General features: G+C 40.4%; 4 protein-coding genes and 2 pseudogenes across 4 annotated transcripts in view; 2 read left to right on the forward strand and 4 right to left on the reverse strand.

Annotated features, from left to right (window-relative positions):
- Positions 1-6827, reverse strand: part of FGF16 (fibroblast growth factor 16) — a 20150-nt gene extending 13323 nt beyond the window's left edge. The window contains exons 1-2 of the mRNA XM_007534351.2: positions 6452-6827; positions 103-206 (exon numbers count right to left, since the gene is read on the reverse strand). Of these exons, the coding sequence (XP_007534413.2) occupies positions 103-206; positions 6452-6725 (378 nt within the window). The 5' untranslated portion in view covers positions 6726-6827. The remainder of the gene's footprint in view (positions 1-102; positions 207-6451) is intronic.
- A 28733-nt stretch (positions 6828-35560) lies between these two features.
- LOC132535849 (zinc finger protein 277-like) lies at positions 35561-212593 on the reverse strand. Its single transcript, XM_060183276.1, has 3 exons — positions 212473-212593; positions 196466-196599; positions 35561-36002 (listed from the first exon to the last, which is right to left on the reverse strand). Exons 1-3 carry the CDS (start codon positions 212490-212492, stop codon positions 35929-35931), a joined length of 228 nt encoding a protein of 75 aa, XP_060039259.1. The 5' UTR covers positions 212493-212593; the 3' UTR covers positions 35561-35928.
- Positions 212594-216369: 3776 nt separating this feature from the next.
- LOC103116223 (trafficking protein particle complex subunit 13-like) lies at positions 216370-217234 on the reverse strand. Its single transcript, XM_007526082.2, has one exon. It carries the CDS (start codon positions 217154-217156, stop codon positions 216392-216394), a length of 765 nt encoding a protein of 254 aa, XP_007526144.2. The 5' UTR covers positions 217157-217234; the 3' UTR covers positions 216370-216391.
- A 10000-nt stretch (positions 217235-227234) lies between these two features.
- On the forward strand, positions 227235-228161 carry LOC103116222 (large ribosomal subunit protein uL23-like; annotated as a pseudogene).
- A 1804-nt stretch (positions 228162-229965) lies between these two features.
- On the reverse strand, positions 229966-242642 carry PBDC1 (polysaccharide biosynthesis domain containing 1). The gene is made up of 6 exons (XM_007526081.3): positions 242506-242642; positions 242351-242416; positions 240638-240697; positions 232917-233057; positions 230822-230933; positions 229966-230290 (listed from the first exon to the last, which is right to left on the reverse strand). The coding sequence occupies exons 1-6, from the start codon at positions 242533-242535 to the stop codon at positions 230118-230120; spliced, it is 582 nt and encodes a 193-aa protein (XP_007526143.2). The 5' UTR covers positions 242536-242642; the 3' UTR covers positions 229966-230117.
- Positions 242643-260586: 17944 nt separating this feature from the next.
- LOC132536041 (small nucleolar RNA SNORD116) lies at positions 260587-260675 on the forward strand (annotated as a pseudogene).
- The last annotated feature ends 27683 nt before the right edge of the window (positions 260676-288358 follow it).

Below are 288358 nucleotides of genomic sequence, written 5' to 3' on the forward strand. Positions count from 1 at the left end.
GATCTTGTAAGCTATCATCAAATCACTAATAAAAATAAATTTACAAAAAAGAAAAAAGAAGGAAAGAAAGATAGCTAGATAGAAACAAAACTTTAAACTTACCGATCCATATAGTTCTCCTCGCTCATTCATTCCTAAGTACAGGCCAGAATCCACTCCCTGGATGCTGATCAGCCCCACAGCAAGACTGATAAACTCCAGAATCCCTGAAGCAAAAGTGTGAAAGTCATGTCCATTTTTGACTTCAAACTAAGAGGAAGCTGTTTAGGTTTAAACTGAAATTTAACTGTTTCAGAAAATCCAGCTCCTGGTGTTAGCTTTTGAGCCATATAGCATGCATTCTGGATGTTCGCACCCCATGAAATCAAGTTAACAGTCACTTATCCCCAACTAATGGCCAGATCTGTTTGATTTTGGTTAATTACCTGAAGAAGCCAACTTTCTCAGTAAGAATGGGACCTCAGGGAAGGCACAAAAACTCTCTGGGCCTTAGTTTTTCTGTGGGTAAAAATGGGGGGGGGTCAGATGGTGGTTCACTTGGTTGCACTCACATGTTACAGTCTGCAAGGATCCAGGTTCAAGTCCCTGACCCTCACCTGCAGGGGGAAAGCTTCAAGAGTGGTGAAGCAGGGCTGCAGGTGTCTCTCTGTCTTTCTCCCTATCTCCCCTACCCTCTTGACTTCTGGCTGTCTCTATCCAATAAATAAATAAATATAATAAAAAATTTAAATGGGGGAGGCAAACCCATCTTGATTAAATACTGTTAGGTATATAATGAGGAAGAAACTCTGAGATGGCTTTGGCTACAAAAGTTCCATAACTACTATTTCTGTTAAATCCCACATTTAGTAAAAGGCATAAGATTTATACAATCTGAAAAGAAGCCAAAGTATCAATCCCACATGTAGATCTAATGAAAACAATGTTTATATTGTCCCAAAGCCACTTCTTCCTCCATAGGCACACAGCATTACTTTGCTGTTCTCTGGGTTGAACTTGTTTTACACCCTCTCAGTTTCCATAGTCCTAAGCCACATAATATTGTCAACTCTCTGAAGTTGACTTTAACAAAGGATACACAGGCCACTCACTAAGCAACTCCTGCTCTGTCAGGAGGCAAAACTTGGTTTGGTATGAGTTTTCTTCTAAAATGTAGCCTCAGTCATTGTAAACCTAGGGTGAGAAGCCTGTAATTCTCCCCTTGTCTCTTGATAATTTTATGTATGGCAAAAGGTTGAGAGATAGTACTGGACTTGATGCTGATTTGAGATGTTGCAACTTTAAGGGGAAAGGGAAGACATTCTGAAAATGTCCCTCTGGCTGGCAGAATTAGAGGTGAGGATTTGGAAATATTTTCAGTTACCCAGCAGCAGTGGGAAGGTAGAAGAAATCAACTATTAAGTGGAAAAAAGGGCCCAAATCTGAAATCCAGTTGATAACAAAAACATCACAATTTTGTCCTAGAATATCATATCTATTACAGACACAGACATAATAGTAAAATTCATTCCTCCTTAGTATTCCACACACCCCAAACTTCACACAATTGACTTATTGGTATGAAATGAATTCAGCTATAGGTGCCCTTTTTGGGACCAGGAGAGAGCTCACTCAATAGAGTGCACACTTTGCTATGCTTGAGGACTCAGGTTCAAGCTGCTTGCCACTACATGGGAGCACCATGCAAAGGGGAAGCTTCACTAGTGGTGTTGTATTTCTTTTCCTCTGTGTCTTTCTTTCTGTCTTTTACTCACTATCTAAAAATAAGAATCCACCAAGAGTAGTGGAATCATGTAGGTATAAAGTCACTGTGGCATTAAGAAAAAAAATGCAAGTCTTAAGACTAAAAATGCTTTATGTGCCCTATATAGGGAGTATAAATAATTTTTTAAAGCCCAATTAAAAATAGTTAAGTAGCTAGTTTTGAAATAAGATGCAAAACTCCAGTGGGAAATTGCTTGAAGATCCCTGTGATTCAGGTTGGTGGGTCTTCAGGTGCAACAGCTTTCAGGCACATCTGGCACATTTGTCCATGCTCTACTCAGATTTACTGAAAGAATGTAAGGGGCAAGAAAGATAATTTACCTGGATTGATGCCTGCTCCGCTCTGCAGTGGATCCAGGTTGGAACCTCCCCCCCACCCCCACACACACCATACTGGGGGAAATTTTAGTGTTATGGCGTCTTTCCTCTCTTCTTCTCCTCCTCCTTCTTTCTCTCTCTCTCTCTCTCTTCTCTCTCTCCCTCTCTCCATCCTGGAAAAGTACGGTTCTATGGCTGTCATCATATAAAACACTCATGACGATGATGTATGACGTTTGGTCTCTGGCATTGTAATGCTCCAAATTTTCTTCACAGTCCAGTTGTTACCAAGTCTTATAGGAAAAGGAAGGAGTTTCAAGGGATGATATTGATAAAAGACAGAAGGAAGGGTAAGATACCTAGTGCCAAATACGGGATTGAGCAGATACAACAAACAAACAAACAAAACCCCCAAAGTCACTCTCTCTCTCTCTCCCCCTCTCCCCCAAACTTTTACTTGCACAACACAAACTCTGATTTCAGTTTTGCCCTCTTTTAACATTTTAATAAAGGACTTGTGAGAGGACATAAGGGGATCACTTGCCCTAGTTTCAGAAGATATAGCTCGGAGGGTGACACAACTCAAATCCAAAGAGATTTCAAGAGAATGGAAAAATAGGCTAACTCCAATAAAATAACCTTTAATAAGAATAAATGTAAAGTCCTGCACTTTGATCTCCAAACCAATTACTCAATATGTTATGTGTTCAGGGCTTTGTTGGGGGAGAGTGAGTCTCAAGGCAGACAGCTGCATTAATCACTTTGCTTAGTTCATGACCTATTGTCACAGTATTTCTGTACAAGGGCTATTTATTTACCTATTTAGCACCATATTCTGCTCCCATCCACATTTACACTTTAGAAAAACATGTATACTTTCCTTAAAATACACATTGTTATTTTGTTACTGTATATTGCTATTAAATGTATTTCTGTCCATCTTTGGTATGGGGAGATGAAGTTTAACAAAGGATAAAATAGTAGTGGTTTGGGGCCAGGTGGACGTGCTCCCAATCGGACTGCTCAGTAACAGGGGTCTCCAACGGCTGAATTACCCCTGTCCAGTTATCTTTGGGCATTGCCAACTTTCCTATTAGTTGGAGTAATGCAAGTCCTGCGCTCTATCAACTGTGCTATTTCCTTGGCCAATTAACTGGATTCAAACTGTGAGCCCGCTGGCACATGTTGATAGTACAGATATTCCTAAATATACTAAATCTCAGGATTCATGAAGGGAGAGAGAGAGAGACAGAGAGAGAGACAGGGAAAGTGTCTCTCTTATATTTCCCCAGCTACAGCTGGAGAGATGTTAATAACTAAGTGTTGAGGGAAAAATTTTAAGTAGACAAAGTAGATCTTTACTACTCTCAACCCCTTCTAGGTCTATGACATCCTTCTATTCTGCTTCATCTTAACCTGTTACCTTGGGCTGTGGCCTTTGTTGGACAACTTCCAGATTCTTCTCAGAATTTTTCCCTGGTGTCCTTAGTCAAAATTGATGTCTTGAGCCCCACTACTATAGAATATAGTCACATACCTGACCACTAAATCATTAAATCTGTTATCATTAAATCTGTTCTATAATTTGCCTGAGATCCCTCAACTATCCTCTCAAACCTTCAGGGCTATGATAGTGCTGTTTTGGCGTTTTGGCAAATTAAGAATCAGCTTGGTTAAACATCAAAGGAGAAGTATGAGTCTATTCTTGGAGAGAGGTCTCTCCTCCAGTCTGGCTCTAAAGTTGTGTCCTGCCAGGCCACAGGTACTTACTTCCCTGTGCTTAGAGGGCTAAATAAAAAACAGGATTGTTATTCGAACACATCCAGAAAATGACAAATCAGGCAATGACTCAGTTCTGGGTGCTAAACTTTGGGAAATACCAACCTGCCGGAGTGTTGTGTTTTTCTTAGGAAGGAATGTCAGTATCCCTGTACGTTTCATGTAAATGTCATCAGTCAGGCAAATACTGAAATTCTCCCAGCTACTGATTGCAGAATGGTGGGGGAGGGGAGAACATGCTGTGCCAACAGGTTATTATTTGGAGTCAGGGTTGCTTTGGGCTCAGCGTAACTTGTTCTGAACACATGAATTCCAGGGTAATCCTTGGGGGCCTGCTCTCCAATTACAACAAATAGCTATTTACTTTACATGGCCTTTGGAGACTACCTCCTCCCTCCAAGCAGAAATCTATAATATTTTATATCTTAAGTCTGGCCTATTTTATCCTGCTGGAATGTAGACTGCTAAAGCACTTATGGAATGTTAAAGTTTCAATTTATGGAATACTCTGGCTGATTAACTTAAATGTGGAGGGAGGAGAGAGCAAACTCAAATGCTGCCTCTCTGTCAAAAGCTAAACTGAGAAAAAGTGTTCTTGAAATTTGGCAGGGGAGTTTACAAAGAGAAAGCGTTGACTAGTTATCATTTCCTTTGTGGGAAATACTTGGAAAAGGCAGGAAGTCAGGAAAGGGAAAAGATAAAGCAGTGGTGGTCTCAGGCAGTGTTTCCTTTTTTTTCCAGTGACAAAGCCAAAATTAAAGCACCAAGTTAAGGCACAGTGAAAACATTGCTTCCTTTTGCTAGTTTTATTTCCTCTGACTTTTTCTTAAACTTAGCACCTTGCGTTTAAGGAGACGAGAGGTAAAGGGAAATTGAGATATGCTCTTAGGGAAGTAATTAAAGATTATTTATCCCAAGAGCCTATGACTGATTTATATTGACCTTATAGGATTTGGGGCTCAGTTTAGTTACAGAGAAACACTTGCAGTTGCTGAAAATCAAGCTTATGGGTTCTACACGCTGCCACTCATTATTTCATGGCTTTCTTTTATTATATCAGCATGAGTTACCCCAATATATTTAGGCTATTTCTGGGATCCTTAAGTTAGGGTAAAGTTGCCTTATTTCTGAAGAACAAAAAGAGACTACAAAATCACAGTGATGGAAAGGAAAGGAGTTTAGTTAATATTCTCTCCCCTTATCCCACCCCTTTAAGCACCTGCAAATTCATTCCATTACCACTAGCTCACACACAACCTACGGTACTCCAGCTCTGTAAGTGCATTTTGGTTTGAGATGACAGAAACTACATTAGAGTTCCTGGACGTTCCCAACAAGGAAGACCAGCCCTGGTTCTACATTGTTTACTAGGCTTGGCCTTGCCTAGCCGCTGTCATGTGTGCCTCCTGTTTTCCACTCTGCAATGCAAATACAACTCTAGCAAGGTATAGGGAGTACAAGGGAGAAGAGATTTAGGAGGAGAGGGAAAAATGAATGAAATCATGCCTGACTGTAGGTAAAACCTCTTACTGCCTTACAGAAAAAAGTTGTCCTTGTCGGTGACTAGAAGGAAGTAGAAAGCAGCATTTTGTGGTTGGGGTGGGGAGGGAGGCAAGTAAGGGTAAGTATTAGAACATCAGAATAATAACTTACTAGAAAGAGAAAAAAACTTAAAATAAAAATGGCTAACTGACTGAGGAGTGAATGCATTTGCTTAGGGATCTAATGTTCTCTGTTCCAGACCAAAGTTTATATTAATTGTGTCCTCCAAATGAGACAGTGCTTTTGAATAATCCACAGAGTGGTGGGCAGAATAAGTCTTCTGGTAGAGTTCAGAAGTTTCGTGTCCTGAGCCCAGGAAACACTTGTTTCTGGGGCTGGGAGTGGGCCCAGAGTTAGTTCCTCACTGAGGCAAGGAGTCCTAAGGCAGCTCCTTGGCAAAGACTACTCCAGAAATTGTGCCCCTTAGGCTGTGAACAACAAAACAAGAGGCCACCCTAACTTCTCTTATACCCTGTTTATGCCGTGCTTCCTGGGTTCCCTCCTACCCCTCTTTTTTGAATAACCAAGAGGCAGGCAGGTTTCAGAGCTGCCTGTTTTGGATTTTGGGCACAGGTTGTCTGCCCACCATGCCCCTTGCCCATGATGGCTCTTGTTCCAGGCATTTGGCTGTGATAACCTTGCAGCTGTCCAGCTCAGCTCAGTGCGCAGTCTCTGTTCCTGGCTCCCTCTGAGGCTCTACCCTTCTCCTAACTCCACCTGCTTTCATCCAAGGGTCACAAAACAAGTTTGTCTCTAGTAGAGGAAGGAGGGTGGAGTGAGAAAAGAAGAGGCCACAGCACGAGGCGCCCCAGCTCCTCTCGCGAAAGCTTCTGATAGTGCTGGTGGCTTATGTATCCAGCCCCCCCACACACACCTCCCTCTTGCTCTCCCTTGACCCCCTCTCCCCCCCACCCCGCGGGCCTCTGGCCTTGACGCCTGGAAGGCATCTAGTCAGTGGCTGTCTGAAGGCTCCAAGTTGGAGCCCCGAGCCAGTGGCTCCCCAGCGCGCAGTCCACTGGCCTCTAGTCCCTCCCTGCCGCATCCTCACCGAAGCGGCTGTGGTCGTGACGAGTGCCCTGCACGGTGCCATTGGGGAAGATCTCCAGGTGGAAGCCGGTGCGACAGTAGAGCTGACGCCGCCGGAGGATCCCCTTCAGGTGGGCGAAGTCTGTGGGCGAGCCGCGCTGCAGCTTGCCCTCGATCTGACCGAGGCGCTCATTCAGGAAACCCGGGGAGTCGGCTAAGGGCACGGTCCCCACGGACGAGGAGAAACCCTGCAAATCCCAGTCGAAGGAGGCGAACGCCGCCCCCACCTCCGCCATGGCGGGGCTCTCGCCCGGTCGGGTCTAGGAAATGGGGCGCCAATTGCTTCTCCCCTTGGCCCTCGCCGAGCTCTGCCTGGTCTCTGTCCCCGTCTCTTCTGGTCCCAGGAACTTTTCAGCGGCCCGGAGCTTGCAGTGCAGCGCTCCTGACCTCGCTCTCGCTTTCGGCTCAATTGCGGCTTCCTCTAGGCATCCATCTCCCCAGACCTCTCATTGCCTTCTCAGTCGAGCAATCTGGCGCAAAAGGCACTTTATATACATACCCTCTCCTCTTTCATTGACATATTGGATATTTAAATGCAAGCCACACCTCACCAGCATCCCCCTGGAGATTGGTGAGTATGTTTTCTCCCCCCCCCCACCCCTTCTAGGATCCTTTGGCTGCTTTTGGGAAGGGTGGGGGAGGAAAGGAGAAAGAGCAAACTGCACTCCCTCTTTCACTATGAAAAAAAAAAAAAAGCAGGAAAAAGCTACACATTGCACTGAAGCATAACTGCTTTTGGCAGGTTTTTCTGAAACTGCTGATGAAATCATGGAGCCCAGTGCGTGGAAGCTGTTGGCTAGCACGGTCACTCAGGCCTACTGCATGGACATCTGTCTGCTGCACAGGGTTTATTCTCATCTCCTGCAAGTCATATGGATACTTCCAGTGCTGCAGAAGAGGTGGTTGGCCTGGGGCAGGGAGGACCGGGGAAACTTCAGGGAAGAAATATTGTTTTAAAGGAACATTATAGAATAAGGAAGGAGAAGAAATAAAAAGATTTTATCTATTGATTTTATCATTCTAATTGGGGGGATTAATTGTTTACAGTATAATGACACATGGGTACAATTTCTGATCTCCTTAGAAAGTTCTAGCCCCAAACCTAGGTGCTTTTACATCATCATGCACCAGAACCTCAAGATTTTCTTCAGCCCCTCCCTTCCCAACCTCCCCCACAGTACTTTCCTTTGATGTAATACACCATGTCCAGTCCAAGTTTCCCTCCCTGTTCCTATTTATTAAATTCTACTTATAAGTGAGATCATTTGCTGTTTGTCCTTCTCTTTATGGCTTGTCTCACTTAACTTGATGTCTTCAAGGTCCATCCAAGATGACACAAATGAGATGACTTCATAATTTAAAATATTTATTTATTTGATAAGACAGAAATTGAGACGAGAAGGGGAAATAGAGAGGGAAAGAGAGACACCTGTAGCACTGCTTCACTGTGAAGGTTTCCCCCTGAAGGTGGACCATGGACTTGAACCAGGATCCTTGTTCATTGTAGTACGTGCACTCAATCAGGTGTATCACTGTCGGGCCAAGACTTCATCATTTTTAATAGCTGAGTAGTATTCCATCACATATAAACACATATATCGATTACATTTTTTTTTTTAGGCATTCATCTGTCCTTGGACATTTGGGGTTTTTCCAGGCTATTACCAATTGTGCTGCTATGAACATATGTGTAAATAGAACTATTGGGATAGGTGTTTTTGTTTCTTTTGGGTAAGTCCTTAAGAGAGAAATTACTAGGTTATAGAGTAGGTCTATTTCTAGTGTTCTAAGAAATCTCCAGACTGTTTCCTACAAGAGTTGGACCAATTTACACTACACCAGCAGTATAGAAGTGCCCACCATCCTCTCTGACCCTTGTTTCTGTCCTTTCTTTTTAAAAAATTTTTATATTTATTTTCCCTTTCACTGCCCTTGTTGTTTTATTGTTGTAGTTATTGTTGTTATTGATATCATTGTTGTTGGATAGGACAGAGAGAAATGAATAGAGGAGGGGAAGACAGAAGGGGAGAGAAAAATAGACATGCAGGTGGGGAGCCTGCATGGGCTCAAACCTGGGTCCTTATGTCGGTCCTTGAACTTTGCGCCATCTGCGCTTAACCCACTGCTCTACCGCCAGACCCCCGTTTCTGTCCTTTCTAATGTATGTCATTCTCACAGGCGTAAAGTGGTATCTCAGTGTTGTTTTTATTTGCATTTTTGTGATAATCAGTGACTTTGAGCACTTTCTCATGTGTCTGTTGGGCCTCATAACCTCTTCCTCAGTGAAGTTTCTCTCCACATTATCTTCCCTTATCATTATTTTTTAAATGAGTTTGCTTTATTTTTTTGGATGTTAATTTTACTGAGCTCTCTATCTGTTTTGGTTATTAGTCCTTTATCTGAAGTATGTTGTCTAAATATATTCCCCCACACTTTAGGGTGTCTTTCTGGTTGGGCAATGGTATCGTGTGCTGTGCAGAAGCTTTTCACTTTGATGTAATCTCACTGATTTATTTTTGGTTTTGTTTTCTTTGCTGTTAGATTTGAATCTTTGAAGCTTTTTTGAAGCATAGATTGTGAAGTTTTCTGCCTATATTTTCTTCAGTGTGTTTGATAGTTTATAGTCTAAAGCCCATGTCTTTTAACCACTTAGAGTTAACTTTTGTGCACAGTGATACGTGATGGTCCAATTTCATTCATTTGCTCAATTCATTTATTTATTTGTTGTCTCCACTGATTTTCTTGGCATGCTTTTAATAAAGCTCTAGAGCGGGAATTTGATTAGAGGTCTTTGGAAAGCTGATGGGAGCTTCCTTTTACCTCCTTTTTTAATCACTCATTTCTCCTCTCTATCCAGTGCTCTCCTTGGAGATATTCAATCTGGAAGAGTGTCAGTTGTACCTGGCACCAGAAACACTCTGGGCAGCCAGCAGTTTTGAGAAAACTTGGGGAGCAAGTGGAAGACCTGCCCTAATCCTAGACACCCTGCTGGGTACCTAACTTTGAGTTTCTTCTCAAGCCTTGGTGCTTGGTATCTTGCAAGCCTGCTGAACTGCTCTGTTGATTACAGTTTATACCCATATCAGGCTTTAACCACCTTCGCAGCCAGGTTTCATTAGGAGGGCAGGAGAAGCCACAGAGCACCAGCAGAGACATTTGTAGCATCCCATTGAAGAAGCGACTCATGTGGAGTTCTAAATAAAATTTCCATGAGAGGAGAACACTGATTCAAGGCCAGGTAGTTTGTACAATTTGAGAACTTGCTTGTGGATTCTCGTTTTTTTTTTTTTTTTTTCCCTCTTCATCTGTCTCTCCCTCTCTCTTGCACTCTGTCTAAGGATAGAGAATGAAAGTATTGGGCTAAAGTGGTTTTCTGTATCTACCTTACTTGTGTAAGACAGTTGTCATGCTCAACTTAAAAAAATAAAATGGAATATAACTGACATAATGCAAAGAAGTAATGTCCTCATTACCCCTTCAGAACAATTTGTGGATTTATTGAAAAAGAAGGGGATTGACAATGATCCAGGGATTTAAGGTTTGGTTCTAGATCAAGGTGGCTTTTGTAAGGAGTTGACCTTGAAAAGAAGATGAGGACATTGCTAACTCACATGGGTCACTTAGGGGAAAGGAAAAATAGAAACAAATCACGCAGAAAAATAGGTTTGTTGTTGTTGTTCTTGCTATTACTGAGGCTTCACCACTCCAGACTAAGAGAGAGAGAGAGAGAGAGGAGACTACAACATTGAAGCTTCCTCTAATACAGTGAAGGCCAGACTTGACTTGAACCTGGATCACATGCATGGCAAAAGAACCATAGTATCTGAGTGGAATGGTTTTAAATGGTAAAGACCAATTTTCAGGGATTTTTAATTCATATGAATGTTAAATGAAATAGTGTAGATGAAACTGCTTCAAATGCTATATGATGTAAAGGATATAGATGTCCCTATGATGATATAAATTATACATTGATAAGGGTAAACGGTTAAGAGAATTTCTGCACTCTTTGTCCACCTGTATTTCTTTCTTTTTTTTTTTTATTTAAGAAAGGATTAATTAACAAAACCATAGGGTAGGAGGGGTACAACTCCACACAATTCCCACCGCCCAATCTCCATATCCCACCCCCTCCCCCGATAGCTTTCCCATTCTCTATCCCTCTGGGAGCATGGACCCAGGGTCATTGAGGGTTGCAGAAGGTAGAAGGTCTGGCTTCTGTAATTGCTTCCTCGCTGAACATGGGCGTTGACTGGTCGGTCCATACTCCCAGTCTGCCTCTCTCTTTCCCTAGTAGGATGGGTCTCTGGGGAAGCTGAGCTCCAGGACACATTGGTGGTGTCTTCAATCCAGGGAAGTCTGGCCGGCATCCTGATGACACCTGGAACCTGGTGACTGAAAAGAGAGTTAACATACAAAGCCAAACAAATTGTTGAGCAATCATGGACCCAAAGCTTGGAAATCCACCTGTATTTCTAAAGTTATAAACAGCCTTTTCAGACCTGGAGTCCTAACTGCCTGATGGTCAAATATTCAAATAGCTCATTGCATTTCTAGGGCTCTTCTGAGCTTAAGATGACTGATGACTTAATTTTAAGTAATGTTTTCATTAAATAACCTAAGTGTCTGTCAAATGATGAATGACTAAAAAGGCATACATATATATACATGAAACACTGAAATTTGTACATGGATGGACCAAAAAACTATTATACAGGTGGGGGTAGATAGCATAGTAGTTATGCAAAGAAATTCTCATGCCTGAGGCTCCAAAGTCCCAGATTTAATCCCCCGCACCACCATATGCCAGAGCTGAGCAGTACTCTAGTAAAAGAAACAAAACAAACAAAAAAATGTATGCTTAGGGGGGTCCGGCGGTGGTGCAGTGGGTTAAGCGCAAGTGGCGCAAAGCGCGGGGACTGGCATGAGGATCCCGATTCGAGCCCCTGGGTCCCCACCTGCAGGGGAGTCGCTTCACCAGCGGTGAAGCAGGTCTGCAGGTGTCCTTCTCTCCCCCTCTCTGTCTTCCCCTCCTCTCTCCATTTCTCTCTGTCCTATCCAACAACGAACAACATTAACAATGGCAGTAATAGTGACCACAGCGAGGCTACAACAACAAGGGCAACAAAAAGGGGAGAAAATGGCCTCCAAGAGCGGTGGATTCATGGTGCAGGCACCGAGCCCAGCAATAACCCTGGAGGGAAAAAAGAAATGTATGCTTAGTGAAGATAGTCTTAGAAAAGAAAATAGCATATATTTTCACTCATATATGGTTCATAGAAAAGACAAAACCAGATGAAGTAGGGAATCGGGCTCTAGCGTAGCAGGCTAGGCACAGGTGGCGCAAAGCGCAAGGACTGGCGAAAGGATACCGGTTCAAGCCCTAGCTCCCCACCTGCAGGGGAGTTGCTTCACAGGCCGTGAAGCAGGTCTGCAGGTGTCTATCTTTCTTTCCCCCTCTCTGTCGTCCTCCTCCTCACTCCATTTCTCTTTGTCCTATCCAACAACGATGACAGCAATAATAACTACAACAACAAGGGCAACAAAAGGGAATAAATAAACAAAATACATATTTAAAAAAACAGATGAAGTAAATCAAGCACACACAAAAAACTTTTAAAACTATATGGTCAGTTAATGGTTATCAGAAGGGAAAGGACTGGATAAATCAGGACAAAGGGGATGAATATATCATGGAAGATAGAATTGGATTTTTAGTGGTGAATTTAATGTGGTATATATATCCAGTTTCAGTGATACACACATGACATTTACATAATGTTATAATGCCTTGCTGGTTCAATGAAAGGTCTCATAACTAAAAATGAAAATAAAAATGTTTGAAATATGCAGGCATACAATGAATGAACAATACTTCTATGAAGTGTCCTACTAGGCAAAGTGTTTTCATGAAATTTATTTATTTAAAAGTTTACTGAATTAATATTCGTATAGGAGTATAGTTTCACATCTAGTATGTCTGTGTGTGTGTGTGTGTGTGTGTGTGTGTGTGTAGAAGTCTCACCACACTCACCACCAATGTTCCAGTGTCATTACACCGAAAAGACTTCTATCCCTTTCCTTCAGACTTTCCAATCTCATTCCCTCCGATAACCACCATAGTTTTCACAGCGCAAGAATTGGTTTGGCTATTGGCATTTTTGCAAGTTTTCTCACTTTAATTATTTACATTCCACAAATGACTGAAACCACATGGCAATTGTCTTTCACCTCTTTACTTATTTCACTTAGCATAATCACCTCAAGTTCCATACATTTTGTCCTAGAAGATATATCCCATAGCTTCTTTATTCAGACAGCTGTCAGTGGGCATTTAAGTGGATTCATATTTTTACTATTGTAAATAATGCTGCTACAAACATAGCTGTGCACAACTCCTTTCAAATTAGTGTTTCTTGTCCTCCATATACATGCTTCTGAGTGCAAATGCAAGATCATAAGATATTTCTATGTATGTATTTAAGTGAATCTCCATACTGTTTTATGAAAGTTCTTTTATCTTCACAAATTCATGGAGTAGTCGGTATCACCTCTCCTATTTTGGAGGTGAACATAGCTGATCACTACAGAATCATTCAGCTAGTAAGGAGCAGACCCATAATTTGACATGGGTTGCTTTGAGGGCAAATTAAACTCACTTTATGGACTTTGGTATTATACAAAGATAAATGTATTGAGGACAGTGATGTTTCATGATATTTTGGTTTATAGGCAATCCTCAGAAAAACATAACTTTAGACCACTGTTGTGATGATTTATTGGTTGAGAGGAAAATGTACATAAAAATGGAAAACAACCCTCAACTATCAGGATATAACTTGTAAAGTGATAACGACCCTACCATAGTGGTATTGTGAGGATGAAGTGAAATCATTGATGGAAAGTGCCCAATGTTTCATCCAGTACACAAAATAGATTCAACTCATCCAAAATTCCTTTCTCCTTTCCTAATAACACACAAGGCCAATGTGAAAGGATGTGGAAAAGAAAACTTCTTAAGAAAAGGAAGGCCCTCTGAAATATAACTAAAATATGCCTATTAGCTATTTACAAAATGGAGGACCCCCCAACTCACTCCTGTTATTATTTCCTTAGCTAATGTTTGGATGTTGAACTCGTTTTGTGCTTCACCCTCTGGAGGACTTTTAGCTGGACTCTTGTCTTGGTTCGAGTCTCCAATATTTTTTCTTGTTGTTTTAACCATTTTATATATTATGTTATGAGTTCCCTTTATCAGTACTTTTCAAATTATTGATTACTATTGCCTGGATTGACTTGTGTCTAAGTAATTTAATTAAAGGGTTTACCGTGGTGGAAGTTAACAGTTTTTTCAATCCCTGAGTTGGAGCTCAGTGGTGTAAAAGCCTCTTTTTTTTTCTTCCCTGTAGGCTATGGGAGCCTGAGGGCTTTTAAACTATCAATAGACTTCTTAGCTTAATCACTGACTCCTGACCAAGAGATAAAGCAGGGTGTGGCAGAGATAATCCAGTGGTTATGCAAAGAGACTTTCACAGCCCCTCAGCTATGCCACAGCGGTATAGGTCTTCTCCTGAGTTTCCCGGTTAGATCTCTGTCCCCTGCTGTCCCTCCCTGTTGCTGCTCCAGATTCTGAGGGTAGTAGCAATGGAGACTCAGAGTTGCACTTGGTGAGTCTCTGGGGAGTCCTTTCCTCCCTTCAGCTGTCCCCTTGTTGTGGAGCAGACTGGAGGTGGTGTCTCCACTGATAAACTGTTGAACTGTTAGCAGTCACTTAATCTCTCCTTAGGCACCTCTCTCCTCTCTGTCACCAGCCACGCGTGTTTGTACTCACAGGTGATTTACTGGGTTCCTGTGGTCATTCTAGTCCTGTCTTGTTTCGGTCCGGGTGGTCTCCTTTGGTATTCCTAGTTGATTCGGGAGAGGAGAGGAGAGGAGAGGAGAGGAGAGGAGAGGAGAGGAGAGGAGAGGAGAGGAGAGGAGAGGAGAGAAAGCGATCTGCTGCTCGTAGCTCCGCCTCCGGAAGTCGAATCCGGCAATTCTTTATTAAGGTAGAAATGTCAGACTCTCATCAGATTTCTTAGTACAAAACTTAATAGGGCAGGAAAAATGGAAACACTATTTCAGTATGCTGGGAGGGTGAGGGAGATAGCATAATTGTTATGCAAACAGACTCTCATGCATGAGGCTTCCAGTTCCCAGGTTCAATACCCCCAGACCACCACAAACCAGAGCTGAGCAGTGCTCTGTTAAAAGAGAGAGAGAAACAGAGACAGAGAGAAATAAATGTGCTGAAAGATAAGAAATGCCAATAGCAAATTTAAAAAAATAATCTATTTTTTATTTTTATTGCCACTGGGGCTAGGTACTAGCACTACAAACCCACTGGTCCAAGCAGGCATTTCTTTTCCTTTCTATTTTTGTTATATATGACAGAAATTGAGAAGAGAGGGGGAGACAAAGAGGAAAATAAATAGACACACATCTGCGCACCTACTTCAACTCTTGTGAAGCATTCCCCATGCATGTTGGCAGTGGATTTAAACCTGGGTCCTTGTGCTTGGTAATGTGTGCATTCTATTTGATGTGCAGCCTCCATAACAACTTTCAACCTATGGTCAATAACAGATGAGTGGCTAAGAAAGTTGTGGTTTATATACACAATGGAATACTATTCAGCTATTAAGAATAATGAATTCACCTTCTTCACCTCATCTTAGATGGGGCTTCATAAGCCAGAGAGAGAAGGATAAATATGGGATGATCTCACTCATAGACATAAATTAAGAAATAAGAACTGAAAGGGGAAAGACAAAGTAGAACTGGGACTGGCCTTGGCGTGTTGCACCAAAGTAAAGGATTTGGGGTGGGGGTCTTTCAGGTCCTAGTGCATGATGGTGGAAGAGGACCTAGGCTGAATGTGAGAGTGTTTTGCAGAAAACTGAGAAAATATGCACAAGGACCTGGGTTCAGACCCTCACTCCCCACCTGCAGGAGTGGGTTCAGGCCCTCACTCCCCACAAGCAGTAAAGGAGGTCTACAGCTGTCTATCTTTTATTTTATTTTTAAAATTTTCTTTATTGGAGAATTAATGGTTTGCAGTTGACTGTAAAATACAATAGTTTGTACATGCATAACTTTTCCTAGTTTTCCACGTAACAATTCAGTTAACACAAAACCAAACAAATTGTTGACCAATCATGAACCTAAAGTCTGGAATAGTGCAGATGAAGAGTTGGGGGGGTCCTCCATTTTGTAGATTGGCATAGTTTAATGATATTCCAAAGGGCCTATTGTTGTATGCTTTACATTGGGTTCTAGTTCTCCCCCACCGAGAGAATTAGATCAGTCCAGTTAATTTCCCGGCCCGCTTGGCCCCGCCCCTAGGGACCCCGCCAGAGTTCCAGAGAGACAGAGTTACAGAGTTTGAGAGTAAAAGAGGGTTCCTGAGTTCCAGAGTAAGAGAGAGTGCTTGCGCCGCTGCAAAGAGACAGCAGAGTTCTGTTTGGTGATTAGTTTGTCTTAGTTTATGAATCGTTGTTCCTGAATAAAGAGATACAGCTTCCCTGCCCAGCCGTTGTCTCCATGTCTCTGTTACCCACTCGTGAACCTAGCCCGCCCGCCCTGCAAGAGCCTATGAATTTTAACAACAGCCTATGGCTATACTAGTGTTTTTTTTTTTTTTTTTTTTGCCTGAGTCTGAAATCTGATATGCAGCTGGATCTTAATTAATATCTGGGGAGGTGATGTCATGCCTGGCAGAAGGACCAGAAAGCTGGATCTGGTAAGACAGTAGTTACTTAATATGGGAAAAGGGTATAAATATTGTTGACTGTAAACCTCATCGATTTGATGTGATCTGGGGCCCATATTCATCTTAGGAGCCTATGTGACCGCTGCATCCCTGTAGATCTGAGCTCATATTCTGTGGTCATGAGTAGGAAAATTCCAAGCTGCCCCAATTTCAGGACTCATCATCCTCAAGGGTAGCATTTAGTATGTTGTCCAGTGTCGTCAAAGTCCGGGGCGCCAGTATGCCAGGCTAGCTTCGTGTGGGGGAGACAGAGACCAGGGACACAAGGCTGAGTGGAGAAGCTGTATTTTTTTATTCACGACCAAACGGTTCAAAAACTAATCTAATCTAATCACCACACAAATCTGTCTTGCATCTTTCTCCTCAGGAACCCAGGTAGTACCTAGGGTTGGGGGCGGGGAGAAGGAAGAAGCGGGAAACTAGCAAGGGCTAAACCAAATCTCCCGGAGGCGGGGGGAGTGAGACCAAACCAATGTAACAGAAAAGACCTTGTAAATAGACCACAATGTCAAGCAATGTAACAGAAGCAGAACTAGATCCCAGAAGCAGAACTAGAAGCATACCAACAGTCCAGCCTCCCTTTGGAGGATGGAACACTCTCTACCATTGTTGCTCCAAGTTGAGGGCAAGGTCCTATGGGGGCCCACAAAGGGGTCTATTGTGTTGTTCCTGATAGAGATGACCAGTAACAATGGAGAGAGGGATTTATTCGAGGTCTAGGCCCATCATGTCTGTTTGGGAATCTCAGGAATCCCTGATTAGGGCCCCAGCTGATGTGGTGGCCTGATAGTGACTAGAGAGTCATCATTAAAGCATGCCAGTCGTTTGCCTTTATTCAGCTTTTGCAGTCCTTGCTTTGCTAAGGTTAGCTTTGGAGTGAGTGAGAGAACTATATTAGGAAGTAGGTGAGGAGGGTATCTAAGTCTAATTAGATACTATTTCATTATGAACTTTATACTGGCTCACTGCAGACTATTATGTATTTTTGCTTCCAGGTATATATTTTGCCCTAATTTATGGATACATGTGGACATATAAGCTATCTTACAGGACCTGGTCTATATATTTGTTTTGGGACTTTGTTAGGAAGTGAACCTCCGGGAATGGAATTAGAGAATACTATGAAAGGAAAGGTCTCACTCAAGTAATGAGGGTAAAGGGTTTGATGCCTGACGTCTCTGGACACAGTCTGAAGTGAAGCATGCTGAGGTGGTACTCCTTGTGTTGACTAGTTGGGATCGATGGATGGAATATCATTTGGTATGAATTGAGAGAAGCATGCAGGAAAGTGCACCCCACCCTAAGGTTCCAGGACTGGGGCAAATACAGTCCCTATAGAGGAAGCAGGAGCTTTCTGCTGTCTTAAGGTTTAAGAAGACAATAGATAGTCATCGCTATAATCACATTATTTGGCAATTGGGTTAACAAATATCCCTTTGTTAGGATATTTGCTGTATCATACACAACATCACCATAATTTATGTCCTTTGACATTGTTTGTATATAGCTGTACCACTGGTTGCTTCTGTTCTACCTGGTCTAAGCTTTTAAGAGAGTCAACATATCAAAGACTCAGCCTATGTATTAATAAAACTCAGTCTGTGTTTTAAAAAGTTTGAGACATTCAATCAATTTTTCCCCTCTCATATTCATTACATAGTCATTTATATGACTATAAACTGATAGAAGTGTACATAAACACCATTCCCACCACGAAAAGACTGTGTCCCATCTCCCTCCCCACCCTCCCCACCCTGTGATATTGAACATCCACCCTCAACCCAGGGATTTTACTTTGGTGCCCTACTCCAAGCTTGTGGGTTTTTAATCCCCCCCAATACCACCATAAGCTAGAGCTAGGCAATACTCTGGTTTCTCTCTTTTTAAAAAAAAATTTAAAAATTATTTCTTTCTTTATTATTATTATTATTTTACCAGAGCACTGCTCAGTTCTGGCTTATGGTGGTTGGCAAATTGGACCTGGGGTTTTGGAGCCTCAGGCATGAAAGTATCTTTGCATAACCACCATGCTATTATTATTTTTATTTTACCAGAGCTTTGTTCAACTCTGGCTTGTGGTGGTGCTGGGGATTGAACCTGGGACTTTGGAGCCTCAGGCAGGTTTTTAATTTTTTTTAGCTTAATTATTCTCTTCAAACCAAAAGGTAAAACAGGGTGTGAGAGAGATAGTGCAGTGGTTATGCAAAGAAACTCTCACACCCCAAGGGTCCAAAGCCCCAGGCCCAATTCGGCCACTCTGAAAACAGCGAGAACCAAGCCGAGCAGTACTTCTTGGGCCTGTAAGTTACTAAAAAAAATCCTGTTTGTACTCTGTGGGTTTTAAGGCAATTATTCAATGTGTCTCTGAATTCATTGGGAGAACAGTGTGGAAAGGCTCCCACTATAAAGCCCCGCTTCCAGAACACTCGGAGTATGTGTCTTCTGAGTTACCCTTTCAGTTCTCTGCCCTCTGATGTCAGCACAGGGCCTCCCCATTGCTGCTCCAGCCTCCAAGGGACAGTATCAGTGGAGACTCACAGTTGCATTTGGTGAGACTTAGGGGATCTTCTCCTCCCATCAGCAGTCTTTTTTGTTGGTAAAACAGACTGGATGTGTCACCTTAATTGGCAAACTGCCATACAGTTACCAGTGGCTCCTGAGTGGATACCAGCTTTTAGTCTCAGGAATCTCTCCTTAGGCTCCTCTCTGTTCTTGAGCCACACGTTTGCACTCATCCATGACTTGGCGGTTGTCTTGTTGCTTTCTCAGGTGATGTTTGCTATTCCTAGTTGACTGGGAAGAGGAGCTACAAGTGTCTATCATTCTCTCTCCCTCTCTATCTCCCCACCTCTCTCAATTTCTCTCTGTCCTGTTAAGTAGAAAATGGGAAAAAAATTACAAAAATAGTCACTGGGAGCAGTGGATTCATCATGCAAGCACTGAGCCTCAGTAACAACCCTGGTTACACAAAAAAGTAATAATAATAAAAGAAAGAAAAGAAATGCTCCACTTTACTGTGAGATGCAATCTCACACTGGTGGGGATGGCTAACAAAGGAGGAAATGACAGGTGTTGGTGAGGTTGTGGAATAAAAGGGACTCTGCTACACTGTTAGGGGTAACGCAAACTAGAGCAGCCTTTGTGAAAGACTCTATGGAAACTCCTTAAATAAAAATGGAGTTATGGGAGTCGGGCGGTAGTGCAGCGGGTTAAGTGCACATGGTGCAGAACGCAAGGACCTGCGTAAGGATCGTGGTTCGAGCCGCTGGCTTCCCACCTGCAGGAGAGTCCCTTCACAGGCAGTGAAGCAGGTCTGCAGGTGTCTGTCTTTCTCTCCCCTCTCTGTCTTCCCCTTTTCTCTCCATTTCTCTCTGTCCTACTGAACGACATCATTAATAACTACAACAATAAAAAAAATCAAGGGGAACAAAAGGGAATAAATAAATAAATAAACATTATATATATATATATAAAATTTTAAAAAATGGAGTTACTTATAATCTAGCAACACATCTTTTAGGAATTTGTCCAAAGAACATGCAAACACTAATTCAAAGGGACATATGCATCTTTATGTTCTTAGCTGCACTATTCATAATAGCCAAAGACTGGAATAATCCTAAATGCCTATTGACATATAACTGGATAAAGAAGTTATGAAATGTATGTCCTTTGGGACAATATGGATGGAACTGGTAGTAATTATGCTTAGCAAAACAAGAGATGAAAGAGATTTATATGTGGAATCTAGAGAACTGATATACATGTTTTTTGAAAGAATAAACAGCAGGGGGCCAGATAGTCATGCACTTGGTTAAGTGCTCATGTTACAATGCACAAGGAGCCAGGTTCAAGCCCCTGGTCCTCACCTGCAAAGGCAATACTTCAAAATCAGTGAAGCAGTGTTGTAGGCAGTTCACTCACTCTCTCTTTCTCTCTCTCTTCTCAAATTCTCTCTGCCTCTATCCAATAAATAATAAATAAAATTATTTAAAAAGAATAAAAAAACCCAAACAAATTGTTTGAAAGACTTTGTGAGAACTATGGTGTTTATCTTTAGAAGATGCTATGGTAAGGACACAGAACTTTGGTATTGGGTGTGGCGTGGAACTATACTCTTAAATCATACAATATTGTAACCTAGTATTAATAAAAAAATAATAAGTGGATATTGATTATGTTTATTGAAGTAAATAAGGAGTTGAAAGACAACTATTAGATGATTTTTCTTTAAAGTGGAATATAGATCACTGAAACTCATTAATTTGGGTGAAGAAGTAGCCAAATTGTCTCTAAGGCTTCTTAAGATCTAAAGTGGTTATGGAATACTGCTTACAACTTTGGTGGTGAGCACATTCTGTAACTTTACCTCTGAAATTTTATAAACATGTAAACCACTGGTAAGTCACTAAGAAAGAAATTTAAGCAAAACAATGACAATGAAATGATATTAATAGAACTTTCAAAAGAATGAATCATTGGTTTTGTTTGGAAGCCAGTTCATGGGAGTGAGTGACAGAGCAAGGAGGAAAAAGTATAGTGTTAGTTTCTGGATTATGAAATAACCTAAGGAATAGATATTACACACTTCATAGAAATATGGAGTTTCTAGCATAATGGTGTAATCATACCAAACAAAAATGAATCTTGATTTATATTTAAGAGTATAAGATTAAAAGATAGTTTTATACTCCTTCTAGAACATTTTCAAAAATCAATGAATTGCTTTCATAAGAATGTAGGGAAGAAAAAATCATGTATGTAACATTCCATCTAAATATTATTTCCAAGGACAACTCCCAGGTATCTACACTGGCTCAAAGTATTTGGTGCTAACTTATGAGACCAGGCCAATAATGATGAGGGTAATCATGTCTAGATTAATATCACAGGATAAATGGTCTGCTTGAAATATTGCAATCCTATGCCAGTAGTTGACTAACTTTACAATCCAGATTTATGAGAGATTTTTAAACCTATTTTTTACTATATTCCCTTCCAATACAGAACAGCATTTATGGCATTTTTTTTCTACTTAGTGACAAACTTTTACTCCATTTAGTCTTTCCTAAAACCTTACTACTTTCACTTCTGCAGGATTGCTGAAGTCCTGATTTATTTTACTGACATTTTCTTCTATATAGTTAATAGGTTCAGGTCTAATATCCAAGCTTTTAATCTATTTTGAGTTAATTTGAGAGTATGGTGTTAAGTGATGGGCTAGTTTCATTTTTCTACGTGTGGTTGTCCAGTTTCCCTTAACCATTTGTTGGAGAAACTGTCTTTTCCCCATTCTGTGGTTTTGGCTCCTTTTTCATATATTAGATGACCGTATAAGTGTGAGTTTATTTCTGGGATCCTACTATATTCCATTTGACTGAGGGCCTTTAAAAAACATATTCCCATTTTTATTGATTTAACATTGAGTTATAAAATTACAAAATTTCAAGGTATAGCTTCATAACTAGGCATGCATGTAAAAATCACAAAAAATTCCTGATTTTGAATTTGGAATGGAGTTGCTGTATTGCATTAAAGTAAAATACTCTGGGGTGGGTGGGGGAAGAGCGTTTAGGTACTAGAATATGATGGCAGAGGACCTAGGGTTATATTGTTATGTGGAAAACTGGGAAATGTTATGCATTTACCAACTATTGTGTTTATTGTCAATTATAAAAATTAATCCCCAATTAAAAAAGGAAAAATCCTGATTTTTCCCTGATGTATTGCTATCATTACTATTGCTTTATAGTGTAGTTTGAAGACAGTGAGTATGAAACCTCCACTTTTTCCAGTTTGTTCTAATTTGCTTTGATTGATCATGGACTTCTGTGACTGTACACAAATTGTAATATTGTTTGATTTTCTTGAAGAATATGATAGAGATTGCATTAAATCTATAAAGTGCTTTAGATAAGATGGTCATGTCCATAATATTTAATTTTTGTTTAGATTTTTTTTTACCAGAGAACTGCTCAGCTTTGGTTTATGATGGTGTGGGGGATTGAACCTGGGCCTTTGGAGCCTCAGGCATGAGAGTCTCTTTGCATAACCATTATGATATCTACCTCCACCATTCCCAATAATTATTTTTATGATCTATGAACAAAATATATCCTTCCAGTTATTTATTTCTTACTTTATTTTTTGGGCCATGCTCTAAAGTTATCATTACACAGGTCTTCTCATCTTTTGCTAGATTTACTTGAGGCATTTTATCTTTTGGTGCAATTGTAAAATGGATTGCTTCCTTCAATTACCTGTACTTAATTTCTCATAGTATTTGTATAGGAATGACAAAGGTTTATGTATATTTATTTTGCATCTTGACACTTTTAAAAAATATTTTCATTCATTATATTATTGGATAGAGGCAGAGAGAAATTGAGAGGGGAGGAGTGAGATAGAAAAGGGAAGAGACAGAAAGACACCTGCAGCCCTGTTTCACCACTTGTGAAGCTTTCACCCTGCAGGTAGGGACCAGGGGCTTGAATCTGGGACCTTGTGCACTGCCAATGTGTGCACTTAACCAGGTGCGCCACCACCTGGCCCCTTGCATCCTGAAACTTTTTACGTAATTAACTCATTGTTTCTAGTAGTTTTTTGGTGAAGTCTTTAGGGTGGTTTACTATTAATATCACCATGTCATATTCTAATAGTGATATCTTAATTTCTTCTCTTATTATTTTTCTTCCTTTATTATCCTTTTTTTTTTTGTCTGAAAACTCTGACAAGGACTACCATGATTATGTTGAACTTTGCTGGTGAGGCTGGCCATTCTGTAAGTCCCAGATATTAAGATAAAAGTCTCCAATATTTCACTGTTAACTATGAGGTTAGCCATGGGTTTGTCACATATTTCCTGTATTATGTTGAGAAACGTTCTTTCTTTTCCCAGCTTATTTAGGATTTAATCACAAATCGGTCTTGAATAATGTCAAATACTTTCTCAGCCTCTGTTGCTATAACTGTGATTTTTATCATTCTTTTTTATTAATTCTTTTTTTTCATTTTATTTTGAGGTTGATAGTTTACAGCACAATTGTCTACACATAGGCTCCATTTTCCAACTCCACATCATCAGTGTTTGCAAAACACTCATTCCCAACCTAGGACTCCAACCCCCCCTCCCTTTCCACAGTTCTTTGCTTTGGTGCAGTTTCCCATCCCCAGTCTAAGTTTCACCCTGTGTTCTCCTTTTCTGATTCTGTCTCCTAAGTTTTACCTCTCTTCCTGACTCATCCCACCTAAAACTTTTCCCTCAGATTCCTACCAAGGTGAGGTGAAGACTGGGATTTTAGAGTTTCTGGTTTAGTATTTGGCGTTTTGATTTTTGGCCTTAGTTCATCTACATTATTCATATTGCTTTGTCCATTTTGTCCTCATTTTTCTGATGTCTTTGCTTCTTTAGTTGCTGTTTGTGTTTCCAATTCATTTCATTTCATTTTTTTTTTTTAGTTTTTATTTATAAAATGGAAACACTGACAAGACCATAGGATAACAGGGGTACAACTCTACACAATTCCCACCACTGGAACTCCATATCCCATTCCCTCCCCTGATAGTGCCTATTTAAAAAAAAAATTATTTATAGAAAGGAAACACTGACAAAAACCATAGGATAAGAGGGGTACAACTCCACACAATTCCCACCACCAGAACTCCGTATCCTATCCCTTCCCCTGATAGCTTTCCTATTCTTTATCCCTCTGGGAGTACCGACCCAGGGTCATTAAGGGGTCTATTGTGTTGTCCCTGATAGCGATGACCAGTAACAACGGAGAGAGGGATTTATTAGAGATCTAGGCCCATCATGTCTGTTTGGGAACCTCAGGACTCCTCGACTAGAGCCCCCAGCTGATGGGGTGGCCTGATAGTGACTAAAGAGTCATCGTTAAAGTTGCACTAGCTTTTCTTTGTCTTTGTTTTTGAATAGTTTTACTATGAGGTGTCATCGTCTGGGCTGCTTTGAGTTATAAGCCCTGGGTATTCATTTGGCTTCTTCTGTTTATATTATCAGAATTTCCCAGCTATGGAAAAATTTCCTCTCTGACTTCTTTGAATATAATCTCTGCTCCTCTCCTCTTCATCTTCAGGTATTCTAATTTTTTAATTATTATTACTAGGGCACTGCTCAGCTCTGGTTTATGGTGGTGTGGGGGATTGAATTTGGGACTTTGGAGCCTCAGGCATGAGAGAATCTTTGCATAACCACTATGTTATCTACCCTCTGCCCTATTCTAATAATTCTTATGTTATTATTTTTTTCTGATGGAGTCTGCTATTTAACCCAGAATTGCTTCACTTTTCATGAGCCTTTCCTCTCCAACAGTCTTGCACACAGAGGATGTGGTGGTTTTATCTTCTAGCCCTGCCATTCTGTCTTCTAAGTGAATCATTCTATTTGCAAGTCATCTAATATAAGCCCTAACTCCCTCAAGAATCTCCTTGATTTTGTGGATTTTCATTTAAAGTTTTCTTTGTGTATTCTGTAGATCTCTGGTGAAATTGTTTTTAAGATTGTGAACATGTGTTTGTATGTTATGGTTAGAGTCTTGAATTTCCTTCATAATAAGTTTTTCTGAACTCTACTCTGACAATGTTCAAATCCTTTTGTGCTTTATCATAATCTGCTTAAATATAGTGTCGCTGTAAAGCCAGTAGGTGGCGCTGTGTATGTCCTCCTGGGGCGGGGTGAAGAAGGGAATCATCTTTTGTTTTTACTTGTGTGGGTTTAGACAGTGAGTTTTTACTGCCTTGTTTCAGACTTTATTCTGGTCTCTGGTAGCTCACTTACACCATTTGAATGGCATACACATCTTTTTATTCAGACCTGCTCTTCTCCGCCTTTTCAGGTTGAGCCTGTGAGCTGTGACTGAAAATGGCGCCAGTTGCCTGGTGTCAGCTCTCGAATCAAACTGTCTTTGTAGAGTTTGCCCACTCTCCACCTCCATGTGGCATCTATCTGTAGCTCCGTAATTTTCTTAAAACCTTGAGGTTGCAATGTTGCAACATTCCAGTTTATTTTTCATTGCTTTATCTAACTGTTCCTGAGCGTGAGTTTTCAACTATTACTCCATGGCCACGCCCCCAGAAGTCACTCTACCTTGTAAAAAAATTTATTTATTTATCTATTTTCCCCTTTTGTTGCCCTTGTTGTCTTTATTGTTGTAGTAGTTATTATTATTGTTGTTATTGACGTCGTAATTGCTGGATAGGACAGACAGAAATGGAGAGACGAGGGGAAGACAGAGAGGGAGAGAAAGGCAGATCTGCAGACCTGCTTCACCTGTGAAGTCACTCCCCTGCACTTACCTTTCTTTTTGTTGATGTGGTGTGGTATACATAACTCGCGTGTGTTGAACTGTTCCTGCATCCTTGAGATAATTCTTAGTTTATCATGACGAATTATTCTCTTGATATGCTGCTGTGTTCTATTAGCTTAGATTTTGCTGAGGATTGTTGTGCATTGTTAATCAGGGAACAATTAATTTTTTTGTAATGTTTTTTTCCTGCTTTGGGCTGGCTTACAGTGACATTTGCCTTACATAATGTGTTTAGAAGTGCAGCCTCCTTTTTTTTTTTTTTTTTTTGAAGAGTTTGAGTAGGATGAATGCTAGTTCTTCTACAAAAGTCTGTTCGAAATGATTGATAAAGCCCTCTAGACCTGAAATATTCTTGGGGAGGCTTTTCATTTCATTTCAGCTTTGATTTCTGTACGAGTGATTTATCTATTAACATTATCTACTTACTCCTGGGTTAATTTTGCGCTGTGTTGATTCTGTGGATGTATTCATTTCACTTAAGTTGTTGAATTTAGTCACATAGAGAAACTCATAATTGTAGCCAAGGGGTGGTGCACCTGCTTAAGCACACACATTATAGTGCGCAAGGAAGCAAGTTCAAGCCCCTGGTCCCCACCTGCAAGGGAAAAGCTTCACAACTGGTGAAGAAGGGCTGCAGGTGTCTCTGTCTCTCTCCCTCTAGATCTCAGCTCCCTTCTCAATTTCTTGCTGTCTCTATCCAATAGACAATAGAAACATAAAAATTAAAAAAGAGAAACATAATCTTTTATAAATCTTTGCATTTCTGCATCATTAGATATAATGTTGTTTCTCTCATTTCTGATTCTTTTTTTTTTCCATTTCTGATTCTTTAACATAGTTCTTTTTCTAGTTGAACCCACTTAGTGGTTTATTGCTTATTCTTTCTTTCTTTCTTTTCCTTTTTTTAAATTTATTTATTTATTTAAAGAAGGAGACATTAGCAAAACCATAGGAAAGGAGGGGTATAACTCCACACAATTCCCACCACCAGATCTCTATATCCCATCCCCTCCCCTGATAGCCCTCCCATTCTCTATCCCTCTGGGAGTATGGACCCAACATCATTGTGGGTTGCAGAAGGTGGAAGGTCTGGCTTCTGTAATTGCTTCCTCGCTGAACATGGGCATTGACTGGTTGATCCATACTCCCAGTCTGCCTCTCTCTTTCCCTAGTAGGGTAGGGCTCTGGGGAGGCAGAGCTCCAGGACACATTGGTGGGGTCATCTGTCCAGGGAAGTCTGGAACCTGGTGGCTGAAAAGAGAGTTAACATACAAAGCCAAACAAATTGTTGAACCATTTTGGACCTAAAGGCTGGAATAGTGCACATGAAGTGTTAGGGGGTACTCACTGCAGACTATTGTGTACTTCTGCTTTCAGGTATATATTTTCCCTAGTTTATGGATATGTGTGAACATATGCTCTATCTCAGGGGACCTGGTCTATATCTAGGTTTTGGGACTTTGTTAGGAGGTGAACCACCTGGAATGGAATTGGAGAATACTATGAAAGGAAAGGTCTAACCCGAGTAATGAAGTTGAAGGGTTGTCGTTCCACACCTGAAATCTCTGGACACAGTCTGAGCTGAAGCATGCTGAGGTGGTACTCATTGCATTGATTAGGTTGTGATCGGCGGATGCAATATTATTTGATATGTATTGAGAGAAGCATGCAGGAAAGTGCGCCCCATCCTAAGGTTCCAGGACTGGAGGAATTATAGGCTCTATAGTGGAGATGTGAGGTTCCTGCTGTCTTAGGGTTCAAGAAGACAATGGATAGTTATTGTTATCATCACATTATTTGGTAATTGGGTTAACTTTGAAAAGTCCTTTTATTAGGGTTTCCTGTATAATACCCAGCATCTTGTATATAGCTGTGCCACCGGTTCCTTCTGTTCTACCTGGTCTAGGCTTTTGAGAGAGTCAACATATCAAAGACTCAGCCTATGTATTAAAAAGACTCAGTCTGTGCTTTAAAAAGTTTGAGACATACAATCAATTTTTCCCCTCTCATATTAATTAAATAGTGATTTATATGACTACACTTTACTAGGAGTGTACATAAACACCATTCCCACCACCAAAAGACTGTGTCCCATCCCACCCATCCTTCCCCGCCCTCCCTGCTGCCCCGGGAAGCCGAATGTCCACCCTCCCCCTCACCACAGGGTTTTTACTTTGGTGCCCCACTCTCAATTTAGTCAGATCCTACTTTTAGTTTCCCTTGCTGTTCTTCTTTCTCAACTTCTGTTGATGAGTCGGATCATCCCATACTCATCTTTATTTTTCTGACTTAGTTCACTTAACATAATTCCTTCTAGCTCCATCCAAGATGGGCCAGAGAAGGTGGGTTCACTGTTTTTAATAGTTGTATAGTATTCCATTGTGTATATATACACCACAGCTTTCTCAGCCACTCATATGTTGTTGGGCACCAGGGTTGCTTCCAGGTTTTAGCTACTACGAATTGTGCTGCTATGAACATAGGTGTACACATATCTTTTTGATTGGGCATTATGGAATCCTTGAGGTATATCTCCAGAAGAAGAATTACTGGGTCATATGGAAGGTCCATGTCTAGCCTTGTGAGAGTTCTTCAGACTGCTCTCCAGAGAGGCTGGACCAATTTACATTCCCACCAGCAGCGCAGAAGGGTTCCTCTGTCCCCACATCCTCTCCAGCATTTGTTGCTGCTGTCCTTTTTGATGTATGCCATTCTCACAAGAGTGAGGTGGTATCTCAATGTTGTCTTTCTTTGCATTTCTCTGACAAACAGTGACTTGGAGCAGTTTTTCATATGTTTGTTAGCCTTTTGGATCTCCTCTGAAGTGAATGTTTTGTTCATATCCTGTGCCCATTTTTGGATGGGGTCATTTGCTTTTTTGGTGCTAACTTTGCTGAGCTCTTTGTATATTTTGGTGATTAATCTCTTGTCTGATGTACGTCATGTGAAAATCTTCTCCCATACTGTGTGGGGTCTCTTTGTTTGTGTGATAGTTTCTTTGGCTGTACAGAAGCTTTTCAATTTGATGTAGTCCCATTGGTCTGTTTCTGCTTTAGTCTTCCTTGCAATTGGGTTTGTTTCATCAAAGATGTCCTTGAGGTTTAGGTGGGAAAGTGTTCCACCAATGTTTTCCTCTAAGTACTTAATAGTTTCCCTTTCTTTCTTTCCTTCTTTCTTTCTTTCTTTCTTTCTTTCTTTCTTCCTTCCTTCCTTCCTTCCTTCCTTCCTTCCTTCCTTCCTTCCTTCCTTCCTTCCTCCCTTCTTTCCTTTCTTCCTTCCTTTCAAGTACTGCTCATCTCTGGCTTAAGGTGATGCCAGGTATTGAACTTGGGACCTTGGAGCCTCACATTTGAGAGTCTTTTGCGTAACCATTATGCTACATCACAATAATTTCTTTTTATTATTTCATAACCAGTTCTTGGTTTTATTGATCTTTCTGTTGTGTTGTCTTTTTGGTTTCAGTTTCATTAGTTTCTGCTCTGATTTTTGTTGCATTTGGTAGGACAGAGAGAAATGGAGAAAGGAGGAGAAGATGGGGGGGAGAGAAATAGAGACAGCTGCAGACCTGCTTCACTGCCTGTGAAGTGACTCCCCCTGCCAGTGGGGAGCCAGGGCTCAAACCAGGATCCTTATTCTGGTCCTTGCACTTCCCTCTGCTCTGATTTTTATGATTTCACTCTGTCTGCTGCCTTTGGGATGTCTTTTTTTGTTGTTCTTTTTCTAGTTTCGTCAGTTATAATGTTTGTTTATCTAAGGTCTTCTTGTTAATGTGGACTTTTATTACTATGAACTTCCCTCCTTATACTGTTTTACTGTATCCCAGAAAAAGTTCACCTAGTGTTCTTACTTTGCCATGGATCCTTTGCCAAGTCCATGACTGGCTCCCCCCCCCCCCCCCAACCCCACTGCACTGAAGGAGGTTTAGATGCTGTAGTGGTTTGTTCTCTATGTACCCCCCACCCTCCATCTGAAACAGTCAGCTAGGAGCAGTAATGTCTCAATGACAACAATAACAAAACATAGGATTTTGTATTTCACCTCTTTCATTATTTTACAGGTTTTCTTTTCTTTTTTCTTTTTTTTTTCTTTTTTTTACTTTTTCTTTCTTTCTTTTTAATAAGTTTATGGGTTTCAGTTCTTTATATTGCACATACACACAAATCCATCCAGTATGAATTGAGAGAGGCATGCAGGAAAGTGAGCCCCACCCTAGAGGTTCCAGGACTGGGGGAAATATAGGCTCTATAGAGGAAGTGGGAGGTTCCTGCTGTCTTAGGGTTTAAGAACGCAATATTTGGCAATTGGATTATCTTTGAAAATTCCATTGTTGGGATTTGCTGTATCATACACATCACCATAATTTATGTCCTTTGACATTATTTGTATATAGCTGTGTCTTATAGAGTAACACTACCGGTTGCTCCTGTTCTCCCTGTTCTAAGCTTTTAGAAGATTCAGCATTTCAAAGACTCAGCCTATGGTTTGTGCATTAAAAAGTTTTTTCCAATAAAGGGTAAAAAATGTTTGATACATGTAATCAATTTTCCTCATCTCATACTAATTAATTAAATAGTAATTTATATGACTGCAAGTTAATATGAGTGTACATAAACACCATTCCCATCACCAAAAGACTGTTCCATTCCATCCCATCCTCCCCCTACCCGCAGTGATGCTGAGTATCCACCCTCACCCTCCACCAACAGATTTTTACTTTGGTGCCCTGCTCCAAACTCAGTCAAATTCTGCTTTGAGTTTCCCTTTCTGTTCTTCTTTCTCAACTTCTGTTGATGAGTCAGATCATCCCATACTCATCTTCGTCTTTCTGACTTAGTTCACTTGACATACTTCCTTCTAGCTCCATCCGTGATGGGTCAGAGAAGGTGGGTTCATTGTTCTTAATAGCGTGTAGTATTCCATTGTGTGTGTGTGTGTGTGTATATATATATATATATATATACCATCACTTTCTCAGCCAATCATCTGTTGTTGGGCACCTGGTTTGCTTCCAAGTTTCAGCTATTACGAACTGTGCTGCTATGAACATAGTTGTACACTTATCTTTTGGGTTGGGTGTTACAGAGCCCTTTGGGGATATCCTTAGGAGAGGAATTACTGGGTCATATGGAAGGTCCATGTCCAGCCTTGTGAGAGTTCTCCAGACTGCTCTCCACAGAGGTTGGACCAATTTACATTCCTACCAGCAATGCAGAAGGGTTCCTCTGTCCCCACAGCCTCTTCAGCATTTGTTGTTGCTGTCCTTTTTTAAAATATGTTTTTTATTGTTTTTTTTTTAATTAAACATGATTCCCACCACTAAAAGACTGTGTCCCATCCTCCCATCCCCCTTTAAGCTGAACATCCACCCTCAACCTCAACCCAGGGTTTTTACTTTGGTGCCCTACTCCAGCTGCTGTACTTTTTGATGTATGCCATTCTCACAGGGGTGAGGTGGTATCTCAATGTTGTCTTTATTTACATTTCTCTGACAATCAGTTCTGGAGCAATTTTTCATGTGCTTGTTAGCCTTTTGGATCTCTTCTGTAGTGAATATTCTGTTGATCTCCTCTCCCTATTTTTGGATGCTGTCATTTGCTTTTTTGTTGCTAAGTTTGGTGAGCTCTTTGTATATTTTGGTTATTTGTCTCTTGTCTGATGTATAGCCTTTTGGATCTCTTCTGTAGTGAATGTTATGTTCATATCCTCTGCCCATTTTTGGATGAGGTCATTTGCTTTTTTGGTGCTAACTTTGCTGAGCTCTTTGTATATTTTGGTTATTAGTCTCTTGTCTGATGTATGGCATGTGAAGATCTTCTCCCATTCTGTGAGGGGTCTCTTTGTTTGAGTGATGGTTTCTTTAGCTGTGCAGAAGCTTTTCAATTTGATGTAGTCCCACTGATTTGTTTTTGTTTTAGTCTTCCTTGCAATTGGGTTTGTTTCATCAAAGATGTCCTTGAGGTTTAGGTGGGAAAATGTTCCACCAATGTTTTCCTCTAAGTATTTGATAGTTTCTGGTCTAACATCCAGGTCCAAGATCCATTTGGAGTTGAATTCTGTTTCTGGTGAGATTAAGTAGTTCAGTTTCATTCTTCTGTACACTTCAACCCAGTTTTCCCAGCACCATTTTTTAAAGAGTGCCTCCTTCCTGCATTTAAAACTTTGGGCTCCCAAATCAAAGATTAGATGTCCATTGGTGAGGGGAGGTTAGTTCTGGGCTTTCAATTCTGTTCCACTGGTCTGTGTACATATTTTTATTCCAGTATCAGGCTGTTTTGATGATGATGGCCTTATAATATAGTTTGAGATCTGCAAGTGTGATGACTCCATTTCTGTTTATTTTCCTCAAGATAGTTTTGGTAATTCTAGATGTTTTCTGGTTCTAGATAAATGACTTTAATTTTTATTCTATCCTCTTAAAGAAGCTTGGTGGAACGTTGATGGTATCACATTAAATTTGTATATAGCTTTGTGGAGAATATTCATTTCTTTCTTTTTTTTTTTAACCAGAGCACTCCTCAGCTCTGGCTTATGGTGGTGTGGGGGACTGAACCTAGGACTTTGGAGCTTTAGACACAAGAGTCTCTTTGCATAACCATTATGCTATCTACCCACATTTCTATGATACTAATTCTTCCAATCCATGAGCATGGGATGTCTTTCCATTTTTTGGTATCATTTTCTATTTTCTTGAATAATGACTCATAGTTTTCAGTATACAAGTCTTTCACTTCTTTGTTCAGCTTTATTCCTAGGTGTTTTATTGATTTTTCTGCAAGAGTGAATGGGAGTGAATTCTGGATATCCTCTTCTTTGGATTTAGTGTTTGCATAAAGAAATGCCACTGATTTTTGTACATTGATTTTGTAGCTTGACACCTTGCTATACTGTCTGATAACTTCCAGTATCTTTTTGCTGGATTCTTCAGGCTTTTCTGTATATGCTATCATATCATCTGCAAATAGTGAGAGCTTGACTTCTTCCCTTCCAATCTGTATTCCTTTGATTCCTTTCTCTTGCTTGATTGCTGTGGAGAGAACTTCCAATACTATGTTGAAGAGTAATGGTGAAATAGACTAGCCCTGTCTAGTCCCTGATCTGAGAGGGAGTGTTTTCAACTTCTGTCTGTTGAGTATGATTTTGGCTGTAGCTCTGCTCTAAATGGACTCCACTATCTTGAGGAATTTCCAACCTATTCCCATTTTTTTGCAGTGCTTTGAGCATGAATGGGTGTTGGGTTTTGTCAAAGGCTTTCTCTGCATCTATTGAGATAATCATGTGGTTTTTGGTTTTGCTTTTATGTGGTGAATGACATTGATTGATTTATGTATGTTGAACCAGCCTTGCATTCCTGGGATAAATCCCATTTGGTTGTGATGAACAATCTTTTTGATATACTGCTGTATCCTGTTGGCCAGGATCTTATTTAATATTTTGGCATCTATGTTCATCAGAGATATTGGTCTGTAGTTTTCCCTTTTTTGTTGTGTCCCTATCTGCTTTTTGTATCAGGATGATGTTGGCTTCATAGAAGGTGGAAGGGAGTGTTTCTGTTTCTTCGATCTTGTGGAAGAGCTTTAAAAGTATAGGTATTAACTGTTTGCTGAAAGTTTTGTAGAATTTGTTTTTAAAACCATCTGGTCTAGGACTTTTGATGTTGGAAAGACTTTCAATAACTGTTTCAATTTCTTTGTCTGTTATTGGTACATTTAGGTTCTTTAGTACTTTCTGCCTCAGTTTTGGAGGGATATATGTTTCTAGGAATTCTTCCATTTCTTCCAGATTTCCGGGCTTGGTGGTATATAGTTCTTCATAATAGTTTAACATGATTTTTTGATTTCTGTAGTGTCCGTTGTGATATCTCCTCTATCATTTACAATTCTATTTATTTGAGTCTTCTCTCCCCCCTTTTTTTTAGTGAGTCTGGATAGGGGTTTCTCAATCTTGTTTAATTTTTCAAAGAACCAACATTTGTCTTCATTGATCTTTTGTATGGTTCTCTTATTTTCTTTTTAATTTTTTATCTATAAGAAGGAACCATTGACTAACCAATAGGATAAGAGGGGTACAACTCCACACAACTCCCATCACCAGAACTCTGTATCCCATCCCCTCCCCTGATAGCTTTCTTATTCTTTAATCCTCTGGGAGTATGGACCCAAAGTGATTGTGGGATGCAGATGGTTGAAGGTCTGGCTTCTGTAATTGCTTCCCCGCTGAACATGGGAGTTGACAGGTCGATCCATACTCCTAGCCTGCCTCTCTCTTTCCCTAGTAGGGTGGGGCTCTGGGGAAGCAGAGCTCCAGGACACATTGGTGAGGTTGTCTTTCCAGGGAAGTCTGGTAGGCATCATGCTAGCATCAGGCACCTGGTGGTTGAAAAGAGAGTTAACATACAAAACCAAACAAATTGTTGACCAATCATGAACCTAAAGTCTGGAATAGTGCAGATGAAGAGTTGGGGGTGGTTTCTCCATTTTGTAGATAGATAGTAGGCATAGTTTAATGACATTCCAAAGGGCCTGTGGCTATACTAGTGTTTTTTTTTTTTTTTTGAGTCTACTTCCTAAACCTTCTACCTGAGTTTGAACTGCACTAAAGGAGTCCTTGCAGTTCTGTTTGAAAATTTTCTTTCATGCTTCCCAACTGATTAGTGAACTCTGCTTGAAGTTCTTCTTTCAAGCTTTGTAGCTTCTTATCAAATTCTGTTCTGAGTTCTTCTTTTGCATATCTTAATTCCAAATGCTCTTTAAATTCTTGCTTAAATTCTTGTAGTGTTCTCATAATAAGATTTATATAGTCTGTCTCTGATAGACTTTCTGCATCTGGAATTTCTTGCATTTCGTTTGTTTTGCTTCTGTTTGTTGTGGCATATTTTGTTTGTTTCTTTGTTTAAGCAGGTATGGTGTTGGTCATTGTTGGCCAGCAGGTGGTGCTGTTGTCACCTCTAGGTTTCTCTTGTTTGTATAATCCATGGCAGTGGTTGGGGGAGGGGTGATTTAGGCTATCCCGTGGTCTCCAAAGCTATCTGATTTTTGTGTCCTTGCTTAAATTCAGGCTGAGGCTGTAGTTCTTTCAGCTGTAGATTATGAGTCCAATCGATCTTGTGTTCAGTTGTTGTATAGGGGAGAGCGCAAATCAGGTCGAGGTTACTCCATAAACCACGTCTTCCAGAAGTCTAAATGGTTTTCTATAATGAATTCAATTCCTCACTGATCTTTATTTGTACTTTAAAACAATTATTATTGATTTAGTAATGATCGACAAGACCATAGGATAAAAGGGGTACAATTCCACACAGTGCATGGCACCAGAGCTCCATATCCCACCCCATCCATTGAAAGCTTTTCTATTCTTTTTTCTCTTTTATGATTTTTAAAATTTTAATTTATTTATAAAAAGAAAACATTGACAAAACCGTAGGATAAGAGAGGTACAACTTCACACAATTACCACCACCAAAACTCCGTATCCCATCCCCCCCCATAGCTTTTCTATTCTTTATCCTTCTGAGAGTATGGACCCAGGATCATTATGGGGTGCAGAAGGTGGAAGGTCTGGCTTCTATAATTGCTTTTCTGATGGACATGGGCTTTGGCAGGTCTATCCATACTTCCAGCCTGTTCCTATGTTTCCTTATTGGGGCAGGGTTCTGGAGAAGTGGTGTTTGAGGGTACATTGGTGAGGTCATCTGCCTAAGGAGTTCAGCTTATCATTGCGGTAGCATCTGCAACTTGGTGGCTAAAAAGCATTAAGATATAAAGCAGAACAAATTATTTAATAATCAGAAACAAATTTCCTTTTTTTAAAAGACTTTATTTATTAACTAGTGAGAAAGGTAGGAGGAGAGAGAGAGCGAGAGAGAAAGAACCAGACATCACTCTGGTACATGTGCTGCTGGGGATTGAATTTAGGATCTCATGCTTGAGAATCTAGTGCTTTATCCATTGTGCCACCTCCTGGACCACAGGAACAAATTTTCTGTAATGAATTCCTCACTGACTTTCATTTGTACTTTATTTATTATTATTATTGATTTAATAATGATGGACAAGACCTTAGGTTAAGAGGGGTACAATTCCACACAATTCACACCACCAGAGCTCCATATACCACTCTCCCCCCCATTGAAAGCTTCCCTATCCCTCTGGAAGCATGGACCCAGGATCATTTTGGGGTACAGAAGGTGGAGGGTCTGGCTTCTTTAATTGCTTCCACACTGAATATGGGTGTTGACAGGTTAATCCATACTCCCAGCTTGTTCCTATCTTTTCCGAGTGGGGCAGGGCTCTGGAGAGGTGGGGTTCAAGGGTACATGGATGAGGTCATCTGCCTAGAGTGTTCAGGTTGCCGTTGTGGTAGCATCTGCAACTTGGTGGCTGAAAAAGCATTAAGATATAAAGCAGAACAAATTGTTTAATAATCAGTAACCTAAAGGTAAGAATATAGCAGATTTGGGATCTCCATTTTGGAAAAAGCTAGTAGAACTATTTTAGGTATGTCTCAAGGGGGTCATGACTTTACTAATTTTTGCCTGAGCCTGACAGCTAACATTCAGGTGGGCTTTAGCCCTCTAGTATGGTATGGTCTCGGTAGGTAGTGTCAAAGTTGGAAATAAGACTAGAAAGCTGGGTCAGGGAAGAGAGTAGCTCCCAAATATGGGAAAAATATATAAGTATCATTAACTGTAAGCACCATCGATTTGATCTGGGGCCCATATTCAGCACAGAAACCTGTGTAACCTCTGCATCCCTGTAAGTCTGAGCTCACATTCCACGGTCATAGCTAGGAATATTCTAGGTTACACTCATTATTTCAGGACCTATCTTTGACCCAGCTTCCCTTTGGAGAATGGGACAGTCCCTACTATTGGTGTTCCACATTGAGGGCAAGGTCCTATAGAGGTCCACAAGAGGGTCCATGATTCTGTTCCTGATGGAAATGACCAGTGACGGTGGAAGAGGGATCTGTTAGAGGTCTACACCTATCATGTCTATTTGGGAATCCCAGAATTCCATGACTCGGGCCCTGGATAATGGAGTGACCTTGTAGTGACCAAAAGAGCCATCATTAAAGTATGCTGGTCTCTTGCCCTTATCCAACTTTTGTAGTCCTTACTTTGTCTGACAAGGTTAGCCTTAGATTGATTGAGGGAAGTGAAATAGGAAGTAGGTGAGAAGGGTATCTAGGTCTAGAACATATTTGATTAAATATGATTTTTTAGGTCTTTCTACTTGCTTGCTGCACTTATTGAATCACTGAAAACTATTGTATACTTTTACTTTAAGGTATATATTTCTCCTTAACTTATGAATACATGTGTATATGTGCTCTATCTCATTGGGCCTGGTCTATGTCTAGGTTCTGGAACTTTGTTAGGAATTACACCACCGGAAATGGTATATTCCAAGGGGCCCATGACTTTAGACAAAAATCAAATCCAAGATATATCACAAAATTCAACAACAAATGATAATTCAAAAATGACAAAACTAAACAACAAGAAACAAATTTATAAAGCTATTATACAGGCATATAAAAATATTTACTGTGATTTTTTTAATCATGAAAATGCAAGTCAAAATGACAATGAGATATTTCTTTACATCTGCGAGAGACACCCTCAATCACAAAGGCCAAAATTAAAAGCAAAGCTAAAGGTATGGAAAGAAAAAAAGAAATCCTTATGTACTGTTGGTGGCTATGTAAAGTGATGCAGCAGCAAAGAAGAAAAGGGTATTCTTAGGAGTCTAGGTCTTTGCAGCACACAACTCACCAGCTGCATTTCGGATACCCTTGACCTCCCCCTCTCCTACCACAACTTCTAGTGAGGAGAATCTCAGGACTATAGTCACAGTGCCACCTGCTGGTAAAAAAAATCAAACCAGGATGTATTCTATATATTTTGGTAGACCCTTTCCTGATTTGGGGATCAGACTGACATCAGCCTCACAGAATGCAATTGAGAATGTTTCCTTCACTGCAATTATTTTGGGAAGAGTTTAGGGAGAGTGGGTGTTCTTCTCTGAAAGTCTTAGAATTTGTTAGTAAAGTCATCTGGGTTTGGGATTTTTTTCTCATGGGAGAAAACATTTGTTCACTTCTTCAGTTGGTCACTTTAGGCTATCTACCTCCTTTTGGGTCTAGCTTGTTAGGTAATATGATTATAAAATGTGTCCATTTCATCTAGGTTTTTTTTTTTTCCTCCTCCAGGGTTATTGCTGGGCTCGGTGCCTGCACCATGAATCCACCGCTCCTGGAGGCCATTTTTTCCCCCTTTTGTTGCCCTTGTTGTAGCTTCTTGTGGCTATTATTATTGCCCTTGTTGACGCAATTCGTTGTTGGATAGGACAGAGAGAAATAGAGAGAGGAGGGGAAGACAGAAAAGGGGAGAGAAAGATAGACACCTGCAGACCTGCTTCACCGCCTGTGAAGCGACTCCCCTGCAGGTGGGGAGCCGGGGGCTCGAACCGGGATCCTTACACTGGTTCCTGCGCTTTGTGCCACATGTGCTTAACCCACTGCGCCACCGCCCGACCCCCTCATCTAGGTTTTATAATCAGTTTACATAGCTCATACTGTTCCTGTGCAATCCTCTGTATCTCTGTTGTCATCAGTTGTAATTTCACCTCTTATTTCTGATTGCTTTGTCATAGGTTTCCTTCGTTTATCTTCATGAGTCTGGTCAAGGGTTTATCTTTTTGAGGAACTAACTTTTTGTTAAATATGTATTCCTTTTTGTTGCCCTTGTTGTTTTATTGTTGTAGTTATTATTGTTGTTGTTATTGATGTCGTCGTTGTTGGATAGGACAGAGAGAAGTGGAGAGAGGAGGAGAAGACAAAGACGGGGAGAGAAAGATAGACACCTGCAGACCCGCTTCACCGCTTGTGAAGCGACTTCCCTGCAGGTGGGAAGCCGGGGGCTTGAACTGGGATTCTTACGCTGGTCCTTGCGCTTTGCGCCATCTGCACTTAACCAGCTGCGCTACCGCCAAACTCCCGGAGCTAGCTTTTTGATGTCATTGATTTGTTGAACATTTTTCTGCTCTGATTTTTATTATTTTCCTCTTTCTGCTGGCCATTGCATCTCTTTACTGCTTCTTGTCTAGTTGTATCTCTTGGTTTATTTTTAGATCTATCATTAAATGTCTCTCTTGTTTGTTCATGTGAGTCTGAACTGGCGTGAACTTCTCCCTTTTACTACTTTTGCTGCAGCCCATAGGATCTGGTAGCTGATTCTTTCATTTTTTTCTTCTCCAGAATTTTTTTCTTCAGTGATTCATATGTTATTCAGAAGCATGCTACTTAGCCTCCATCTTTGGAGAGGTGTATTTCTCTTTTCCTTTTTGTGGTTGATTTTTGGCATCATGGTCCAAAAAAACATACTTTTAAAACATTTAATATTCACATATTTACTAAGATTGTCTTTGTGTTCTAACATATAATCAGTCCTAAAATATTTCATGCCCACTTGAGAAGAATGTGTATTCAATTATTTTGAGGTGGAATGTTCTGTATATATCTGTTAGGTTCATCTTCTCTCTGGTTTTATTTAAGGCCACTATCACCTTGTTGATTTTTTTTGTCTAATGACCTGTCTCTTGCAGTGAGTGATGTATTAAGATCTCCAACTATTATTGTGTTGCGGTTAACATCTGCTTTGATGTCAGTTAATGTATCTAAGTGTACCTGTGTTGGGAGCATATCTAGTGATGATAACTACATCTTTCTGCTGGATTGATCATTTAACCATTATGTAGTATCAATCTCTGCCTCTCTTTTTTTTATTTAAGAAAGGATAAATTAACAAAACCATAGGGTAGGAGGGATACAACTCCACACAATTCCCACCACCCAATCTCCATATCCCATCCCCTCCCCTGATAGCTTTCCCATTCTCCATCCCTCTGGGAGCATGGACCCAGGGTCATTGTGGGTTGCAGAAGGTAGAAGGTCTGGCTTTTGTAATTGCTTCCCCGCTGAACATGGGCATTGACTGGTCGGTCCATACTCCCAGTCTGCCTCTCTCTTTCCCTGGTAGGGTGGGTCTCTGGGGAAGTGGAGCTCCAGGACACGTTGGTGGGGTTTTCAGTCCAGGGAAGCCTGGCCGACATCCTGATGACATCTGGAACCTGGTGACTGAAAAGAGAGTTAACATACAAAGCCAAACAAATTGTTGAGCAATCATGGACCCAAAGGTTGGAATAGTGGAGAGGAAGTGTTAGGGGGATACTCACTGCAATCTCTAGTGTACTTCTGCTTTCAGGTATATATTTTGCAATAGTTTATAGATACGTGTGAATATATGCTCTCTCTCACAGAAACTGGTGTAGATCTCTGTCTCTTATTACCTTCTTTGCCTGCATCTTATTGGGAAGCAAAGTATCTGTTCCTTGCCTTTTTTCTACCTCATTGACTTGGAACACTTTGCTCTAGTCTGCTACTTGGAGCTTTTATTTCTGTTTCTTTCATATATATTTTCTGGAGACATAGAATGGACTGTTCTAGCTTATTTATTTATTTATTTATTTATTTATTTATTTATAAAAAGGAAACATTGACAAAACCATAGGATAAGAGGGGTACAACTCCACACAATTCCCACCACCAGAACTCCGTATCCCATCCCCTCCCCTGATAGCTTTCCTATTTTTTTTTTAATTTTTTTTTTTAAGAAAGGATTAATTAACAAAACCATAGGGTAGGAGGGGTACAACTCCACACAATTCCCACCGCCCAATCTCCATATCCCACCCCCTCCCCCGATAGCTTTCCCATTCTCTATCCCTCTGGGCGCATGCTCCTGGTAGCCATAGTTACCACCGAAAAGTCTAATACAAGTCTGGTTGTGCTGCCTATATAAGTCATTTCCTGGGGCCAGGTGGTGGCGCACCTGGTTGAGTGCACATGTTACAGTGCGATACCAGTTTTGATCCCCTGGTTCCCACCTCCAGGGGGAAAGCTTCACAAGTGGTGAAATAGGGCTGCGGGTGTCTCTCTCCCTCCCTATCACCCCCTCCCTCTCGATTTCTACCTGTCTCTATCCAACAAATAAATAAAGATAATTTTTTTAAAAAGTCATTTTCTTCTTTTCCCTGACAACTTGCCTTTTTTTTTGGTTCTTGACTTTTGATAGTTTTATGTTTCTTAATTTGGTCTACTTAGGTTTAAGAATTTGGAAGTTGTCTCCTTCCTGAACATCTACATCCTGACCATATCCCAGATTTGAAAATTTTCTATTATTCTTTGAATATGGTTTCTGCTTGCTTTGCTCCTCTCTGAAACCATTATAACTCTGATATTTGCCTTTCTAATGGAATCTTCAATCTCTTGAAGATTTCATTCATTTTTCCTAGACCTTTTTTCTCCTACTTTGAAGTCAAAGAGTGTAGACATTTTTTTCTTCTATTCATGATGTTCTCTCTTCTAAATGAATAACCCTACTTCACTGACTTGCCATTTGAAATTGTGGTGTGCTCACAATGTCCTTCATACACTGTAGCTATTTTCATTTTTTGTAGTGTGAACCTTTGAAGTCCTGCACTTCTTTCTTACTCCATTTCTCCATATTAAATTGAGAGCTTTTTGTATCTTCAAGTTTCCTAACAATGTATTTTCTAAATTCTTTCCCTGGTAGATCATCTAGATCTGCATTATTATCTATCTGGGTGCTGTGTTAATTTTCTATAATGGAATTTTCCCAGATTTATCCATCTATTTTAGTATCCATCGTTGGCCAGCAGGTAACACTGGTTCTCTTTTGCATGTGAGCTGCAGGAGACGTAAGGACTTTTGAAGAGTGACTTAGTGTTAATGGTGCCTGATGTCCCTTTAAATTTTTTTGTTTTTATGTATTCTTGGATAGAGACAGAGATTTAGAGAGGGTAGGGAGGATAGAGAGGAAGAGAGACAGAGAGATACCTGCAAGCTCTATTTCACCACTCATGAAGCTTTCCCTCTGCAGGTGGGAACCAGGGGCTTGAACCAGGTCCTTGTACACTACTGTGTGTGCTTAACCATGTGCACCACCACCTGGTGCCCTGATGTCTCTTCAACAGAGCCTTAGACTGAGGGAGAGAGGGATTCCAGATCTCTTTCAGCTATCCCCAGGTTGTTTCCTGAAAGCTGGAACTTTGCTGTGAGGTTTAAGTCATTTACCACCCTCAGATAGTTTCACAATACTCTCTAGGATCTTTATGGCAGCTGAGACATCTTAGCATTTGATCTGTATTCCTTTTGCCAAAAGGGTACATTGTTCAGTTCCTTTATTTTCCTATGGGCTCCCTGGTGTTTGCTCAAGTGCTGTGGTCTCCACAGCTCTAAAAAGCAGTTAGAAGCTTCTTTTCCTAATCCATACAGTTCCTGAATGGTGTTGCATAGTTTCTTCAATCCACCATCAGACTTTGAAGTGATTGCAGTTATGTCACCTGCCAGCAATGTAGTGTCCAGCATGTGCTTCAGTCTTTCTCTTCTCCTCTTGTTCCCTCTTGTACATACACAATCACGAAACATCAGTGATATTTATTTTTCTTTAACAGAAATCCTGGTTCTGCTCTGATGTAATTTGCTGAGATGTTTTGTTTTAACAATTGTTTTCAGGGAGACAGTCAATCTCCCGACCTTACATTTCCATAATTCTACATTGAGAGTCCTCTCCCATGTATCTGTTATCGTGATTTTTAAATTTTCTGTTTGCTATATTTTTGTATGCTAATTTGTTCCTTTTGCTCAAAGTGTATCCTTTTGTCTCAAAGTGTATCTTTGAGACTCCCTGTTGTATTTTTAGTTCAACTATTATATCCTCAAGTCTAAGACATGCTCAGACATTTCCTGTATTTTATCTGTCTTTGTAGTTCTCAGTGTTCCGTTGTGTGTGTCATGCCAGAGAACAAACATCATCTTGGTAGGAGGCAAGCTGTCTGGAAGCCTGTGGACCCATGTGTGGGAAGGGTAGATTTTTTATTGGGATTACTTGCCATCTGTTTCCAACAAGTACCACAGATAAAAGTAAAGATAAATTAATAAAAGTTGCTACTCAACTATTGAAAAATGGTGAATTCACCTTCTTTACCTCATCTTGGATGGAGTTTGAAGGGATCATGTTAAGTGAGATAAATCAGAAAGAAAAGGATGAATATGGGATGATTTCACTCATAGACAGAAGTTTAAAAACAAGAACAGAAGGGAAAACACAAAGCAGAACTTGAACTGCAGTTCCTGTATTGCACTAAAGTAAAAGATTGGGGTGGGAGGGGGGCTCAGATCCTGGAACATGATGGCAGAGGAGGACCTAGTGGGGTTGAACTGTTATGTGGAAAACTGAGAAATGTTACACATGTACAAACTACTGTATTTTACTGTCAACTGTAAACCATTAATCCCCCAATAAATAAATAAATAAATAAAGTTTCTCTAGAGTAATGTAACACCACTTTTACTGTGAGTCAAGATCCCTGTGAATCACATGGATGTTAGATAGGTGTTTGATTGGTGTTTCTCAGGGACTTCTTATACTGCCTTGTGGAAACCTAGGAAGAAATTGTGGTTTCTGTTTTTTTTTTTAATTTTCTTTTATTTATTTAAAAATTTTGTTTATTGGGGAATTAATGTTTTATATTCAACAGTAAATACAATAGTTTGTACATGCATAACATTTCTCAGTTTTCCATATAACAACACAACCCTCACTAGGTCCTCTGTCATCCTTTTTGGACCTGTATTCTCCCCCCACACCCACTTCAGAGTCTTTTACTTTGGTGCAATATGCCAACTCCAGTTCAGGTTCTACTTGTGTTTTCTCTTCTGATCTTGTTTTTCAAATTCTGCCTGAGAGTGAGATCATCCCATATTCATACTTCTGTTTCTTTCATTTCACTTAACATGATTTTTTTCAGGCTCCATCCAAGATCGGCTGAAAACAGTGAAGTCACCGTTTTTAATAGGTGAGTAGTATTCCATTGTGTATTTATACCACAACTTGTTCAGCCACTCATCTGTTGTTGGATACCTGAGTTGCTTCCAGGTTTTGGCTATTACAAATTGTGCTGCTAAGAACATACATATATACAGATCTTTTTGGATGGATGTGTTGGGTTCCTTAGGATATACCCCCAGGAGAGGAATTGCAGAATCATAGGTTAGGTCCATTTCTAGCCTTCTGAGAGTTCTCCAGATTCTTCTCCACAGAGGCTAGACCAATTTATATTCCCACCAGCAGTGCAGGAGGGTTCCTTTGACTCCACAACCTCTCCAGCATTTGCTGCTGTTACTCACACGGACAGATGACCTCACCAATGTGACCTGGAACCCCACCTCTCCAGAGCCCTGCCCCACTAGGGAAAGATAAGGACAGGCTGGGAGTATGGGTAAACCTGTGAACACCCATGTTCAGTGGAGAAGCAATTACAGAAGCCAGATCTCCAACCCTCTGCACCCCATAATGACCCTGAGTTCATGCTTCCAGAGAGATAAAGAATAGAAAATAGAAAAGCTTCCAATGGAGGAGATTGGATATGGACCTCTGGTAATAGGAAATGTGTGGAATTTCACCCCTCTTATACTATAGTTTTGCAGATATTTTCTATTTTTTATTTTATAAATAAATTAAATAAAAATTGTCAGTTTTTGGTATCAGGGTAACTTTGCTTTCATGAAAAAGTTTTGGAATATTCTTAATCACTGATTTTTTGAATCTCTTAAAGAAGAGACAATAGGTTGTTTTTTTAACATTTGGAGTAGAATGCATAGTCAAGATGGTTGCATAAAGTCAGGTCTAGCATGCTTCAAATTCTGACAGGTTCAAATAGAAACCAATCTATAGCCAGAACAAAAGGGGCAGCAAAGAGGGAAATGCAAAGAAATCACATAGGAAAGCTGCAGCACATGTGAATATCAGGTAGCAAATAATACTGAATAGGATAGAGAATGGAGCTTTGAATTTTCTACCTCCCCACAAAACATGAAACCTGCTGCCTTAAGAGAGAGTCCATAGGAGTATACATTTCAGATGTAATATGCAATGCACCCCCAACTGAGATCCTGCCTGCAAACATTCCAGAGGTAAAGTACTCTTCTCATATGCACAGTCTCCAGTAGGATAAAGCTCTCTGGCAACTACTCTCAGATGCTAGAATCAGAAAAGGGGGTCTCAGTGGATCTTAACACAGTGGTGCCCCCACACAAAATAAAGGAGTGCCTAGTACCTATCCTGTGAACATGGGAATGCTCTCAAGCAGGCCACATAGAAAGTGAAGCCTGGCTAGCCAGTGGCTTTCTGTCTCTGAAAACATTTTGGTTATGAATTATGGGCTGTTCTGAGGAGTGTGATGCTTCCAGTTCTGTTCTTTCTTCTCAAGATTGTTTTGGCAATTCTAGGTTCCAGATAAACATTTGTAGCATTTGTTCTATTCTTTTAAAAATATGGTTGGGATCTTGATGGGGATAGCATTTAATTTGTATATGGCTCTGAGTAGTATATTCACTTTGATGATGTTAATTCTTTCCACTTCTTTGTGTCTTTTTCAATTTCCTTGAGTAGTGATTCATAATTTTCAGTATACAAGTCTTTCACTTTTTTGGTTAGGTTTATTCCTAGACATTTAATTATTTTTGTTGCTATAGTAAAAGGAATTGATTTTTGGCTTTCAACTTCTTCTAACTTAGTGTTCCCATAGACGAATGCCAATGACTTTTGAATGTTAATTTTGTAGCCTGACACCTTACTATATTGCCTGATGATTTCCAAAAGCTTCTTGCTGGATTCCTTAGGTTTTTCTATGTATACTATCATGTCATCTGCAAATAGGGAGAGTTTGACTTCTTCTCTTCCAGTCTGTATCCCTTTAATTCCTTGGTCCTGCCTGATTGCTATGGCAAGAACTTGCAACACTATTATTATTATGTTGAATAATAATGGTGATAGAGGGAAGCCCTATCTAGTACCTGATCTGAGGGGAAATGCTTACAGTTTTTTACCATATGAGTATGATGTTGGCTGTAGGTTTGCTATATATAGACTCCACTATCTTCAGGAATTTTCCATCTATTCCCACTTTTGTAGTTAAAAATAAAAGGATGTTGTGTTTTGTCAAAGGCTTTCTCTGCATCTGTTGATATGACCATGTGGTTTTTGGTCTTGCTTTTGTTGATGTGGTGGATCACGTTGATCGATTTACCTATATTAAACCAACCTTGCATGCTTGGTATAAACCCCACTTAGTCATGGCGAACAATCTTTTTATAGACTGATGTATCTGGTTGGCAGGAATTTTGTTCAATATTTTAGCATGTATGTTCATCAGAGATATTGGTCTGCAGTTTTCTTTTTAGTTGTGTCCCTGTCTGCTTTTGGTATCAAAGTGATATTGGTTTCATAGGAGCTGGAGGGGAGTATTCCAGTTTCTTCAATCTTCTGGAAAACTTTTAAAAGTAGAGGTATTAGTTCTTCTTTGAAGGTTTTGTAGAATTCATTTGTAAAACCATCTGGTCCAGGACTTTTATTTTTGGGAAGATTTTTGATAACTGTTTCAATTTCATTAGCTGTGATGGGCTTGTTCATGTTATCTACTTCCTCTTTACTTAGTTTTGGAAGTTGGTAGGTATCTAGGAAATTGTCCATTTCTTCCAGGTTCTCTAGCATGGTGGCATATAGTTGTTCATAGAAGCCTTGCATGATATGTTGAACTTCTGTGATGTCCATTGTGATATCTCCTCTTTCATTTACAATTCGATTTATTTGGGTCTTCTCCCTTTTTTGTTTTGTGAGTCTGGCTAAAGGTTTGTCGATTTTGTTCACTCTTTCAAAGAACCAACATTTACTTTTGTTGATCTTATGTATGGTTTTCTTATTTTCAATGTTATTGATTTCTGCTCTAACTTTAGTGATTTCTGTCCTTTTGGTTGCTTTAAAGTTCCTTTGTTCTTCTTCTTCTAGGTCTTTAAGATGTGCAATAAAGTTATTTATTTGTGCTTTTTCTTGTTTCCTAATGTATGTTTGTATGGCTATGAACTTCCCTCTCAGTACTGCCTTAGTTGTGTCCCAAATATTTTGATAGCTTGTGTTTTCATTTTCATTGAACTCTTGAAACATTTTGATTTCTTCTTTTATTTCCTCTCTGTATAAGTACCATGCACTAACTGATTGCACCACTGGAGCTCCTTATTTCCTCTCTGACCCAGTAGTTGTTAAGGATTGTGCTGTTGAGCTTCCACATTTTGGGACTCTTACTAATCTTTTGTTGATTGTTGAGTGTAAGTTTAATTCCACTGTGGTCTGAGAAGATGCTTGGGATGATTTCAATGCTCTTGAATTTGCTGATACTGTCTTTGTGGCCCAACATATGGTCTCTTGCCGTGCTGGCTTCGCGGGTGGGAGAGAGAGATGACCAGGGACTCATGGCTGAGCTGGGAAGCAGTATCTATTTATTGACAAGCGGGGATGCGGTTCAACAATCTAATCTCTTCTAATCACAACACAATTCTCTCCTGCATCTCTCCTGAGGCGGAAGAGTCAGGGACAAGGAAGTACATAGGATAGAGGGCGGGGAGAAGGAAAAAGCGCAAACTAGTGAGGATTAAACCAATATCTCGGAGGCAGGGGTGTTTTCAGTCAACAGTGGCTATGTAAACAGAATACATTGTAAGTAATACAAGCGAACCTAATGTGATGATCAAAACAGAAGGTCTTATAAGCAGGATTTAGAAGCATACCAACAGTCTCTCCTTGACAATGATCCATGTAGACTTGAGTAAAGTGTGTATTCCAGTTTCTTGGGATGAATGACTCTGAAAATGTCCATAGGTTCTAGTTTATCTATCGCCTCATTTAGCTCCCTCATGTCTTTATTGATTTTCTGCCTGGAAGATATGTCAAATTGAGAGAGTGGGATGTTGATGTCCCCTAATATGACTATGTTCTGTTAATATATTGCTGTAGCTCTTTCAGTAGATGTTTGATGTATTTAGATGGCTTCTCATTGGGTGCATGGATGTTAATAATTGTTATGTCCTCTAGAATGACTGATCCTCTGAGCATTAAATAGTGTCCATCTCTATCTTTTAAAATTTTATTTATTTTAAAGTCTATTGTGTCAGATATGAGAATAGTGGTTCCTGCCCTTTTTTGTGGGCCATTGGCTTGTATGATAGCTTTACATCCTTTCACTTTAAGTCTGTGTTTGTCTTGTTGAGTTAGGTGGGTTTCCTGCAGACAGCATATTGTTGGGTTGTGTTTTCTGATTCATCTTCCTACTCTGTGCCTTTTAATAGGTGAATTCAGACCATTCACATTTACTGATATCAAGGATTGAAGATACTTTAATGTCATTCTTGTAGAGTTTTAGAGTGTTCTGATAGATGGCATATTTATGGTGTTCTGACTGTTTATAGGAGACCTTTCAGAACTTCTTTCAGGGCAGGCTTGGTGATAGTTGATTCTTTCAACTGTTGCTTGTTTGAGAAAGTTTTTATGTCTCCATTTAGTCTGAATGACAGTCTAGCAGGATACAGTAGTCTTGGTTGAAAGCCTTTCTCATTGAGCACTCACTAGATATCTTGCCATTCTCTTCTGGCCTGTAGTGTTTGTGTGGAGAAGTCTGCTGCTAATCTTATGGGTTTTCCTCTGTAGGTGACTCTTTGTTTTTCTCTTGCAGCCTTCAGGATCCTTTCTTTATCCTTATTCCTGTTCATTCTAAATATGGTGTGTCTTGGTGTTTTTAAGTTTGGGTTAATTCTGTTTGGGACCCTCTGGGCTTCTTGAATCTTTATGTCTTTGGTGTTGTCTAGACTAGAGAAGTCCTCAGCTATTATGTCCTAAGAATGCTTTCTTCCTCTCACTCTCTTTCTTCCTCTGGTAAGCCAATAATGTGTATATTATTTCTTTTTTTAATTTTTAAAATTTTTTATTTATTTAAAAAAGGAGACATTAACAAAACCATACGATAAGAGGGGTACAACTCCACACAATTCTCACCACCGGAACTCCGTATCCCATCCCCTCTGCTGATAGCTTTCCTATTCTTTATCCCTCTGGGAGTATGGACCCAAGGTCATTGTGGGATGCAGAAGATGGAAGCTCTGGCTTCTTTAATTGCTTCCCCACTGAACGTGGGTGTTGACTGGTCAATCCATACTCCCAGTCTGCCTCTCTCTTTCCCTAGTAGGTTGGGGCTCTGGGGAAGCGGAGCTCCAGAACACATTGGTGAGGTCATCTGTCCAGGGAAGTCTGGTAGGCATCATGCTGGCATCTGGAACCTGGTGACTGAGAAGAGAGTTAACATACAAAACCAAACAAATTGTTGAACACTCATGGATCTAAAGGCTGAAATAGTGCAGATGAAGTGTTGGGGGTACTCACTGCAGACTACTGTGTCCTTTTACTTTCAGGTATATTTTGCCCTAGTTTATGGATATATGTGAACATATACTCTATCTCATGGGACCTAGTCTATATCTAGTTTTTGGGACTTTGTTAGGAAGTGAACCGCCTGGAATGGACTTAGAGAATACTATGAAAGGAAAGTTCTCACCTGAGTAATGAAGCTGAAGGGTTTTCATTGCACACCTGAAGTCTCTGGACACAGTCTGAAGTAGTTTATTATTTATTTTGAAATCATCCCATAGGTCTCTGTTGTTGTTTTCAGTATCTCTTAATCTCTTTTTGAGATCCCTTACTTCTTTTTTAGTTGTCTCTAATTCATCCTCGATCTTGCTAATTCTGTCTTCAGCCTCATTGATTCTATTTTCTCTCCTTTATACTGTTTTCTGGAGTTCATCTATTTTGTTACCCTATTCTGATACTGTTTTGGCTTGTTAATTAGCTGTGTTCTTAGCTCAGCTATTTCAGCTTTCAGCTCTCTAATAACCTTGAGATAATTAGTGTTTTATTCCAGAGTCTCCTTTGCTGTTTCTGCATTTCTGATGACAATTTTTTCAAACTCTTTACGCACTCCTGTAATTATTTCCTTAATTAGTGTTTGGATGTTGACCTCATTATTTTGTGCTTCAAACTTTGGGGGGCGTTTAGCTGGACTCTTGTCCTGGTTCATTTCTCCAATATTTCTTCTTGTTGGTTTAACCATTTTATATAGTATGTTATGAGGTCCCTCTCTCAGTGCTTTTCAAATCACTGATCACTCTTGCCTGGATTGACTTGTGTCTAAGTAAAGTACTTAAAGGGTTCACAGTTGTGAAAATCGACAGTTGTTTCAATATTATTTTACTCCCTGAGTTGGAGCACAGTGGCTTAAAAGCCTCTTTTATTCTTTTTCTTCCCTGTAGTCTATGGGAACTGGAGGACTTTTAAACTATAAGTAGGCTTCATAACTTAATCACTGATTCCTCACCAAGAAATAAAACAGGTTGGGGAAGAGATAATCCAGTGATTATGCAAAGAGACTCTCACAGCCTCACAGCTAGGCCACCGAGGTATAGATCTTCTCCTGAGTTTCCTCGTTATTTCTTTGTTCCCTGGTGTCATCACAGGGCCTCCCACCTGCTGTTCCATATTCTGAGGGCAGCAGCAATGGAGACTCACAGTTGCATTTGTTGAGTCTTAGGGGAGTCCTCTCCTCCCTTCAGTTGTCTTTTTGTTGGTGAAACAGATTGTAGGTGGTGTCTCAACTGGTAAACTGCTGGACTGTTACCGGCCACTCAATCTCTTCCTAGGCTTCTCTCTGTTCGTGAGTCACATGTGCCTGCACTCACCAGTGTTTTGGTGGGCTTCTGAAGTCGTTCTAGTCCTGTTTTGTTGTGGTCCCAGGTGATCTTCTTTGGTATTCCTCACTAAACATCTTTTTAGAAGGCACCTTAATGTACCTAATGAAACAGTTTCTACTTAGACCTAGATGCCCTTCTCACCTATCTCCTATTACAATCATTCCAAAGCTAACCTTGTCAGACAAAGTAAGGACTACAAAAGTTGAATAAGGGCAAGAGACTGGCATACTTTAATGATGATTCTTTAGTCACTACCAGGCCACCACATTACCTGGGGCCCTAGTCAGGAAGTCCTGGAATTCCCACACAGACATGATAGGCCTACACCTCTAACAGATCCCTCTTGCCATTTTCACCAGTCACATCCATCACAAACAACATAATGGATCCCTCTGTGGGCCCCTATAGGACCTTGTTCTCATTGTGTATCAACAATGTTAGGGACTGTCCCATTCTCCTAAGGGAGATTGAACAACATATTCTACCTACTACCCGAGGAAGGTGGGTCCTGAAATTAGTGCAGCCTGGAATGTTCCTAGCCGTGACCACAGAATGTGAGCTCAGACCTACAGGGATGCAGAGTTTACACAGGCTCCTGTACTGAACATGGGCCCCAGATCAAATCGATGAGGTTTTTAGTTAACACTATTTATACACTTTCCCCATATTTGGGGAACTATGACCACCATATTTGAGGAACTATGACCACCATCTCCCCAGACCTGCATATTAGGTGTCAGGCTCAGGCAAAAACTAGTAAAGTCATGGGCCCCTTGGAATATACCTAAAATAGACCTACTAGCTTTTTCTAAAATGGAGAGCCCAAATCTTCATCTGCAATATTCTTGCCTTTAGGTTCATGATTAGTCAACGATTTGTTCTGCTTTATATGTTAACTTTTTTCAGCCACCATGTTAGAGATGCTACCTGAATTCCCTGGGCAAATGACCCCACCATGTGTCTTGGATCCCCACCTCCCCAGACCCCTTCCCTACTAGGGAAAGAGAGAGAGAAGCTGGGAGTATGGACTGACCTGCCAACACCCATGTTCAGTGGAGAAGCAGTTACAGAAGCCAGACCTTCCACCTTCTGCACCCCATAATGATCAAGAATAGTGATAAAGAATAGGGAAGCTATCAAGGGAGAGGACTGAATATGGAGCTCTGGTGTGGATGTTGTGTAGTAATGTATCCCTCTTACCCTACAGTTTTCTCAATTTTTCCATTTTATAATTTTTTTTTAAAAAGTCTTTTTAGGTCTGGGAGGTGGCTCAACATGAGGTTCCAAGCATGAGGTTCCAAGTTCAGTGTCTGGCAGCACATGTACCAGAATTATGTCTGGTTCTTTCTCTCCCTTATCTTACTATTCTTATCAATAAAATAAAATCTTTAAAATCTGTTATAAAAGTCTTTTAAAAATGTAGTATGCTAGTTATTACACTTTTGGTAACCACAATACAAAACAAGAAACAGAGAGCAATGGAAAGTACTAGCAAAATCAGGGAGAAAGTCATCATAGAAACCCATCCATACAAAATGACAGGTAGAAGCAAATGGGGGAAAGAATCAACAACCTAAAACTACCTTGAAACTAAAAACCAGAATGAACATAAGTAAACCTAAATGAGAATTGTCTAAATTCACCTGTCAAAAGACTCAGAGCAGCTAAATGGATTAAAGAATGCAATCCATCTATTATGAGTCTCCAGGAAACACACATTCAAAGAATAGATAAATGGCAGCTTAATGTAAGAAGATGGAGCAAGATGTTCCAAGCCAATAATGCACAAAAAAGTCAGGAACATCAGTTATGTTCTCAGATAAAATGCACTTTTAGGTAAAGAAAGTAAGTAGAGATATAGAGGAACACTATGGTCAAAGGATCAATCCAAGAATAAGACATAACCATTATAAATATATATGCACCAAATGTAAATGCACATATATATATATATATATATATATATATATATATATATATATGAAAGTATTCACTGAACTTAAGGGAGATATTGACAGTAACACTATAATAGGAGGAAATCTTTACACACCACTCAGCAAGAGAATGATTATCTGGGCAAAAAAATCAACAGGACAGGGCTGGGTGGTAGCATAGTGGGATAAGCACGCATGATGTGAAGTGCAAGGACCCGTGTAAGAATCCCAGTTCCAGCCCCCAGGCTCCCCACCTGCAGGGGGATGGCTTTACAAGCAATGAAGCATGTCTGCAGTGGTGTCTACCTTTCTCTCCCCCTCTCTGTCTCCCCTCCTCTCGATTTCTCTCTGTCCTATCCAACAACAACAACAGCAATGGCAACAATAACAACAACAATAAGGGCAACAAAATTGAGATAATGGCCTCCAGGAGCAGTGGATTTGTAGTGTAGGCACCAAGCCCCAACAATAACCCTGGAGGCAAAAAAAGAAAAAAAATTAACAAGTCAATAACAATTTTAAATGAAACCATAAGTGAAATGGACTATATATATATATCTTTCCATCCCAAAGGAAATGAAATACATATTCTTTTCAAGTGCACATGGAACACTGACAAGAATTGAACATATAGTCCTCAAGGTCCTTGCAACTACAATCAGACAAAAAAGAGATACAAAAGATGAACATATTGGAAAGGGAAAAATCACACTATCACTATTTGCTGATGACATGATAATGTATTTAGAGAACAACAGACTCCATCAAAAACTATTGTAAATAATTAATGAATTAAGTAAAGTGGCAGGATATAAAATCAATACACACAAATCTGTGGGACTTCTGGCTACTGATAATATTTGCAAAGCTGGAATATTTTAGATGTTCACATTTTTAAACAGTTGACTGGTTCTTCTATAATTCATATAAGATTTGTAAAAAGTCAAGTGGGGGAGAGTAAACTTGCTGCAGAATCATGAAAGTCACACTTTTGGCATTGTTCCCTAGTTGATGTCATTCTACAGGAATGTGCTAAAGGCTATGATTTTCCATAGGGAAAAGATATTTTTTCACAGCCGGCTATTTGTAGCACTTATTAATTGTTCTGAAATATGGCCAGAATTCCAAGCTTTTTGTTTTGTTTTGTTTTGTTTTGTTTGGCTGTGCCATGTCAGCTCACTTTCAAGAAGGAGTTCAAAACATTTTCTGGTGACCATACCCACACACTTCAACCACTTAGCCTTCCAAATATTCTCTATAGGAACACTAGGTCTTGTTTAGATTTTTGGCAAAGTTCATCTAATCCTGAAATATGGAAGTACTACATGCTGTTGAGGTGTTGTATGTGTTTATAGGGGTTGTCCCACAACTGACTCCTGGGATAGAGCCTAGTACAGTATTGTTTGGGGATTGGAATCAGCTGGTCTGAACCTCTTTTACTTTCTAAGTAATTTGAAAATAAAACAGACTACTACTCTCTTCATAGTCTTATCCTTTTTTGTGTGTAAACATTTTTCATTTATTTTTCCTTTTAATTTTATTAGTGGATTAATATTGATTTCAAAATTATAAGATAATTGGGGTATAATTCTGTACTAGTCCCATCACAAGAGTTCTGTATCTCCATTTCCTTTAATACAAGCTACAGCAGTTCTCCCAAGGATACAAATATGGGTTAAACTATTATTTCTTTAAGTATATGTCTATATTTGTATATATTTCCCCAATATTTTTCCATGGTCCTATCTTCTCTTCCTTTCCAGGTCACACCTAAAATTATTACTACTTCTGAATGTCCATTTTTTCCTCTTCTTTCTCTGGGTCCTGATGGAGTTGGAGTTCAGAGTCCTCTGGTCATCTTCACCCTATCATTTCTTCCTGCTGGGACTATGAGTCAAAATTCTTTTTGAGGTGCATCAAGTGGGGGGCCAGGTGGTGGCTCACTTGGTTGAGCATACATGTTACAGTGCACAAAGACCCAGATTTGAGCTCCCAGTGCCCACCTGCAGGGGGAAAGCTTTGTAAAAGGTAAAAGGGATGATGCAGGTGTCTCTGTCTCTCTTCCTCTCTATCTCCCCCTACCCTTTCAATTTATGGCTGTCTCTATCCAATAAATAAAGATAATTAATTTTTTTAAAAAAAGAAGTGAGGCAGTATATTTTAGGCATGTTCTTAGGGGCCTGTGACTTTCATAGTTTTTGCTTGAGTTTGATAGCTAACTCATGTTAGCTCATTTAGTTGGACAAAAATATTGTCTGGCAAGATGGTGTCAGAGTTGAGAAAAGGGCTAGAAAGTTGGATTAGGGGATTTGGGCAGTAGCTTAGTGGGTTAAGCGCAGGTGGTGCAAAGCGCAAGGACGGCGTAAGGATCCTGGTTCAAGCCCTGGCTCCCCACCTTCAGGGGAGTCGCTTCAAAAGCAGTGAATCAGGTCTGCAGGTGTCTATCTTTCTCTCCCCCTCTCTGTCTTCCCTTCCTCTCTGTTTCTCTCTGTCCTATCCAACAATGATGACATCAATAACAACAATAAAACAAGGGCAAGGAAAGGGAATAAATAAATAAAGGAAATAATTGAAAAAAAAGAAAGTTGGATTAGAGCAGAAAGTAGCTTCTAATCTTGAAGAAAATCTATAAATAAAATTAATTGTTTACCCCATCCATTTGACCCAGGGCCCATATATTTAGCACAGGAGTCATTGTAACCTCTGAGTCCCTGTCGGTCTGAGCTCGCAGTTCATGGTCACAGCTGTAAGTGTTCTAGACTGCATTCATTTTTAGACCAGTCTTCTTTGAGTGGCAGGGTGGGATGACCCAGCCTCTCTTCGGAGAGTGGCTATCCTTTATTTTTCCTCTCTTGTCCAGTCTTATCTTTATGGTAATATATAGAAGTGGCATGGGTTGACTACCACTCTGCTGTTTAAAATTATGGAGGTTATCTCCTTTGCCATACCTTGAAGTTTGAAGAAATCATGTTAAGTGAGATAAGCCATAATGAGAAATACAAGGATAGATAATTGTACTCATAGGTGGAACTTAAGAAACAAAGACAGGAAGGTAAAACACAAAGTAAAACTTGGACTGGGTTTGGTGTATTGCATCAAAGCAGAGGACTCTGGGGAAGGATGTGAAAGGAAGGGACTTTGGGGTCCTGGTGCATGATGGTGGAAAGAGTGTGAGAATATTTTGTAGGCACCTATTACAGGGTGATGAGAATATGTACCTATGTGTCAACTGCACAGTAATACATTCATCCCCCAATAAAGTAAAAAAAAAAAATGAAAAGAAGTGACAAGAGACTCTTGAAGATGAGAAACTGTACCCATGCATCAAATACTGTACTATGAACCATTAATCCCCAATAAAAATGGACAAAAACAACCATAAGTAGAATACAAACTTCTGTCCCATACAGGGTCTGTCTTACTGAAGAAAAAGAAAATTCTCCCCTTCATAAACTGGCAGGGATCTGAGTTGGAACACACTATGTACACAGAGAATCAGATAAGCTAGAGCTAATAATAGTGGTTCACTTTGTCTCATGGCAGAGAAGGGTGGATATCTTTTTCAGAATCAACTGTAAAAACTGTAAGGGCAAAGGAAATATGCCAAAAATCAGAGTTCAGGCAGAGAGGGGCATAGTGGTTATTGGGATCAGATAACTCTGCAAAGTAATTAAATACCACCTTTATTAGTATCCTGCCATAGCAGAACACAAAGATGCTTTCCAGAGAACATTTAATTCAGCTTTATTGCAGCCTTGGGAAGTAGAAATAACAGAAGAAGGCTTAGCTGTGGTGGGAGAAAAAAGAGTTCTGACATAGGAATCAAGACCCACAACTTGATCACTGACCTGTGAAGTAAACTTGAACTAGTTTCTTCCTATACGTGGGTCTCATTTATTAAGTGGTTGGATTAAACCATATAAGTTGTTTTTGAAATGTGATCTCTAGACCAACAGCAGAAGTATTACTTGGAAACTTAGAGATGCCAATTCTCAGGTTTCATCACAGACCTAGTGAATCAGACACTCTGGAGGTAGGGCCCAGACATAAATGTTTAACAAGGTCTCCAGGCAAGGAAAATCACTGGACAAAGCAAATTGTTCCATGTGATTTACACAGATGAAATCACAGTATGATTATTTTGAGGAGCTAGAAAATATGCAGTGTTAGAGATGGTGGCCATAACTCACTGTAGGCCGGGAAATTGTGGCATTCGAAGGGACTTCTTTTTTACTTCAGTGTTAATAGAAAAGTTGTTGACACATGGGTACAATTATTCATCTCACCAAAATAGGTATCTGCAAAAACACTTTCACTCCCAAACTAGATCCACCATCATGTAGTAAGACCTGAAAGCCTCCCTTGTCCCGAGCCCCTCTCTGTTCTCCTTCCCCCGAGTTTTTTCTTGCAATACACAAAATCCAGTTGAAGTTTTACTTTGTGTTTCCCTTCCTGTTCTTGTTCCTTAAGTTCTGTCCATGAACGAGATCATCCCATATTTATGCTTCTCTTTCTGGCTTATCTCACTTAACATGATTCCTTCAAGAATATGAAATGAAGAAGGTGACTTTATCATTTTTAACATCTGAGTAGTGTTTATTTTATTTTATTTTATTTTAAATTATTTTATTTTAGACTCTAGGGTTATCACTGGGTCTCAGTGCCTGAAATGCAAATCCACTTCTCCTAGTGGCCATCTTTTTTCCATTGTTGTTGTTGGATAGGACAGAGAGAAGTTGAGAGAGGAAGGGGGAAGACAGAGAAGGGGAGACAAAGAAAGACACTTGTAGTCCTTCTTCACCACACGTGAGGCGACTGGAGGGAGGGGGCTCAAACCCGGATCCTTGCACTGGTCCCTGAGCTTCACACTATGTGTACTTAACCCCCTGCTTTACTACCCGGCCTCTTTGAGTAGAATTTTGCTATATGTATATATATATGATCTTTCTCAGTCACTAATCTGTTGTTGGACATCTAGGTTGCTTCCAAATTTGAGCTATTGAAAATTGTGCTGCTTTGGATGCACAGATCCCAAGTTACAAATTGGTATAGACAGATCTCTTTGGGTGTGTGTGTTTAATTCCTTAGGGTATATCTGGAAGAGAGGAATTGCTGGGTCATAGGGTAGATCCATTTCTAGTCTTCTGCAAGTTCTCTGGGTTGCTCTCCATAGGGGTTGGTCCAATTTACATTCCCACTAGCAGTGCAAAAGTGTCCCAGTTCTACTACAACCTCTTCAGCATTTATTGTTACTGTTATTTATGCTGTATATCATTCTCACAGGAGTAAACTGGTATCTAATTGTTGTCTTTATTTGTATTAATCTATTTGGGTAATAATTTGTTTTGCTGTGCAGATGTTTTTATTTAATGTAGTCCTACTGGTTTATTTTTGCTTTTTCCTTGCAGATGGATTTGCATCTTTATAGATGCCTGTAAAATTTAGATTTTTTAAAAAAGTTCTGTTAAAGTCTTCCTCTAAATATTTGATCGTTTCTGGTCTAACATCTAAGTCCTTGATTCATTTGGTGTAGGGAAATTGTGGGGATGTGGTGGAGCCTGGTAGGGCTTGACCTGAGAGGTGAGTGTCCTGTTAGTCTCTTTCTCTACAGAGGGGTTGAGCAAAAGGGGGGACACAGGAACCTCAAAAGGTTGCGTGCCATATCAGACCCCCCTGCCTCACAAAACACCCTGCATTTTCCTGCCTCTAGGAGCCGGCATTCCTTAAAACATTAAGCCTGCTCCACTGTGCATTCCTTTTATTATCTACATATCAATCCTCTGTTTTGTCTTACAAATGACTAAAGGCCCCACTCTGGGGTGCTTGAATCAATAAAAATTTGGTTCCTGGGTCATCTCTCTCTCTCTCTCTCTCTCTCTCTCTCTCTCTCTCGACGGCGCGCGCGAGTTGCTAGACCGACAATTTGGAATTTACTTTTGTGCAAGGTGAGATAGAGTGGTTCAGTTTCATTCAACCCAATTTTTCTTGCATCATTTGTAGAAGAGATTCTTCTTTATCCATCTAGTATTTTAGGTTCTCTTGTCAAAAATTACATGTCCACAGATGTGAAGCTGATTTCTGGGCTCTCATTTTTATTTGACTAATCACTATGTCTATTTTTGTTCCAGTATCAGGCAGTTTTGATCATAATTGCCTTATAACATAGTTTTGAGATCTGGGAATGTGATTCCTCTAGTCTTGTTCTTTTATTTTCTCCAAATTGCTTTGGGAATTCTAGGTACTTTTTGAGTCCAAGAAATTTTTGTCACTTTTTGTTCTGTTCTTTTAAAATAAATTTGATTGGATCTTGATAGATTGCATTAAATCTATATATGGCTCTTGGTAGAATATTCATTTTGATATTAATTCTTCCAGTCCATGAACATGGGATACCATCCCATTTCTTTGCATCATTATCTATCTCTTTGAATAATGACTCAGAGTTCTCAGTATGCAAGTGTTTCACTTCTTTTGTTAGGCTTACTCCTAGATAATTTGAATATTTTGCTGCTATAGTAAATCTGATTGACCTCTGTATTTCTTCTTCTAAGTGTTTGCATAGAGGAATGCCAGTGACTTTGCATATTAATTTTATAACTTGTCACCGTACTATATTGGTTAATAATTTCCAGGAGCTTTCTATTGGATTCACTGGAATTTTCTATGTATACTATGACATCATTTACAAATAGTGGCAGGTTGATTTCTTGACTTCCAACCTGTATCCATTTATTTCCTTTATCTTGCTGAATTGCTATGGGAAGAACTTCCAAAATCATGTTGAATATTAATGATAATAGTGGGCAGCCCTGTCAATCTCTTGCCATTTACTATGATGGCAGCTATAGGTCTGTTTTCTATAAATTCTATATATTTAGGAACTTTAAATCCACTCCCATTTTTGTAGTGTTTTGATCACGAAAGAGTGTTGGATCATGTCAAAGGCTTTCTCTACATCTATTGAAATATCCATGTTTTTTTTTTTGTTGTTGTTGATAGGGTGAATCACATTTCTTTTTCTTTTTTACTTTTATTAATGATTTAATGTTGATTCACATAATTATAAGTTAACAAGTGCTTAATTCCTTATCTTTCCCAGCACCAGAGTTCTGTGTCCCCATTCACTCCATTGCAACCTGCAGTATTCTCCCAATTTCACAGATATACGTTGACTATTATTTCTATAATTATCTAGCTATATTTGTATATATTTACCCATTTTATTCTATGGCCCTACCTTCTTGTTGTGGAGATATGGATACAATTACTCATCTCCCTGTGCATCATGTGATAGAACCTTAAAGTTCCCTCTGCCGTCTCCCTCCCTTTTTTATTCCAGAATATTTCATGCAATACAGCACATCTAGTACAAATTTTGCTTCGTGTTTTCCCTCTCTGTCCTTATTTCTTAAGTTCCATATATAAGTGAGATCACTATGCATTTTGTTCCCTTTTTTATTTTTAGCGTATCTCACTTAACATAATGTCTTCAAGTTCCATCCAAGATGATACAAAGGAGGTGGCTTATCGTTTTTAACAGCTGATTATATATAGAATCCATAATTGTGGGATATATATATATATATATATATATATATATATATATATATATAAAACAATTCTCTTATCTAGTCATCATCATTGGGCATCTGGGTTACTTCCACTTTTTGGCTATTACAAATTGTGCTGCTATGAACCTAGGTATACATAGGTCACTTTGGGTAGGTGCTTTTTGTTCCTTTGGGTAAATCCCCAGGAAAGGGATTGTTGTGTCATAAGGTAGATCAATTTCTAGTGTTTGGAGAAAACAGAGGAGCATATGTCCCTTTGGACTAGTGTTTGCATGTCTTTTGAATAAATGTCTATGGGTGGTACTGTTGGATACAAGTTATCTCAGTAAGGACTCTCCATCCAGTCTTCAAAGGGGCTATACCAGTTTGCATTTTCACCAGTACCATAGCAAAGTCCCCTTTTCTCTATAACCACACCAGTGCCTGTCATTTAAAAAAATATTTTCTATTTATTACTGGATAGAGACAGAGAGAAATTGAGAGGGGAAGGGAGAGAGAGAAGGAGAGAGACACCCTGCTTCACCACTTGTGAAACTTTCCCTTTGTTGAAGACCCAGGGTCTTGAACCTGGGTCCTTGTACACTTTAATGTGAGCTCTTAACCAGGTGCTCCACTGCCTGGCCCCTTGTTTTTGTTTTTGTGATGTAGGTCATACTCACAGATGTGAAATGGAATCTCAGTGTAGTTAAAATCATTTGCATTTCTCTAATGATATTGAAGTGGAGCATGTCTTCATGTCTGTGGGCCATGCATATCTCCTCTTAAGGAAACTATTTAATTCTTTGGCCTACTTTGTATTTTTTTTCTTTTTGTTGAGTCATACCAGTTCTTTATAGATGTTTCATATCAGCTGCCTGTAAAATGTGTAAAGTGAAATTTCTTCCCCATTCACTAGGTTTCCCTGTTATCCTTGTGTATCTTGCTTTTGACATGTAGAAGCTTTTTAGTTTCTTTTTTTAAAAAAATATTTATTTTATTTATTTATTCCCTTTTGTTGCCCATGTTGTTTTATTGTTGTAGTTATTATTGTTGTTGTTGGATAGGACAGAGAGAAATAGAGAGAAAAGGGGAAGACAGAGAGGAGGAGAGAAAGATAGACACCTGCAGACCTGCTTCACCACCTGTGAAGCGACTCCCCTGCAGGTGGGGAGCCGGGGTTCGAACCGGGATCCTTATGCCGGTCCTTGTGCTTTGTGCCACCTGAGCTTAACCCGCTGCGCTACAGCCCGACTCCCCTAGCTTTTTAGTTTCATGTAGTCCTATTTATTTACACTTGTTTTCATTTCCCATGCCAATGAGGTTGAGTCTCCAAATAAATATTTTATGTTAAGATCCTGCAATGTCCTCTCCTGGGAATCCCAAGGAATCCATAACACCCAACCAAAAAGAGGTGTGTACTCCTATGTTCATAGCAGCACAATTCATAATAGCTAAAACCTGGAAGCAACCCAGGTGCCCAACAACAGATGAGTGGCTGAGAAAGCTGTGGTATATATACACAATGGAATACTATGCAGCTATCAAGAACAATGAACCCACCTTCTCTGACCCATCTTGGACAGAGCTAGAAGGAATTATGTTAAGTGACCTAAGTCAGAAAGATAAAGATGAGTATGGGATGATCCCACTCATCAACAGAAGTTGACTAAGAAGATCTGAAAGGGAAACTAAAAGCAGGACCTCACCAAATTGTAAGTAGGGCACCAAAGTAAAAACCCTGTGGTGAGGGGTAGACATGCAGCTTCCTGGGCCAGTGGGGGGTGGGAGTGGGTGGGAGGGATGGGTCACAGTCTTCTGGTGGTGGGAATGGTGTTTATGCACACTCCTAGTAAAATGTAGTCATATAAATCACTAGTTAATTAATATGAGAGGGGGGAAATTAATTGTATGTCTCAAAGTTTTTCAAAACACAGACTGAATCTTTTTATATAGGCTGTGTAATTGATATGCAGACTCTCTCAAAAGCCTAGACCAAGTAGATCAGAAGCAACCAATAGCACAGCTGTATATAAGATACTGGGTACTGTACAGCAAACCCTAACAAAAGGACTTTTCAAAGTTAACCCAATTACCAAATAATGTGATGATAACATTAACTATCCATTGTCTTTTTGAACCCTAAGACAGCAGGAACCTCACATCTCCACTATAGAGCCTCTATTTCCCCCAGTCCTGGAACCCTTGGATAGGGCCCACTTTCCCGTATGCCTCTCCCAATCCATATCAAATAATATTGCATCTGCCTATCACAACCTAACCAACGCAACGATTGCCACCTCAACATGCTTCACTTCAGACTGTGTCCAGAGACTTCACGTGTGGAATGACAACCCTTCAGCTTCATTACTCGGGTGAGACCTTTCCTTTCATAGTATACTCTGGTTTCATCTCAGGTGGTTCACTTTCTAACAAAGTCCCAAAACCTAGATATAGACCAGGTTCTGTGAGAGAGAGCATATGTTCACACGTATCCATAAACTACTGCAAAATATATACCTGAAAGCAGAAGTACACTAGAGTATGCAGTGAGTATCCCCCTAACACTTCCTCTCCACTATTCCAACCTTTGGGTCCATGATTGCTCAACAATTTGTTTGGCTTTGTATGTTAACTCTCTTTTCAGTCACCAGGTTCCTGATGTCATCAGGATGCCGGCCAGGCTTCCCTGGACTGAAGACCGCACCAATGTGTCCTGGATCTCCTCTTCCCCAGAGACCCACCCTACTAGGGAAAGAGAGAGGCAGACTGGGAGTATGGACCAACCAGTCAATGGCCATGTTCAGCGGGGAAGCAATTACAGAAGCCAGACCTTCCACCTTCTGTAAACCACAATGACCCAGTCCATGCTCCCAGAGGGATAGAGAATGGGAAAGCTATCAGGGGAGGGGATGGGATATGGAGATTGGGTGGTGGGAATTGTGTGGAGTTGTACCCCTCCTACCCTATGGTTTTGTTAATTAATCCTTTCTTAAATAAAAAAAAAAAGATCCTGCAATGTTTCACTCATATTTTCTTTGATAAACTTCAGAGTTTCTGGTATAATATCTAGATCTTTAATCTATTTTGATTTGACCTTATTGAATGAAGTTAGGTGGTGGTCTAGTTCTATTTTTCTACATGTGGCTGTCCATTTTTCCCAGCACCATCTGCTGAAGAGACTTTCTTTACCTAACTGAATGGTTTTGGACCTTTTGTCAGTTGTTAGGTGGTTGTATTATGTGTGGGCTCGTTTCAGGGCTTTTGCTGTTTCTCCTTTGATCCACATGTCCATTTTTATTCTAGTACTATACTGTTTTGATTACTATTGTTTTGTAGTATAAACTGAAGTTGGGGAGCATGATACCACCATAGTTTTCCTTTTTTTCTCAGAAGTGCCTTGGCAATTCTTGGCTTTTTGTGGTTCCGCACAAATTTTTGAGCAAGTTGTTCAAATGCTTAAAAAATACCACTGGATACAGCCAACAATATTTACACACCTTTCCCATATTTGGGAGTTACTCTCTTCCCGGATCCAGCTTTCTGGTCCTCCTGCCAGCCATGACATCACCTCCCCAAACAATAATTAAGATCCACCTGAGTATCAGATTTCAGGCTCAGGCAAAAAAAAAAAAAAAAAAAAAAAACAGAAAAAAAAACTAGTATAGCCACAGGCCCTTTGGAATATAACTAAAATATGCCTACCAGCTATCTACAAAATGGAAGGCCCCCCCCCCAACTCTTCATCTGCACTATTCCAGCCTTTAGATCCATGATTGGTCAACAATTCTTTTGGCTTTGTATGTTAACTCTTTTCAACCACCAGGTTCCAGATGCTAGCATGATGCCGACCAGACTTTCCTGGACAGACAACCCCACCGATGTGTCCTGGACCTCTGCTTCCCCAGAGCCCTTCCCCACTAGGGAAAGAGAAAGACAGGCTGGGAGTATGGATCAACCTGTCAACTCCCATGTTCACTGGGGAAGCCAGACCTTCCACCTTCTGCATCCCACAATGACCTTGGGTCCATACTCCCAGAGGGTTAAAGAATAGGAAAGCTATCAGGGGAGGGGAGGGGATACAGAGTTCTGGTGGTGGGAATTGTGTGGAGTTGTACCCCTCTTATCCTATGGTTTTGTCAATGTTTCCTTTTTATAAATAAAAATTTAAATTAAAAAAAGAAAAAAAGAAAGTATAAAAAGGAAAAATACCATTGAAATTTTGATAGGACTTGCCTTAAAATTGTAGATGGCTTTTGGTAAAATGGCCATTATAATAATGTTCAGTTTTCTAATCCAGGAATAAAGAATATTCTTCCACTTGTAACCACAGTTTTAATTACTTATGTTGTAGTAAAAACTGAAGCTGGAGAGTGTGATATCTCCATGTTTTCCTTTTTATCTCAGAAATGCTTTGGCTATTTGTGGTATTTTGGTGGTTCCATACAAATTTTGGGGTAAATTCTTCAATTTCCTCAAAAAATATCATTGAGATATTGATATTGATTTTACTGAAACTGTAGATTGAGTTTGGTAGAATGTCCATGTTTATTCTTCCAATCCAGGAACAAGAAATGTTCTTCCATTTCTGCATGTCATTTTTTCCCTCTTTTAACGATGTTGTACACTTTTCATTGTAAAGGTCCTTCACCATTTTTATGAGATCTGCTCCAAGATCTTTTATCTTTTGGGGTTACTTGTAAATGGAGTTGAGTATTTCAATTCTCTTTCCTATGATTCCTTATTTATATACAGAAATGCTACAGGCTTATGTATATTAATTTTCTATCCTGCTACTTTACTGAACCTATTAATTATTTTCAGTAGCCTTTTGGTTGAGTCTTTGGGTTTCTCTACGTATTTGATTATGTCATCAGCATTGTTGTAGTTTGTATTCTTACACACACACACACACACACACACACACACACACACACACCTTTGATATCTCTTTTTTGTCTGGATACAGTGGCAAGGACATTGAAGAGTATGCTAAATGATAGTGGAATGTACAAGCCTTTCAATTTCATATTGTCTTTTTAAAAAATTATTGTTCTTGTAGTTATGCTTGTTGTTATTGATGTCGTCGTTGTTAGATAAGACAGAGAGAAATGGACAGAGATGGGGAAGACAGAGACGGGGAGAGAAAGATAGACACCTGCAGACCTGCTTCACTGCCTGTGAAGCGACTCCACTGTAGGTGGAAATCCAGGGGGCTTGAGCCAGGATCTTTACTCCAGTCCTTGAGCTTCGTGCCACTTGCACTTAAACCGCTGCGCTACCTCCCAACTCCCCAATTTTATGTAGTCTTATTGGTTTATTTTTTATTTAGACTTCCTTGTAATTGGGTCTGTATCATTAAAGATACTTATAAAATTTAGGTGGAAAAGAGTTCCAACAATATTTTCCTCTAACTATTTGATAATTTCTAGTATAACATTCATGTTCTTGATACATTTGGAGTTTACTTTTGTTTCTGGTTAGATTTTCATGCTTCTGCATGTTTCAACCCAATTTTCTCAACACTATTTATTTAAGAGATTTTCCTTTCTCCATTTGATAATTTGAGGCCCTTTGTAAAAAAATAAGATGTCCATAGGTGTGGAGGTTTATTTCTGGGATCTGAATTCTGTTACATTGGGCCAGTGTGTCTATTTTTGTTCCAGTATCAGGTAGTTTTTATTACAATGGCCCTGTTTTACAATTTGAGATTGGAGAGTATGATGCCTCCAGTTCTGTTTTTTTCCCCAAGATTACTTTGGAAATTCTAGATGTTTTCCAATTCCAGATAAATATTTTTCATTTTTGTTCTATTCTCTCTTTTTAATTTATTTCTTTATTGGGGAATTAATGTTTTACATTCAACAGTAAATACAATAGTTTGTACATGCATAACATTCCCCAGTTTCCCGTTTAACAATACAACCCCCACTATGTCATTTATCATCCTTCATGGACCTGTATTCTCCCCACCCACCCACCCCCACCCCAGAGTCTTTTACTTTGGTGTGATATGCCAATTACATTTCAGGTTCTACTTGTGTTTTCGTTTCTGATCTTGTTTTTCAACTTCTGCCTGAGAGTGAGATCATCCCATATTCATCCTTCTGTTTCTGACTTATTTCACATAACATGAATTTTTCAAGATCCATCCAAGATCGGCTGAAAACGGTGAAGTCACCATTTTTTTACAGCTGAGTAGTATTCCATTGTGTATATATACCACGACTTGCTCAGCCACTCATCTGTTATTGGACACCTGGGTTGCTTCCAGGTTTTGGGTATTACAAATTGTGCTGCCAAGAACATATGTGTACACAGATCTTTTTGGATAGATGTGTTGGGTTCCTTAGGATATATCCCCAGGAGAGGAATTGCAGGGTCATAGGGTAGGTCCATTTCTAGCCTTCAGAGAGTTCTCCAGACTATTTTCCACAGAGGTTGGACCAATTTACATTCCTACCAGCAGTGTAGGAGGGTTCCTTTGACCCCACACCCTCTCCAGCATTTGCTGCTGTTACCTTTTTTGATGTATGACATTCTCACAGGAGTGAAGTGATATCTCATTGCTGTCTTGATTTGCATTTCTCTGACAATCAGAGACTTGGAGCATTTTTTCATGTGTTTCTCAGCCTTTTGGATCTCTTCTGTTGTGAATATTCTGTCCATGTCCTCCCCCCATTTTTGGATGGGGTTATTTGTTGTCTTGTTGTTGAGTTTAGCAAGCTCTTTATATATGTTGGTAATTAACTCTTGTCTTATGTAAAGCTCTTCTCCCATTCTGTGAGGGGTCTCTTGGTTTGGGTAGTGGTTTCTTTTGCTGTGAAGAAGCTTTTTAATTTGATGTAGTCCCATAGGTTTATACTTGCCTTAGTCTTCCTTGTTTTTTATTTTTATTTTTTTATTTTTTATTTAAGAAAGGATTAATTAACAAAACCATAGGGTAGGAGGGGTACAACTTCACACAATTCCCTCCGCCCAATCTCCATATCCTACCCCCTCCCCCGATAGCTTTCCCATTCTCTATCCCTCTGGGAGCATGGACCTAGGGTCATTGAGGGTTGCAGAAGGTAGAAGGTCTGGCTTCTGTAATTGCTTCCTCGCTGAACATGGGCGTTGACTGGTCGGTCCATACTCCCAGTCTGCCTCTCTCTTTCCCTAGTAGGATGGGTCTCTGGGGAAGCTGAGCTCCAGGACACATTGGTGGTTTCTTCAATCCAGGGAAGTCTGGCCGGCATCCTGATGACACCTGGAACCTGGTGACTGAAAAGAGAGTTAACATACAAAGCCAAACAAATTGTTGAGCAATCATGGACCCAAAGCTTGGAAAAGTGGAGAGGAAGTATTAGGGAGGTACTCACTGCAAACTCTAGTATACTTCTGCTTTCTTACTTTGGTGCCATACTCCAAACTCAGTCAATTTCTGCTTTGCGTTTCTACTTCTTTTTTTTTTTTTTTACATGCATAACATTCCCCAGATTCCCATTTAGCAATACAACCCCCGCTATTTCATTCATAATTTTTCATGGACCTGTATTCTCCCCACCCACCCACCCACCCCATAGTCTTTTACTTTGGTGTAATACTCCAATTCCATTTCAGGTTCGACTTGTGTTTTCTTTTCTAATCTTGTTTTTCAACTTCGGCCTGAGAGTGAGATCATCCCATATTCATCCTTCTGTTTCTGACTTATTTCACTCAACATGATTTTTTCAAGGTCCATCCAAGATCGGCTGAAAACGGTGAAGTCACCATTTTTTACAGCTGAGTAGTATTCCATTGTGTATATATACCACAACTTGCTCAGCCACTCATCTGTTGTTGGACACCTGGGTTGCTTCCAGGTTTTGGCTATTACAAATTGTGCTGCCAAGAACATATGTGTACACAGATCTTTTTGGATGGATGTGTTGGGTTCCTTAGGATATATCCCCAGGAGGGGAATTGCAGGGTCATAGGGTAGGTCCATTTCTAGCCTTCTGAGAGTTCTCCAGACTGTTCTCCACAGAGGTTGGACCAATTGACATTCCCACCAGCAGTGCAGGAGGGTTCCTTTGACCCCACACCCTCTCCAGCATTTGCTGCTGTTACCTTTTCTGATGTGTGACATTCTCACAGGAGTGAAGTGATATCTCATTGTTGTCTTGATTTGCATTTCTCTGACAATCAGAGACTTGGAGCATTTTTTCATGTGTTTCTCGGCCTTTTGGATCTCTTCTGTGGTGAATATTCTGTCCAATTCCTCCCCCCATTTTTGGATGGGGTTATTTGTTGTCTTGTTGTTGAGTCTTAGTCTTCCTTGTAATTGGATTCGTTTCATTGAAAATGTCTTTAAAATTTATGCGGAAAAAAGTTCTGCCAATATTTTCCTCTAAGTATCGGATAGTTTCTGGTCTAACATCCAAGTCATTGATCCACTTGGAATTTACTTTTGTATTTGGTGAAATACAGTGATTCACTTTCATTCTTCTGCATGTTTCAACCCATTGTTTCCAACACCATTTGTTGAAGAGACTCTGCTTTCCCCATTTAACAGTATGGGCACCTTTGTCAAAGATTAGATGTCCATAGGTGTGGGGGCTTACTTTTGGGCTCTCAATTCTATTCCACTGGTCAGTGTGTCTATTCATGTTCCAGTGCCAAGCAGTTTTGATGACAATGGCCCTATAATACAGTTTAAATTTGGGAATGTGATGCCTCCGGTTCTGCTCTTTTTTTCTCAAGATTGTTTTGGCAATTATAGGTCTTTTCTGGTTCCAGATAAACATTTGTAGCATTTTTTCTATCCTCCTAAAAAAAATGTGCTTGGGATCTTGATGGGGATAGCATTAAATTTGTAGATGGTTCTGGGTAATATATTCATTTTGATGATGTTAATTCTTCCAGCCCATGAACATGGAATATCTTTCCACTTATTTGTGTCTTTTTCAATTTCTTTGAGTAGTGACTCATAATTTTCAGTGTGGGTTGCATTGGATCGACCTTCTCGTGGTGCATCCCGTGAGTACCCATTCATTGGGGAAACTGACGATCCTTCCTAGCCGACTGAATCCACATGGATCCCAGTCACTTTCAAAGCCAGCAACAAGCAGCTCCTGACAGCTTTGCTGTTGACTGGCTACGGAAGAAGGGCAAACGCTAGAAGAAGAATAATTTTCAGTGTACAAGTGTTTCACTTCTTTGGTTAGATTTATTCCTAGATATTTTATTGTTTTTGTTGCTATAGTAAAAGGACTTGATTTCTGGATTTCATCTTCTTCTAACTTAGTGTTTTCATAGAGGAATGTCACTGACTTTTGAATGTTAATATTATAGCCTGACACCTTACTGTATTGCCTGATGATTTCCAAAAGCTTCTTGCTGGATTCCTTAGGTTTTTCTGTGTATACTATCATGTCATCTGCAAATAAGGAGAGTTTGACTTCTTCTCTTCCAATCTGTATCCCTTTAATTCCTTGCTCCTGCCTGATTGCTAAGGCAAGAACTTCCAGCACTATGTTGAATAATAATGGTGATAGTGGGCAGCCCTGTCTAGTACCTGATCTGAGTGGAAATGCTTCCAGTTTTTCACCATTGAGTATGATGTTGGCTGTAGGATTGCTATATATAGACTCCACTATCTTCAGGAATTTTCCATCTATTCCCATTTTTTGTAGTGTTTTGGTCATAAAGGGATGCTGTATTTTGTCAAAGGCTTTCTCTGCATCTATTGATATGACCATGTGGTTTTTGGTCTTGCTTTTGTTGATGTGATGGATCACGTTGATTAATTTATCTATATTAAACCAACCTTGCATGCCTGGGATAAACCCCACTTGGTCATGATGAACAATCTTTTTGATATACTGCTGTATCCGGTTGGCTAGAATTTTGTTCAATATTTTCACATCTATGTTCATCAGAGATATTGGTCTGTAGTTTTCTTTTTTGGTTGTGTCCCTGTCTGCTTTTGGTATCAGAGTGATGTTGGCTTCATAGAAGCTGGCAGGGAGTATTCCAGTGTCTTCAATCTTCTGGAAGACTTTTAAAAGTAGAGGTATTAGTTCTCCTTTAAAGGTTTTGTAGAAATCATTTGTAAAACCATCTGGTCCAGGACTTTTATTTTGGGGGAGATTTTTGATAACTGTTTCAATTTCATTAGCTGTGATGGGCCTGTTCATGTTATCCACTTCCTCTTAACTTACTTTTGGAAGTTGGTAGGTATCTAGGAAATCATCCATTTCTTCCAGGTTCTCTAGCTTGGTGGCATATAGTTGTTCATAGAAGCCTCGCATGATATGTTGAATTTCTGCGGTGTCTGTTGTGATATCTCCTCTTTCATTTACAATTCGACTTATTTGGGTCTTCTCCCTTTTTTGTTTTGTGAGTCTGGCTAAAGGTTTGTCGATTTTGTTTACTCCTTCGAAGAACCAACATTTACTTTCGTTGATCTTTTGTATTTTTTTTTCATTTTCAATGTTATTTATTTCTGCCCTAACTTTAGTGATTTCTGTCCTTCTGGTTGCTTTAGAGTTCCTTTGTTCTTCTTCTTCTTCTAGGTCTTTAAGATGTGCAGTCAGACTGTTTATTTGTGCTTTTTCTTGTTTCCTAATGTGTGCTTGTATGGCTATGAAGTTCCCTCTCAGTACTGCCTTAGCTGTGTCCCAAATACTTTGATAGCTTTTGTCTTCATTTTCATTGAACTTTGGAAACATTTTGATTTATTCCTTTATTTCCTCTATGACTCAGTAGTTGTTAAGTAGTGTACTGTTGAGCTTCCACATTTTGGGACTATTACTAATCTTTTGTTGATTGTTAAGTGTTAGTTTAATTCTACTGTGGTCTGAGAAGATGCTTGGGATGATGTCAATGCTCTTGAATTAGCTAAGCTGTCTTTGTGGCCTAACATATGGTCTATCCTTGTATTCCAGTTTCTTGGGATGAATGACTCTGAAAACATCCAATAGTTCTAGTTTATATATCTCCTCATTTAGCTCCCTCATTTCTTTATTGGCTTTCTGCCTAGATGATCTGTCAAGTTGAGAGAGTGGGTTGTTTAAGTCCCCTACTATGATTGTGTTGCTGTTAATATATTGCTGTAGCTCTTTTAGTAGAAGTTTGATGTATTTAGATGGCTTCTCATTGGGTTCGTAGATGTTAATAATTGTTAAGTCCTCTTGATTGACTGATCCTCTGAGCATTAAATAGTTTCCATTCCTATCTTTTAAAATCTTATCTATTTTAAAGTCTATAGTGTCAGATATGAGAATAGCAGTTCCTGCCCTTTTTTCTGGGCCATTGGCTTGTATGATAGTTTTCTATCCTTTCACTTTAAGTCTGTGTTTGTCTTGTTGAGTTAGGTGGGTTTCCTGTAGACAACATATTGTTGGGTTGTGTTTTCTGATCCATCTTCCTACTCTGTGTCTTTTAATAGGTGAATTCAGGCCATTGAAATTTATTGATATCAAAGATTGAAGATATTTTAACGCCATTCTTGTAGAGTTTTAGAGTGTTTTGATATATGTCCTATTTGTGGTGGTCTGATTGTTTATAGGAGACCTTTCAGAACTTCTTTCAGGGCAGGCTCGGTGATAGTTGATTCCTTCAACTGTTGCTTGTCTGAGAAGGTTTTGATGCCTCCATCTAGTCTGAATGACAGTCTAGCAGGATATATTATTCTAGGTTGAAAGCCTTTCTCATTGAGCACTCGATAGATATCTTGCTATTCTCTCTGGCCTGTAGTGTTTGTATGGAGAAGTCTGCTGCTAATCTTATGGGTTTTCCTTTGCAGGTGACTCTTTGTTTTTCTCTTGCAGCCTTCAGGATCCTTTCTTTATCCTTATTCCTTTCCATTCTAAGTATGATATGTCTTGGTGTCTTTAGGTCTGGGTTAATTCTGTTTGGGACCCTCTGGGCTTCTTGAATCTTTATGTCTTTGGTGTTGTCTGGACTAGAGAAGTTTTCAGCTATTATGGCCTGGAAAATGCTTTCTTCCTCTCCTTCTCTTTCTTCCTCTGGTATGCCAATAATGCGTATATTGTTTCTTTTAAAGTCATCCCATAGGACTCTGTGGTTGTTTTCAGCATCTCTTAATCTCTTTTTGAGATCTCTTACTTCTTTTTTAGTTGTCTCTAATTCATCCTCAATCTTGCTAATTCTGTCTTCAGCCTCATTGATTCTATTCTCTCTGCCTTCTACTGTTTTCTGGAGTTCATCTATTTTGTTGCCCTGTTCTGATACTGTTTTAGCTTGTTCAGCTAGTTGCGTTCTTAGCTCAGCAATTTCAGCTTTAAGCTGTCTAATAACCATGAGATAATTAGTATTTTCTTCCATAGTCTCATTTGTTGTTCCTGTATTTCTGATTACCATTTTTTCAAATTCTTTACTCACTCCTGTTATTATTTCCTTAGCTAATGTTTGGATGTTGAACTAGTTGTTTTGTGCTTCACCCTCTGGAGGACTTTTAGCTGGACTCTTGTCCTGTTTCGATTCTCCAATATTTCTTCTTGTTGTTTTAACCATTATATATTATGTTATGAGTTCCCTTTATCAGTACTTTTCAAATTACTGATCACTATTGCCTGGATTGACTTGCATCTAAGTAAGTTAATTAAAGGGTTCACAGTGGTGGAAGTTAACAGTTGTTTCAATAGTATTTTAATCCCTGAGTTGGAGCTCAGTGGTTTAAAAGCCTCTTTTTTTTTCTTCCCTGTAGGCTATGGGAGCCTGAGGGCTTTTAAAATGTCAATAGGCTTCTTAGCTTAAGCACTGACTCCTGAGCAAGAGCTAAAGCAGGGTGTGGCAGAGATAATCCAGTGGTTATACAAAGAGACTTTGCACCCGAGGTATAGGTCTGTTGTTAAAATTCGGAGGCTCCAGCTGGCAGGGGCTAGCTTCACGGGTGGGTAACAGAGACTCGAAGACACACGGCTGGGCAGGGAAGCTGTATTTTTTTATTCAGGAACATCGATTTATAAACTAAAACAAACTAATCACCAAACAGAACTCTCCTGCCTCCTTCCCCCGCAGTGGCACCAAGCACTCTCGAACTCTGGGACTCTGGAACTCTTTTGGGGTTCCTTGGGGCGGGGACAAGCTGGCCCGCGAAACTAGCAGGACTGAACCAATTTTCTTGGCAGGGGGAGAGCTAGAAAAACCCAATGTAAAGCATACAACATAGGTCTTCTGAGTTTCCTGGTTAGACCTCTGTCCCCTGGTGTCCCTCCCTGTCGCTGCTCCAGATTCTGAGGGCAGTAACAATGGAGACTCAGAGTTGCACTTGGTGAGTCTCTGGGGAGTCCTCTCTTCCCTTCAGCTGTCCCCTTGTTGGTGGAGCACACTGGAGGTGGTGTCTCAACTGATAAACTGCTGTACTGTTAGCAGTCACTCAATCTCTCCTTATGCTCCTCTCTACTCTCTGTTTGTACTCACCAGTGATTTAGTGGGTTCCTGTGGTCATTCTAGTCCTGTCTTGTTTCGGTCCTGGGTAGTCTCCTTTGGTATTCCTAGTTGATCCGGGAGAGGAGAGGAGAGAAAGCGATCTGCTGCTGCTCGTAGCTCCGCCTCCAGAAGTCTCTCTATTCTCTTTTTTAAAACTGATGGACCTTGATGGGTATTGTGTTAAATTTGTATATGCCATTGGGTAGAATATTCATTTTGATGATATTAATTCTTCCAATTCATGAGCATGGCATATCTTTCCACATCTTTGTATCATTTTCTATTTTCTTGAATAGTGATTCATAGTTTTCAGTATAAAAGTCTTTGACTTGTTTGGTTACCTTTTTTCCTACATATTTTATTGATATTATTGGTATAGTAAGTGGGATTCATTTCTGGGTAGCCTCTTCTTATTTAGTGTTTGTATAAAGGAATGCCACTGATTTTTGTACACTAATTTTGCAGCCTGGCATTTTACTGTATTGCTTGATAGTTTCCAGAAGTTTTTTATTGGATTCTTCAGTTTTTTATGTATACTATCATATCATCTGCAAATAATGAGAGTTTGACTACTTCTCTTCCAATTCAAATTCTTTTAATCCCTTGTTTTTGCCAGATTTCTTTGGCAAGAACTTCCAATATTATGTTGAAGAGTAATGGTGATATTGGGCAGCACTGCCTTGTACGTGAGAATGCTATCAGTTTCTCACCATTGAGTACAATGTTGGCTGTAGATTTGCTGTATATGAACTCCACTATCTTAAGGAATTTTCCATCTATTTTCATTTCTTGTAGTGTTTTGATAATGAACAGATGTTGGATTTTTGTTGAAGGCTTTCTCCACATCAGTTGAGATAATCATCAAATTGAAAAACTTCAGTACGGCAAAAGAACCATCATCCGAAAAAAGAGTCCTCACAGAATGAGAGATATTTATGTGCTATACGTCAGAGAAAAGGCTTACCAAACTTAGCAACAGCATCAGCAGCAGCAGCAGCAGCAGCAACAACAACAACAAAAGACCCCTTTCAAAAACAGTAAAGAAGATAAACAAAATATTCATCACAGAATAGCTTTTAAAAAAAAAGCCAGCAGACATATGAAAAAAATGTTCTGAGGCATTGATTGTTAGAGAAGTGAAAATAAAGACAATAATGAGATACCACTTCACCCCTGTGAGAATGTCAGACATCAGAAAAAACAACAACAACAACAAGTGCTGTAGAGGTTTGGTGAGCCTTTTCTCTGATGTATGGCACATAAATATCTCTCATCCTTTTTGGACCTGTATTCTTTCCCTCAACCACCCCACAGTCCTTTACTTTGGTGCAATACACCAACTCCAGTTCAGGTTCTACTTGTGTTTTCTTTTCTGATCTTGCTTTTTAACTTCTACCTGAGAGTGAGATCACCCCATATTCGTACTTCTGTTTCTGACTTATTTCACTTAACATGAATTTTTCAACGTTCATCCAAGATCGGCTGACAGTGAAGTCACCATTTTTACAGCTGAGTAGTATTCCATTGTGTATCTATTGCAGAACTTGCTCAGCCACTCATCTATTGTTGGACACCTGGGTTGCTTCCAGGTTTTTGTTAATATAAATTGTGCTGCTAATAACATATGTGTACACAGATCTTTTTGGATGGGTATGTTGGGTTGTTTAGGATATATCTCCAGGAGAGGAATTGCAGGATCATAGGGTACATCCATTTCTAGCCTTCTGAGAGTTCTCCAGACTGATCTCCACAGAGGTTGGACCAATTTACATTCCCATCAGCAGTGTAGGAGGGTTCCTTTGTCTCTACAACCTCTTCAGCATTTGTCACTGTTACCTTTTCTGATGTATGATATTCTCACAGGAGTGAAGTGGTATCTCATTGTTGTCTTTATTTGCATTTCTCTGACAATCAAAGACTTGGAGCATTTTTTCATGTGTTTCTCCACCTTTTGGACCTCTTCTGTGGTGAATATTCTGTTCATGACCTCGCCCAATTTTTGGATGGGGTCATTTGTTTTCTTGTGGTTGAGTTTGGAAAGATTTTTATATATTCTGGTTATTAAATTCTTGTCTGATGTATGGCATGTAAAGATCTTCTCCCATTCTGTGAGGGGTCTCTTGGTTTGGGTAGTGGTTTCTTTTGCTGTGAAGAAGCTTTTTAATTTGATGTAGTCCCATAGGTTTATACTTGCCTTAGTCTTCTTTGTAATTGGATTCGTTTCATTGAAAATGTCTTTAAAATTTATGCAGAAAAGAGTTCTGCCAATATTTTCCTCTAAGTATCTGATAGTTTCTGGTACAACATCCAAATCCTTGATCCACTTGGAATTTGCTTTTGTATTTGGTTAAATATAGTGGTTCAGTTTCATTCTTTTGCATGTTTCAACCCATTTTTTCCAACACTATTTGTTGAAGAGACTCATCTTTCCCCACATAATAGTCTGGGAATCTTTGTCAAAGATTAGATGTCCACAGGTGTGGGGGCTTACTTCTGGGCTCTCAATTCTATTCCACTGGTCAATGTGTCTATTCATGTTCCAGTATCAAGCAGTTTTGATGACAATGGCCCTATAGAACAATTTGAGATCTCAGAGTGTGATGCCTCCAGTTCTGTTCTTTCTTCTCAAGACTGTTTTGGCAATTCTAGGTCTTTTCTGGTTCCAGATAAACATTTGTAGCATTTGATCTATTCTCCTAAAAATTTTGGTTGAGATCTTGATGGGGATAGCATTATATTTGTATATGGCTCTGGGTAGTATATTCATTTTAATGATATTAATTCCTCCAACCCATGAACATGGAATATCTTTCCACTTCTTTGTGTCTTTTTCAATTTCTTTGAGTAGTGACTCATAATTTTTAGTATACAAGTCTTTCACTTTTTTGGTTAGGTTTATTTGTAGATATTTTATTGTTTTTGTTGCTATAGTAAAAGGACTTGATTTCTGGATTTCATCTTCTTCTAACTTAGTGTTTGCATAGAGGAATGCCACTGACTTTTGAATGTTAATTTTGTAGCCTGCCACCTTACTGTATTGCCTGATGATTTCCAAAAGCTTCTTGTTGGATTCTTTAGGTTTTTCTATGTATACTATCATGTCATCTGCAAACAGGGAGAATTTGACTTCTTCTCTTCCAATCTGTATCCCTTTAATTCCTTGCTCCTGCCTGACTGCTATGGAAAGAACTGTCAACACTATTTTGAATAGTAATGGTGATAGTTGGCAGCCCTGTCTAGTACCTGATCTGAGGGAAAAATGCTTCCAGTTTTTTTATTGTTGAGTATGATGTCTCTCTCACTTCTGTTCTTTTCTGTACCTCAGCTGTTTTGTTACACTATTCTGGTACTATTTTAGTTTGTTCATCTAGTTGTGCTCTTAGTTCAGCTATTTCAGCTTTTAGCTCTCTACCTCGAGATAGTGTTTTCTTTCAGAGTCTCATTTGCTGTTTCCTCTTTTCTGATGACTTTACTTTAAAACTCTTTCCTCACTCCTGTGACTAATGCCTCAGTTAGTGTTTGGACCTTGTTCTTGTTCTTATATGCTTCTCCCTTTTGGGGAAGTTTAGCCAGGCTTTTGTCCTGGTTCATTTCTCCAATGTTTCTTCTTGGTTTAATCATTGTATATGGTGTGTTATGAGGTCCCTCTCTCAGTACTATTCAATCCACTATTCATCCTTGCCTGGATTGACTTGTGTCTGAGTAAGGTACTTAAATAGTTCACAGTTATGGAAACTGACAGTTGTTTCAATGTTGTTTTCATCCTTGAGGTGAAGCAAAATGACTATTAAACCTTCTTTTCTTCTTTAGCTTCCCTGTAAGTTATGAGAGCCTGTGGGCTTTTCAACTATAAGTAGATTTTTAGCTTAATTACTCATTATAACCTAGAGATAAAACAGGGTGGGGGAGAGATAGCGTAGTGGTTATGCAAAGAGACTCCCACACCCCAAGGTTCAAAGCCCCAGGCCCAATTGGCTTCTCTGATAGCAGCAAGAACCAAGCAGAGTAGCACTCCTTGGACCTGTGAGTTTCTAAAAAAAAAAATCCAGTTTGTACTCCATGGATTCTGAGGCAATTGTTCAACATGTCTCCTAGTTCATGGGGAGAACAATGTGGAAAGTCTCCCATTATATAGCCCCACTTCCAGACTACTGGGAGTGTATGTCTTCTCCTGAGTTGCCTGATCAGTTCTCTGCTTTTCAACACAGGGCCTCCCCACTACTGCTTCAGCCTCCAAGGGACAGTAGCAATGGACACTCACTGTTGCATTTGGTGAAGCTTAGGGGCTCCTTTCCTCTCATCAGCAGTCTTTTTTTTTTGTTGGTGAAATAGACTGGTTTGGCGCCTCAATTGGCAAGCTGCCATACTGTCTCTCCTGAGTAGATACTGGCTTTCAGCCCCAGAAATCTCTCCTTAGGCCCCTCTCTGTCCACGAGCCACACGTGTTTGCACTCACCCATGACTTGTTGGGTTCCCAAAGTATTCTAAGTCTTGTATTGTTGCATTGTTAGGCGATCTTTTTTGTTACTCTTAGTTGACTGGGAAGAGGAGACCAGCTGCTGCTACTATCTAGCCCCACCTCTGGAAGTATCCCCAGAAATCAGTGAATATATATATATATATTAATATTTATTTATTTTCCCTTTTGTTGCCCTTTTTGTTTTTCATTGTTGTTGTAGTTATTGTTGTTGTTATTGATGTCATTGTTGTTGCATAGAACAGAGAGAAATGGAGAGAGGAGCGGAAGACAGAGAGGGGCAGAGAAAGATAGACACCTGCAGACCTGCTTCACCGCCTGTGAAGTGACTCCCCTGCAGGTGGGGAGCCGGGGGCTTGAACTGGGATCCTTAGCCAGTCCTTGTGCTTTGCTCCAAGTGCACTTAACCCCTGCGCTACCGCCTGACTCCTGGTGAATATATTTTTTGTTTGTTTTTTGTTGTGTCTGTGTTTAGTGAGCTCTTTATATATTTTGATAATTAGCCTCTTATCTGATGTATGGCATATAGATAACTCCTACAATTATGTAAGGAGTCTCTTTATTTGGGTGGGTTTTATTTATTTATTTTGCTATGCAGAACCTTTTAAACATGATAGAGTCCCATGGGGTTGTTTTTTAATTTTGTCTTCCTTTTAAGTATACTTGTGTCATTGAAGATGCCTATAAAATTTAAAAGAGTTCTGCCAATATTTTCCTCTATGTATTTGGTAGTTTAAGCTCTAATACCCAAGATCTATGTGGAGTTTACTTTTGTGTGTAGTGAAATGCAGTGACTCATTTTTATTTCTCTGCACATGTCAAACCAGTTTTTCTAATACTATTTGTTGAAGTGACTTCCTCAATTTAATAGTTTGGGCCCACTTGTCAAAAATTAGATGTCCATATATGTGGAGGCTGACTTCTTTGCTCTCAGTTCTGTTCAGCAGGTCAATGTATATATTTTTGTTCCAATACCAGGCAGTTTTTAATTGAAATTGCCTTATAACATAGTTTATTATCTGGGAGTATGGTGCCTCCAGTTCTGTTCTTTTTACTCAAGACTAATTTTGCAATTCTAGGTATTTTCTAGCCAATTCTCCCCCCTTTTTTAATTAGTTATTTAATAATGATTGAGTAGATTGTTCAGTAAGAGGGGTACAATTACATACAATTCCCACCACCAGAGTTCCCCATCCCATCCCTTCCATTGGAAGTTTCCCTATTTTTTAATCCCTCTAGGAGCATGGACCAAAGATCTTTATGGGGTTCAGAAGGTGGAAGGTCTGTCCTCTGTAATTGCTTCTCTACTTGACATGGGCATTGGCAGGTCAATCTATACCCCCAGTCTGTTTCAGTCTTTCCCAAGTGGGGCAGGACTCTGCAGAGGTGGGGTTCCAAGACACCAAGATGAACATTTCTACTTTTTGTTCTATTCTCCTAAAAATATTTGATGGGATCCTGATGGGGATTGCATTAAATTTGTATATGGCCCTGGGTAGAATATTTATTTTGATTATGTTAATTCTTCCAATCTATGAACATGGAGTATCTTTCCACTTGTTTCTTTTTCTATTTCCTTAAATAATGAGTCATAATTTTCAGTTTACAGGACTTTCACTATTTTACTTAGGTTTGTTCTTGGATATTTTGTTGTTTTTGCTGCTATAGTGAATGTGACTGAATTCTGGATTTCTTCTTCCAACTTAGTGTTTGCATAAAAGAAAACCACTAATTTTTGTATGTTAATTTTGTAGCCTGACACCTTAATATAGTACCTGATAATTTCCAGGAGCTTCCTGTTGGATTCTTTAAGTTTTTCTATGTATATTCTTATATCATCTGTATATAGTGACAATCTGGATCTTCTCATCCAGTCTGTATCCCTTTAATTCTGTGTTCTTGCCTGATTGCTTTGGCAAGAATTTCCAACACTATTTGAATAGTATGATAGTGGGTATCCCTGACTAGTACCTGATCTGAGTGGGAATGCTTTCAGTTTCTCACCATAGAGTATTATTTTGGGTGGAGATTTGCTGTATATGGACTCAACTAGGTTAAAGAATTTTCTATCTATCTTCGTTTTTGTAGTGTGATCATGAAGTGATATTGGATTTTTTTCAAATGCTTTCTCCACATCTATTGAAATAATCATGTGTTTTGAGTTTTTTCCTTTTATTGATGTGGTGGATCACATTGAGATATAGATATCAAATGTGATATCTATATCTATGTGAAGATATCTATGTGATATCTATGTGATATCTTCTTCTCTCCTCCTCCTCCTCCTTCTTCTTCTTTTACTTCTTCTCCTTCTCCTCCTTCTTCTTCTTTCTATCTCCTTCTCTCTCTCTCTCTCTCTCATCTCTGTGTGTGTCTCTGTCTGCTTTTGGTATCAGGGTGATGTTGATTTCATAGAAGGTTGAAGGGAGTATTCCTGTGTCTTTGATATTTTGGAAGAGTTTAAAAATTATCCTATGGTTTCTGTCAGTGTTTCCTTTTTATAAATAAAAAATATAGGTATTAACCCTTCCTTTAAAGTTTTGTAAAACTCATTTGTTAAACCATCTTGTCTAAGATTTTCATTGTTAGGAAGTTTCTTAATAACTGCTTCAAGTTCTTTGGCTGTGATTGACTTGATCATATTTTATAGTTTCTCTCAGTTCAGTTTTGGATGGCTACTTGTTTCTAGAAACTCTTCTATTTCTTTCAGGTTCTCTAGTTTGGTAGCATATAGCTGCTCAAAGAAGCCTTCCTTGATACCTTGGATTTCTGTGTTGTCTGTTGTGATATCTCCTCTTTCAAATGCCGGGCTAGCTTCACTGGAAAGAGAAATGAGGAACTCGTGTTGGTGAGGTAATACAATTCTTTATTGATGCGGATGCCCCAGATTCTGCTGTGAGCACAACAGGTTTAGGTCACGTGGAGCTAGCAAAATGGCCGCCTCCCGCTATGCACGCCAGCCCTTCTCCAGGTCTTCTCTAGGTCGGGATGCAGAAGGAACAAGAGTGAAACCGGAACAGCAGTGGGCTTTATAGGGTAAAAACCGGAAGTGACAAGTTGGAAACGGAAATGGCTAGGAAAGGGGGTGGAGAGAGGCAAAAGGCATACTGGGAAGGTGGAAGTGTCTTTAGCAACTATTGCGATGGTTTTAACTGAATTAGCAATACCCTGAGGGGAAAACATGGTGGGGATGTTTCAGGCAAAACAATGATTATGTAAATAGACCATAGTGTCAGCAATGGAGCATGGAGCAGGGCGGGGGGGCTGGCAATTATTTAAATGTTTTTTATTAAAAGGAAACATTGACAAAACCATAGGATAAGAGGGGTACAACGCCACACAATTCCCATCACCAGAACTCCATATCTCATCCCCTTACCTGATAGCTTTCCTATTCTCTATACCTCTGGGAATATGGACCCAGGGTCATTATGGGGTGCAGAAGGTGGAAGGTCTGGCTTTTTAAATTGCTACTCCTGAACGTGGGCATTGACAGGTCGATCCATACTCCCAGCCTGCCTCTCTCTTTCCCTAATGGGACGGGGCTCTGGAGAAGCAGGGCTCCAAGACAAATTGGTGGGGTTGTCTGTCCAGGGAAGTCTAGTTGGCATCATGCTAGCATCTAGAACCTGGTGGCTGAAAAGAGAGTTAACATATAAAGCCAAACAAGTTGTTGACTTATCATGAACCTAAAGGCTGGAATAGTGCAGATGAGGAATTGGGGGGGGTCTCCATTTTGTAGATAGCTAATGGGCCTATTTTAGTTCTATTCCAAAGGGCCTGTGACTATACTAGTTTTTTTTTTTTAATTTTTTCTCTGAGCTCGAAATCTGATATGCAAGCGGATCCAAGTTATTGTCTGAGGAGATGATGTCATGGCTGGAAAAAGGACCAGAAATCTGGACAAGGATAGAGAGTAGCTCCCAAATATGGAAAAAGTGTATAAATATTGTTTACTGTAAACCCCATCAATCTGATCTGATCTGGGGTCCATATTTATCTTAGGAGCCTATGTGACCTCTGCATCCCTGTAGATCTGAGCTCACATTCTGTGGTCATGAGTAGGAACATTCCAAGCTGCCCCAAATAATGACCCACCTTCCTCAAGTGGAGCCTAGATTATGTTGTCCATTCTCCCTTCAGAGGACAGAAAATTCTCTACCATCGTTGATCCATGTTGAGGGCAATGTCCTATGGGGGCCCACAAAGGGGTGTCCCTGATAGAGATGACCAGTAATATTGGGGAGAGGGATTTATTCAAGGTCTAGGCCCATCATGTCTGTTTGGGAATATCAGAAGTCCCCGACTAGGGCCCCAGCTATGGGGTGGCCTGATAGTGACTAAAGAGTCATCATTAAAGTATGCCAGTCTCTTGTCCTTATTCAGCTTTTGCAGTCCTTACTTTGTTAAGATTAGCTTTGGAGTGAGTGAGGGAAGTGTAATAGGAAGTAGATGAGGAGTTTATCTAAGTCTAAGTAGACACTGTTTCATTATGAACTTTATACAGACTCACTGCAGACTATTGTGTACTTCTGCTTTCAGGTATATATTTTGCTCTAATTTATGGATACATGTGAACATATACTCTATCTCATGAGACCTGGTCTATATCTAGGTTTTGGGACTTTGTTAGGAAGTGAACCACCTGGAATGGAATTAGAGAGTCCTATGAAAGGAAAGGTCTCACCTGATTAATGAGGCTGAAGGGTTGATGTTTCATGCCTGATGTCTCTGGACAGTCTGAAGTGAAGCATGCTGAGGTGGTACTCTTTGCTTTGATTCAGTCGGGATCAATGGATGTAAAAAATGGTGACTAATCCCTAGCACTGCAAAAACGGTATCATCTGTTTTCCATCTACACCATGCCTCGGCCTCACGTGAGCTTAATGTGCAGCTTGGCGGTACGAGAATCCGGCATGAAGCCCAGCCAGTCTATCTTGGCATTACTCTCGATCGCACTCTGTGATTTCACAAACATCTCATAAAAACTGCAGCAAAGGTGGGCGCGAGGAATAACATCATTGCTAGACTGGCCAGCTCCTCATGGGGCACGAGTGCTTCCACACTACAATCATCATCTCTGGCATTATGCTATTCCACTGCAGAATACTGTGCCCCAGTATGGTTCCGTAGCCCCCATGTCCACTTGGTCGATTCCAAATTATATTCCTCCATGAGGATAATTTCTGGAACCATCCGTTCCACCCCGGTTCCATGGCTGCCAGTTCTTAGCAACATCGCCCCGCCAGATATTCATCGGGATGTGGCATCATCTAAGTTCATTTCCCACGTCTATGCTCGACCGGACCTGCCAATATACGCGGATATCTTCGCCCACCCTGTCCAACGCTTGACGTCTCATCACCCAATCTGGTCCCCTATGCCTACACTGAACTTCTCTGTTCCAGACTCTTGGAAACAGAGTTGGCAGTCAGCTGAGGTAAAGAACAAACACCTCATCACAGACCCCTGCAAGCGTCAACCCGGCTTTGACCTAGCACGTTATGATTGGGCCCTCCTCAATCGCTATCGAACAGGCCATGGCCAGTGCGCCACTATGTTCCATCGCTGGGGAGCCAGAGACGACCCGAACTGCCCCTGTGGCTCCAGACAGACTATGACCCACATAGTCAATGACTGCCACCTCTCCAGATTCAAAGGAGGTCTTGAAACTTTACATCAGGCTCAACCTGACGCTGTTGACTGGCTACGGAAGAAGGGCAAACGCTAGAAGAAGAAGAATGGATGCAATATCATTTGGTATAAATTGAGAGACGCATGCAAGAAAGTAGAGGTTCCAGGACTGGGGGAAATATAGGCTCTATGGAGGAAGTGGGAGGTTTCTGCTGTCTTAGGGTTTAAGAAGGCAATAGGTAGTTATTGCTATAATCATATTATTCGGCAATTGGGTTATCTTTGAAATAGCCCTTTGTTAGGATTTGCTGTATCATAACAACTCACCATATTTATGTCCTTTGAAATTATTTGTATATAGCTGTGCCACAGGTTGCTTCTGTTCTGTCTGGTTAAGCTTTTAAGAGAGTCAACATTTCAAAGACTCAGCAGGGGCCAGGTGGTGGCATGACTGATTAAGTACACATATTACAGTGCGCTGCCACCTGGCCCCTAGTTCATATTTTTTTAAGTCTGGATAAATTTATCCTTTGCCTCATTTTCAATCAGCCCATTTGTCTCCATCATCATCATTGTACTGTAAACCCTTCAAGATCATCATCCACTTAACAGTGAGAAACGTTTTTCTAATGTGTAAATGTGATCGACACTGTCCTATTTAGAATATTTTCCAGTTGCTCTATAGATGAAAAAACAAACTCCTGGATTAGTCATATGTAGTTCTGTATGACATGATAGTACTATACTTTTTCTATACTTACTATTAAAAATAATTTTATTTATTTAATTATTATTGGATAGAGACTGAGAGTAATTGAGAGGGGAGGGGAGATAGAGGGAAAGAAAAAGAGAGACACTTGCAGCACTGCTGCACCACTCATGAAGCTTTCCCCCTGCAGGTGGGAACCAGGGGCTTGAACCTGGATCCTTGTGCACTGTAGTGTGTGTGCTTAACCATGTACGCCACTGCCTGACCCCACTTTTTCTATATTTTCACTAAAATGTATTTATCCAATAATTTCTAATTTTCTAAGTCTTTGAAGATTCCCAACTCTTCTGGTTTCAATCTATGTAATATTATTCCCTCTGGCTGTCATATTCCATTATGTTATTCCTCTTCTATTAAAGTCTAACACTCTCCCAACTGAGATATTTTTGGCACTGATGCTATTATTCCTCTTCTTAGAAAACTTCTGCTGCTCTTTCAAGTTCTATCTTCAATCTCAACTTTTCTGGGTATTTTACCTCACTTTATAAATACTCAGGTTGGGACAGTTGCCTCTCTGCAACTTCAATGTAACCCAAAACTTGCTTGTTAGTGAAGTTGAACTTCACTATCAATTTTGAAATTTTTGGAATTTAGGTTTTGACACATTTTGAGCAGGAAAAATGCTTCAGCACTCAACACTTGCTCATTACTCATCACATGTGCCAAAACATGCATGAGTCAAGATGCCACTGCATATACCATCTTTCAGATGAAACAAAGTCTGAAGCATTAGTTCATGTTCATTATAGAAACCCACATATTTTGCTATGTACTTTCTTTTTTTTCATAGCAAGATTATTTTTTATATTCTTACAATTCATAATGAGTTTGAAGGCTACTGATACCACTCAATAGAAAATAATATCAGTGATAACTATGATAGAATGGATAAAAAGAGATATAGCTAAGTATGAACTTGATAGCTGCATGTCTGATCTTACTAATTGAATACAAAATGCTTAGAGCAATGACCTCTATGCTAGTGAAGAATATGGAAGCTATTAACTTGTCTAATGCTGATGCATATGTGAAGACCCTAAGACTTACTCTGGAGAGGGATCTAAGGTGGCATCAAGCAGATAGGTATATTATTAGACAGTTCCTTAATAGATGAAAATTTCAGCATCTGTAGGAAGAGTTTGAGTGGAAAGTCAAGGATTTTGTAGCATAGAAGGAGGGGGAAGAATGTCCATGTTTAGTGGAGAATCAATTATAAAAGCCAGACCTTCCACTTTTCTGCAACCCATAAAGTATTTTGGTCCATACTCCCAGAGAGGGATAAAGAATAGGGAAAAATCCAATGGAGGAGATGGGACACAGAACTCTGGTGGTAGGAACTGTGTGGAATTGTACCCCCTGTTATCTTACAATCTTGTTTATCATTATTAAATCACTAATAAAAATTATCCAAAAAAGAGCGAGAGCAAAGAAATTTTGATGATGGATGTGGTGAAGACAGATATGTAAAGATGTGAAATTATACTTCAAAAATCTTATAAATAAGTATTAAATCAATAAATGTTTTTAAAACTATCATACAGGCTAAAGGACCACAAAAAAGGGCAAGAACAGCCATTCTAATCTCTGACACAATATATTTTAAATTAAATAAAGTAATAAAAGACAGGCAAGGACATTACATAATTCTTAGAGGATCAATCAGCCAAGAAGACTTAACAATTATTAACATCTACGCACCCAATGAGGGACCATCTAAATACATCAAGCACCTACTCAAAGAACTTCAAAAATACATCAATAGTAATACAATAATAGTGGGAGACTTTAACACCCCACTCTCACACTTAGACAGATCAACAAAGCAGAGAATCAACAAAGAAACAAGAGAATTAAATGAAGAGATGCACAGATTAGACCTCCTGGACATTTTCAGAGTTCTTCACCCCAAAAAACTGGAATACACATTCTTTTCAAATCCACATAACACATACTCAAGGATAGACCACATGTTAGGCCACAAAGACAGCATCAATGAATTCAAGAGCATTAGAATCATCCCAAGTATCTTCTCAGACCACAGTGGAGTAAAACTAACATTTAACAAAAACAGAAAATTATTAAAAGTCACAGAATTTGGAAACTCAACAAAATACTGCTTAAGAACCACTGGGTCAGAGAGTCACTCAAGCAAGAAATTCAAATGTTTCTGGAAACAAATGAAAATGAAGACACAACCTATCAAAATATTTGGGACACAGCTAAAGCAGTATTGAGAGGGAAACTTATAGCCATACAATCACATATTAAACAACAAGAAAAAGCTCAAATAAATGACATTACTGCACACCTCAAGGACTTAGAGGAAGAGGAACAAAGGAACCCTAAAGCAACCAGAAGGACAGAAATCACTAAAATTAGAGCAGAAATAAACAACATCGAACATAAAAGAACCATACAAAAGATCAATGAAGCCAAATGTTGGTTCTTTGAAAGATTAAAGAAAGTTGACAAACCCCTAGCCAGACTCACCAAACAAAAAAGAGAGAAGACTCAAATTAATAGAATTGTAAACGATGGAGGAGATATCACAACTGACACCACAGAAATCCAGAAAATTATGCGAAACTTCTATGAAGAACTATACACCACCAAGCTAGAGAATCTGGAAGAAATGGAAGAATTCCTAGAAACATATGCCCTTCCAAAACTGAACCAAGAAGAACTACAAAACCTAAATGCACCAATCACAGACAAAGAAATTGAAACCATTATTAAGAATCTCCCCAACAATAAAAGTCCTGGATCAGATGGCTTCAAAAATGAATTCTACAAAACTTTCAGGAAACAGTACAACATACTTCTTAAGCTTTTCCATAAGAGTGAAGAAACAGGAATACTCCCTTCCACCTTCTATGAAGCCAACATCACCCTGATACCAAAAGCAGATAGGGACACAACAAAAAAGATTACAGACCAATATCTCTGATGAACACAGATGCCAAAATATTAAACAATATCTTGGCCAAGCGGATACAACAACACATCAAAAAAATTGTTCATCACGACCAAGTGGAATTCATCCCACGAATGCAAGGCTGGTTCAACATCCATCAATCAATCAATGTCATTCACCACATCAATAAAAGCAAAGCCGAAAACCACATGAATATCTCAATAGATACAGAGAAAGGCTTTGACAAAATCCAACACCCATTAATGCTCAAAACTCTACAAAAGGGGTTCGGGCGGTGGCGCAGTGGGTTAAGTGCATGTGGCGCAAAGCGTAGGGACTGGCGTAAGGATCCCGGTTTGAGCCCCCAGCTACCCACCTGCAGGGGAGTCACTTCATGGGCGGTGAAGCAGGTCTGCAGGTGTCTATCTTTCTCTCCCCCTCTCTCTCTGTCTTCCCCTCCTCTCTCCATTTCTCTCTGTCCTATCCAACAACAAAGCAACGTCAACAATGGCAATAATAACCACAACGAGGCTGCAACAACTAGGGCAACAAAAAAAGGGGGGAAAATGGCCTCCAGGAGCAGTGGATTCATGGTGCAGGCACCGAGCCCAGCAATAACCCTGGAGGGGAAAAAAAAAAAACTCTACAAAAAATGGGAATAGATGGGAAATTCCTCAAGATAGTGGAGTCTATATATAGCAAACCTACAGCCAACATCATACTCAATGGACAGAAGCTGAAAGCATTCCCCCTCAGATCGGGGACTAGACAGGGCTGTCCACTGTCACCGTTACTCTTCAACATAGTATTGGAAGTTCTTGCCATAGCAATCAGGCAAGAGAAAGAAATCAAAGGAATACAGATTGGAAGGGAAGAAGTCAAGCTCTTACTATTTGCAGATGATATGATAGTATACATAGAAAAACCTAAAGAATCCAGCAGAAAACTACTGGAAGTTATTAGGCAATATAGCAAGGTATCAGGCTACAAAATCAATACAAAAATCAGTGGCATTTCTTTATGCAAACACTAAATCTGAAGAAGACATCCAGAAATCACTCCCATTTACTGTTTCAGCAAGATCAATCAAATACCTAGGAATAAAGTTGACCAAAGAAGTGAAAGACTTGTATACTGAAAACTATGAGTCGCTACTCAATGAAATAGAAATTGATACCAAGAAATGGAAAGATATCCCATGCTCATGGATTGGAAGAATAAATATCATCAAAATGAATATTCTCCCCAGAGCCATATACAAATTTAATGCAATACCCATCAAAGTTCCACCAAGCTTCTTTAAAAGAATAGTTATCTTCTGGATAAAATGAAAAGTATGCAAGAAATTGCTTTATTTATAGTGTTATATTTAAATATTACTGGCTTTCTCTAAGAGACACCCCAGGCACAAATTAGAAAACACACTCACCATCTCATAAATCAGTGGATAATCTGCTTAGGGGAAATGAGGTTTTGGTTGTTGGTTTTTTTTCCCTCCCATTACTGATAAAGTGTGGCTCATTCATACAGGAATAGACAATATAACTGTCAGTGACTGCAGCTAACCCAGCTAACACTGACCCCTCGGCAGCAACGATAGGCCACCCTGCTGTCCAGTTCACTAAAGAGCAGTAGCAGCTGAGGGAATTAGGATTTCATAATACTTGCAGTCTTGATATCCTCAAAAGGAAAACTGCAGAAGAAAGTTAAGCTATTTGGGTCTATATTTTTTCTTTGTGGGGAGACCTCTGATTACTGATTTTATTTCTGATACTATATTTGACCTGTTCTGATTATCCACATATTCATGGTTTAGTTTTGAAGGTCATGATTCTATTGTATTCATGTTCTCCAGGTCTTCCAATTTGTTTGAATATAACTGGTCAAATTGGTTTCATATGATCCTTTGTATTTATTAACCATCAGTTGTAATAGCACCTTTTATTCGTTTCTGATTCCTTTACGTATGATTTTCTATTTCTACATGGGTCTAGTGAGGGGGTTATCTGTTTTACAAATCCTTCAAAGAACCAGTTCCTCGCTTCGCTGATCTTTTGTACTGTGCTTTTGGTTTCTATTTATTTTTGCTCTAAACTTTGTTGTTGTGATCTGGGAGGGGGCGTAGTGGATAAAGCATTTGACTTTCAAGCATGAGGTCTTGAGTTCAATCCTCAGTAGCACATACACCAGTGTGATGTCTGGTTGTTGCTATCCTCCTACCTTTTTCATTAATAAATAAATATTTAAAATTTTTTTTTGTTAAACACCTTATGTTGCCTTTTGAGGTTTGTTGTTGTTGTTGTTGTTGTTGTTGCCCCTTGTCTCATTCCTTCAGATTAGGCTGGTTATTTGAGGTCTTTTTTTGTTTCTTTGTTAATTAGGCTTGCATTTCCACAAACTTCTATTTTAATACAGATTTTGTTGCATTCCATAGGATCTGGAAGGTTATCAGTTTGTTTTCATTGTGTTCTAGGTAGTTTATTTCTTTTCTTTGAATTGTTCATTGGCCCAACTGCTTTTTCAGAAATATGTTTTTTCTGTGTTCACATGTTTAAGATTTTCCCCATTTTTACTTTGCTGTTGATCTCTAATATTATACCACTGTGATTAAAAAAGATGTTTGACATTTACTGAAAGAGCTACAGCAATATATTAACAGCAACACAGTAATAGTAGGGGACTTAAACACCCCACTCTGTCAACTTGACAGATCATCCAGGCAAAAAAAATCAATAAAGAAATGAGGGAGCTAAATGAAGAGATAGATAAACTGGAACTATTGGACATTTTCAGAGTAAAAATGGTGATTTCACTGTTTTTAGCCCATCTTGGATGGAGCTTGAAGAAATCATGTTAAGTGAAATAAGTCAGAAAACAGAAAGATGAATATGGGATGATCTCATTCACAGATAGAAGTTGAAAAACTAGATCAGAAGAGAAAACACTAAGCAGAACTTGGACTGGGTTTGCTGTATTGCACCAAAGTAAAAGACTCTGGGGTGGGTGGGTTGGCGGGGAGAGAATTCAGGTCCTGGAACAGGATGGCAGAGGACCTAGTGGAGGTTGTATTGTTCTGTAGAAAATGAGCAATTTTATGCATGTACAAACTATTGTATTTACTGTTGACTGTAAAACATTAATCCCCCAATAAAGAAATTATATATATATATAGTATGGTATTCAGCAATCTTACTTCTGGATACTTATTGAAAGGAATTTATTATAATCTTGAAGTGATATTTACACTCTCATATTAATTGAAGACTTATTAACAATAACCAAAATATGGAAACAAATTAAATGTCTATTAAAAGATATATACATAAATATATATAATAGATTGTATAGACATAATATGTTTATATATTTATATATATTTATATAATATATATACATAATATGTTCATATGTTTCAGGTTTTGTTTTCTGCCATCAGGATTATAACTGGGACTTGCTGCCTTTATATCAGTGACTTCACCTCTCCTGAAAGCATTTTTTCTTTGACAGAGACATTAGTGAAGACATTAGTGACATACTTGCAGCACTGCTTCACCACTTTTTTTTTTTATTGCTACCAAAATTAACACAGGGATTCATTTCCTGCACTACAAATCCACTGGTCTTGGTGGCCTTTTTAAAAAAATTGATTTAATAATGATTGACAAGTGTTGCTGAGGACTTATTCTGATGCAGTCTCCGCCCCCAGGTTTTTCTATGCCCCGCTAAATCCTAGAGTGCCCCCTTTCAACCAATCCTGGCTCCGCCCCCAGGTTTTTCTATGCCTCGCTAAATCCTAGAGTGCCCCCTTTCAACCAATCCTGGCCCTACACGTCACCCCTGGTTGTCGCCCAATAAAAAGCCCCCTCACCCCTCCCCTCGCTCTCTCTGGGCTCTCGGCTCTCCCTCTCTGAGGTCTCGCTCCCTGCTCTCCCCCCGTTGTCGGCCATTGCTGGCTGGCTCCACGTGGTCTGAACCAAACCTCCCCCCCATCCTATAATAAAGATCTGTGTACCCCTTTGCTCTGGACGTCCGCTCTCTTCTCCGCGGTGCAGCCCGACACCAGACCACCTCAACAACATCTGGCGCCCATCGTGTTCCGTACCCACACCACGCCCGGCCTGAGGTCTCCGAAACCGCCCAGACACAGGTAAGTGGCATCCGCCCACTTCTGTGGCCCCGCGTTTCCCTCCACCATGGGAAATTTCTCGTTTTATGAGGAGGTGTCCCAGTCATTATCTCTCGACCTGGGACAGATTCCCGCTGTCATAAAAGGTTTAATTTTCGCTACCCCTTGTATTTTTTTAACTGTGGTCGCCACTTTCAAGATATGTAAAACGTGGTATGCCATAAGGATAAGTGACCTTGAGGCTGAGGTACGAGAGTTAAATCACATGTGCTTAAGACTTAGACATCCTAAGCGATCAGCGGCTAAACTCAAGAATTCCGTTCCCACAGACATGCACACGTGTTCGGACGCTCCTCCTCTGACCCCACCCCCTTCCGCTGTTCCGGTTTCAGCTCAGCCTGCGTTCCTGAACCCCGCCCCTTCCGTTCCGGTTTCAGCTCAGCCTGCGTTCCTGAACCCCGCCCCTTCCGTCCCAGTTTCAGCTTCCGTTTCAGCTCCACCTGAGGCGCCTGCGTTCCTGAACCCTGCCCCTTCCGGGATGCCGCAGCGGTTTCAACTCTGCCTGCAGCTTCTGCGTTCCTGAACCCCGCCCCTGCCTCTGTTGCCGCGGTTTCAGCTCCGCCTGCAGCTTCCGTTTTCCTGACCCTGCCCCCGGCCCCTGCTGCCGCGGTTTCAGCTCCGCCTGAGGCTTCCTCGTCCCTGACCCCGCCCCCTGCTGATACATCACCATTAAGGGACCTAGTGGCTGAGATACGAGAGCTAAAGGATATTTTTTCAGCATTTAAGGATTTTAAACCATGTGCAGTCCACCCCGGGAGCTCCGTCCCCGTAGATATGCATTTAGTCTCCCCTGCAGCCACTACAGCAGTTTCTACTGAACTTTCCACTTCTGTAGCTCCCTCTCCCGCGCCATCGGACCAAATCCACACATTCCCGGTAAACTTGGACCCTTCTAAACAAAACCCTCAGCCGTGGCAGCCATATTCCTCGAAAGAACTTGAAACGCTCAGGCAAGCAGTCAGGGAGGACGGTATGCACTCTCCATGAACCAAGTCCGTTTTGAGAAGCTTTTACCAGCATTTAAATACACCACAAGATTGGAAAGAACTGGCTCGTGCTGCACTCCCAGACCCTCTCTATCTTCAGTGGCAGGCATGTTTCCGCGATGAGTGCTCTAGGCAATCGCAGGAAAATAGTAACAAACAGATAGAATGGAATTCTGATGCTTTGTTTGGAGCAGGAGCTTATGAATCTGGAGCTCAGCAGGCAGAAGCCAGGTTTCCAACTGGTTATTTTGAACAGGTATGCATCTGTGCAACACAAGCATGGGAAAGGGTGACCACACCTGATGTAGATCCATCAGCTCCCATTAACTCTTTTCACCAAGGCTCTGATGAATCATTGGCGAGCTTCATCTCAAGGGTGAAGAGAAGCTTAGAGAGAAAGGTTTATAATCCTGATGTCCGCACACTACTCCTGCGCTCTATTGTCTGGGAAGGCATGACACCATAATTCCGTCAGGTATGCCTTAATCTTAAACACCTACACCCAGATAATTGGATCCTAGCGACACAGGAACTTACATCAGGCAATTATGGGACACCCGCTACGACGCAGGTCTATGCAGTTGCCCCACGTAAGCAAAACGGGGCCTGCTTTCAGTGCGGTCGCCAAGGACATTGGCGTAACCAATGTCCTGATAAGTTGCGACCACGCCTCCAGTCAGGGAAACCACGCCTCCAGTCAGAGCAACCCCGCTTTCAGTCAGGGAGCCAGAGACCACGTACTGTTTGTCCAAAATGTCGTAAGGGGTTTCATTGGAAGAGAGATTGTTGGTCCCAATTTCATAAAGATGGTTCGCCCCTGAATAGTACAAATTCGGGGCCTGAGATTTTGTGGACCACTCCTGTTTTAGAACAAGGTCACCCTTCTATGACAGTAAAGATTGGCAATATTCCTTTTAAATTTTTGATTGACACGGGGGCAGCAAAGACGATTTTAAGGCAAGAAGAGGTTCCCCAAGATTGGGAACTCATCCCTGGACCCAGTTTACATGGAATAGGAGGGATGACAAGAGCATTTTGCACACGAGACTCGATTATGTGGGAAGACCCAGAAGGTTCTACCGGACACTTCCGCCCTTTGGTAGCTAATATTAGCACCAACTTACTGGGTAGGGATCTTCTGGAATGTCTTAATGTTAGGATATCCACAGACGCCTCTGCAGAGCGTAAAACTCATTCCCGCGATACCAGGTTTATTCAGCACCCCCAATACTAAATGCCACTGTTCGTAGCCAAACACCCCGCTTAAGCTGGCTTTCTAATGAGCCTGTCTGGGTGGAACAGTGGCCTTTACCTAGGGATAAGCTAAAAATTTTAAAAGAGCTCGTCCGAGAGCAGTTGTCCTTGGGACACATTCGTCATTCTCGAAGCCCATGGAATACTCCTGTCTTTGTGATTAAAAAGCGCTCGGGAAAATGGCGCCTCCTTCAAGATCTCCGTGCAGTAAATAAAACCATGCAGGTCTGGGGCTCCCCCCAAAGGGGTTTGCCTCTTGCTTCTGCAATTCCCCCGGGAATTCCAATCATAGCTATTGATATACAAGATTGTTTTTTCTCTATCCCCTTGCATCCGCGAGATTGTAAACGTTTTGCCTTCTCTGTTCCGTCTATTAATAATGCCAGCCCCGCTGATAGATTTGAATGGGTGGTGCTGCCCCAGGGTATGGCCAATAGTCCTACAATTTGTCAGGAGGCTGTCAAATCTGCCCTTGTCCCATATATTCATAAGGGCCTTAATATTTTTCATTATACAGATGATATTTTAATATGGGGAAAATCAGATACAGATCTCTATGCCTTACGTGATTTTCTCATTCCTGCATTAAAGAAAAGCGGCCTTAATGTAGCCCCTGAGAAGATACAGCTAATCCCTCCAATATCCTTCCTAGGTTCAGAGATTTCTCTAACGCAAATTCGTCCCTTAAAACCTAATGTTACCTTCCCTTCTAACCTTACTCTTGCTTCTTTACAAAGTTTTCTAGGAAATTTGAATTGGCTTAGGCAGTATCTCTATCTGCCCACAAGCTGCCTCCAACCACTGTTTGACCTGTTGAAAGGAAACAAACAGCCCTCTTCAAAACGTAAGTTAACTCCTGAGGCCTCCTTGGCACTGGAAAGGGTTAACCAGGCCCTCCAGGACATGCACCTTGTTCGATTCTCCCCCTCCTCTCCGGTAAACCTTCTAATCTTCAACTCCACCCCCACAGTAGTAGGGGCACTGTGACAAGACCATGGGGTTCTCGAATGGCTTCACACGCCAGTAGGAGGAGCTCCAAGACTCCTCACTGAGATAGATGCGTTAGCATTCATGGTTCGCCAAGGGAGAAATAGGTCTGTGCAGGTCTTAGGGAAAGAACCAGATTTAATCATTCTGCCCTTTTCTCTCACAGATACAGAGTGGCTTATACGCCATCATTCCCGCTTTGCCATAAGCTTCGTGGGGTTTCCAGGACAAATAGATAACCATTTTCCTTCTAATAAATTGATAGCTTCTTTACCTCTTCTGCCTCTACTAGCACCTAAACTTTTCTCTCGGGATCCCATTCCCTCTGCTCCTGCAATCTTTACTGATGGCGGAAAAAGGGGAGCTGCTGCCCTTATATATTACCCAGACAAACAATCTCCTAAACCTCTCTTTACTGAGCTTCCTGATAATTCCCCTCAGTACAAAGAACTTTATGCTGTTTTTCTTGCACTAAAAGCTGTACCAGAATCCTTCAACCTTTTTTCTGACAGTGTGTATACTGTTAACTTACTTCCATGGCTTGCTCGTTCGTATGTGAAAATTGATGACAACCCACTTTCCCCTCTCTTGATTCAAATCGCCTCTATGCTCTGTTCTCGAACCCAACCACTGTATATTCAACACCTTCGTTCCCACAGCCCTCTTCCTGGTTCCCTGTCCGAAGGGAATGCTGCAGTTGACCGCCTTGCCTCCACAGGAACTTTCCCAGTCTCTGTCTCTGATCCTGCTAATTTTCACTCTCTAACCCATGTTAATCTTAAAGGCCTTCAAGCTCGATTCCCTGATGTTCCTGTACCACAGTTAAAACATATCCTTGCTACATGCTCTTCTTGTGCAAATCTCATAAAGACACCTGCTATCCAGACCCTTGGGGTTAACCCCCGAGGTTTAAAAGCTAATGCTATTTGGCAAATTGATGTCACCCACATACCAAACTTTGGCAAACAAAAATATGTGTTTGCCTCAATTGATACCTTTTCTAAATTTATGTGGGCTACAGCTCAGACAGGAGAAAGTGCTAAAAAGCTTGTAAGCCATATGCTCTCTTGTTTTGCCATTATGGGGGTCCCATTACTTTTGAAAACAGACAATGCACCTATGTTTTCAAGCAAACAATTTAAAGATTTTTGTTCCCTCTGGAATATTACTCATACCATGGGCATTCCCTACAATCCACAGGGACAAGGCATTGTCGAAAGGGCCCATCAAACACTGAAGGCTCAACTAAATAAAGATAAAGGAGGAACATATCCCCCCAATATCCAGCTAGCAAAAGCCTTAACTACGTTAAATCTCTTTAATATTTACAATAACTCATCCTTACCCCCTATTATTCTTCACTGGCAAACACCATCTACCCTCCCATCTATTAAGGTGAAATGGAGAGACCCACTCGATAAAGTTTGGAAAGGGCCTGACCCATTATTGACCATGGGAAGGGGTTTCGCATGCATTTTCCCTCAAAATTTCTCTAAACCTGTCTGGGTTCCTGCCCGCCATGTCTGACAATACCCGCAGGATGGCGCCGTTATTCCTGAAGAACAAGAAATACTACAAGAGGACCAGATGCAGGATACATCCCAGGACCCGTAATACGACATGGCAGAACCTGCAAAGTCTGGCTCACAGAGACCTCTCTCCTACCCTTTCCCTGTATGTCTTATGTTATAACTGGCCAGTTGTTTTTGTGAGTGAGTGTGTTAAATGACAAAATTTTTTTTCTTTTTTTGCATGACCCATCTGCTTGGAGTACTCTAAAAGGTTATTGGCCTTATATAAAAATGCTGGACGCAGCCAAAGTTTCTGGAGACGTCCAGAAACATTCCAAAAATTTTTTTTCTTTCTCCCTCTTTTGAATTTTATATATAGTTTTGGTATATATGTAAGTGTTTAGTCTTAAACTGTGTGACTAATGACAGATTTAAAATTGTTTTTAAATAATGTGTTTTTATAACAAAAGTTCTTTTTCCTCCAGTTTGTTATAACTAAATGTTTATGGGTATGTCTCAAGTTTGGTAACACTAACTTAACGGTCAGAAGTGTAACCCTACAGCTACACTTTTACCAGACAAGGTAAAAATTAATTGTTAAGGTAACTTACTATTTAGGTAAAAGTCTAAATGTTCAACGTGACTATTCATTCCCAAAACTAAACTATATAAATTTTATATACAGGACACCTTTGAAGGGCCCCCAAAGGTGCCCTGTAAACTATCTTGTGGAAATTAATCCACAACAGGTCTGGCACTGTAAACGTTAAAATCATTGTCACGAATATGCTTTAACTCTCTAAGCAATTTGAGTCTGTTTAAAATACATATTTTAGCTAAAATTGGTCTCAAGATCCTGCGGTAGAGGCTGCTACAGGAGGTCACATTAGATGACCTTTTAATAAATCATAAAGAGATTCTAAACCAATTATAATCATCGAGGTATCAACTATAACAAACCTATAACTTGTTCCCAGTTCAAATTAACCACGAGAAGCAGATTGTTTGTGTTTCTTTCACAGGAATCCCGGAAAAACCATCTGAACCCCTGCACACCCTGACGTCACTCACTAGATGGCACGACTACCGTGGCACACCCCCCGAAACCCTAGATGTCACTCAACGTGATCTGAAGAACCTGATACACGAATTCCAAGGACAGAACTTTCTTCATGCCTGGTTACCGTTCCTGCTTCTGACCTGCTTGTTACGTGTTGGCAGTTCCAGCTAGCTATCTACAAAAGAGCAACATTCCAGCGGCTGACCTCCCTCATGCAGCGTTGCATCCCCTGCCAATTCCTCCCCTAGCCATCTACTTCGGACTGAGACTTGTATCGGACTTTCTGACATACCCTATATACATTTTACACAATTTTGAAGCAGCTTATTTCCCTTCACGCTGCTGGTTTTTCATAGACTAATCCTGAGTAATTCATAGACTTTACAGACTGTTGCCTTGAGGACTATACAATGCCAAATAGCCCCTCTGTTTGGTGGGTCATGCCTCCCGCCTCCCCCTCATTATGTACCCTTGCCCTTTTCCCCACTCAAGCAGGGAATGTTCCTTTACACACCAATCCTTCCCTTCACACCACACTGACTTTTACTTCTCCCCTTCGTGTCCCTTCCTATTTTGTTATGTCATTTAGACTTATGTCCAAAAGGTTTCTGCCCCATGATAGTCTTTTATAGACTTTGTACATCTTATGCAATTACTAGATAGAAAGATAGAAAAGATGTAGAGATACTGTGAAGAGATGGTTGAGCAGGCTGCGCTTAAACCTATGAGATGAGTCTCTCCAGGTAAGTCTCTCTCTCTGAAGAGGGGTTGAGCACAGGAGGACATTTAAATCTCACAAGGTTGGCAGCCATTTAAGCCTTCCTTCCTCCACAGAAAGTCCTACATCTTCCCACCTGAGCATGGCATTCCTCTAAAACATTTAAGCCTGCTCCATTCCATTTTTCTTTACTGTGTCCATTTAGATATAAAGGGATAGGAGGAGATGTTGCTGAGGACTTATTCTGATGCAGTCTCCACCCCCAGGTTTTTCTATGCCCCGCTAAATCCTAGAGTGCCCCCTTTCAACCAATCCTGGCTCCGCCCCCAGGTTTTTCTATGCCTCGCTAAATCCTAGAGTGCCCCCTTTCAACCAATCCTGGCCCTACACGTCACCCCTGGTTGTCGCCCAATAAAAAGCCCCCTCACCCCTCCCCTCGCTCTCTCTGGGCTCTCGGCTCTCCCTCTCTGAGGTCTTGCTCCCTGCTCTCCCCCCGTGGTCGGCCATTGCTGGCTGGCTCCACGTGGTCTGAACCAAACCTCCCCCCCATCCTATAATAAAGATCTGTGTACCCCTTTGCTCTGGACGTCCGCTCTCTTCTCCGCGGTGCAGCCCGACACCAGACCACCTCAACAACAGACAAGACTGTAGGATAAGAGGGGTACAATTCCACAAAGTTCCCACCACCAGAGTTCCATATCTCATCCCTTCCATTGGCAGGAGCATGGGCCTAAGATCAGTATGGGGTACAGAAGGTGGAAGGTCTGGCATCTGTAATTGCTTCTCCACTGGACAATTGGCAGGTCGATCCATACTCCCAGGGTGGCCTTTCTTTTCTCTTATATATATATTTTTTTCCTCCAGGGTTATTGCTGGGCTCGGTGCCTGCACCATGAATCCACTGCTCCTGGAGGCCATTTTTCCCCTTTTTGTTGCCCTAGTTGCAGCCTCGTTGCGGTTATTATTATTGCCATTGTTGACGTTGTTTTGTTGTTGGATAGAACAGAGAGAAATGGAGAGAGGAGGGGAAGGCAGAGAGAGGGGGAGAGAAAGATAGACACCTGCAGACCTGCTTCACCGCCCGTGAAGCGACTCCACTGCAGGTGGGGAGCCGGGGGCTCGAACCGGGATCCTTGCCGATCCCTGCGCTTTGCGCCACCTGCGCTTAACCCACTGTGCCACCGCCCGACCCCCTTTTCTCTTATATTTAACAAGACACAGATAGTAGAAGAAGGTAGAGAGGGAGAGAGTAAAAGAGACCTGCAGGACTGCTTCACCATATGTGAAGCTTACTTTCTTTAGGTAGGGACCAGGGATTTGAGCCCAGGCCCTCATGCATGGTAACATGTGCTTTATGTCAGTGTGCCACCAGTTGGCCTCTTTTATTCAGTCTTAATCCTGCCATTTATGACAATATGAGTGTATTTAGGCAGCATTATGTTAAATGAAGCAAGTCAGACATATAAAAACAAACTATATGTTTTGATTTGTATATGGAATCTAAAGTAGTCAGATTCATAGAAATAGTAGAATGATAGGGGTTGAAGTAGGAGGATAAAATGAAGACATGTTGACTGAAGATACAGTTTCACTTGTGCAAGAAAAATAAGTTCTGGAGATCTACTATATATAGCATGATCCTATAGCTAGTAATACACCTCCCCAGATCCCTACCCCACTAGGGAAAGAGAGGGGCAGGCTGGGAGTATGGACCAACCTATCAACGCCCATGTTCAGTAGGGAAACAATTATAGAAGCCAGACCTTTCACCTTCTGCATCCCATAATGATCCTGGGTCCATGCTCCTAGAAGGACAAAGAATAAGAAAGCTTTCAAGGGAGAAGATTGGATATGGAGTTCTGGTGGTGGAAATTATATGGAACTGTACTCCTCTTATCCTCTGGTCTTGTCAATACATCCATTTTATAAATAAAATAAAAAAGAATAGAGCCTGTCAGGCATCTGTCAGCAACAAGAGGAACAAAAATGGAACTAGAAATAATTGACTGCTTAATATTTCACTTCAGTTCAGATGAAACAAGCTTACTACCCATATGCTAGATATTTTATAAAGCCATGCAGATTTACTTACTGGGGGAAAGTTATAGGTAAAATATTAACTATAAATACCCTAGTGTGATATTTTACAGCAGAATTATATATAATAAACTAAGGTTACTCAAAGGATAGAACAATAAATCCTGTTTGGGGGTTAAGAACAAACTTCATTAGGAATTTACATTGGGTCTGTGCTCTTAAGTATGAAATATCAAACATTACTCTAGGTATTTTATGAGCATTTTTTCATTACTATTTTGGTTGCAATTTAATTTGGTTGCAAAAACTCACATTATACATGCTCAAATAAACCAGAAATCATGTAATAGTGAAAATGTACAGGTATGGCTGGTTTCAAGTACAATTCACTCATTAATCTGCTTCTTATATCTATGATTCTATTGGATAGTTCTCCCTCTGGAGACAAATCAGTGGTAATAAGAATTGATGTTTCATTTATTTTATTTTATTAGTGATTTAATAGTGATAGACAAGATTGTGGGATAAGAGGGGTACAATTCCATACAGTGCCTGCCACCAGAGCTCCCTATCCCCTCCCCTCCACTGGAAGGATCCCTATTCTTTATCCCTCTGGAAGTATGGACCAAAGATTTTTATTAGGTACTGAAACTGCTTCTCCACTGGACATGAGTGTTGACAGGTTAACCCATACTCCCAGCCTCTCTCTTCCTTCCTTTCTTTCTTTCTTTCTTTCTTTCTTTCTTTCTTTCTTTCTTTCTTTCTTTCTTTCTCTTTCTTTCTTTCTTTCTTTCTTTCTTTCTTTCTTTCTTTCTTTCTTTAAGTGAAATGAGATAATGAACATGCCACAGACAAAAATGAGCCTTAAGGGTTGAGAATAAGTAAAATTACTATAAGATTGTGTTAAGCATAGGTAAGTTCCAGAGAATTAGTTTAAAACAGTTGAACATTTCAAATAGCTTGAAGTTAGCCACTTCAATCTTAATAGTGTGTTCTTAATTAGTTCTTAATAATTAATGCTTAATTCGTGCTTAATTGTTACTATTATTTTAAGAAATAAATAACACCATGTTTCCCATGTGTGTTGATTAAAAGACAAAGTTCTGGGTGTCTAAAATAGTAACACTATTTCCATAACACAAAGTTTGTTTGCCTTTTGCTTGTCTTTATAAAGCATTTTCACAGCCTAAATGTATAATGATGATGAGCAACAAAGCTACTTATAGGAAGGTAGCATTATAAATGATTTAAGAGATCTTTGAAATCTACCCCATCTATATCCTTACTTTTGATTTGTCATCACATGGGTATTTTATAGGGAATTCATCATATGGAGCTTTTGTTCTAGATTTATTTATTTATTTAATTTTCATTTACTTATAGAAAGGAAACATTGATAAAATCATAGAATAAGAGGAGTACAACTCCACACAATTCCCACCACCAGAACTCTGTATCCCATCCCCTCCCCCAATAGCTTTCCTATTCTTTAACCCTCTGGGAGTATGGACCTAAGGTCATTATGGAATGCAGAAGATGGAAGGTCTGGCTTCTATAATTGCTTCCCCGCTGAACATGGACAGTGACAGGTTGATCCATACTTCTAGCCTGCCTCTCTCTTTCCCTAGTGGTTAGTGGTTCTGGGGAATCAGAGTTCCAAGGACACACTGGTGTCAGTATGAAGTTCATAATGAAACAGTGTCCACTTAGACTTAGATACCCTCCTCACCTATTTCCTCTTATACTTCCCTCACTCACTCCCAAGCTATCCTTATCAAAGCAAGGACTGCAAAAGCTGAATAAGGGCAAGAGACTGGCATACTTTCACAATGACACTTTAGTAACTATCATGGCCAGCCCATCAGCTGGGACTATAGGCAGGGAGTCCTGAGATTCCCAAACAATCATAATGGGCATAGACCTCAAATAAATCCCTCTCTCCACTGTTACCAGTCATCTCTATCAGGAACAACACAATAGACACCTTTGTGGGCCCCCTTAGGACCTTGCCCTCAACTTGGATAAATAAAGGTAGAGAATGTTCCATCCTCTGAAGGAAGACTGAACAACATACTCTATGCTACACCTGAGAAAGATGGGCCCTGATACTGGGGCAGCTTGGAATGCTCCTACTGATGACCACAGAATGTGAACTCGCATATACAGGGATGCAGAGGTCATATAGGCTCCTAAGCTGATTATGGGCCGCAGATTACATCAAATCGATGGGGTTCTTTATTTTTTCCTTCTTCTTCTTCCTTTTTATTTATTCCTTTTATTCCTCTATTTCATTCATGGAGTCAGGACTACATACACACACACACACACACACACACACACAGTCTCACTGTTCCTGAGCCAGTTTTTCTTTTCTTTCTTTTTTAAAAAATTTATTTATAAAAAGAAAACACTGACAAAACCATAGGATAAGAAGGGTACAACTCCACATAATTCCCACTACCAGAACTTCGTACCCCATCCCCTCCTCTGATAGCTTTCCTATTCTTTAACCCTCAGGGAGTATGGACCCAGGTGTCATTATGGGATGCAGAAGGCGGAAGGTCTGGCTTTTGTAATTGCTTACCCACTGAACATGGGTGTTGCTTACCCACTGAACATGGGTGTTGCATGCTCCCAGCCTGTCTCTCTCTTTCCCTAGTGGGGCGGGGCTCTGGGGAAGCGGGGGTCCAGGACACATTGGTGGGGTCGTCTGCCCAGGGAAGTCCAGTTGACATCATGGTATCATCTGAAACCTGGTGGCTGAGTAATGAGGCTGAAGGGTTGACATTCCATGACTGCTGTCTCTGGACACAGTACAAAGTGAAGCATGCCAAGGTGATATCTGTTGCATTGATTAGGTTGGGATCAGCAGATGCAATATCATTTGATATGAATTGAGAGGAACATGGAGGAAAGTGAGCCCCACCCTAGAGGTTCCAGGACTGGGGGAAATATAGGCTTTATAGAGGAGTGGGAGGTTCCTGCTGTCTTAGGGTTTAATAAGGCAATAGATATTGCTATACTCAAATTATTTGGCAATTGGGTTAACTTTGAAGATCCCATTGTTAGGATTTGCTGTATACAGCCAGTTTTTAATACAGGTAGATAGCAGCAGAAGTAAAGAGAGAGGGAGACAAGTTCTAGTGCCTTGGCACTTCCCAGGTGGTACTAGGACTAGAACCCAGGCTGCATACATGGCTAGGCATGCACAATACACAGTGAGCTCTATCTAGAGCCCAAGCCTTAGTTTCTTTATGTAGAAACAATAATGAGCAAGCAAAGTAAATTGGTAATGAAAAATCACATTAAAGAAAAAGGGCATAGCAATTAAAAAACACTTGGTTCAAAGCTGATAAAGAGCGATTGGTGTGGGGGGGAGCGCTTGACCTTGAAAAAGTGATTTTTTACAAATGTTTGAAGTGGAAAATATCAAGGTTTTACTTTAAGAGGTAAATGAATATAGAGGATTGTCAAAACAGCTGACTTGGACAGTGTACTGATTTGCCATGTGTGTGATCCAGGCTCAAGTCTGACCCCCCCACTGCATAGAGAAAGTTTCAGTATTCTTTCTTTCACCCTCTTCTCTTTCTCTCTGCCTCTAAAGTAGTGCCCTATTCTAGCTCTCCTATTGAAAGATTTTCCATACTTCTACTCTCATTCACCAGTTAAAAGTTACTCTAAGAGAACAGACTTTTCTATGTTAGATAAAATTATTTTTATCTCTCTATCTTCCCAGCCTCCTACTGTCGTTTTTCTTTCTTACCTTCATCTTCTTTTATTCCTGTCTCTTTAGGCAAGTATTTGAAATATGACCCTTGCCACATTGTGATGAAGTAAGGTTGACTGCTCCTATATCCTATTTCTTCCTATGGCTGAAAAGAAAATTATTTTTGATGAAAAGACTCCAGAAGGTGGCTTATGACACACTTCAGAGGTCTAAGTGAGTAGAGATTGAGGCTGCGCTATACCTTACTGTTAGCAATTGTGGCCCTTGAAAGATTGTTGACACTTTTCTAGAGGTCAGAGATAACTTTATATAATTTGATTGTTTAAATTCACTGAAGGGGAATTTAACATTTGAGGGATGAAATAATACTTCTGCTCATATAATGTCGATGCTGAGCCTCCTTGATGCTGGCCAGTAAAGGTCGGAGTATCTGGCTGTCTTTTAGTTCCAGCTGTTGGCATTTGTTTTGACATTTGGGGGGAAAGAGCACTTTATGGAAAACCAGACTTCCCAGCCAAAAACCTATTTTCATCCTGAATCTGTTGAGTCCAACTTGAATGCTGGATCCAGGAACAACAGAGGCCATGGAAAATGGGACAGGATTCTTGGCAGTCAGAACTGTGGGATTTGTCTTCCCCATCAGGACATTCAACCCTAAGCAGGTATGAAGACAGGAATAAAGATATGTGTCGTAAAATACAGAAAGCTCTAACTCTTCTTTGTATGGTCATTTCAGCTCAGGGTGAATGGAGTTCATCGCTGAGCCTCTACCTTTCCTAGGATATCCAGTTTAGGAAGGTGGATATGTAACTAGAGTTTTCATAGCACCCAAAGTGTCTGGTGTCTCCTAATGGGGTCCTACCTATACTGAGTAAATTTGAGAAGTTCCATTAGATAGACATCTTGCTCATCCACTGTCAGGGAAAATTCCCAGAGCTTGTCCATCAAATTGCCTTCACATGCAAACACCAACTTCAAGTATTAGATCCTACTGCCTTTGTAGGGGGAAGCTAAGGTACTTTTTTTTCCTCTGATAGTCTCACTCTGGCTGACATGATCCTGAAGACTGAATTTGAAATTACAGTCTAGCATCGCCACCCTGACCTGAACTGATTCCTGAGGGGACTCTTCTGACCCTTTTTGACTGGTTCCACTACTGCTATTCCCACAACTAGAATTTGAGATCTTCCTCTGGCTGGAGCAACTTCCTCCTGATTAATGAAATAAATTAATCCTACACTAGTATGTAGGAACTGTAGACTGAAGTCCCCTTTTATACAACTTGCCAATTGCCCCCAGCCCAGTCAGTTTCTATAGAGGGATTAATATGTGCCTTCCTTTGGCCTCTAATACAACACTATTTCAGCCAGGTAACATCTGCGTGGCTTCTGTTGTCCCCTTCCACTACAGGATTTATCTGCTGCATCACTTCTGCAAATATTTGAGTGAACATCCAGGCTGTCTGCAACTATCTCTGCTCAGTGAACTAGGATAACATATCAACTAACTACAGGACTCAGGCAGTAGTGCAGTGGGTTAAGTGCAGGTGGCACAATGCACAAGGACCTGCATAAGGATCCCGCTTGGAGACCCCAGCTCCCCACCTGCCGGGGAGTTGCTTCACAGGCGGTGAAGCAGGTCTGCAGGTGTCTTTCTCTCCCCTTCTCTGTCTTCCCCTCCTCTCTCCATTTCTCTCTGTCCTATCCAACAACAATGGCATTAGTAACAACTACAATAACCACAACAACTATAAAAAAACAACCAAGGCAACAAAAGGGGAAAAAATGGCCTCCAGGAGCAGTGAATTCGTGGTGCAGGCCCCAAGCCCCAGCAATAACCCTGGAGGCAAGGAAAAAAAGAAAAAGAAAAAGAAAACTACAACAATTAAAAAAAGAAAATCTTTGGTTAGAAAAATGATAGTCCAGGAGTAGGGCAGCGCACCGGGTTAAGCACAAGTGGCGCAAAGTGCAAGGACTGGCGTAAGGATCCCGGTTCGAGCCCCCAGCTCCCCACATGCTGGGGAATTGCTTCACAGGTGGTGAAGCTGGTCTACAGGTGTCTATCTTTCTCTCCCCTCTCTGTCTTCCCCTCCTCTCTCCATTTCTCTCTGTCCTATCCAACAACGATGACATCAATAACAACAACAATAATCACTACAACAGTAAAACAACAAGGGCAATAAAATTGAATAAATAAATAAATATTTTTTTAAACCAAGAAGAATAAGAAACAACAAAGAAAACACCAGAGATTTGTGACACAACATTAAAAGGCACAACATTACATATAGGACATTTAGAGGGAAAAGATGGAGCTAGAAAGAACACAAACTGCATACAATAATAGAGAACTACCCTCAAACTGAAAAGAGGGAAGCTATATTGTTGACAAAGTCTCTGATCTCAGACTTCCTGATATTTATTAAATGCAAATAAAGACAGCAGTGAGATACCACTTCACTCCTGTGAGAATGTCATCCATCATAAAAGGTAGCAGCAACAAATGCTGGAGAGGTTGTGGGGACAAAAGAACCCTCCTGCACTGCTGGTGGGAATGTAAACTAGTTCAGCCCCTGTGGAAAGCAGTCTGGAGAACTCTCAGAAGGCTAGAAATAGACCTACCCTATGACCCTACAGTTACTCTCCTGGGGATATATTCTTAGGAACCAAACACACCCATCCAAAAATATTTGTGTATACCTATGTTTATAGCAGCACAATTTGTAATAGCCAAAACCTGGCTTTTCAGCTTCACTGTAGGGGGTTGGGGGTAGGGACATACACGTTTGGCAGGAATGGTGTTAATATAAACACCATTCTTATTAACTAAAGGGGGTAAAAAACCTGGAGATTTACAGTTAATAATATTTATATATATTTCCCATATTTGGGAGCTACTCTCTTCCCTGACCCAGTTTTCTAGTCCTATTTCAAATTCTGACACCATCTCCCCAGACAATATCTTTGATACACCTGCATGTTAGCTGTCAGGCTCAGGCAAAAATTAGTAAAGTCATGAGCCCCTTGGAATATACCTAATAAAGACCTACTAGCCTTTTCCAAAATGAGGACCTCAAATCTCATCTACTATATTCGTATGTTTAAATTCCTGATTATTAAGCAATTTGTTCTGCTTTATCTCTTAATGCTTTTTCAGCCACCAAGTTGCAGATGCTCCGGTGATGTCAACCTGACTTCACTGGACAGATGACCTCACCAACGTACTCTGAAACCCCACCTTTCCAGACCCCTGCCCCACTAGGAAAAGATAGAAATAGGCTGAGGATTCGACTTCCGGAGGCGGAGCTACGAGCATCAGATCGCTTTCTCTCCTCTCCTCTCCTCTCCTCTCCCGGATCAACTAGGAATACCAAAGGAGACCACCCGGACCGAAACAAGACAGGACTAGAATGACCACAGGAACCCAGTAAATCACCCGTGAGTACAAACACGCGTGGCTGGTGACAGAGAGGAGAGAGGGGCCTAAGGAGAGATTAAGTGGCTGCTAACAGTTAAACAGTTTATCAGTGGAGACACCTCCTCCAGTCTGCTCCACAACAAGGGGACAGCTGAAGGGAGGAAAGGACTCCCAAGAGACTCACTAAGTGCAACTCTGAGTCTCCATTGCGACTACCCTCAGAATCTGGAGCAGCAACAGGGAGGGAGACCAGGGGACAGAGATCTAACCCGGAAACTCAGGAGAAGACCTATACCTCGGTGGCATAGCTAAGGGGCTGTGAAAGTCTCTTTGCACAACCACTAGATTATCTCTGCCATACCCAGCTTTATCTCTTGGCCAGGAGTCAGTGATTAAGCTAAGAAGCCTATTGATAGTTTAAAAGCCCTCAGGCTCCCATAGCCTATAGGGAAGGAAAAAAAAGAGGCTTTTACACCACTGAGCTCCAACTCAGGGATTGAAAAAACTGTTAACATATATAAAATGGTTAAAACAACAAGAAAAAATATTGGAGACTTGAACCAGGACAAGAGTCCAGCTAAAAGTCCTCCAGAGGGTGAAGCACAAAACAACAAGTTCAACATCCAAACATTAGCTAAGGAAATAATAACAGGAGTGAGTAAAGAATTTGAAAAAATTGTAATCAGAAATGCAGGAACAACAAATGAGAAAATGGAAGAAAATTCTAATTATCTCATGGTTATTAGAGAGCTGAAAGCTGAAATCACTGAGCTAAGAAGGCAACTAGCTGAACAAGCTAAACAGTATCAGAGCAGGGCAACAAAATAGATGAACTCCAGAAAGCAGTAAAAGACAGAGAGAATAGAATCTATGAGGCTGAAAACAGAATTAGCAAGATTGAGGATGAATTAGAGACAACTAAAAAGAAGTAAGAGATCTCAAAAGGAGATTAAGAGATGCTGAAAACAACAACAGAGTCCTATGGGATGACTTCAAAAGAAAAAATATATGCATTATTGGCATACCAGAGGAAGAAAGAGAAGGGGAGGAAGAAAGCATTCTCCAGGCCATAATAGCTGAAAATTTCTCTAGTCTAGACAACACCAAAGACATAAAGATTCAAGAAGCCCCGAGGGTCCCAAACAGAATCAACCCAGACCTAAAGACACCAATACATGTCATACTTAGATTGGAAAGGAATAAGGATAAAGAAAGGATCCTCAAGGCTGCAAGAGAAAAACAAAGAGTCACCTACAAAGGAAAACCCATAAGATTAGCAGCAGACTTCTCCATACAAACACTACAGGCCAGAAGAGAATGGCAAGATATCTATCGAGTGCTCAATGAGAAAGGCTTTCAGCCAAGAATACTATATCCTGCTAGACTGTCATTCAGACTAGATGGAGGCATCAAAACCTTCTCAGACAAGCAACGGTTGAAGGAAGCAACCATCACCAAGCCTGCCCTGAAAGAAGTTCTGAAAGGTCTCCTATAAACAACCAGACCACTACAAATAGGACATATATCAAAACACTCTAAAACTCTACAAGAATGGCGTTAAAATATCTTCAATCTTTGATATCAATAAATTTCAATGGCCTGAATTCACCTATTAAAAGACACAGAGTAGGAAGATGGATCAGAAAACACAACCCAACAATATGTTGTCTACAGGAAACTCACCTAAGTCAACAAGACAAACACAGACTTAAAGTGAAAGGATGGAAAACTATCATACAAGCCAATGGCCCACAAAAAAAGGCAGGAACAGCTATTCTCATATCTGACATGATAGACTTTAAAATAGATAAGATTTAAAAAGATAGGAATGGACACTACTTAATGCTCAGAGGATCAGTCAATCAAAAGGACTTAACAATTATTAATATCTATGCACCCAATGAGAAGCCATCTAAATACATCAAACTTCTACGGAAAGAGCTACAGCAATATATTAACAGTAACACAATCATAGTAGGGGACTTCAACACCCCACTATCTCAACTTGACAGATCATCCAGGAAGAAAATCAACAAAGACATAAGGGAGCCAAAAGAAGAGATAGATAAACTACAACTATTGGACATTTTCAGAGTCATTCATCCCAAGAAACTGGAACACACATTTTACTCAAATCCACATGGATCATTCTCAAGGATAGACCATATGTTAGGCCACAAAAACAGCATCAGCCAATTCAAGAGCACTAAAATCATCCCAAGCATCTTCTCAGACCACAGTGGAATTAAACTAACACTTAACAATCAACAAAAGATTAGTAACAGTCCCAAAATGTGGAAGCTCAACAGTACACTTCTTAACAACTTCTGGGTCAAAGAGGAAATCAAGGAAGAAATCAAAATGTTTCGAGAGTTCAATGAAAATGAAGACACAAGCTATCAAAAAATTTGGGACACAGCTAAAGCAGTCCTAAGAGGGAAGTTCATAGCTATACAAGCACACATTAGGAAACAAGAAAAGGCACAACTAAACAGCCTGATTGCACATCTTAAAGACCTAGAAGAAGAACAACAAAGGAATCCTAAAGCAACCAGAAGGACAGAAATCACTAAAGTTAGGGCAGAAATAAATAACATTGAGAATAGGAAAACCATACAAAAGATCAATGAAAGTAAATGTTGGTTCTTCGAAGGAGTAAATAAAATCGACAAACCTTTAGCCAGACTCACAAAACAAAAAAGGGAGAAGACCCAAATAAATCGGATAGTAAATGAAAGAGGAGAAATCACAACAGACACTGCAGAAATTCAACATATCATGCGAGGCTTCTATGAACAACTATATGCCACCAAGCTAGAGAACCTGGAAGAAATGAATGATTTCCTAGATACCTACCAACTTCCAAAACTAAGTAAAGAGGAAGTGGATAACATGAACAGGCCCATCACAGCTAATGAAATTGAAACAGTTATCAAAAATCTTCCCAAAAATAAAAGTCCTGGACCAGATGGTATTACAAATGAATTCTACAAAACTTTCAAAGAAGAACTAATACCTCTACTTTTAAAAGTTTTCCAGAAGATTGAAGACACTGGAATACTCCCTGCCAGCTTCTATGAAGCCAACATCACCCTGATACCAAAAGCAGACAGGGACACAACCAAAAAAGAAAACTACAGACCAATATCTCTGATGAACATAGATGTGAAAATATTGAACAAAATTCTAGCCAACCGGATACAGCAGTATATCAAAAAGATTGTTCATCATGACCAAGTGGGGTTTATCCCGGGCATGCAAGGTTGGTTTAATGTATGTAAATCAATCAATGTGATCCACCACATCAACAAAAGCAAGACCAAAAACCACATGGTCATACCAATAGATGCAGAGAAAGCCTTTGACAAAATACAACATCCCTTTATGATCAAAACACTACAAAAAATGGGAATAGATGGAAAATTCCTGAAGATAGTGGAGTCTATATATAGCAAACCTACAGCCAACATCATACTCAATGGTGAAAAACTGGAAGCATTTCCCCTCAGATCAGGTACTAGACAGGGCTGCCCACTATCACCATTACTATTCAACATAGTGTTGGAAGTTCTTGTCATAGCAATCAGGCAGGAGCAAGGAATTAAAGGCATACAGATTGGAAGAGAAGAAGTCAAACTCTCCTTATTTGCAGATGACATGATAGTATACACAGAAAAACCTAAGGAATCCAGCAAGAAGCTTTTGGAAATCATCCCGCAATACAGTAAGGTGTCAGGCTATAAAATTAACATTCAAAAGTCAGTGGCATTCCTCTATGCAAACACTAAGTTAGAAGAAATTGAAATCCAGAAATCAGTTCCTTTTGCTATAGCAACAAAAACAATAAAATATCTAGGAGTAAACCTAACCAAAGAAGTGAAAGACTTGTATACTGAAAATTATGAGTCACTACTCAAAGAAATTGAAAAAGACACAAAGAAGTGGAAAGATATTCCATGTTCATGGGTTGGAAGAATTAACATCATCAAAATGAATATATTACCCAGAGCCATCTACAAATTTAATGCTATCCCCATCAAGATCCCAAGCACATATTTTAGGAGAATAGAAAAAGTGCTACAAATGTTTATCTGGAACCAGAAAAGACCTAGAATTGCCAAAACAATCTTGAGAAAAAAGAACAGAACCGGAGGCATCACACTCCCAGATCTCAAACTGTATTCTAGGGCCATTGTCATCAAAACTGCTTGGTACTGGAACATGAACAGACACACTGACCAGTTGAATAGAATTGAGAGCCCAGAAATGAGGCCCCACACCTATGGACATCTAATCTTTGACAAAGGGGCCCAGAATATTACATAGGGAAAGCAGAGTCTCTTCAACAAATGGTGTTGGAAACAATGGGTTGAAACATGCAAAAGAATGAAACTGAATCACTGTATTTCACCAAATACAAAAGTAAATTCCAAGTGGATCAATGACTTGGATGTTAGACCAGAAACTATCCGATACTTAGAGGAAAATACTGGCAGAACTTTTTTCCGCATAAATTTTAAAGACATTTTCAATGAAACGAATCCAATTACAAGGAAGACTAAGACAAGTATAAACCTATGGGACTACATCAAATTAAAAAGCTTCTTCACAGCAAAAGAAACCACTACCCAAACCAAGAGACCCCTCACAGAGTGGGAGAAGATCTTTACATGCCATACATCAGATAAGAGTTTAATAACCAACCTATATAAAGAGCTTGCCAGACTCAACAACAAGACAACAAATAACCCCATCCAAAAATGGGGGGAGGACTTGGACAGAATATTCACCACAGAAGAGATCGAAAAGGCTGAGAAACACATGAAAAAATGCTCCAAGTCTCTGATTGTCAGAGAAATGCAAATCAAGACAGCAATGAGGTATCACTTCACTCCTGTGAGGATGTCATACATCAAAAAAGGTAACAGCAGCAAATGCTGGAGAGGGTGTGGGGTCTAAGGAACCCTCCTGCACTGCTGGTGGGAATGTAAATTGGTCCAACCTCTGTGGAGAACAGTCTGGAGAACTCTCAGAAGGCTAGAAATGGACCTACCCTATGACCCTGCAATTCCCCTCCTGGGGATATATCCTAAGGAACCCAACACATCCATCCAAAAAGATCTGTGTACACATATGTTCTTGGCAGCACAATTTGTAATAGCCAAAACCTGGAAGCAACCCAGGTGTCCAACAACAGATGAGTGGCTGAGCAAGTTGTGGTATATATACACAATGGAATACTACTCAGCTGTAAAAAATGGTGACTTCACCGTTTTCAGCCGATCTTGGATGGACCTTGAAAAAATCATGTTGAGTGAAATAAGTCAGAAACAGAAGTATGAATATGGGATGACCTCACTCTCAGGCTGAAGTTGAAAAACAAGATTAGAAAAGAAAACACAAGTCGAACCTGAAATGGAATTGGAGTATTACACCAAAATAAAAGACTCTGGGGTGGGTGGGTGGGTGGGGAGAATACAGGTCCATGAAAAATGATGAATGAAATAGTGGGGGTTGTATTGTTAAATGGGAATCTGGGGAATGTTATGCATGTACCAACTATTGTATTTACTGTTGAATGTAAAGCATTAATTCCCCAATAAAAAATAAAATAAAATATAAAAAAAAGAAGCAGAATTTAGAAGCAGACCAACAATCTGTCTCAGTTTCTGATGATAGAGGGCATTTTGCATTTCTGAACACTAAAATGGCGTTGCTATCACTTGGAAGAGCTCATAAAAGTCACAGTGGTGGGCTGGGGAGACAGCATAATGGTTATGCAAAGAGATTTTCATGCCCAAGGCACCAAAATTCCCAAATTCAATCCCCACACCACTATAAGCCAGAGGACAGTGCTCTTGTAAAATAAATAGTATTTTAAAAGTCACAGTGGTGTCTATCATAGGGAATGATAGAAGAAACTGGGTCTGTGGAATCAGGCACAAGTGGTTGGAACCCATTTCTCATTGACGGTGTGCCCCAGGCACCTTGCGATTTACTTAACCTCTCAGGCTTCTTTTCTGTAAATTAAGCTGGCGATACCTTCTCCGAGCAGTGTCCTGAGATGCTGTATTGGAAAGCACCCAAGTCTAGTGACTAGTCCACACTTGGCACCCAGGAAGAAAAAAAAAAAAAAGAAATAGGCTGGGAATATGGATCGACCTACCAATGCCCAGGTCCAGTGGAGACAATTCCAGAAGCCAGACCTTCTACCTTCTGCACCCCATAATGATCCTGGGTCCATGTTCCCAGAGGAATAAAGAACAGGAAAGCTTCCAATGGAGAGGATGGGATATGGAACTCTGGTGTTGGGAATTGTGTGAAATTGTACCCCTCTTATACTACAGTCTTGTTGGTCATTATTAAATCAATAAATAAAAACTTTAAAAATGGAAGCAACCCAGGTGTCCAATAACAGATGAATGGCTGAGTAAACTGTGGTATATATACACAATGGAATACTACTCAGCTATTAAAAATGGTGAATTCACCTTCTTGGATCTTGACAGGATCATGTTAAGTGAGATAAATCAGAAAGAGAAGGATGAAAATGGGATGATACCACTCATAGATAGTTGAAAAATATGAACAGAAAGGAAAAACACAAAGCAGAACTTGGACTGGATTTGGTGTATTGCACCAAAGTAAAAGACTCCAGGGTGGGAAGGGAGGGTTCAGATCCTGGAACATGATAGCAGAGGAGGACCTAGAGGGGGTTGGATTTTTATGTGGAAAACTGAGAAATGTTACACATGTACAAACTGCTGTATTTTACTGTCAACTATAAACCGATAATCCCCCCAATAAAGAAAAAAAATCTGGTCTTATGTGGCTAGTTCCAACATACACTCTTGATTAATCAGAGAATTGGCTTAATCATTTGTTGAAAGGAATAATAAATTACTGCGGTGAAAAATCCTTCTGATTGTTATCTTTGCATCTATGTTTACAAAATAAATGTTTTTTGTTTGCCAGATACATTCCTTTAACTAATAATACCACAAGGCCTGATTTATAGGCTGTGTTCCTTACTACAAGAATCCTGCTCTAGGGAAAAGTCTGGATATGTCAGAGATTTTTCTGGCCCACAGGCTAGAGGGGTTTATTGCCATATATGACAACCCATAACTCTGATAATTGGCTGCTATCCTGAGGGTCTGGAGATTGTGCATGGGATAACTGGAATAAACTCAATATCTTGGCTGTAATGACAACTGAACAAACGCGGTTTTAAGCATCCTTACTATGATGTTTTCCCCCTTAGAAATATATTCTGATCTTTGTGTGATGTATAACCACCTGCTATTTGTGCCTGGACATTTACTCCTGATGGATGTGTCACTTAAAAAAATAACTTTAATCTTTCTCATTCCTTTTAATGTAATGCATAACTTTACAAATAAATACTCAAGGGAAGATCAGGATGAGGTTGCACACTGGACACTATCCCAGCTCGATATGTCCTGTATGTGTCCCACCAGACCCCTTCAGATAAAACTGCATGATGACTGGAGTTTTCTCTCAACCCTGAAATGCATCGGTTCTCAGGGTCCTGGCAACTGGTTCTCTACCTACATATCAGCCATAATATACAGATGCAAGAATTTCAGAGAATGACAAGGAAAATCAACACAAGATATGTAGACCATGAAATCTCATAATTATGCTGGCAAAAGGCAAAGATAAAGTTATTTTGTTTCCCTCAAATCTTTGCTTTTTTCCAGCATCTGTCAATATAACTGAAGAGAGACAATGACAGAAGTACAAGAATAGGGACATTTCTTCTTTATTTGTGAGATTAATGGTTTACAGTAAGTATAGTTATTTGTACATGTGTAGGATTTCTCATTTTTCTGCAAATCACTCTCACTGGACCTCAGTCTAGATCCTTTTTCTTCATCATCATGCACTAGGATCTGAAGCCACCCCCCAAAACCCCCTACCAGAGTCCTTTACTTTAGTGCAATACACAAAACCCAGTCTAAGCTCTACTTTGTGTTTCTTCTTTCTTTCTTTCTTTCTTTCTTTCTTTCTTTCTTTCTTTCTTTCTTTCTTTCTTTTTCTTGTTTCCTTCCTTCCTTTCTTTTTTTGTTGAAGATGAATTGTAACATTTTCAGTTCTTATTAATTATTTTTTTAAATTTTGTTGGGTGGGGTTAATGAATTACAGTTCATCTGTTTACATATGCATATGGCTTCCCCATTCTGCCTGCTACACACTTTTATCCCCCTCCATCAGGGGGTTTCAAACCCCTTCTTCCCTCTGACCCTCTGTTCCTTTCCTTCCCCAGAGTTACATTCTTTGTTGCAGTACCATTCCCCCAGACCAAGCTTCACCGCATGCTCCCCCTTTCCTAACTCTGTCTCCCAGCTTCCACTTATATGTGAAGTTATCCTGTATTCATCCTTCTTTTGCCAACCTATCCCACCCAGCAATTTTTCTTCTGTTACTAACAAAGGTGAGGCAAAGATTGAGATTTAAGAATTTCAGTTCAGCTGTCTAGGTCTTTGCTAGTTGGCCTTGTTCTATTCACATTGGTCACATCACTCTGTCCCTTCTACCCTCCCTTTTCTTATTTGGTTGGTCTTTTTTGTTGCTTTTGCTTGAGTTTCCATTTATATTCTATTACAGATTACCTCATTTGGAATTAGAATTCCTTTACTTCTTTTTTACTTATTTATCTTACTTCTTTTCTTATAGTACTCTTTTCTATAGTTCTTGCAGGACAGGGCTGTTGGTAGTGAATTCCTTCAGTTTCTCTGTGTTTGGGAAGCTTCTGACTTTTCCTTCATACTTGAAGGAGAATTTGGCAGTATATACTACACCTGGTTGATAATTATTATCTTTTAATATTGTAAAAATGTCATTCATTTCCCTTTTTGCTTCTCAGGTTTGTGCTGAGAGATCTGGTAATACCCTGATGCTTCTGTATGTCAAAGTCTTCATTTCCCTTGCAGATTGCAATATTTCTTGTCTTTACTTTTGGCCAATGTTATGTTACTGTGATATTTCTTGGAGTTTTTTGTTTAGGTTTTAGTAGCTTTGGCTTCCTTTTTGCTTCTACTATATCTAGTTTTTGCCCATAATGTAGACATAGGAAGTTTTCTGCAATAATTGCTCTGAATATACCCTCTGTTCCTCTCTTTTTCTCTTCGTCTCCAGGGACTCCTGTAACCTTCAAATTCTCCCTTCTGGTGGAGTCTAACTCACAGAGGATTGCTTCATATATATTTTTGTGTGTGTGAACCTTTCTTCAATTGCTTTGCTCTCCAAGAGTTGGAGATTTTGTCTTTAAGTTTTGCTATCCTGTCTTCAAGCTGATTTATTCTGGATAGAAGACCTCTTCTGAAAGCTCTTGTGCTGTGAAGGGTATCATTTAGCTCCTGTATTTCTTTTTGGAGTATGCTTTGTGAAATTGTTAATTCTTTGGTGAATATGTCTAGAGATTCTTTACTTTGAATTTATATGTTATGGTAGGAGTCCTCAATGGCCTTCATAATTAGCTATCTGAAATCACATTCACACATTTTTAAAAATTATTATTTAAGAGAGGAAACATTAACAAAACCGTAGGATAGGAGGATTACAACTCCACACAATTCCCACCACTGGATCTCATATCCCATCCCCTCCCCTGATAGCTTTCCCATTCTCTATCCCTCTGGAAGCATGGACCCAGGGTCCTTGTGGGTTGCAGAAGGTGGAAGGTCTGGCTTCTGTAATTGCTTCCCTGCTGAATATGGGCATTGACTGGTTGATCCATACTCCCAGTCTGCCTCTCTTTCTCTAGTAGGGTGGGGCTCTGGGGAAGAGGAGATCCAGGACACATTGGTGGGGTCCTCAGTCCAGGGAAGTCTGGTTGGCATCGTGCTGGCATCTGGAACCTGGTGGCTGAAAAGAGAGTTAACATACAAATGAAGTGTTGGGGGGGTACTCACTGCAGACTATTGTGTACTTCTGCTTTCAGGTATATATTTTGCCCTGGTTTATAGATACATGTGAGCATATGCTCTATCTCAGGGGACCTGGTCTATATCTAGGTTTTGGGACTTTGTTAGGAAGTGAACCACCTGGAATGGAATTAGAGAATACTATGAAAGGAAAGGTCTCACCCTAGTGATGAAGCTGAAGGGTTGTCATTCCACACCTGAGTCTTTGGACACAGTCTGAAGTGAAGCATGTTGGGGTGGCACTCATTGCATTGATTAGGTTGCAATCGGCGGATGCAATATTATTTGATATGAATTGAGAGAAGCATGCAGGAAAGTGGGTCCCACCCTAAGATTCCAGGACAGGGGAATTATAGGCTCTATAGTGGAAATGTGAGGTTCCTACTGTCTTAGGGTTCAAGAAGACAATGGATAGTTATTGTTATCATCACATTATTTGATAATTGGGTTAACTTTGAAAAGTCCCTTTGTTAGGGTTTGCTGTATAATAACCAGCATCTTGTATATAGCTGTGCCACCAGTTGCTTCTGTTCTACCTGGTCTAGACTTTTGAGAGAGTCAGCATATCAAAGACTCAGCCTATGTATTAAAAAGACTCAGCCTGTACTTTAAAAAGTTCTAGACATACGATCAATTTTCCCCTCTCATATTAATTAAATAGTGATTGATATGACTACACTTCACTAGGAGTGTACATAAACACCATTCCCACCACCAAAAGACTGTGCCCCATCCTATCCAGCCATCCCCGCCCTCCCTGCCGCCCCAGGAAGCCGAATGTCTACCCTCCCCCTCACCACAGGGTTTTTACTTTGGTGCCCTACTCTCAATTTAATCAGATCTTGCTTTTAGTTTCCCACATGTTTTTATAATCTTTATGGAGATGAATGTATTTTTCCCATGATTTTGTTGTGTGTAGTTTATGCTGTTCAACCAGCAGGTGGTGCTGTGGTTGTGTTTTTTGTGGTGGTATGGTAGGGGGGAGGGGCATCTTCCCTGTTAACTTCTAGGCTGGTCAACCCTCAGTGGGTGGTGGGTGATTCCATATAGTTTTCTGATGGCTTCTTTTCACACTCCTGTTCTGAGTTGGAGTTGTTATCCCAAGCTCATGGTCTTGTAATGCTTGCCTTTGTCTGACTGCACTGTGGTCTCTGACCACTCTATTGTACTTCCCCAGCTGCTGCCCCATACTCAATAAACACATATCAAGGTCTTTCCCCCAGCAGTCCGGCTGCAGCTCAGCTCCACAAAGTTCTGCCTGCCACTTTCAGCAACTCTGTTGTTATGCACAAGATCCTCAGACTTTGCAGGCTATGCTGTGATGTTTTTAATTATTATTATTATTGTTTTTGTCTTTTTATCCCTGGTGTCATCTTTCAGTTGTTGTTACTCTTTGGCCACACCCCTGGAAGGCTCTTTTTTCTTATTTCTCAAATTCTACCTATGAGTGAGATCATAACATATTCATCCTTCTACTTCTGGCTTATTACAATTAATGTAATTCCTTCAAGCTCCATCCAAGATAAGGTGAAGGGTATGAATTAATCACTATTTTTTTAATTTTTATTTATAAAAAGGAAACACTGACAAACCATAGGATAAGAGGGATACAACTCCACACAATTCCCACCACTAGAACTCCCTATCCCACCCCTTCCCTGATAGCTTTCCTATTATTTATGCCTCTGGGAGTATGGACCCAGGGTCATTATGGGGTGCAGAAGGTGGAAAATCTGGCTTCTATAACTGCTTCCCCATTGAACATGGGCATTGGCAGGTCAATCCATACTTCCGGACTGTCTCTTTTCCTAGTGGGGCAGGGCTCTGGGGAAGTGAGGCTCCAGGACACATTGGTGGGGTCATCTGCCCAGGGTGGTCAGGTTGGCATCATGTTGGCATCTGGAACCTGGTAGCTAAAAAAAAGAGTTAACATATAGAACCAAAAAATTGTTGAATAATCATGAACCTAAGGGCTGGAAAATTTCATATGAAGAGTTGGGGGGGTCTCCATTTTGTAGATAGTTAGTAGTCCAATTTTAGTTGTATTCCAAAGAGCCCATGACTATACTAGTTTTTTTTCCTAAGCCTGACATCTGATATTCAGGTGGATCCAAGTTATTGTCTGGGGAGATATTGTCATGGCCAGGGAAAGGACCATAAAGCTGGATCAGGGAAGAGAGTAGCACCCAAATATGGGGAAGGTGTATAAATATTGTTGACTGTAAACCCCATCTATTTGATTTGATGTGGGGCCCACATTCAGCTTAGGAGACTATGTGACCTCTGCATCCCTGTAGATCTGAGCTCACATTCTGTGGTCATGAGTAGGTATGTTCCAAGCTGCCCCAATTTCAGGACCCATCTTCCTTAGGTGGAACATAGAGTATGTTGTCCAGCCTTCCTTTGGAGGATGGAACATTCTCTACCATTGTTGGTCCATGTTGAGGGCAAGGTCTTATGGGGCCCACAAAGGGGTCTATTGTGTTGTTCCTGGTAGAAATGACCAGTAACAATGGAGAGAGGGATCTATCTGAGGTCTAAGTCCATCATGTCTGTTTAATCTCAGGACTCCCTGACTAGGGCCCCAGCTGATGGGGTGGCCTGATAGTGACTAGAGAGTCATTGTTAAAGTATGCCAGTCTCTTGCCCTTATTCAACTTTTGCAGTCCTTACTTTGATAAGATTAGCTTTGAAGTGAGTGAGGGAAGTGTAATAGGAAGTAGGTGAGGAAGCTTTGGATCCATGATTGCTCAACAATTTGTTTGGCTTTGTATGTTAACTCTCTTTTCAGCCACCAGGTTCCAGGTGTCATCAGGATGCCAGCCAGACTTCCCTGGATTGAAGACACCACCAATGTGTCCTGGAGCTCAGCTTCCCCAGAGACCCATCCTACTAGGGAAAGAGAGAGGCAGACTGGGAGTATGGACCGACCAGTCAACGCCCATGTTCAGCGAGGAAGCAATTACAGAAGCCAGACCTTCTACCTTCTGCAACCCTCAATGACCCTGGGTCCATGCTCCCAGAGGGATAGAGAATGGGAAAGCTATCAGGGGAGGGGGTGGGATATGGAGATTGGGCGGTGGGAATTGTGTGGAGTTGTACCCCTCCTACCCTATGGTTTTGTTAATTAATCCTTTCTTAAATAAAAAAAAAAAGTTATACAAAAAAAAAAAAAAAGGAAGTAGGTGAGGAGGGTATCTAAGTCTAAGTGGACACTATTTCATTAGGAACTTTGTGGTGTCTTTTTAGGTCTTTCTACTTGCTTGCTGCATCTACTGACTCACTGAAGACTATTATGCACTTTTGCTTTCAGGTATATATTTTGCCTTAATTGATGGATACATGTGAACATATGCCCTATCTGATGGGACCTGGTCTATATCTAGGTTTTGGAACTTTGTTAGGAAGTGAACCGCCTGAAATGGAATTAGAGAATACTAATTATTCTTAATAGATGAGTAGTATTTTACTGTGTATATACACCACAGCTTTCTTAAGTACTCATATGTTGTTGGACACCTATGTAGCTTTCAGGTTTTGGCTATTACAAACTGTGCTGCTATGAACATAGGTATACACAGATTTATTTGAATGGATGTGTTTGGTTCTTTAGGCTATATCCCCAAGAGGGGAATTGCAGGGTCATAGGGTAGGTCTATTTCTAGCCTTCTGAGAGATTTCTAGACTCATCTCCACAGGGGTTGGACCAATTTATGTTCCCACCAGCAGTGCAGGAGGGCTCCCTAACAATGCAACCTCTCAAGCACTTATTATTACTATCCTTTCTAATGTATGATATTCTCACAAGGGTAAAGTGGTATCTCTTTGTTGTCTTGATTGAATTTATGAATAATTTGGAGCATTTATTCATATGTTTGTTGGTCTTTTGGATCTCTTCTTTGGTGAATATTCTGTTCATATCCTCTCCAGTTTTGGATGAGGTCATTTTTGTTGTCATTGTTGCTACTGCTACTGAGTTTGGTGAGATAAATATGTATATATTAGTTATTAGAGTAGGCCATTTTTTGCCACTAGGGTTTATCAGTGGATATTTGTGCTGACACTACAAATCCACTGGCCACTAACCATTTTTCCCACTTTCTTCTGTCTATTTTTATTTGATATCACAGAGAGAAATTAAGAGAGATGGGGGAGAGAGACACCTGTAGACCTGCAATACAGTTCATGGCAGGAACCAAAACACAGTTAATGAACAGGAACCAAAAACTCGGAATAGATTAAATTAGAATATGGATCTTAAGATGGAAAGAATTTAGGAAGACATTTTTTTAGATATGTTCCTAGGGTCCCACGAATTTAGTAATTTTTTAAAAATTTATTTAGTGGGGGACTAATGTTTTATAGTCAACAGTAAATACAATAGTTTTACATGCATAACATTTCTCAGTTTTCCAAGTAACAATACAGTCCCCACTAGGTCCTTTGTCATCCTCTTCCAGGACCTGTACTCCCCCCACCCCCCGCATGCACCCCAGAGTCTTTTACTTTGATGCAAGAATTCAGTAATTTTTGCCTGAGCCCAATAGCTTTACATCTCCTTGCCTTTCAGGCACCAAGTTGCAGATGCTATTATGGTCCCACCCTGACTTCCCTGGGAAGCTGACCTCACCAAGGTGTCCTGGAACTTTACCTCTCCAGAACCCTACCCCAGGGGGGTATAGCTCAGTGGTAGAGCATTTGACTGCAGAACCCTACACCAGTAGGAAAATATAGAAACAGGCTGGGGGTATGGATTTACTTGCCAACTCTTATATCCAGAGGAGAAGCAGTTACAGAGGCCAGAACTCCCACCTTCTGTACCCCATAAAGACTTTTAGTCCATACCACTAGAGAGGGAGAAATGTTAGGGGAAAATGACCAGAGGGCTCTGAATTCCAGTTCCATCAAGACCTGGAGAGAGAAGAGGAAAAAGGGAAGGACATTTGGAAGTAATAGTATGTATAGGTAGGTATGACTTAGAAAGGAAGAGAAAGCAGGAATATAGAAAAAATGGGCAAATACATATAGATATTTATAGAAATAATAGTCAACTCATATCTGTGACCTTGGGAGAACTACTGTAGTGTCCAATGGAGGGAATGAGGACAGAGAACTATGGTTGTGGGAAGGGTATTGAATTATACATCTATCATTCATTTTTTTAAATTTATTTTTCCTTTTGTTGACCTTGTTGTTTTATTGTTGTTGTAGTTATTATTATTGTTGTTGTTATTGATGTCATCTTTGTTGCATAGGACAGAGAGAAATGGAGAGAGGAGGGGAAGACAGAGAAGAGGAGAGAAAGACACTTGTGGACATGCTTCACCACTTGTGAAGCAGCTCCCCTGCAGGTGGGGAGCCGGGCTCAAACTGGGATCCTTAGGCCTATCCTTTCGCTTCACACGTAATCCGCTGCACTTAACCTGCTGCACTTCCGCCCAATTCCCCATCTCATTATTTTATAGATAAATATTAAGCCACTAATAAATTTTTTAAAAATATTGTACCCTGTGGTTTTGTTAATTTATCCTTTCCTAAATAAAAAATAAATTAAAAAAATTGTTCAATGTAGAACATTAATTCCCCAATAAAGAAATTTAAAAAATTTTTAAAAAATACAGTGGAAAAATCACATCAAAAACAAAAAAACACAATAGATCAATGAAACTAAAAATGGGTTCTTGGAAAGGGAAAATAAAAGAGATAATGGAAACAAAAATAAATAAGATAATAAATTAAAGAGGAGAAATAAGAATGGATGTTGGGTAGTTGCCATCTCCCCCTGGCTTCTGCTTAACCATATGCCTATATAGGGATTTTTCCGATCCAAAGCTTTGGTCTATTTACATAAATCACTTTTACATAAAGCACTCCAGGGCATTGGCGGTTCTATGATAGGATTCTCTCCTGCTCCACCCCCTCCTTGTCACACACTGATCCCTTCTTTGTCACACTCTGATTTTCACCAGTCACTTTTCTCTCCACCCTCTCTATATCACATCCTGTTTCCACCCTACTTGGAGAGTATAAAAACAGCTGCTCTTCTGATTAAAGACACTTGGAAATTGCTTTCCGGCTCTGAAAGTTCTAGAGTGTATCTCCTGCGGAAGTTGGTGCAGCACGAGTTCCTGATCCCTCTCCCACACAGCAGCCTAGATCAGCTCCAGTTGAGTTCTCTCCAACCCAGAGAGCACTAGCTCGGGATGAAGTACCCTCAGGCTATCCCGGCATCTGGCGCCCGGAACAGGGACCTGTAAGCAGCAGATTTACAAGAAGACATCTTAGATAAGTACACACCTTTTGGGTATCTGCAATACTGTGTTAAGGCACTGTGATTTTTTTTCTTTCTTATTGTTTTCCGGAGATCTTTCCACCATGGAAAATCTTTTCCAAATCCTGCATTCTTTTTCCAGTATACAATTTTTATATATCTGGGACATTTTTCTCGGGGCTTCACCTTATATCCTGTTGATCATCATAGCAGCTTTTAAGGGATATATAGGTCAACCTCTCAAAAGGCTTAAGGACCTAGAGGCTGAGGTCAAAGAGATAAAGGAAGTAATCATAGAACTTAACCAGCACCTTAAAAACAAGAAGAAGCAAAGGCCTGTCGTGATCTTGACCCACCCTAATTCCTCTGCATCTTGCCCTGAGGCCCCTATTTTGGCATCTTGCCCTGAGGCCCCTATTTTGGCAGACACGTGTCCGAATTCTCCTTTGGACTCCACAGCCACTTCTTCGGCCACCCCCATTTTGGCAGAAACGTGTCCGGAACCTCCTGCTGCCTCCACGGCTGCTTCTTCACCCACCCCTGTTTTGATAGACACATGTCCGAATTCTCCTATAGCCTCCAAAACCACTTCTTCGGCCACTTGTCCAGAAGCTTCCACTTCGATGACTCCTCCTACCGCTACACACTTATCAGAGCAAGTCCACACATTTCCGGTCAATGTTGCCCCCAATAGACAAAAACCTCAGGCCTGGTATCCATATTCCGCCACAGACCTGAAGGAATTACGCCAGGCTATCAAAGATGACGGTGTTCATGCCCCATGGACCAGGTCCATTTTACAAGGCCTGCTTCAGAACCTTAATACCCCTCAAGATTGGAGAGATGTGACTCGTGCTATGCTCCCAGGCCCCCTCTTCCTGCAATGGGAGGCATTCTTTCGCGACGAATGTTTACAACAATCGCGGAAAAATATTCAAAATCAGCCAGAGGGTAATTTTGATGCATTGTTTGGAACAGGCCAATTAGAAACAGGGATTCAACAGGCGGAAGCCAAGTTTCCAGCGGGGTATTTTGATCAAGTACGCCTGTGTGCATTAAAAGCATGGGAGCGATTAACACCACCCATGGGAGCAGCCTCAGCCCCCATTCTCTCCCTGCAACAAGAACCTGATGAATCCCTCGCTAAATTCATTGCCAGGGTCCAGTCGAGTTTGGAAAGGAAGATTTATAATCCTGACGCTCGTTTTCTCCTTCTGCGATCCATAGTCTGGGATGGAATGCTTCCGCATTTTCGACAGGCCTGTATCACTCTTAAAAACGAACACCCAGATACTTGGATTCTAGCTACACAGGATCTCAGATCAAGCTCTTTTCAAGGACCTATGTTACAGGCCTATGCAGCTACCTTACATAAGCAAAAAGGAGCTTGCTTTCAGTGCGGTCGCCAAGGGCATTGGCGTAACCAATGTCCAGAAAATAGACTGCGACCCCGCCTCCAGTCAGGGCGACCCCACCTCCAGTCAGGGCGACCCCACCTCCAATCAGGGCAACCCCGCCTCCAGACAGGGAATCAGAGACCACGAATGCCTTGTCCCAGATGCCAGAAAGGATTTCACTGGAGGAGAGATTGTTGGTCAAGGTTCCATAGGAACGGCACGCCTCTGCCAAATGTAAACAGGGATTTAAACTAAGTATGGGGCTTCCCTTAGCCCCGCCCCCAAGAGGGAAGGAAGCAGGTCGCCCGCTTGGTGCTGTGCCCTTCTTCCACAAACAGAAGCCCAGCTTGGGACCCAATCCATCGCTACACCCACCACGCCAAGTAACAATAACAGAGGGTGAGCAGAAGGAGGAACCTGCGGTATGTGGGAACTTCCAGCATAGAAATAACCGGCTGGAGCAAGAGAACAGCTCGAATTCAGAGCCTGAGATTTTATGGACCACCCCTGTTTTAGAAAGGGGTCACCCAACTATGACAGTAAAGATTGGTAATATTCCTTTTAAATGTTTGATTGACATGGGAGCAGATAAGACAATATTAAGACAAGCAGAGGTTCCCCAGAGCTGGGAACTCCTCCCAGGACCACGCTTACATGGTGTTGGAGGATTGACTCAGGCATTCCGCACACGAGATTCCCTTGTGTGGGAAGATCCAGAAGGGACTACCGGATGCTTTCAGCCTTTAATAGCTGATATAAGCACCAATTTATTGGGAAGAGACTTGCTGGAATCTTTAGATGTAGTGATATCCTCAGACCCCTCTGCAGGACACCACACTCACTCCTGTGAGACTGCTAGACCCAACCAGCACCCCCAATACTAACTGCCACTGTTCGTAACAGAACTCCCCGCTTAGATTGGTTTTCTAATGAGCCTGTCTGGGTGGAACAGTGGCCTTTGCCTAGGGAGAAGCTAGAAATTTTTTAAAAACTCGTCCAAGAGCAGTTATCTTTGGGACACATTCGTCATTCTCGGAGCCCATGGAATACTCCAGTCTTTGTAATTAAAAAGCGCTCAGGAAAATGGCGCCTCCTCCAAGATCTTCGTGCAGTTAATAAAACCATGCAGGTTTGGGGCTCCCCCCAAAGGGGTTTGCCTCTTACTTCCGCAATTCCCACAGGAATTCCAATCATAGCTATTGATACACAGGATTGTTTTTTCTCTATTCCCTTACACCCACAAGATTGTAAACGTTTTGCTTTCTCTGTTCCTTCTATTAATAATGCCAGCCCTGCCGATAGATTTGAATGGGTGGTACTGCCCCAGGGCATGGCTAATAGTCCTACTATTTGTCAAGAGGTTGTTAAATCTGCCCTTTTTCCATATATTCATAAGGGCCTTAAGGTTTTTCATTATATGGATGACGTGTTAATATGGGGAGAATTAGATACAGATCTCTCCGCCCTACGTGATTTTCTAATCCCTGCCTTAAAGAGAAGTGGACTTAATGTAGCTCCTGAGAAGATACAGCTAATCCCTCCAATATCTTTCTTAGGCTCAGAGATTTCCCTAACGCAGATTCGTCCTTTAAAACCTTGTGTTACTTTTCCTTCTAATTTCACTCTTGCTTCTTTACAAAGTTTTCTTGGAAATTTGAATTGGATTAGGCAGTATCTTTATCTGCCTACGAGCTGCCTGCAACCACTGTTCGATCTGTTAAAAGGAAACAAACAGCCCTCCTCAAAGCGTATGTTAACCCCCGAAGCATCCTTGGCTCTGGAAAAAGTTAACCAGGCTCTCCAGGACATGCACCTCGTTCGATTCTCCCCCTCCTCTCCAGTAAATCTTCTAATCTTTAACTCCACCCCCACGGTAGTGGGGGCATTGTGGCAGAAACATGGCGTTCTCGAATGGCTTCATACGCCAGTAGGCGGAGCTCCAAGACTCCTTACCGAGATTGATGCCTTAGCATTTATGGTTCGCCAAGGAAGAAACAGATCGGTTCAGGTCTTAGGAAGGGAACCAGATTCAATCATTCTTCCCTTTTCTCTCACTGATACAGAATGGCTCATACGCCACCATTCTCGTTTTGCCATAAGTTTAATGGGTTTTCCAGGACAATTAGATAATCATTTTCCCTCTAATAATTTGATAGCTTCTTTACCTCTGTTGCCTCTACTAGTACCTAAACTTTTCTCTCGAGATCCCATCCCCTCTGCTCCTACAGTGTTCACTGATGGTGGAAAAAAGGGAGCTGCTGCCCTTATATATTATCCAGACCAGCAATACCCTAAACCTCTCTTTACTGAACTTCCTGATAATTCCCCTCAGTACAAAGAACTTTATGCTGTTTTCCTTGCATTAAAAGCTGTACCAGAATCCTTCAACCTTTTTTCTGACAGTGTGTATACTGTTAACTTACTTCCATGGCTTGCTCGATCTTATGTAAGAATTGATGACAACCCACTTTCTCCTCTTTTAATTCAAATTGCCTCTATGCTCTGTTCTCGAACCCATCCACTGTATGTTCAGCACCTACGTTCCCACAGCCCTCTTCCTGGTCCCCTGTCCGAAGGGAATGCTGCAGCTGACCGCCTTGCCTCCACAGGAATTCTCCTAGCCTCTGTCTCTAATCCTGCTGACTTTCATTCCCTAACCCATGTTAATCTAAAAGGTCTTCGAGCTCGATTTCCTGATATTCCTCTGCCACAGTTAAAACGTATTCTTGCTACATGTTCCTCCTGTGCAGGTCTAATCAAAACACCTGCTATTCAGACTCTGGGGGTTAATCCTCGAGGTTTAAAAGCCAACGCTCTTTGGCAAATTGATGTTACCCACATACCTAACTTTGGCAAACAAAAATATGTGTTCGTCTCAATTGATACCTTCTCTAAGTTTATGTGGGCTACAGCTCAGACTGGAGAAAACTCAAAAAAGCTTATAAGCCATATGCTCTCCTGTTTTGTTGTAATGGGCTTACCTCTTCAACTTAAAACGGACAATGGACCTGCTTTTACCAGCAAACAATTTAAAAGATTTTTGTTCCCTCTGGAACATTACTCTTACTACAGGCATTCCGTATAATCCACAGGGACAAGGCATTGTTGAGAGGGCCCATCAAACTCTTAAGGCTCAATTAAATAAAGAAAAAGGGGAAATGTACCCCCCTAATATCCAGCTGGCAAAAGCCTTAACTACATTAAATCTCTTTAATATTTACAAAAACTCCGACCAACCTCCTATAATTCTTCATTGGCAAACACCACCCACCCTCCCAGCTATTAAAGTCAAATGGAAAGACCCACTTGATAAAATTTGGAAAGGACCTGACCCCCTGTTGACTATGGGGAGGGGTTTCGCATGTATTTTTCCACAAAATTACTCCAAGCCTGTTTGGGTTCCTGCCCGCCATGTCCGGCAATACCCACATGATGGCGCTGATATCCCTGAAGAACAAGAAACACTGCAAGAAGACTGGCTGCAAGAGGACTGGCTACAGGATGCACCCCAGGATCCATAATACAGCATGGCAGAATCAAAAAAAAAAAATCTGATTCACAGAACTTCCCCCCCCCCCGAATGAATGTCTTATGCTATGACTGGCCAGTTGTGTTTTGTGAGTGAGTGAGTGAGTGAGTGAGTGAAAAAAAAAAATTGAGTGAGTTGAGTGACCAAAATTTTTGTATGACCCATTGTGCTCAGAGTACTCTGAAAGTTAACTGACTTTATATCAAACGGCTGGACGCAGCCATGGTTTCTGGAGACGTCCAGAAACAGTCCAAAAATTGTTCGTTCCCCCTTTTGATTTCTTTTTTAAGTCTTGATACCAATATTAAATGTTTAGTCTTAAACTGTGTGAGTAAAGATGGTTCAACTATGACAGTAGTTCTAAATTCACATTTGAAATGATATATCTTATTTACAAGTTTTTCTCCTCCTGTGTGTTATAAACTATATGTTTAATATGCGTGTTTCAAGTTTGGTAAACATTAACTTAACAGTTAAATTGTAACTTCGAAGTTACATTTTTACGAGAAGAGGTAAAATCAATTCATTTAAGTAACTGAGTGTTTAAGGTAAAACTCTAAATATTCAATGTGACAATTCATCATCTCCTAAGTTAAAATACAGATTCTCTATACAGGACATTTTTGGAGGGCCCCCAAAAATGTCCTGTAGGCTATCTTGTGGAAATTAATCCACAACAAATTTGGCATCAATCTGATATTGTAAATGTACCAAAAAAAAAAAATTGTCACTAAAATGTGTTAACTCTAGTAACCTGAGTTTGCTTAAAAACCCAATGTAAAAATAGTCAAGAATCAATATATGTAACTTAAACTCGGTATGAAAACTTTGCTATATAAAGACTGCTACATGAGGTCACGTAAGATGACCTTTACACAAAATTATAAAGATACCTAAACCAGTTATAATCATTGAGTTATCAATTGTAGTAAACTTCTAATTTGTTACAAAGTTTTTTCATAAGTAATTGACTACAGCTATGACAAGCCTTCGCATAAAGAAGCATCTGCTCATATAGAATCCCCAGAAATCCATCTTGGACCCCTGACCTCTGACATCACCCACAATTACAGCCATCCCCAGAAACCCATGATGTGACCTGACACGATCTGGAGAACCTGATTCACAGACTCCGAAGGACAAGACTTTCCTACTGCCTTTCTCTCAACCATCGGTGTCTGCTCTTCCTGCTTCTGTTTCGCCCATCATGTTTTGGCGGTTCCAGGTCACTCTCTACAGAGAAGAAAAGTTCCGGTGGCCGTCCTCCTCCATCAAGATAGACGTGTGGCATTTATTTCCTGGCCGTTGACATTGGACTGATGCTTCTATAGAACTTGCTGGACACTCCTTTTATACTGCTGGACTTCTTGAAGAATGACTGTAGCAGTTCATAGAACTTACCGCCAGCTGACTCGGGATTTTGCAATGCCAGATCACCCCTCTAGCCCCTCGGCTTATCAGGCCCCCACTCCTCCACCCATCAGGCTCACTCTGTCTCTTGCTACTCTTACTTATCCCTCCCTGTCTTGTGCTAGTTATTTTTGAAGACACTTACACACTATCATTCTGCTTTCTTCCCAACAGGTTTCCGTTCACCCCTACACTGCTATTCCCCTGACAGAGATGAAGCCTTTTACAGACATTGACCCAGTTATATATGGCCATTAAGTAAGAGGAAGATGTTGGGGAATTGTGAGGATATGGTTGAGCTTGGAAGGGCTTGAGCCTGAGGGGTGTGTCAATCCTGTTAGTCTCTCTCTCCACGGAGAGGTTGAGCAAGGAGGGACAGTAGAACCCCAAAAAAGGTGTGCCTCTTATCAGTCTCCCTGCCTCACAAAGTGCCCCGCACTCCTGATACTATGGCAAAAAGTTAAAAAGAAAGGGGGAGATGTTGGGTAGTTGCCATCTCCCCCTGGCTTCTGCTTAACCATATGCCTATATAGGGATTTTACCGATCCAAAGTTTTGGTCTATTTACATAAATCACTTTTACATAAAGCACTCCAGGGCATTGGTGGTTCTATGATAGGATTCTCTCCTGCTCCACCCCCTCCTTGTCACACACTGATCCCTTCTTTGTCACACTCTGATTTTCACCAGTCACTTTTCTCTCCACCCTCTCTATATCACATCCTGTTTCCACCCTACTTGGAGAGTATAAAAACAGCTGCTCTTCTGATTAAAGACAATTGGAAATTGCTTTCCAGCTCTGAGAGTTCTAGAGTGTATCTCCTGCGGAAGTTGGTGCAGCACGAGTTCCTGATCCCTCTCCCACACAGCAGCCTAGATCAGCTCCAGTTGAGTTCTCTCCAACCCAGAGACCACTAGCTCGGGAAGAAGTACCCTCAGGCTATCCCGGCAAATGGATACTATGGAAATTCAAAGGATCATAAAACTATTACCAGGAGCAATTGTATTATACAAAATGGAAGTCATTATAATAGTTAAATAAACCATTAGAATCATACAGCCTCCCAAGAATGATTCCAGAGGAAATAGAAAACTTGAGGAAATGAACAACAATCAAAGATTGAAATGGTTATAAAAAAAATCTCTCCAAAAGCAAAAGCATTCAGGACCAGATGGTATTTTTAATGAATTTTACAAAAACTTCAGTGAAGATCTATTATCTATTTTTCTCAAGTTCTTCTAAAATATAAAGACAAGGGAACATTTCCTAACACTTTCTATGAAATCAGCATTACCCTGACACTAAAAGGTTACAAAGATGTAGTAAAAAAGAAAATTACAGATTGATATGCCTAGTGAATATATATTAATATTTTGAACAAAATCTTAACAAACAAAATCTGACTTTATATTAAAAGATTATACATGGAGACCAAGTCAGATTTTACCTGCAAGGGAAAAGATGATTCAACACTGAAAATTAATTAATCTCCAAACACAAAAGTAAATTCCAGATGAATCAAGGACTTGGATGATTGACCTGAAACTATCAAATACTTAGAGCAAAATCTTGGCAGAACTCCTTTCCATCTAAATTTTAAAGGCATCTCCAATAATGCACATTCAATTACAAAGAAGACTAAATCAAAAATAAACCAATGCAGCTACATCAAATTTAAAAGCTTCTGCACAGCAAAAGAAACCACCACCCAAAGAGACTCATTACTGAATGAGAAAAGATCTTTACATGCCATACATCAGACAAGAGACTAATAACCCAAATATATAAATAGCTCACTAAACCCAGCAACAAGAAAACAAATGACCCCATCCAAAAATTGGGAGAGGATATGAACAGAATATTCACCATAGAAGAGATCCAAAAGGCCAATGAAAAAATGCTCCCCAGGAGGGGAATTGCAGGGTCATAGGGTAGGTCCATTTATAGCCTTCTGAGAGTTCTCCAGACTGTTCTCCACAGAGGTTGGACCAATTGACATTCCCACCAGCAGTGCAGGAGGGTTCCTTTGACCCCACATCCTCTCCAGCATTTGCTGCTGTTACCTTTTCTGATGTGTGACATTCTCACAGGAGTGAAGTGATATCTCATTGTTGTCTTGATTTGCATTTCTCTGACAATCAGAGACTTGGAGCATTTTTTCATGTGTTTCTCAGACTTTTGGATCTCTTCTGTGGTGAATATTCTGTCCAATTCCTCCCCCCATTTTTGGATGGGGTTATTTGTTGTCTTGTTGTTGAGTCTGGTAAGCTCCTTATATATGTTGGTTATTAAACTCTTATCTGATGTATGGCATGTAAAGATCTTCTCCCATTCTGTGAGGGGTCTCTTGATTTGGGTAGTGGTTTCTTTTGCTGTGAAGAAGCTTTTTAATTTGATGTAGTCCCATAGGTTTATACTTGCCTTAGTCTTCCTTGTAATTGGATTCGTTTCATTGAAAATGTCTTTAAAATTTATGTGGAAAAAAGTTCTTCCAATATTTTCCTCTAAGTATCTGATAGTTTCTGGTCTAACATCCAAGTCCTTGATCCACTTGGAATTTACTTTTGTATTTGGTGAAATACAGTGATTCAGCTTCATTCTTCTGCATGTTTCAACCCATTGTTTCCAACACCATTTGTTGAAGAGATATATCCTAAGGAATATCCTAAGGGGATATATCCTAAGGAACCCAACACATCCATCCAAAAAGATCTGTGTACACATATGTTCTTGGCAGCACAATTTGTAATAGCCAAAACCTGGAAGCAACCCAGGTGTCCAACAACAGATGAGTGGCTGAGCAAGTTGTGGTATATATACACAATGGAATACTACTCAGCTGTAAAAAATGGTGACTTCACCGTTTTCAGCCGATCTTGGATGGACCTTGAAAAAATCATGTTGAGTGAAATAAGTCAGAAACAGAAGTATGAATATGGGATGATCTCACTCTCAGGCTGAAGTTGAAAAACAAGATTAGAAAAGAAAACACAAGTCGAACCTGAAATGGAATTGGAGTATTACACCAAAGTAAAAGACTCTGGGGTGGGTGGGTGGGTGGGGAGAATACAGGTCCATGAAAAATGATGAATGAAATAGTGGGGGTTGTATTGCTAAATGGGAATCTGGGGAATGTTATGCATGTAAAAAAAAAAAAAGTAGAAACGCAAAGCAGAAATTGACTGAGTTTGGAGTATGGCACCAAAGTAAGAAAGCAGAAGTATACTAGAGTTTGCAGTGAGTACCTCCCTAATACTTCCTCTCCACTTTTCCAAGCTTTGGGTCCATGATTGCTCAACAATTTGTTTGGCTTTGTATGTTAACTCTCTTTTCAGTCACCAGGTTCCAGGTGTCATCAGGATGCTGGCCAGACTTCCCTGGATTGAAGACACCACCAATGTGTCCTGGAGCTCAGCTTCCCCAGAGACCCATCCTACTAGGGAAAGAGAGAGGCAGACTGGGAGTATGGACCGACCAGTCAACGCCCATGTTCAGCGAGGAAGCAATTACAGAAGCCAGACCTTCTACCTTCTGCAACCCTCAATGACCCTGGGTCCATGCTCCCAGAGGGATAGAGAATGGGAAAGCTATCGGGGGAGGGGGTGGGATATGGAGATTGGGAGGTGGGAATTGTGTGGAGTTGTACCCCTCCTACCCTATGGTTTTGTTAATTAATCCTTTCTTAAATAAAAAAAAATAAATAAAAATAAATAAAAAAATAAAAAAAAAAAGAAAAAATGCTCCAAGTCATTGAGGGTCAGAGAAATGCAAATAAAGACAACAATGAGATACCACTTTATTCCTGTGAGAATGTCATACATCAGAATAGGTAGCAACAACAAATTCTGAAGAGGTTGTGGGGACAAAGGAACCCCCCTCCACTGCTGGTGGGAATGTAAATTGGTCCAACCCCTATGGAGAGCAGTCTGGAGAACTCTCAGAAGGCTAGAAATGGACCTACTCTATGCCCCTGCAATTCCTCTCCTGGGGATATACTCTTAGGAACCAAACACACCCATCCAAAAAGATTTGTGTATACCTATGTTTATAGCAGCACAATTTGTAATAGCCAAAACCTGGAAGCAAGCCAGGTGTCCAACAACAGATCAGTCACTGAGTAAGTTGTAGTATACATACACGATGGAATACTACTCAGCTATTAAAAGTGGTGAATTCACCTTCTTCGCCCTATCTTGGATGAAACTAGAAGGACTCATGTTAAATGAGATAAGTCAGAAACAAAAGGATGAATATGGGATGATCTCACTCATGGACAGAAGTTGAAAAATAAGATCTGAAGGGAAAGCACAAAGCAGAACTTGGACTGGATGGTGTATTGCACCAAAGTAAAAGACTCTGGAGCTGTGGGGGTGTGAGGGTGGTGAGATTTCAGATCCTGGAACATGATGACAAAGATGGACCTATAGGGGGTTGAACTGCTACACAAGTACAAACTATTATATTTTACAGTTGACTGTAAACCAGTAATCCACCAATAATGAAATGGAATAAATTAAAAAAAAAAACATTGGTGGAAACTTGATTGGTCTTGCATTAAATTATTCTATGCCTCTTGTTAGAATAGTCATTTTAATCATGTTAGTTCTTCCAGTGCATGACCACTGGATATCTTTCCACTTCTTTGAATCTTTTTCTAGTTCCTTGAATAACGATTCATAATTTTGACTATACAAGCCTTTCACTTCTTTTTTAGATTTAATTATTACTTGCTTTTTTGTGCTTGGGTGCCCTCATAGTAGGTGTTTAATTATTTGTTAGTTATATCTTTTTGTTAAATTGCAACTTTAGTCATTATGTAGCATCCAACCTTGCCTTTCATTACAAATTTCTCTGAAAATCTACTTTATCTGATGAGAATTGCAGTTCCTCTCCTTCTTTTTTAATTATTGTCTTAGACCACCCTGCACCAACTTTTTCACTCTCAGTGTATGTTTGTCTTTGTTAGATGTGACTTGCTTATAGAAAAAAATCAATGGATTCTGTTTTTTAATCCAATCTGTAGTTCTGTATCTTTAGGTTGGTGTATTTAGTGCATTCACGTGTAGTCTGACAACTGATATTTGTGGTTTATTCACTAACATTATTTAGCTATTTTTTCTGTAGTTAAGTTTTCAATATGCTTCTATCAACCAATTTGTGTGGATGGTTTTTCCTAGACTGTTTTTGTCACTTTTATATGCCTTTTCTCCATATCTCATTTTGTAGTTGCCCTATGTTTTGTGATCAATTTACTAAAAGAAAAAAAAGGGAGTCGGGCAGTGACGCAGCGGGTTAAGTGCACATGGCACAAAGCGCAAGGACCGGCAGAAGGATCCCGGTTCAAGACACCGGCTCCCCACCTGCAAGGGATTTGCTTCACAAGTGGTGAAGCAGGTCTGCAGGTATCTGTCTTTCTCTCCCCCTCTCTGTCTTGCCCTCCTTTCTCCATTCCTTTCTGTCCTATCCAACAACAACGACATCAATAACCACAACAATGTTAAACAACAAGGGCAACAAAGGGGAAAATAAATTTAAAAAAAAGAAAAGAAAAAGAAGTATTTAAAACTGTTTACTACTATGTTCATAGCCGCACAATTCATAATAGCTAAAACCTGGAAGCAACCCAGGTGCCCAACAACAGATGAGTGGCTGAGAAAGCTGTAGTATAAATACACAATGGAATACTATACAGCTATCAAGAACAATGAACCCACCTTCTCTGACCCATCTTGGACAGAGCTAGAAGGAATTATGTTAAGTGAGCTAAATCAGAAAGATAAAGATGAGTATGGGATGATCCCACTCATCAACAGAAGTTGAGAAAGAAGATCTGAAAGGGAAACTAAAAGCAGGATCTGACTAAATTGAAAGTAGGGCACCAAAGTAAAAACCCTGTGGTGAGGGGTAGACATGCAGATTCCTGGGCCAGTGGGGGGTGGGGGTGGGTGGGTGGGATGGGTTACAGTCTTTTGGTGGTGGGAATGGTGTTTATGTACACTCCTAGTAAAGTGTAGTCATATAAAACACTAGTTAATTAATATGAGAGGGGGGAAATTAATTGTATGTCTCGAAGTTTTTAAAACACAGACTGAGTCTTTTTAATATATAGGCTGTGTATTTGATATGCAGACTCTCTCAAAAGCCTAGACCAAGTAGATCAGAAGCAACCAATGGCACAGCTATATACAAGATACTGGGTACTATACAGCAAACCCTAACAAAAGGACTTTTCAAAGTTAACCCAATTACCAAATAATGTGATGATAACATTAACTATCCATTGTCTTTTTTAAAACCCTAAGACAGCAGGAACCTCACATCTCCACTATAGAGTCTATATTTCCCCCAGTCCTGGAACCTTAGGATAGGGCCCACTTTCCCGCATGCCTCTCCCAATCCATACCAAATAATATTGCATCTGCCGATCACAACCTAATCAATGCAGCGATTGCCACTGCAACATGCTTCAGCTCAGACTGTATCCAGAGACTTCACGTGTGGAATGACAACCCTTCAGCTTCATTACTCGGGTGAGACCTTTCCTTTCACAGTATTCTCTAATTCCATCCCAGATGGATCACTTCCTAACAAAGTCCCAAAACCTAGATATACACCAGTTTCTGTGAGAGAGAGCATATGTTCACACGTATCCATAAACTACTGCAAAATATATACCTGAAAGCAGAAGTACACTAGAGTTTGCAGTGAGTACCCCCCAACACTTCCTCTCCACTATTCCAAGCTTTGGGTCCATGACTCTTCAACAATTTGTTTGGCTTTGTATGTTAACTCTCTTTTCAGCCACCAGGTTCCAGATGCCATCAGAATGTCGGCCCGACTTCCCTGGACTGAAGACCCCACCAATGTGTCCTGGATCTCCTCTTCCCCAGAGACCCACCCAACTAGGGAAAGAGAGAGGCAGACTGGGAGTATGGATCGACCAGTCAACGTCCATGTTCAGCAGGGAAGCAATTACAGAAGCCAGACCTTCCACCTTCTGCAACCCACAACGACCCTGGGTCCATGCCTCCAGAGGGATAGAGAATGGGAAAGCTATCAGGGGAGGGGATGGGATATGGAGATTGGGTGGTGGGAATTGTGTGGAGTTGTACCCCTCCTACCCTATGGTTTTGTTAATTTATCCTTTCTTAAATAAAAAATAAATTTAACTAAAAACTAAAAAAAAAATTGTTCTCATCTTTCCATACTTAACTGCTTCGGTTCTCCACTCCCTTCCATTTCATATTTCCTTTTCCCCCTTTATTGGGGGGAATTAATGATTTGCAGTCAACAGTAAAATACAGTAGTTGGTACACGTGTAATATTTTTCCACATAACACTCTAGCCACCCCACCTAGATCCTCTTCCACCATCATGTTCCAGGACCTGAATACTAGCCCCTGCCACAGAGTCCTTCACTTCAGTGCAACAAACAAACCCATTTCATATTTCTTAGTTGTCTCATATATCTGGTTTGTGCTTCTGGGTCTCTATAGCTATGTTGAAACTCAAATGTTCCTTGTCTTTTTCCTGTGTCACTACATTCAATAACTTGAAAATTAGGTCGGTAATGTCAAAGTCCTTTATGCTTTGCATATCTGGCACTGCTTTTTTCATTCCTTCACATATGAATGATAATCTTGCAAAGTAAAATATCCAAGGCTGTTAGTTATTATATTTCAATACCATGGATATTTCATGTTACTTTAAACTGGTCTCTAGTGTTTCTGCTGAAAAGTACAATTGTAGTCTGATTATGCTTCCTTTATAAGACAGCTTATTCCCTAACAACTTGCATTTTTTTATGTTTTTGGGGTTTTCTATTCAATCCATTTTTTATGATTAATAGTGGTTCATAAGATTATAAGACTATAGGGTATAGTTGCACCTTGCATCCACCACCAAAGTTCTGTGCCCCTATCCTTCCAAGCGTAATCACCATAGTTCTCATAAAGTCTTAGAGATAGTTTTTGTTTTTTGCAAGTTCATGTGTATCAGATCTCTAAACTAAACTAAACATAGGAGTGAAACCATCCACATTTGAGAGTTTGTTTGGAGGTTCTAGCAGGCAAGCACAGCTACTCATATACCCTTGACCGAAGACCGGTCTGTCTCTACTTGGGGAAGGCCATCTTCCGGAGGGATGCACATGAAACAGTGAGAAAGGAAGGGGACACCCGCCTAGCCAGCCAGATCAGCCGAATCAACCCTGGCGATCAATGGGGTGACAGATGTCGTAGCCAGATCGCCCTCACATCCAAACCATCCATATATGTCTTTCACCTCTCCACATATTTTGCTGAGTGTAATCATCTTCAGTTTGACATTGGCAAACGCTAGAAGAAAGAAGAATCTTCAGTTCCATTCATTTTGTTCCAAAAGAAACAGTATCATCTTTTTGATTGCAGAGTAATATTCCATGGAGTATATATCCAACAACTTATTTAATTTTATTTATTTATGTGATAAATAGTAGGGTACAGATTGTGAGGTTCTACACCAACCCACCACCAAAATTCTGTGCCTTCATATTCCCAATGGTAACCACTATAGTTCTCACAAAGTCTTAGAAACTGTTTCTGTTTTTTTTTTTTATTTGTTTCCCCTTCAGGATTATTTATCCAGCTCTCTGAATTCCACATATGTGTGAAACCATCCTGTAGTTGCCTTTCATCTCTTTACTTACTTTGCTAAGTATTATCACATCCAGTTTCACCCACTTTGCCCCAGTGGACACAGTGTCACCATTTTCACTACAGAGTAGGATTCCTTCAAGTATATATTTTGTAATTTCTATAATTAGTCATCTAGCAATGACATTTAGGCTACTTCCACTCTTTAGTTATTGTGAATAATACAGCTATGAACATAGGAATGTATATGTTCCTTCAAATCAGTGTTTACATATCCTTTGGATAAATACCTAAGAATGATATTGCTGGATCATAAGATAATTCTGTTCTTAATTGTTTAAGGGATCTCCACGCAGTCTTCTAGAGGGGTTGCATCAGTTTGCATTCCTACCAGTAGTATCCGTTTTTCTCCACAACCTTGCCACACTCGTCATTTCCTGTTTTGTTGATGAAGGCCACTCTCACAGGTGTGAGGTGGAATCTTACTGCAGTTTGACTTTGCATTTCTCTAGTAATAAGTGAAATGGACCATTTCTCATCTATGTAGACGACCACTTAGCATCATTCACGAAAATTCGCTCAAAGTTGATCAAAGACATGAATATTAGACCTGAAACTAAAAAATACATAGAAGAGAACATCACGACCTTAACATCAAGGATGTATATGGAGACTCAACCTGATGGGCAAGTGAAACTAATACAAAGGTAAATAAATGAAACTACATCAAATACAAAAGTTTCTACACATAGGAAGCAAACTATAGGGACTAGCTGGTGATGCACCACCCAGTGGAGTGTACACATTAACATGTGAATGGGCCCAGGGGGAAGATTCATGAATGGTGAAAGAGTGCTGTGTCTCTTTCCCCATCTCTACCACCCATCCCCTCTCAAGTTATCTCTATGCTATCAAAACATAAAGAAAGTAAACAATAAAAGAGGGGGGAAGCCACCAGGGGTAGTAGATTCATCATGCAGGTACCGAGTCCCAGTGATAACCCTGGTGGCAATAAATAAATAAACAAATAAATAAATAGCAATACATAATCCTATTTGTGTATTGCTAACAGGAAACCCAGTAACTTGGGGAAGTTGTTTTTTAATTAAAAAAGAATAAAGGAATGCAACCTAATCAACACAACGAGTGCCACCCCAGCATGCTTCACTTCAGACTGTGTCCAGAGACTTCAGGTGTGGAATGACAACCCTTTAGCTTCATCACTCGGGTGAGACCTTTCCTTTCATAGTATTCTCTAACTCCATCCCAGGTGGTTCACTTCCTAACAAAGTCCCAAAACCTACATATAGACCAGATTCCAGGAGATAGAGCATATGTCCACACGTATCCATAAACCAGGGCAAATATATACCTGAAAGCAGTAGTACACCAGAGTTTGCAGTGAATACCCCCAACACTTTATCTCCACTATTCCAAGCTTTGGGTCCATGATTCTTCAACAATTTGTTTGGCTTTGTATGTTAACTCTCTTTTCAGCCACCAGGTTCCAGATGCCATCAGGATGCCGGCCCGACTTCCCTGGACTGAAGACCCCACCAATGTGTCCTGGATCTCCTCTTCCCCAGAGACCCACCCTACTAGGGAAAGAGAGAGGCAGACTGGGAGTATGGATCGACCAGTCAAAGCCCATGTTCAGCGGGGAAGCAATTACAGAAGCCAGACCTTCCACCTTCTACAATCCACAACGACCCTGGGTCCATGCTCCCAGAGGGATAGAGAATGGGTAAGCTAGTGGGGAGGGGACGGGATATAGAGACTGGGTGGCGGGAATTGTGTGGAGTTGTACCCCCATCCTATGATTTTGTTAATGTCTCCTTTCTTAAAAAAAATAATAATTCAGACATCTAGGAGAAACTTATGAAGTACTTCCTATTTCCCTTTGTAGAGAAAGTATCCCCCAAACATAAATGCCTATGTACAGTTAAGTACTTAAAGCGAATATCTTTCCCTTTCTAATTTATCTTCCATACCTAACCTCTTTCTACAATTTGCTTCCCCCCCTTTTTTGTTTTTTACAATTTTCCCTTTATTTATTTATTTATTTTTATTTAAGAAAGGATTAATTAACAAAACCATAGGGTAGGAGGGGTACAACTCCACACAATTCCCACCACCCAATCTCCATATCCCACCCCCTCCCCTGATAGCTTTCCCATTCTCTATCCCTCTGGGAGCATGAACCCAGGGTCATTGTGGGTTGCAGAAGGTAGAAGGTCTGGCTTCTGTAATTGCTTCCCCACTGAACATGGGCGTTGACTGGTCGGTCCACACTCCCAGTCTGCCTCTCTCTTTCCCTAGTTGGGTGGGTCTCTGGGGAAGCTGAGCTCCAGGACACATTGGTGGGGTCTTCAATCCAGGGAAGCCTGGCCAGCATCCTGATGGCATCTGGAACCTGGTGACTGAAAAGAGAGTTAACATACGAAGCCAAACAAATTGTTGAGCAATCATGGACCCAAAGCTTGGAATAGTGGAGAGGAAGTGTTAGGGAGGTACTCACTGCAAACTCTAGTGTACTTCTGTTTTCAGGTATATATTTTGTAGTAGTTTATGGATACGTGTGAACATAAGCTCTCTCTCACAGAAACTGGTCTATATCTAGGTTTTGGGACTTTGTTAGAAAGTGAACCACCTGAGATGAAACCAGAGTATACTATGAAAGGAAAGGTCTCACCCGAGTAATGAAGCTGAAGGGTTGTCATTCCACACGTGAAGTCTCTGGACACAGTCTGAAGTGAAGCATGTTGAGGTGGCAATCGTTGCGTTGGTTAGGTTGTGATAGGCGGATGCAATATTATTTGATATGGATTGGGAGAGGCATACAGGAAAGTGGGCCCTATCCAAGGGTTCCAGGACTGGGGGAAGTAGGGGCTCTATAGTGGAGATGTGAGGTTCCTGCTGTCTTAGGGTTCAAAAAATTTTCCCTTTATATAGCATTCCAGTGGAGTATTTAGTTGGTGCAAAACCTCTTGGGGTCAGAAAGGACCTTGGATTGATGCCAGAGGACTAGACTCAAATATAGGTGAAAAATTTAGTTTTCACACACCAATTCTTCTCTGAAAAACTGTTGAAGCTTATCACATAGGGTGTCTGATTAGTCTACTAGTTGATGGTTTTATAGCAATTAATCTTTCTGATTATCATCATTTCATAGAATAAATCACATTTATTTATTTATTGCCACCAGGGTTATCACTGGGGGGGAGGGCAAATTGTAGAAAGAATCTACCATTCCTGGCAATCATTTTTTGTTTTCTTTTTCTTTTTTTTACACCTTTTCCCTTCTTTCTTTTTTAAAATTTGATAGGATAGAGAGAAACTGAGAGGGGAGGAGAATAAAGCAAGGGAGAGATAAAGAGAAACATCTGTAGCCCTGCTTCACGGCTTGTGAAGTTTCTCCCCTGCAGGTGGGGACCTGAGGATTGAAACCAGATCCCTGATTCTTGTACATGGTAATGTGTACACTCATTTGGGTGTGCCACCACCCTGTCCCAGAAATGGCAGTTTAACATTAACATAGTCTAATGGGCATAATCTCAAATTTACAAATAGTTTTAAAAAAAAAGCTAACTTTATAAAACAATCACTACACAGTCCTTACTTTTCTCTTTTATCCTTGGACCAGTGAAATGCTCATTATGAATTAATATTTAGGAACCATCCTCATGAGATCTAGGATCTAGTCATTTTTTTATGAATTTATTTTAGTTGAGAAAATAGAATACAATTTCATATCTCTCTCAAATATGTGCCAACATGCCTCATCTTTCACTGAAATGCTACCTCCATCTGCCCCAGGGCATTTTTAATACCCTCCTGCTTCGCCATTTCGTATTGTCAGGTCTGCTGAGATAGACTATAGATTCATATTTCATTCTGTCCTTCCCCTTGTTCTGTATCTTAAATTCCACTTATGAATGAGATGATATGGTATTTGTCTTTCTCCTGACTTACTTCACTTAGCATGTTGGATCTAGTATTGAAGGTTCCTAATTTTTTTAAAAAAATTTTATTTATAAAAAGTAAACATTGACTAAACCACAGGATAAGAAAGGTACAACTTCACACAATTCCCACCACCAGAACTCTGTATCCCATCCCCTCCCCTGATAGCTTTCCTATTATTTAACCCTCTGGGAGTATGGACCCAAGGTTCTTGTGGGATGCAGAAGGTGGAAGGCCTGGCTTCTTTAATTGCTTCCCTGCTGAACATGGGCATTGACAGGTCGATCCATACTCCCAGCCTGCCTCTCTTTTCCCCCAGTAGGGCGGGGTTCTGGGGAAGTGGGGCTCCAGGACACATTGGTGGGGTTGTCTGTCCAGGGAAGTCTGGTCGGCATCATGCTAGCATCTGGAACCTGGTGGTTGAAAAGAGAGTTAACATACAAAGCCAATTAAATTGTTGATCAATCATGGACCTAAAGGCTGGAATAGTGCCGGTGAAGAGTTGGAGGGGGGGCTCTCTGTTTTGTAGCTAGCCAGTAGACATATTATGCTATTCCACTGCAGAATACTGTGCCCCAGTATGGTTCCGTAGCCCCCATGTCCACTTGGTCGATTCCAAATTATATTCCTCCATGAGGATAATTTCTGGAACCATTCGTTCCACCCCGGTTCCATGGCTGCCAATTCTTAGCAACATCGCCCCGCCAGATATTTGTTGGGATGCGGCATCATCTAAGTTCATTTCCCACATCTACGCTCGACCGAACCTGCCAATATATGCGGATATCTTTGCCCACCCTGTCCAACGCTTGACGTCTCGTCATCCAATCTGGTCCCCTATGCCTACACTGAACTTCTCTGTTCCAGACTCTTAGAAACAGAGTTGGCAGTCAGCTGAGGTAAAGAACAAACACCTCATCACAGACCCCTGCAAGCGTCAACCTGGCTTTGACCTAGCACGTTATGATTGGGCCCTCCTCAATCGCTATAGAACAGACCACGGCCGGTGCGCAGCTATGTTCCATCGCTGGGGAGCCAGAGATGACCCGAACTGCCCCTGCGGCTACAGACAGACTATAACCCACATAGTCAACGACTGCCACCTCTCCAGATTCAAAGGAGGTCTCGAAACTTTACATCAGGCTCAACCTGATGCTGTTGACTGGCTAAGGAAGAAGGGCAAACGCTAGAAGAAGTTTAGTTATATTCCAAAGGGCCTGTGGCTATACTAGTGATGTTTGTTTGTTTGTTTGTTTGTTTGTTTTGCCTGAGCCTGAAATCTGATAAGCAGGTGGATCCTAATTATTGTCTGGGGAGATGATGTCATGGCTGGCAGAAGGACCAGAAAGCTGGATCAGGGAAGAGAGTAGCTCCCAAATATGGGAAAGGTGTATAAATATTGTTGATTGTAAACCCCATCGATTTGATGTGATCTGGGACCCATATTCATCTTAGGAGCCTATGTGACCTCTGCATCCCTGTCGATCTGAGCTTACATTCTGTGGTCATAAGTAGGAACGCTCCAAGCCACCCACTATCAGGACCCATCTTCCTCAGGTATAGCATAGAGTATATAGTCCAGGCTTCTTTCGGAGGATGGAACATTCTCTACTATTGTTGATTCAAGTTGAGGGCAAGGTCCTGAAGGTTACTAATTTTACTGTGTGTCATTTGGCCAAATTTCACATTTCCGTTTCCTCATTACCATAATGGGACCAATTAGCTTAGATGAGACCCAAGGGTTTTTGATGTTTCGTTTTTTGTTGTTTTTTTTTCCTTCTTCACCACTAGAGCACTGCTCAAGTCTAGCTTATGGCTGTGCTGGGAGCACAAAGACTCAGGTATGAAAGTCATTTTGTTTAACCATTGTGCTATCTCCCCAGCGTGACACAAGATTCTTTCTAGCTCTACTACTTATGATACTGTAACTTGTACTAGGTTTTATTTTGTCTCTGGAATCTTAGTTTGTGCAGAAAAAAAATAAGTACAGAGCCTCAAATAAGGTAGCAAGCATTTCACACACTAAAGAGAATATTTGCTTCAAGGAGGGGGGGAGAGTAGAGCAGTCCTTTGAAATAGAATTATTTCATTAGCATTCCCTGTAGACATTATGCTCTGTTTTGCTTTACTTTTGCTCCAAATTATGCAAACATAAAGACTCCAGGCGTGTGTGTGTGTGTGTGTGTGTGTGTGTGTCAGAGAGAGAGTGCTTGGTTGCTATAAAATATTTTTATAAATAAAAATTAAAATAATATTTTAACTAATTGTCACTTTCCATTCTTTTGCTGTCCCATAATATATGCTTTCCATGAAACTTTGCCTATTTAGTTTTTTCCCCTTTTTTCCACTGTAAACAGAAAACTCTTGGCATGATCCATAAATTACATATTCTGAATTCTTGGTAAAATACCAATTGAGGAATGTTGCAACTGTTAGTTTTAGGTAGCTGAAGGAAATATAAAATTAATTAGCAACATGATTTGGGGATTTACTTGCCTTGTAAGAGAACACTAGTGTTTGTACTAGAAATCACTTTCTGGCCAAAATCCTACCTCACTGAAGATTTGTAGCATAAACTCAACATTTTGAACAAAATGACTTTTTTTTTTAATTGGCAATCCCAACTTCATTAGTCCTAAGCAATAAAGAGCAAACTCAGTACTTCAAGACAACTGTCATGGAATTTACATAAAGTTCAGTCTGAGTTTACCAAAGAGGCCCAAAGTCTTCAAAGAAAAGCCTCTGCTTCCATGCTTCTACTTTTGCCTCTAGTGCCTCTCTTCATAGATTGTTTTATCATCTGTTTCTATGACATCTGAAGCATAGTTATTAAAAAAAAAATTAACAACATAACACTAAGAAGTGATTCAAATTCTAGCAGGTTCATTTTATCAATTTCATGTAGAAATTTTTAAAAAATGATATAATCCAAAGTTCAATTTGGAGTCAATTTCTCCAGTTATTCATTATTGATAGTGATGCATTATTTGTTTCTGGGAAAGTCTGAGCTGATTTACCCATGATTCACAACCTACTTTTCCCCTGATTTTCATCTTCAGTCTTCTTGGAGGATGGGAGCACTTTACAGCCTGAAACAGTGGGAATATGGCACATAGAAATCCTGGATTCTTCCAGCTATACTCTCACTGGGGAAAATCAGTTTTGAACTGAAGCTAAGGACTTGCCAGGAAACAGAGAAGAGGTTATTAAAAATGGTACTTTTTTTTCAAATCACAATTGATGTTTTCCTAGAAGAGAGTAACAGGTTACTTGGAATCTAGTTTATTTTGGATTTGAGTTTAATGTGCAAAATTGGCTGTGATTTCAGACCTTCAGGGTCTTAAAGGATGAAAACATATTAGACTCCGACTGCAGTTCCGCAGTACTAACTAGTTTAAAGTGAACATTCACTAAAATCTATTCAGTGCCATAAAGACAAAAATGTAAGTTTGAGTTTAAATTTATTATTTAAAATTAGTTTTATTTAAATCTTATTTTATCATGGGCCTAGACCTCAAATAGATCCCTCTCTCCACCATCACTTGTCACTCTCATCAGCAACATCAGCATAAGACCTTGTGGATCTTTCCAGGACCTTGCCCTCACTATAAAGTAATAATGGTAGGGACTGTCCCACCCTCCGAAGGGAGGCTGGGTCATCCTACCCTGTGACTCAAGGAAGAATGATTCTGAAATGAGTGCACCCTAGAATATTCCCAACTGTGACCATGAACTGTGAGCTCAGACCAACAGGGCCTTAGAGGTTATACAGGCTCCTGTGCTAAGTATAAATATATGTGGGCCCTGGGTCAGGTGGATGGGGATAATCCGTTAATTTTATTCATAGATTTTCTTTACGATTGGGTGCTACTCTCTGCCCTAATCCAAGTTTCTAGCCTTAGTCTCAACTCTGACATCATTTCTCAGACAATGTTTTCATCCAACTCCATGTTAGCTATCAAACTCTAACAAAAACAGAATCGTCATGGGCCATTAGGAACATACCTAAAATAGACTTTCACAAAATTTCCCACCCTAAGATCCTTATTGTCATCTTCTCTGTTGCTTTTTTTTTTTTTTGGCTCCTGTTCACTAATCACTCTGTCCCACTTTATGTCTTCTGTCTTTCAGTCACCAAATTGCACATGGTACCATGATTCCATCCTGAATTCCCTGGGCAGATGTCCTCACCAGTGAGTCCTGGAGCCTTACCTCTCCAGAGCTCTATCCTACTAAGGAAAAATAGAAACAGGATGGGGGCCTCTACAGGGCCTTGCCCTCAGTGTGGATCAACAATGATAGGGACTACCCCATTCTCTGAAGGGAAGTTGGGCCAAAATATTCTACCACTTGAGGAAGACGGGTTCAGCAGTGAGTGCAGTCTAGAATGTTCCTAGCTGTGACCACAGAAATGAGAGCTCAGATTACAGGAATCCAGGGGTTACACAGGCTTCTGCACTGAATATGGGCCCCAGATCAAATTGATGGGGTATACAGTTAACAATATTTATATACTTTTCCCATATTTGGGTGCTATTCTCTTCCCTGATCCAGCTTTCTAGTACTATTTCAAACTCTGATACCATCTCCTCCAGTCAGTACCTTTGATACACCTGCATGTTAGCTGTCAGGCTCAGGCAAAAATTAGTAAAGTCGGGATTCGGGCAGTAGCACAGAGGGTTAAGCTCATGTGGTGCAAAGCTCAAGGACTGGCGTAAGGACCCGGGTTCGAGCCCCCGGCTCTTTACCTGTAGGGGAGTCGCTTCACAGGCAGTGAAGCAGGTCTACAGGTGTCATATCTTTCTTTTCCCCTCTCTGTCTTCCCCTCCTCTCTCCATTTCTGTCTGTCCTATCCAACAACGATGACATCAGTAACAACAACAATAATAAAACAACAAGGACAACAAACAGAAATAAATAAATAAATATTTTAAAAAATTAGTAAAGTCATGAGCCCCTTGGAATATACCTAAAATAGACCAACTAGCTTTTTCCAAAATGGAGACCCCCAAATTTCATCTGCTATATTTTTTCCTTTAGATTTCTGATTATTAAACAATGTTTTCTTCTTTATATCTTAATGCTTTTTTCAGCTACCAGGTTGCAGATGCTACCATGATGCCAACCTGACTCCCTGGGGGAGATGACCTCACCAATGTACCCTAGAGCTCCACCTCTCCATAGCCCTGCCCCACTAGGGAAAGATGGAAACAGGCTGGCAGTATAGATCGACCTGCCAATACTCATGTTCAGCGGAGAAGCAATTACAGAAGCCAGACCTTACACCCTCTGCACCCCATATGATCTTGTGTCCATACTCCCAGAGGGAATCACTGATTTAAAAAAACTCCACTATTTAGCCTTTATTAAATCACTAATAAAATTTTTTAAAAGAATTCCACTATGGTCTTCTTCATATCCCCACTCTCAACAACTTTCGGTAGTGATGGTCTTATTTTATGTGTGTAAAACTGGGGTATTGCACATATGCAAGTTTACTACTCCAAGCCACTTCTTCACTGAGATAGAGACAGAGAGAAACACCATAACACTGGAGTATCTTCTTATACCATAAAATCTCCTGTGTGGTACCAGGGCTCAAGCCTGTCCTACATCCATGGAAGGACCAGGCCTTACCCATTAAACTATCTTGCCAGCCCAAATGGTTCTATCTTAAGAGCACAAAAAGAGGGGAATCAGGCAGTAGCACAGTGGGTTAAGGGCAGGTGGTACAAAGCACAAGGACCTACATAAGGATCCCAGTTTGAGCCCCTGGCTCCCCACCTGCAGGGGAGTTGCTTCACAAGTACTGAAGCTGGTCTGCAGGTGTCTTTCTCTCCCCCACTCTTGTCTTCCCCTCCTCTCTCCATTTCTCTCTGTCCTATCCAACAACGATGACATCAGTAACAACTACAATAAAACAACAAAGGCAGGGTGTGGGTATAGCATAATGATTATGCAAAGATATTTTCATGCCTCAGGCTCTCAAGTCCCAGGTTCAATCCCCCACACTGCCATAAGTCAGAGCTGAGCAGTGCTCTGGTAAAAAACAAAACAAAACAAAACAACAACAACAACAACAAAAAAAAAACACAAAACCAAGGGCAACAAAAGGGAATAAATAAATTTTCTTTTTAGTAAAGAGCACAAAAAGAAGTTATATGGAATTTATCACAACAGCACTATCTCATTATCACAATGACAGTATCTTAAATTTTGTGTCTTTTAAAAAATATTTATTTATTTATTCCTTTTTGTTGCCCTTGTTGTTTTTTATTGTTGTAGTTATTATTGTTGTTATTGCTATCTTCCTTGTTGGATAGGACAGAGAGAAATCAAGAGAGGAGGGGAAGACAGAGAGGGGGAGACAGAGACACCTGCAGACCTGCTTCACCACCTGTGAAGCGACTCCCCTGCAGGAGGGGAGCTGGGGGCTTGAACCGGGATCCTTATACCGGTCCTTGCATTTTGTGCCACCTGCACTTAACTTACTGAGCTATTGCCTGACTCCCTTCTGTCTTTTAACTTCTTTTTTTCCACCAGATTTATTACTAGTGCCCGGTGCCTGCACAACAAATCCACTGTTTCTGGAGTCCATTTTTCTTCTTCTCCTTCTTCTCCTTCTCCTCCTCCTGCTCCTTCTCCTTATCCTTCGTCTGTTTCTGCTTCTGCTTCTGCTTCTTATTCATCTTCTATTTCATTTCTTTTATTTGATAGCACAGAGAGAAATAGAGAGGAGATATAAAGGGAGAGGTAGACAGGGCGAAAGAAAGATACCTGCAGCAATGCATCACAGCTCATGAAACTTCCATTCTAAAAGTGGGGGCCAGGGATTTGAATTCAAACCCTTATGCATGGTAATGTGAGCCTCAACCTGGTGACTCACCACCCAGCCCCTTAACCTTTTCTTCATTTGGGTTTATTAAAGTAGTTTTAGTTTCCAACGGTCCTTCGTATAATATTCTTTTGTCGTTTACTCAAACCTTTGGTACCATATTCTTGTTATAGAGTTGGTAAAAACTTTACAGCATGAAACGATTTTTGTCCTTCTTTCCTGATGTTGAGTTTTTAGAGGCATTTCCCTTCATACTGTTGTCCTCAATAACTTTTGTATCCTCTTTTCCTGACTCCCCTGCATTGGACCACTTGCTGTTTTCTTAAAATGCTCAGGATCTATTAGATAGGCCCAGCTTCAACCTCAACCTTGGCCATGACAGTTTTGATCTGTGTTCTTTTAGTACTTCTTAAGTACCTTAAAAGCCTTTGTGTGGAAAAATTCTTAGGAATAAATGTATAAAATCATAAGCTGAAATTTCACATATCTACAAGTTTACTTTTTAAAATTTTTATTTATAAAAAGGAAACACTGGGGAGTCTGGTGGTAGCGCAGTGGGTTAAGTGCATGTGGCGCGAAGCCCAAGGACAGTCGAAAAGATCCCAGTTCAAGCCCCCAGCTCCCCAACTGCAGGGGGGTCGCTTCACAAGCGGTGAAGCAGGTCTGCAGGTGTCTTTCTCTCCCCCTTTCTGTCTTCCTTTCCTCTCTCCATTTCTCTCTGTCTTATTTAACAACGACAACATCAATAACAACAACAATAATAACTGCAACAATAAGGGCAACAAAAGGGAAAATAAATTTTTTTAAAAATTTAAAAAAAGGAAATACTGGGGAGTCGGGCGGTAGTGCGACGGGTTAAGCACAGGTGGTGCAAAGCACAAGGACTGGTGGAAGGATCCTGGTTGGAGCCTCTGGCTCCCCACCTGCAGGGGAGTCGCTTCACAGGCGGTGAAGCAGGTCTGTAGGTGTCTGTCTTTCTCTCCCCCTCTTTGTCTTCCCCTCTTTCTCCATTTCTCTCTGTCCTACCCAACAATGGCGACATCAAAAACAACAATAAAAACTACAATAAAACAACAAGGGAAACAAAAGGGAATAAATAACTAAATATTTTTTTAAAAAGGAAACACTGACAAAAACCATAGGATAAGAGGGGTACAACTCCACACAATTCCCACCACCAGAACTCCATATCCCATCCCTTCCCCTAATAGCTTTCTTATTCTTTATCCCTCTGGGAGTATGGACCCAGGGTGATTATGGGGTGCAGAAAGTGGAAGGTCTGGCTTCTGTAATTGCTTCCTTGCTGAATATGGGCATTGACAGGTCAATCCATACTCCCAGCCTGTCTCTCTCTTTCCCTAGTGGGGCAGGGTTCTGGGGAAGAGGGCCTCCAGAACACATTGGTGGGGTTGTCTGCCCAGGGAAGTCTGGTTGGCATCATGGTAGCATCTAGAACCTGGAGGCTGCAAAAAGAGTAAACATATAAGCCAAGCAAATTGTTGACTAATCATGAACCTAAAGGCTGGAATAGTTTAGATGAAGAGTTGGGGCGGGGGGGTCCTCCATTTTGTAAATAGTTAGTAGGCCTATTTCAGTTATATTCCAAAGGGCCCATGACTATATTAGTTTTTTTTTTCTGTAAACCTTTTTTTTTTACTTTTTTTTTTTTTGCCCTCCAGGGTTATTGCTGGGGCTCGGTGCCTGCCTGCACCATGAATCCACTGCTCCTGGAGGCTATTTTTCCACTTTTGTTGCCCTTGTTGTTTTATCGTTGTTGTGGTTATTATTGTTGCTGTTATTGGCGTCCTTGTTGTTGGATAGTACAGCGAGAAATGGAGAGAGGAGAAAACAGAAAGGGGGAGAGAAAGATAGACACCTGCAGACCTGCTTCACTGCTCGTGAAGCAACCCCTGCAGGTGGGGAGTGGGGGGCTGGGGGGATTGAACCCAGATCCTTGTGTCAATCCTTGCACTTCATGTCATGTGCACTTAACCCACTGCGCTACCGCCCAACCCTGCCTATATTGCTTTTATTTTGAGCATGGCCACCTGAACTTCTGTCATGGATTTAGTCTTTTTAAAAATTTCTTTATTGGGGGATTAATGGTTTATAGTCGACAGTAAAATAGAATAGTTTGTACATGCGTAACATTTCCCAGTTTTCCAAATAACAATTCAACCCCCACTAGGTCCTAATCTGCCATCATGTTCTAGGACCTGAACCCCCCTCCACCCAGAGTCTTTTATTTTGGTGCAATACTATTTATTTAGTAGTACATGCCTTTCCCTTCTTAAGCCTAAGAGCCCCCACCCATCACCAGCCCCCAGGATAATGGGTTGGAGACTATACGGCTAATGTCCCATAAAAGTAAAGGAAGTTGGAGATAGGGTGAATAATAACTTCCAAATGCCTAATCCCATTTAAATATCTTACAAATTCAAAAATCCCAGAAGTGACTTAAACTATCAGACTTGAAGAGACCCTTAAAGTTCTAGTATAACTGGCTAATTCTAATCCTTTTTATTTGAGAGTTATGTTTTACTGTGCAGTCACTGACGCATGGGTACACTTTCTCATCTCCCTGTGAGAGTTTTCTACAGATCACCCTCACCCACAACCTAAGTCCTTTTACATCATCATGCAGCAATAACTTAAGGTTCTTTTCAGCACTTCCCTCCTACTCCTTCTCTAGCATCCTTTCCTCAGATGCCATACACCACACCCACTCCAAGTTTTCCTTTGTGTTCTCCCTCTCTGTCCTTACTTATTAAGCCCCACCTATAAGTGAGATCATTCAGTATTTGTCCTCTTTTTGGCTTATCTCACCCAACAATAGCTTCATTTTTTTATGGTGATGAAACCAGTATTGGGATAGGGACCTGGCTAACCAGTTTGTGAGAGAACTGGGAAGAAAGCCTTTGTCTACAAAATAAATTGTTCTATGCTACAACTAGCAAACATTAGTGATATGATTTTTTAAATTTTTATTTATATAAAGGAAACACTGACAAAAGCTATAGAATAATAGGGGTACAACTCCACACAGTTCCCACCGCCAGAACTCCGTATCTCATCCACTCCCCTGATAGCTTTTCTATTGTTTTACCCTCTGGGAGTATGGACCCAGGGTCATTATGGGGTGCAGAAGGTAGAAGGTCTGGCTTCTATAATTGTTTCCCTGATGAACATGGGAGTTGACAGGTTGATCCATACTCCCAGCCTGTCTCTCTCTTTCCCTAGTGGGGCAGAGCTCTGGGAAAGCAGGGCTCCAGAACACATGGGTTGGGTTGTCTGTTCAGGGAAGTCTGGTTGGCATCATGGTAGCATCTGGAACCTGGTGGCTGAAAAAAGAGTTAACATATAAAGCCAAACAAATTATTGACTAGTCATGAACCTAAAGGCTGGAATATTGCAAATGAAGTTTTGGGCCTCCGTTTTGAAGATAGCTAGTAGGCCTATTTTAGTTATATTCCAAATGGTCCATGACTATACTAGTTTTTTCCTGAGCCTGAGTTCTGATATGCAGCTGGACCCAAGTTATTGTCTGGAAAGATGATGTCGTGGCAGGAAAAATGGCTAGAAAGCTGGATCAAGGAAGAGAGTAGCTCCCAAATATTGTTGAGCATAGACCTCATCGATTTGATTTGGTCTGGGGGCTATATTCAGCTTAGGAGCCTATGTGACCTCTGCATCTTTTTAGCTTTGCAGAGCTCAACTTCCAAGCAACTCATTTTGCTCTTCCTTCCAGTCTACTTTATAAGAAAAAATGTAGGTGGGAGAGATAGCATAATAGTTATACAAAAGACTTTCACACTTGAGGTTTTGAGGATTCGATGTCCCAGGTTTAATCCCCAGGACCACCATAAGCCAGAGCTGAGCAGTACTCCCAGAAAAAGAAGATGGAAAGAAAGAAAGAAAGAAAGAAAGAAAGAAAGAAAGAAAGAAAGAAAGAAAGAAAGACAGGAAGGAAGGAAGGAAGGAAGGGTGGAAGAGAATAAGAAAATGAAAATCTGGGGAATCAGGTGGTAGCACAGTGGGTTAAGCACACGTGGCACAAAGCGCAAGGACTGGAGGAAGGATCCCGGTTCGAGCCCTGGCTCCCCACCTGCAGGGGAGTCGCTTCACAAGCGGTGAAGTAGGTCTGCAGGTGTCTTTCCCTCCCCCTTCCTGTCTTCCCCTCCCCTCTCCTTTTCTCTCTGTCCTATCCAACAAGGATGACAACAATAACAGCTATAACAACAATGAAAAAACAACAAGGGCAACAATAGGGAATAAATAAATAAATATTTTTTTTAAAGTTAAAAAAAAAAAAGGAGGCAGAGCCAAGATGACGACTGGAAAGTAGCTGCACCAGTATGAGCTCTGACAACAACTGCTAGAAAGCCTTAGAAATCCTGGCCTTCAGCGGGACAAATGAGGCATCCTAAACTTGAGTCCAAGGAGATGATTATAATTCAATTTGGGTTAAAAATTAGAGCAAAAAGAAAGGAAATTTCTTGATTATTTCTCTCAGCCCCCCTCTCCCCATAACCAGACCAAGGGTTTGGGAGCTGCTCCTAGCAGGCTCCCCACTGAGCTCCTTTCTTTACCAAGATATTCCTGGCCCACAAGTGTGCCACTCCAACCTCTCTTCCAAATTTCTAGGCTATTTTTGTTTTTCCTCTGAGTAAGGGTCTTAGACCCATTTGGAGTGACAATTAGCTAATCAAGCAAGTCTCACCCAGGGAGAGACTGCTTGAAAGTTTTTTTTACTTCTTTTGTTTGGTTTTGTGTTTTCTTTCTCAATCATTTGTCTAGACTCAATGTGCATATGCTAACTGGGAGCTGTCCAAGCTGCAGACTCACTGCTTGGGCTTTTAACTCTGTTCTATTTTACTAATACTATTATATATACACGCATATATCTTTGCCCCCCCCTCAGGTTGACCAAAATTAACTCTTAGTATACTTTCCATCACTAGACGACAAGAACTATCACTCACTGTGAGACAAACTTGTCTCACTTTTCATACCTCCTCTATCCACTCTCACCCTTCTCCCACCTCCAAGCCAATTAAAAAAAAAAAACTCTCCTTTCACTGCTTTTTTTATAACTGTTTTATTCTTTTCTTTTTTCTTTTATCTTTTTCCCCCTGTCTTCCTTTCTCCCTTCCTCCTCCCTCTGCCTTCTGAATTCACTGATACTCACTTGTGAACTATTTCAGGGAAGAAATCTGACTCAGAGCAGACGCTATTTGTGTTTGTCTCCGCTCTACTTCCCCTCTCCTCTTGCTACCCCTAGAATTTACAGTGGACAGTAGATTTGCATACTTGTCTATTCCTGCTATCCCCTTTTTCCCTGTCTCTTTCTTTTTCATTTGGATTTGGTTGCTATTTTTTCATTAACTGGAGACATTATGGGACTAACTGGTATTGGTTAAACTGCTTCAGTCATTGCTTTAGTTATTGTTGTAATTTCTGAGGGTAGTGATTGCATTTGTCATAAAGGCATTTAGTATAGTGTGGCTTGTACACAAAACACAATAACTGAGGAACAATAGAACATAAAAATAAAAAACACATTTAAAAAAATGGGTAGATCAAGAGCAAGTAAAACTGCTACTACAATGAATGAAGACAAGAGCCCAGAAGAAACTACAAATCTGCCAAAAGTAACCATAGATAAGAAAAGCATGCAAACAATAATAAATTTATTAATCACAGAACTGAAAACAACTTTGGAAGAAAGGAATAGCAGTATTAGGGGAACAACAGATGAGGCCCTCATGGAAAATACTAACAACCTTGAGGCAATCAGAGAATTGAAAGCTGAAATAGCTGGAATGAAGAAAGCAGCTGAGGGAAGGGAAAGCAGACTAGCAGAAGCAGAAAACAGAATTAGCCAGACAGAGGATGAGCTAGAGAAAACTAAGAAAGAGGTAAAAGATCTCAAAAAGAGATTGAGAGACACTGAAAACAACAGCAGAGACAAATGGGATGATCTCAAAAGAAGTAACATTTGTATAATTGGCCTGCCAGAGGAAGAAAGAGAGGAAGGGGAAGCGAACATTATAGAAGAAATCAGAGATGAAAACTTCCCAGACCTGAACAACAGAAAGGACATTAAGATCCAAGAGGCTCAGAGAGTCCCAAACAGAATCAACCCAGACCTGAAGACACCAAGACACATCATAGTCACAATGAAAAGAAGTAAGGATAAAGAAAGGATCCTAAAGATTGCAAGAGAAAAACAAAAAAATCACATACAGGGGAAAACCCATAAGACTATCAGCAGACTTCTCCACCTAAACTCTAAAAGCCAGAAGAGAAGGGCAAGATTTCTATCGAGCCATGAATGAAAAAGGGTTTCAACCAAGGATAATATAGCCTGCTAGACTTTCATTCAAACTAGATGGAGGGATCAAAACCTTCTTAGACAAACAACAGTTAAAGGAAGCAACTGTCATCAAACTCTCTCTGAAAGAGATTATAAAAGACCCCTTATAAACAAGAGCATCACCATAATACTTGCAACATATCAGAACAAATAAAAACTTGTTGAACAATGGCACTACAACACATTAAATCCATATTATCAATAAATGTCAGTGGCTTAAACTCACCCAGCAAAAGGCACAGAATGGGGGGATGGATCAGAAAACATAACCCAACCATATGCTGCTTACAAAAATCCCACTTGAACCAACAAGATAAACACAGATTTAAAGTGAAAGGATGGAAAACTATCATACAGGCTAATGGAGCATAAAAAAAGGCAGAAATAGCCATTCTAATCTCTGACACAATAGATTTTAAATTAAATAAAGTAATAAAAGAGAGGCAAGGTTGTTACATAATGATTAAAGGATCAATCAGGCAAGAATGTTTAACAATTATTAACATCTATGCACCCAATGAGGGAACATCTAAATACATCAAGCACCTACTCAAAGAACTTCAAAAATACATCAATAGTAATACAATAATAATGGGAGACTATAACACCCCACTCTCACACTTAGACAGATCAACAAAGCACAGAATCAACAAAGAAACAAGAGAATTAAATGAAGAGATGGACAGACTAGACCTCCTGGACATTTTCAGAGTTCTTCACCCCAAAAAACTGGAATACACATTCTTTTCAAATCCACACAACACATACTCAAAGATATACACATTAGGACAGAAAGACAGCATCAACAAATTCAAGAGCATTGAAATCATCCCAAGTATCTTCTCAGACCACAATGGAGTAAAGCTAACATTTAAAAATAAACAGAAAACTATTAAAAGTAACATAATTTGGAAACTAAACAACATACTGCTTCAGAATCACTGGGTTAGAGACACACTCAAGCAGGAAATTCAAATATTTCTGGAAACAAATGAAAATGAAGACACAACCTATCAAAATATTTGGCACACAGCTAAAGCAGTACTGAGATGGAAACTCATAACCATACAATCACATATTAAACAACAAGAAAAAACCCAAATAAACAGCCTTACTGCACACCTTAAGGACTTAGAGGAAGAGAAACAAAGGAACCCAAAGCAACAAGAAGGACAGAAATCACTAAAATTAGAGCAGAAATAAACAACATCGAAAATAAGAGAACCATACAAAAGATCAATGAAGCCAAATGTTAGTACTTTGAAAAATTAAACAAGATTGACAAACCCCTAGCCAGACTCACTAAAGAAAAAAGGGAGAAGACTCAAATAAATAGAATTGTAAATGATAGAGGAGATATCACAACTGACACCACAGAAATCCAGAAAATCACGCGAAACTTCTATGAAGAACTATACACCACCAAGCTAGAGAATCTGGAAGAAATGGAAGAATTCCTAGAAGCATATGCCCTTCCAAAACTGAACCAAGAAGAACTACAAAACCTAAATGCACCAATTACAGACAAAGAAATCGAAACTGTTTTTAAGAATCTCCCCAACAACAAAAGTCCTGGACCAGATGGCTTCACAAACGAATTCTACAAAACCTTCAGGAAACAGTTAATGCCCATACTCCTAAAGCTTTTCCATAAGATCGAAGAAACAGGAATACTTCCTTCCACTTTCTATGAAGCCAACATCACCCTGATACCAAAAGCAGATAGAGACACAACATAAAAGGAAAACTACAGACCGATACCTCTGATGAACACAGATGCCAAAATATTAAACAAGATCTTGTCCAACTGGATACAGCAGCATATCAAAAAGATTGTTCATCACGATCAAGTGGGATTCATCCCAAGAATGCAAGGCTGCTTCAATATACGTAAGTCTATCAATGCCATTCACCACATCAATAAAAGCAAAGCCAAAAGCCACATGATTATCTCAATAGATGCAGAGAAAGCCTTTGACAAAATCCAACACCCATTCATGCTCAAAACTCTACAAAAAAATGGGAATAGATGGGAAATTCCTCAAGATAGTGGAATCCATATATAGCAAACCTACAGCCAACATCATACTGAATGGGCAGAAGCTGAAAGTGTTTCCCCTCAGATCGGGGACTAGACAGGGCTGTCCACTATCACCATCACTCTTCAACATAGTATTGGAAGTTCTTGCCATAGCAATCAGGCAAGAGAAAGAAATCAAAGGAATACAGATTGGAAGGGAAGAAGTCAAGCTCTCACTATTTGCAGATGATATGATAGTATACATAGAAAAACCTAAAGAATACAACAGAAAACTACTGGAAGTTATCAGGCAATATAGCAAGGTGTCAGGCTACAAAATCAATGTACAAAAATCAGTGGCATTTCTCTATGCAAACACTAAATCTGAAGAAGACATCCAGAAATCTCTCCCATTCACTGTTGCAACAAAATCAATAAAATACCTAGGAGTAAAGCTGACCAAAAAAGTGGAAGACTTATATACTGAAAATTATGAGTCACTCTTCAAGGAAATAGAAACTGATACCAAGAAATGGAAAAACATCCCATGCTCATGATTGGGAAGAATAAATATCATCAAAATGAATATTCTCCTCAAAGCCATATATAAATTTAATGCGATACACATCAAAGTTCCACCAAGCTTCTTTAAGAGAATAGAACAAACACTACAGTCATTTATCTGGAACCCGAAAACACCTAGAATTGCCAAAACCATCTTGAGGAAAAGAAACAAAAACAGAGGCATCACAATCTCAGATCTCAAACTATATTATGAGGCCATCATCATCAAAACAGCCTGGTACTGGAACAAAAATAGGCACACAGACCAGTGGAACAGAATTGAAAGCCCAGAACTAAACCCCCACACCTATGGATATCTAATCTTTGATAAGGGGGCCCAAAGGATTAAATGGAAGGAGGCTCTCTTCAATAAATGGTGCTGGGAAAACTAGGTTGTAACATGCAGAAGAATGAAATTGAACCAACCTATCTCACCAGAAACAAAAATCAACTCTAGATGGATCAAAGACCTGGATGTCAGACTGGAAACTATCAAATACTTAGAGGAAAACATTGGTGAAATACTTTCCCACCTAAACCTCAAGGACATCTTTGATGAAACAAACCCAATTGCAAGGAAGACTAAAGCAGAAGCAAATCAATGGGACTACATCAAACTGAAAAGCTTCTGCACAGCCAAAGAAACTATCACACAAACAAAGAGACCCCTCACAGAATGGGAGAAGATCTTCACATGCCGAACATCAGACAAAAGACTAATCACCAAAATATATAAAGAGCTCAGCAAACTTAGCACCAAAAAACCAAATGACCCCATCCAAAAATGGGCACAGGATATGAACAAGACTTTCACTTCAAAGGAGATCCAAAAGGCTAACAAACATATGAAAAACTGCTCTAGGTCACTAATTGTCAGAGAAATGCAAATTAAGACAACATTGAGATACCATCTCACTCCTGTGAGAATTGCATACATCAAAAAGGACAGCAGCAACAAATGCTGGAGAGGCTGTGGGGACACAGGAACCCTTCTGCACTGCTGGTGGGAATCTTAATTGGTCCAGCCTCTCTGGAGAGCAGTCTGGAGAACTCTCACAAGGCTAGACATAGACCTTCCATATGACCCAGTAATTCCTCTCTTGGGGATATACCCCAAGAATTCCATAATGCGCAACCAAAAAGGTATGTGTACAACTATGTTCCTAGCAGCACAATTCGTAGTAGCTAAAACCTGGAAGCAACCCAGGTGTCCAACAACAGATGAGTGGCTGAGAAAGCTGTGGTACATATACACAATGGAATACTATGCAGCTATTAAGAAAAATGAACCCACCTTATCTGACCCATCTTGGAGAGAGCTAGAAGGAATTATGTTAAGTCAGCTAAGTCAGAAAGATAAAGATGAGTATGGGATGTCCCCACTCATGAACAGAAGTTGAGAAAGAAGAACAGAAAGGGAAACTAAAAGCAGGATCTGATTAAATGGAAAGCAGGGCACCAATGTAAAAACACTGTGGTGAAGGGGAGGGTGGCCATTGGGCTTCCTGGTGCGATGGGGTTGGGGGTGGAGGACGGGGGTGGGGGGAGGGCTGGAACACAGTCTTTTGGTGGTGGGAATGGTGTTTATGTACATTCCTATTAAAGTGTAAACATATAAACCACTATTTAATTAATATGAGAGGGGGAAAATTGATCATATGTCTAGAACTTCTGAAAACACAGACTGAGTCTTTTTAATACATAGGCTGAGTCTTTGATATGTGGACTCTCTCAAAAGCCTAGACCAGGGAGAACAGAAGCAACCGGTAGAACAGCTATATACAGCATGCTGGGTATTATACCCCAAACCCTATCAAAGGGACCTTCCAAAGTTAACCCAATCACCAAATAATGTGATGATAACAATAACTATCCATTGTCTTCTTGAACCCTAAGACAGCAGAAACCTCACATTTCCACTATAGAACCTATATTTCCCCCAGTCCTGGAATCTTAGGGTGGGGTCTACTTTCCTACATGCTGCTGTCAATTCAAATCAAATAACACTGCATCCACGGATCGCAACCTAATCAACGCAACAAGTGCCACCCCAACATGCTTCACTTCAGACTGTGTCCAGAGACTTCAGGTGTGGAATGACAACCATTCAGCTTCATCACTCGGGTGAGACCTTTCCTTTCATAGTATTCTCTAATTCCAATCCAGGTGTTCCAGTCCCCAATAAAGTCCCCAAACCTAGATATAGTCCAGGTCTCCTGAGATAGAGCATAGGTTCACACGTGCCCATAAACTAGGGGAAAAATATATACCTGAAAGCAAAAGTACACAATAGTCTGCAGTGAGTACCCCCCAACACCTCATCTGCACTATTCCAGTCTTTATGTCCATGATTGTTCAACAGTTTGTTTGGCTATGTATGTTAACTCTCTTCAGCCACCAGGTTCCGGATGCCAACAAGATGCTGACCAGACTTCCCTAGACGACCCCAATAATGTGTCCTGGAGCTCTGCTTCCCCAGAGCCCCACCCTACTAGGGAAAGAGAGAGGCAGACTGGGAGTATGGACAGACCAGTTAATGCCCATGTTCAGCGAGGAAGCAATTACAGAAGCCAGACCTTCCACCCTCTGCAACCCACAATGACCCTGGATCCATACTCCCAGAGAGATAGAGAATGGGAAGGCTATCAGGGGAGGGGATGGGATATGGAGATTGGGTTATGGGAATTGTGGAACTGTACCCCTCTTATTCTATGGTTTTGTTAATGTCTCCTTTTTTAAATAAATAAATACATAAATAAATAGATAAATAAATAAATAGTGAAAATCAAACTGTTGAAACAGTAAGTTTATAGAAGATACCAATTCAGGTGTTAGGGCTTTTCAGTTCTTCAAACGCAATTTTAGGTCCTGCACTGGACCCCATACTTGGTCCCTCTCCCCATTAAAACAGCTGAGGTCAGGCTCTTTCTTTGGCATTTAAGGAATGTAAAGACATTGTTTTGACTCTATAGAAGATCCATGCTGGTCTGAGGTCAGTTTTCTTTGAACTTTTCACAGGCAGATGCCACAACAAATGGGGGTAGTAGAAGGTATAATTGGTTCAGATGGTTTCTTTTTTTTTAAAAAAAAATGTTTTTTTAAGTCACATTACTGCTGTCCTATCAACTTTTTTTTTCTTTATTGGGGGGACTGATGGTTTTCAGTTAACAGTAAAATACAATAGTTTGTACATCTGTAACATTTCTCAGTTTTCCACATAACAATTCAACCTCCTCTAGATCCTCCTCTGCCATCATGTTCCAGGACCTGAACTCTCTCCCTGACCCCAGAGTCTTTTACTTTGGTGCAATACACCAAACCCAGTCCAAGTTCTGCTTTGTGTTTTCTTATTTATTAGTGATTTAATAATGATTAACAAGATTGTAAGATAACAGGGGTAGATACAATTCCACACAGTTTCCACCACCAGAGCTCCATGTCCCAACTCCTCCATTGGAAGCTTCCCTATTCTTTATCCCTGTCTAGGAGTATGGACTAAAATTCTTAATTGGGTGCAGAAGGTGGAAGATCTGGCTTCTATAATTGCTTCTCCACAGGACATGGGTGTTGGCAGGTTGATCCATATGCCCAGCCTGTTTCTATCTTTCCCTAGTCAGGCAGGGATCTGGGGAGGAGAAGTTCCAAGACACATTGGTGAGGTTGCCTTTGCAGCAAAATCACGTAAAATGCTATCCTATATTCAGTGGATACAAAATTCTCATAAACAGGTAATTTTATTATGATAATGTAAATTACTGGTTTTAGTAATTCATTAATAAAAAGGCCAAGTGTTTCAATTTATGTTGAGAATTGTGGAAAACATGGTGTCTAGACTGGGTCCTGAACCAAAAGGAGGAAATCACAGTGTATCATGCTTAGGTCAAAGGTTTGAAAGAAGAATAAATAAAAGAGTTCAATACTGGTGATTATTGGACACATTTTTGAAAGTCCCAATTAATGGGAATAAGGCAGTGGCGCAGCATGTTAAGTGCACGTGGCACGAAGCACATGGACCGGCGTAAGGATCCTGGTTTGAGACCCCCGGCTCCCCACCTGGAGGGGAGTCGCTTCACAGGCGGTGAAGCAGGTCTGCAGGTGTCTGTCTTTCTCTCCCCCTCTCTTTCTTCCCCTCCTCTCTCCATTTCTCTCTGTCCTATCCAGCAACTAAGACATCAACAACAACAATAAAACAAGAGCAACAAAAGGAAAAATAAATAACAATAATTTTTAAAGCCCCAATTAATATGAAGGAAAGAAAAAAGACAAGACTGACCAACAAATAGAAGAACTTCATACTTACTGAGGAAGATAACAGTTTTTCTAGATCCTTCAGATCAACCTGCTCTCATGTGAGACCATTTCTGGAAATTGCCCTCCTATTAATCAGCATAAATAATTATGTAAAATGGTAGTGATAGTGATTTGTAACCCAAATACTTCTAAGAAATATTTTGGGCTGCTAAGCATACAGATTTTGGTCTAATGTGAGATCATCGCAAAAAGGCTCCTTCTGTAACTAGCCCTAATGAAATATTTGCCTAGAGCAAAGCACATTGTCCTGGTTGTCTTGGTGACAGACAGCTTGGCAGCAAAATATGTCTACACAGCCCAGAAGTGGAGTTAAAACTGTCTGTAATGTTTCCATTCAAGTTTCATTATTTGAAATTATGATGAAAAAATTGATGTAGAAAGAAGGCAGAAAGTATATACTGCTACTTAAGCTTTGCATGTCTACCAATATGCTGGATGTAAAAAAATCTTTGAGAAGTTCCTATTCTGTTATATTTACCATAATCTTATAAATAAACTTTGGCTGCCATGACAGGTTTCTTAATCAGTCTCCAAGGGATCCCAGGTGAAAATGAACTGTACCATTATCCATACTTCATCACTATAGCATCTTTGGGACAAAGAAAGCAAGGATCATGTCTCTAAAAGGTTACCACAGTAAAATCCAGTTAAAAATATTATGGCTAAATAATAATTTATCCAGGAAATATTATACCATTCTAGGTGTCAAAAGACAAAGCCAGGGGTCCTAACCTTCAAGTCAATTAAGACCCAGAAATTATATGCCAGAAATTCATTTATATAGACATTTGTCATGTTTTTTTTTTCCTTTTCCTTTTCCTCCAGGGTCATCACTGGGGCTCAGTGCCTGCACTGAGAATCCACTGCTTCTGGCAGCCATCTTTTTTTCCATGGTTGTTGTTGTTGCTGCTGCAGAGCTCCAGCTGGAATCCTTGCGCCCATCCTTGAGCTTCGCACTATGTGTGCTTGACCTGGTACACTACCGGCTGGCCCCCTTATGTGCATTTTTCTGAAATTATTATCATTGATCAGATTTTCTAAAGAATCAGAATACTCAGAAAGTTAAGAAATATGAATTCATATTTAAATATTTATTTTCTCTTTTGTGGCCCTTGTTATTTTATTGTTGTAGTTATTATTGTTCTTCTTATTGATGTCTTCTTTGTTGGACAGGACAGAAAGAAATGGAGATAGGAGGGGAAGAGGGAAGACATAGAGGGGTAGAGAATGATAGACACCTGCAGACCTGCTTCACTGCCTGTGAAGCAACTCCTCTGCAGGTGGGGTGCCAGGGGCTCAAACCGGGATCCTTATGCCAATCCTTGAGCTTTGGGCCACCTGCACTTAACCGGCTGTGCTACTGCTTAACTCCCTATGATGACTCTTTAGTCACTATCAGGCCACCCCATCAGCTGGAGCCCTAGTCGGGAAGTCCTGAGATTCCCAAACAGACCTGAGGGGCCTAGGCCTAGATTCCTCTCTCCATTGTTACCAGTCATCTCTATCAGGAACATCACAATAGACCCCTTTGTGAGCTCCCATAGGACTTTGCCCTCAAGGTGGACCAACAACGGTAGAGAATGTTCCATCCTCTGCAGGGAGGCTGGAAAACATACTCTATGTTACACCTGAGGAAGATGGGTCCTGAAATTGGGACAGCTTGGAATGTTTCTACTCTTGACCATAGAATGTGAGCTCAAATTTAAAGAGATGCAGAGGTCACACAGGCTCCTAAGCTAAATATGGGCCCCAGATGACATCAAATTGATGGGGTTTATAGTCAACAATATTTATACACCTTTCCCATATTTGGGAGCTACTTTCTTCCCTGATCCAGCTTCCTAGTCCTTTTCCCAGCCATGACATCATCTCCCCAGACAATAACTTGGGTCCACCTGCATATCAGATGTCAGGCTTAGGAAAAAACTAGTATAGTCATGGACCTTTGGAATATTACTAAAATAGACCTACTAGCTATTTCCAAAACAGAGACCACACATCTTCCTCTGCAATATTCCAGCCCTTAGGTTCATGATTAGTCAATAATTCATATGGCTTCATATGTTAACTCTTTTTTCAGGCACCAGGTTTCAGATGCTATCATGATGCCAACCAGACTTCCTTGGGCAGACAACCCCACCAATGTGTTCTTTCATGTCCTCAGTCCTTCGTAGCTGAAGGAAGGAGAGGGTGGAATGTCTCCATTATGCTCAGGGCATGTCACACAACTGGATCCAGATGTATCAAATGCTACACTGAAGCAGAGTGTGTACATATGGTTCAGATTTCTCTGCTGCTTTTCCATTTCAGTTTCTGGGTCACCACTTTCTCTTTCTCTTCTACTTAAACTGTGCCTTCTCTTTTTTCTGACTGGGGTCACCTTAGAAGGGCCTGGTGCTCTCTTGGCAGAAAAGAGGAGGTGGTCCCTCCCCAGGTATTCCCAGAATCTCTCTCTTTCTCTGAAATTCGGGCTGGTTTTTTAACCTCTTTCCACCTTCCAGGTTATCCAGCATCTGGGGACCTACCCAAATCTTTATCACTCACCCTCCTTTCAAAACCAAGGCCTGTTCGAAGTTTCTAGCCATCCATTCCCTGGGTCTGGGAGGGTCACTACTCCAATCTTCACTGTCTCAAGTACTAGAGAGTATGTCCCTTCCTATCAAGCCTTCTGCTAAAGTAAGAAAAGATAAAAGTGGGTATCCATGCAGGAGCACGGATAGGATATACAGCTTGAAAAACTGATAGGATGTACAGCCTGAAAAAATGGCACCACTGCCTCATTGTCACTGGAGATATCCAGCCAGGTTCTTGGGACCCTTCCAGTGATACCTGATGGAACTCCCTCTACCCTTGAGATTAATCAAAATAAAAAAAATCTTTGGATAAATGAAAATCAAGTACTTAAATCAACATTTCACAAAATCAAAATTCTAAAAAGAATAGAAATCTAAAATTGATTCAAGAGATGATCCAGGAAACTCTTAAAGATCCTAGAATCTTCTGCCATGTGCATTTAACCCGTTGAACTATCGCCCGACTCCCAATCCAAGAATATTTTATAGATTCTCTTTGTGCAAAATTGATTTACATATATTTTATTCTTGGTAAATTAAAACTAGCTTAAGCAAAGTTTAAAATGTAAAAATTCATAAAAGAGAGTTAAAGCATTACAATAAGGCTAAAAAATTTAGAAGTAAGAGACACTGATACAGACTGCTAGGAAAATTAACCTAAATTTAGCTATGGGAATTTTGTAGTCAATGTTGTATCTATGTGAAAACAACTTTTTGTTTCTCTTTTTTTAATATTTATTAGTGATTTAATAATTATTAACAAAATTGTAAGATAACAATGGTACAATTCCATACAGTCCCCATCATCAGAGTTCTGTTTCCCATCCCCTCCATTGGAAATGTCCCTATTCTTTATTCCTCTAGAGGAGTGTGGACCAAAATTCTTTATGGGGTGCAGAAGGTGGAAGGTCTGGCTCCTATAATTGCTTGTCCACTGGACATGGACATTGGCAGGCCGATCCATATGCCAGCATGTTTCTGTCTTTCCCTAGTGGAGTAAGATTCTGGAGAGGTGAGGTTCTGGCACATTGGTGAGGTCATCTGCCCAGGAAAGTCAGGATGGCATCATAGTAGCATCTGCAACTTGGTGGATAAAAGGCAGTAAGATAATAAAGCAGGCAGAGTAAAGAGTAGGGAGCCCTCCAATGGAGGGGATGGGAGGTGTCATGCTGGTGGTGGGAACTGTATTAATTGTACCCCTGTTATCCCACAGTCTTGTTGATTATTATTAAATCATCAATAACAAATTTAAAAAGAAGTAGAAAAATAAGAAAAAACAAAGCAGAACTTGGACTGAGTTTGGTATATTGCACCAGGTCCTGGAACATGATGTAAGAGGACCTAAAGGGGGTTGACTTGTGTGGAAAACTGAGAAATGTTATACATGTACAAACTACTGTATTTTATTATTTGTTACTGTATTTTACTGTTGAATGTAAACCATTAATTCCCCCCCATTAAAAAAAACACATCAGGTACCCAATAAACTTTCTTTCCTTGGCATATAAAAAAAGTTATAAAGCAGGACAAATTGTTTAATAAATAAACAAAAATCCAAAAGGTAGGAATAGAACAGATGAAACTAGGGGCCCTTCATGTGGGAAGAAATTAGTAAGTCTATTTAAGGTATGTCCCAAGGGGTCATGACTTTAGTAATTTATGCCTGAGCCCAGTATGGGAAAAGTATGTAAATATTGTTAACTGTAAACCCCATCAATTTGATGAGCCCATACTCAGCATAGGAGCCTGTGTAATCTCTGCATCCCTGTAGGTCTGAGCTCACATTCTGTAGTCATAGGTAAAAACATTCTAGGCTGCATTCATTGCAGGACCCATCTTCCTCAAGTGGCAGAGTATATTGACCCAACCTCCCTTCGGAGAATGGGACAGTCCCTACCAATGTTGCCCACACTGAAGGCAAGATCTTGTAGGGGCCCACAAGTGAGTCCACTATGCTGTTCCTGATGGAGATGCCCAGTGACAGTAGAGAGAGGCATTTGTTAGGGGTTTAGGCACAACATGTCTATATGGGAATCCCAGGATTCCCTGACTAGGGCCCTGGATGATGAGGTGGCCTGGTAGTGACCAAAAAAGCCATCAGAGACAAGCCTGTCTTTTGTCCTTATCCAGCTTTTGTAGTCCTTACTTTGACAAGGTTAGACTTACAGTGATTGAAGGAAGTGAAATAGGAAGTAGGAGAGGAGGGTGTCTGTTGTTAAAATTCGGAGGCTCCAACTGGCTAGGCTAGCTTCACGGGAGGGTAACAGAGACGACCAGAGACATACGGCTGGGCCGGGAAGCTGTATTTCTTTATTCAGGAACAACGATTTATAAACTAACCCAAACTAATCACCAAACAAAACTCTCCTGCCTCCTTCTCACATGATGGCGCCAAGCACTCTCTAACTCTGAAACTTTGGAACTCTCTCGGGGTTCCTTGGGGCGGGGACAAGCGGGCCCGCGAAAACTAGCAGGACTGAACCAGTTTTTTGGCAGGGGGAGAGCTAGAACAACCCAATGTAAAGCATACAACAGGTATCTAGGTCTAAGTAGAAACTATTTGATTAAATACTTTGTTACTTCATTTTAAAAGTATCTCTTTATTTTTTTATTTTAATGTATTTATTTATATAATGGACACACTGACAAGACCATAGAATAAGAGGGGCACAATTCTCACCACCAGAGCTCCGTATTCCATCTCCTCCCCTGATAGCTTTCCTACTCTTTAACTCCGTGGAAGTATGGACCCAGGGTCATTACGGGGTACAGAAGGTGGAAAGTCTGCCTTCTGTAATTGCTTTCCCACTGAACATGGGCATTGAAAGGTCAATCCATACTCCCAGCCTGTCTCTCTCTTTCTCTAGTGGGGAAGGGCTCTTAGGAAGCTGAGCTCCAGGACACATTGGTGGGGTCATCTGTCCAGGGAAATCTGTTGGCATCATGGTAGCATCTGGAACCTGATGGCTGAAAAAGAGCTAACATATAAAGCCATAAAGATTGTTGATTAATCATGAACTTAAAGGCTGGAATATTGCAGGTGAAGATTTGGGGTCTCCATTTCGGAAATAGCTAGTAGGTGTATTTTAGGTATACTCCAAGGGGCCCATGACTTTATTAGTTTTTGCCTGAGCTTGACATCAGTCTTTCTACTTGCTTGCTGCACTTATTGAGTCACTATAAACTATTGTGTGTTTTTACATTATGGTACATATTTTCTCTTATGGATACATGTGCACATGTGTTCTGTCTCATGGGCCCTGGTATATATGTAGGTTTTGTGGCTTTGTTAGGAAGTCCACCACCCGATATGGAATTGAGGAGTCCTATGAGCTAGGAACAGTCTCACCAGAGTCCTGCAGCTGCAGGTTTGACATTCCATGCCTGGCATCTCTGGACACAGTCCAAAGTGAAACATGTCAGGGTGGTACTGGTTGCACTGAAACAATCTTTTTTTTTTTTACCATAAATCCACTGCTCCTGGAGGCTATTTTTCCCCTTTTGTTGCACTTGTTGTTTTATCTTTGTTGTTGTTATTATTATTGTTGTTATTTATGTCATTGTTGTTGGATGGGACAGAAGAAACAATCTTTTTAGCATACTGGTGTGTCAAGTTGGCTAGGACTTTGTTCATTATTTTAGCATCTATATGTGTCAGAGATATTGGTCTGTAGTTTTCTCTTTTTGTTGTGTCCTTATCTGCTTTTAGTATCAGGGTGATGTTGGCTTCATAGAAGATGAAAAGGAATATTCCTGTGTCTGCAGTCTTTTGGAAAAGCTTTAAAAGTAGAGTTATTAACTCTTCTTTGAAGGTTTTTGTAGAATTCATTTGTAAAACTATCTGGTCCTGGGCTTTTATTGTTGGGAAGGTTTTTTTTTAAAGTTCTTTTTTAGTGATTTAGTATTGATTTAAAAAATTGTGAAATAACAGGGGTATAAATCAACACCATCCCCACGACCAGAGTTCTGCATCCCCATTGTCTCCATTAGAAACTGCAGTAGTGTGGGCCCCCAAAGGACTACTTGCCCTCAACTTGGATCAACAACGGTAGAGAATGTTCCATCCTCCGAAGGAAGGCTGGACAATGTACTCTATGCTACACCTGAGGAAGATGGGTCCTGAAATTGGGGCAGCTTGGAACGTACCTACTCATGACCACAGAATGTGAGCTCAGATCTACAGGGATGCAGAGGTCACATGCGCTTTTAAGCTGATTATGGGCCCCAGATCACATCAAATAAATGGGGTTTCCAGTCAACAATATTTATACCCCTTTCCCATATTAGGGAGCTACTCTAGTCCCTGATCCAGCTTTCTTGTCCTTTTCCAACCGTGACATCATCTCCCAAGACAATAAATTTGATCCACTGGCATATTAGATTTCAGGCTCAGTGGAAAAAAGAAAAAAAAAACTCTAATATAGTCACAGGCCCTTTGGAATATAACTAAAATATGCGTACTAGCTATCTACAAAATGGAGGACCCCCTAACTCTTCACCTGCACTATTCCAGCCTTTAGGTCCATGATTGCTCAACAATTTGTTTGGCTTTGTATGTTAACTCTCTTTTCAACCACCAGGTTCCAGATGCTACCATGATGCCAACCAGACTTCCCTGGACAGACAATCCCACCAATGTGTTCTGGACCTCTGCTTCCCCAGAGCCCTTCCCCACTAAGGAAAGAGAGACAGGCTGGGAGTATGGATAGACCTGTCAAAGCCCATGTTCAGTGGGGAAGCAATTACAGATGCCAGACCTTCCTGCTTCTGCATCCCACAATGACCTTGGGTCCATACTCCCAGAGAGTTAAAGAATAGGAAAGCTATCAGGGGATGGAATGGGATACAGAGTTCTGGTGGTGGGAATTGTGTGAAGTTGTACCCCTCTTATCCTACAGTTTAGTCAATGTTTCCTTTTTATAAATAAAAAATTAAAAAAAAAACTTCAGTAGTTATCCAAGGTTACAGATATGTGTTGCCTATATTTCTATAACTATCTATATTTATATATATTTGGCCATATTTTTCCTATGGTCTTCTCTTCCTTTCTTTTCTTTTTTTTCTTTATTGGGAATTAATAGTTTACAGTAAAATACAGTAGTTTATGCATGTGTAACATTTCTTAGTTTTCTACATAACAATTCAATTCCCTCTAAGTCTTCCATTTGTCATCATGTTCCAGGACCTAAACCTCCCTGCCCTCACCCTGGAGTCTTTTACATTGGTGCAATACACTGAACTCCATCCAAATTATTCTTTGTGTTTTCTTAATTTTCAACTTATTTTTTTAATAATGATTTACAAGATTGTGGGATAAGAGGGGTACAATTCCCACCACCAGAGTTCCATATCTCTTCCTATTCTTTATCCTTCTAGGAGTATGGACCAAAGATCTCTATAGGGTGCAGAAGTTGGGAGGTCTGGCTTCTGTAATTGCTTCTCTGCCGGATATGGGCATTGACAGGCTCATCCATATCCCTAGCCTGTCTATCTTTCCCAACTTGGGTAGAGTTCTAGGGAGGTGGGGTTCCAGGATACATCTGGCTTGTTGGGATTTTTTTCTGGCCTTCTGTCCTGATTCATTGCTGTAGTCATCCTTTTGGTTTGACCAATGTATTTGGTGTCTTTTGTAATCTGTGTCCTGGATATTGCTGGTAAAGTATGGTATGATGTGGTCTCTGGCCTGTTGGCTCCTGGACCCCTAAAGTCAGTCACCTTGTGATATATCTCATAATTGGGTGGATCTGTTGTTCTAGTGGTGACACCACTGCCTTTGGAAGATGAGAGGTAGGGTCTCTTCTGTTTACATTGAAGATAAAAATGGATGACTGAAACAGCTATGAGGAAGAAGAAGGAGGAGAAGAAGAAGGAGGAGGAGGAGGAGGAGAACTGGAGGAGAACAGGAGGACGAAGAAGACAATCTTACAGACCCTTCCAAAATAAACAACAAACCCAAAAAGCAAAACAAAATGAAACATAAAAGAAGAATGTGAAAGGTAAAAAATAGCTTCCAACCATAGCAAACAGAATGAGTAGACACTGAAATCCAGAGAAGGAATTAAAATAACAGAACATGTATATGCTCACAGTTGGGGAGGGGATGTTGGTCTCTTGAGGCTTCCCAAGTACCTATTTTTTTTTTTTTTTTTAGGTTTTCATTCTTTTTTTTTTTATTTAAATTTTTAATTTAAGAAAGGATTAGTGAACAAAAGCATAAGGTAGGAGGGGTACAACTCCACACAATTCCCACCACCCAATCCCCATAACCCACCCTCTCCCATGATAGCCTTCCCATTCTCTAGCCCTCTGGGAGCATGGACCCAGGGTCGTTGAGGGTTGCAGAAGGTAGAGGGTCTGGCTTCTGTAATTGCTTCCCCGCTGAACATGGGCGTTGACTGGTCGGTCCATACTCCCAGTCTGCCTCTCTCTTTCCCTAGTAAGGTGTGTCTCTGGGGAAGCTGAGCTCCAGGACACATTGGTGGGGTCTTCAATCCAGGGAAGCCTAGCCAGCATCCTGGTGGCATCTGGAACCTGGTGATTGAAAAGAGAGTTAACATACAAAGTCAAACAATTTGTTGAGCAAACATGGATCCCAAGATTGGAATAGTGGAGAGGAAGTGTTGGGGAGGTACTCACTGCAAACTCTAGTGTAATCCTGCTTTCAGGTATATATTTTGCAGTAGTTTATGGATACGTGTGCGCATACGCTCTCTCTCACAGAAACTGGTGTATGTCTAGGTTATGGGACTTTGTTAGAAAGTGAACTACCTGAGATGAAATTAGAGTGTACTATAAAAGGAAAGGTCTCACCCGAGTAATGAAGCTGAAGGGTTGTCATTCCACACGTGAAGTCTCTGGATACACTCTGAGGTGAAGCATGTTGAGATGGCAATCGTTGCTTTGGTTAGGTTGTGATCGACGGATGCAATATTATTTGGTATGGATTGGGAGAAGCATACGGGAAAGTGAGCCCTATCCATGGGTGCCAGGACTGGGGGAAGTAAGGGCTCTATAGTGAAGATGTGAGGTTCCTGCTGTCTTAGGCTTCAAAAAGACAATCAATAGTTAATATTATCATCACATTATTTGTTAATTGGGTTAACTTTGAAAAGTCCCTTTGTTATGGTTTGCTGTACAGTACCCAGTATCTTGTATATAGCTGTGCTATTGGAAGCTTCTAATCTACTTGGTCTAGGCTTTTGAGAGAGTCCGCATATCAAATACGTTGCCTATCTATTAAAAATATTCAGTTTGTCTTTTGAGAACCTTTGAGACATACAATTGATTTCCCCCTCTCATATTAATTAACTACTGATTTATATGTCTACATTTTGCTAGGAGTGTACATAAACACCATTCCCATCACCAAAGGACCGTGACCCATCCCTCCCGCCCATTCCCACCCCCCACTGGCCCAGGAAGCTACATGTCTACCCCTCACCACTGGGTTTTTACTTTGGTGCCCTACTTACAATTTGATCAGGTCCTGCTTTTAGTTTCCCTTTCAGATCTTCTAAGTCAGCTTCTGTTGATGAGTGGGATCATCCCATACTCATCTTTAACTTTCTGACTTAGTCCACTTAACATAATTCCTTCTAGCTCTGTCCAAGATGGGTCAGAGAAGGTGAGTTCATTGTTCTTGATAGCTGCATAGTATTCCATTGTGTATATATACCACAGCTTTCTCAGCCATTCATCTGTTGTTGGGCACCTGGGTTGCTTCCAGGTTTTAGCTATTATGAATTGTGCTGCTATGAACATAGGAGTACACACCTCTTTTTGGTTGGGTGTTATGGAGTCCTTGGGGTATAACCCCAGGAGAGGAATTATTGGGTCATATGGAAGGTCCATGTCTAGCCTTCTGAGAGTTTTCCAGACTGCTCTCCACAGAGGCTGTACCAATTTACATTCCCACCAGCAATGTAAAAGGGTTCCTCTGTCCCCACATCCTCTCCAGCATTTGTTGCTGCTGTCCTTTTTGATGTATGCCATTCTTACAGGAGTGAGGTGGTATCTTAGTGTTGTCTTAATTTGCATTTCTCTGACAATCAGTGACCTAGAGCAGTTTTTCATATGTTTGTTAGCCTTTTGGATCTCCTCTGTGGTGAATGTTCTGTTCATTTCCTCTGCCCATTTTTGGATGGGGTCATTTGCTTTTTTGCGGCTAAGTTTGCTGAGCTCTTTATATATTTTGGTGATTAGTTTCTTGTCTGATGTCTGGCATGTGAAGATCTTCTCCCATTCTGTGAGGGGTCTCTCTGTTTGTTTAATAGTTTCTTTGGATGTGCAGAAGCTTTTCAATTTGATGTAGTCCCATTGGTTTGTTTCTGCTTTGGTCTTCCTTGCAATTGGGTTTGATTCATCAAAGATATCCTTGAGGTGTAGATGGGAAAGTGTTTTACCAATGTTTTCCTCTAAGTATTTGATTGTTTCTGGTCTGACATCTCCAAGTACCTATTTTTGTAGTTCACTGCTGTAGTGGTGAGTGACAATGGTTGAAGAGGTGGCTTCCTGGTCGCATCAGTGGGCAGACCAATCAGTCTGTGAGTTGCTCAGGGCTATCTGAAGTTCAGTTCCAGTCAAGCAAAATCACAGGGATCCATGTCATATTCTTACAAAATATGTACTCTCTGGAAATTCAGTCTGGGAATCTTCCTAGATGGGTTCTTCCTCTCAACAAGGGGTCTCTCTATCACTGGCTGCTCTTGCTTCCCAAATAAGCCACCTCTGGGCTGGGGCATGTGGTTGGGGGTACTGTAGAATATTCAGCTCTTGGCTCACCCTTTTGCCAGTTCTTAAATGGCTTATAATGTTCACAATGGTTTCTCTCCATCCTTCTCCCTTTGTAGTTTCTCTCCTACCAGCCTGGAAATTCCACTTCCATTGAGAGGTGCCAGGATTTGAAGAGATTTCTTGAGGAGAGTCAACCTAGGTGTTGTCTTCATTCAGCCATCTTGACTCCATCTCTCTTATTAAAACATTTTTATGCCCTGAAGCTGGAGAGCCAAGAAAAATTTGATAGTGTATTAGAATCACACAACCTATCAGGACTGAGCAGAGGCAATTGAGGGAACTGGGCAGTGACACACCTGGTTAAGTGTACATATTACAATATGCAAGGACCCAGGTTCAAGTCCCACTCCCTACATACAGGGGGTCTGCTTCACAAGAGGTGAAGCAGGTCTGCAGGTATCTGTCTTTTTTTCCTCTCTCTATCTCTCCATCCTCTCTCAATTTCTTTCTGTCCTATCTAATAAAAAAATTAAAAAGAAGAAAAAAAAGAATGGAAAAAAATGGTCACTGGAAGTGATGGATTCATACTTTTGGCACCAAGCCCCAGTAGTAACCCTCGTGTCTGTTCAGACGAAAAGAAGAGAAAAGAAAAGAAAAAGAAAAGATAAGAAAAGAAAATAAATAGAATCAATTGAAAACCTAAAATGGACATGGTGTAGAGATAATAAAAATGTGGCGCTGAACTTGTAAAAGAAAATGAAAGAGAAAATAGTGTGCTTTTCTGCCATGTGTGTGACCCAGGAATGAGCTCAGCACCCGCCACATTGAAGGAAGATTCAGAGATTCTCTCTCTCCCTCCCACTCTCTCTTTCTCCCTCTCTCTCTCTCTCATTCTATCTCTTTTCCCCTCCCTCCTTCTCTCTCTCTCTCTCTCTCTCTCTCTCTCTCTCTCCTCTGTCTCTGTCTTGAAATGAAAGGAAAAAACCTGGAAAGGTCAGTTCTTAGAAATCCAAAATAAACTAGAATTCCCACCTTCCTAATTCTGCACATTATATTTCTGATTGTGCAACATCACTTTACCATTTGTATAGCCTTTGAACTCACCCTAAACTTAAAATAAACTAACTGGTCTTAGGTTGGCAAATTCTGTGCTGTTACAAAGTCTCATATTCCCAATTGTATTTTTGTACTCCTTTATAAACCATATTTAGGGTATCTATCTTTGGAGCAAAAATTTACTTCCAAAATATGAAGTGGCTTCTTAGGTTCTCTCTCTAACACAGAAAAAATTTATAAGAATGTCTTTTTAAAATTAATCTTCTATTCTTTTCCACTTACCACATACCATTTTCCACTTTAAGCAACCAGATTACCTGGTAGAGGCAGTGGCTGGAATCCTCCGCTTTGAATTTTTCTACACCTGTCTTCTATAAGCTTTCAGCTATCCTCCATGTTGAGCCTGCTCAAAACCATAAAATAGTTTGATGTAATTTCCATGTTGGCCAAGAATAACAAGAACAGCTGTGCCAGTAAGGCCAGATTAACAGGAACTTTGACTTCAGGATGTGGGTAGATTTACCTAAAGGGTCAGTAGAGAAAAGATCTTGAAGTCATCCCCTTGAAAGCTCTTACTTGAATCCTGCTCCATATCTGAGATCATCAAAAAGATGAGTCAACAATCTATTGTGACATGATTGAGTACTCATAAACTCCAAACACAAGTCTAAGCAAAAAAAAAAAAAAAACATATGAAAGGCATTTTTTTCATAAAAGAAAATGTGGATTTAACTAGAGGAACTTGAGGGAGGGCGAAACCTTCTGTTGTATGTTTTTAGCAACAATACAGCAATTTTACTTATATAAGACATGTTCTTTTCTAGTATTCTCAGCCTGAAAGTCAGAAAGAAAAGATATATAATAAAAAGGAATGAAAGAAAAGATAAGATATACAGATACAGTCTATTCTAAATACTCTGTGATAGATAACTTCCATCATGACTACACAGGTGGAGTATATCCAATATGTCAGGTGCGGACTCTCTCAAAAGCCTAGACCAAGTAGATCAGAAGCAACCAATAGCACAGCTATATACAAGATACTAGGTACTGTAAAACAAACCCTAACAAAAGGACTTTTCAAAGTTAACCCAATTACCAAATAATCTGATGATAACATTAACTATCGATTGTCTTTTTGAACCCTAAGACAGCAGGAACCTCACATCTCCACTATAGAGCTTCTACTTCCCCCAGTCCTGGAACCCTTGGATAGGGCCCACTTTCCCATATGCCTCTGCCAATCCATATCAAATAATATTGCATCTGCCGATCACAACCTAATCAACACAATGATTGCCACTTCAACATGCTTCACTTCAGACTGTGTCCAGAGACTTCACGTGTGGAATGACAACCCTTCAGCTTCATTACTCGGTCACCAGGTTCCAGATGTCATCAGGATGCTGGCCAGGGTTCCCTGGATTGAAGACCCCACCAATGTGTCCTGGAGCTCCGCTTTCCCAGAGACCCCCCCTACTAGGGAAAGAGAGAGGCAGACTGGGAGTATGGACTGACCAGTCAATGTCTATGTTCAGCAGGGAAGCAATTACAGAAGCCAGACCTTCCACCTTCTACAACCCACAATGACCCTGGGTCCATGCTCCCAGAGGGATAGAGAGTGGGGAAGCTATCAGGAGAGGGGGTGGGATATGGAGATTGGGTGGTGGGAATTGTGTGGAGTTGTACCCCTCCTACCCTATGGTTTTGTTAATTTATCCTTTCTTAAATAAATAAATAAAATAAATAAAAAAGATAAGATAAGATATACAGATACAGTCTATTCTAAATACTCTGTGATAGATAACTTCCATTATAACTACACAGGTGGAGTATATCCAATATGTCAGGCTTTTTTTTTTTCAAATTATTATTGGTGATTTAATAGTGATTTACAAAATCATAAACCAGAGTTCTGTGTCCCCATATTCTACAGCAGAAACTGCAATACTCTCCCAAGGTCACAGATGGTTTGAATATATATCTTTTTTTTTTCTTACATTTCAGTGGCCCTGCCTTTACTTTCTTTCCAAGTCACACCTATACCCATCACTACTTCCAAATGCCCTTCCCTTTTCCTCTTCCCTCTAAGATAAATGAAACAGTACCTGACTTTCTCTGGTGTTTTCCATATTCCTTTCTCTTTCAGTGATGGTACAAAGGCAAAGATTGCTGGTCAAAAAAATGTTCCTGCTCCTGACGGAATTAGGATTCAGAGCCCTTTGTTTATCTTCTCCTAACATTTCCCCCTAAGAGAGTATAGACCAAAATTATTTTTGCAATGCAGAAGGAAGGAATTCTGGCATCTGTAGTTGCTTCTCTGCTGGTCATGTATGTTGGCAGGTTGATCCATACCCCCACCCTGTTTCTATCTTTCCCTAGGCCTCTGCAGAGTAAAGTCCTAGGACATGTTTGTGAGGTCATCTGCCTAGGGAGATCAAGATAAAATCTTAGTAGCATCTGCAACTTGGTGGCTGAAAAGCAGTAAGATGGAAAGCAGAACAAAAGAGTAAGAATACAGTGAATAAGAATAGGGAACCTAGGGTGGAAAGAAGCTAGGATGTTGACTTTAGGTATGCTCATAGGTACTTAGGATGTTATGATAGTTAACATGGAGCTGGACTAGAAATACTGTCTGGGAGGATAATGTAAGAGTAGAGAAGAGAACTTGAAAGTTGAATTAGGATGGAGAGTGGGTCCCAAACATGAAAAAATACATAAATACAATTAACTGTTTACCACATTGATCTGACCTAGGGCCTATGAATATTTATATCTAGCACAGAAGCCTGTATAGCTTATAAGTCTGAGCTCACAGTTTATAGTCATAGCAGAGAAAATTCTAAGCTGCACTTATTTCAGCACCAGTCTTCTTCAAGTGGCAGAGTAGGATGACCTATCCTCCCTTCAGAGAATGGGAAAGTCCTTACCATTGCTAGTTCATAATGAGGGGAAAGTCCTGAAAAGGTCCCAAAAAAGGGCTGATGATGACATTCCTGATGGAAGTGACCTGCAATAGTAAAGAGAAGGATCCACTAGAGGTCTAGGCCCATAGTATCTATGAGCGAATCAAGGGATTCCCTGACTAGGCCTGATAGTGACCAAAATGGCCATCATTAACTGAGCCAGTATTTTGTCCCTGTTCAGTTTTTGTAATCCCTTCTTTGTCTACAATAAAAAAAGACTCTTTCTTTCAAAAAAAGACTCTTTCTGCAAACTGTCATCAATTTTTTTTTGCCTTTGGGGTTATTGCTGGGGCTTGGTGCCTGCACTATGCATCCACTGCTCCTGGAAGCTATTTTTCTAATTTTGCTGCCCTTGTTGTTGTTATTATTATTATTGCTGTTAGATAGGACAGAGAGAAATCAAGAGAGAAAGGGAGACCGAGAGGGAAAGGGAAAGGTAGACACCTGCTGACCTGCTTTACTACCCATGAAGTGAACCCCCCCTGCAGGTGGGGAACTGGGGGCTTGAACTGGGATCTTTGCCCCAGTCCTTTCACTTCGTGCCATGTGAACTTAACCCACTGTGCTACCGCCTGACCCCTTCATCATTTTTTTTAGTGAAGGAGAAAGATATTACGGAGTCTCTTCTTCATTCATCTTCTCTCCTTTTCTGAAATAATTGTGTGCTTCTTTCATGTCATGTCTGCTTTCACTGCCTCAAAAATTCACTTTTCCTTCATTTATTTCATATGTCACAGACAGGTGTAACGGATAGGTTATTGCAGGATAATTACTCTCACAGAACCCATATTTGTCATTAGACAAGCAGTTTGCTTCTCTGTCCTCTTTTCTGACAGAGTTGTTATGATTTCCAATATTACTGTTCATTTGAGACTGTAGCCTTAAGGGCAGGACTGGGAAGCAGCTTTTCTTGGCAGAAATATTGCTGACAGTCTAGGCATTAGAAAACATTCTTTGCTGGGAAATTGAGCTGGAAAATCACCAGAGGAGAAATGACTGAATTCTTGTTATCTAAAATTATTGAAAAAAGTCACTTTTCCCAAAAAGTACATTGTAATACTTCTTGGACTGTTACATTGTGGATAGTCTTGGAGTTGGGGTGGAGGTAGTATGAGTAACTATTTTGGAATATATGTCAAAGAACTTAAAACCTCAATGGGAATGTTACATGTTTTCCAATTTGTATTCATGATACTTTATTAAAGAGACAAAAATTATAATGACTCCAAGAAACTCCCTCAGAACATTTGTGTTGTATCCCCTATAAGGAAACCTATAAAAGTCAGAGTTTGAGGCTGAGCCGTAGTGTAGCAGGTTAAGCGCATATGGTGCGAAGTGCAAGGACAGGAGTAAGGATCCTGGTTTGAGCCCCCAGTTCCCCACCTGCAGGGGTGTCGCTTCACAAGTGGTGAAGCAGGTCTGCAGGTGTCTTATCTTTCTCTCCCCCTCTGTGTCTTCTCATCCTTTCTCAATTTCTATCTGTCCTATCCAACAACAATGACAACAATAACAATAATAATAATAACAACAACAATGATAAACAAGGGCAACAAAAGGGAAAAAATAGCTTCCAGGAGCAGTGGATTTGTAGTCCAGGCACCAAGCTCCAGTGATAACCTTGGAGGCAAAAAAAAAAAAAAGAGTGTAAGAGGAATAGTTCAACTTGCATAATTGAATGATCTCTTCCTAGTAAGTAGACCACTCTATATCAGACTTGTTGTCTCCAATTCTAGTGATTATATCAGATTCTATGTTTACTCTGTAACTCCTGACCTTACCCTATGGATGTAGTACAGTTCAAGGGTATCAGGTAAAGCCTCTGTTAGCCTGAAGGGCCTTTTGACCCATTCATTTATCTGTATTAATATTGATATAACAAAAATTACCACTTGAGGCTGAAGAAAGAACTACAGAGATAACAAAGAATTTCTGACATATCTGGTTCCAATAACCTATCAAGTATTATAAATCACAGGATCTCCAACATCCTAGTAAACCTTTTCCTTTTTCAGTAGTATAATAAATCTATCCCTTTCTTTCAGGCTCCACTTCTAATAACCACCATAGTTTTCACAGAATATAATAGTCTCCTTAGTTACTACTATGTTTTTTTTACAGATTTGTTTATTTGAGTTATCTGTACTCTACATGTGAGTGACACCATGACCATGTGTGATTTATACCAGAATGCAAGGCCAGTTCAATATACATAAAGCAATAAATGTGATTCACTACATCAACAAAAGGAATCCAAAAGCTACATGATTTTCTCAATACATGCAAAAAAAGCCTTTGACAACATCAAGCATCTGTTAATTATCAAAACATTAAAAATACTGGAGAGAGAGGGAAAATTCCTCAAACCAGTGGAATCTATATACAAGCATACAGTCAACACTATACTCAATGGAGATAAACTGAAAGCTTTCCCTCTATGGTCATGTACAAGACAGGGTTGCCCACTGTACTATTCAACGTAGTCTTGGAACTTCTACCTATAGCAATTAGGCAAGAGAAAGAAATTAAAGGGCTATATATTGGAAGAAAAGAAGTCAAAATGCCAGGGAGCTGGGCGGTAGCGCAGTGGGTTAAGCACATGGAGAGCAAAGCACAAGGACTGTTGTAAGGATACGGGTTGGAGGCCCCGGCTCCCCACCTGCAGGGGAGTCACTTCACAGGCGGTGAAGCAGGTTTGCAGGTGTCTGTCTTTCTCCCCCCATCTCTGTCTTCCCCTCCTCTCTCCATTTCTCTCTGTCCTATCCAACAACGACGACGACATCAGTAAGAACAACAATAATAAGTACAACAATAAAGCAACAAGGACAACAAAAGGAAATAAATAAAATTTTTTTAAAAATTTTTTAAAAGAAGTTAAAATGCCACTACTTGCAGATTATGTGATAGTATACATAGAAAAATTCAAAAGAACCCAGTAGGAAACTCCTGGAAATTATTAACCAATGTATTCAGGTGACAGGCTACAAAATCAACATACAAAAAATCAGTGGCATTCCTCTATCTAAACACCAAGTTAGAAGAAAAGTTGTTAGTTTAATTCCAGTGTGGTCTGGGATGATACTTGGAATAATAAAAACTTTTTTTTTAAATTTATTGATGCTGTCTTTGTGGCCTAGTATGTGATCTATCATGAGATCATTCCACATGGACTTGAGAAGAATGCATATTCCACTTTCCACCATCTTCCTTATTTGTTTTACTTACCACAGTAATGTTTGGATCCATCATTATATCCTAAAAGATACAATGTTGTTCTTTTTCATTTACAGAGAAGTTTTCTACTGAGTGCATGTCCCATACCTGTTGAAAGATTTTGTTTTATTTTTATTGATAAGACAGAACAAAAATGAGTGGAAAGGGAGATAGAAAGGGAGACAGGGAGCAACATCTGCAGCACTCTACATTTTGTGAAGATTTTCCCCTGCATAGAGGACCCAGGGGCTTAAGTCCCACCACCCACTTTTTTTAAGGTTGCATTCTTTTTTTTATTGTTTTTATATTTATTTATTTTCCCTTTTGTTGCCCTTGTTGTTTAACATTGTTGTTGTTATTGATGTCGTTGTTGTTGGATAGGACAGAGAGAAATGGAGAGAGGAGGGGAAGACAGAGAAGGGGAGAGAATGACAGACACCTGCAGACCTGTTTCATTGCTTGTGAAGTGACTCCTCTGCAAGTGGGGAGTCTGGAGCTCGGACCTGGATCCTTACAAAGATCCTTGTGCTTTGCACCAAGTGCGCTTAACCGGCTGCACCACTGCCGGACACCCTAAGATTGTATTCTTTTTTAAAAAATATTTGTTTTATTTATTCCCTTTTGTTGCCCTTGTTGTTTTATTATTGTTGTAGTTATTATTGTTGTTGTTATTGATGTCGTCGTTGTTGAATAGGACAGAGAGAAATGGAGAGAGGAGGAGAAGACAGAGAGGGGGAGAGAAAGACAGACACCTTCACCGCCTGTGAAGCGACTCCCCTGTAGATGGGGGGGGGGGGTTTCCAACCAGGATCCTTAGACCAGTCCTTGAGCTTGCGCCCCATGCGCTTAACCCGCTGTGCTACCGCTAGACTCCCCGGTTGTATTCTTATATTCTTAAATATTAAACATTTTACCTATTCACTTGTCACTTTCATTTCCTTTCAAATAAGACAAGAAAAACTATATGCTTTCTGAATTTAAACCCTATTGTCCCTATTCTCCTCTTAGATTTTTCTTTAATGGCCTTAATTTTTTTCTATATTCCCACTGCCAAATTCATATACATTAATTCTTATGTCATTATATCCTATCCACAGCAAATTTTCATATATATATATATATATATATATATATATATATATATATGATTAAAGGTTTACAGTCGACAGTAAAATACAATAGTTTGTACAAGTATAATATTTCCACATAACAATACAACCCCCACTAGGTCCTCCTATGCCATCATTTCCAGGACCTGAACCCCCCACCCCCACCCCAGAGTCTTTTACTTTGGTTCAATACACCAACTCCAGTTCAAGTTGGGCTTTGTGTTTTCCCTTCTGATGTTGTTTTTCAACTTCTGCTTGTGAGTGAGATCATCCCATATTCAACCATCATTTCTGACTTATCTTACTTAACATGATTCCTTCAAGATCCATCCAAGAAGGTGAATTCACCATTTTTAATACCTGAGTATACATACACCACAACTTACTTAGTCACTCATCTGTTGTTGGACATCTGTCTTGCTTCCAGATTTTAGCTATTACAAATTGTGCTGCTATGAACATAGGTATACACAAATCTTTTTGGATGTGTGTATTTGGTTCCTTAGGATATATCCCCAGGAGAGGAATTGCAGGGTCATAGGTTAAGCCCACTTCTAGCTTCTGAGACTTCTCCAGACTGCTCTCCACAAGGGCTGGACTAGTTTACATTCCCACCAGCAGTGCAGGAGGGTTCCTCTGTCCCTACAAACTCTCCAGCATTTGTTGTTGCTACCTTTTCTAATATATGACATTCTCACAGGAGTGAAGTGGTATCTCATTGTTGTCTTTATTTGCATTTCTCTGACAACCAATGACTTGGAGCATTTTTTCATGCTGATTGGCCTTTTGTATCACTTCTGTGGTGAATAGTTTGTTCATATCCTCTCCGTTTGATGAGGTCATTTGTTTTCTTGTTGCTGAGTTTAGTGAGCTTGGTTATTAGCCTTTTGCCTGACATATAGCAAGTAAAAACTCCCATTACGTGGGAGGTCTCCTTGTTTGAGAACCACTCACTTTTTAATATAGTCATCTATTGATGATCTATTGTCTATAAACATGGAGGCATACATGTATTTTTTTTCATTTTTCTTATTCTTTATAGTTTTCTTATCCTTTAGATAAATTCCAGGGCATGGTGTTGCAAGATAGAAGTTATTTCCTGTATGGGTGCCTGGTTCCAGGCAGGTGGGTCCAGCCTCCCTTTGTCTTTCCTTTCTGGGTTCTGATCACAGGGCTAGGCTGCTGCACCCTTTCTAGCCCTGAGGGCCTTACATGTCTTCCTCCAGCTTGTGGGTAGCCAGTGCCCGCCTAGCAGCTTTGGGCAGTGGAGGCTGAAACCCTGCATACTCGGAGCCTAGAGGACCTGGTGGGCTGGAAGTTTCACAGGTACAGAGGCCAGGCTCTAGGAGAGAAATATCCCAATTACCATTGCCAACAAGTTGTTATCAAGAAGAGATTTTGGTTGAAAGTCTACTCAGCTTTCACTTGGGATGTGTGTCTACAGCTTTTTTAAAATCATTATTTCTTTCTTGGGAGATTAATGTTTTACAGTCAACAGTAAATACTATAGTTTGTACATGCATAACATTTCTCAGTTTTCCACATAACAATACAACCCCCACTACGTCCTCTGCCATCCTGTTCCAGGACCTGAACTCTTCCCCCTCCCACCTCAGAATCTTTTTCTTTGGTGCAATACACCAATTCCAGTCCAAGTTCTGCTTAGTGTTTTCTCTTCTGATCTTGTTTTTCAACTTCTGCCTGTGAGTGAGATCATCCCATATTCATCCTTCTGTTTCTGACTTATTTCACTGAACATGATTTCTTCAATCTCCATCCAATATGGGCTGAAAATGGTGAAATCACCAATTGTAATAGCTGAGTAGTATTCCATTGTGTATATAGACCACAACTTACTCAGCCTGTTGTTTGACACCTGACTTGCTTCCAGGTTTTGGCTATTACAAATTGTGCTGCTATGAACATAGGTGTACACAAATCTTTTTGAATGGGTGTGTTTGGTTCCTTAGGATATAGCCTCAGTAGAGGAATTGCAGGATCATAGAGTAGGTCCATTTCTAGCCTTCTGAGAATTCTCCAGACTGCTCTCCACAGAGGTTGGATCAATTTACATACCCACTAGCAGTGCAAGAGGGTTCCTCTGTCCCCACAACCTCTCCAGCATTTGTTGCTGCTACCTTTTCTGATGTATGACATTCTCATAGGAGTGAAGTGGTATCTCACTGTTGTCTTTATTTGTGCAGCTGCTTCTTAAAACTCTCCTCATCATCTACACACACACACACACACAGAGAGAGAGAGAGAGAGAGAGAGAGAGAAAACTACCAGGGCCGAGTGGTGGCACACCTGGTTGAGCGCACATGTTACAGTGCACAAGGACCCAGGTTCGAACCCCCAGTCCCCAAGAACGCTTTGCAAGTGGTGAAGCAGTGTGCAGTTGTCTATATGTCTCTCTCTCTCTATCTCCCCATTCCCTCTCAATTTCTGGCTGTCTCTATCCAGTAAATAAAATAAAGATAATAAAAAAAATTTCAAAAAGAAAAAACTACCATGTGTTTGTGTTTAGTTTAATACCAATCTGCGGTCAACACACATGTGTAAATAAATCACAATCTGGAAAACAGCTCTAATAAATTGTCAGTTATTGTGTGAATGTCAGTCAGAGATATTTGTAAGAAGCACCTCCCCAGATCCCTACCCCACTAGGGAAAGAGAGAGAGAGGCTGGGAGTATAGATTGATCTGCCAATGCCCATGTTCAGCAGGGAAGCAATTACAGAAGCCAGACCTCCCACCTTCTGTACCCCATAATGATCCTGGGCCCATACTCCCAGAAGGACAAAGAATAGGAAAGCTTTCAAGGGAGGGGATTAGATATGGAGTTCTGGTGGTGGGAATTATATGGAATTAATCCTATGGTCTTGTCAATTCTTCCATTTTATAAATAAATAAATTTCAAAAAAGAAGAAACAGCTCTTAGAGGTTTGTCTCAGGTAAAACTGGAAGATACCTTCACCCACAATCTTTTTTCCCTCTAATGCTTGCACTGTTTGACTAGAACAGGATAGTAATGGATACTTGGAAAATCTATGCTCTACCCCAAATGAAGTAACAGACAATCTCAGACCAGCTCTCATTTGACTTGTGTAGAAACCAGCACCAGGAATACAGCATACAAACACCCCATATTATTTTTCAGGAATAAGGAATTTTGTTCTAGGATGTGACCTAATTACAATTTATATATTTTGGGGGTTGGGGGAGAGATACAGACCCTGGAAAACATATCCTGACCTACTCTTTTTTGCTGTTGTTGTTGTTGTTAAATATGACTAAATACTCTAACTCAGAACAGAGGAAGAAAACAACTAACAGTTTGAAGAACACCGGCTCCTGCTGCTGTTAGGGGTTTACTTAATAATGAGCAGGTGAGTTACTTAGTACGGGACTACATGGTTTAACTACATTTCCCAAGAATGATTGCGACAAAAACAGTTTGAGGCAGTGAAGCCCACCTTCACTTGACTAGTCATAGACTATGGGGATAGGGCTTAAAGGCAATATAATCACTGAGAGTTTATATTTCTGTGGTTTTGATGTCATAGTCGACTCCTTGGTGTGAGATTTCCCCATGCCTTCACAATGTTTAGCTTTCAAAATATAGAGGTTCAGAGGTCAGAGAAAAGGTCTTGTGTAGTTTGCAGTTTCTAAAAGTATTCAGTGTAAGGAATAGTCAATGACTCTATTTTGTACTTCTTACCTCCCACTATAATGAAATCTGTTTATAATGAAATCTTTCTCTCACATTTGCCCAATCAAGTGTGTGCTTTCCTTTTAAAAAAAGGGGGGAGAGAAAAGAAGTGGTTTCCATGTTTAAAGCTATCTAAACTATTTTTCATAGGGACTGCACTATGCTGCATGACTACCACAGTGTCACCTTATTCCATGCGTCTTTGTCAGCACTAGTTTTATGCCATGCAAATGAGACCATTCTCAGAGGTGTGACATGATATTTCTCTGTGGTCCTAATTTATGTTTCACTAATAATAAGTGATATTGCCCTCATAGGACCTTGCCCTCAATGTGGATCAACAACGGTAAAGAATGTTCCATCTTCTGAAGGGGGTTGGATAAGATACTCTATCTACCACCTGAGGAAGATGGGTCCTGAAGTTGGTGCAACTCGGAATGTTCCTACTGATGACCACAGAATTCAAGTGCAGACCTACAAGAATGCAGAGGTTACATAGGCTCCTCTGTTGAGTGTGGGCCCCAGATCAAATCAATGGGGTTTACAGTCAACAATATTTATACAGTTTTCCCATATTTGGGAGCCACTCTCTTCCCTTTTTCCAGCTTTCTAGCCCTTTTTCCAGCCATGACATCATCTCCCCAGACAATAACCTGGGTTCATCTGCGTATCAGATGTCAGGCTCAGGCAAAAACTAATAAAGTCATGGGCCCTTTGGAATATATCTAAAATACACCTACTACATATTTCCAAAACAAAGACCCCAAATCTTCCTCTGCAATATTCCAGCCTTTACATTCATGATTAGTCAACAATTTGTATGGCTTTATATATTAACTCTCTTTCAGCCACCAGGTTCCAGATGCTACCATGATGCCAACTGGACTTCCCTGGACAGATGACCCCACCAATGTGTCCTGGAGCTCCACTTCCCCAGAGCCCTGCCCTATTAGGGAAAAAGAGAGACAAGCTGGGAGTATGTATCGAATTGTCAACATCCATGTTTAGCGAGAAAGCAATTATAGAAGCCAGACCTTCCACTTTCAGGACTCCATAATGACCCTGGGTCCATAATGCCAGAGGGATAAAGAATAGGAAAGCTATCTGGGGAGGGGAGGGAAGTTCTGGTGGTGGGAATTGTGTGGAGTTGTACCACTCTTATTCTATGGTTTTTACCAGTGTTTCCTTTTTATAAATAAAAATTATATTAAAAAAAAGAATAGGAAAGCTAACAGGGGAAGGGACGCGATACGGAGCTCTGGTGGTAGGAAATGTACCCCTCTTATCCTATGTTCTTGTTAGTGTTTACAGTGGATGAATAAATACATTAAAATAATAAACAATAATTGATATTGAGCATTTTTATGTGTCTGTGGGCCATTTGTATATCATCTTTGGAGACGTGTCTATTCAGATCATTTACCCACTTTTTAATTAGGTGTATTAGTTTTTATTAAGTTATACAAATTCTTCAGTTTCCTTGTCAGATATATGTTAATATCTACCCCCAATCTATAGGTTATCTGCCATTTTGGTAATTTCTTTTAATGTGTAAAACTTTTTCATTTGATATAATGTCATTTGTTTATCTTGCTCTGGATTCCTTTGTCAGTGGTATTATATCTCTATATTTAAACCTGAATTCACTAGAACATATCATCTGTTTCACTCAATGTATTTATTTTATGGTTTGGGTCTAATGTTCAAGAAGAGAAATTATAACTGATACCATAGAACTCCAAAGGTCCATAGAGACTACTATGAATTATTTCTACCACCAAATTAGATAATCCATAAAAAATGAATATATTATTAGACTTATACAATCTCTCTATATTGAACCATGAACAAGTAGAAAATCTGGAAAACCTCATAAAATGTTAGGAAATTGCATCAGTAGTCAAAAGCCTTACATAAACAAAAGCCCTAGTTCCAGTTGATGAAGACAGTTCTACTAAGTCTCCAGAGACAAACTGACACCTAATATTCTAAAGTATTCCAAAGTATTGAAAAATGGGGATTCTCCTAATTGACTTCTATGTTGTCAACATAACCCTAATACTGAAAGGACACAGTATAAAAATATCTACAAACCAATATCTCTAATGATCTTCAATAAAATGTTAGCAGTCTTATTCAATAGCACATTAAACTAGTTACACATAATGGAAAAGTAGCATTCAGACTGAGAATGCAAGGATGGCTCAACAAATACTAGTCATTTAATGTAATACATCAACAAAAAATTAACATTGTGATGAAAGCAACAAACACAGAGAAAGCATTTGACAATATCAAATAACAATTAATTATAAATTAGAATCATCACCAAAATGGGAATAGAATGGTCACTTTTTAAATAAAGGCAATGGATGAAAAACCTACAACTAACATCATTTTCAACAGTGAAAAACTTACCTTTCCTTGAAGGCAGCAACAAGGCAATAATAACCACTCTCCCCATTACAATTTAGTAAAAGTATCATAATAACTTCTTAATAAGGAAATGAAAATCAAGACCACACTGAAAAAATCACCTAACACCAGTTAAAAAGGCTTACAACAAAGAGAACAGAAATAGCAAATGCTTGTGAAGATGTGGATAAAAGTCATTCTTATATACTATTGGTGAGAACGATGTAGACATTTCTCAAAAAATTTAAGAAGACCAACCATATGAACCAGCAATTATATTCCCATGGTATCTATACAAAGAACATAAGCACAAAATAGAAGATAAAAAAAGGAGCCTATATGACCTCTGCATCCCTGTATGTTGTTAAAATTCAGCGGGTCTGGCTGGCCGGGCTAGCTTCACGGGCGGGTAACAGAGACGCGGAGACAATGGATGGGCAGGGAAGCTGTATTTCTTTATTCAGGAACAAGGATTCATAAACTAAGACAAACTAATCACCAAACAGAACTCTGCTGTCTCTTTGCGGCGGCGCAAGCACTCTCTCTTACTCCGGAACTCAGGAACCCCTCTCGCAAGCACTCTCTCTAACTCTCTAACTCTGGAACTCAGGAACTCTGGAACTCTGGAACTCTGGCGGGGTTCCTTGGGGCAGGGCCAAGCGGGGCCCGCGAAACTAACTGGACTGATCCAATTCTCTTGGCGGGGGAGAACTAGAACCCAATGTAAAGCATACAACACCTGTAGATTTGAGCTCACATTCTGTGGTCATAAGTAGGAATATTCCAAGCTGCCTCAATATCAGGACCCATCTTCCTCAGGTGTAGCATAGAGTATGTTGTCCATCCTCCCTTCAGAGGATGGAAATTCCCTACCATTGTTGATCCAAGTTGAGGGCAAGGTCCTATGGGGGTCCACAAAGGAGTCTATGGTGTTGTTCCTGATAGAGATGACCAGTAACAATGGAGAGGGGGATTTAGAGGTTTAGGCACATCATGTCTGTTTGGGACTCTCAGGACTCCCTGACTAGGGCCGCAGCTGATGGGATGGCCTGATAGTGACTAAAGAGGGATGCAGAGGTCACATAGGCTCCTAAGCTGAATATGGATTCCAGATCACATCAAATCAATGGGGTTTACAGTCAACAATATTTATATACCTTTCCCATATTTGGGAGCTACTCTCTTCCCTGATCCAGCTTTCTGATCCTTTTTCCAATCATTACATCATCTCCCCAGACAATAACTTGGATCCACCTGCATATCAGATTTCAGGGTCAGGGGGAAAAAAAACCTAGTATAGCCACAGGCCCTTTAGAATATAACTAAAATATGCCTACTAGCTATCTACAAAATGGAGACCCCCACCCCCTGCAACTCCTCATCTGCACTATTCCACCTTTAGGTTCATGGTCAGTCAACAATTTGTTTGGCTTTATATGTTAACTCTCTTTTCAGCCACCAGGTTCCAGATGCTAAGATGATGCTAACTAGACTTGCCTGGACAGACAACCCCACCAATGTGTCCTGGAGCTCTGATTCCCCAGAGCCCTTCCCTACTAGGGAAAGAGAGAGGCAGGCTGGGAGTATGGATCAACCTGCCAGTGCCCATATTCAGCGGGGAAGCAATAACAGAAGCCAGACTTTCCACCTATTGCATCCTACATTGACGTTGGGTCCATGCTCCCAAAGGTTAATGACTAGGAAAGCTATCAAGGAAGGGGATGGGATATAGAGTTCTGGTGGTGGAACTGTGTGGGGTTGTACCCCTCTTATCCCATGGTTTTGTTAGTGTTTCCTCTTTATAAATAAAATAGAAAAAAAATTTAAAAGGAACAAATGAAAGAGGTCATCTAGTAGTTTGTTCAGCTACACCATTAACACCCCTCTCCCAATAAAGTGAGCTGGAAGAAAAAGTAAGATAGAAAGAAAGAAAGAAAGAAAGAAAGAAAGAAAGGAAGGAAGAAAGAAATATGAACAAGGCAACAAAGAACAAGTGTTGCCTAGTGCTAGAGAAAGGTAAAAAACAAACACTTCTTGATGCTTCTGGAGGTAAGCATGGAGTGGCAGTGGACATAAAGTCACTCACCGTAACAAAAAGCATAGAAAAGAAGTTATTTTTCCTAATATCATCAAATTTCAGCTGACAATTTATAGGAAGCACATTTATTCTCAGGTGGGTGCTCCCACAATGCTCAGGCAGTGAGAGGAACACTGAACATAGTGCTGGCAGTGAGAAGCAGAGAACCTTGATCTCTGATGATCTCAGAGGAGTTGCGATACTGAACCTCAGGCAAAAATTCACCACAGTGGCAAGGTGATTATCTAGCAGAAAAGCTATGTGGTCTGCCCATATACGAAGATAGACTTGCAGAAGGGTAAACAGACCCCTAATGTGTGACTAGAGCAATAATCTCCATTTCTTTGAACATGCAGTAGAAAGGGACTGTGATACAGTTAATTCTCCAAGAGCTAAGTGAGGCCCTATGCCATGTAAACTTTTTATTTTTATTTATTTAAAATAAAAAATAGAAAATATTGCCAAAACCATAGGATAAGAGAGGTAAAATTCCACACATTTCCTACTTTTAAAACAGCTCAAGAGGGGCTGGGTGGTGGCACACCTGGTTGAGCACATATGTTACAGTGCGCAAGGACCCAGGTTCAAGCCCTCAGTCCCCACCTACATGGGGAAAGTTTCACAAGTAGTGAAGCAGTGCTGCAGGTACTTCTCTGTCTCTACCCCACACCATAATCCCCTTCCCTCTCAATTTCTGGCTGCCTCTATCCAATAAATAAATAAAGATAAAAAAAATTAAATGGGAGTAGGGTGGTAGCGCAGCGGGTTAAGCGCAAGTGGCGTGAAACCCAAAGATTGGGGTAAGGATCCCCGTTCAAGCCCCTGGCTCCCCACCTGCAGCGGTGCTTCGCTTCATAGGTGGTGAAGCAGGTCTGTAGGTGTCTCTTTCTCTCCCGCTCTCTGTCTTCCACTCCTCTTTCCATTTCTCTCTGTCCTATCCAACAATGACATCATCATCAACAACAACAATAATAACTACAACAACAATAAAAACAACAAGGGCAACAAAAAGGAAAATAAATAAATATAAAAAATAAAATAAATAAAAAATAAAACAGCTCAAGAAAAAAAGAGGAAACACCCTTATGACCTCTACCCAATATATAAACAAAGTGAAATCCAACGCCACAGCAATAGCATCACTGCTAGTTCAACAGCAGAAAACATACTAAATACACAAGTAGAGGAAAAATTTAAATAGTTCAACCACAACTATGACAGTCATTACAGAAGAAAGGAAAAAAAATAACATCAGGAATTAACAGAATTAGAGGGGTTCTAAGAGAAATAATTTAGAAAAATTATTATGAGGAAAATACAAGACTCTAAGCTTAGCATGGAAATTCATGTTAAAGAATTGAAAGAAAATTTCATTAAACAATTAGAAAACACAGAAAAGAGCTCCAAATAGAGTTCACTAAGGAGTTAGAAAGCGCACAAGAAAAACTCCAAAGTTTCAGGGTGTGAAAGACACTTTGAGTTCAGTACAAGCTTCAAGTAGCTGAATTAGGAAATAGACTAGGTCATGCAGAGGAGAGAATATCTGGACTAGAAAATACAATTGATTCACTCTGTGAATTCAAAAGTGATGGATAAAAAAGGTTCGGAGAAAATGAAGCAAAATGGGGAGTCGTGTGGTAGAACAGCGGGTTAAGTATACCCACTTAGCGCAAGGATCCGCGAAGCGCAAGGATCTGCATAAGGATTCTGGTTCAAGCCACTGGCTTCCCACCTGCAGGGGTGTTGCTTCACAGGCGGTGAAGCAGGTCTGCAGGTGTCTATCTTTCTAGGCCCTCTCTGTCTTCCCCTCCTCTCTCCATTTCTCTCTGTCCTAACAACAATGATATCAATAACAACAATAATAATAACTACAACAATAAAACAACAAGGGCAACAAAAGGAAATAAATAAATATAAAAAATGTTTTTAAATGAAGCAAAATGGCAGACCCTGTCAGAAGGGTGAATATTCCTATAAGTGAATGTCACTTATAGGAATCACTAAAGTAGAGGGGAGGGTGAAAGGAGCAGATAACATAGTCAAAGAAATTACAGCAGAAAACTTTCCACACCTGGGTAGTGCTCAAAACATAGAAATCTAGGCCCCCATAGGACCTTGCCCTCAACTTGGATCAACAACGTAGAGAATGTTCCATCCTCTGAAGGGAGGATGGACAACATACTCTATGCACACCTGAGGAAGATGAGTCCTGATATTGGGGCAGCCTGGAATGTTTCTACTCATGACCACAGAATATGAGCTCAGATCTACAGGGATGCAGTGGTCACATAGGCCCCTAAGCTGAATATAGGCCCCAGATCACATCAAATCGATGGGTTTTACAGTCAACAATATTTATACCTCTTTCCCATATTAGGAAGCTACTCTCTTCCCTGATCCAGCTTTCTGGTCCTTTTCCAGCCATGACATCATCTCCCCAGACAATAACTTGGATCTACCTGTATAGCAGATTTCAGGCTCAGGGAAAAAAACAAAACAAAACACTAGTATAGCCACATGCCCTTTGGAATATAACTAAAATATGCCTGCTAGCTATCTACAAAATGGAGTGCCCCCAACTCTTCATCTGCACTATTCCAGCCTTTAAGTTCATGATTGATCAACAATTTGTTTGGCCTTGTACCTTAACTCTTTTTTTTTTTTTTATTTAAGAAAAGAGACATTAACAAAACCATAGAATAAGAGTGGTACAGTTCCACACAATTCCCATAACCCAATCTCCATATCCCATCCCCTCCCCTGATAGCCTTCCCATTCTCTATCTCTCTGGGAGTATGGATCCTGGGTCATTGTGGGTTGCAGAGGGTGGAAGGCCTGGCTTCTGTAATTGCTTCCCTGCTGAACATGGACGTTGACTGGTTGATCCATACTCCCAGTCTGCCTCTCTCTTTCCCTAGTAGGGTGTGACTCTGAGGAAGCGGAGTTCCAGTACACATTGGTGGGGTCATCTGTCCAGGGAAGTCTGGTCAGCATCTTGCTGGCATCCAGAACCTGGTGGCTGAAAACAGAGTTAACATACAAAGCCAAACAAATAGTTGAACAATCATGGACCTAAAGACTGGAATAGTGCAGATGAAGTGTTGGGGGGTATTCCCTGCATGCTCTTGTGTACTTCTGCTTTCAGGTATATATTTTTCCCTAGTTTATGGACACATGTGAAATTATGCTCTATCTCAGGGGACCTGGACTATACCTAGGTTTGGGGACTTTATTGGGGAGTGGAACACCTGGAATGGAATTAGAGAATACTATGAAAGGAAAGGTCTCACCTGAGTGATGAAGCTAAATGGTTGTCATTCCACACCTGAAGTCTCTGGACACAGTCTGAAGTGAAGCATGTTGGGGTGGCACTCGTTGCATTGATTAGGTTGCGATCCGCGGATGCAATATTATTTGATTTGAATTGGGAGCAGCATGCAGAAAAGTGGACCCCACCCTAAGGTTCCAGGACTAGGGGAAATATAGGCTCTATAGTGGAAATGTGAGGTTCCTACTGTCTTAGGGTTCAAGAAGACAATGGATAGTTATCGTTATCATCACATTATTTGGTGATTGGGTTAACTTTGGAAAGTCCCTTTGTTAGGGTTTGGGGTATAATACCCAGCATGTTGTATATAGCTGTTCTACCAGTTGCTTCTGTTCTCCCTGGTCTAGGCTTTTGAGAGAGTCCACATATCAAAGACAGCCTATGTATTAAAAAGACTCAGTCTTTTTTAAGAAGTTCTAGACATATGATCAATTTTCCCCCTCTCATATTAATTAAATAGTGGTTTATATGCTTACATTTTAATAGGATTGTACATAAACACCACTCCCACCACCAAAAGACTGTGCCCCATCCCCACCACCCATCCCCGCCCCCCCTACCCCACCCCCGCTGCACCAGGAAGCCCAATGGCCACCCTCCCCTTCACCACAGTGTTTTTACATTGGTGCCCTGCTCTCGATTTAATCAGATCCTGCTTTTAGTTTCCCTTTCTGTTCTTCTTTCTCAACTTCTGTTCATGAGTGGGGACATCCCATACTCATCTTTATCTTTCTGACTTAGCTGACTTAACATAATTCCTTCTAGCTCTGTCCAAGATGGGTCAGATAAGGTGGGCTCATTGTTTTTAATAGCTGCATAGTATTCCATTGTGTATATGTACCACAGCTTTCTCAGCCACTCATTTGCTGTTGGGCACCTGGGTTCCTTCCAGATTTTAGCTATCATGAATTGTGCTGCTATGAACATAGATGTACACATATCTTTTTGGTTGGGCATTATGGAATCCTTGGGGTATATCCCCAGGAGAGGAATTACTGGGTCATATGGAAGGTCTATGCCTAGCCTTGTGAGAGTTCTCCCGACTGCTCTTAACTCTCTTTTTAGCCACCAGGTTCCAGATGCTAGCAGGATGTCAACCAGACTTCCCTGGACAGACAACTCCACCAATGTGTCCTGAAGCTCCGCTTCCCCAGAGCCCCACTCTACTAGGGAAAGAGAGAGGCAGGATGGGATTATGGATCAACCTGTCAACTCCCATGTTCAGTGGGGAAGCAACTACAGAAGCCAGAGCTTCCACCTTCTGCATCCCACAATGACCTTGGGTCCATACTCCCAGAGAGTTAAAGAATAGTAAAGCTATCGGTGAGGGGATGGGATACAGAGTTCTCTTGGTGGGAATTATATGGAGTTGTAGCCCTCTTATCCTATGGTTTTGTCAATTTTTCCTTTTTATAAATTAAAAAAAACATAGAAATCCAGAAAAATAAGCAAACAACCAAGTTCCTCATTCCAAAACAATCAACACCAAAAAAAATTATAATAAAACTATCATATTTCAATTGCAAAGAAAAAATTGCAGGCTTCTATAGTAAGGAAGGAAGTAATATACAAGTATAAGACTATCAGCCTTTCATTACAAAGTCTAGAGACAAGGAGAGAGTGGAATGATATATTCAAAGTAATCAAATATGTGAATTTGAATTTCCAGACATAGATAACTTTGCTCTGAAAAGGTATCCTTCAAATATGAGGGAGAAATAAAAGTCTTTACAAACATACAAAAACTAAAAGAATTTGCCACTGACAGTCCCACCTTGCAAAAATTACTGAACAGAGCCCCACAAGAAAAGAAAAAGCAAAGGAATGCACATTCAAAGTGAAGTAACCAGTAGTAGAATAAAGCCACAAACAAAACAGCAATAAAAGAAAACAATGAAATAGCAAAGGGCAGGGATAAAATGGACACAGCAGTGGACTCAAGTGACAGCAAATCAAAACCAACTTTAAAAAGACTGTTTTAGATGTATTAAGTTAGATATAGCACTTATGGTAACCACAATCTGAATTTGGAAGAGAACCTTAGAAAGTAATATTGAAATTAGTGAGACAATGATCAAAGAAACCCATTATAGGAAATAACATAAGTAAATTGGGAAAGAATCAACAAAAAATTAAAGCAACCTCAAAACAAAAACCAGAATATCTGTAAGTGAAGCATATCTATCAATTAAATCACTGTAAATGTGACTAGTCTAAATTCATTTGTCAAGAGACACAGCATAACTACATGGATTAAAGAACAAGATTCATCTATTCTATGTCTCTAGGAAACACACACAGAACAAAAGGCAAAGAGAAACTCAAAGTGACACAAGTAGAAAAGTGAACCACCAGCTAACACCATACACCAAGGCTAAATCAAAATGGGTTAAAAATCTAGATATTAGACCAGGAGCTCTAAAATTTGTAGAAACCTTTGCAGGACCTTCACATCAAAGATGTATTTGGAGACTCAACCACTTGGACATGGGAAATGAAAACAAGTAAATAAATGGGATTACATGAAACTAAAAATTTTCTACACATCAAAAGTGAACTATACAAGGATAACCAGGCAACTCATTAAGTGGAAGAAAATATTTGCATATTACAAATCAGACGAACAACTGATATCAAACATCTGTACAGAATTGGTACAAATCTACAAAAGAAGCAAACGTAACCCAATAAAAAGTGGAACAAATAACTAAACAATTTCATAAAGAAGAGATACATATGGCCCACAGACACATGAAGAAATGTTCCAATTTTTTCTTTTCTTTTTTTTAAATATTTATTTATTCCCTTTTGTTGCTCTTGTTGTTTTATTGTTATAGTTATTATTGTTGTCATTGTTGTTGGATAAGACAGAGAGAAATGGAGAGAGGAGGGGAAGACAGAGGGGGAGAGAAAGATAGATACCTGCAGACTTGCTTCACCACTTGTGAAGCAACTCCCCTGCAGGTGGGGAGCCAGGAGCTCGAACCGAACCAGGATCCTTATGCTGGTCCTTGTGCTTTGCAACACCTGCGTATAACCCGCTGCGCTACCGCCCAACTCCCAAAACACTCCATTTTAATTACCACTAAAGAAATGCAAATTAAAACTACATACCTGAAAGAATGGCTTCCATCAACAAACCAGGAAATGACAGGTGCTGGAGAGGTTGTGGATAAAAGGGAACTCTGCTACACTGCTGGTGAGAATGCAAACTGGAGTAGCCCCACTGGAAGACTGTACAGAGAGTCCTTAAAAAATAAAAATGTAATAACCTTATAATACAGAAAAATCGTTCTTACACATTTATCCCAAACACTAATTTGAAGGGACATAAGCACCCCTATGTTCATAGCTGCATCATTCCCAATAGCCAAAGAGTGGAAACAGCCTAAATGCCCATCATCAGATGGCATGGAAGGGTAGAAAAGGAGAGGGGAAGGGAAGAGGAGAGGAGAGGAGGGAGGGGATGTGAGAGGAGGCAAGAGTTTCATCAGAGAAATTGAAACCAAGAGCTGGTTATTTAAAAGCGTAAATAAAATAGATAAACCACTTGCTAGACTCACCAAGAGAAAGAGAGAGAAAGCTATGGTAAAAATCAATAAGAAATGAAAGAGCTGAAATTACAATTGATGATACTGGGGTAAAAAGATCATATATGACCATTATAAACACCTATATGCAAATAAATTTAACAACCTAGAATAAGTGGACATATTTTAAAAACTGTTAAACTTGACATAGAAGGAAGGAAACATACTGAACAGAAAATTATTAGTACAAAAACTGAAGCAGTGGGAGTAGGACGGTAGCATCCAAGTTAAGCATAGGTGGGGCCAAGCACAAGGACCAGCATTAAGGATCCCGGTTCGAGTCCCCGGCTCACCACCTGCAGGGGAGTTGCTTCACAAGCGGTGAAGCAGGTCTACAGGTGTCTATCTTTCTCTCTCCCGCTGTCTTCCCCTCCTCTCCACATTTCTCTCTGTCCTATCCAACAACAATGACATCAATAATATCTACAACAATAAAACAAGGGCAACAGAAGGGAATAAATAAATGTTTTTTAAAAATTAAAACAAAAAGGCATAAAAAAAACTGAAGCAGTAACCAAAAATCCTCCTCAATGAGTTTGAGTTCTATAAGATATTCAAAGAAGACTTAACACTGATTCTTATCAAACTCTCCATAAATGTGAAGAGTAGGGGAATACTCCATAATACAGTTTAAAAGGTTAATATCACTCTGATCCCTAAAGCAGAAAAGCAATTTACAAAAAAAAGTATAAAACTATATCCTTAATGGATATTGATGCAGTCAGCCTCAACAAAATCTTAGCTGATCAATTCCAGCAACATATAAAGAAAATAAGCTACAAAAAAACAAGTTGGGTTTGTTCCTAAGAAGCAGAGATGGCTCAACATCTGTTAATCAACCAATGTATTATACCACATCAACAAAAAGAAAGATAAAAATCACATGGTCATCCTCACGTGCAGGGGGAAATCTTTGCTAGTGGTGAAGTAGGGCTGCAGGTGTCTCTCTGTTTCTCTCCCTCTCTCTCCTTTTCTCTCGATTTCTGACTGTCTCTATCCAATAAATAAAGATAATACAAAAAATCACATGGTGATGCTTTAAAAAGCATTTGATAAGATTCAGCACCTATTTATGATAAAGAACCTTAAGAAACTGGGAGTAGAAAGAAAAGTCCTTTTATTTTTATCAGATTATATACAAGGTAATATGTAATAAGCCACAGCTAACAATCATACTCAATGGAGAAAAAGTGAAGGCTTTCCCTCTAAAAACTAGAACTAAACAATCTGGGTATCTACTCTCAATATACTTCTAGAAGTCCTTGTCATTGCAATCAGGCAAGAAAGAGATATCAGAAGAATTCATATTAGAAATGAAATTAAACTAATATTTATGGCTAATACTTGGGTAGGAGAACCTTAGTCAGATGCCAGGACCCTGATTTCCAATATTCTTGGGGTTAATTAAAAATAACTTCAGTCACTTCATAGTTTATCTTAAGATTCTGGAGGGACAGTGCGTAGATATCTCGAGGCAGGAGAATGTCAGGTGTGCCAGTGATCAGAACTCAAGGCAGAGTACTTATTGACATAAGAACATCAATAGGAACAGGAAGATCACAGATGCTTTTTGGTAAAAAATAGGAACAATTGTCAAAGTACAAATTACTTTCAAGGTATGGGAGACATAAATAATGTGTTAAACTTTGTTTACAATAGTCTTTCTCTGAATGTCAGACATAAGTTTCTTTTTTAAAAATTTTTTTATTTATAAAAAGGAAACATTGACTAAACCACAGGATAAGAAATGTACAACTTCACACAATTCCCACCACCAGAACTCTGTATCCCTGATAGCTTTCCTATTCTTTAACTCTCTGGGAGTATGGACCCAAGGTCATTATGGGGTGCAGAAGGTGGAAGGTCTGGCTTCTGTAATTGCTTCCCCACTGAACATGGGCATTGACAGTTCGATCCATACTCCCAGCTTATCTCTCTCTTTCCTCAGTGGGGAAGGGCTCTGGGAAAGCAGAGCTCCAGGACACATTGGTGGGGTTCTCTGCCCAGGGAAGTCTGGTTGCTATCATGCTAGCATCTGGAGCCTGGTGGTTGACAAGAGAGTTAAGGTACAAGGCCAAACAAATTGTTGATCAATCATGAAATTAAAGGCTGGAATAGCGAAGATAAAGAGTTGGGGGTAATCCATTTTTTAGATAGCTAGTAGGCATATTTTAGTTATATTCCAAAGGGCCTATGGCTATACTAGTGGTTTTTTATTTGTTTGTTTGCTTGAGCCTGAAATCTGATATGCAAGTGTATCCAAGTTGTTGTTTGGGGAGGTGATGTCACGGCTGGAAGAAGGACCAGAAAGCTGGATTAGGGAAAAGAATAGATCCCAAATATGGGAAAGGTGTATAAATACTGTTGACTGTAAACCCCATCAATTTGATGTAATCTGGGGCCCATATTCAGCTTAGGAGCCTATGTGACCTCTGCATCCCTGTAGATCTGAGCTCATATTCTGTGGTCATGATTAGGAACATTCCAAGCTGCCCCAATATCAGGACCCATCTTCCTCAGGTGTAGCATAGAGTATGTTGTCCATCCTCCCTTCAGAGGATGGAACATTTTATACCATTGTTGATCCAAGTTGAGGGCAAGGTCCTATGGGGGCCCACAAAGGTGTCTATTGTGCTGTTCCTGATAGGAATGACCTATAACAATGGAGAGAAGGATTAATTGGAGGTCTAGGCCATTCATGTCTGTTTGGGAATCTCAGGACTCCCAGATTAGGGCCCCAGCTGATGGAGTGGCCTGATAGTGACTAAAGAGTCATCTTGTTAAAGTATGCCAGTCTCTTGCCCTTTATTCAGCTTTTGCAGTCATTGCTTTGATGAGGTTAGCTTTGGAGTGAGTGAGAGAACTGTAATAGGAAGTAGGTGAGGAGGGTATCTAAGTCTAAGTAGACACTACTTCATTGTGAACTTTATACTGACTCACTACAGACTATTGTGCTTTTTTTTTTTTTTTGCTTTCAGGCATATATTTTGCCTTAATTGATGGATACATGCAAACATATGCTCTAACTTATGGGACCTGGTCTATATTTAGGTTTTGGGATTTTGTTAGGAAGTGAACCTCCTGGAATGGAATTTGAGAATCCTATGAAAGGAAAGGTCTCACCCGAGTAATGAGGGTGAAGGGTTGACATTCCATGCCTGATGTCTCTGGACACAGTCTGAAGTGAAACATGCTGAGGTGGTACTCATTGTGTTGATTAGGTGGGGATTGGCAGATGAAATATCATTTGGTATGAATTGAGAGAAGCATGCAGGAAAGTGAGCCCCACCCTCGAGGTTCCAGGACTGGGGGAAATATAGGCTCTAAAAAGAAAGCAGGAAGATCCTGCTGTCTTAGGGTTTAAGAAGACAGTACATAGTTATTACTATAATCACATTATTTGGCGATTGGGTTAACTTTGAAAAATCCCTTTGTTAGGATTTGCTGTATCATACACACCATCACCATAATTTATGTCCTTTGACATTATTTGCATATAGCTGTGCCACCGGTTGCTTCTGTTCTCCCTGGTCTAAGTTTTTAAGAGAGTCAACATATGAAAGACTCAGCCTATGTATTAAAAAGACTCAGTTTGTGATTTAAATAGTTTAAGACAATCAATTTTTTGCCTCTGATATTAATTACACAGTGATTTATATGACTACAAATTGATAGGAGTGTACATAAACACCATTCCCACCACCAAAATCCTGCAGACACAATTTTGTAATGCCTCAACAAATATTCAGATCACTTTATTGTGCACAAATGCCAAACCCTTCAGGGAAATAGCCACAGGTGGAGTTACAGATATGCATTTTGCATAATCTCAAGGCCTGTGAGCTGCCATTATAACTCTGACACTATATTTTTACCTTAAGGGAGAGGGAGTTGTAACAAAACTGGAGTGCCTGAAGCTTTACTTACTGGACACCTGCTAACAATCAACCAGACATGTTTTGTAAACATGGAGCCTTTAGGTAAAAATCAATGGAATTTCTACTAGCAACAAATATTAGGAAATCTAGAATTAGAAAACCTCTATAACAATCATTATTTGCAGAAGACATGATAACATCAGTTAGAGAACTCTAGGAACTTTAGCAAAAACAACAACAATAAAAAAAACTGTTCATAACCATTGATAAATTCAGGAAAGTACCAAGACACAAAACTAATACTCATAAGTCTGTGACATTTCTATACATAAATGATAACTTAGAGGAAAGAGAATTGAAGGAAGCAATCATATTTACAATTGAACCAAAAAAGGGGAAAAAAACCATCTGGGAGTAAATATAATTAAGGAGGTGAAAAATTTTACAATGAAATATATAGGACATTGTTAAAATACATAGAGGGCAACACAAGTAAATGGAAGAACATTCCATATTCATGATATGGAAAAATAAGAATCATTAAACTGACTAATCTACCAAAAGCGGTGTATATATTCAATGCAATTCCTATCAGAATCCCAATCATATATTTCAAGGAAATTTAATATCTTGTCCAAAGATTTGTGTGGAACGATTAAAAAAAAAACCATGAATAACCAAAGTACTCCTGAGGAAAACAAAGAAAAATGGAAGCATCATACTCTCCAACTTCAGTAAACTACAAAGCAATGTCCCTTCACTTCAGGAAAGCCACTCATGTTTCTGAACTCAGGGCTGGAGGTGGATCCCAGGCAAACCTGGAAAGCATTAAAGAGTAGGTAAGCCCTTCTTCTGAGAAGGTGTTGTCCAGAGAACAAGGATTCCACTTACGTTCATGGCATGCAGGTGCAGTTTTAGGAACATTATTATGTATATGATATAATTCCTGGGAGCCACAACAGTGCAGTCTCCAAGGGTTACATTATCTCATTGCCTTCTACACTACTATTATTCAGATTATGTCTGCAGATTGTGATTTTTGCCTTGGGCCAACATTAAAAATAAGCAAAGATGATTCACCTAAAAGATAAAATAAACTACCAAGCAAAAGTATTTAAAACAGTGTTGTACTGAAACGAAAGTGGACACCAGGATAATGGAACAAGATAGAGCGTATAAAGCTAGATTCACATATATATATCACATCCTCATATGCAATAAAGGGACTAAAACTATATAATGGGGGAAAGCATGGCTCTTCAACAAATAGTGCTGGCAAAACTGAACAGTGACATGTAGAAAAGTGAAACTAGAACACCACTTAACACCATGAACCAAAATCAGATCGAAAGACCTGGAGATTAGAACTGAAACTATAAAATACATGAAAGAGAGCATGGAGAGTATATAGCATAATAGTTATGCAAAGAGACTCTCATGCCTGAGGCTCCTAAATCCCAGGTTCAATCTCCTACACCATAAACCAGAGCTGAGCAGTGCTCTGGTTAAAAAAAAGATACATAAAAGAGAATATCAGTGAAATACTTCAAGAGCTTAGCATCAAATATCTATTTGGAGACTCATCCCTATGGACAAATGAAACAAAAGCACAATTAAATAAATAGGACTACATCAAACTTAAAAGTTTCTACACATCAAGAGGAAAATCCACAAGGATTAACAGTCAACTCAACAACTTGGAGAAGATATTTGCAGTTCACACATCTAACAATTGATATCAAACATCTATAAAAACCACCTAAATCACATAGTAAGAAGCACAAGGACCTGTGCAAGATCCTGGTTCGAGACCACTGCTCCACACCTGCAAGGAGGTTGCTTCACAAATGGTGAAGCAGGTCTGCAGGTTTCTATCTTTCCTCCTCTCTATCTTCCCCTCCTCTCTCAATTTCTCTCTGTTCTATATAACAAAATGGAAAAAATATCTGCCAGGAGCAGTGGATTCATAGTGCAGGCACTGAGCCCCCAGCAATAACCCTGGAGACAAAAATAAATAAATAAATAAATAAATAAATAAATATCAACCAAAACAAAAGGGAAGAATTCAATAAAATGGTGGGAAAAATTTATGAATAGACAGTTTTCTAAGGAGATACGCAGCTACCACAGACCTATGAGGGAATATTGCACCTCACTAATCATTAGAGAAATACAAAATAAAATCATATTGAGAAACTTCTAGAGGTGTGGCCATGGAGATATAGCTGCCTAACATCACTCCCCTGATCAACTAGTTAAAGCAACAACAAAAAAAATCACCTGAAATGTTTCAAATTACAACTGAGATTTCTCAAGAAATTCATTTAACCTTGGGTGGGTGCAAGTTCATGTGGTCACTAAATGGTAAAAGGGTAAGGGATAGATTCTCAGGATTTAAGAAGCCATACTAAGTGACAGATGGTAGCATTTCAGGAGTTATACAGAATAACACATTGTTGTGGCAGAAAAAAAAAATGCATCTGGTTGCCTGAACTGTGAACTCAGGGGCAACAGGATATTGAACTGCCTACAAGAACTCACAAGTGTTATGAGAAAAATCTGTATGAGAACTAAAGCACTGCAGCCTTCTCAGACCCCAGAAGGCAAATAGGAGAATAAATCCTGGCCAACTTCCGGTGATAAGCACAGGGAGTAGCAGCTACTGCACTTTGCTCCCCTGATCAACTACATAAAACAATTTTAAAAATCACCTGAAAATTTATCAAATTAGAACTGAGGTGTATTAAGAAACTCAGCCACAAGTAGGTGAAGTAATGTGGTCAGTGGATAGAAAAAGGGGTGAGGAAGATGCTGAGGCCCAGCATGCAGCTAAGAAAATAACATTGCTTGTTCTCTGAGAAAAAGAGAATGTAATTGTCCCACATTATTACTTCTCTGAGGCTATATTGAGGGGCAGGAGATACCTGGAAGGATGGGATGGGAGGATGGGAGTGGTGACAAGTGTGGCTTGGAAAGGTGGAGGCAGGGCTTGGATATTAAAAGCTAGATCTGTGAGATTCTCTCTCTCTCTCTCTCTCTCTCGCATGCTCTCAATTTTCCCTAATAAAATTTAAAATTCCTGAAAATCATGTTCTTTCCTCAATTCTTTGTTGAGATAATGCATGACAAACTTCTTCAATATCAGGGAAGCAAGTATAGCCCCCCACCCCCAAAACAGCTGGAAACATAGGAACAATAATAATATTTTGACAATACAGGCACTAAAATGACCTGGTGACATGTGATAAAATCTCCCTTCCCCCTGCACTACAACAATATATAAACAGAGAAATCCAACACTGTAACCACAGTGTCACCTACTGGCTCAACAACAGAAGCCACACTAAGTCTTCAAACTTAAAAATCCACTGATGTTCTGGCATCTCTCTTCCTGCGGCCTCGGCTGCAACTCTCTTTTCTCAGGGTCTGCTCTTGTCCCCAAGGACCATGATTGCAACTTCTCCTGGTATCTATACACATGGATCTCCATGTGTATAGATACCAGGAGAAGTTGTAATCATGGTGAACAGGCATAAGATTCATACTGTGGAGCACCTGTGTCTCTCTCCTTTCCCTGGTCAACTAAGAATAACAAAGAAGATCACCTAAGAACACAATAAGACAAGACTTGGAATACTTTGGGAACTCACAGGGTAGGGTGAGTAATTAAGTTAAAAAATATATACTTATAGTTAAAAAGCCCCCACTCTCCCATAGCCTACAGAGAAGATTAAGAACAAAAGAGGGTTTAACAGCCACCATGTCTCAACTCAGGGATTGAGACAACATTGAAATAACTGTTAATTTCCATAACTGTGAACTCTTTAAGTACCTTACTTAGACACAGGTCAATCCAGACAAGAGTGATTAGTGGATTGAAAAATACTGAGAGAGGGACTTCATAACACACCATATACAATGGTTAAAACAAAAAGAAACAATGGAGAAATGAACCTGGACAAAAGCCCCCCCCCCCAAGGTAGACATACATAAGAATGAGGACAAGATCGAAACACTAATTGAGGCATTAATTACAGGAGTGAGGAAACAGTTTGAAAGAAATATCAGAAATGGGGAAACAGCAGATAGAACTCTGAAAGAAAAGACTATCTTGGGGTGATTAGACAGCTGTAAGCTGAAATAGCTAAGCTAAGAGCACAACTAGCTGAACAAGCTAAAACAGTATCAGAACACGGTAACAAAACAGCTGAACTACAGAAACTAACAGAGGGGAGAGATAATAGAATAAGTAAAGCAGAGAACAGAATTAGCAAGACTGAGGATGAATTAGAGAAAACTAAGAAAGAAGTAAGAGATGTCAAAAAAGAGATTAAGAGATACTGGAAACAACAATAGGGACATATGGGATGACTTCAAAAGAAGTAATATGTGCATTATTGGCTTGCCAGAGGAATAAAGAGAAGGAGGGGGAAGAAAGCATTCTACAGGACATAATAGCTGAGAACTTCCCTAGTCTAGACAACATAAAAGTTCAAGAAGCTCAGAAGGTCCCAAACAGAATTAACCCAGACTTAAAGACACCAAGACACATCATACTTAGAATGAAAAGGAATAAGGATAAAGAAAGGAAAACCCAAATGATTTCTCCACAAAAAAACTAAAGGCCAGAAGAGAATGGCAAGATATCTATCGAGTGCTCAGTGAGAAAGGTTTTCAGCCAAGACTACTGTATCCTGATAGACTGTCATTCAAACTAGATGGAGGCATAAAAACCTTCTCAGACAAACAACAGTTTAAGGAATCAACTATCATCAAGCCTGCCCTGCAAGAAGTTCAGAAAGTTCTCTATTTTTTAAATAATTTTTATACTTATTTATTTTCCCTTTTGTTGTCCTTTTTATTGTTGTTGTGGTTACTGATGTCATCATTGTTAGATAGGACAGAGAGAAATGGAGAGAGGAGGGGAAGACAGAGGGAGAGAAAGATAGATACCTGCAGATCTGCTTCACCGCCTGTGAAGTGACACCCCTGCAAGTGGGGAGTCGGGGTCTTGGACTGGGATCCTTACACCAATCCTTGCATTTCACACCACGTGCACTTAAGCCACTGTGCTATCACCCGACTCCCCTGAAAGGTCTCTTATGAACAATCACATCATCATAAACATGCCATATATCAGAACACTCTAAAATTTTAGAATAATGGCATTAAAATATCTTCAATCTATAATATCAATAAATGTCAATGGCCTGAATTCACCTATTAAAATGCACAGAGTAGGAAGATGGATCAGAAAACACAACTCAACCATATATTGTCTGCAGGAATCCCCTAACACAACAAGACAAACACAGACTCAAAGTGAAAGGATAGAAAACTACCATACAAGCCAAGGAACCACAAAAAGGGGCAGAAACAGCTATTCTCAGTCCGATATGATAGACCTTATAATATATAAAATTTGAAAAGATAGGGATGGACATTACTTAATGATCAGAGGATCAGTCAATCAAGAGTTTTTAATGATTATTAACATCTATGCACTCAAAGAGAGGCCACCTAAATACATCAAACATCTACTGACAGTCAACAATATTTATACCCCTTTCCCATATTTGAGAGCTACTCTCTTCCCTGAGCCAGCTCTCTGGTCCTTTTCCAGCCATGAAATCATCTCTCCCAGACAATAACTTGGATCCACCTGCATATCAGATGGAAGGCTCAGGGAAAATAAAAAAACTAGTATAACCACAGGCCCTTTGGAATATAACTAAAATATGCCTACTAGCTATCTACAAAATGGATTACCCCCAACTCTTCATTTGCACTATTCCAGCCTTTAGGTCCATGATTGGTCAACAAGTTGTATGGCTTTGTATGTTAACTCTCTTTTCAGCCACCAGGTTCCAGATGCTAGCGCGATGCCGACCAGACTTCCCTGGACAGACAACCCCACTAATGTGTCCTGGAGCTCTGCTTCCCCAGAACCCCACCCTACTAGGGAAAGAGAGAGGCAGGCTGGGAGTATGGATCGACCTGTCAACGCCCATGTTCATCGGGGAAGCAATTACAGAAGTCAGACTTTCCACCTTTTGCATCCCACAATGACCTTGGGTCCATACTCCCAGAGGGATAAAGAATAGGAAAGCTATCAGGGGAGGGTATGGGATACGAAGTTCTGGTGGTGGAAACTGTGTGGAGTTGTACCCCTCTTATCCTATGGTTTTGTCAATGTTTCCTTTTTATAAATAAAAAATTAAATAAAATTTAAAAAAGAAAGTCTAAAAAAATCTACTGAAAGGGCTACAGCAATATATTGATAGCAACACAGTAATAGTAGGGGGATTTTAACACACCTTGGATGTTAGGTCAGAAACTATCAAATACTTAGAAGAAAATATTGGCAGAACTCTCTTCCATCTAAATTTTAAAGGCATCCTCTGTGAAATGAATCTAATTACAAAATTAAAAAGTTGAACAATAATCACAAAGCAGATCATGGACTAGGTCTGGTATATTGCACTAAAGTAAAGGACTCTGAAATGAGGGGAAATGTTCAGGTCCTGGAACATGATGGCAGAGGAGGACCTGTGGGGGGCGGTGAATTGTTATGTGGAAAATTGAGAAATGTGAACTGGGGTAGATGGCACAATGGTTATGCAAAGAGACCCTTATTCCTGAGGCTCCAAAGTCTCAGGTTCATGGTGAATTCACCTTCTTTACCCCATCTTGGATGGTGCTTGAAGATATCATACTAAGTGAGATAAATCAGAAACAAAAGGATGAATATGGGACGATCTCACTCATAGACAGAAGTTAAAAAACAAGATCAGAAGGGAAAACTCTAAGCAGAACTTGGACTGGATGGAGTTGGTGTATTACACCAAAGCAAAAGACTTTGGGGTTGGGGGGGAGAGTTCAGGTCCTGAAACATGATGGCAGAGGAGGACCTAGTGGGAGCTGGATTGTTATGTGGAAATGCTATGCATGTATAAACTATTGTATTTTACTGTTGACTGTAACCCATTAATCTCTCAGTCAAAAAATTTTAAAAATAAGTTCATTGATTCCTGAAAATCATCAGACACAGATCTAGAAAAAAAAAATGACAGAGGTAGGATTCAGAAAACTCAGTATGAAGACAATTCAAGAAATTAAACTTAACATAGAGACACAAATTCAAGAGCTCAGAGATCATTTCACCAAAGAATTACAAAACACAGTAGGAAAGAAAAAAAAAAACTCCAAAAAGAGATGCATGGTGTGAAAGAAATCTTAAAGATAGTTCAGGGTCAGGAGGTGGTCCCAGTCTAGACTAAGTCAGGTTGAGGAGAGAATATCAGCACTAGAAGACAAAACTAACAAACTGTGAATTTAAAGCTGTTGGAGAAAAAAGGTTTGGGAAATAGAAGCACTTCTCTGTGATATAGCAGTATCTATCAGACATCTGAATGTGAGAGTTAGAAGAAAGAAGAGATAGAGAGAGAGAGAGAGAGGAGCAGAGAGCACATTTAAAGAAGTTATAGCAGAACATTTTCCACATCAGGACAATGTTGAAACAGACAATCAGGGAGCTGAACACCAAAGTGCCTAAATCCAAAATAATACACAAGACAAATCATAGTGAAACTATCCAAAAGCAAGAACAAGAAAATAATATTTCAGGTTGCCAGGGAAAAGAAAACACTGACATACAAAGGTAAAACTGTCAGACATTCATCAAATTTCTCATGGCAAACCTTACAGGCAAGGAGAAAGTGGAATGACATATTCAAAGTACTAAAAGAAAATAATTCCAGCTGTTAATACTATATGCTGATATACACCCATCGTGTATGAGGAAGAAGTAAAAATCTTTTCAAAAATTCAGAAACTAGGAGTCGGGCGATAGATAGCACAGCGGGTTAAGCGCAGGGGGCACGCAAAGTGCAAGGACCGGCTTAAGGATCCCAGTTCGAGCCCCCGGCTCCCCACCTACAGGGGAGTCGCTTCACAGGCAGTGAAGCAGGTCTGCAGGTGTCTGTCTTTCTCTCCCCCATCTCTGTCTTCCCCTCCTCTCTCCATTTCTCTCTGTCCTATCTAACAACAACAACATCAATAACAACAACAATAACTACAACAATAATGAAAAACAACAAGGGCAACAAAATGGAAAAAAAATTCAGAAACTGAAGGAATTTGCTACTACCAACCCTATCTTGGAAGAATTACAATGAGGAGCTTCACATGTGAAGAAGCAGCAATGGAATTTCAACTTTTAATGATATGATCAGTAGTAGAATAGAATCAGGAAAAAAAAACAACAGGGGAAAATATAGACACAAGAAAGGAAATAATGGATAAAGCAATACAACCAAATGTTGGTGAACCAAAACCTACGTAAGAAAGACTATTGTAGATATTGTAAGTTAGACACTATACTCACAGTAGCCACAAGAAAAAATATAGCACTGGAAAACAGGAAATATATATGTAGTAGGCAAGACCATCATGGAAAACCATCCACACAAAGTAACAAGCAGAAAAAAACAGCAAAAGTATCAACAAGAACATAAAACCAGCTCAAAACAGAAATATGAATGGCCATAAGTAAATCACATTTATCAATAATCACCCAAAATGTAAACAGCTTTAAACTACTAATCAAAAGATTCACTGTGACTGAACAGATTAAACAGCAAGATTCATCTATTCTATGACTCTAGGAAACACCTAAATGAAAGACTGGAACAAGCTATCCCAAGCCAATAATACAAACCACAAGATACAAAATATACGCACAACATGGAAGCTAAACAACATGCTTCTAAATAACACCTGGGTCTCTGAAGAAATAAAAAATAACAATTGAAGAAAATGAAAATTAAGAGATCACCTACCAGACTTTGAAGTTGTTGTCCTAAATGGGAAGTTTATAGCAATTACAGGCTCATACTAACAAACAGCAAAGATCTCAAGTAAGCTATCTAACCTCACAACTGAGTCAATGAGAAAAGGAGCTATAAAAGACCTAAATGTCAGCAGGAGGAAGAAAATAGTCAAAATCAGAGTAGACATCGGTCAAATAGAAACCAGAAAGACAACCCAAAAGATTAATGAAACCAAGAACTGGTTCTTCAAAAGGATAAATAAAAAGGAACAAGAGATAAATCTATGATACAATCAGGAATGAGAGATGAAATTACAAACAACAATGGTGAAATACAAATAATTACACATGAATATTATGAACATCTCCATGCAAATAAGTTAGACAACCTAGACAAAATGGATGCATTCCTAGAATCATACCACTTGCCAAGCTTACCCCAAGAGGAAGTAGATAGCTTGAGCAAGCCAATTACTAGTACAAAAATTGGATCAATAATTTATAAAAACATCTCCCCAAGAACATTATTACAGGTCCAAGTGGTTTTACTAATGAATTCTATAAGACTTTCTAAGAGAATCTAACAATGATTCTCCTCAAACTCTTCCAGAAAAATTGAATAGGGACAGGCACTCGCAGTCACGTTCTTTGAGGCTAACATCAATCTGATCTGCAAAGCAGGAAAAGATTCCACCAAAAAAGAAAAATATAGACCTATTCCCTGATGAGTATTGATATAAAGATACTGAACAAAATATTGGCAAATTGATCCTGAACAAAATCTTACAAATTGAATTCAACAATATATCAAGAGAATAGTTCACCAAGACCAAATGGGGTTCATCCCTGGGAAACAGGAATGGTTCATTATTCATAAATCAATCAATGTAATCCACCATAACAACAAAAAGAAAGGTAAATATCTTATCAACTGATGCTGAAAAAATATTTGACAAGATCCAACATTCGTTTATGAAAAAGACCCTCTATAAGCAGGAAGTCAGAGGACAATTCCTCAACATAATAAAGGTCATTTATGACAAAGCCACAGCTTTAATTAAAAAAAAAGTTTCTACTGGGACCAGGTGGTAGCGCACCGAGTCAGGTGCACATAGTGTGCAGCACAAGGATTCGGGTTTGAGCCCCATCTCCCCACCTGCGGGGGAGTCGCTTCGCAAGCAGTGAAGCAGGTCTGCAGGTGTCTTTCTCTGCTCCTTTCTCTCTTCCCCTCCTCTCTCAGTTTCTATCTGTCTTATCCAACAACAACAATAATAGTAACAACAACAACAATGGGAAAAAGATGGCTGTCAGAAGCAGTACATACGTAGTGCAGGCACTGAGCCCCAGTGATAACCCTGGAGGCAAATAAATAAATAAATAAATAGTTTCTACACCTAAATATAAACTTTCACAATGATAAACCTAACAATTGAAAGAAAATATTTGCACATCATATATCTGATAAGGAATTATATAAAAGTGTACATAGGGACTGGGTGGTAGTGCATCCAGTTGAGTGCTTGTATTACAATACCCAAGGTCCCGGGTTCAAGCCTCCAGACTCTACTTGGAGGAGGGAAGCTTTGCAAATGGTAAAGCATGGCTGCAGGTATTCGTCTGTCTCTCCCCCTCTCTGTCTGCTCCTCCCTCTCAATTTCTCTGCCTCTATTCAATATATAAATTAATTCATTAAAAATAAAGTGTACATAAAGAAATCATACGGATCAAAAACAACATATTAAAAAATGGGTAGAAATTCTGAATAACCATTTCTCTTTAGAAGACATACAGATAACCCACAGGAAAAAATGTTCGGTATATCTTGTTCGAGAAGTGCAATAAGCACCTCTCTCATCTATGAGAATGGCCTACATCACAAAAACAAGGAATGACAAGTGCTTGCAAGGATGTAGAGAAAACTTATCTCCCGTTCACTATTGGTAGGGATACAATCTAGTCCAGTCCTTGAAGAAAGCAACTCGGAGAGGTTAAGCAAATAAAAACAGAAATCATTTATGATCTAGCAATACCTCCTAGGCATATATTCAAAGGACACAAAAATACTGATTCAAAAGAACATACACACTTCTATATTGTATAACTTCACTATTTAACATAGCCAGAACGTGGATCAACTTAACTTTCTATGGAAAGATGACTGAATGAAGAATTTATGGCATGGATATTTCTTGAAATACTGTTGTGATCAGACGCTGGCAGAGGAAGGCCTTTTAGGTCCTGATGCATGATGGTGGAGGAAGACCTAGGCTGGGTGTGCGAATGTTTTACAGAAAACTGGGAAACTTTACACATGATCAACAACTGTATTTACTGTAAACCATTAATCACCCCAATTAAAAATATTAGACTATGTCACTTGGAACAAAATGGATGGAATTAGACATAATTGTGCCAGTTGAAAGGCAACTACTATATATTTTCACACACACACACACATATGTGTGTAGATAGATAGATAGATAGATAGATAAAGCAAACAAACTTGTGAAAAATAATAGCCAAACTATCTCTTAGATTTTGTGAAACCTGTGGAGGTTATCAAAGGGAGAGTGGGGCATAGGACTTCAGTGGGGATATGGTGATTTAATAGGTGGTAGTCTTGTAACTTTTCAAGCCACTATTAAATCACTAATATTAAAATTATAACATTTGATAAAAAATAAAAACAGTGCAATGTAAAAATAATTTAACTCAATTAAATTAAAATATTGACTTTTTCTAGGTATGATCATTTTTTTATACTAGGGCCTGACTTACTATCTTTGAGTCTATACTTTCAAATTAAATGGATGTAAATCCTACCTGGGTATGACATAAGTCATTCCACTGATCACCAGGGTTGATTTGGTTGATATGTCTGCCTAGGTAGGTGCCTCTTTTCTCCTTCACCACTCCACATACATCCCTCCTCAAGCTTGCACTCCATTGAAATGAATAAGCTTCCCCCAGTAGAGATGGACAATTCTTTGATTAAGAATATAGGAGCAGCTGTGCTCTCCTACTAGGACATTCAAATAACCTCTGCAGGAAAATCATTTTTTAAATTTTTATTAGTGATTTAACAATGATTGACAAGACTGTAAGATAACAGGGGTACAATTCCATACAGTCCCCACCACAAGAGTTCCATGTCCCATCTCCTCCACTGGAAGGTTTCCTATTCTTTATCCCTCTGGGAGTATCGACCAAAATATTTTATGGGGTGCAGAAGGTGGAAGGTCTGGCTTCTGTGATTGCTTCTCCATCTCCACTAGACATGGACATTGGCAGGTCAATCCATACCCCAAGCCTGTCTCTATCTTTCCTTAGTAGGGTAGGATTATGGAAAGGCAAGATTACAGGACACATTGTCAAGAGGAAATTCATTTATAGCAGTGGCCTCACTAAAATACTAAAATAATCCAAAGACCCTTGTCATGATCTTAATGTAGTCATGGATATTAGGAAATACGTAAGTACAGAATTTGAAATTACTCTCACAAGGCTAGAATAGACCTTCCATATGACCCAGTAATTCCTCACCTAGGAATATACCCCAAGGACTCCATAATGCCCAACCAAAAAGATATGTGTACACCTATGTTCATAGCATCACAATTTGTAATAGCTAAAACCTGGAAGCAACCCAGGTGCCCAACAACAGGTGAATGGCTGAGAAAGCTGTGGTATATATACACAATGGAATATTATGCAGCTATGAAGAACAATAAACCCATCTTCTCTGACCCATCTTGGATGAAGCGAGAAGGAATTGTGTTAAGTGAGCTAATTCAGAAAGACAAAGACGAGTATGAGATGATCCCACTCATATACAGAAGATGGGAAAGAAGAACATAAAGGTGAACTCAAAGCAGGATTTGAATGAATTTGGAGTAGGGTACCAAAGTAAAAATCTCTGGGTTGAGGGTGAGGGCGGAAGTTAGGCTTCATGGGTGGAGGGGGAGGGTGGGATGGGACACAGTCTTTTGGTGTTGGGAATAGAGTTTATGTGAACTCCTATTAATTTGTAGTCACATAAATCACTATTTGATTAATATGAGCAGGGAAAATTGATTGAATGTCTCAAACTTTCTAATGCACAGACCATAGGCTGAGTCTTTGATATGTTGACTCTCTTAAAAGCTTAACCAGACAGAACAGAAGCAACCAGTGACATTACTCTATAAGATACAGCTATATACAAATAATGTCAAAGGACATAAATTATGGTGATGCTGTGTATGATACAGCAAATCCTAACAAAGGGATTTTTCAAAGTTAGCCCAATTGCCAAATAAAATGATTATAGCAATAACTATCTATGGCCTTCTTAAACCCTAAGACAACAGGAACCTCCCGCTTCCTCTATAGAGCCTATATTTCCTCCAGTCCTGGAACCTCTAGGGTGGGGCTCACTTTCCTACATGCTTCTCTCAATTCATACCAAATTATACTGCATCCACCGATCCCAACCTAACAAACACAATGAGTACCACCTCAGCATGCTTCACTTCAGACTGTGTCCAGAGACGTCAGGCATGGAATGTCAACCCTTCACCCTCATTACTCGGGTGAATCCCTTCCTTTCATAGTATTCTCTAATTCCATTCCAGGAAGTTCACTTCCTAACAAAGTCCCAAAACCTAGATATAGACCAAGTCCTGTAAGATAGAGCATATGTTTACATGTATCCATAAATTAGGGCAAAATATATACCTGAAAACAAAAATACACAATAGTCTGCAGTGAGTCAGTATCAAGTTCATAATGAAATAGTGTCTACTTAGACTTAGATACCCTCCTCACCTACTTCCTATTACAGTTCTCTCACTCACTCCAAAGCTAACCTTATCAAAACAAGGACTGCAAAAGTTGAATAAGGGCAAGAGACTGGCATACTTTAATGATGACTCTTTAGTCACTATCAGGCCACCCCATCAGCAGAGGCCGTAGTTGAGGAGTCCTGAGATTCCCAAACAGACATGATGGGCCTAGACCTTGAATAAATCCCTCTCTCCAATATTACCAGTCATCTCTATCAGGAACAACACTATGGTGTTGGACTCCCTTTGTGGGCCCCCATAGGACCTTGCCCTCAACTTGGATCAACAACGGTAGAAAATGTTCCATCTTCTGAAGGGAGGATGGACAACATACTCTATGCTCCACCCAAGGAAGATGGGTCCTGAAATTGGGGCAGCTTGGAATGTTCCTACTCATGACTACAGAACGCGAGCTCAGATGTACAGGGATGCAGAGGCCACATAGGCTCTTAAGCTGAATATGGGCCCCAGATCAGATCAAATTGACAGGGTTTAAAGTCAACAATATTTATACCCCTTTCCCATATTAGGAAGCTACTCTCTTCCCTGATCCAGCTTTCTGGTCCTTTTTCAAGCCATGACATCATCTCCCCAGACAATAACCTGGGTCTACCTACATATTAGATGTCAAGCACAGACAAAAACTAGTAAAGTCATGAGCCCCTTGGAATATACCTAAAGTAGTTCTACTAGCTTTTTCCAAAACGAAGACCCCAAATCTTCATCTGCACTATTCCAGTCTTTATGTTCATGATTAGTCAACAACTTGTTTGGCTTTATATGTTAACTCTCTTTTCAGTCACCAGGTTTCAGATGCTACCATGATGCCAGCCAGACTTCCCTGGACAAACAACCTCACTAACGTGTCCTGGAGCTCTGCTTCCCCAGAGCCCTGCCCCACTAGGGAAAGAGAGAGGCGGTCTGGGAGTATAGTTCGACCTGCCAATGCCCATGTTCAGCAGGGAAGCAATTACAGAAGCCAGAGCTTCCACCTTCTGTATCCCATAATGACCCTGGGTCCATACTCTCAGAGGGATTCTTCTTCTAGCGTTTGCACTTCTTCCGTAGCCAGTCAACAGCGTCAGGTTGAGCCTGATGTAAAGTTTCGAGACCTCCTTTGAATCTGGAGAGGTGGCAGTCATTGACTATGTGGGTCACAGTCTGTCTGTAGCCGCAGTGGCAGTTCGGGTCGTCTCTGGCTCCTCAGCAATGGAACATAGCAGAGCACCGGCCATGGCCTGTTCGATAGCGATTGAGGAGGGCCCAATCATAACGTGCTAGGTCAAAGCCGGGTTGACGCTTGCAGGGGTCTGTGATGAGGTGTTTGTTCTTTACCTCAGCTGACTGCCAACTCTGTTTCCAAGAGTCTGGAACAGAGAAGTTCAGTGTAGGCGTAGGGGACCAGATTGGATGATGAGACGTCAAGCGTTGAGCAGGGTGGGCGAAGATATCCGAGTATATTGGCAGGTCCGGTCGAGCATAGACGTGGGAAATGAACTTAGATGATGCTGCATCCCGACGAATATCTGGCGGGGCGATGTTGCTAAGAACTGGCAGCCATGGAACCGGGATAAAGAATAGGAAATCTGTCAGGGGAGGGGAGGGGATATGGAGTTCTGATGGTGGGAATTGTGTGGAGTTGTACCTCTCTTATCCTATGGTTTTGTCAATGTTTCCTTTTTATAAATAAAAAATAAATAAATAAAAGAATTTGAAAGTACTTCATGTATGATGAAAATAAATAATTATTCTTTTTAAAATCAAATTTTAATTGTTAAAGGCATTTATTTGAAGTTTCAAGGGAAGTAAATGAAAATAATATAATCTTTTATTTGCTGTTAATTGATCATGTTGATGCTAACAAACATATAAAAAGCTTTTGTCAAAATCCCTATAAAGCATAACATTGGAAATTTTCTTTAGCTTTTCATTTTAAGTATCGATGACACTACAAATACTTTTGCAATATTATCACAGACATGGGATTTCCTTAATACTTTGTCTGTTATACATATTCCAGAAATACTTTGCAGGCCCATTTTTAAGGACAGTAGTGTCAGGGAAAAGCAAAGAGATGAATTTGGAGACAATTTTCCAAGGTACCTTTCTGAAGTTCCACACCAACGAACAGAATCTGTATCATTCATCCTCAAAACCAATTTCATTTTCCTGTCACTGCAGTTTGTTATCTTGCAGGTTACATTAAAAGGCTTTTCTAGAATTACAGTTTCTGGGATTTCCTCCAAAGATAACCTTAAATTTCCATAATCCAGAGATTCTCTTTCAAGTTGGATTGTCTGTAGCACTGCCATTTCACCTAGATTTCTTTTCCATAGTATAATTAATTTCCCCAGTTCTGTTTGTCTACTAATAGTGCCAACTTTTTCTGAAAATTCCTGCTTGAGCTGAAGGTTGTATAAATACTGGCGTCCTTCCATTGACTGTAAAAACATTCTTGTTCCAAAGGTACACTCATCTTCTCCAGCTTGACTGACAATATTTAATTCTGCCCCAGTGTACATTTCAGATAGCTCTAAGGAAACCTTTTGTATAAAAATAGTTGAAGATGAAATATTCTTAATCTGGACTTCAAGATATACTTCATTTAAATCTGAATTATAACATTTAGTTTTAACTTCCAGTGGTACGTGGGAAGGGGATAAAAACATTTTCCTAAAAAACATTTTTCTTTCAGTATGTTAACAGATACTTGACACCATGGGGACAACATTTCCAATGTTCATTGCTTTGATAAGAATGACATCATCAATATAACAATTGAATGCAAATTCTATCACAGTAGTCATGGAGACCAAGATAAGTAAAGTCTGAGGACTTGTCAGAATATTAGTGCTTTCAAGATGATTTTTACAACTTAATCACAGTCACTGGGAACTCTCATATGACTTTTCATTTTTCTTTCAAAAACATAGTTCTGAGGTTTATGACAAATTCAGCCTCCCACCCAAAAAAACACAAAATGGAAATTTCTGGTGTAGAGCCAGATCAACTATTAGGTAGATGACTATTTTCACCCTGGAAGACTGGCCAGTGAAGGACAGCCCTCCATCAAACCATCATCCCTTTCCTTTTATAATAGTTCATCTCCATCTCCTTCAAGTAACTGTCAGTGTTTTTTTAATTTAGTTTACCAATTCCTTTTTTTGTGAAAGTGAAGGCTTAATTCTTTATTTTTCTTGTATTTGATTATTACTAGAGAGAGAGAGAGAAAGGGAGAGAAGCTAGGACCCTATTCGGGGAGTCCTCAGATTCCCAAACAGACATGATGGGCCTAGACCTCAAATAAATCCTGCTCTCCATTGTTACCGGTCATCTCTATAAGGAACATCACAATAAACCCCTTTGTAGGCCCCATAGGACCTTGCCCACAACATGGATCAACAATGGTAGAGAATGTTCCACCCTCCAAAGGGAGGCTGGACAACATACTCTATGTTACACCTGAGGAAGATGGGTTGGGACCTGATATTGGGGCAGCTTGGAATGTTCCTACTCATGACATGAGTAGGAACTCAGATCTACAGGGATGCAGAGGTCACATAGGCTCCTAAGCTGAATATGGGCCTCAGATCACATCAAATCGATGGGGTTTACAGTCAGCAGTATTTATACACTTTTCTCATATTTGGGGGCTACTCCCTTCCCTGATCCAGCTTTCTGGTCCTGTTTCCAGCCATGAAATCATCTCCCAAGACAATAACTTGGATCCACCTGCATATCAGATTCCAGGCTCAAGGAAAAAAAAAAAAACCACTAGTATAGCCACAGGCCCTTTGCAATATAACTAAAATATACCTACTAGCTATCTACAGAATAGAGATACCCCCTACCCCAACTCTTCATCTGCACTACTCCAGCCTTTAGGTTCATGATTAGTCAACAATTTGTTTAGCTTTATATGTTAACTCTCTTCTCAGCCACCAGTTTCCAGATGCTAGCAGAATGCGACCAGACTTCCCTGGACAGACAACCCCACCAATGTGTCCTGGAGCTCCAATTCCCCAGAACCCTTCCCCACTAGGGAAAGAGAGAGGCAGGCTGGGAGTATGGATCGACCTGTCAATGCCCATGTTCAGCAGGGAAGCAATTACAGAAGCCAGAGCTTCCACCTTATGCATCCCACAATAATCTTGGGTGCATACTTCCAGAGGGTTAAACAATAGGAAAGCTATTGGGGGAGAGGATGGGATACAGAGTTCTGGTGTTGGGAATTGTGTGAAGTTGTACCCCTCTTATCCTATGGTTTTGTCCATGTTTCCTTTTTATAAATAAATTAAAATTTTAAAAAAGGAGAGAGAGAAAGAGAGGAGGAGGGAAAGGGAGGTGGTGGGGAGAGAAAGAGAAAGGAATGAGTACTAGAGTACTGTTCAGTTCTGGCATTAAGGTAGTGCTAAGAAGTGAACTTGTGATCTGGAACCTCAGGCTTAAAAATTTATGTCCTGGGTTACAGAAGGTGGAAGGTCTGGCTTCTGTAATTGCTTCCCCACTGAACATGGGCATTGACTGTTTGATCCATACTCCCAGTCTGCCTCTCTCTTTCCCTAGTAGAGTGAGTCTCTGGGGAAGCAGAGCTCCAGGATGCATTGGTAGGGTCTTCAATCTAGGGAATCCTGGCCGGCATCCTAATGGAATCTGGAACTTGGTGGCTGAAAAGAGAGTTAACATACAAAGCCAAACAAATTGTTGAGCAATCATGGACCCAAAGGTTGGAATAGTGGAGAGGAAGTGTTGGGGATCCCGGTTCGAACCCCGGCTCCCCACCTGCAGGGGAGTCGCTTCACAGGCGGTGAAGCAGGTCTGCAGGTGTCTTTCTCTCTTCCTCTCTGTCTTCCCCTCCCTCTCTCCATTTCTCTCTGTCCTATCCAACAACGACAACAACAATAAAAACTACAACAATAAAACAACAAGGGCAACAAAAGGGAATAAATAAATAAAATAAATATTTAAAAAAAAAAAAGAATTGGGAGAAGCATACGGGAAAGTGGGCCCTACCCTAGACCAGGACTGGGGGAAGTTTAGGCTCTATAGTGGAAATGTGAGGTTCCTGCTGTCTTAGGGTTCAAGAAGACCACAACGACCCTGGGTCCATGCTCCCAGAGGGATAGAGAATGGGAAAGCTATTGGGGAGGGTATGGGATATGGAGATTGGGTGGCGGGAATTGTGTGGAGTTGTACCCCCCCCATCCTATGATTTTGTTAATGTCTACTTTCTTAAATAAATAAATAAATAACAAACAGGAAAAAAACTTAAAAAAAATTTATGTCCTAAAGGATGATTATGTCCACTCACTCCCTTTAGCTGTAATCTTTGACATTTTAAATATGATGAGTCTTTATGCTGGTTAATTTTGGGAAAGTGCAGGGCACAGAACTTGGGTGGTAGGTGCAGTGTGAAGCTATATATTATCTTACAATCTTGTAAACTACTATTAATCCAAAATTTTAAAAAAATGGCTTTAGAAAAAGTATGATGTGAATCTCTGATTTCCTCTTTTTGGAACACTCTGGTATTCCTATACTTGTATGTTACTTGTTAGTATGTCACTAAAACATATGAATTCTCTAATCTATATTTTCTTTGTATTTCCTTTACTATTTCAAAAAGCTGCTTATAAATTTTATTTGCAATAGATACATATAAGCATATTTTGAAACCTGTACAAAAATCTTATTAAAAAATGTATTATCAGGACCAGGTGGTGGCACACCTGGTTGAGCATACATGTTATAATGTGCAAGGACCTCAAGCCCCGGTCCCCACCTGCAGGATGACAAACAGTGCTACAGGTATCTATCTCTTTCTATCACCCTCAGCCCTCTTGATTCCTGGCTGTCTCTATCCAGTTTCAGCGGGGAAGCAATTACAGAACCAGACCTTTAACCTTCTGCATCCCACAATGACCTTTAGTCCATACTCCCAGATGGTTAAAGAATAGGAAAACTATCAGTGGAGGGGATGGTATATGGAGGTCTGGTGGGGGGAACTGTGGGAAGCTGTATCCCTCTTATCCTATGGTTTTGTCAATGTTTCCTTTTTATAAATAAAAAATTTAAAAAATAAAGATAATTTTTTAAAAAGTGTTTTTCACTGTTTTGTCAAACCATTTTATTGGAAAAAAATAAATTTACAGGGCAGCTGCTGATCTTTAGTCACACTATTAAGAGTTCCTGGTTTAAGTCCAAAAAGCTCTCTTTGAAATGACCTATAAATACCTGTTGCTCATGTGTACATACCTTTTTTTTTTTTTTGCCTCCAGGGTTATCGCTGGGGCTCAGTGCCTGCACTAAGAAACCACCACTCCTGGAGGCCATTTTTCCCCTTTGTTGCCCTTGTTGCTTATTGGTGTTGTTACTATTATTGTTGTCATTGTTGTTGGATAGGACCGAGAGAAATGGAGAGAGGAGGGGAAGACAGAGAGGGGGAGAGAAAGATAGACACCTGCAGACCTGCTTCACCGCCAATGAAGCGACTCCCCTGTAGGTGGGGAGCTGGGGGCTCGAACAGGGATCCTTCCGCTGGTCCTTGCGCTTTGCGTCACGTGCGCTTAACCCACTGCCATACCACCCAGGCTCCTGTACAGACCTTTAAGGAGAGCTTCTCCTTAATACAATTTTTGTATAATGCGGTGGTAAGCCTCCATCTTCAGAGCTGAAGAAGCACTGAATTGCTAGAATCCAGCACCCTCAAAAGCAATTTACTAAGTCATTTTAAGGTTGGGTGGATCTGTCTGCTTCTCAACTTGAGAAGTCCTCAAAATATGAATAAATATCATATTCATTCCTTTTTTTTTTTTTACCAGAGCAGCTCTGGCTCATGGTGAGGGGGTGGGAGTTGAACCTGGGACTTCAGAGCCTCAGGCATGAGAATCTGTTTGCATAACCATTATGCTATTTACCCCATCCCCAATCATATTCATTCATCTTCCTCTTTCTGTTTTATCTCACTTAACATGGTTCCTTCAAGCTCTATAATCATTCCTAAAGGCAGCAGCACAGATAATTGTGGGGAGGTTAGTACCTTTAAATAGAGTCATTTGGTTTTTAAGATAAAGGCCTTAAAAAGAAAAGAAGTAGCTTGTTTCATATTGACATTGCAATCAGAATGCAAATTGCATGGGTCAGGCGGTAGCGCAGCAGGAGTCGCTTCACAGGCAGTGAAGCAGGTCTGCAGGTGTCTATCTTTCTCCTGTCTTCCCCTCTCCATTTCTCTCTGTCCTAACCAACAGCGAACGACACCAACAACAAAAATATAACCACAGCAAGGCTACAACAAGGGGGTAAAAATGGCCTCCAGGAGCAGTGGATTCATGGTGCAGGCACCAAGCCCCAGCAATAACCCTGGAGGCAAAAAAAAAAAAAAAAATGCAAATTAAAACGTGGCTGTTATTTCCTAAATGCTTTTTTTTTTTTTTTTCACTGACTCTGCAGCTGGAAGGAACCTTTCATCATTAATTAACTCCACCACTTCCCACCTGTTTTATACTGAACAATGGAGCTCTGAGCTACAAAAGAGGGTTTATTTTGTGCACCTGTCTAATATCCTGTTCTTTCCACTATATGACATTCTCACAAGTATAAAGTGATATCTCATCATTGGTTCTCTGATAATCAATGACTGAACACTTTAGCACTTTCTCATATGTACTATTGGACATCCAGATCTCTTCTTTTTTAAAAAAAAATATTTAGTTATTTTTACTGAATACTGAATAGAGGCAGGTAAAAATTGAGAGGGGGAGATAGAGAGGAAGAGAGACAGACAGACACTTGCATTCCTGCTTCACCACTCAGGAAGTTTTTCACTCTGCAGGTGGGGACCAGGGGCTTGAACCCAGGTTCTTGCACATGGTAGTGTGTGTGCTTAACCAGGTGTGCCACAGGAGACAACATAACGGTTATACAAAAGACTCTCATGCCTCAGGCTCTGAGGTCTCAGATTCAATCCCCAGTACCACCATAAACCAGAGCTGAGCAGTGCTCTTATCTCTCTCTCTCTCATTAAAATGAAATAATTTTTTTTTACCTATGCATCCCTCTAGATCTGAGCTCACATTCTGTGGTCATGAGGAGGAACACCATAACCATTTTTTAAAAGATTCATTTATTTATTTTCATGAGAGAAAGAGACAAAAGCACCACCCAGCTCTAATAAACAGTGGTGCTAGGGATTGAATCCAGGATCTCCTGAAAGTCTGGTGTGTAACAACTGAGTTATCTTCCCAGCCATTGTTCGTAGAAATAAAATACTTTTAAAGTATAAATTTTGATATTTCAAATCACATGAGAAAGAATAAAACCTCAATTCCAGAGAATCTAACTTCTTCAACACAGAGCATAGGTTTTGGGATGGGGAGAACATAAATTTTGAAAATAAAAATGGGGGGCATAGAAATTTGGTGGAAGGTATGGTGACTTGCACATACCATATGTAGGTATAAAATTATACCCCTGAAAGCTTATAATTTTGTAAAAAAAAAAAAAACAACACTGTTAAATCACTGATAAAGGATAACAATAAAAAATAAATGGTGATGTGAGCTGGATAGTGGTACACTCAGCTGAGCGCACATATTACAATACACAAGGACCCAGATTCAAGCCCCTGGTCCTCACCTGCAGGGAAAAAGCTTCACAGCATGTCAAGTAGTGCTGCAGGTGCTTCTCTATCTTCCTCTCTGTCTTCCCCTCCCACTCTCAAATTATCTGTCTCTATTAAATAAATAAAATATTTTTAAAGGAATTAATGGGCATAGCAGTGCCATACCTGGTTGAATAAATATATTACAGTGTACAATGCTCTGAGTTCAAATTTCCAGTTTCCACCCTCCCCGGCAGCTTTACGAGTGATCAAATAGTGCTGCAGGTGTCTCCCTCTCTTACTCTCTCCCTCCCTATCTCCTTCTCCCCTGTCAACTTCTGTCCCTATCCAAAAGAAAGAAAGAAGGAAAGAAAGAATGGGAAACTTTTAAAGGTGGGAGAGGCAGGAGGTGGTGCACCTACTTGAGTGTACATGTTAAATGCACAAGGACCCGAGTTTAGGCCCCTGGTCCACACCTGCAGAAGGAAAGCTTTGTATCTGATGAAGCAGTGCTACAAGTGTCTCTCTCTATGTCTTTTACTCTCAGTTTCTGTCTCTATCCAATAAATAATAAATAAAATGTTTTAAAAGAAAATTAAAATAATTCATGAAAATAAAAATTATAATAAAGGGTGAAATATACCTAAACCAGTACAGAGATTGAGATTGATAGGGAAGGAATTTCTATGGGCAAAATATTAACTGTGTAGTTTCCCATAAACAGAACTGATGATAAGCTTTAACATTATATGACCTGATATTGACACCTTTGCATGGGCCCAACCTTTGCTTTGGGTGGTGGCGCACCTGGTTGAGCGCACATACTACATACAATACACAAGGACCCGGGTTCGAGCCCCCAGTCCCGACCTGCAGGGGGAAAGCTTCAGGAGTGGTGAAGCAGGGCTGCAGGTATCTCTCTGTGTTTTTCCCTCTCTATCACCCCCTTCCCTCTTGATTTCTGACTGTCTCTAGCCAATAAATAAAGGTAATAAAAAATAAATAAAATAAATAAAATAAAATTAGGCCCACTGTTTAAGGAGTTCTAAAAAAATTTTTTTCTAAAATACCTAAGTTACCTTAGGCCTAAATGAGTAATTTGGTCAGTGTCCAAGAAGTTATTAGCAGATATACTTAGATGGCATAAAGAATGGTGAAGTCAAGTATATTGCTATAAATTCTAACCATTGGATTTTCAAAGAAAAACAAGCTCCCAACTAACTTGGTCATAGTCACAATTAACTACTGCCATTTTAAACTCTTTCTAATACTACAAGGAACCTTTCCCATTCTCTTTTAAATTCACATTCCTCCTAGTACTGGAACCTTTGGGACTTTGAATGTCTTGATATCTATCGTTGTGATCCCTTATCCTGTTAATCTGCTTTGGTTGATTTGAGCTCAATTAAATCAACACAACCAGTGTCACGATACCATGTTATGCTGCTATTGCCTTTTTACTACGGATTATCTCCAGACTCCAAGCCTGAGATGTCCACCACCCAACTCTTTTAATCTGGTGAGATCTTTCCTAACACATGGAACTACCTAGTTCCATTTCAAATGGCACATTTTCTTTATTATTATTAGTGATTTAATAATGATTGACAAGATTGTGGATAAGAGGGATACAAAACCCATCACCAGAGTGCTATTTCCCACCCCTTCCATTGGAAGGTTCCCTATTCTTTTTTTTTTTAATGTTTATTTATTCCCTTTTGTTGCCCTTGTTGCTTTTACTGTTGTAGTTATTGCTGCCGCTGTTGTTGAATAGGACAGAAAGACATGGAGAGAGGAGGGGAAGAAAGAGAGGGGGAGAGAAAGACAGACACCTGCAGACCTGCTTCACTGCCTGTGAAGGACTCCCCTGCAGGTGGGGAGCCAGGGCTCCAACTGGGATCCTTGTGCCTGGCACCACGTGTGCTTAACCCGCTGAGCTCCTAGGTTCCCTATTCTTTATCACTCTGGGAATATGGACCAAAGATCTTTATAGGGTGCAAAAGGTGGGAGATCTGGCTTCTGCAATTGCCTCTCTGCTGAACTTGGGTGTTGACAGGTTGAACCATACCCTCAGACTGTTTCTATCTTTCTGTAGTGGGGCAGGGCTCTGAGGAGGTGGGATTTCATGATATTGGTCAGGTTGTCTGCCCAGGGAAGTTAGGCTGGTGCCTTGGTAGCCTCTGCAACTTGATGGCTGAAAGGCATTAAAATACAAAGCATTTATAGTCCTTTGTCTGACAAGGTTAGCTTTGTAGTGATTGAGGGAAGTGTAATATGAAGTAGGTGAGGAGGGTGTCTAGGTCTAAGTAGAAACTGTTCCATTAGGTACTTTATGGTGTCTTTTTAGGTCTTTATACTTGCAGGCTGCATTTATTGACTCACAGCAAATTATTATTCATTTTTGCTTTAAGGTATATATTTCCCCCTAACTTATGGATACATGTACATATGCCCTATCTTATGGGACCTGGTCTATATCTAGGTTTTGAGGTTTTGCTAAGAAGTGTGCCACCGGGGGTTGGGCGGTAGTGCAGCAGCTTAAGCGCTCATGGCACAAAGTGCAAGGACCAGCTAGGATCCCGGTTCAAGCCCCCGGCTCCCCACCTGCAGGGGAGTCGCTTCACAGGTGGTGAAGCAGGTCTGCAGGTGTCTCTCCCTCTCTCTATCTCCCCCATCTCTCTCAATTTCTCTCTGTTTCTATCCAATAACAAGTAAGTTTAAAAAAAAAAAGGAAAAGGAAACCTAACTACTGTGAGAATGCAAATTGGCACAGGCCCTTTGGAAAAACATCTGGAGATTTCTCAGAATACTAGAAATGGAATTGCTCAGCAATTTCTCTCCTAAGGGAAAAAAAAGCAGAAGAAAAGAATACCTTTCCAAAGAGATCTATGTACACCTATGTTCAAAGCAGCACAATTTGTTATAGCCCAAATTTGGATACAAGTCAAGATGCTCAAGAGCAGGGAAATGGCTATGAAAGTTGCACTATGGGAGTCAGGCAGTAGCGCAGCAGGTTAAGCACACATGGCGCAAAGTGCAAGGACCGGCATAAGGATCCCAGTTCGAGCCCCCAGCTCCCCACCTGCAGGGGAGTCGCTTCACCGACGGTGAAGCGGGTCTGCAGGTGTCTGTCTTTCTCTCCCCCTCTGTCTTCCCCTCCTCTCTCCATTTCTCTCTGTCCTATCCAACAACATCAATAACCACAACAATGTTAAACAACAAGGGCAACAGTGGTCCGGGAGGTGGCACAGTGATAAGGTTTTGGACTCTCAAGCATGAGGTCCTGAGTTTGATCCCCGGCAGCACATGTGCCAGAGTGATATCTGGTTCTTTCTCTCTTCTCCTATCTTTCTCATTAATAAATAAATAAATAAATAAAATCTTTAAAAAGGGGGGGCAACAAAAGGGAAAATAAATAAATATTAAAAATGTTAAAAAAAAGAAAGTTGTAATATATTTATACAATGAAATACTACTCAACTATTAACAGTAAAGAACTCATCTCCTTTGACCTATCTTGAACAAAACTTGAAAGCATCGTGCTAAGTCAGATAAGCCAAAAAAGAACTGGATGACCTCACTTTTAGGTGGAACTCAAGAAACAAGCAAAGGGAAAACACAAAAGTGAGGGGCCAGGTGGTGGTGCACCTGGTTGAGCCCATGTTACGAATTGCAAGGACCCTGGACTCAAGCCCCTGGTCCCTACCAGGGAGAAAGCTTTGCAAGTAGTATAGCAGTGCTGTAGGTGTCTCTCTTTCTATCTCCCCCTTCCCTCTCAATTTCTGTCTCTAGCCACTAAATAAATACAGATAATTAAAAACACATAATACACACACACAAAGTGAAACATGGAATGGGTGCAGTATATTGCAGTAAAGCAAAGGACCCTGGGGAAAAAGGGAAATAGATGGGGCATTGCAGACACTTGGTTCATGATGGTGAACCTAACTTGGGGGTGAGATTGCAGACACTTATCACAGGGAGATGTGAAACTGTATCTTGTCAGCATCTGTACTATAAACAATTAACCCCCCAATAAAAATGATAAAAAATAATTTAAAAGGGAGATATTCAGATAGCCAACAGGCATACGAAAAAATGCTGAAGGGACCAGGTGGTAGTGAACTTGATTAAGAGCATGTGCTAATACGAGCAAGGACCTGAGTTCAAGCCTCCCTCCCCCACCCCAACTGCAGAGAGGACACTTCACGAGTGGTCTCTCCCTATCTTCCTCTTCTCTCTCTGACCTATCCAATAAAGTAGAAGGAGAAAAAAAAAAAAAGGAAAAAATGGCCACCAAAAGCAATGGATTCATAGTGCCAGTACGGAGCCCCCAGAGACAACCCTGGTGGCAATAAAAAAAAAATGCTGAAGGGTAGCTAGCATAATAGTTATGCAAAGAGACTCATGCCTGAGGCTCCGAAGTCCAAGGTTTAATCCCCTGCACCACCATAAGCATTGAGCAGGGCTCTGGTAAAAAAACAAAAAAAAAAAAAATGAAAGTCACTGATTATCAGAGAAATGCTATGCTGAAAACAGTCACATAAACAAAACATAAACAAAATCTGCACCCTACCCACTTTCTGTCAGCTCCAAAGACAGTCTTCAGAAGAGCACCCATGGGAGAAACAAGCTGGATTACTATACCATCATCAAGTACCCTCTGACTACTGAGTCAGCCATGAAGAACATAGAAGACAGTTGCGGGTAAGCGCACATGGCGCTAAGTGCAAGGACAGGTAGAAGGATCCAGGTTCGAGCCCCCGGCTCCCCACCTGCAGGGGAGTCGCTTCACAGGTGGTGAAGCAGGTCTACAGGTGTCTCTCTCTCCCCCTCTGTCTTCCCGTCCTCTCTCCATTTCTCTCTGTCCCAGCTAACAACAACAAAAAAAAAGAAGACAGTTACTTGTTTTCTTTGTGGATATCAGGCCCAATAAACACCAGATAAAATGGGTTGTGAAGAAACTCTATGACATCAATGTAGCCAAGGTCAACAACCTGATCAGACCTGGTGGAGAGAAGGAGACTTATGTTCCATTGGCTCCTGACAATAATGTCTTGGATATTGCCGATAAAATGTGGATCATCTAAACTGAATCCAGCTGGATAGTTCTAAATATCTTATTTTATATAAATTTCATCATATAAAAATGGATTTATATTTCATTATTAATTTCATCTAGCTTTTAGATAACAAATCTAGTTATCAGCTACTTCTCCGATGTGAACTAAGTTACATTCACCAGTATAACAAGTTCAGGATGTTACTGTTGCCACCAGAGTATTTTTTAAATTTCTTAATATTTATTGATTTATTCCCTTTTGTTTCCCTTGTTTTATTGTTGTAGTTGTTACTGATGTCATCGTTGTTGGATAGTGTTGGTATGTTTCTAATTCTACTTCTAAAAACCCTCAAGCATGAGGTCCCGAGTTCAATCCCTGGCAGCACATGTACCAGAAAGATATCTGGTTCTTTCTCTTTCCTCCTCTCTTTCTCATTAATAAATAAATTAAAATGTTGAAAAAAAGAATTATAGGACCTATTGTGAGCAGAAGAAGTAAAACAAGCTAGGGTCCCACAACTAATTTCAGCTCTGGTATATAGTGGTTAGAAGTAGTAGTAGTTTATGGAGTGGTCTGACCCAGTCCCACTTTGGGAAGCAGGGCAGTCCCTTAGAAGCGGACACTTCACCAGCAGTGAAGCAGGTCTATATGTATTTTTTTGGGGGGTTGTACGCAGTATCTCTTTATTCATGCAGGACTCAGCGCAATCTATACCAAGCTAAGCTAAACTAAAACTACAAACAATCTTGTCCTTATAAATATACTAGCCCAGTAAGGTGGGAACAGGATGCGATGCAGAGAGGGTGGAGAGAAAAGTGACTGGTGAAAATCAGGGTATGACAAGGAGAGGGGGCGGAGCAGGCAAGAATTCTACCACTGAACCACCAATGCCCTGGATGGAGGGCGGTGCTTGTTAACAGCGGTTATGTAAATAGAATGAAGTGGTTATGTAAATAGAATAGTGTTAATCAGGGGGGATTAAACTAATGAAACGGAAGGGGTTTTTAGAAGTAGAATTAGAAACATACCAACAGGATAGCACAGAGAGAGATGGAGAGAGGAGGGGAAGACAGAAAGGGGGAGAGAAAGATAAGACACCTGCAGACCTGTTTCACCATCTGTGAAAAACTCCTCTGCAGGTGGGGAGCCGGGGTCTCGAATCGGGATCCTTAATGCCCGTCCTTGCACTTTGTACGACGTGCGCTTAACCCGTTGCTCTACCACCCAACTCCCATCACCAGAGTATTTATCAAATCTTTTGCTGGATACTTCAAAAGAAAATCATAAACTTAGGTCATTTAAATGGAAAGCATCATTTCTTAGGTAAAGGTAATCCCAAAACCATGCACAAATTAACAGATGTAAGGAAACCTGTTACTACAAGAAACAGTGACATGACAGAGGTTACCTGAAAAAAACCTGAAGTATCAAACAATTTTAAATTTCAAAAAACAATTTTAAAAGCCAATCTCATGTGGCCAGGAAGGTGACTGAACTAGAGTTTATGACTTACATGTGTGAGGACCCAGGCTTGATCCCAGCACTGAATATGCTGGAGTAGTGTGCTCCTGTTCTTGCCCATAAAATAAGTTAAATAAATCTTTTCAAAAGGAAAAAAAACATCAAATAAATGTCAATCACAGATCTAGTCATCAGAATCTAATTTATTTACAAAATGTTTTACTTGGCTGGTGGTGAGAACCAACAAACAATACACCAAAGAAATAATCAACTAAGACATCACTAAGAGTCTTTTAAGTCGGTTCATGTGAAAGAATGAACAGAACAGCTACTAATTATTGGGCTGGAAAGATGTCTTGCTGAACATCTTTCAACTGCACAAGGACATAATACACTTAATCGCAAGTCTGCAAGTAGTAGCATGCTACTTCTAAGTTTAGTTGAGTCACAGTTTCTAGAAAGATGTTTCCTGTCCACCACACATAGTTGTTTCACCACTTTTAATGACTTCTTTATTAGCTTCTATTTTTCTTCTTCTCTGCTGGCTTTTCCCTTTTCTTCTTCACTCTGAGTTCTACTTTCTTCTTCATCACTGGTTCCTTTCTCTTCTTTGTCCTGAACACTAATGTAAACTGCTTTGTTACAGCCTTCCCGATTTCGAGCAATTTCAATGGCAAAAAACTGTATTCTGGGGGCTGAAAGATGAATAGACTTGATTACTGTTCTCATCTTAGTTCTCTAAATTTATTGGAAATGCATTAACAAAGTTGAGCATGCAAAACATTCAAGTATGGTCATAACATGGTATTCTATCTTTAAAAAAGGCTAGAAACTCTTCTTCTAGCGTTTGCCGCTAGAAACACTTTAGTATCTTATCTCAAAGCTACTAAAAAAAATAGTGACATGATCTTTAAGGATAACTATTCATACTGCCAATTCATTAGTATTCATGCTGTTGGATTATCAGTAAAACCTGATTGACTCCTCACGCTCCTTACATAGAAGTCATTCCAGAATGCTGGAAATTCACCACAGAAACTCACCAAGGCCTGGGAGATGGTTCAACTGTAGAGTTTAGAACTTGGATAGTTGAGGCCTCAAAGGGCCCAGATGTAATCCCTGTCACTACAATAAGTCAGAGCTGAGCAGTGCCCTGGTTTCTCCATCTCTTTCTCTCTCATTATATAAATAAATAAATAATAAATAAAATTTTAAGAGAAACTCACCAAAGATGGTATTTTCTTCAGTGTAGCCTTGAGAACAATCCAGTCGCAGTAAAGTACCATAGTTGAAATCTTCTACAATCCCATCAAATTTCAAGCAGAATGGCCTCCATTTCTATAAAGGTTAAAAAAAAAAATTAAGTGCCTTACCTGACAAGTGCAGGAGGCTGACAAAGTCAGGAAAGGAGAGGGGCTTCTAATTCCCCAATAAAGGAAAGAAATTAGGAAGGAACTGATTGCTAGTACCACTAGCATTAAGTTTGTAGGTCATTTGTTGTCTTAGGATTAGTTATTTCTCAACATGAATAACAGTTTAATAACCTGAAAAAAAAACTTAAATATTTAAATTCAAACTAGAGAGTTAAAACTTGGTTTTCTTTATTTCTTTTTTCTCCTCCCCTCTTTATTTATTTCTACTGTAAGCAAACAAAAGACAGAAATACCATTCTGCCATTGTATAGCACTGTTCCTCTACCTATGGTGATCTTTCTTTTTTTCTTTCTTTTTCTGTGGTTCTAGGGATTGAACCAGTACAACACAACACGAAAGGAATGCACTGCATAGCTGCAACCTGCCACCCGCCCCCAACCCTAATTTGATTTCTTAAATATATTACGTTTTGTTTTTAAGTTATTGGCTACCTCAGTCTAAAAATACCGCTTATCCCTATTAAAGCACAAAAAAGACCAAGGACGGGGGAAGCAAAAAGTCACAAGATTAAATTTAATGAAAAATCATTAATTCAACAGTGGCAATTTTCTATAGATCATTGAAAGTTAAGAGTGAACAGTTTAGATTCCTCATAAATCAAGGACCCACTCTCAAGGAAAAATTTTGCCAACATAAAAGTTAGTTCTCTCAGAGACCAGGAGATGCTTCGCCCAATAGAACTCAGGTCTTACCATGTGTGAGGCCCTAGTTTCAAGACCAGGCATCACATGGGGTCACCACATCACCAGGTGAAGCTCCACAATGACAAGAGTGATACCATGGGATGTGTGTGTGTGTGTGTGTGTGTGTGTGTGTGTGTGTGTGTGTGTCTTAGTCTAGTATGAAGAATGAATTAAAAAAAAAAAAAGGCAGCCCAGGAGTGGTAGAATTACACATAGGCAAGGCCTGGATGCCACAGGAAAAAAAAAAAAAAGGAGTACTCTATAAGATATAAGCAATGAGGGCAGGGACAGATAAGATAATGATTATGCAGAGACTCTTATGCCTGAGGATCCAAATTCCCAGATTCAATCTCCTGCACCACCATAAGCAGAGCTGAGCAGTGCTCTGGTAAGAAAAACTAATCAAATAAATACTCAAAAAAATTCAATGCAGGGTCAAGGCAGTAGCATAAAAAGTAGAGTGTACACTCTGTGATGTACAATCCCCACCTGCACAGGGAAGTTTGGTAAGCTCTCTCTCTGTCTCTATTTCTCTCTGTCTCTCTAAGAAAAAAGAAAAATAGTCACAAGGAGTGGTGGAATCATTATTCAAGTACCAAGTCCCAGTGATAAACCTGGTGACAAAAAAAAATAAAAGGTGGGAGTAGACAGCATAATGGTTATGCAAAGAGACTCTTTTACCTGAGGCTCCATAGTCCTAGGTTCAGTCCCCCCAGTACCAACATAAGCCAGAGCTGAGCAGTACTCTCGTAAAAAATAAATAAAACAATATAAAAAAAAAAACATAAGCAATGTGAAACAAAGTTCCCAAACATCCATGGTATGTAGTAATGTGAATTTAAATACAAAGAAGTGAAACACTTGTTACTCTATTTACCACGCCTCCTTCAAAATTTCTCGCTAAACAGGTCATTTAAGTAAATTTATTTCTTTACCCTTTATAGGTGTGGTCCAAGTCAAAAGAGAGGGGGAGAAAAGGTTCAGTGAATATTAAAAAGGTCTATAAACCCTAAAAATATTCATCTCATAGTTTATTATAACTACATAAAAACCCTGACTCTTATTTTCCTTAAACAAGAAAAGAGTATGGAGAAAAAGTATGAGTATATTAAAATCACAATCACTAATCACTGGACAAATGTTAGGCAATATGGAAGAGAGTTCTTACCTTATGAGTGGGCTGATAGCCCTGTGAGAATTCTTACCTCTTTAGCTGATTCTGATTTCAGCTCTTCTGGGTCCAATACATCTACCCTGAGATTCTCAAATCGTTCCCGAAATTCAGAATAAATTTGGTCATCAACTTTCGTGAGCTTCAGAAACTGTGGGTCAACTGATGAAATAAGCTGGCAAAAATAAGACAACATACAGATGATACTCATTAATTTTCTATACTTCTATACCCCCTTCCCACAAAATATCCGTATGGCTCTCTCTGTGCAATAAAATAAAATAAAATACACACACACACACACACACACACACACACACACACACACACACACACACACCTCATTAAAAAGTAAACACCTGGGAGTCAACAAAATTGACAAACCCCTAGCCAGACTCACCAAACAAAAAAGAGAGAAGACTCAAATTAATAGAATTGTAAACGATGGAGGAGATATCACAACTGACACCACAGAAATCCAGAAAATCATGTGAAACTTCTATGAAGAACTATACGCCACCAAGCTAGAGAATCTGAAGAAATGGAAGTATTCCTAGAAACATATGCCCTTCCAAAACTGAACCAAGAAGAACTACAAAACCTAAATGCACCAATCACAGACAAAGAAATTGAAACCGTTATTAAGAATCTCCCCAACAACAAAAGTCCTGGATCAGATGGCTTCAAAAACGAATTCTACAAAACTTTCAGGAAACAGTACCCATACTTCTTAAGCTTTTCCATAAGAGTGAAGAAACAGGAATACTCCCTTCCACCTACTATGAAGTCAACATCACCCTGATACCAAAAGCAGATAGGGACACAACAAAAAAGAAGATTACAGACCAATATCTCTGATGAACACAGATGCCAAAATATTAAACAATATCTTGGCCAACCGGATACAACAACACATCAAAAAAATTGTTCATCACGACCAAGTTGGACTCATCCCAGGAATGCAAGGCTGGTTCAACATCCGTAAGTCAATCAATGTCATTCACCACATCAATAAAAGCAAAGCCAAAAACCACATGACAATCTCAATAGATACAGAGAAAGCCTTTGACAAAATTCAATACCCATTCATGCTCAAAACTCTACAAAAAATGGGAACAGATGGGAAATTCCTCAAGATAGTGGAATCCATATATAGCAAACCTACAGCCAACATCATACTCAATGGGCAGAAGCTGAAAGCATTCCCCCTCAGATCGGGGACTAGGCAGAGCTGTCCACTATCACCATTATTCTTCAACATAGTATTGGAAGTTCTTGCCATAGCAATCAGGCAAGAGAAAGAAATCAAAGGAATACAGATTGGAAGGGAAGAAGTCAAGCTCTCACTATTTGCAGATGATATGATAGTATACATAGAAAAACCTAAAGAATACAACAGAAAACTACTGGAAGTTATCAGGCAATATAGCAAGGTATCAGGCTACAAAATCAATGTACAAAAACCAGTGACATTTCTTTATACAAACACTATATCTGAAGAAGACATCCAGAAATCACTCCCATTTACTGTTTCAGCAAAATTAATAAAATACCTAGGAGTAAAGCTGACCATAGAAGTGAAAGACTTGTATACTGAAAACTATGAGTCGCTACTCAAGGAAATAGAAACTGCTACCAAGAAATGGAAAGACATCCCATGCTCATGGATTGGAAGAATAAATATCACCAAAATGAATATTCTCCCCAAAGCCATATACAAATTTGATGCAATATCCATCAAAGTTCCACCAAGCTTCTTTAAGAGAATAGAACAAAAACTACAATCATTTATCCGGAACCAGAAAACACCTAGAATTGCCAAAACCATCTTGAGGAAAAGAAACAGGCATCACACTCCAGATCTCAAACTGTATTATAAAGCCATCATCATCAAAACAGCATGGTACTGGAACAAACATAGGCACACAGACCAGTGGAACAGAACTGAAAGCCCAAAAATAAATCCCCACACCTATGGACATCTAATCTTTGATAAGGGGGCCCAAAGTATTAAATGGAAGGAGGCTCTCTTCAATAAATGGTTCTGGGAAAACTGGGTTGAAACATGCAGAAGAATGAAATTGAACCACCTTATCTCACCAGAAACAAAAATCAACTCCAAATGAATCAAAGACCTGGATGTTAGACCAGAAACAATCAAATACTTAGAGGAAAACACTGGTAAAACACTTTCCCACCTACACCTCAAGGACATCTTTGATGAATCAAACCCAATTGCAAGGAAGACTAAAGCAAAAACAAACCAATGGGACTACATCAAATTGAAAAGCTTCTGCACATCCAAAGAAACTATTAAACAAACAAAGAGACCCCTCACAGAATGGGAGAAGATCTTCACATGCCATACATCAGACAAGAAACTAATCACCAAAAAATACAAACAACTCAGCAAACTTAGCACCAAAAAAGCAAATGACCCCATCCAAAAATGGGCAGAGGCTATGAACAAAACATTCACCTCAGAGGAGATCCAAAAGGCTAACATGAAAAACTGCTCCAGGTCGCTGATTGTCAGAGAAATGCAAATTAAGACAACATTGAGATACCACCTCACTACTGTGAGAATGGCATACATCAAAAAGGACAGCAGCAACAAATGCTGGAGAGGATGTGCGGACAGAGGAACCCTTTTGCATTGCTGGTGGAAATGTAAATTGGCCCAGCCTCTGTGGAGACAGTCTGGAGAACTCTCAGAAGGCTAGACATGGACCTTCCATATGATCCAGTAATTCCTCTCCTGGGGATATACCCCAAGGACTCCATTAACAACCAACCAAAAATAGCAGCACAATTCATAATAGCTAAAACCTGGAAGCAACCCAGGTGCCCAACAACAGATAAGTGGCTGAGAAAGCTGTGGTATAAGTATACAATGGAATACTATACAGCTATCAAGAACAATGAACCCTCATACCTATGGACATCAAATCTTTGATAAGGGGACCCAAAGTATTAAATGGAGGAAGAAGGCTCTCTTCAATAAATGGTGCTGGGAAAATTGGGTTAAAACATGCAGAAGACTGAAACTGAACCATTTTATATCACCAGAAACAAAAGTCAACTCCAAATGGATCAAGGGTCTGGATGTTAGACCAGAAACTATCAAATATTTAGAGGGAAACATTGGTGGAACACTTTCCCACCTAAGCCTCAAGGACATCTTTGATGATACAAACCCAATTGCAAGGAAGACTAAAACAGAAACAAATCAATGGGACTACATCAAATTGAAAAGCTTCTGCACCACCAAAGAAACCATCACACAAACAGAGACCCCTCACAGGATGGGAGAAGATCTTCATTTGCCATACATCAGACAAGAGACTAATAAGCAAAATATACAAAGAGCTCAGCAAAGATAGCACCAAAAAAGCAAATGACCCCATCCAAAAATGGGCAGAGGATATGAACAGAACATTCACTTCAGAAGAGATCCAAAAGGCTAACAAACACATGAAAAACTGCTCCAGGTCACTGATTATCAGAGAAATGTAAATAAAGACAACACTGAGATACCATCTCACCCCTGTAAGAATGGCATACATCAAAAAGGACAGCAGCGAGCAAGGACCGGAATAAAGATCCTGGTTCGAGCCCCCGGCTCCCTACCTGCAGGGTTGTCGCTTCTCAGGCGGTGAAGCAGGTCTGCAGGTGTGTATCTTTCTCTCCCCCTCTGTCTTCCCCTCCTCTCTCCATTTCTCTCTGTCCTATCTTACAACAACGACATCAGTAACAACAATAACTACAACAACAATTAAAAACAACAAGGGCAACAAAAAGGAAAATAAATTAATTAATTAAAAGGACAGCAGCAACAAATGCTGGAGAGGCTGTGGCTATGGGGACAAAGAAATTCTGCACTGCTGGTGGGAATGTAAATTGGTCCAGCCTCTGTGGAGAGCAGTCTGCAAAACTCTCACCAGGCTAGACATGGACCTCCCATATGTCCCAGTAATTCCTCTCCTAGGGATATACCCCAGGGACTCTGTAACACCCAACCAAAAAGATATGTGTACACCTATGTTCATAGCAGCACAATCCGTAATAGCTAAAACCTGGAAGCAACCCAGGTGCCCAACAGATGAGTGGCTGAGAAAGCTGTGTTATATATACACAATGGAATACTATGAAATTATGAAGAACAATGAACCTCCCTTCTCTGACCCAACTTTGATGGAGCTAGAAGGAATTATGTTAAGTAAGCTAAGTCAGAAAGAAAAGTATGAGATGATCCCACTCATAAACAGAAGTTGAGAAAGAAGAATAGAAAGGTAAACTCAGGGAGTCGGGCTGTAGCGCAGCGGGTTAAGCGCACATGGCGCTAAGCACAAGGACCCGCATAAGGATCCTGGTTCAAGCCCTGGCTCCCCACCTGCAGGGGTGTTGCTTCACAAGCGGTGAAACAGGTCTGCAGGTGCCTATCTTTCTCTCCCTCTCTCTGTCTTCCCCCTCCCCTCTTCATTTCTCTCTGTCTTATCCAACAACAATGACAACAATAATAACTACAATAATAAAACAACAAGGGCAACAAAAAGGGAATAAATAAAATAAATTTAAAAAATTTAAAGAAAGGTAAACTCAAAGCAGGTTTTAACTTTTAATTTGTAGTAGGGCACCAAAGTAAAAATTCTCTGGGTTGAGGGCGAGGGCGGAAGTTCGGCTTCACTGAGGCAGGGAGGGGGTAAGATGGAATGGGACACAATCTTTTGATGATGAGAATGGTGTTTATATACACTCCTGATAAGTTGTAGTCATTTAAATCACTATTTAATTAATATGAGAGGGAAAAAAGTGATTGAATGTCTCAAACTTTTTAATGCACAGACCATAGGCTGAGCCTTTGATATACTGACTCTCTTAAAAGCTTAGATCAGGGAGAACAGAAGCAACCAGTGGCACAGCTATATACAAATAATGTAAAAGAATATAAATTATGGTGATGTTGTGTATGATACAGTAAATACGAACAGTGGGATTTTTTAAAGTTAACCCAATTGCCAAATAATATTATTATAGAAATAACTATCTATTGCCTTTTTTAAACCCTAAGACAGCAGGAACCTCCCGCTTCCTCTATAGAGCCTATGTTTCCCCCAGTCCTGGAACCTCTAGGGTGGGGCTCACTTTCCTGCATGCTTCTCTCAATTCATACCAAATTATATTATATCCGCCAGTCTCAACCTTATCAATGCAACAAGTACCACCTCAGCAAGCTTCACTTCAGACTGTGTCCAGAGACATCAGGCATAGACTGTCAACCCTTCAGTCTCATTACTCGGGTGAGACCTTTCCTTTCATAGGATTCTCTAATTCCATTCACTTCCTAACAAAGTGGTTCCTAGGTGGTTCACTTCCTAACAAAGTCCCAAAACCTAGATATAGACCAGGTTCCATGAGATAGGGCATATAGTCACTGCCAGGCCACCCCACCGCCTGGGGCCCTAGTCAGAGAATCCTTGGATTCCCCCTCCCCCCATAGATTCAATGGGCCTAGAGCTCTAATAGATCCCTCTCTCCAACATCAGTGGTGACATCCATCAGAAACATCATCATAAACCCTCCTGTGGGCTTCTTCATGACCACACCTTCACTATGAACTAGCAATGGTAAGGACTACTCCACTCTCCGAAGGGAGGCTGAGTAATCCTACTCTACCACTTGAGGAAAACTGGTCCTGAAGTTAGTGCAGCTCAGAATGTTTGCAGCTGTGACCATGGGCTGAGAGCTCAGACTGACAGGGACTCGGAGGTTACACATGCTCCTGTGCTAAGCATGAATAGATACAGGCCCCCAGTTAGATCGACATGGTAAATAGTATTTATATATTTATATTTATATATATTTCTTCAAGTTTGTGAGCTACTCTGTATCCTAATCCAACTTTCTAGTCCTACTCTCAACTCTAACACCCATCTTCCCAGGTAATATTTCTAGTTTACCTGCAAGTTAGCTATCAAGCTCCAGCAAAAATTACTAGTTATGAGCCCCTAGGAACACACCTAAAATAGACTTCCTAGCTTCTATCGACCCTAAAGTCCCTATTTTCATCTGCCCTATTCCTACTTTATGGTTCTTCTTCATTAATCATTTTTGTCCTGCTTATATCTTATTGCATTTCAGCCACCAAGTTGCAGATGCTACTATGATTTCATTCTGAACTCCCTGGGCAGATGACTTCACCAATGTGTCCTAGAACCTCACCTTTCCAGATCCCTGCCCCACTAGGAAAAGACAGAAATGGGCTGGTGGTATGGATCAACCTGCCAACACCCATTGTCCAGCAAAGAAGCAGTTACAGAAGCCAGAACTCCCACCTTCTGCACCCCATAAAGAATTTTGGTCAGAGGGCTCTGAACTCCAATTCCATCAGAAACCGGAGATAGAAGTATGAACAGTCACACTCAGAAGTAGTGTGACTTACAAAGGAAGAGAAGGCAGTACCATAGACAAAATTAGAAGATATATAAATATAGACAGATAGATAGATAGATAGATAGTTACAGCAAAACCCATATCTGTGATCTTGGGAGAACTAATGCAGTTTCCAGTGGGGGAATGAGAACAAAGTGGTGGGAAAGGTGTGGAATTATACCCCATTATCATATAATTTTGTAAGTAAATATTAAATTACTAATAAAAAGTAACTGTCCTATAAATCATTATTTTCCAATAAAATGTCTAACAAATATATATACATACATATATATATATATATTTTTTTTTTTTTTTTTGCCTTCAGGGTTATCGCTGGGGCTTGGTGCCTGAACTATGAATCTACTGCTCTTTGGAGGCCATTCTTTCCCATTTTTGTTGCCGTTGTTGTTGTTATTATAGTTGTTGTTATTGCTGTTCTTGTTGTTGTATATGACAGAGAGAAATCCAGAGGAGGAGAGGATAGAGAGGGGGAGAGAGACAGACACCTGCAGTCCTGCTTCACTGCTTGTGAAGCCATCCCCCGCCCCCGCAGGTAGGGAGCCAGGGGCTCCAACCAGGATGCTTACATTGGTCCTTGCGCTTCTTGACATGTGCGCTTAAGCCGTTGCACTACTGCCCGGCCCCCCTAACAAATATTTCTATACAGAAAGAAAGTATAGACACTCTAGGTTTTGTACGAAATCATAACATACATTTAAATTACCATAATGTACTACAGCCCCTTTTACCAATTCAAATCCTTTTGACTCTAGTGATACTTGGCTCTTGCTAGAGAATACTAGATCTTCTCAATTGTTAATTTAGTCAACATTTATTATGTGCCTACACTGGAGCAGGAACTCCTGTCAGTGGCAGAACACTGGGCAAAGAAGAAGCACTCACTATCAAAACAAAAGTAACTTTCACCCTTCTGTGTTTTCTATGGGTAAGTTATTACAGTAATTTTTTTTTAAAAAAAAAGTATGTTCACAGAAGCCAGACCTTCTACCTTCTGGAACCCTCAACGACCCTGGGTCCATGCTCCCAGAGGGATAGAGAATGGGAAAGCTACCATGGGAGGGGGTGGGTTATGGGGATTGGGTGTTGGGAATTGTGTGGAGTTGTACCCCTCCTACCTTATGCTTTTGTTCACTAATCCTTTCTTAAATAAAAAATTTAAAAAAAAAAAGAATGTAACATTTAAAATTAAAAAAAAAAAAAGTATGTTCAAATACAACTGTTAAACTTGCTTAGAACAGTAATCAGCAAAAAAACATACACTGCAATTACAATTCTGCTTAATAATGACAGACAACTTACCTTGTAGTAGACCTCAGCATGTTGCATGGCTTTCATGGCCCAAGCCATCTCAATATCAGGCTACAAAGTAGTAAAGAAAGCCATATTAGAAATCTCCCAATCCTGGAGCCAGATGGTGGCACACCCAGTAGAACACAAACATTACAGTGCAGAAGGATCTAGGTTCAAGTGGTAAGTCCCCACCTGCAAGGGGGAAGCTTCAAGAGGAATTTGCTGCAGGTATTTCTCTTTCTCTCTCCCTGTCTCCCTCTTTACTCTCAATTTCTCACTGTCTCTCTTCAATAACTAAATAAGTAAATAAAATATTCAAAAAAAAGAAAGAAATCTCCCAGTCTTTCTATTAAGAACACATTAAGAATGCCAAGGAGATAGCATGATTATGCAAAAGGCTTGAATGCATGAGCCTCCAAGGTCCCAGATTCAATTTCAGGTATCACCATAAGCCAGAGCTGAGAAGTACTCTGGTAAAATAATGATGATGATGATGATGATGTCTTCAGAAGTGTAGTAATGCTTAAAAAGTCTACCAAACTGGACTAATGGGTTGAGACAATAAAACAATTCTTTTGACACCCAAAGAAGCGATACTTAGATTTGAATAAACAGTGTCACTAGTTCTTTTCCCAGCAGCTAGTAAGTGTATGAAACTACATAAAACAGTAGATAATTCACCTTCTTAGTACTGAGTTAAATTATTATAAAAAAGAAAATGTATATATCAGAATGTTGAGAGGACAAAATATAATGGAATGTAAGTACTTTTAAGAGTGTAGTATATTGTAATTATTATTTGCCTTTAGCAGATAGTCAGTTACCATCCTACAACTTAAAAAATGAATCAGTGCCATAAAGCTAGATAATAAACAAACCTTACCACATGTTCCATTCCAACTTAAGTTCCATTTCACTGACACCTTTGCAACAGTTTTTACACTGCCTCCATGCTTTAAACCATGTCCTTCGCCTGTCTGACAATCCATGTCTTTTATCCAACTACAACTTGTAAATACCATCCAAGATCCACTTCCTCTGTGAAGTTTTCCTCTGCTGTATTAGTTTTCAGCGGTTTCTTCTCCAGCTAAAGTCCTTTGGTTATGAAGACCTGACTCCCCATTCATCTAGAATGCATCGCATTCTGATTTGGTTGTTACTACTACTCTCCTGTCCCTCTGTCTGGTATCACAAAATACAACATGTGCTTTCTCCTTAATGATCTAAAGAAGCACACTACAAGCCTGTGCAACTTGATGGCACAGTGGAGTCACTCAGGGGACCTTTGAAAAAATACAGATTCCTTACTCTCACCCCTCAGATACTCTCACTCTCTCTCCCTCCCTCTCTCTAGAGAGACCAGAGCTTCACTCTGGCATATGATGTGGCAGGGCTCAGTCATGGACCTTAGGCATGCAAGTACAGTGCTCGATCCCCTGAACCTATTCCCCTGCCAACTCGCAGATAATTTGATTTGTTATACATTAAGACCTGCATATTTGAATATTTAAAAGCTTTGTGGGGATCCTAAAGTTTGGGAACTAATTTTATTGGCATTAGTTTGCTTTGTGGGCCAAAATGAAAACGAATTGAAGGTGCTCTTTCAAGTGGATACGCAGAGGGTCTGCGTAAGCTAGCTGGGCATGGGTTACAATTTCGTGGCAGGCCCCGAAGACCTAAAGCGAGATGACTGAGTGATAGGTGTGAATGAGGAATACTCACATCATTGCCGTAAGATTCAGCTGGGAGAGAAAGAGCATGTGCTACTGACACCAATTCCCCGGAAACCTGGAAGAAGAAAAGGAGGCGGGCGGGAGAGTCCAAGATTTCTCCGGATTTAATTTCCCCCACTCTCCCGACCCAGACCATTGTCTCACCGAATCCTCCATTCTTTTAGTCGCCTCCATGTTGGAACCCGTAATGCGTGACGTCAGTTTTCCGGAAATGAGCCTCCGAATGCTCTTGCCACAGAAGATTGGAAAGGAAGTGTTCAGCAAGAGTGACGCCCATTGGCTGTGCGCCTGCGCGCACTTCCCTTTGCACCCTCCCTCTCTTGCCGGCACTGTTTATCGTTGATTTTTTTCCTCACTCACCTTGTGCAGGCCAGACGAAAAAGCGTTGTGTTCTTGCACAGTCTAGGCAACTTGAGGGCTCTAAAGTTGTTTACTGCTGGCTAATATTGGTAACAGTCCTGGGGAAACCCAGAATTAAAATAATTGTTTTCGTGTGCCCACCGCACGAAAGACCCTAGCCCATCCACACTCCATTACTGAATGTGAGCGCTTTTGTAGACGGAGAACGTTAACACCACGAAGTAAATTACAAAGCAGGTTTTCTACTAGGCAATAGAGTAAAGAGATAAATTTAGTCTGTTTTAGCCAAAACAGGCGGGGAACAGGGAGGGGTTTCAATTATGAACACAAATGCACCAGTTGCTCTGATCACCTGCCACTGGAGGGGGCTATTTAGACTCTGTTAAGTAAATTGTTCTGCATTGTCATTTTTACTGTCACTCGTTTGATTATTTATTTATTTATTTATTTATTGGATATTGACAGAGAGAAATTGAGAAGGGAGGGGGAGCTAGAAAGGGAGAGACACCTGTAGCCCTGCTTCACAATTCCTGAAGTTTTCCCCCTGTAGGGGCTTAAACCTGGGCCCTTGCATACTGTAATGTGTGCACTTAACCAGGTGCACCACCACTTGCCCCCATCACTCCTTAGATTTGTATTCAGTCACTCATTAGATTTATATTTTGTTCCGTGGGAGCTAGATCAGGAAAGAAACATGATTAAGTGATGAATGACTGAATATAAATCTAAGAATCAATATTTCCCTTCAACAGCTAGAGTGGTATTAGCAAGTAAAACTGCAGTTCCTTGATCTTTCTTAATTAATAGATGATTTTCACATACTGATTTGTTTCTAAATGAAAATACCCTTTGCTAAGAAAGAAAGGGTATCTCGGGGGCTGGGAGGTAGCACAGCGGGTTAAGTGCACATGGCACAAAGCCGAAAAACCAGCGTAAAGATCCCACTTTGAGCCCCTGGCTCCCCACCTGCAGGGGGGTCACCTCACAAGCAATGAAGGAGGCCTGCAGGTGTCTTTCTCTCCCCCTCTCTGTCTTCCTCTCCTCTCTCGATTTCTCTCTGTTCTATCTAACAACAAAGACAGAAATAAGAACAACAACAATGATAAACAGCAAGGGCAACAAAAGGCAAAAAAAAAAAAAAAAAGCCTCCAGGAGCAGTCGATTCGTAGTGCAGGCACCCAGCCCCAACAATAACCCTGGAGGGGGAAAAATTTTGGTTCTTAGCCTTTTATCTGATGTGTGGCATATAAAGATTTCCCATTCTGTAAGGAATCTATTTGGTGGTGGTTTCTTTTGCTATGCAGAAGCTTTTCAATTTGATGTAATCCCATTGGTTTAAAACTTGCAGAAGAAGGGTGGGGGTGGATAGCATAATGGTTGTGCAAAGAGTCTCTCATGCCTGAGGCTCCATAGTCCCAGGTTCAGTCCCCTGCACCACCATAAGTCAGAGCTGAGCAGTGCTCTGGTAAATAAAAAATCAAGAAGAATGAAGCTGAACCACTATATTTCACCCCACACAAAAGTAAAGTCAAATGTATCAAGGACTTGGAAGTTAGACCTGAAAATATCAAATACTTAGAGAAAAATACTGGCAGAACCCTTTTCTATGCAAATTTTATAGGCATCTTCAATTCTTCTAGCGTTTGCCCTTCTTCCGTAGCCAGTCAACAACGTCAGGTTGAGCCTGATGAAAAGTTTCGAGACCTCCTTTGAATCTGGAGAGATGGCAGTCGTTGACTATGTGGGTCATTGTCTGTAGCCGCAGGGGCAGTTTGGGTCGTCTCTGGCTCCCCAGTGATGGAACATAGCGGCACACCGGCCATGGCATCTTCAATGATACAAATCTAGTCGCAGAAGCCTTGTGGTGGTACACCTGGTTGAGCACACATGCTACAATATGCAAGAACCTGGGTTTGAGCCCCAAGTCCCTGCCTGCAGAGGGAAAGCTTTTCAAGTGGTGAAGCAGTACTGCAAGTGTCTCTTTGTCTCTCTCCATCTCTACCACCTCCTTCCCTTTCAATTTCTGGCCGTCTCTATCCAATAAATAAATAAAGATAATAAAAATGCAATTACATGGATAGAACATTTACTGAGTATAAGGTCCAGAGGGCCAACAGACACATTGGAAGATGATAAAACTCACAGATTGTAAGAGAAATGCAAATAAAGATGACAACAAGATAACATCTTACACCTGTGAAAAAGTCATACATTAGAAAGAACAGAAACAGCAGGTGTTGGAGACGATGGGTGTCAGAGAGGGGCACATCTACACTGCTGGTGGAAATGCAAATTGGCCCAACTCTATGAAAAACAGTCTGTAAACATCTCACAAAAGGATAAATTAACCTGGCAACATCTTTCCTGGGGATTTACCCAAAGGACACAATAACACCTACCTAAAGAGATGTATGTATGTTCATAGTAACATCAATTGTAATAGTCAAAACGTGGAACAATCTAGATGCCCAATAACTTGTTAGTGTCTAAGAAAGATGTGGCATATATAACAATGGAATACTACTCAGCTGTTAAAGATGATGAAGTTATATCCTTTGCCTCATCTTGGATGAAGCTGGGAGTCAGTGAAATAAGCCAAAGAGAAGAACAGATATCAGATTATCTCATGTATAACTGTACTATAAACCAATTACTCCCCAATAAAATGGGAAAAATATAATGGCCATCCTACTAAAATCAATTTATAGATTCAAAGCAATCTATATCAAAATTCCAAGGCCCTTTTTTCAGGGAATTCTTAAAAAATATTTTTATTTCTTTATTCCTTTTTGTTGCCCTTGTTTTATTGTTATAGTTATTATTGTTGTTGTTGATGTCATCGTTGTTGGATAGGACAGAAAGAAATGGAGAGAGGAGGGGAAGATAGAGAGAGGGAGAGAAAGACACCAGCAGGCCTGCTTCACCACCTGTGAAGCGACTCCCCTGCACCTGGGGAGCCGGAGGCTTGAACCAGGATCCTTATGCCAGTCCTTGCACTTAGCGCCACCTGCACTTAACCTGCTGCACTACCGCCTGACTCCCTTTCAAGGAATTAAAAAAAAAAAAAACTACCCCAAAATTCATGCATAATCGCAAAAGAAACAAACCCACAAATACTAAAAGTATTCATAAGGAATAAAAGGGAAAAATGGTATATCTATGTTCATAACAGCACAATTCATAATAGCCAAAACCTGGAAACAACCCAGATACCCAATAAGAGATGAATGGCTGAGAAAGTTGTGATCTATATATACAATGGAATACTACTCAGTTATTTTTTTTAATTTCTTTATTGGGGAATTAATGTAAGACCTGTATTCACACACACACACACACACACACACACACACACACACACACACACACACACACCAGAGTCTTTTACTTTGGTGCAATACGCCAATTCCAGTTCAGGTTCTATTTGTGTTTTCTCTTCTGATCTTGTTTTTCAACTTCTGCCTGAGAGTGTGATCACCCCATAACTACTCAGTTACTAAGACTGATGAACCCACCTTCTCTGACCAATCTTAGATGAAGCTAGAAGAAATTATGTTAAGTTAAATAAGTCAGAAAGAGAAAGACCAGTATGGGATGACCCCACTCATAAACAGAAGTTGAGAAAGAACAACAGAAAGGGAAACGTAAAGCATAATTTGACTGAGTTCAGAGTATTGCACTAAGGTAAAATCTCTGTGGTTGTTGCACCAAAGTAAGAGACTCTGGAGTGGGTGGGAAGGGGGAGAGTACAGGTCTTGGAAAAGGATGACAGAGAACCTAGTGGGGGTTGTATTATTGTGTGGAAAACTGAAAAATATTATGCATGTACAAACTATTGTATTTACTATCGAATGTAAAACATTAACCCCAATAAAGGGAAAAAAACGAAAGAAAGAAAAACTCTGGGTGCAGAGTGAGGGTAGATTTTCAGTTTCACTATAGGGGGTGGGGTGAGGACACAGACCTTTGGTGGTAGGAATGGTGTTAATATACGTTCCTATTAACTTACGGTCTTATAAATCACTATTTAATCAATATGAGAAGGGGAAATAGATTGACAGTCTCAAATTTTTTTATGCATAGACCCTAGTACTGAGTATATATTCTTTCAATCTAAGCACTTAAGGTTTCAAATTGATAACATGATTTAATTTTAACAGTGGGCTTAAATTGCTCACACATTTCTAATAATGACTATTTCTTTGAAATATTAAATCACCTATAATTTTAGACCAGGGAGACTAGAAGCAACTGGTTGTGTCACTATATAAGCATTAGATGACATAAATCATGGTGAGGTCTTGTATTATACAGCAAATTCCAACAATGGATTTTCAAAGTCAACCAAATTTCCATATAACTTGGTTATAACAATAACTGTCTATTGCCTTCTTAAACCCTAAGACAGCAGGAATATTTCCCATTCTCTTTAAAACCCATATTGCTCCCAGTCCTGGAGCCTCTGGGATGGGGCTTGTTATCCTGCATGCTTCTCTCAATCCATGCCGACTGATACTGCATCTGCTGATCCCAATCAAATCAATGCAACCAGGGCCACCTTGACATGCTTCACTTCAGATTGTGTCCAGAGACACCAGGCGTGGGATGTTAACCCTTTAACTTTACTACTCTGCCACCAAGTTGTAGATGCTACCATGACATCCACCTGACTTCCTTGGGCAGATGACCCCATCAATATGTCCTGGAACACCCCCCCCTCCAGAGCCCTGCCCCACTAGGGAAAGAAAGAAACACTGGGAGTGTGGCTCAACCTGCCAATGTCCATGTCCAGCAGAGAAGCAATTGCAGAAGCCAGATCTTCCACCTTCTACACCCCATGATGATCCTGGGTCCATATTCCCAGAAGGATAAAGAGTAGGAAAGCTTTCAAGGGAGGGGATGGGATACGGAACTCTGGTGGTGGGAACTGTGTGGAAGTGTACCCCTCTTATCCTATGGTCTTGTCTATATTTTTATTTTATAAATAAAATTAAAAAGGGATAAATAAAATTAAAAAGAAATAACACTCTCTCCAACTTCAGTTTATAGTAAAAAGCTATGGAAACTTTAAAAATGTGATATTAGAACTAAAAAATGGGCACTCAGACCAATGGATCTGAAGATTCCAGAAATCTACACATGCATGGATAACTAGTATCTGACAAAGGGGTCAAAGTCATTCAATGGGAAATAGAATATCTTTTCAACAAATGATGCTAGGAAACTCATAAATAACCAAAGACCTGGGTAGTAGACTTGAAACTATAAAATATACAGAAGGCAAGATCAACTAGACACATCGGGGCCTTAACATCAAAGATGTATTTGAAGATTTTACCCCGGAGACAAAGGAAAAAAAATCTAGACTAAAAGAAGTGGGCTGGGAGTCAGGCGGTAGTTCAGTGGGTTAAGCGCATGTGGCGCAAAGCGCAAGGACCAGCGTAAGGATTCCGGTTCAAGACCCGGGCTGGTGGTGTCGCTTCACAAGCGGTGAAGCAGGTCTGCAGGTGTCTTTCTCTCCTCTGTCTTCCCCTCCTCTCTCCATTTCTTTCTGTCCTATCCAACAATGAAGACATCAATAACAACAACAATAATAATTATAACAATAAAAAAACAGCAAGGGCAACAAAAAGGGAAAATTAATAAGTAAATATTTAAAAAATGGACTACATCAATCTGAAACCCTTATACACATTAAAAGAAAACTAGACAAAGATAAAAAGGTAACCCAGTGATTGGGATAAGGTATCTGCAAACCACACATCTGCCAAAGGATTTGTATAAAATATATGTAAAGTAATCATGCATATTGGAGAAAAAGGAACTCAGTTACACAACTGATGGGAATGCAAACTGGTGCAGCCATTATGGAAAACAGTATGGAGAATCCTTAAAACAAATAAAAATTGGGAGTCCGGCGGTAGCTCAGTGGGTTAAACGCAGGTGGCACAAAGCTCAACCACAAGTTTAAGGATCCTGGTTTGAGCTTCCAGCTCCCCACCTGCAGGGGAGTTGCTTCAAAAGCGGTGAAGCAGGTCTGCAGGGTCTATCTTTCTCTACCCCTCTGTCTTCCCCTTCTCTCTCCATTTCTCTCTGTCCTATCCAGCAATGATGACATCAATAATAACAGCAACAGTAATAACTACAACAATAAAACAACAAGGGCGGGAGTCAGGCTGTAGCGCAGTGGGTTAAGTGCATGTGGCGCAAAGCACAAGGACCATCCTTAGGATTCTGGTTGGAGCCCCCAGCTCCCCACCTGCAGGGGAGTCGCTTCACAGGCTGTGAAGCAGGTCTGCAGGTGTCTATCTTTCTCTCCCCCTCTCTGTCTTCCCCTCCTCTCCCCATTTCTCTCTGTCCTATCCAACGATGACAACAATAATAAATACAACAATAAAACAACAAGGGCAACAAAATGGAATAAATAAATATTTAAAAAACAAATAAAAATTGAAATACCTTATGATTCAGCTATACCACTCTTAGAGGCATGAAAAAACTAATTTTATATACTAAAATACTAATTTTATATGCACCCCAAGTTCACAGATGCATTACTCACAATAATCAAAACATGGAAGCAACCTAAATGCTCATCGACTGATGACTGGATAATAAAGTTATGGGACAGGGCTAGTAAGATAGCATAATGGATATGCAGAAGACTTTCATGCCTGAGGCTCTGAGGTCCTAGATTCAATTCCCAACACCACCATAAGCCAGAGCTGAACACTGCACTGGTCTTCCTCTCTCAGTAAAATAAATAATAATAGTATTTTTAAATAATTAAAAAAAGAAGAAATGGGACATATAATCAATGGAATACAACTCAACAATTTAAAAAGATGATATTGCCTAAGACAGCAAGGAACCTTCCTCATTCTTTCCCATTCTTTCTTCCAGTCCTGAAAACTCTGGGACTTTGCTCGTTTTCCTTCAGGTTTTTCTTATCTAAACCATTTGATACTGCATCTGCTAATCTCAACCAAATCAACACCACCAGTGCCACCTTGGCATGTTTCACTTTGGACTGTGTCCAGAGATGCCAGGCCTGAGGTGTCAACCCTCCAGCTCCATTACTCTGGTGAGAACTTTCCTATTGCATAGGACTCCTTAGTTCCAATTCAGGTGGTGCATTTCCTAACAAAGCCTCAAAACATAGATATAGTCCAGGGACCATGAGACAGAACATATGTGTACATGTGTTGGATAGTATGCCAGCTCCCCCTGGCTTCTGCTTAACCATATGCCTGTATAGGGATAGATTTAATCCTATTCAAAGCTTTGGTCTATTTACATAAATCACTTTTACATTTACATAAAGCACTCCAGGGCATTGGTGGTTCAGTGATAGGATTCTTGCCTGCTCTGCCCCCACCTTGTCACACTCTGATTTTCACCAGTCACTTTTCGCTCCACCCTCCCTATGTCACATCCTGTTTCCACCCTATTTGGCAAGTATATATAAAGACAGCATTGTGAGTTTTAGGGTAACTTGAGTTTAGCTTAGCTCGTCTTAGTTTGTGCTGCGTCCTGCATGAATAAAGAGATACTGCCTACAGCTCAACCATGAGTCCCTGGTCGTCTGTTACCCGCCCGTGAAGCCAGCCCGGCGAAAACAACGTAGCCCGGCGAAAACAACATAATCCGTCGAAAACAACATACATGTATCCATAAATTAGGGGAAAATATATACCTTAAAGTAAAAGCCTACGGTAGTCGGCAGTGACTCAATAAATGCAGCAAGCAAGTAGGAAGACCTAAAAAAAGACACCATAAAGTACTTAAATAGTTTTTACTTAGACCTACATACCCTCCTCATCTACCTCCTATTTCACTTCCCTCAATCACTCTTAACTCCAATGCTGTCAGATAAAGTAAGGACTATAAAAGCTGGATAAGGGCAAGAGACCAGCACACTTTAATGATGGCCCTTTTGGTCACTACTATGCCATCCTATCATCCAGGGCCCTAGTCCGGGAATCCTAGGTTTCCCACATAGATATGATGGGTGTAGACATCTAGGAGATACCTGTCCCCACTATTGCTGGTCATCTCCATCAAGAACAACATCAGAAACCCTTTTGTGGACCTCTATAGGACCTTGCCCTCGGTGTAACAATAATGGTAGGTCCTGCCCCACTCTCTGAAGGGAGGCTTGGTCAACATACTCTGCCACTTGAGGACCTCTGGTCCGAAAATTATTGCAGCCTAGAATGTTCCTAGCTATGACCATTGAATGTGAGCTCAGATCCACAGGGATGCAGAGGTTACACAGTTTCCTGTGCTGAATATGAATAGACATGGGCCCTAGGTCAGATTGATAGGGTTTACAGTTAATGGTATTTATATACTTTTCCCATATTTGGAAGCTACTCTCTGCCCTGATCCAGCTTTTCTGCTATATTCTTACCTTTAGGTACCTTTAGATTATTAAACAATTTGTTCTGCTTTATATCTTAATGGTTTTCAGCCACCCAGTTGCAGACACCAACCTGACTTCCCTGGGAGGATGACCTCACCAATGTGTCCTGGAACCACACCTTCCCAGACCCCTCCCCCACTAGGGAAAAATAGAAACAGGCTGGAAGTATGGGTAGACCTGCCAATGCCCATGTCCAGTGGAGAAGCAATTACAGAAGCCAGACCTTCCACATTCTGCACCCCATAAAGATCTTTGGTCCCTACTCCCAGAGAGATAAACAATAGGGAAACTTCCAATGGAGGGGATAGGAAATGGAACCCTGGTGGTGGGAATTGTATGGGATTGTACCCTTCTTACCTCACAATCTTGTCAATCATTATTAAATCACTAAGAAAAATTAAAAAGACAATATTGTCTCCATTAGGAAGAAATGTATGGAACTGTGGGTGATTATACTTAATGAAATAAGTATGGAAGTTAAAGACAGACACCAGATTGTTTTTCTCACATGTGAATTACAGAGAATCAAAATACATAGAAAGTGGGGATGGACCCATGTTAGCTATCAAGCTCAAGCAAAGATTACTAAGACATGGACACCTAGGAACATACCTTAAATAGACTGCCTAACTTCCTCTCACCCTAAAGTCCCTATTTTCATCTGCTCTATTCCTACTTTATTGTTCCTGTTTATTAAACATTTTGTCCTGTCTTATATCTTACTGTCTTTTAACCACCAAGTTCCAAATACTACTGTGATTCCATCCTGACCTCCCTGGAAAGATAACCTCACAAATGTGTCTTGGAACCTCACCTTCCCAGAGCCCTATCCAACTAGGGAAAGATAGAAATAGGCTGGGAGTATGGATCAACGCTCAACTTCCATGTCCAGCAGAGAAGCCACTAAAGAAACCAGAACTTCCACCTTCTGCAACCCAAAAAGAATTTTTGTCCATACTAAAACCAGAGGGCTCTGTACCCCCTTTCCACCAGGAACTGAAGTATTTGTCACCAGGAACTTTGTTTTTATACAATCACTGAAAGGGAAATGAATCTGGAAGACAGGCACTGCTGGTGGTGATGCAAATTAGTCCAACCCCTATGAAGAGCAGTCTGGAGAACTCTCAGAATGCTAGAAATGGACTACCTTATGATCCTGCAGTTCCTCTCCTGGGGATATATCCTAAGGAACCCAACACAACCATTCAAAAAGATTTGTGTATACCTATGTTCATAGCAGCACAATTGGTAATAGCCAAAACCTGGAAGCAAGCCAGGTGTCCAACAACAGATGAGTGGCTGAGCAAGTTGTGGTATATATACATGATGAAATACTACTCAGATATTTAAAATGGTGATTTCAACGTCTTCGGCCCATCTTGGATGAAGCTTGAAGAAATGATGTTAAGTGAAATAAGTCAGAGAGAGAAGGTTGAATATGGGATGATCTCACTCATAAACAGAAGTTGAAAAACAAGATCAGAAGAGAAAACACTAAGCAGAACTTGGACTAGAGTTGTTGTATTGCACTAAAGTAAAAGACTCTGGGGTAGGTGGGGGGGCGGGGAGCGTTCAAGTCCTGGAACAGGATGACAGAGAACCAAGAAGGGGTTGTACTGTTATATGGAAAACTGGGAAATGTTATGGATGTACAAACTATTGTATTTACTGTCAGCTGTAAAACATCAATCCCCCAATTAAAAATAAATAAATAAGAGAAAAATACGGTAGAAAAAATAAATAAATAAAATTTCCTTGTTCTTATTACTCTACTTGATATTTGTTTTTGCTTTTTTTTTTTTAACCTGGAATAACCCAGAACCACACAGAATGATCTATTTCCATCCCCACTGTCTACTTGTAACTGGTATTTTTGGAGTTGTAAAACAAGTACTTATCATTTACCTGATGGGGAGACCAGCAATAATATTAATGGAAAAGATAGCAGTGTATATAGAATCCATGTATACACTTGAAAAAGATTCTTTAGTCAAACCTTGGGATGCACAAGGAGCAAACAAATTTTATTTTAGATGGCAACTGGATGAGAGATAGTAAAAGAGATCACAGCACCAAAGTTTCCTTCAGTGTGGTGGGGGCCAGACTCTAACCTGGGTCATGCACATAAAAAAGCAGTGCACTATCCAAATGAGCTATTTTGTCAGTCCGGGGTATACTGACTTGGACAATAATCATATCTTGCAATCTAAATCTGCATTTGAGAACCTCGGTATTTAACTGAGTGGCAGACAGCCTACACTACATGTATTAGGCCCTGGGTTTAATCCCAGATGAAAGTAACAGAAAGAATAGAAGTAGAACACTATGAATTGCAGAGTACTTCTTGTTTTCTCTGTGTCCATGGCTCTTTTATATTCTCATTAATGAAAAAGAAGAAACAAAGAAAGAAAAAAGGAGGGTGGGTAGTGGCTCACCTGGTTAAGTGTATGTGTCGCCACATGCAAGGATCTGGATTCAAACCCCTGGTCCCTACCTGCACAGGGAAAGCTTCATGAGCAGTGAAGCAGTACTGCTATTGCACGGGGAAAGCTTCATGAGCAGTGAAGCAGTACTGCCACTGTCTCTCTCTGTCTCTCTCTTTCCTTCCCTCCATCATCATACCCTTTCCCTTACAATTTCTCTCTGCTTTATCAAAAATTAAGGTTTTTGGGGGCTGGGTGGTGGCGCACCTGGTTGAACACACATGTTACAGTGCACAAGGACCTAGGTTCAAGCCCCCAGTTCCCACCTGCAGGGGGAAAGCTTCACAAGTGGTGAAGCAGTATTGCAGGTGTCTCTCTGTCTTTCACTCTCTCTTAACTCCCCATTCCCTCTTGATTTCTGACTCTGATTTCTGTCTCTATCCAATAGATAAATAAATATAATTAAAAATTTTTATAAAAATTAAGGGGTATTTTGGAATTGTACCTCTCTTATCCTATAGTCTTGTCAATATTTATAAATTTTTTAAAAAGGAAATTAAAAATTGGTCCAGAGAAGTAGCTCAACAGAAGAATGAAAACTTGGGACCATGGTTTACACCTCTGTCACCTCATTAAAAATAGTAGGATTCCAACTCTTGACACCATTTCCAATACCTTTAGCCTACTTGCATGCTAGCTGTTAGGCTCAGGCAAAAACTGGTAAAGTCATGGGCCACTTGAAATATGTCTAAAATAGACTTCCTAGCTTCTTCGGAAACGGAGATTCCTAATCTCATCTGCTATAGTCTTACCTTTAGGTTCTTGATTATTAAACAGTTTGTTCTGTTTTATATCTTAATGCTTTTCAGGCAACAAGTTGCAGATGCTACCATTACACCAACCTGACTTCCCTGGGCAGATGACCACAGCAATGTGTCCTGGAACCCCACCTTCCCAGAGCCCTGCCCTACTAGGGAATAATAGAAACGGGATGGGAGTATGGAGTGACTTGCCAACGTCCATGTCCAGCAGAGAAGCAATTGCAGAAGCCACCTTCTGTGCCCCATAATGATCCTGGGTCCATACTCCCAGAGGGGTAAAGAATAGGAAAGCTTCCAAAGAAGAGGATGGGATACAGAACTCTGGTGGTGGGAACTATGTGAAATTGTACCCCTCTTATCCTACAATCAATTAAAATGGGGGGGGGATATAAATACATCAGGAATCCGGTAAGAAGAAAGAAAGAAATATAGAGATAGATGATAGATATGAAAATTCTTCTAATGGTTCATCTTGTTTATCACCTACTCTATTAAGTTTAGGAATACTGAAAGGGACATAAAAACACTCCTAAATACATGGGGACATTTTCTGTTAAAAAAATACCCATTACGGGAGTCGGGTGGTAGTGCAGCGGGTTAAGAGCAGGTGGTGCAAAGCACAAGGACCCGCATACGGATCCCGGTTCACGCCCCCCTTTCCCCACCTGCAGGGGAATCGCTTCACAGGTGGTGAAGCAGATCTGCAGGTGTCTATCTTTCTCTCCCCCTCTCTGTCTTCCCCTCCTCCCTCCATTTCTCTCTGTCCTACCCAACAATGACAATGACATCATTAACAACTACAACAATAAAACAACAATGGCAACAAAAGGGAGTAAATACATTAATACATATAAATGCCCACTACACACACACACACACACACACACACACTGCATCAATAGTCAGATACAACATGTATTCTGTGACAAAATTTCCCAAACATATAAAGAGAATGTTTAAACCCAACTACTTCTTCATAGTAACCAGTGCCACAATGCCAACCAAATATAGAATCCTTTAATGATTTAATTTATACTCACGGCAGTAGAGATTGCATAATGGTTGTACAAAAACACTTCATTGACTTGGATACTAGGGGTCCCAGGTTTCATCCAATGCAAGACCATAATCCAAAGTCAAGAAGTCCCTCTGGTGTGGAATTGCAAGGTCATAGGGTAGGTCCACTTCTAGCCTTCTAGTTTTCCAGTCTGCTCTCCACAGGGGTTGGATCTGGAGATATATCCTAAAGGAATCAAACACACCTGTCCAAAGATATGCATGTATACCTATGTTCACAGCAACACAATTCGTAATAGCCAAAATCTGGAAGCAACCTATGTGTTTAACAACAGATCAGTGGCTAAGATTGTGATATATACACACAGTGGAAAACTACTCAGCTATTAAGAATGATGAATTCTAGGGCGGGGGTGGGGGCAGCGGTAGCGCAGCAGGTTAAGAGCACATGACACGAAGAGTGAGGACAGGGCTTAAGGATCCCAGTTCAAGCCCCCGGCTCCCCACCTGAGGGGGTCGTTTCACAAGCAGTGAAGCAGGTCTCCAGGTGTCTTTCTCTCCCCCTGTCTTCCCCTCCTCTCTCAATTTCTTTCTGTCCTATCCAACAACAATGACAGCAATGGCAACAATGGTAAACAAACAACAAGGGTAACAGAAGGGGGGGGAATGGGCTTCAGGAGCAGTGAATTTGTAGTGCAGGCACCGAGCCCCAGCAATAACCCTGGAGAGAGAGAGAGAAAAAAAAGAATGATGAATTCACCTCCTCCACCTCACCTTGGATGGAGCTTGAAGAAATCATGTTAAGTGAGATAAGCCAGAGAAAGGATAAATGGGATAATCTCCCTTATAGACAGAAGTAGAGAAATAAGAACAAAGCAGAACATGGACTGGGTTTGTTGTATTGCACCAAAATAAAGGACTGGGGGAGGGGCAGGCAGTGATGCACCTGGTTAAGTGAACACATTACAGTGTTCAAGGACCTGGGTTCAAGTCCCTGGTCTCCACCTGAAGGGGGAAAAGCTTCATGAGTGGTGAAGCAGGGCTTCAGGTGTTTCTCTGTTTTTTTCCCTTTCTACCTCCCTCTCTCTTCTCAGTTTCTCTGTATCTATCCAATAATAAATACATAAAATAAAATAAAGATTTTTAAAAGTTAAAAACAAAAAGGACCCTGAGGGAGTCAGGTCCTGGTGCAAGATGGTAGAGGAGGATCTAGGCAGAGCAGGGGGTGAGTGGATTTCGAGTGTTCTTCAGAAAACTCAGAAATCTTACAAATATGCCAACAACTTTATTTACTATTTACTGGAAGCCATTAATCTTTCCAATAACAAAAAGTATTAAAATAAGTCCTCTGGAACACACACACACACAAAGAGAGAGAGAGAGAGAGACACAAAACTAGGGGGCTGGGCAGTAGCACACCAGGTTAAGAGCTCATAGTGCAAAGCACAAGGACTGGCTCAGGGATCCTGGTTCCAGTCCCAGGCTCCACACTTGAACTAAAAACAGAAAAGTAATTTGATTCAAATGTCAAGTGATATGTTACTCTCATGTCTTGAAATATTTTGTTGTTAAGGTTCGGGGCTCCAGTAGGTCGGGCTAGCTTCGCAGCGGTAGAGACTTGAGGACACACGGCTGGGCTGAGAAGCTGCAGTTTAATCTTTATTCACAAAAGGGCAAATCACCACACCATGTGCTTCCCCCATCATTCTTCCTCCACTGCTGCTGTTGCTGGGACTCTGGATGTCCTTAGCATACAGGGTGGGGAGAAAGAGGGGCTGGAAACTAGCAAGGGCCAAACCATTTCTCTCAGAGGTAGGGGGAAGGGGATCAAACCAATACGAAGAATACCAACAATATTTAATATATTTTAAACCATATGTGCTTTTTTGATGATCATTTAAAAACATTTTATTAATGATTTAATATTGATTTACAAGATTACGTGTCAACAGGGATACCACTGACATACCATCCCCACCACCAGAGTTCTGAATCCCCAATCCCTCCATTGCAAGCCATAGCAGTTCTCCTAAATTTTCAGACATGGGTTAACTATCATCTCTACAACTATCTTTCTACATTTGTATATAATTGCCCTCTTTTCTTCCAGTTCCAATCCTGTCTTCCCCTCCAAGACACAAATGCCCCTATTAATATATCCAAATGTACTATATCCAAAAGAACTCCTCCCCTTTTCCTCCTCTCTCTCTCCTAGTCCTGATGGAGCTGGAGTTCAGAGTTCTCTTATCCTCTTCCTTCTGTCACTTCTCCCCCCATTGGGAGTATGAATCAAAATTGTTTTTGAGGTGCAGAAGGTAGGACTTCTGGTTTCTGTAATTGCTTCTCTGCTGGACATGGGCATTGGCGGGTTGATCCATACCCCCAGTCTGTTTCTATCTTTCTCTAGTGGAGTAAAGCTGTGGAGAAGCGGTGTTCCAGGACACATTGGTGAAGTCGTCTGCCCAGAGAAGTCAGGATAGTATCATAATAGTGTTTAAAACTTGGTGGCTAGAAGGTGGCAGGATATAAAGAGTGACAAAATGTTTAATGAGCCAAGAAGCAGGAACAGAGCAGATGAGATTAAGGATGTTAGGGTGGAAAGAAGCTACGAAGTCCATTTTAGGCATGTTTCTAGGGGCCCAAGACTATGGTAGTTTTTGCTTGAGGCTGATAGCTAACATGAAGTAGGACAAAAAATATTGTCTGAGAAAACAGTGTCAGAGTAGAGAAAAGGGCTAGAAAGCTGGATTAGGGTAGAGAATAGCTCCCACTATTGAAAAAATTCTATGAATAAAATTAACTATTCACCTCTATCCCCGGACCCAGGGATGACCTTTTTTTTTTCCTCAGTGAACTTATGTTTCACTTAACCTGATGTTATATAGATTTTCTTCTGTAATTTTAGAATAGAGTGTATATTTAAATACATAATGAATTCAGAGTTAACATGCATGCAGTATGAGTTGTAAATTAAAGTTCACTTTATTATATGAAATTTTATTTGTTTACTACAATGTTATGGTAATAGAGTAGCAAAGTAATTATGTTATGATTATTATCACTATTGTGCTGTTCTTAATGTTGTTGTTCTTGAGACCTTGTTTGGAGGTTCTAGGAGGGGAGCACAACTACTCGTATACCATCAACTGAAGACTGGTCCGTCTCTATTCGGGTAAGGCCGTCCTCTTGGACCGAGCGTGCAGCTTCGGGAGGGACACACATGGAGCAGTGAGGGAGGAAGGGGACACCAGCCTAGCCAGCCAGATCAATCAATGTGGTGACAGATGGCTCAGCCAGATCGCCCTCACATCCAGTGTTGGTGTCCTTATAGACAAGCCATACCTTACTCAAAGCCACTTTCCCAGCTTACAACCCAAATGTAATGAACTTTCCAGTGGCTATATCCACAGTATGAGATTAAGAGGAAAAGGAGATAAATTTTCATTGTTATTATGTCAATCAGAAGATGAAGGATTAAAAAAAAAACAGATTAACACTCCCAATTCCTATACTGAAGTTTTTTTTTAAATAATTTATTTCTTTATTGGGGAATTAATGTTTTACATTCAACAGTAAATACAATAGTTTGTACATGCATAACATTCCCCAGATTCCCATTTAACAATACAACCCCCACTATGTCATTCATCATCTTTCATGGACCTGTATTCTCCCCATCCACCCACCCACCTCAGAGTCTTTTACTTTGGTGTAATATACTATACTGAAGTTTTAACCTAAACCTAATGTGATAAGAACTGGAGATAAGACTGCTGAGGAAAAAAAATTACATATATATTCACAACTTTATTCCCTTTTGTTGCCCTTGTTTTATTGTTGTAGTTATTATTGTTGGTGTTGTCATTGTTGTTGGACAGGACAGAGAGAAATGGAGAGAGGAGGGGAAGACAAAGAGGGCTAGAGAAAGATAGATACATGCAGACCTGCTTCACCGCTTGTGAAACGACTCCCCTGTAGGTGGGTAGCCAGGGGCTTGAACCAGGATCATTATGCTGGCCCTTGCAGTTGGTGCTACATGTGCTTAACCCACTGCGCTTCCGCCCGACTCCCCTTCACAACTTTCTTAACTACTCATATATTGTTAGCCATCAGGGTTGCTTCTAAGTTTAGATTCTTACAGATTGTTCTGCTATGAACATGGGTGTGCATAGAACTCATCAGATAGTTTCCCTCCCCCGAAAAAAATCGGTCGTAATTTTAACTTCTACTAGTAACTATCCTGTATATTCTGGGATTTTTGTTTAGAAAAAGGTTGGCTTTGATCTCAAATTGATCTGTGCAGTTCCCGGAGCAAAATAATTTGCAGCAGGGTTAAGTTAGACTGATGCCAAGGCTCAATCCTCCATAACACAATAAACCAGAGCTGTGAAGTGTTCTGATTAAAAAATGAGCTCATGGGGGGAGACTTCTGGAGGCGGGGCTAGGAGCAGCAGCAGATGTGTTTCTCTCCTCTCTCCCGGATCAACTAGGAATACCAAAGGAGACCACCTGGGACTGAAACAAGACAGGACTAGAATGACTTCAGGAACCCATCAAATCACCCGAGCACCACTGCCCGCCCCCGTGAAGATACAGATTACTGAAGTCAGGCAAGTCTCCAGAGGTGAGCATGCTGGGGAAGCAGCCAGGAACCCTGGCAGAGACCAAACTGCCTGGTCTGGACAGGACATGCCCCGTGTGTGGGCTTGATTTTGAAAGATGGTTAAGCACACATGTTACCATGCACAAAGACCTGGGTTCAAGCCCTGGGCCTTCACCTGTGGAGGTGGGGGGTTGGGGCTTCTTGAGTGGTGAAGCAATGCTGCAGGTGTGTCTCTCCTTCTCTGTCTCCCCCTTCTCTTTTGATTTCTCTCTCTGTCCAAAAATTATATAAACCATAAAATAAAGTAAAATAAAAAGCAAAAAAAAAATGAGCTCATGATACAAAAGTCAAGGCCATCCAGGGATAACTTTCTTTTCCAAGAAGTGTCACAACAAAGAATTCTAGGGTGTCCTAAATGTCTGTAGCCACAATAAGGGAACATCATTGATGAAGAAACGTATACTAAAAAGAGAGAAGTTGAGCCGTTGTCAATTACTCATTCACTGGGTAAGGCTAGACTTGAAGTCAGTTCTACATTTCTAGCTATTGTTAAGGAACTCTATCAATAATCAAGATGGATCATGATGACTCCCCACTTACACCAGCATTCCTTGGAAAAGCTGAACAAAATGAGTGATAACGCCCTCAAAAAATAATAATGATCAAAATGACTGAAGTTGAGGTGGGTGGAGGAAGAAAGGAGCCTTTTATTTATGTGCAGGGCAGGAGCTCAGGTCATTCTGATAACTCTGGCACTGAACAAAGGGATGGTACAAGCTTATATAGAGGGTGCAGATTTGAGAGCAAAAAGGATCATTATAGAAGCAGAGGCTACAAGGTTAAGGGGTAGGACTTGTACCGGTTGCTCTGGGTCTGGTTGCCTTAGTTACTGTTATCTTTCCTGCATAGCTGTGTCTAGGAAAGTTTAACCTCAGCATAAAATACACTACTGGGGGGTGGGGTTACATTTTAGGAGGGCGGAAGCTAGCCAGGTTTAGAGAAGCTGCCTTCTCAGTACATGTTCAATCTGACCATCATCTCTACTTGTTATCACTTGCTCACTCAGTGCAGGCCAGCCTGCATCACTGTCCTAACCACGTTCACTATCTCAATCCTTCTACACATTCTTAACACTTTTATTATATTTTCAATCTTTCTGTCCTGTATTGAGGCTTACTTACAAATACATCACAATCAGATTATAAGCACATATTATAAGCATACCCAGGAGCGAAAACTTGGAAATATCCTATCACTATGAGATATACTATTAAAGCAAGACAGACAAATAAGTGAATTAATCTCATTTGAGTTTAAACACTTTTTTATTGTGGGCACTCCAAGATATCCTTACAAATATACCCCAAAACTTCAGCTGTTTGTTTGGATCACTCATTGTCTTCTATCCCATCCTCCCTCTCTTCTAGAATAAATACACACAGTTGTCACAAATAAGACATATTTAATGGGACAGCCTAAGTCCTTGATCCATTTGCAGTTTACTTTTGTGTGTGGTGAAATGTAGTCATGCACTTTCATTCTTCTGAAGTTTTCAACTCAATTTCTCAACACCATTTGTTGAAGGGACTCTTCTTTCTCTATTTAATGGTTTGAGCCCTCTTGTCAAAAATTAGATGTCCATAGGCATGGGAGTTTATTTCTGGGGTCTAAATTCTATTCCACTGATCAGTGTGCCTGTTTTTGTTCCAGTACCAGGCAATTTTGATTATAGTGGTCCTATAATACAGTTTATGATCTGGGAGTGTGATACCACCTGTTCTGTTCTTTTCCCTCAAGATTGCTTTTGCAATTCTAGGTCTTTTCTGGTTCCAGATAAATGTTTGTATCTTTTGTTCTATTCTCTTTAAAAATGGGTTGTAATTTCATGGAGGTAGCATTAAATTTGTATATGGCTCTGGGTAGAATATTCATTTTGATGATGTTAATTCTTCCAATCAATGAACATCAGATATCTTCCCACTTCTTTGTATCTTTTTCTATTTCCTTGAATACTGTGACTCATAGTTTTCAGTATACAAGTTCTTCACTTCTTTTGTTATATTTATTCCTAGGGGTTTTTTTATTGTTTTTGCAGCTATAGTGAATGGGACAGATTTCTGGATTTCCTTTTTGTCAGACTTAGTGTTTGCATAGAGGGATGCTACTGAATTTTGTATGTTAATTTTGTATCCTGACATCTTACTATATTGCCTAATAATTTCCAGGAGCTTTCTGTTGGATTCTTTAGTTTTTCTATATATACTATCATATCTACAAGTAGTGACAGTTTGACTTATCTTCCAATCTTTATCCCTTTAATTCCTTGCTCTTACTTGATTGCTATGGCAAGAACTTCTTTTTTTTTTTTTTAAGTTTGTTTATTAAGGTCACGTGGCAGTGCACCTGAGCACACACATTACAGTGTACAAGGAGCCAGGCTCAAGGCCCCAGTCCCCAAAGAATTTCTAATACTGTGTTGAATAATAGCAGTGATGCGGGCAGCCTTGTCTAATTTCTTTTTCTTTTTAACCAGAGCACTGTTCAGCTCTGGCTTATGGTGGTGCAGGGGATTGAACCTGTGACTTTAGAGCCTCAGGCATGAGAATCTCTTTGCAAAAACATTATACTATCTACCCCTGCCCTTGTCTAATTTCTAATCTAAGTGGAAATGCTTTCAGTTTCTCACCATTGAGTATGATGTTGGCTGTAGGTTTGCTGTATATGGACCCCCACTAGATGAAGAAATTTTCCATCTATTCCCCTTTTTAAAATTTTTTTTATTTTTATTTTATGTTATTTATTTATTATTGGATAGAGACAGAGAGAAATCAAGAGGGGAGGGGGAAGTAGAGAGGGAGAGAGATAGAGAGATACCTGCAGCCCTGCTTCACCACTTGTGAAGTTTCCCCCTGCAGGTGGGGACCAGGGGCTTGAACCTGGGTCCTTGCACACTGTAATGTGTGCACTCAACCAGGTGGGCCACCACCTGCCCCCTCCCATTTCTTGTAGTGTTTTGATCATGAAGGAATGTTGATTTTGTCAGAGGCTATCTCTGCATCCACTGAGGTAATCATGTGGTTTTTTATTTTTCTTGTATTAATGTGGTGGATCACACTGTTTGATTGACTTATACTGAACCAGCCTTGCATCCCTGGACGAAATCCTACTTGGTCATTATGTATAATCTCTTTAATATACTACTGTGTCTGGCTGGCTAGAATTATGTTCTTTTTTTTTTTTTTTTTTGCCTCCAGGGTTATTACTGGGGCTCAGTGCCTGCAATATGAATCTGCTGCTCCTAGAGGCTATTTTTTCCCTTTTCTTTCCCTTGTTGTTTATCTTTGTTGTTATTATTATTGCTGTTATTGCTGTCATTGTTGTTGGATAGGATAGAGAGAAATTGAAAGAGGAGGAAAAGACAGAGAGGGGGAAAGATAGACACCTGCAGACCTGCTTCACCGCTTGTGAAGTGACACCCCTGCAGGTGAGGAGCAGGAGGCCCCAATCAGGATCCTTACGCTTTGCACCATGTGCACTTAATCCACTGTGCTATAGTCCGGCCCTCTATGTTCAATATTTTGACATTTATGTTCATCATAGATATTGGATTGTATTTCCTTTTTCTTTTCTTTTTTTCTTTTATTTATTTATTTATTTATTTATTTATTTATTTATTTTTGTTGTTGGTTACCTCCAGGTTTATCACTGGGTCTCAGTACTTGCACTATGAATCCACAGCTCTTGGTGGCCACTTTTTTTTTCCCATTGTTGTTCTTGCTGTTATCGGACAGGACAGAGAGAAACTGAGAGAGAAGGGGAAGATAGATGAGGGAGAGAAAGATAGACACCTGCAGACTTGCTTCACCACTTGTGCATGAATCATATTACCTCTCGGAGGACCCTTTTGTCACTCTTTCACTTTAGAGAGAGAGGGAGAGAGTACCACAGAACAAGAGCTTCCACAGTGCTATGCACACCCATACAGTTCTAGGGCTCAAACTCAGGCCATGTGCATAGCAAGGCATATATCCTGCTGTGTGAACTATCCCAAAGACCTTGAAAAAAATTCTTTTCTCATAACCTTACTTATAAACAATATAGTGTCACAATCCTTTTGACATGTCACTCTGTGAACCAGTTACCTGGTGTGAATTAATCCCATTAGAGCTAATTAACTATATTCATACAGTTCATATGCTCTCTGCCAGATGTCTTTACAATTATTTTCATATTTCTACTTATCATTCATTAGATATTTAGATGGAATTCCCAAGCTTTGCAGAATACCTTAATCTGCTAATTTCTGCTTTTCTCTGAAGTTTTGTTTTTGCTTGTTTGTTTTGGTTTTTTTCTTTTAATATCTTCATTGGGGGATTAATAGTTTACAGTCTACAGTAAAATATGATAGCTTGTACGTATGTAGCATTTCCCAGTTATCCACATAACAATTCAACCCCCACTAGGTCCTCCTCTGCCATCATGTTCCAGGACCTGAACCCTCTCCCCTGTTTTTGGTTTGTTTGTTTTGTTTTATTTTGTTTTGTTTTAGCAGAGCATGCTTAAAACTCTGGCTTCTGGTTGTGCTGATAATTGCACCTGTGAACTTTTATTCTTCAGGCATGCATGAATGTCCTTTTGCATAAACATTATGCTCTCTCCCCATCTCTGATCTTATTGTTGCTTGCAGTTTGCTCTGGAAAATGCAAGTTTTCACCTTTGTGCACTGGGGAGACTGGTTTATTTTATTGTCTTACAGATTGCAATTATCTAGGTCTCAATCCTTTAAGTTTCTATTTTGTTCTAAATTAATATTACACACACTTTTCCCTACCTGTTTATAATCTCAGGAAAATAAAACAAACAAAAAATTAGCCAATGTCCACTCTTCTTAAAATTTGGAAATATAAAATCATAGATGATTAAAATAAGAATGTTTAATAAACACAAAAATATGAAACAATAGAAATTTTATGTAAGACATTGTGTGTGTTGTCTCCATTGTTCACTGAAAGCAAAAGCATCACATCTACTAAAATTTTGAGAATATTTTGTTCTATTACATTTTATGTTCATATAACTTTTAAATGTACAAGTGAATGCATAAATATATGTTGTTATGTCAAAAAAGTCCTTTCGTGGTAAAATGATGATGATATATTAATAATTATGTGATTAGATACAATTATTGTATATCCTTAATAATTGTTAATATTATTATTAATAAAATGCCATACTGTTATTGTTTCTGAACTAGCACCTGAAAATATAAGAACTGATGTTTTTTTGTATATAATCCTCAATGGTGTTAAAACTTGGGGAGGGGGAGTCAGGAGGCAGCATAGCTGGTTAAGCACACATGGCGCAAAGCACAAGGACTGACTTAAGGATCCCCACCTGTAGGGGGGTCGCTTCACAGGTGGTGAAGCAGGTCTGCAGGTGTCAATCTTTCTCTTCCCTTCCTCTCTCCATTTCTCTCTGTCCTATCCAAAAACACCAACATCAATAACAACAATAATAACTACAACAATAAAACAACAATGGCAACAAAAGGGAATAAATAAATAAATAAATATAAAAAAAAGACTTGGGGAGGACTATGGACCCAGAGAAAATAAGTCAACAGGCAAAGTAAGCAGTTTGCAGACAAAGTTATAGAAAGGTTATAGTTATTTATTTATTTTTCTCTTAATAAACAAGTCCAGAAACTGTCACCAAGGGAGGTGATGGTGTTACAGAAAAAATCCATAATACAACTCTCCAGTTTTACAGCTCAAATGTAACCAAAAGAATGAGACCAAGGCTGCATGGAGGGCAGGGAGCTTTCTTCCCCCCCCCCCCCCCCCCCCGTTAATGGATCTGAGGTATATTCTTACCAGGCCTGAACAATCTTCTACCTCAGTGCCCAGCCTTTTATCTTTCTTCCAGCAGGGTGCCGCACAAGCTAATGGGTTACAAACAGAATCTACCAAAGTGCTAACAATATCAAAAGTGAGAGCAGGTTGGCTACAGTCAGAATCCACCAAGGTTTCCACTAGGGATATTGGAATTCGAAGTGAGAGTCCACCAATTGCAGTGGTTTTCTCTGCTTCATTCTTTTGCCTGTGGATTTTTCATTTCAATGGGCAGTTGGCAAGCTGCCTGCTGAGTGCTGGAAATTGTCAGTATTTTATATATTTCAGGGTACATTTGCAAGAAAATCACTTCTATGTCTCTTATCTTATGTGTGCAGACTGGGTTCTATGAAACCCTTTCATCTGGATGGTCCAACAGCCTGAGGTGAAGGGTGAGGAAAGTTCTCTGTCAAAGCTCTTAAATGAGGTTGATTGCAACTCTCATTTTTTTAAAAAACTATTTATTTATTTATTTATTTACTTATTTTCCCTTTTGTTGCCCTTGTTGTTTTTCAGTGTTGTTGTACTTATTGATGTCGTCATTGTTAGATAGGACAGAGAGAAATGGAGAGATGAGGGGAAGACAGAGAGGGGGAGAGAAAGACAGACACCTGCAGACCTGCTTCACCACCTGTGAAGCGACTCCCCTGCAGTTGGGGATCCTTAAGTCAGTCCTTGTGCTTTGGGCCATGTGTGCTTAACCTGCTGTGCTGCCCCCCCCCACTCCCCTGTCATTGTTTTAATCAGATAACCTCTTACTGGTAGTGAGGAGCTTTTGATCATGTCACCTTGTGACTACAGTTTAGCTCAGCTTTGTTATTTAGGCCATCAGACTGGCAAAAGCCACGTTTCTAAATTTAAGTCAAAGCAAAAACCTTTACAAACATCTTAGTTCAACTAAGCTTCATCAGTGACAAAACAAGCCATTATTGATGATAAGATATATATATATATATATATATATATATATATATATATATATATCCAAATAAACCTATAGTACCATGCAGAGGTTATAGACCATGCACATATTAGACCCCCTGGTGTGTGTGTGTGTGTGTGTGTGTGTTTGTGTGTGTGTGTGTGTTGGGGAGGTGGCTAATAGAAGTCCCTGGAGTCTAACTAATGGTCAAACCAGCCCCTCCAAGTAGGTGCTGACAAGGCAGATTTTTGTCATTCAGTCAGGATATGCAACTCAGGTACCTGTTATTCAGGAAGATATATACATGTCCATTTCTGTATTGCAGACCTGACTATTGTTTGCCTGGTTACAATAGTTATACTTGACCATTTCTTCCTCCTTAAAATGTACAAATTAAAGTCTTCTTGTATATAATATGAGCCTAGACCTCAAATAGCTCCCTCTCTTTACCATAACTGGTCACACTCATTTAGAACATCATCATAGCCCCCCTTTTTTGTAATCATATTCTTTTATTTATTTTTTTATTTATAAAAAGGAAACTGACAAAACCATAGGATAAGAGGGGTACAACTCCACACAATTACCACCATCAGAATTCCGTATCCCATTTCCTCCCCCTGACAGTTTTCCTATTCTTTATCCCTCTGGGAGTATGGACCCAGGGGCATTATGGGGTGTAGAAGGTGGAAGGTCTGGCTTCTGTAATTGCTTCCCTGCTGAACATGGGCATTGACAGGTCAATACATACTCCCAGCCTGTCTCTCTCTTTCCCTAGTGGGGCGGAGCTCTGGGGAAACAGGGTTCCAGGACACACTGATGAGGTTGTTTTTCCAGGGAAGTCTGGTTGACATCATGGTAGCATCTGGAACCTGGTGGCTGAAAAGAGAGTTAATGCGCAAAGTGCAAGGACAGGCATAAGGATCAAGCCCCCGGCTCCCCACCTGCAGGGGAGTCACTTCACAGGCAGTGAAGCAGGTCTGCAGGTGTCTTTCTTTCCCCCTCTCTGTCTTCCCTTCCTGTCTCCATTTCTCTCTGTCCTATCCAACAACAACTGCATTAATGACAGCAATAACAATAACAACAAGAGCATCAAGGGCAACAGAAATGCAGGGAAAAAATAGCCTCCAGGAGCAGTGGATTCGCAGTGCCGGCACTGAGTCCTAGCAATAACCCTGGAGGCAAAAAAAAGAAAAGAGAGTTAACATATAAATCTAAACAAGTTGTTGACTAATCATGAACATAAAGGCTGGAATAATTCAGATGATGAGTTGGGGGGGAGGTCTCCATATTGTAGATAGCTAGTAGGCCTATTTTAGTCCAAAGGGCCCATGACTATACTAGTTTTTTTTTTTCCTGAGTCTGAAATCTGATGTGCAGGGGGATCCAAGTTATTGTCTGGGGAGATGATGTAATGTCTGGGAAAAGGACCAGAAAGCTGGATCAGGGAAGAGACTAGCTACTAAATATGGGAAAGGTGTACAAGTATTGTTGTCTGTAAACCCCATTGATCTGATCTGATCTGGGGTCTATATTCAGTTTAGCAGCCTATGTGACCTCTGAGCACACATTCTGTGGTCATGAGTAGGAACATTGCAAGCTGCCCTGATTTCAGTGTGGAGCATAGATTATGTTGTCCATCCTCCCTTCAGAGGACAGAACATTCTCTACCATTGTTGATCCAAGTTGAGGGCAAGGTCCTATCGGGGTTCACAAAGGGGTCTATTGTGTTGTTCCTGATAGAGATGACTGGTAGTATTGGGGAGAAGGATTTATTCGAGGTCTAGGCCCATCATGTCTGTTTGGGAATCTCAGGACCTCCCGACTATGGCCCCAGCTGATGGGGTGGCCTGATAGTGACTAAAGAGTCATTGTTAAAGTATGCCAGTCTCTTTCCCTTATTCAGCTTTTGCAATCCTTGCTTTGATGAGGTTAGCTTTGGAGTGAGGGAAGTGTAATAGGAAGTAGGTGAGGAGGGTATGTGAGTCTAAGTAGACACTATTTCATTATGAACTTTATACTGATTCACTGCAGACTATTGTGCACTTTTGCTCTCAGGTATATATTTTGCCCTAATTTATGGATACATGTGAACATATGCTGTATCTCATGGGACCTGGTCTATATCTAGGTTTTGGGACTTTGTTAGGAAGTGAACCACCTGGAATGGAATTAGAGAATACTATGAAAGGAAAGGACTCACCGGAGTAATGAGGCTGAAGGGTTGACATTCTACGCCTGACATCTCTGGACACAGTCTGAAGTGAAGCATGCTGCGGTGGTACTTGTTGCGCTGATTCAGTCGGGATCAGCGGATGCAATATCATTTGGTATGAATTGAGAGAAGCATGCAGGAAAGTGAGCCCCACCTTAGAGGTTCTAGGACTGGGGGAAATATAGGCTCTATAGAGGAAGCAGGAGGTTCCTGCTGTCTTAGAGTTTAAGAAGGCAATAAATAGCAATTGCTATAATCATATTATTTGGCAGTTGGGTTAACTTTGAAAAATCCCTTTGTTAGATTTTGCTGTCTCATACACATCACCATAATATCCTTTGACATTATTTGCATATAGCTGTGCCACCGGTTGCTTCTGTTCTCCCTGGTCTAAGCTTTTAAGAGAGTCAACATATCAAAGACTCAGCCTATGGTCTGTGCATTAAAAATTTTAAAACATTCAATCAAATTTTCCCCTCTTATATTAATTAAATAGTGATTTTTATTACTACAAATTAATAGGAGTGTACATAAACACCATTCCCACCACCAAAAGACAGTGTCCCTTCCTATCCTCCACCACTCCACCCCCACCCCCAGTGAAGCTGAACTTCCGCCCTCACCCTCAACCCAGTGATTTTTACTTTGGTGCCTGACTCCAAATTCAGTCATAGGTTCTTTTGTAAATTTCTACAGGACTATACCCTCACTATAAACTACCTATGGTAGGAACTGTGCACTCTTCGAAGGGAAACTGGGCCATCCTACTCTGCCACTTGAGGAAGATTGGTTCTGAAGTGAGTGCAGCTTAGAATGTTCCCAGTTGTGACCATAAACTGTGAACTGAATATTACAGGGACCCGAAGGTTGTACAGGCTCCAGTGCTAAAGATGAATAGATACAGGCCCCAGGTTAGATCAATATGGTTAAATGTATTTATATATTTTCTTCCAAGTTTGGGAACTATTCTCTGTCTTAATCCTGCTTTCTAGTTCTACTCTTAACTATGACACCATCTTCCCAGACAATATTTCTAGTCCAACCCCTTCCGGAGGCCAGCCCTGGCATGTTATTAGTGTCCCTGAAGTAGGAGGGGCATCAGTTGGAATAAGGTGGGCTTTATTATTTATATACTTTTCACCCAGATACAACATGTGTCAATTCATTATTTTGAAGAATTCTTTATACAACTGTTTACCATAAAATTCATTTCTTATTTTAGGAGTTAACTTATTTTTCTTGAGCAAGCTTCTTGGAATATCATGAGTTTTATGGAAAGCATCTATTGTTTCTAAAAGGTCAGTTTCTGTGAAGCAAATTATCTTGTTCAGCTTGTCTTTGTTTCCTGGCAAACACATACCAAGGGGGGACAGGGCCTTGCTAGTTTCTTTATAGATGGTAACTTATTAACCTCAACCTGCTTGCCTTTAGTGTAAACCACACGACCAAGGTATTCATCATAGATGCCCGTAAATGGAAGAGGGGGGTCAGTAGGTGGGTGGTAATTGGTATGGGCTCTTACACTTTGGAGGAGACTGCTATCTACCACCTATTCTATAAACGACCCAAGGTGGCCCTTGTGCCGTGGGAAGAACCCAAGGTTCTTGTTCTCTTGTATCTATTTAGCCAATTTGGTTCTGTAGTAGCCACAGGCTGGGAAATAAACAGCTCTTCCTCTGTGAGTTTTTTGATGAGTGCAGTAGCTTCTGCTTCTAGGCCATCTTTGGTCTTATTACACTCACTGCTGTAATTGTTAATTTTAAAAAATATTTATCTATTTATTTATTCCCTTTTGTTGCCCTTGTTGTTTTACTGTTGTAGTTATTATTGTTGTTGTTGTTGGATAAGACAGAGAGAAATGGAGAGAGGAGGGGAAGACAGAGAGGGGAGAGAAAGATAGACACCTGCAGATCTGCTTCACCGATTGTGAATCGACTCCCCTGCAGGTGGGGAGCAGGGGGCTCGAACCGGGATTCTTACTCCAGTCTTTGAGCTTTGTGCCACCTGCACTTAACCGCTGCGCTACCGCCCGACTCCCATAATTGTTATTTTTATGTACTTCCCCTGTAAAGTTCTTATGGTTAAAGCAGGCAATAAGTCCCCAAATTATCAATGTGATCATAAGCAACAGGATGAGTAACTTTGGATTTGTCCAGGACTTCCCACTTTGCAGGCAGCCTCAGTCTACGCTGACTTTGTCAGGTGGCAGACTTGCCTTCACCTCCACTAACCCCCATGTTAGCCGTTAAGCTCAAGCAAGGATTACTAAGACATAGGCTTCTAGGAACATTTCTAAAATAGACTTCCTAGATTCTTCCCACCCTAAGGTCCCTACTTTCATCTGCTCTATTTTTACTTTATGGTTCCTGTTTATTAAACATTTTGTCTTGGTTTCCATCTTACTGAATTTCAGCCACAAGTTGCAGATGCTACTAAGAGTCTATCCTGACTTCCCTGGACTGATGACCTCAACAATGCTTCTTGGAACCTCACCTCTCCAGAGCCCTACTCTTCTAGGGAAAGATAGAAACATGCTGGGGTTACGGATCAACCTGCCAATGCACATGTCCAGCAGAGGAGAAATCACAGAAGTCAGAACTCCCATCTTCTGCACCCCAAAAAGAAATTTGGTCCATACTCCCAAAGTGGTGAACAGTAGGGAAGTTTACAGTAGAAGGGATGGGACACAGAACTCTTGAGATGAAAACTGTATGGAATTATACCCCTACTATGTTACAGTCTTGTAAATCAATATTAATTTGCTAATAAAAATAGTAAGAAATTTAAGTCTTTCTAACAATTTCTTTTTTCTCCCTTGCTTTATGAAAATCTTGCCTAATTGGGACCAGGTGGTGGCACACCTGGTTGAAAGCACATGTTACAATGCACAAGGACCCAGTATTGAGTCTCCATCCCCCACTTGCAAAGGCATTGTTGTAACACCTCATCACAGACGCCTGCAAGTGTCAACCCGGCTTTGACCTAGCACGTTATGATTGGGCCCTCCTCAATCACTATCGAACAGGCCATGGCCGGTGCGCTGCTATGTTCCATCGCTGGGGAGCCAGAGAGGACCTGAGCTGCCCCTGCGGCTACAGACAGACTATGACCCACATAGTCAATGACTGCCACCTCTCCAGATTCAAAGGAGGTCTCGAAACTTTACATCAGGCTCAACCTGACGCTGTTGACTGGCTACGGAAGAAGGGCAAACGCTAGAAGAAGAAGAAGAAGAAGAAGAAGAAGAAGAAGAAGAAGAAGAAGAAGAAGAAGAAGAAGAAGAAGAAGAAGAAGAAGAAGAAGAAGAAGAAGAAGAAGAAGAAGAAGAAGAAGAAGAAGAAGAAGAAGAAGGACACCCAACAGGAGTTTAGGACTGTTAGCATATGAATGACGTCTGCCTGAGGCAGGACACACAGAGAAGGGAAGGTATAAAGCACATGACTTTGAGCTGGTTGCTTCTTTGGCTGTTGCTTCTTCTCCTGGTCAGAAGCGTCTCAGCGTAGGTGCTCCAGATATCCAGCATGGCTACTTCTCTTGAGAACTGAACACATGTGACTCTGCTAGCCGGTAAACTTTTAGACCCCTCTACAGCCATGAGCAACCTTTACCAGAGCTTATAATTGTTTATCTTGTGGGACTAAACTTTTGATAACTATACTCAGACTTTATGGACCTAGCGTACTCTCAACCCTTAATGATAATTGCTTATTTTGCCTTTTACCTGTTTCACCCTAATAAACCTTGTACTGGCTAAACCAGTTTCCAGCTCCCCGCTGTGAATCCTTTTATGCACTGCAGCAGCAGCCCCCCCCCCTAAAAAAAAATCCCTTTTAAGTTAAATAACAACAAGGTGGAAAGCTTTGTGAGTAGTAAAGCAGTGCTTCAAGTCTCTCTCTGCCTCTCTCCCTCTTCATTTCCCCCTATCCTCTAGATTTCTGGCTGTCTTTATCCAGTAAAAAAAGATAATAAAAAATAAATACACAGATGTTAAAAATCTTGCCTAGGTATAGCTTTGTTTTCATTAATAGTTACATTAAGCATCTTGTGTTTTCAGTTTATAGAGGCATCCAATGATCATTTATTTAAATTATTTTTATTTATTTATTGGATAGAGACAGCCAGAAATTGAGAGGGAAAGGGGTGTATAGAAAGAAAGAGGCAGAGAGACACCTGCAGCACTGCTCCACCACTCGTGAAGTTTTCCACCTGCCGGTGGGGACCCAGGGCTTAAACCAAGTGAGCCACTACCAAGCTCCTATCCAATGATTCCCTATCTTTTGCTACTTATCTCATTTTAAGTCCACTGTATCTGAAATTTATAGGAATGTCACTATTTTTCTTTTGGTTCCTATTAGCCTATATGATTGCTTTCCAACCTTTCTTTTTCTTTGAGTTTATGTTTTACATGAAGAATTAAATGAGTCTCACAAAAGTTGGATAAGGGCAAGAGACTGGCCAACTTAATAATGGTCTCTTTGGTCAATATCACACCACCTCATCATCTAGGGCTCTAGTTAGGGAATCCTTGGATTCCCATACATATATGATGGGCCTTGACTTCTAAAGGGTCCCTCTCTCCATCCATTACCACTGATGGATTCCATAAGGAACAGCATCTTGTGGGCCCTCTCAGGACCTTGGCTCTACCATAAAGCAATGACAGTAGGGATTGCCCCAGTCTCCGAATGGAGGCTGGGAGGTATCCTGCCCTGCCACTCCTGAAATGAGTGCAGCCTGCAATGTTCCTCAAAGGTGACCATGAGCTATAAGCTCAAACCAATAGGGACTTAGAGGTTACAAAGGCTCTGGCACTAAATATAAGTATGTATTTACATATGGGCCCTGGAGCAGGTAGATGGAAGTAAATAGTTAATTTTAGCTATAGATTTTTTTAAAAAAATAAGAATGGGAGCTACTCTCTGCCCTAATCCAACATTCTAACCCTTTTCTCTACTATGACACCATTCTCTCAGACAATATTCTCATCCAACCTCAGGCTAGCCACCAAACTCAAGCAAAACTATTATACTTGTATTCCCCCAGGAACACACCTAAAATGGTTGTCCTAGCTTTCTTCTATCCTAAAATCCCTAATCTCATCTGCTCTGATCCTATTTTTTGGTTCCTGTTCATTAACCATCTTGTCTCAACTTAGGTCATGCCACCTTCCAGACACCAGGCTACAGATGCTACCATGACTCCACCCTGACTTGACTGGGCAGATGACTTCACCAGTGTATCCTGGACCCTCACATCTCCAGAGCTCCGGTCCACTAGGAAAAGATAGAAACAGGCTGGGGGTATGGATCATCGGGTCAACACCCATGCTCAGCAGAGAAGTAGCTACAGAAGCCAGAACTCCTACCTTCTGCTCCCCATAAACAACCTTGACCCATACTCCCAGCGGGGAAGAAGTGATAGGATGAAGATAAGAGGACTCTGCACTCCAGCTCCATCAGCATCCAGAAAAAGAGAAGGAAAAGGAGAGAGTTATATGGAGGTAGCTATGATGCTAGAGTGGCTTAGAGGGGAAGAGAGGATTAAATCAGAAAAAGAGGGGCAACTATGTATAAATGTGGATAGACAGTTGTAGAGAAGATGGTTGGCCCATGTCTATAACCTTGGGGGAACTGTACTGGATTGCAGTGGGGAAAGTGAAGATTCAGAACTCTGGTGGTGGGAACAGTGTGGATTCAAACCCCTATTGACATGTAATTCTGTAATATAAAAATATTAAAAATGGGAGTTGGGCGGTAGTGCAGCAGGTTAAGCGCACAGGGCGCCAAGCGCAAGGACCTGCATAAAGATCCTGGTTCAAGCCCCCGGCTCCCAACCTGCAGGGGAGTCACTTCACAAGAGGTGAAGCAGGTCTGCAGGTGTATATCTTTCTCTCCCCCTGTCAGTCATAGTCCTGGGTGACAGTATGCTGGGCTAGCTTCGCGGCAAGGAGACACATGACCAGGGACACACGGCTGAGTGGAGAAACAGTATTTCTTTATTCATGAGCGAATGATTCAAAAAACTAATTTAATCTAATCACCACACAATTCTGTCCTGCATCCTTCTCCTCCGGCTGCAGCATCAGGAACCCAGGAAGTATGTAGGAAGGGGGCAGGGAGAAGGAAGAAGCCCGAAAAGGCAAAGACTAAACCAAAATCTCCCGGAGGCAGGGGGAGTGAGACCAAACCAATGTAACAGAATGAGCATGTAAATAGACCACAACGTCATGCAATGTGACAGAAGGGATCCCAGAAGCAGAACTAGAAGCATACCAACATCCCCCTCTCTGTCTTCCCCTCCTCTCTCCATTTCTCTCTGTCCTATCCATCAACGATGACATCAGTAACAACAACAATAACTACACCAACAATAAAAAACCACAAGGGCAACAAAAGGGAAAAAAAAAAAAAAAAGGAACCACTACCCAAACCAAGAGACCCCTCACAGAATGGGAGTAGATCTTTATATGCCATACATCAGACAAGAGGCTAACAACCAAAATATATAAAGAGCTTACTCAAACTCAACAACAAGAAAACAACCCCATCCAAAAATGGGGGGAGGACATGGGCAGAATATTCACCACAGAAGAGATCCAAAAGGCTGAGAAACACATGAAAAAATGCTCCAAGTCTCTGATTGTCAGAGAAATGCAAATAAAGACAACAATGAGATACCACTCCACTCCTGTGAGAATGTCATATGTCAGAAAAGGTAACAGAGGCAAATGCTGGAGAGGTTGTGGGGTCAAAGGAACCCTCCTGCACTGCTGGTGGGAATCTCAATTGTCCCAACCTCTGTGGAGAACAGTCTGGATAACTCCCAGAAGGCTAGAAATGGACCTACCTTATGATCCTGCAATTCCTCTCCTGGGGATATATCCTAAGGAACCCAACACACCCATCCAAAAACATCTGCATACACATATGTTCTTAGCAGCACAATTTGTAATAGCTAAAACCTGGAAGCAACCCAGGTGTCCAACAACAGATGAGTGGCTGAGCAAGTTCTGCTACAGATACACAATGGAATACTACTCAGCTATAAAAAATGGTGACTTCACTGTTTTCAGCCGATGTTGAATGGACCTTGAAAAATTCATGTTATGTGAAATAAGTCAGAAACAGAAGGAAGAGTATGAGACGATCTCACTCTCAAGCAGGAGTTGAAAAACAAGATCAGAAGAGAAAGAGTAGAACCTGAACTGGAATTGGTGTATTGCACCAAAGTAAAAGACTCTGGGGTATGTGGGGGGAGAATACAGGTCCTTCAGAGGACTTAGTGGGGAGTTGTACTATTGTATATATATTTTTAACCAGAGTATTGCTCAGCTCTGGCTCATGGTAGTGTAGGAGACTGAACCTTGGACTTTGGAGCCTCAGACATGAGAGTCTTTTTGCATAACCATTTTTAAAAGATTTTTTTCTTTATTTATTCCCTTTTGTTGCTCTTATTGTTTTATTGTTGTAGTTATTATTGTTGTTGTTAATGATGTTGTCGTTGTTCAATAGGACAGAGAGAAATGGAGAAAGGAGAGGAAGACAGAGAGGGAGAGAGGAAGACAGACACCTGCAGACCTGCTTCACCACTTGTGAAGCGACCCCCCTGCAGGTGGGGAGCCGGGGGCTCGAACTGGGATCCTTATGCCAGTCCTTGAGCTTTGGACCACCTGTGCTTAACCCGACTCCCTCGCATAACCATTATATGTTATCTACCTCGGCCCTCTCTGTTTCTCCCTGTATCACCCTTCTTGTCTTCTGGCTATCTCTAGCAAATACTACTACTACTACTACTACTACTAATAATAATAATAATAATAATAATAATAATAAAAGAAATTTGCTAATAAACTGGTGCAGCTGCTTTGGAAGATGTTTTCCATCAGGTTTTGGCCATCAAGCAAATAAAAATGGAATGATCTTATGACCCACCATGTGCCACACTTAGGCATTTATCCAAAGGACACACAGTCATAATTCGAAGGTAAATGTGCACCCTATGTTCATAACTGCATTGTTCACAATAGCCAAAGTGTAGCAGCAGCCCAGATGCCCTCGACAGATGACTAGCTAAAAATTATATGGGACATATACTTGATGGAACACTACTATGCAATTTAAAGAAATGATATCATTGAATTTCTCTTTACTATTACTAGTCACTTCCATCAGGTCACTTCATATTCATTTCATACTCACATCATAGTCACTTCCATACTAGTCACATCATCATAAGCTCACTTGCACGCCTTGCCACGAACTTGCCCTCACCATAAAACAGCTATGGTGCATGGGGACTGCCCCACTCTCTGTATGGAGACTGGGTTTTCCAGCCCTGATACTCAACAAAGACTGGTCCTGAAATGAGTGCAACTTGCAATGTTCCCAGCTGTGACCATGAACTGTGAGTTCAGGTTAGACAGGGCCCTGTGCTAAATATAAATAGATATGGGCCCTAGGCCAGGAGGATGGGGTAAATAATTTTATTCATAGATTTTTTTTTTCAAGATTGGGAGCTACTCTCTTCCCTAATCTGACTTGCTAGTCCTTTTCTCGACTCTGACACCATCTTCTCAGACAATATATTTGTCAAACTCCATATTAGCTATCAAACTCTAGCAAAAACTACAATAGTTGAGGTCCCCTCGGAACATGCCTAAAAATGGTTTCCTAGCTTCCTTAGATGCCTATTCTTATCTGCTCAGTTCCTACTTCTTGTTTCCTGTTCATTAATCATTGTGTCCTGTTTTGTATCTTCTCATCTTTCAACCACAAGTTGCAGATTCTCTCATGATTCCATCCTAACTTCCCTGGGCAGATGACCTCACCAATGTGTCTTGGAACCTCACCTCTCCAGAGCCCTGCCCCACCAGTGAAAGATAGAAATAGTCTGTGGATATAGATAAGCCTGCCAACACCCATGTCCCATCTTCTGCACCCCCCCAAAATAATTTTGATCCATACTCTCAGTGGGGAAGATGACCAGAAGACTCTGAACTCCACCTCCATTAGGTCCTGGAAAGAGAAAAAGAAAAAGGGAGTGACATTTGGATGTAGTGATAAGTGTATGTATGATTTGGCAAGGAAGAGAAGATGGACCATAAGTAAAAATAATAATAATATATATATATATATATACAGACAGATAGTTGTAGAAATAATAGCTAACCCATATCTACAACCTAAGGAGAACTGCTGTAGCTTACAATGGAGGGATTGGGGATTCAGAAATCTGGTGGTGGCAAAAGTGTGGAGTTGTACCCCCCATTAGCTTGTAATTTTGTATATCAATGTTAAATCATTAATAAAAATGTTTTAAAAGATATTATATCCTTAACTTCTTGAATTTATTTCATGAGTTTTATGTACATTAGTTCTGTCATTTTTTTCTAAATCTGTATCTGTCTTGTAGGTTCAAGTTTTTGTCATTGATATTTGTGTATTTCATATTTTCTGCTTTAAGTCTGGTATTTGTTTTGCCAGCAGGGGGCGCTGTATCCCAGGTGTTGAATTTATCACTTTATGTATCTTGGTGGGGGAGGAGAGATTTAATCCTGCTTCACCAGGCCAGTTTAGTGTCTTTGATGTCACTGTGTGGTCTCCTGGCTGTTGTTCCAGCCTCTGCGGGTAACTTGTATTGGAGAATGCCTTTCCCCTTAGTGTTCAAAGAAAAAAAGCAGGATTTATTTCCCTAGCCAGGTTCCAGAGTCCATGTAGAACAGAATTAGTTCTCCATCAGGTTTTGGCCATAAATATTGGTGATCCTTATGGGCAGTTCAATAGCTTGATGCCCTTGAGTTCACAATTTAAGACCCCCAAAATACTCCTACCTTCCTTCTTCTGATCAGGGCTTTAGAAGACTTCGGAGCCTCTCCTCATTCCTGACTATGCTTACTTGTGCTGACTTCTGGCTAAATGAATTACTTAAGTTACAGTTACAGTTGCGGCTAAATGAGTTACAGTTAAACACTGGGCAGGTTTTAGGCAATTAAAAAAAAAAAGTGTTGCTTCAACTCAATCCCAAAGTGATGTGCATGCCTCCACTGCTAATCCTTTGCTATACCTCTGGAAGTTGGCTGAGATTTATTTTCCAGCTGACTGTGGGTGTCTGAGCAGATGAGACGGCATTAATTTCAGGGAGGTTTTTAAAAAATGTTTATTAGAGATTTAATAATGATTAACAAGATTTCAAGATAACAGGGGTCTAATTCCATATAGTTCCCATTACCAGAGTACCATGCCCCAACCCCTCCATTGGAATGTGCCTATTCTTTTTTTTAATTTTTATTTATAAAAATGAAACACTGATAAGAGGGCTACAACTCCACACAGTTCCCACCACCAAAACTCTGTATCCCTCATCCCCTGATAGCTTTCCTATTCTTTTATTTTTATTTTTTTCTTTTTTCATTATTTATTTCCTTTTGTTGCCCTTGTTGTTTTATTGTTGTAGTTATTATTGATGTTGTTGTTGTTGTTGGATAGGACAAAGAAAAAAGAAGAGAGAAAGGGAAGACAAGGGGTGGGAGAAAGACAGACACCTGCAGACCTGCTTTACCACTTGTGAAGCGACTCCCCTGCAGGTGGGGATCCCTGGGTTTGAACTGGAATCCTTATGCAGGTCCTTGTGCTTAGCACCACCTGCACTTAACCCGCTGCGCTATCGCAGCTTTCCTATTCTATATCCCTCTGAGAGTATGGACCCAGGGTCATTATGGGGTGCAGAAGGTGGAAGGTCTGGCATCCCTAATTGCTTCCCCGCTGAACCTGGGCATTGGCAGGTCGATCCATACTCCCAGCCTCTCTCTCTCTCTTTCCCTAGTGTGGCAGGGCTCTGGGGAAGCAGTGCTCCAGGAAATATTGGTGGTGTTAGGATTTACTGTATCATACACAACATCACCATAGTTTATGCCCTTTGATATTATTTGTACATAGCTGTGTCTTATAGAGTAATGCCACTGGTTGCTTCTGTTTTCCCTGGTATAAGAGTTTTTTTTTCCTTTGAACAGTGGGTCATTGTAGGCAGATCAATATGCTGTTGTCTATGAGCTTGCAGGATAAGCACCAGATCTGCTTCCCTGACACCAGCAATGTGCTCTACTGGGTAACTCCCAATTTGGCACTATCCATCACTGAGTATGGCTCTTTGTGTCCTGTGAATGGATACCTCACCTTTTTTCCGTGCTGCAAACACATGAATCTGGACTCACTTGTGGCTTAGCAAGTTTCTGAAAAAATCCTGGTATATTTTGTTGAGCTTTTAGGTGATTTTTATTACTTTTTATAATGGATCAGGAAAAACAAAGTAAGACAATTTAGTCATCAGCCACCAGACTTTTTTCATTTTATTATTTTTATTTATTTATTTTTACTTATTTATTTATTTATTTTAAAAAGGAGACATTAACAAAACCTTAGGATAAGAGGAGTACAACTCCACACAATTCCCACCACCAGATCTCTATATCCCATCCCCTCCCCTGATAGCTTTCCTATTCTTTATCCCTCTGGGAGTATGGACCCAAGGTCATTGTGGGTTGCAGAAGGTGGAAGGTCTGGCTTCTGTAATTGCTTCCTCGCTGAACATGGGCGTTAACTGGTCTGTCCATACTCCCAGTCTGCCTCTCTCTTTTCCTAGTAGGGTGGGTCTCTGGGGAAGCAGAGCTCCAGAACACACTGGTGGGGTCCTCTGTCCAAGGAAGTCTGGTCGGCATCATGCTGGCATCTGGAACCTGGTGGCTGAAAAGTGAGTTAACATACAAAGCCAAAGAAATTGTTGAACAATTATGGACCAAAGGGCTGGAATAGTGCAGATGAAGTGTTGGGGGGCAGTCACTGCAGACTATTGTGTACTTCTGCTTTCAGGTATATATTTTGCCCTAGTTTGTGGATATGTGTGAACATATGCTCTATCTCAGGGGACCTGGTCTATATCTAGGTTTTGGGACTTTGTTAGGAGGTGAACCACCTGGAATGGAATTAGAGAATACTATGAAAAGAAAGGTCTCACCCTAGTGATGAAGCTGAAGGTTTGTCATTCCACACGTGAAGTCTCTGGACACAGTCTGAAGTGAAGCATGCTGAGGTGGCACTCATTGCGTTGATTAGGTTGTGATCGGTGGTTGCAATATTATTTGATATGAATTGAGAGAAGCATGAAAGAAAGTGTGCCCCACCCTAAGGTTCCAGGACTGGAGGAAATATTGGCTTTATAGTGGAAATGTGAGGTTCCTACTGTCTTAGGGTTCAAGAAGACAATGGATAGTTAATGTTATCATCACATTATTTGGTAATTGGGTTAACTTTGAAATTCCCTTTGTTAGCATTTGCTGTATAATACCCAACATCTTGTATATAGCTGTGCCACAGGTTGCTTCTGTTCTCCCTGGTCTAGGCTTTTGAGATAGTCAACATATCAAAGACTCAGCCTATATATTAAAAAGACTCAGCCTGTACTTTAAAAAGTTTGAGACATACAATGAATTTTTCCCCTCTCATATTAATTAGTGATTTATGTGACTACAAATTAATAGGAGTGTATATAAACCTCATTCCCACCACCAAAAGACTGTGTCCCATCACACCTCATAACCCCTGCCCCCCCACCCCCACCACCCCGGGAAGCTGAATGTCCACTCTCGCCCTCACTACAGGGTTTTACTTTGGTGTCCTACTCTAGATTTAATCAAATCCTGCTTCTAGTTTCCCTTTCTGTTCTTTATCAACTTCTGTTGATGAGTGGGATCACCCCATACTCATCTTTATCTTTCTGACTTAGCTCACTTAACATAATTCCTTCTAGCTCCATCCAAGATGGGTCAGAGAAGCTGGGTTCATTGTTCTTAATAGCTGCATAGTATTCCATTGTGTATATATACCACAGCTTTCTCAGCCACTCATCTGTTGTTGGGCATCTGAGTTGCTTTAGCTATTATGAATTGTGCTGCTATGAACATAGGAGTACACACCTCTTTTTGGTTGGGTGTTATGGAGTTCTTGGGGTATATCCCCAGGAGAGGAATTACTGGGTCATATGGAAGGTCCATGTCTAGCCTCGTGAGAGTTCTCCAGACTGCTCTCCACAGAGGCTGGACCAATTTACATTCCCACCAACAGTGCAGAAGGGTTCCTCTGTCCCCACAGCCTCTCCAGTATTTGTTGCTACTGTCTCTTTTGATGTATGCCATTCTCACAGGAGTGAGGTGGTATCACATTGTTGTCTTTATTTGCATTTCTCTGGCAATCAGCAACCTGGAGCAACTTTTAATATGTTTGTTAGCCTTTTGGATCTCTTCTGAAGTGAATGTTCTGTTCATATCCTCTGCCCGTTTTTGGATGGGGTCATTTGCTTTTTTGGTGCTAAGTTTGCTGAGATCTTTGTATATTTTGGTTATTAGTCTCTTTTCTGATATACAGCATGTGAAGATCTTCTTCCATCCTGTGAGTAGTCTCTTTGTTTTTGTGATAGTTTCTTTGGCTGTGCAGAAGCTTTTCAATTTGATGTAATCCCATGGTTTGTTTCTGTTTTAGTCTTCCTTGCAATTGGGTTTGTTTCATTAAAGATGTCCTTTAGGTTTAAGTGGGAAAGTGTTCCACCAATGTTTTCCTCTAAGTACTTGATAGTTTCTGGACTGACATCCAGGTCCTTGATCCATTTAGAGTTGATTTTTGTTTCTGGTGAGATAAAGTGGTTCAGTTTCATTCTTCTGCATGTTACAACCCAGTTTTCCCAGAACCATTTATTGAAGAGAGCCTTCTTCCTCCATTTAATACTTTGGGCCCCCTTATCAAAGATTAGATGTCTATAGGTATATGGGGTTTAGTTCTGGGTTTTCAATTCTGTTCCACTGGTCTGTGTGCCCATTTTTGTTCCAGTACCAGGCTGTTTTGATGATGATGGCCTTATTATATAGTTTGAGATATGGGGTGTGATGCCTCCATTTCTGTTTCTTTTCCTCAAGATGGTTTTGGCAATTCTAGGTGTTTTCAGGTTCCAGATAAATGATTGTAGTTTTTGTTCTATTCTCTTAAAGAAGCTTGGTGGAACTTTGATGGGTATTGCATTAAATTTGTATAAAGCTCTGGGGAGAATATTCATTTTGATGATATTTATTCTTCCAATCCATGAGCATGGGATGTCTTTCCATTTCTTGGTATCAGTTTCTATTTCCTTGAATAGGACTTATAGTTGTTTTTATTATTTAAGAAAGGAGACATTAACAAAACTGTAGGATAAGAGGGGTAAAACTTCACAGAATTCCCACCACCTGATCTCCATATCCCATCCCCTCCCCTGATAGCTTTCCCATTCTCTATCCCTCTGGGAGTATGGAACTAGGGTCACTGTGGGATGCAGAAGGTTGAAGGTCTGGCTTCTGTAATTGCTTCCCTGCTGAACATGGGAGTTGACAAGTTGATCCATACTCCCAGGTTGTCTCTTTCTTTCCCTAGTGTGAAAAGGGCTCTGGGGAAGCAGAGTTCCAGGACACATTGGTGGGGTTGTCTGTCCAGGGAAGTCTGGTTGGCATCATGCTAGCATCTGGAGCCTGGTTGTTGAAAAGAGAGTTAACATACAAAGCCAGAAAAAGTGTTGACCGGTCATGGACCTAAAGGCTGGAATAATGCAGATGATGTTTTTTTGGGGGGTCCTCCAAACTATAGTTATCTAGTAGGCATATTTTAGTTATATTCCAAAGGGCCTGTGGCTATACTAGTTTTTTTTTTCTTTTTCTTTTTTCCCTTGAGTCTGAAATTTGATATGCAACTGGATGCAATATATTGTCTGGGGAGATGATGTCATGGCTGGAAAAAGGACCAGAAAGCTGGATCAGGGAAGAGAGTAGCTCCCTAAAAATTTAATTGGGGAAGGAAAGAGAAAAAAGAAAAGATCAGTCCTCTGCTACAGTTTATGGTGGTGCTGAGGAGTGAACATTGGGCCTTTGGAGGTTCAGGCATGAAAGACTTTTTGCATGCCCAATATGCAGTCTCCTCAGACCCCTGTCATTGCTTGCTTCTGCAACTTACTAACTTGCTTTCATGGCTGTGCTATGGTATACAGTCAATAGTGCCTCTTGGTATCCTAGAGAGGCACAAGCAGGTAGATTCTTGTCCTGTTTCACTCGGAAGATTGTGATCCTGACACACAGGAAAAGCAATAAACTATCCATAACACAATCTCAGGCCAGGCCATGCAAGAGCAGGCCTAAGTACTTACAAGGCTCAAGAAAAGGCCACACTTCCCATCAGCCACTGGGGCTTCCTTTGAACAGCAGGGACTTCTGGGACTGGGCTTCAGTATCACACCTTTCTGCCTCTCGACTGCCAGTCCACTTCCCAGGCACTGCCTGATGCTGATATCACCCCCCCACACACTAGCACCCTTTCTCTGATTAAGCTGAAGCTGCTTTCCCCTGCCTCTGTCTTTTTTGTTGTTGTTGTTGTTGCTTTTTTTTCCCTAAATGCTCTATTAAGAGCTCTATTAGATTGCATTGATGTAGTTACTTGTGATATCAGGTGAGATTAATATTCCCATGTGTTGATGTGTTTTCTTTTTCTTTAATTTTTTTATATTTATTTATTTATTCCCTTTTTGCTGTCCTTTTCTTTAATTTTTTATCATCTTTATTTATTTATTGGAGAAAGACAGCCAGAAATCAAGAGGAGAGGGACGATATGTAGAAAGACACCTGCAACACTGCTTCACCACTCACAAAGGTTCCCCCTGCAGGTGGGGACCAGGGGCTCAAAGCTGCATCCTTGCTCATTGTAACATGTGCGATCAACCAGGTGTGCCACCGCCCGCCTCCCTTTTTTTTCTTTATTAGGGGATTAATGGTTTACAGTCATCAGTAAAGTACAATAGTTTGTACATGTGTAACATTTCTCAGTTTTCCACTTAACAGTTCAACCCCCACTAGGCCCTCCTCTGCCATTGTGTTCCAGGACCTGAACCACCACTAACCCCCAACCCCAACTCCAGAGTCTTTCACTTTGGTGCAGTACACCAACTCCAGTCCAAGTTCTGCTTTGTGTTTTCCCTTCTGTTCTTATTTTTCAACTTCTGTCTATGAGTGAGATCATCCCATATTCTTCTTCCTCTTTCTGGCTGATCTTACTTAACATGATTTGTTCAAGCTCCATCCAAGATGGGGTGAAGAAGGTGAATTTCTATACGTGGGAAACTGAAAAAAAGTCATGACACCTTGGGGTTAGTGGAAAACAGTTTAATTCTAGTGGCACCAGAAGCAGCTCTTGCCAAAATTTCTAGGCTCAGATGTTCAGTGAGACTTCTCTTTTATACAAAAAGAAAGGCTGACCAAAAAAAAAATTCACATTATGCACACAAGGACTAAAAGATGGGCAGAGGTCATAAAAGTCAAACACTGTCAGGACTTTTACAAATACCAGAATCTGGCTTTAAATCTGCCAGGGCTTGTACAAACACCATGAAAAAAAGGACCCTGGTATAAACAATTGTCATTTTTGCACACTACTTCACTCCCCCGTTTTATTTGATGCTTGTGACCTGACTCAGAAAGGTTAAACAGCATCACTTTATAACAAATATTAAGCCAACATTATAGTAACAAATATAATAACAAATATTAACAAAAGGTAACCATACATTACAGTGAGGGAACTGATGTGGTTGAGTCTATATCAGTGGCTGAGTCTATAAAATTTCTGTTGCCTGTAGCATCTTTCTGGTATGCAAGCACATTTGGAGTCTTCTCCTGGATAGTCAGCTTGAAAATTAGTTGTTAGGGCAAATGATAATGGAGTCAAAACATAACACCTTTAATGATGTATAGCCAACATTGGGTAGCAGTTTAACCTATTGTAGCATTTTTTTTTTCTTTTGACACACAACTGTACTTTTGGGACAGCTTTGGGACTCACAATTTCTTATTGTCTAGATAGGATGAGCAATAACTGTGACCTAATGTTTATTAAGCTTAAGGAATATCTGTGAGAATTGTATTAAAATGGAGAATAGGACTTTAAAATTGAGTTATACTAACCTCATCAAAGCAAGGACTGCAAAAGCTGAATAAGGGCAAAAGATTAGCATACTTTAATAATGACTCTTTAGTCACTACCAGGCCACCCCATCAGCTGGGGCCCTAGTCAGGGAGTGCTGAGATTCCCACACAGACATGATGGGCCTAGACCTCAAATAAATCCCTCTCTCCGTTGTTACTGGTCATTCCTATCAGGAACATCACAATAGACCATTTTGTTGGCCCTCATAGGAACTTGCCCTCAACTTGGATCAACAATGGTAGAGAATGTTCCATCCTCTGAAGTGAGGCTGGACAATATACTCTATGCTACACCTGAGGAAGATGGGTCCTGATAGTGGGGCAGCTTGGAACTTTCCTACTCATGACCATAGAATGTGAGCTCAGATCTATAGGCATGCAGAGGTCGCGTAGGCTCCTAAACTGAATATGGGCCCCAGATTAGATCAAATTGATGGGGTTTATAGTCAACAATATTTGTACACATTTCCCATATTTGGTAGCTAGTCTCTTCCCTGATCCAGCTTTCTGGTCCTTTTGCCAGCCATGACAGCTCCTCCCCAGACAATAATTAGGATCCACCTGCATATCAGATTTCAGGCTCAGGAAAAAAAAAAACCACTAGTATAGCCACAGGCCCTTTGGACTATAACTAAAATATGCCTGCTAGCTAGCTACAAAATGGAGGGCCCCCCCAATTCTTCATCTGTGCTATTCCAGCCTTTAGGTCCATGACCGGTCAACAATTTGTCTGGCTTTGTATGTTAACTCTCTTTTAAACCACCAGGTTCCAGATTCTAACATGATGCAACCCAGACTTCTCTGGACAGACAACCCCACCAATATGTCCTAGAGCTCTGCTTCCCCAGAGGCCTTTTCACACTAGGGAGAGAGAGACAGCCTGGGAGTATGGATCAACTTGTCAACTCCCATGTTCAGCAGGGAAGCAATTACAGAAGCCAGACCTTCCACTTTCTGTATCCCACAATGGCCTTGGGTCCATACTCCCAGAGGGTTAAAGAATAGGAATGCTATCAGGGGAGAGGATGGGATACAGAGTTCTTGTGATGGAAACTGTGTGGAGTTTTACCCCTCTTGTCCTACGGTTTAGTCAATGTTTCCTTTCTATAAATAAAATATTTAATTAAAAAATAAATAAATAAAATTGAGTTAAGCAAAGAGAGTGGCTCTCAAATTGAATCCATTTTAATTAACTGTGTACCACATTAATCTGACCTGGTTCCCATGTCTACTAATATTTAGCAAGAAGCCTGTATGACCTCACACTCTATAATCACAACTGGGCCAGGTTTCCTCTAGTTGGCAGAGTGGCCCAGGCTCCCTTCAGAGAATGAGATAATCTTTACCAGTGTTAGTTTTCAGCGAGGACAAGGTCCTGAGAAGCCCACAAAAGGGCTGACAAAGACACCCAATGGAATTGACTTAGCAATGGCAGGCAGAGAGGGATCTCATATAGGTCTAGGCTCATAGTAATCATGAAGAATTTAAGAATTCTATGACTAGGACCCTAGGTTATGAGATGACTTGATACTGGCTAAAAATGACCCTTTTTTTCAAATAAATATTTGTTTTTTATTTATTTCCTTTTGTTGCCCTTGTTGTTTTATTGTTGTAGTTATTGATGTCATCATTGTTGGATAGGACAAGAGAGAAATGGAGAGAGCAGGAGAAGACAGAGAGAGGGAGAGAAAGAAAGACACCTGCAGACCTGCTTCACCACCTGTGAAGCAACTCCCCTGCAGGTGGGGAGCTGGGGGCTCGAACCAGGATCCTCAGGCCGGTTCTTGTGCTTTGCAGCATGTGTGCTTGACCCGCTGTGCTACTGCCCAACTCCCAAAATTGACCTTTTATTAGGTAAGCCAGTCTCTTGTCTTTAATTAGTTTTGTAGTTTCTCTTCTGTCTGACATCCTCAAACTTTTTCTCAGTTGTCAAGACCTTGAAGGCCATTTGCTATACAGTAACCAAATAACCACTACATACTCAGATGGTCTGGCTTCTATAATTGCTTCCCCATTAAACATGGGCATTGACAGGTTGTTCCACACTCCCAGCCTGTCTCTCTCTTTCCCTAGTTGGGCAGAGCTCTGAGGAAGCAGAGCTCCAGGACATATTGGTGGGGTCATCTGTCCAGAGAAGTCCTGTTGGCATCATTGTAGCATCTGGAATCTGGTGGCTGAAAAGGAGTTAACATATAATGTGGGATAATTGTGAAAGCATGGTAAGAGCATAGGGAAATTCCCATCATAAAGATGGAGGTTTGAAAAGATACCCCACCTAT

The sequence above is a fragment of the Erinaceus europaeus genome, chromosome X (genome assembly GCF_950295315.1).
Source record: "Erinaceus europaeus chromosome X, mEriEur2.1, whole genome shotgun sequence".
Lineage (NCBI taxonomy): Eukaryota > Metazoa > Chordata > Mammalia > Eulipotyphla > Erinaceidae > Erinaceus > Erinaceus europaeus.

Coding starts and splice junctions, on each gene's coding strand:
- LOC132535849 (XM_060183276.1), bottom strand. CDS start 212,492: ATGACTTATGTCATACCCAG. Junction 196,600..212,472: donor ATGACTTATGTCATACCCAG/GTAGGATTTACA, acceptor TTATTTTTTAAG/GACTCTCTGTACAGTCTTCC. Junction 36,003..196,465: donor GATGGAAGCCATTCTTTCAG/GTATGTAGTTTT, acceptor ATGCTTTTTCAG/CCACCAAGTTGCAGATGCTA.
- PBDC1 (XM_007526081.3), bottom strand. CDS start 242,535: ATGGAGGCGACTAAAAGAATGGAGGATTCG. Junction 242,417..242,505: donor CTAAAAGAATGGAGGATTCG/GTGAGACAATGG, acceptor TTCTTCTTCCAG/GTTTCCGGGGAATTGGTGTC. Junction 230,934..232,916: donor AATCAGAATCAGCTAAAGAG/GTAAGAATTCTC, acceptor TAACCTTTATAG/AAATGGAGGCCATTCTGCTT.
- LOC103116223 (XM_007526082.2), bottom strand. CDS start 217,156: ATGTTTTTTAGGAAAATGTTTTTATCCCCTTCCCACGTACCACTGGAA.